The sequence below is a fragment of the Rhinatrema bivittatum genome, unplaced genomic scaffold (assembly GCF_901001135.1).
Source record: "Rhinatrema bivittatum unplaced genomic scaffold, aRhiBiv1.1, whole genome shotgun sequence".
Lineage (NCBI taxonomy): Eukaryota > Metazoa > Chordata > Amphibia > Gymnophiona > Rhinatrematidae > Rhinatrema > Rhinatrema bivittatum.
The window spans coordinates 1-204962 of NW_021820765.1; the positions used below are offsets into that span (position 1 = coordinate 1).

At 44.1% G+C, this 204962-nt stretch overlaps 3 protein-coding genes across 3 annotated transcripts; 2 read left to right on the forward strand and 1 right to left on the reverse strand.

Annotated features, from left to right (window-relative positions):
- Positions 1–66576: 66576 nt before the first annotated feature.
- Positions 66577–90635, reverse strand: LOC115082111 (vomeronasal type-2 receptor 26-like). The gene is made up of 7 exons (XM_029586374.1): positions 90440–90635; positions 78687–78936; positions 75123–75414; positions 71269–72093; positions 70467–70694; positions 69375–69498; positions 66577–67475 (listed from the first exon to the last, which is right to left on the reverse strand). Exons 1-7 carry the CDS (start codon positions 90633–90635, stop codon positions 66577–66579), a joined length of 2814 nt encoding a protein of 937 aa, XP_029442234.1.
- Positions 90636–90734: 99 nt separating this feature from the next.
- LOC115082112 (vomeronasal type-2 receptor 26-like) lies at positions 90735–145973 on the forward strand. Its single transcript, XM_029586375.1, has 8 exons — positions 90735–90870; positions 128475–128484; positions 128582–128815; positions 135696–135987; positions 136279–137103; positions 140309–140533; positions 141957–142080; positions 145063–145973. Exons 1-8 carry the CDS (start codon positions 90735–90737, stop codon positions 145971–145973), a joined length of 2757 nt encoding a protein of 918 aa, XP_029442235.1.
- A 1197-nt stretch (positions 145974–147170) lies between these two features.
- LOC115082113 (vomeronasal type-2 receptor 26-like) lies at positions 147171–196528 on the forward strand. Its single transcript, XM_029586376.1, has 7 exons — positions 147171–147241; positions 155913–156146; positions 161451–161742; positions 162022–162852; positions 174186–174410; positions 176371–176494; positions 195618–196528. The coding sequence occupies exons 1-7, from the start codon at positions 147171–147173 to the stop codon at positions 196526–196528; spliced, it is 2688 nt and encodes an 895-aa protein (XP_029442236.1).
- The last annotated feature ends 8434 nt before the right edge of the window (positions 196529–204962 follow it).

Here is a 204962-nt window from a genome sequence, read left to right on the forward strand (position 1 = left end):
TAGTTGACTGTCTTTTTTTTTTTTGCTTTAAGCTTTGTTTCTTTATTCTCTCAACTTATTCTGTTTTGAGAGTTATCTGTATACTAGTATGGTACTATGTTTCTTTCGTATTGCGCATACACTGCTGCCTGTGTGGAGCTTAAATGCCATATATGAAACAAAATGTTTTAAAAAAAAAAAAGTGTTTATATCATCCTATCATAAAGCCCAAAGTTTCAATATGCATGATGGATGTGTTATATAGAATGGCAGGATGTTGGCAGAAGTGGAATGCATGAAGGCAGAACCTCTACTATACCGTGACTACAGGGGATACAGGGTAAGTGATACTATGATGTAGCCCTTATAAGTGATGGATGAGACTCCAGAACCCAGAGCCCCTAGCTGCCCTATATTAATGTGTAGAAGAGGGTTGTGAGACCATGACAGCAACGCAGGGGTTGAAATTGAGAAGCAAACCTTTCACAGTGTAAAGTAAGCTCTAAACCTAGGGTCATGTGATAAAATTCCATAGGTGTAATATTAGAAAATATTTCTTCATGGATTGGGAGGTGGATGCATGGAACAGCCTCTCAGTTAAGGTCATGGAGGCATAAATCTGTAACAGAATTCAAGAAAGACTGGGAAAAACACAAAGGATCTCTAGCTGCAAAGAAATGAACTGAAGGTCTATAGAATTGCACTAAGAAGTAAACTGGGGAGACTACATACAACTTTTGGTATGCTTAGAATTGAAAAGGTGGTATTAGTATTTTGAAACATGCTAATGCTGCATGCTTGCAGTTCATCATGCATTGCAGGTTGCTAAGCCATTCGAATTTTTTATCTCACTGAAAGAAGTTTTTTGGAAAGTGTGCAAGAGTGCTGGAATATTCCATATTGATTCCTATGAGCTAGGATGAATTAATATTGGACAGTTTGGGGTTGACATGTGGGCAATCATTTTTTCTTTCTTGCCATTATTTCACATTGTCATAGCCAGCATATGATTAGTTCAGTTTCCTTATATTTTTCTATAGGGGCTCAACACAAACAGAGTGTCTTTGCATGTGTTAAAAGGCATAAAGAGAATACAATAGTAAAGCTGATTATATATTCAATGGCTTAGAGCCAAGCTAATTCTAAATCCCTCCTCACATGCTCATCAGCTGGCAAATCACTGCTATCTGGCTTCCCATGAAGCCTCTGCTCCAGCTTTGAATCCTATTTTTTTTTCTGTTTGACTAACCTTCCCAAACAGCTATTTACCATGTCCTCTTTTCTAGCTTCTAATTGGATAATTAACCCCACAGTTAATACAGCAAATACTTGGAAAGCAATGTTGCTTTGGATGCTTTCCCATATCATTGCTGTTTCCAGTAACCAAATGTAACACTTACCAGCTATTGATTTATTTTCCTATACAGTTTATAGCTGACAGTTCAAATAAGCATTTAAAAATTGCTTTGGTGCCTCATTGTATCTCACTGTGTATGTTCAATATATATGTAATGGCCCTTTAGGTTCATTACCAATAATGTCCTTAGTTTAACTTCTTTAACTAGAGGCAGAAGAGGTTGATAGTGGTGAGGAGGCACCATTCGATACAGCCTCTCCCTTTGAAGGTATTGGGATGGCATTTCCCCTAGAGAGGATATAAAAACAGCTCTCCACTGAGAGACTGATGGTAGTGCTTTTGAGTTGTGGAGTTAGATGGAAATGCAGGAGGATGTTCCTGATTTGGATTTTGGGCCCTCTCTTTGGTTTCAAGCAAGCCCTGCCTGGTGTCTTTGGGAAAAGGTCAGGAAGCTGCCCTTCCAGTCCACTCACTGGCTGGCTGAGTTTGTTTTCAGGGTTTTTGGGGTTTTTTGCATTTTCTTAATAAGAAGCTGTGAAATCCCTGGATGTCACTTGGAGAGAGGTCATGAGAAAACCTTTTGCTAAGGGCCCAGGATAAGGAAGACCTGCCCCATCCGCAACCCCCTGGTGGCAACCTGCTGCAGAGAACTTCTGGTGATTTTTGGACTCATTTTGCGAAGAGGCATTTTGGTTAGAGGAATTAGGAGAAAGAGTTTTGCTGCCCCTTCCTTCCTTGGAGAATGGAGCATCGAGCGCTGTGTTTTCCAGAGTAGATTCTTTCCATCGTGGGATTTGAAAAGAGTGAGAGAGATCAAGACATTGGAGAACTGTAAGTGAGACCAATTTGAGACCTATTGAGGACCCCCTATTGGAGTCTTCACCCCTGGGGAGAGAGGAAATTGGGACTCTGTTCAGAGACTGTTTTGCCATTTTTGCAAGCTTTGGAGGAGTTTTTCCTGCCCAAACTAGGACACCTTTTCCATTTGGGAACCTCATTTTATCCATGCCCTGGAGGGTGAGTGTTTCCCCTGTCCTGGCAGTGAGAGATCCTTGCACAGATAGAGGAAGGACTGTGAACGGTAAGAGACCTGCTGTGGGTGTGCCATTTACTGCATCTGATTCACCTTCAATAAAATATTGCTTTTGGACCCTCAAACAGAGTCTCCATGTGTTATCGGCACTGACATCAGTCACAGCAGAGAAAAGAGTTATACCTCTCCCAGGGAAAGAGTTTCCAAAGCACCCTTGTCACTCTAAGGCCTAGAAAGAGAATGCCTTCCCCCTCCAACAGGAGCCAGGCTATGGGGAAATAGACTTGTGTGAGATCCAGCCCCAAGAAATACAAATACTTTTATGGCCCCTGTGATATAGAGTGGGTACCCTAAGCAGGAGTTAAATATCTGACACTGTAATATACTACTAATGCCATTAGATTTGACAAAGTGTTAACAAAAAATGTATGTAGAATAAGCACACACGAACCACAGGACAATCTGTTGATCTCTTGTTGTTTTTATGTAACAGCGATTATTTTGTTTATTAATTTGGTACTTCCAATGTACACGGTAAACAAGCACCTAACGAGGCATTGCACCAACAGAAAACAGAAACAGTCCTCCTATCCGGGAGCTGTCAGCTGCATTTCTGGGAAAGTTACTTTTTGATTAAATTGTAACTTGCTGCACACCCATTAATATACAACAAATGCACAAGGTAGAAGTAAAACCAAGGGCAGAGAGCTATCTTTCCCAGAAAGGCAGCTGGCAAGGCTTGTACAGGACTGCCCTTCCAGCTTTCAGCTTAAAGAATGCCTCCACAGATAATTTGTCATAGGCAGATTAATCTATCTGAAATGCAACATGATTGAATACTCTGCAGGGCAAGACAAAAGATTTGATGGAAAAACTCAGCATTGCATAATGTGCCCTCCACGCAAATTCTGCAGGGTTATCTATTTCCAAAAACATATATTTCTCTTGCCTTCAGTGGAGTATGAGCATAACAAACAGTACAAAAACATAATTTTAAATGGTAAAATTCCATGAACACTCTTCTATGAAAGTGTTTTCTTGAAAGAAAGGTCAAATTCCCCTACACTGTATTTACATTCATGCAACAGAGTGCATGCTTTTAAACACATGTTGTATGCAGACTGCATCCATCTTGTCTGTCTGAAAGGGATGGATCCAGAAATGCTATTGAAATATAAACAATTTGTAAAGTTTATTTTAGGTAGTCTATTGGTTAAGTATGATATGGAGCACTCAATAAAAGGCAAGCAAAGAATGTTTTAATGTGTGCGCCAAAATAGGCATTAATGCCTAGTCAACGTAGGATTTATATTGAGTGATGACAGAGGGGACAAACTTAGAATTGTGAACTTTTCTAAAGATAAGTATTGATTTCACCTCTTTTTTATATAATGTGCAATATATTTTTTTACTTATTCTCATTTTAGATATGCCTGTGTAGGGCTCCCCTACCAATTGTATATGAAAGAGTCATTTTGCTATCAACAATGGAGGACATTTTTAATTAATTGAAAAAAAGAAAAGAAAAAATTTTGTTGCATTAAAATTATGATGAAGGTGAATGATAGATAAGACCGGTTAGTGTCTGCTTGATAGTGACACATAACGTCAAGGCTTGCTGACACCTTCTTAGGCCAATTTTTGAATTTGCATTTGGGTTCCACATTTTTGGTGACTAGGTAATTGAAGTCTCCCATTATTACTGCACTACCAATTTGGTTAGCTTCCCTAATTTCTCTTAGCATTTCACTGTCCGTCTCACCATCTTGACCAGGTGGACGGTAGTATACTCCTATCACTATAGTCTTCCCCGACATACAAGGGATTTCTACCCATAAAGATTCAATTTTGTATTTAGTCTCATGCAGGATGGTTATCCTGTTGGACTCTATGCCATCCCGGACATAAAGCACCACACTGGCTCCCGGGTGCTCCTCTCTGTCATTGCAATATAATTTGTACCCCAGTATAGCACTGTCCCATTGGTTGTCCTGTTCTACTATATCTCTGAGATGCCAATTAAGTCTATGTCATCATTCACTGCTATACATTCTAATTCTCCCATCTTACTTCTTAGACTTCTGGCATTAGCATACAAACATTTCAAAGTTTGTTTTTTGTTTGTATTTTCATTATGCTTTGATAGGGATAAGTTGAATTTTTTTTAACTCAGATGAGTTTTTAGTTACAGGCACTTGGACTACTTTTCTTATTATTGGCACCTCACTGTCGGGATGCTTTAATTCGAATTCATTATTAGTATCCTTTGAAGATACCTCTCTCCGAACCATGCGCTGCTGAGCGACTGTCAGCTTTCCCCTTTGTTCTAGTTTAAAAGCTGCTCTATCTCCTTTTTGAAGTTTAGCGCCAGCAGTCTGGTTCCACCCTGGTTAAGGTGGAGCCCATCCCTTCGGAAGAGACTCCCCCTTCCCCAAAAGGTTCCCCAGTTCCTAACAAAACTGAATCCCTCTTCCTTGCACCATCGTCTCATCCACACATTGAGACTCCGGAGCTCTGCCTCCCTCTGGTGACCTGCGTGTGGAACAGGGAGCATTTCAGAGAATGTTACCCTGGAGGTTCTGGATTTAAGGCAATATGATCATCATTGGAGGAAATCCAAAACCTCCTTAGATCACAAACTATTCTTGACCAAACTTGAGGAATATAGAATCCAAGTAGATACAGAAAAAAAGAGACATTTTTCAAAATTTATTTATTTATTTATTTATAGGTTTTTATATACCGACAACCGTTTGCACATCGTGTCGGTAATTGAAACATCCGCTAACAGATCTAAGGAGTTGTTTAATATTTTAAAATTATTGATCTCTCCTCAAGATGTCAATACATGTTCAACTATTTGCTTTGATGCAGATTGGCACCTTCTTTATCAACAAGACTGAAAGATTAAATTTGCAATTTCTTAATAACTTAAGTGACTTTAAACCTGATGATAATCCTATCTTGTGGGAAACATTTGATGAAGTCTCAGCTAGCAAAATTGTAGAAATTATTGGTAAACTTAATACCAACTATTGCCCAATGTTAGGATGTTCAGACGCTGCTTTGAAATGTATTAGGACAGATTATGCAGCATTTGTTTCTAATTTAGTTAATTTTTCTCTGTGTCAAGGTCATGTCCCTGAATCTTTGAAGGTGGCCACTATTAAACCAGTCTTAAAAAAAGTTTATCTTGATCCTGGAGAAATGAATAATTACCAGCCCGTTTCTAATTTGGCTTTAATTTCTAAAATATTTGAGAAAGTAGTTCTTAAACAATTTCAGTCCTCTTTAGATAACCAAACTATTCTTGACTTATATTAAAATGGGTTCTGTGCTGGACACAGTACAGAAGCCCTGTTACTTTCTATTTTGATATATTTCATAGGGGTTTTGACAATGGTTCTGAATTTTTCTTAGAGCTCCTTAATTTGTCAGCAGTTTTTGATACTGTCGATCATGACATACTGTTATTGAGGCTTAAGGAAACTGGAATAGCTAACACAGTTTTTAATTGGTTTACTTCTTTTTTGAAAGGACACCACCAGAAAGTGGTTTTCAACAATGTTGAGTCTTCATTATTTGAAATCACAACTGGGGTGCCACAAGGATCGGCATTGTCCACATTCTTATTCATGGGCAGTTTTTAAACGCCCGACGCGCATAAATTCTGGCCTTTATGTGCGTGCCAGGTGAATTTTCCAAGAGGCCCAGCCATGTGCGTAAAAGCCAGGATGCGCTCAAGTGCCGGGCCTCTTCGAAGGGGCAGGCAGTGGGTGGGGAGGGGTGGAGCAGGGGGCGAGCCGGGATAGCACCATTGTTCGCGCACACACACCTTTTAAAAATCTTTTAAACCCCTTAATATTTACATTGCCCCAATTTGTAAAGTTTTTTTCCAGACGACATAAATTGCCACATTTTTACGGATGTCATTCAATTTTATATACCCATTAAAGGTTCCTTTTTGATGGACGTAGAGAAAGTAAAAATTACTATTATCGCTCTCGATCAGTGGCTGATAGAAAATAAGTTAAGTATAAATATGAAAAAACCTGAAATGTTATATCTAGCCAGGAAGCCTGATCAACAAGTTTCAACTAATGTTACTATTAATGGGAACATAATCTCCATTGTGAAACAAGCCAGAAATTTAGGAATTCTGATGAATACCACTTTATCTTTACGTCCTCATGTAAATCAAATGGTTCGTAATTCATTTGTCAATCTTTATTTAATACGTAGGATACGTCCGTACCTTAAAGAGCATGATTTATAAATAATTAATTCGTTAATTATGACGCCCATTGATTACTGCAATATACTGCTTCTTTGTTTACTGCAAACCACTATATGAGCTCTTTAAAACTCAGCAAACAGAATAATTGATGGGCTCTCACTAAGAGAAATATTACCCCAATTCTATTGCAATATCACTGGCTGCCTATAATTTGGAGAATAAAGTTTAGGGCTGTATTTTTTGTTTTTAAGGGGATAAATGGGCTTGTTTCTTCTGTTTTCAATGTGAACTTAAAATTATAACAGCTCAAGAGATCCCTAAGGTCAGGGACCCAGTCACTCTTAAAAATTCCTTCTTTCAGGTTAACACACCTTGACAAATCCCACGAGCAGCTCTTTATGATACAGGGGCCTACATTATGGAATTCATTGCCTCTTGAGATTAAAAAAGGAATCTAGCCTTTAAAACTTAAAAAGCTGATAAAAACATTTTATTTTAATCAGGCTTTTAATATTCCTTTGTAATATATGCTTGCTATTCAGATTTTCCTAGATAAAGGAGAATTTGAATTTTTAAAAGAGATTTTTAATTTAATGGCTATATTCTGGGAAATGAACATTTGCAGCCTGAGGCATGATTATAGTATTCTTTGATTTTATTTTTTTAGAAAGCAGACTCTAGTAGCCACGGATGTCCATGCAGCAAGGAGGTTTTACTTTCTTTTTTCTCTTATTTTATTGCATGTGTTTGTATTAAGGTATATACTATTTTTATTTTTTCATTATATTAATTATGAATATTTTTATTGCAAACCACTTAGTAATTGATAGGTGTTATATAAATTGTATAAATAAATCAATCTAACAGGACACCAATACTCAGACTGAGTGGTACATAGAAGAACGTACTGTCAAGACAGAGGAGGAGATACTCATTTAACTATGGTATACCCAGGCAACTTCCTACCCTGTAAAGTGGGAAATCCAAGCCTAAGTTCAGTTACCACTGGGAAGTTCAACTTCCACCCACTCACTCAAAGCCTCTTGAGACCTGGCCCAGCCCCCAGTCTTCCATTTAACCCTGTTGTTCAGCATGGTCCTCACCATGGAATGATACACTATAGATTTGTATTAGATAGACTCGTTTGCATTTCTCCACCACATCGGCAGCAGATGCATGGATTCCATTCTGCTAGAAAAGAATAGGAGGTCTACCTGATGGCCAAGGTTTGAATTCAGAGGGCTTGGAAGCAGGCCTAGAGACCCACTTAAAGTAGAGGTGTTCCTGGAAGAAACTTGTTGGTTACTTGTGAGGGGATCAGGGACCTGGAAAAGACTGTGTTGAGTGTCAAATGTTGGAGGAAGAAATCAGAGGCCCAAAAAGAACCTTTTAGAGGATCGCAGAGCACACAGAGTCCTCAAGGACATGATTCCCCACCCCATTTCTATTTATTTATTTAAAGTCACTTATATCATGCACCCATGTTAAAATGTTAGCTAGCTGGCCCTAACATCAACCTCTGAGTTGGTGCTAAATTTACGAGAGCCCAATGACTAATGAGCTATGTTGATTTCTAGGACATTTATTTATTTGTTTAGCATTTTATATACTGACAGCCGTTTGCACCTCGTATCGGTTTACATAAAACATAACAGCAGGCATAGCCTTTACAGGGAACAAAAACTGTAGCCAGAGGCTGAGTACAGATTAACTAGGTACAATGGGGCGGATTTTAAAAGCCCTGCTCGCGTAAATCCGCCCGGATTTACGCGAGCAGGGCCTTGCGCGCCGGTGCGCCTATGTTCCATAGGCCTACCGGCGCGCGCAGAGCCCCGGGACTCGCGTAAGTCCCGGGGTTTTTCGAGGGGGACGTGTCGGGGGCGTGTCGGATCGGCGTGGCGTTTTGGGGGCGGGATGCGGCGTTTCGGGGGCGGGCCCGGGGGCGTGGTTTCAGCCCGGGGTGGTCCGGGGGCGTGGCTGCGCCCTCCGGAACCGCCCCCAGGTCGCATCTCGGCGCGCTAGCGGCCCGCTGGCGCGCGGGGATTTACTTCTCCCTCCGGGAGGCGTAAATCCCCCGACAAAGGTAGGGGGGGTCTAGATAGGGCCGGGGGTGGGTTAGATAGAGGAAGGGAGGGAATGGCGGCAGGCTGCGTGGCTCGGCGCGCGCCGGCTACACGAAATCGGCAGCCTTGCGTGCGCCGATCCAGGATTTTAGCGGCTACGCGCGTATCTACTAAAATCCAGCGTACTTTTGTTTGCGCCTGATGCGCCAACAAAAGTACGCGAAGGCGCGCTTTTTTAAAATCTACCCCAATATGTTTTAGAGTACAGATTAACAATATGTTTTAAAGTCAGATTAACAATATGTTTTGAAGTTTAGAATAACTAGTTATAATGTTTATGACAAGAAATCTCAGAAAAGAAGATAAGAGAAAATAAAGGGAGAAGCTAAGATAAGATATTAAAAGGTAGAAGGAGGCCAGGGAAAGAAAAAATATATACAGGTAGATATTTACAATAAAGCTTCATAAAATTAGGCGTCAATAAAATGTTGAAAGACATTATGCAAACCTTCACATTTTTGGAAGGTTCAATAATGAGGGGTATTTGAGGGAAAGGCCTGTAGAAAACAGCCAAGTTTTTAGTTTTTTCTTGAATTTGGGGGTGGAGGTTTCAGTGCGTAAGTCTGGAGGCATGGAGTTCCATAGGGTGGGGCCAGTCAGTGAAAAGGCTCTTTTTGTTGAGGATGTGAGTTTGATGGATTTGATCGAAGGGTGGCGGAGCATACCTTGATGGGTGTTATGAGTAGGTCTTGTGGAGATACGTGGTATGAGTGGAGGGTTGATCCAGTGAGTGTTTTCATTTATGATGCATTTATGAATGAGGGATAAGGTTTTGTAAAGGATTCTCGATTTAATTGGTAGCCAATGTAGCTCTTTTAAGTGTTGGCATAATATGGGCTCTTTTTGGTATTTGTAAGGATGATTGATGAGGCATTCTGTAAGAGTTGTAAGGGTTTGGTATAGGTGGCAGGGAGGCCAAGGAGTAGGGCGTTACAATAGTCTATTTTAGAAAAAATAATAGACTGTAACACAGTGCGAAAATCGGAGAAGTATAGCAGTGGTCTGAGTTTTTTAATCGTTTGCAGCTTGAAGTAGCAGTCACTGAGGATAGATTTAACAAAGGGTTTGAAAGTGAGCTGGTCGTCAATCAGGACCCCAGGCTCCGAGTGTGAGTGGGGAAGACAGTGGATGAGTAGGATGGGGGAATGGGGAGTAAAGGATGTTTAGCAGAGATGATGAGAAGTTCAGTTTTCTGAGGATTAAGGGCCAGGTGCATGTCATAATAGAGGTGAGGCAGGATTCCCAGGTTTGAAGAGCGGTTTGGAGGGAGTCTGTAAAAGGGAGGAGGATTTGAACATCATCTGCGTAGATGAAGTGTTTGATACCTAGACTGGTGAGAAGATTGGCAAGAGGGAGCATGTATAAGTTAAATAGTGTTGAGGAAAGAGAGGAGCCTTGGGGGATGCCTCGGTCAAGGCTAATCAGGTCGGATTCATTGTTATCAATGGCAACAGCATAGTGTCGATTTTGTAGGTAGGACTTTATCCAGGAAAGTGCAGTTCCAGAGATACCAATACTCATGAGGATGTTTATAAGTATATTGTGATTGACAGTATCGAAAGCTGCTGAAATGTCCAACATGGCCTGAAGATAGGAATTACCACTGTCCATACCTTTGATTATAGTGCTGTTAGGGAAAGAAGTAATGTTTCAGTACTGAGGTGTCTCCAGAAACCATATTGTGGGGAGAGAGGATGTTATGTTGGTCAAGATAATAAGATAGGCGAGAGTTGACTAGTTTTTCTAGAATTTTGGAAAGGAAAGGGAGATTGGAAATAGGTCTGAAGTTAGATAAAATAGAGGGATCAAGATTGGGTTTTTTAAGGATAGGTTTAACCACAGCTTGTTTTAGTATGTCAGGGACCATACCTTGTTCTAAGGATTGGTTGAGTATGTTAGAAAGAGGTTTAGCAATAGTTTTGGGAATAGATAGAAGGAGCTTGGTTAGAATTGTTTCAGAAGGGTGTGAGGAAGGTCTCATCTTTTTTAAGATGTTTTCTATTTCCAGGGAGGAAGAGGAATCAAAGGATGAGAGTGTAGCTGATTGAGTGATAGAGGGAAGAATCACATTGTCAGAGTTGAGGGAAAACTGAGCAGTGAGTGAGGTGACTTTGTTTTGAAAGAAGTATGCTAAAACATTGCATCGTTTTTTAGATGATGGTTCTTGTGGTTGAGATAGGGTGGAACTGGTAAGGTTAGAGATCATGGTGAACAGAGCCTTGGCACATAGGGGTACATTTTAAAAAAGAGTACGCGCGCATACTTTTGTTCACGCACCAGACACGAACAAAAGTATGCCGGCACACGTAAGGGAGTGCACATTTGTGCAACTTGCACTTGCTGAGCCCTGCTCACGCTGCCCGTTCCCTCCACCCTCCCCCGCACCTTCCCCTTCCTTCCCCCCCACCCCCCCCCCCCCCCCGGCCCTATCTAAACCCCTCCTACCTTTATCGCACAAGTTATGCCTGCTCGAAGCAGGCGTAACTCATGCACGCCGATGGCCCACTGCCGCGCCATCACACGACCCGGGGCTGGTCCGGAGGCCTCGGTCACACCCCCCTGGAACACCCCCGGGCCGGCACCACGTTCCCCAACACGCCCCCCCGACATGCCCCCGACACGCCCCCCTAGCAAAGCCCCGGGACTTACGTGCGTCCTGGGGCTTGCGCGCACCATTGAGCCTATGCAAAATAGGCTCGGCACACGCAGGGTTTTTTTTAAGGTTTACGCGCTTAACTTAAGCGCGTAACTCTTTTAAAATCCAGCCGATATATTGGTTTTGGCATTGGTCCTCACCTGTGCAAAGCCATTAGGAGGTATGTAGAGATCAGATCTGTAGTGTGTCTATGGTCAATATGGCCACGGCCATAGGCACTGCTACCAAAAGTCACCATAGAGCAGCCATGTGCCAATGAGAGCAGTGTGACCAGTGGATACTCAGCAAGAGAAAAAGCAGCATTGGCCCATTGAAATCAACAGCATGGTTGGAGGGGGCTTAGTAAATGGAAAATCCCCACTGGACACGCTGCTGATTCTGGTGGGGCTGCACTGCTTTTCCATTTACTAAGGCTGTACTTCCCATGCCATCGATTTTGGCGAGGCTGCACTGCTTTGGAGGAGGAGGAAGAGTGCAACCTGCCCTGCCAGAAGGAGTCCAATGTTAGAGCTGGGTCAGCCCTATGGCTGGAAGATGTTCCCTTGGCCGTGGAAGCTGAAGAAGGAGACTGCTGCTGCCTGCTACTTCAAGAGGGAAGTGAAAGAGGGCATGTGTGCATGTGTGTGGGAGAATGAGAGAGAACATGTGTGAGGGAGAATAAGAGAGAGCATGTGTGCGTGTGATGGGCGAGAGAGCATGTGTGCATGTGTGTGGGAGAGTGAGAGAGAGCATATATGCATGTGTGTGGGAGAGTGAGAGAGATCATGTGTATGTATGAGAGGGAGCATGTGTGTGTGTACAACTACCCCAATTACTTTCTGCCTGCTAATCCATGACAATTTTAGGGCATCTTGACATCAAAAGTTCCAAGGTATGGATAATGGGGTATTTTTTAAATCTTTATTTTAATTGTTGGGTGCTTCTTTACCCTGCCGTGCCAGGGGAAAATGTCATATGGCCTCCCTATTATCACCGGCCCTGTCACCATGTCGCTGTAATCCCAGCACCCAGGCAAAAGCCAAGCTCATAAGAGAGGAGGGCTTAGGTTTGTGCTGCCTCTGCATTCCTGCTTATGTCCTGACCTGCTCTCCATGGCGGTAGCCCCGCCCACTTGATGATGTCAACCTCCAACCACTATTTCCAGCTCGTGATGGCCCTGGAGGCACCACGTTCCAAAGGAGCGTGACTAAGGAACATGCGTCTTAGTCTGAACAAAGTTCATACAAAGAACTGAAAGTTCTTTGTATGAACTTTGGAATGGACTTGCCTATTCATACACTTGCACATACTAAAGACAGACTCCCCTCTCTTTCTTTTGCCAGCAACTTCAGAGCCTCTCTCATTCCTCTGCTACTGCTGTCACTGCTGCCATGTGGATATTTGGGGAGGTGCTGATTGTTGCTACTGGCAGTGAAGCCCATTCTGCTGCCTCCTCTGTGCAGGCCCCGTGGTATTAAGTATTTGTGGGCTTCCACTTCCTCCATGCTGATCTCCTACATTACGAGATCGGCATAGAGAAAGTGCTACTCTTGCACATTCCCAAAGATAACATATGCCAATCACTAAAAAGTAATTTTTTTTTTACCTTTGCTGTCTGATCTTAGTCTTATATTCGGTTGGTCACAGGCTTTTTTTTTCCACCTTCCCTTTCTTGTTTTTTGCTAATTCCTTTTACAGTGTCTTTTTTTTTCTATTGCTTTTTCTCCATCTGTCTTCTTCCCTCAGACACACACTCAGGTTCTCATTCTGACATGCTGTCTACACATATACACACACACAGGCTCTCACACTCTCATGCAGTCTCACGCATCCACAGCTCTCACTCTCACATGTTCTCATATATACATACACACACACACTGTCTCTCATGCACAGGTGTCTCACTCTCACACACACAGGCTCACTCCCACATACTGTCTTGCTCAAGCACAGGCTCTCACTGTCACATGCTGTCCCTCTCACACACACAGAGGCTCTCACATGCTGTCTCTCCAAACATTCAGGTCCTCACTCCCACACACAATCTCTCAACTCATCTAATACTACACCCACACACACTCTACAGGCCCTCAGCCTGTCTCTCACCTCTGGGCCTCCTCTTACCGCAAGATCTTCTCTGGCTGCCTGCGATGTGGGATCCACAGCGGCCCTGCTACTAGGCCTCCTCCTCTAATCGGGCCAGCGCAATGTGAGATATGCGGCGGCCCATTAAGGCTGCTCTTCTTCTGTTCCCGGCAGATGCTCCTCCTCCTTCCTGCCCACGTGGCTCCAGCAACGTTTTTCTTCTGGGGCCGCGCAGGCAGGAAGGAGGAGGAGCATCTGCAGGTTTGAACGTGACCTTTTCTTCGGGCCGTGGTGAGATAAGCTCCACCATGGCCCTGCCGATCTTCCTGCTGTGTGCATCCAGCATACAGCTCAGCAGTAGTTCCCCGTTCACCCGCCGGCGAGATGAGGTCCACCGGCGGCAGTATGGGCCTCCCATGTCTGCCATCAGCGCCCCCCCCCCCCCATGGCCCTGCGCCTGGGGGCATTGGCTCTTCCTGACTTCCCCTTGGTATACCACGCCCCCTAATGCTCGCCACCCTAGGCCCAGGCCTAGTTTGCCTAGTGCTTCCGCCGGCCCTGCATGGAGCGATACAGAGGCATTAAGACATCTTCCATTTTATTCACCTTTCCCTTTCTAATAATTCCCAACATTCTGTTTGCTTTTTTGACTGCCACAACACACTGAACCGACGATTTCAATGTGTTATCCACTATGACGTTGTTGTGTCCTTCGGTTCCCAATGCCCTCTCTCCGCCCTCCTTACCTCTTTGGCGCCTCCCTCTTCGTCCGTGGGAAGATTGGCTGCCCGGCAGTCCTCCGGCGTCCCCGGACCGGCTGGATGCTGCAAACAGCCATGTTTCCTGGAGGCCTAGGGGCATGCGCGGCCCCGACTGAAGTACCGGCGATGGAGCGAACCTCGGGGGCATCTCCTGAAGATGACGTCACCCATGACGGATATATATATATATCTAAGGTCTTAGAATTTGCTAACACATCGAGTTAGCAAGGGAAAGGGTTACTCTACCTAAGCTACTCTGCCTCCTCAGTCTTACTAAGGGTACCCGCTCCTCGGGGGCCTCGCTCTCTCCGTTGTTTTTCAGGTGACAGTCTGGAACCGGTACTCACTCCTCAAGGGCCCTCATTCCCAGACTTACTCGGTACTCTCTTCTGCCTGGAAGTCATCACTGCCAACTACATCAGTGAGTTACCACTCTCTCAGAGCTTTCCCTGGAACCAGGTACTCGCTCCTCGAGGGCCTATACATTCCACCTCCTGGGCTTCTATGAGACATTGTGTGAGTGTTACCATCAGGTTCGGTACATGAACTCTGCATACCCTGCCTACTCACTATATTTCAGTTTCTCTATAGCTCAGCCTCCAGGGATCGCTGTTCCAGTATCTGAGGGACTACAGCCCAGCACTGTAGCACTGTTTTACCTGCAGAAATGCCTTTGTTTATTGTCCTCCCCAGATTTTAGGCTTTTAAAAAACTTAATTTTCAGTGTTTTAGATGCTTATGTGATAAGCATGGGCTTGAATGAAGTTATCCGTCTCTGCCCTTTATTTGACATATTTTATGTGTCTATAAGGATGCAAGTCCCAACATGTAGCATTTAACTATTTTTTAAGGCAACTGATGCAAGTATTATTAGACAATTCAATAGAAAAAGGTGACTCAACTCTGAAGTTTGCATTTTAAAATGAAATCAAAGAGTCAACTACTAATAATCTACATGAACTTAAAAATATTATAAACCAAGATGATCATAAGTAATGGTGTATTTCATATTAATCCAAACATGGTAAAATATGTTTAAAAAGTGTATCCAGGGCAAAGAAACAGAAATAATATTTTAAATAATTAAAATTGTAGCCAATGGAAAATTGTAACTGTCTAGCTTTATGCTACAAAATGGGTCCAGTTTCTAGATCCCCGCTGCCTCAAGGGTACTGGGATTTTGGACATCACACTCAACATCACAGAATAACCTTTAGACATTGTATAATCCACGCATACAGTAAGTATAAATTATCACACACAAAAAAAACATAGTAACATAGGTTTGTATCTGTCAGATTTTAATATTAATTATTTTACCATGCCAGTAAGTCATTTGATGGATGAGGAAAAATGTCCAGAGCCTTCAAGGACTAGAGCCCCAAAGAACTCAGATCAGCTTGCCCACCCCCCAAAAAATGAATAGGCTCAGACTCCAAAGCAATCATGAATCGAATGTAAAAGTAAGATATGATAAAGAAATAGACTCAGTGTGAGTACATCAGAAAAACAGTAAAGGATAATTACTAAAAAAAAACCAAAAAAACCCAATGCTAATGAGGAGCTCATTGACACAAAGGGCTCCAATTTAGAACAAAAAGATTTTCTGTCTGATTTAAATGATGGGGAACCAAAAATATAACAAGCTAATTAGGACCTGAAACAAGATATGATTATTATGAAAAGAAAGACAAGCACATTATGCAAATTATATATTTATAATATCAAACGGATGCCATGCGGGAATTAATAAGATACCTGAGGAATTCAAATATCTCTTTAAAAGTCCAGACAGCCACACAATAAAACATTCTTTATCTAATCCGGCATGAGTTGTTGATAGAAAATAGAAGAATAGCTTTAGAAACACTTCCAGAAAACTAGCTCTTGCTTGGTAGCATTGACACATTGACACATTCGGCCAGATTTTAAAACCCCGGCACACGTAAATCCCAGGGTTTACATGTGTGGCCAGGCTTATGCACAATGCCGGCCATGTACGTAAACCCCAGGATGCGAGTAAGTGCCAGGGCCTGAAAAGGGGGCGGTCTAGGAGGTGGAGAGGGGAGATCTGGGGGTGGGGAGGGGCGGGGCTGGGCTGGAGGCACCGGTACAATGGCCATTTGCCGCTGTGCCAGGGGAGCGCGTGCCAGCAGTCGGCCAGGGCGCACAAGTTGCTTCTTCTCCGGAGGAGCAGCAACTTCAAAGGGAGGCAAGGGGAAGGGAAAGGGAGGTTAGGGTAGGTGGTAGGGAAGTTCCCTCCCAGTCCACTAATTTATTGGAGCAGACTGGGAGGGAACTGGGGAAGGCCAACAATGCATTGCCATGCAAATGTAGCTCAACTGGCCCCCCCCCTTGCGCCCCGCCCCCCCCCCCCCATTTTATAAATGCACACGTGATTTAACTACTCTGAATAATTTGTATCATCTACAAAATTGATTATCTCACTCGTTGTATTCCTTTCCAGATCATTTATAAATATATTGAAAAGCATGGTTCCCAGTACGGATCCCTGAGGCACTCCACTGCCCATCATCCTCCACTGGGAAAATTGACCATTTAATCCTACTCTCTGTTTCCTGTCTTTTAGCCAGTTTGCAATCCTTGAAAGGACATCGCCACCTATCCCATGACTTTACTTTTCCTAGAAGCCTCTCATGAGGAACTTTGTCAAACGCCTTCTGAAAATCCAAGTACACTACATCGACCGGTTCACCTTTATCTACATGTTTATTAACCCCTTCAAAAAAGTGATAATTTGTAAGGCAAGTGGTTCCATTAAACCATGCCTTTCTATATGTTCTGTTAAATGTGATCTTTAGAACACTTTCCACTATTTTTCCTGGCACTGAAGTCAGCTAACTGGTCTGTAGTTTCCTGGCTTGCCCCTGGAGCCCTTTTTAAATATTGGGGTTACATTAGCCACCCTCCAGTCTTCAGGTACAATGGATGATTTTAATGATAGGTTACAAATTTTTACTAATAGATCTGAAATTTCAGTTTTTAGTTCCTTCAGAACCGTGGGATGTATACCATCCAGTCCAGGTGATTTACTACTCTTTAGTTTGTCAATCAGGCCTACCACATCCTCTAGGCTTACCGTGATTTGGTTCAGTCCATCTGAATCATTACCCATGTAAACCTTCTCCGGAACGGCTATCTCCCCAACATCCTCTTCAGTAAACACCAAAGCAAAGAAATCATTTAATCTTTCCGCGATGGCCTTATCTTCTCTAAGTGCCCCTTTAACCCCTTGATCATCTAACAGTCCAACTGACTCTCTCGCAGGCTTTCTGCTTCGGATATATTTTTTAAAGTTTTTACTGTGAGTTTTTGCCTCTGCGACCAACTTCCTTTCAAATTCTCTCTTAGTTTGTCTTATCAATGTCTTATATTTAACTTGCCAATGCTTATGCCTTATCCTATTTTCTTCTGTTGGATCCTACTTCCAATTTTTGAATGAAGATCTTTTGGCTAAAATAGCCTCTTTCACCTCACCTTTTAACTGTGCGGCCATGTGGCCTTGTGTGGATGGATAACAAGCCACTTAAGCTAATGCTGTCTTCTACTAAAAAAAATGTTGCCCCATCCCCTCCTTCCCTCCCCCACCAAAGCATAAGTTAATTCATGCATTGTATCCTACCCCCAACCCCCAAAAGCTTTTTAAATCATAGAGATTTGCCTGTTTTGGAAGCCGGGCCCCCATCCCAATGTTACCTTTAAAAGGAGCTCAGCTTGCTTCTCCTCTCCCACACACCCACTAGGAAAAATCATGGCTCCCGCACCCCATCTCCATCTCCATCCCCCTGCCCCTCCCCATCCCCGCCGATACCTTTTCCTTCATTGCTGGGAACAAGGGACCTCTGCCCAGCTCTCAGTACTTCCAGCGCTGCTCTGACAAAGGCAGTGCTGGAAGCATAAAATTGCATTCAAGTTTAAGTAGCGTGTTATCCAGTCACACAAGGCTACATAACTAAAAAAATCCACCTGGCTATTTTCAAACATAGCTGGTTAGGTTTTTTGTTATCCTGCTCTATGTAGCCACATAACTTTACTCTGGTATATTCAGCGGGACATTTCTCCCACTGAACATATGGGACAAGTTATTTGGCTAACTTTGGCCAGATAACTTATCCACTAACCGACCTACTGAATATGGACTTCATTGTTTACATCTATATTATTAGAATGGAGAATATGTAGATTTTGCAAAAGAAATTTTTCCAGCTCTCTATTTTGCCCTGACATATCCCAATTCCTCTCCTCTGACCTCAGGTCAAAGAACCATGTTGACTAACTGACTGTTCCCTCTCCTGCTCCCCAGAGATAAGACTTCTGTTGGCCTGACTGATCTCCCCACCCTTTTCTGTGGCCCCTCTTTCTACTCCAGACATGTCACCCTCTGACTTTCAAAATGGTGGTGGACCTTAAGAACATGCTTCATTAAACTGTGCTGGGAACCCTTGGTTTCCCTAACTAAAAAGAGCATAGTTTACTGGGGAGGTTCTGTGCCTAAATAAGTGTGAGAGGTTTGGGATTTGCTCCCCTATGTGGGAACATGCAAATAGTGTATGCTAGTTGTTTATCAGCCCAATGCACCTGCCATCCTCATGGATTTTTAGTTAAGCAATCAAGAAAGTAGAAGCTCTCTGTTCTGTGTCTTCTAATTTTTTTCTCCTAAGTTATGGCAGAGGTGTAAGGAAGTTCCCATTTAGGGGGTCAGCCACCAGTTGACTCATCTACCTGACTTCAAACTTGTACGAGCATACACAGTGACAATGACCTGTTACAGAGGAAGAATATTTTTGCAAAAACTGTTGGGAGCATGGAAGTTTTTCCATCCTTCCTACTTCTTGTTTAATTTTTCCCCATTTGAGTTTCAACTAATATTTTTATCCATTTGGAGCTGGTAACAGAAGGTACCTGGGAGTCAGCATACCAAACCTTTGGAAGAGAAAAGTTTTTCTTCCAGAAAGATATAAAGAGTTGCAAATTCCATGTGAAGAAAGGGATCCCAGTAAAATGCACTACTAGGAGAAAAAAAGAAGATACTACATAAAGGTAACAAGAAGGAGTTAGAGACTGACGGGAGTTGTGCAGAAAGGGTCCATCTTCACATTTTCTTTCTATGTGCCCCTGGGTGCAAGTGAAATGATCTATCCCACCCAGGAATTATATAAAGTGGCATCAACAGCTTTTGTAAACTTGTATAAAATAAAATATACAAGTTTACAAAAGACGGATAAAATATGCAAGTTTACAAAAGCCATGAAGTGAAGTGACTCTGTTTTGTGATATTTGTGACTGTTTTTGCTACTTTTGAGAGTGAAAACACTTTTTTTTAACTGCGACTTTACTTAAAGATGTTCAACGTTCCTGCCATTGGGGTATCTTGCAAGAGCCAAGTACGTGAAACTTGCACAAAGAGAACTGTATTACGCATGTCAAAGGAGCTGCTTTTGGTATCAACAATCCCAAGCAACATGAAGCGGCCCTAAAGAAGTGCCTCATCATCATGTTGATCACAACTATGATGCAGTGACTTGAATGCCTGAAAAGCATGAGGAGCTGGTCATTGCACAGATGCAGGACAGAGTCATGCGTTCTTGCTGTGCTTCTACAACTTTTCTTTGAATTTGGACTTTACAAAACTTTCTACCAAAAGAGCACAAGATCACTGGAGATTGCCACAGAGCAATTTCGCGATTCTTGCAACAGGACTGCAATTGCAACTGAGACCGACTGAGACTGTCAGAGCAATCACACTTCCCCGCCCAGGACTAGTTGGCAAGTCAGCAAACACAGTCAAAAATAGTCTGGAGTGCCTGTGCCAACAGGTGCCGCCTCTTATCCACTTTCATTGCCATCTTGAGCTGCCGCCTTGCTGCCATCACCATCAGTGGTCTATGAGTACCAGCTGGAACAATACATTGAACAACCGCAGCTTTCCAGGTGGCAAGCCAAATGTGGTTGGGGTTGGAGGGAGTCATTATCCACATGTGTCTGGAGTGCACATTTTGCCACATGAGACAGCAATGGCGGCCCATAACGTTAGCTTCAAAGAGAGATGTCAGGCCCCGCTGTTCGTGGATGAGAATGGTTCACAACTACTAGCCATGTCCCTTTTCCCAGAGGGGGAACGTGAATTGTTACAGCTTAAAAGGAGGCCATAGCCTTCTACCTCCTCCGGCAGCAAAAGCAGGCCAAGCAAATTGGACCCCAGACCTCATAGCTCTTAAGAACTGGGAAGTCAGTGCCTTCAAGATGTGGCTTCCATACGTTTCACCTCTGAGGGGGATACTGGGCCACCCCCTTTGTCTTCCATGTGCTCCCTGTGTGCAAACATCACTGGCAAATTTAATATTGAAGAATGTACCCTGTGTCAACACCTCGGGTGCATGTCCATCCTAAGGAGCCCTCTCCAACCCATTCTGATATACACATGGTTAGCCAAGATAACTCTGGGGCTCATGGTATCTGTAAATCTCCTCTGCCTAAGACATGCCCTGGTACCATCAGATGCAGTTGCAGCGTCTTGCAGGAGGTGTAACAATGTGAACTATCCAAGCCACTGCACACTGTTACCCTCAGTGAGGCAAATGTCATTAAAAAGTGGACCGAAGACCTGGAAACGCTGAATCTTTGCTTTGATAAGGACCTTGAGGACATCATCTACATGAGGAAGGATCCTCCACTTTTGCCACCAAAGCCAGACAATATCCAGGAATACTTGGATCTGGCTAAAGAGCCAGGCTGTAATTTCTCTTCCTCAGGATTCAGTTAAGGAAGTCTCAGGTGGAGCTCCTGAAGACTGTTTTCCCCTCAAGGGACTCAAAAAAAATGGACTATCTAGCTTAGACGTAATGATTGAACTGCCTTCATTACTAGAGATTAATTACATGACTGTGCCCATGCTCAAGATGTGGAATGATGGGTATGGGGTCAGCCCGGGGAAGCCACATATGATGACCCACTCACCAGTCCATCTCAGACTGAACAGATAGTGTGAAAACAAGTACTCTGTGTATTTGGTGCCAACTACCCATATGTCCCATTAAATATCATGGACTATGTTGAGCGATGGCAGGACAAGTGGATGCGAGAGCATATTGAGATAAAAGTTTTGACGGATAAAATATACAAAGAGTACTACACACATTCCATGTTCCAGCAGACTGTTGAAAGAAGGCTGGAAGAGATGAAAATTGGCAGGAATATGCATAAATACTAGGTCACGTATGTGCTTCTTGAGAGAGGAAGAAATTCTCCCTGATGGTACTTGTGTAAACCTCATCCCGCATATTACGTCTTAAGGACTGGGACTTAAAATCTAATTCCAGTCTAACATCATGATTAGTGCACTTTTTGGGTTTGTGTGTGCTCTATTTTGCTTTGTAGCAGTGACGACAATGAGAATCGGATAAAAGAAAGCCCTTTTTAAAACGCCTGACTCTGGCCGAGTTACGCTTTTTTGCACAGAGCTGCCTCAGGGGCAACTAGAAATGGACATATAAATAATTAATATACATATATATGAAATAAAACAATATTTAACATAAATGAATAAAAAACTGAATATAAATATATATTGATTTGAATTATGTTATAAAATCATTGTGTTATAAATAACATAAGATCAGAAAAATTAATACATATATATGTGTTTGGACTTATGGATACAATAACTTAAAAGACAACATGTATATATGAAAAAATAACTTAAAAGACAACATGTATATATGAAAAAATAATAAAATGCAGTGTATCAAGGAGTAAAAAGTTGTGACAATGTAAAAATGCAAGGAATTGAGAGGTGGTGATCCTGTGTCATATACAGTATATAAAGCTATAAACAACATGGAGTCAATAATGGTTTACAGATGAAATAATACAATCATTATATATTTCATGCTTACTTCATTCAAGCAGGACTTGGAAAAGTCAATATCGTATTGATTATCCTAAATATGAAAACAAACAAAACAAATAAATATATACAAAAATCAAAAAAATTCCAAGTGAAAAAATGAAAATGACATGAATGTAAATGGCTGTCATAAAAAAAGGAAAAGTAAAAAATGAAAGAAATCAAAAGTGGATTATTTGAAAGAAAATGTTGAAATAAAAGATGAATGAATAAAGAACCAAAATGACAATGGATGGATAATTGTTAGTGTGACTAGAAAAATCTACCTACAACGCGGATGGTTTCACTCCAAAGCAATTAGACTTTCTGTGTAATGTCAGCAATGGAATTGAATGCATTCAATATATATGAACTATAATAAACAAATGATATGAAATGAATGTAGTATGCTGAAAAAACATACAAACGGCTCATTCAACTACTACTGTATGAGCTGCGATAACTATAGTTAGAAAAGTGCTTAATTTTCAATTGCCAACTTAGGATTAATTAAGTACTTACAGAATACGAAAGATGTATGTGTGGAAAATCTATATTTTGCTTAGAGATGGCTTATTTACTGACAGCCAATCTTTGATATAAAGCATTGTGAAATCTGATTACTCGGATGCTGTCTAAACCACCTTGAATGTGATACTTACAGGGAAATACGCTAAACATAGTGAGTGGTAAAATTATTGCAAAATAATGTATATTAAAAAATTGTACTATAAACTGGAAAAACTATTGATTAAAAATCTAACTGTCATCTTTGTCAGGTTAATTGAAAATTATACATGTTAAAATGAAAGAATTGTTGGATAAAAATGAGTGAAAAACCAAAATGACAATGGATGGATAATTGTTAGTGTGACTAGGAAAATCTACCTACAGCACGGATGATTTCACTCCAAAGCAGTTAGACTTTCATTTGTTCACGTAGCGATGCTGTGTAGTGTCAGCAATGGAATTGAATGCATTCGATATATATTGACTGTAACAAACAAATGGTATGAAATGAATGTAGTATTCAGATTATGAAAAGAACGGCAAAAAACATAAAAACGGCTTATTCAACTACTATTGTATGAGCTGCGGTAACTATAGTTAGAAAAGTACTTAATTTTCAATTGCCAACTAAGGTTAAATTCAGTACTTGCTAGATACGGAAAATGCATGTTTGCAAAATCTATATTGTGCTTAAAGATGGCTTATTTACTGACAGTCAATCTTTAATATAAAGCATTGTGAAATCTAATTACTCGGATGCTGTTTAAACCACCTTGAATGCGATACTTAAAGGGGAATCCGCTAAACCCTATCATACATTTGAAACATTGATACTCAAAGATATCACAGCAAGGAAAGCAAATTCAAATACAAACATAATATATCAAAATCTGAAAGAGAGGCACTACACAGTTAAGCAGGGATCAGTCCGTAGTGATAAAAGCAGCGGACAAGGGCGGATCAATTGTTGTGATGGACAAATCCAAATATGTCAGTGAATTGAGAGACAACTCAGTGATACCAATTTTTATCAGAAATTAAAAGATGATCCAACTGGTTTAATCAAAAAAGAGGTGGACAACATTATAGCTATTGGAGAATCTGCTGGTTTTTTAACAAAAAAAGAGGTGGCATTCCTTACAATAAATTTCCCAGTAATGCCAGTAATATACATATTGCCAAAAGTACACAAATCGCTACAAGATCCACCTGGCAGACCAATCATCTCAGCGAATGGGTCTCTTACTAGAGCCATTGGCTGTTTTCGTTGATACCTTCCTACGACCATATGTATCTCAAGTTCCATCCTATATACGAGATTCAGCCCACATGATTACGACACTTATGGATTTACAAATAGAGAATGCAGACATAATCATGGCTACCCTAGACGTTGAATCACTTTATACGAACGTACCACAGAATAGGGCAGTTGATATAGTAGAGGAAATAGTGTACACACATAATGTAAATTCTCGCATACCTAATCAGTTTATCATTGAATTAGCCACATTAGCACTTACCAAGAATTTTTTCTCTTTTAATCGTGAATATTTTATGCAGATTAAGGGTGTGGCAATGGGTCTCCGATGGCCCCCTCCATTGCCAACCTTTATGTAGCTGATTTTGAACGAATGTTTTTAACGGAGCATCATTTTAAAGAGAACATTTTACTTTGGAAAAGATATATGACGATGTGTTTTTAATTTGGAAAGGTAGCAGTGAAGTTTTATTACATTTTTTAGAATGGCTGAATAGTCTAGATTTAAATTTGAATTTAAGATGCAATATAATTCGAAAGAGATACCTTTTCGATATACTCATCAAAAAAACACATAGAGGTTTTGAAACAGACATTTATCAAAAAACCACAGACAGGAAAAATTTTTATCATACGAAAGCAGTCACAATAAGTCACTTATACGCAATCTGCCTTATAGTCAATTTTTACGATTAAAACGTTTATGCACAAACACTTCAACATTCCGGGCGAGATCAGAACAGATGAAACAACGCTTTTTGGATAGAGGCTATCCTGAGAACTGTATAAATGAATGCTTTGTGAGAGCAGATCAACAACAGCGCACTGCCTTATTAAAACCTCGGAGTAAAGATGTGACAAAAGAAAAAATGCATAAGATAATTTGTCCAACATTTACTGGTTTATCACACAGTATCACACAGGTTATTAGAAAACATTGGCATATTTTAAGCTCTTCCTGTTTTTCAAGATAAACAAATAATGGTAGCAAACAAACGAGAAAAAAATCTAAAAGAATTTTTAGCACCATCAGCCCTACCTATGTCACAGATTGACACCCAAAGAACAGTAGGACATAGCCCGTGCGGTGATTGTAGCGTTTGCATTGTGAACCTCAGAACACAAAGCTTGAAAATTCCAAACACAGATAGAAATTTTAAGCTCAATCACTCAAGTAACTGTAAAAGCTCAGGTGTTATATACGTGGCTATATGTCCCTGCAACAAATGGTACATAGGTAAAACCATCAGACAGTTCAACCGTAGGATTATTGAACACAAGAGTGCAATCAATAGATTAAAAGAAGGTAAACCTATGGTTGCACACTGTATCGATACTGGTCACAAATTCACTGATTTCAGGTTCTGTGTGATACAAAAAATGAATGTAAACTGGAGGGGTGGTGATTTCAATAGTACACTACTTAGGAAAGAACAAAAATTCATTTACGATTTTAACACTATGATACCAGCAGGTCTCAATAGTGAATTAGATCTAGGAGTGTATCTATAAAATATAATTTTGTGTCATTTTTATATTTTAATATTTAATACAGGAGTCAATATGGTTTTAATATAGTGTATTTTATTTCATGTTCAATTTTTTATTTCATTTTTTTACTACATATCATCATATTTTACAGTATGTACTCACAGTTTTCATTTCATTTATATACTAATTTCATTCTTTCAAAAGTTTTTTTCATTCATTCAAACAGATACATTCATTCATATCACAGCACACAATAGCATTTAGATGCTATCTATTACAGTAATTAAATATTATATAGTCTATTTACAGCATTACAGTTATCAGTTCCATCAAATATGGTTCCAATACATCAGCACACAGAGTGTTCTTCATTTTTTTCAATTTTTGGCGCGAAAATCGTCATGTTGTCGCGAGATTTTGTATAAATAACGTCATTGTCGGCGTTCTGTTTCTCAATCAGCTGTAAGACTGCTCGTTATGTGGATGTAAGTATTAACCCGAAAAATTTTTAATCAAAGGTCTCTTTAATAGGTGTATTCCAGTTTCAAAGTACAATTTTTTAATATACAATTTGCCAATAATTTTACTACTATTATGTTTACGATTCCTTTAAGTATCGCATTGAAGGTGGTTTAAACAGCATCCGAGTAATAGATTTCACAATGCTTTATACTGTCAGTAATAAGCCACCTTTAAGCACAATATAGATTTTCCAAACATGCATTTTCCGTATCTGCAAGTACTGAATTTAACCTAGTTGGCAATTGAAAATTAAGCACTTTTTAACTATAGTTACCGCAGCTCATACAATAGTAGTTGAATAAGCCGTTTTTATGTTTTTTGCCGTTCATAATCTGAACCACATTCATTTCATACCATTTGTTTGTTACAGTCATATATCGAATGCATTCAATTCATTGCTGACATACACAGCATCGCTACGTGAACAAATGAAAGTCTAACTGCTTTGGAGTGAAATCATCCGCGCTGTAGGTAGATTTTCCTTCACCCAATTATCCATCCATTGTCATTTTGGTTTTTCACTCATTTTATCAAACATTTTTCATTTTAACATGTATTAATTTCAATTAACCTGACAAAGATGACAGTTAGATTTTAATCAAATTTTATTCCAGTTTATAGTACAATTTTTAATATACATTATTTTCAATAATTTTACTCACTATGTTTAGCGTATTTCCCTGCAAGTATCACATTCAAGGTGGTTTAGACAGCATCCGAGCAATCAGATTTACAATGCTTTATATCAAAGATTGGCTGTCAGTAAATAAGCCATCTCTAAGCAATATAGATTTTCCACACATACATCTTTCGTATTCTGTAAGTACTTAATTAATCCTAAGTTGGCAATTGAAAATTAAGCACTTTTCTAACTATAGTTATCGCAGCTCATACAGTAGTAGTTGAATGAGCCGTTTGTATGTTTTTTCAGCATACTACATTCATTTCATATCATTTGTTTATTATAGTTCATATATATTGAATGCATTCAATTCCATTGCTGACATTACTCAGAAAGTCTAATTGCTTTGGAGTGAAACCATCCGCGTTGTAGGTAGATTTTTCTAGTCACACTAACAATTATCCATCCATTGTCATTTTGGTTCTTTATTCATTCATCTTTTATTTCAACATTTTCTTTCAAATAATCCACTTTGATTTCTTTCATTTTTACTTTTCCTTTTTTTATGACAGCCATTTACATTCATGTCATTTTCATTTTTTCACTTGAATTTTTTTGATTTTTGTATATATTTATTTGTTTTGTTTGTTTTCATATTTAGGATAATCAATACGATATTGACTTTTCCAAGTCCTGCTTGAATGAAGTAAGCATGAAATATATAATGATTGTATTATTTCATCTGTAAACCATTATTGACTCCATGTTGTTTATAGCTTTATATACTGTATATGACACAGGATCACCACCTCTCAATTCCTTGCATTTTTACATTGTCACAATTTTTTACTCCTTGATACACTGCATTTTATTATTTTTTCATATATACATGTTGTCTTTCAAGTTATTGTATCCATAAGTCCAAACACATATATATGTATTAATTTTTCTGATCTTATGTTATTTATAACACAATGATTTTATAACATAATTCAAATCAATATATGTTTATATTCAGTTTTTTATTCATTTATGTTAAATATTGTTTTATTTCATATATATGTATATTAATTATTTATATGTCCATTTCTAGTTGCCCCTGAGGCAGCTCTGTGCAAAAAGAGCGAAACTCGGCCAGAGTCGGGCGTTTTAATAAAGGGCTTTCTTTTATCCGATTCTCATTGTCGTCACTGCTACACAGCTCACTGGATCGGTTACCGATTTGTTTTTTGGGTCCATCTTTATTTATATACAATTCATATTTAATCATTTTTTATTGTAATTTTTTGATTCAGTTACATTTTTGTTGTACTAACCACACCCCCTTCAGTGACTGACAGCCATTTTGGCGCCAAAATCCTTTTAAATGCTGTCTTTACAGTGTTAGGCCTCTTTGTTCTGTACTAAGTGGAGACGGCACACGCTGACACGCAGAAACACGGTAAAAATAGAAAATTTTGACTTTTAAACGCTGTGGGCTATATTTTAAAAGCCCTGCACGCCGGCGTGCCTATTTTGCATAGGCCGCCGGCACGTGCAAAGCCCCGGGACACATGTAAGTCCCGGGGCTTCGTAAAAGGGGCAGGAGAGGGCGTGTCCTGGGGCAGGGGGCAGGCCAGGGGGCATGGCGACGGTTCAGGGGCGGGCCAGGAGGGCGGTCCTGAGTCCCCGGCACTGCGGCCTGTGCCGGGGGATGCCGAGACGGCCCGCGCAAGTTACGCCTGCTTCAAGCAGGCGTAACTTGCACAACAAAGGTAGGGGGGGATTTAGGTAGGGCTGGGGGGTGGTGGTAGATAGGGGAAGGGAGGGGAAGGTGGGGGGATGCGGAAGGAAAGATCCCTCCGAGGCAGGCTGCATGGCTCGGCGCGCACAGGCTGCCGATTTTGCGCAGCCTTGCGCGCGCCAACCCCGGATTTTATAAGATACGCCCGTAGCCGCGCGTATCTTATAAAATCCGGCGTACTTATTTAAGATCTACCTCTGTGGTTTCATCTTTATACATCACAGTAGCTGTACTCGCATTACTCTGACTCTATGCGTTTTATTTCTTACCCAGCCTCTTCACACATACCATGTCACTGCTTTAATGCTGTTTTTACTTTGATCTGCTTATCTTTTATAAAATATTAAGTTGCCCAGCACTAGTCAAATTTTACATCTTTTTGAGTCTCTCTGTTAGTTTACAAGTTCACTGACCTTTGGACTAGTTTTATTTTTATAACCCTTATTTTTCAATCCTTACACTAAAAGTATGGTATTTATTACAGTATTTCTTTTTTTAATTTTATTTTTAATTTTTAATTTTTTAGAATAGTAGTTTGCACATTACACTTTCGTTTCTAACAGTATCCATCCACAAGCCATTTCTACCTCAATAAAAGTTTGCACTGTTAAAATAGCTATAAATTATATTTATCCTTTTTGAATCCCTCACAGTATGCGGCGCCATTTGAGAATGGAACCGGGAGAAGCTTAAGCGCTATATTATTTATTCAAGGTGTGCTTTATCTATCCTTTTTCCAAGTTTCTTTTTTCTCCTTTTTTCCCCTTTTTCTTCTTTTCCTTTTTTAATCTTGGATCTGATTAATTGTTTTCAATTTCACAGATACGTCTGTAATGCGGATGTTGTTGGAATTAACTAATAGTTATTCAGTGTGCTCTCATTTAAGGTAATGATTTTACCTTTCCTAAAATACATATAGGTCTCCTATTAACTAATAACAATAGATTTTAGATTGATGTTGCTCACATGCTTTTTTTACTCAGTTATTAGTCTGTATGTTGTGTTTATTCAGTTATTAGTCTGTATGTCTTTTTTTATATGTATTCTATATTGATTTTTACATGTTACATTGATTTTTATATTTTAATGTATGTTCTAATTATTTATTTATTATTTATGTGAGATTCTTTTTACTATATTTTAACTTTATTGACTATTTGTTTTAAATGTTTTGCATTTTATTAATTTATATTTTGACTTATTTTATGATTTTTAATGTATTTATGATTTATTATATTCATATTTATGTTTACTGATAGCCCCTGAAGCAGCCACTGGAATGTGGCGAAACTTGGCACGAGTCGGGCACTTTTAATTAATCACATACGTCTCCACCAATTAAAGATTTGGAAAAAGACCTTGGGCATCTATTCTTTGTTGTTATCCTCACGGCGTTGTTTGAATGCCTACCTTGCTGTTTTCTGGGCCCGTCACCATGAAGTGATACAGAGGCATTTTGATATTCTCTTTTTTATTCTCAATTCCTTTCCGAATAATTTTTTGCATTCTATTTGCTTTCTTGGCTGCTGCTGCACACTGAGCAGAAGATTTCAACATATTATCAACAATGATGCCTAAATCCTTTTCCTGGGTGGTGACTCCTAATGTGGAACCTTGCATTGTGTAGCTATAATTTGGGTTACTCTTCCCTAAGTGCAACATTTTGCATTTGTCCATATTAAATTTTATTTGCCATTTGCATGCCCAATCTCCCGGGTTTGCAAGGTCCTATTACAATTTCTCAGAAGCCTCTTATGATTTAACAACTTTGAATAATTTTGTGTTATCGGCAAATTTGATCACCTCACTTGTTCCCATTTTCAGGTTGTTTATAAATATATTAAAATGCAGTGGTCTCAGAACATATCCCTGGGGCATACCACTACTCATTTTTCTCTGTTGGGAACATTTATGATTTAGCCCTACTCTCTTTTTTCTGTCTTTTAATCGGTTTGCAATCCACAATAAGACAATGCTTCCTATTCCATGACTTTTCAGTTTCCTAAAATGTCTCTCATGAGGGACATTATCAAATGCTTTCTAGAAATTCAGATGTTCTAAGAACATAAGAAGATGCCATACTGGATCTGACCAAGGTCCATTGAGCCCAGTATCCTGTTTCCAACAGTGGCCAATCCAGCTTACAAGTACCTGGCAAGTATCCATGCTACTAATGCCAGGGATAGTGACTATTCCCTAAGTCCACTTGATTAATAGCAGCTAATGGACATCTCCTCCAAGAACTTATCCAAACCTTTTTTAAACCCAGATACACTATATCAACTGGCTCACTTTTATCTACATGTTTATTTATGCCCTCAATATGAGGTAAAAAATGTGTTTTGTTTCTCGCTTCATTTCATGGGGGGGAGGGTTCCTAAGAATTTCATTTTGTTTCTTTAGCTTAAATAAACCAAAATAAACATTGAAAAAAAAAAAGACAGTGGGCCTAGAAAGGCCTCCCATTAATACCACCTATCCCTCCCACCCAGAAATATGCTGGGGCCAGGATCCTCCCAGGCTCTCACTTACCTGGTCTGGGGAGGATCTACTGATGAGGCCTAGGCCCAGCCTGAAGCCTTGGCATTGTGTAGACCTAGGTCATGGTAAGTTGCCGCAATCTTAGTCTAGGCCCTATGCAAGGCCCAGGCTTATACGCCTGGTCCACTTGCCTCAGCTAGGCCCAGACAAAAGCATTGCCCTTTCATAGATCTTGGCCATGGTAGGTCAACATGATAGCCTAGACCAGGGGTCAGGAACCTTTTTGGCTGAGAGAGCCATAAACGCCACATATTTTAAAATGTAATTCAATGAGAGCCATACAATATGTTTAAAACTAAATACAAGTAAATGTGTGCATTTTATGTAAGATCACACTTTTAAAGTACAATAAGGCTCTGAAAATATTACACCAGGCCTTAAGACACCAATACATCTCCTATTAGGAAAACGGACCAAGTCAGGCTGCTATAGAGTCCTACACAGAAACTACACGCCAGCAGAAACCTCACCTGAATCACGTGCTGACCCTCACCTAACATAGAATAAAGAGACCAAAACGCATAACAAGAAGCATGCAGAAAAAACTGAATTGGAAACTGCAACAAGCCAGAGTCTCTGTATGCAGTTGTAACAAAGGAAAAAAGAAACATCACCCATCCTTATAAAACAAATCAAGAAATATAAAATCATCAGCAGTAAAACTGTACTAACAAAAAGAACATTTCGAAACAGCTGATGAGTGGAATATCCAATAATTTAAAACGCATATAAAACATTTCCAGATACCAACAAAATATTTCAAAATAGCAGACACAAAGACCCAGTAATGAAAAATAATAAGGATACAAACATTTTTTGCTCTGCATACCTGGGAACGTTTGATATCCAGGTGTCCTGAGATTGTTCTGAATTAGCAGGAGGTGGGGTGGTTTGCTTGGAACTTTCTCCTCTCTCAGTCACATACCAGCGCTCTCTCTCACACTGGCTCTCAATGACACACCTATACACACATGCACTCAGTACTCACATATACACATGTTTTTTTCTCTCTCACTTATATAGGCTCTTAATTACACATTTACACACATGCTATCTTTTCACGCTTACACACACACACAGGCTTTCAATCACATAAATACATGCTGTCTTTTTCTCTCACACACAGACTCTCATTCACATGCTTACAAACATGTCCTCTCTTTCTCTCATTTACACACAGGCTCTCAATCACATACTCACATTGCTCCCTCACCTAAATCAGCTCTCAATCACACACAGACACACATGGTCTCTCTCTCTCATTTAAACACAGGCTCTCAATCACATACTCACATGCTCCATCACCTAAACCAGCTCTCAATCACACACAGACACACATGATCTCTCTCTTACTTATACACACAGGCTCTTAATCATACATACACATGATTTCTCTCACACACAAAGGATCTCAATCATACACACATACTCTTTCACACAAACAGGTTTTCAATCACAAACTTACACATACAGGTTCCCAATGGTAAACTTACATTCATGCTCTCTCTCTCTCTCACATGTACAGGCTCTCAATCATTCACATACATGCAATCTCTCACACACACACACACACACACACACACACACACACAGGCCCCCCCGTGGCCCGGAAGAGGAAGTGGAGAGTATCGGGTGCCTGCGCGGCAAAAAGAGGCCACGCTAGTGCGCTCGGCATCGGCCCGAAGAAAAGAAGACTGCAGCGCGGCTCGGAGGAAAATGAAGAGGTTCAACCGCGGCCGATGGGACTCTGCCTCCGCGAGGGCTGAAAATGAAGAGGTTAGCGTTGGGAGGAGGCTGCTGCTGCCGCGAGTTCCCGGGGTGGGGTTGGGGGTGGGGGAGAGAGAGAGTGAATGAGCGAGCAAACACAGCTTGCGACCCCACCCCAGGAACTCGCGGCAGCAGCAGCCTCCTCCCAACGCTAACTTCTTCATTTTCAGCCCTCGCGGAGGCGGAGTCCCATCAGCCGCGGTTGAACCTCTTCATTTTCCTCCGAGCCGCGCTGCATTCTTCTTTTCTTCGGGCCGATGCCGAGCGCACTAGCGTGGCTTCTTCTTGCCGCGTGTTGGTCTATGGCCGCGTTGGTCTATGGCCGTGTTGGTCTATGGCCGCGTGTTGGTCTATGGCCGCGCGTTGGTCTATGGCCGTGTTGGTCTATGGCCGCGTGTTGGTCTATGGCCGGCACCATTTTGCGCCGCCATTTTGCATAATGGCGGCGCAAAATGGCGCCGGCTGAAGACAACACGATTCGAATTCAGGAGGCCGTTCCGGACCCCCGCTGGACCCCCAGGTAATTTAAGGCATTTTGAGGGGGTTCGGGAGGGTGGGGGATTTAATTTAAAGGGTCGGGGGTGGGTTTTAGGGTGTTTTAGTGTGCCGGTTTTCCCGCCCTCCCCCTTCCCCCGATTTACGATTTTTTGACGATAAATCGGGGGAATTGTTATTGTATCGTGGCCCTAACGATTTTTGATGATTTAAAATATATCGGACGATATTTTAAATCGTCAAAAAACAATTCACATCCCTAGTATTGATACATGGACTATGTCCTTTCTACAAGTAAGAATTTGGTTTTTGACTTGTTTAATGATAATTTATTGTGATGAAGCCACTGTTTGTTTGTGGAAATGCAAATTTGTATATGATCCAACGTGTCTTGCCATGTTGTGTGAAACCGAATAAAATATTGCAAGTAATCTGCACAGACCTTGTAATCATTACAGAGACTTGATAAAAGTTTACAGATGGAGGCCAGGTAAATGTTAAATAACATGAACGACAAGGCAGAACCTTGAAGAATGCCAGTGTGACCATTGTGAGAACTGATTACTACTTTTAAATTGTTGATATTGATTACTTAAAAGAAGAAAACCAATTTAGATCAGTACCTGCTATATCACACTTCTCCTTCTTCCCTTAGAGATCCCTGCAGCCCTCTCCCCCTTTCAACCTGGATAGATTTGTCTGTATGTATTAGGGATGTGAATCGTTTTTCAACGATTAAAATTATCGTCCGATAATGTTTATATCGTCTTAAATCGTTATAGAACACGATACAATAGAAATTCTAACGATTTATCGTTAAAAATCGTTAAATCGTGTTAGTGCGCACTAACTCGAGTTAGTGCGCACTAACTCCCCGTTAGTGCGCACTAACTCGATTTAGTGCGCACTAACTGAAAATGATACAAATAAACACTTTCCAGGTCACTGAAGGTCAGTTAGGAATGAATATGTGTTCCTATTGACTGGCTGCCCTCTTATCTATTGATGTTACCAAGGTTACCACTGAGGTGATGGTTGGGGGGATGGGAAATGGAACTGGAAACTAACGAACACCAACAGAAAATGAAACAAAGTGTTCACACTTCCCAGGTCAGTAAAGGTCACTTAGGAATGAATATGTATGTATGTATTCCTATTGGCTGGCTGTGCTCTTATCTATTGATGTTACCAATATGGTTGGGGGGATGTGAAATGGAAACAGTTGGAAGCTTGACAAAAAAAGTAATGTAATGATCAGCACTCACGTGACTAGAACTTGTTTGTTTATTATTTTTGTTAGCAGGCACCTGAAATGCTAGTGCATGTTGAATTTGCCAATCACTGTGCATTTTAGAAAGGTGGTCCTGGCTGGAACTGTACACAGTTCAAATATATGTAATTGATTGTTGGTAAGTGTATTTTTTAAGTAGCCACACTGGCACCAGTATGTTTACTTTTCCTCCTACTTAACTCACTAGCTCAGCTTTGTAAGAAGGGCTTCTCTGCTTGTGTGTTGTTTTTGTTTGGTGTGAGGAGAGCAGAAACATCAGATCTTTATTCAATCTACTACAGTCATCTCTTACAGTGCCCTATCCCTATTAATACCAGGAGTGTTGTGATCTTCCTGCACACAGTGGCCTAACCCTGATACCAGTCTGAGACAGCTCCCTCCCTGCATTACTAGTGAGAGGCTGGCTTCACAGACAGGGGGGAGCTGCCTGACCCTCACTCCTGACTTCCCCCATGTCCCAGCTAGTGAATGGTGTGTGGGTGAGGGGGGGGGGGAGGATGGTGAAGTCTGAGACAGCTCCCTCCCTGCATTACTAGTGAGAGGCTGGCTTCACAGACAGGGGGGAGCTGCCTGACCCCTCACTCCTGACTTCCCCCATGTCCCAGCTAGTGAATGGGGTGTGGGTGAGGGGGGGGGGGGAGGATGGTGAAGTCTGAGACAGCTCCCTCCCTGCATTACTAGTGAGAGGCTGGCTTCACAGACAGGGAGGGAGCTGCCTGACCCTCACTCCTGACTTCCCCCATGTCCCAGCTAGTGAATGGTGTGTGGGTGGGGGGGGGGGGGGGGGAGGATGGTGAAGTCTGAGACAGCTCCCTCCCTGCATTACTAGTGAGAGGCTGGCTTCACAGACAGGGGGGAGCTGCCTGACCCTCACTCCTGACTTCCCCCATGTCCCAGCTAGTGAATGGTGTGTGGGTGAGGGGGGGGGGGGGGGGGGATGGTGAAGTCTGAGACAGCTCCCTCCCTGCATTACTAGTGAGAGGCTGGCTTCACAGACAGGGGGGAGCTGCCTGAACCTCACTCCTGACTTCCCCCATGTCCCAGCTAGTGAATGGTGTGTGGGTGAGGGGGGGGGGGGGGAGGATGGTGAAGTCTGAGACAGCTCCCTCCCTGCATTACTAGTGAGAGGCTGGCTTCACAGACAGGGGGGGAGCTGCCTGACCCTCACTCCTGACTTCCCCCATGTCCCAGCTAGTGAATGGTGTGTGGGTGAGGGGGGGGGGGGGGAGGATGGTGAAGTCTGAGACAGCTCCCTCCCTGCATTACTAGTGAGAGGCTGGCTTCACAGACAGGGGGGAGCTGCCTGACCCTCACTCCTGACTTCCCCCATGTCCCAGCTAGTGAATGGTGTGTGGGGTGAGGGGGGGGGAGGACGGTGAAGTCTGAGACAGCTCCCGCCCTGCATACTAGTGAGAGGCTGGCTTCGCAGACAGGGGGGAGCTGCCTGACCCTCACTCCTGACTTCCCCCATGTCCCAGCTAGTGAATGGTGTGTGGGTGAGGGGGGGGGGGGGGGAGGATGGTGAAGTCTGAGACAGCTCCCTCCCTGCATTACTAGTGAGAGGCTTGCTTCACAGACAGGGGGGAGCTGCCTGACCCTCACTCCTGACTTCCCCCATGTCCCAGCTAGTGAATGGTGTGTGGGTGAGGGGGGGGGGGGGGGATGGTGAAGTCTTTGACAGCTCCCTCCCTGCATTACTAGTGAGAGGCTGGCTTCACAGACAGGGGGGAGCTGCCTGTCCCTCACTCCTGACTTCCCCCATGTCCCAGCTAGTGAATGGTGTGTGGGTGAGGGGGGGGGGGTGGATGGTGAAGTCTGAGACAGCTCCCTCCCTGCATTACTAGTGAGAGGCTGGCTTCACAGACAGGGGGGAGCTGCCTGACCCTCACTCCTGACTTCCCCCATGTCCCAGCTAGTGAATGGTGTGTGGGTAAGGGGGGGGGGGGGGGAGGATGGGGAAGTCTGAGACAGCTCCCTCCCTGCATTACTAGTGAGAGGCTGGCTTCACAGACAGGGGGGAGCTGCCTGACCCTCACTCCTCCGGGGTATTGTGATCTTCCTGCACACAGTGCCCTATCCCTGATACCAGGGGTGTTGTGATCTTCCTGCATGCAGTGCCCTATCCCTATTAATACCAGGAGTGTTGTGATCTTCCTGCATGCAGTGCCCTATCCCTATTAATACCAGGAGTGTTGTGATCTTCCTGCATGCAGTGCCCTATCCCTGATATCTGGATGTGTGCAAGAAGATCACAACACCCCCGGTATCAGGAATAGGGCACTGTGTGCAGGAAGATCACAACACCCCCAGTATCAGGAATAGGGCACTGTGTGCAGGAAGATCACAACACCCCTGGTATTAGGGATAGGGCACTGTGTGCAGGAAGATCACAACACTCCTGGTATTAATAGGGATAGGGCACTGTGTGCAGGAAGATCACAATACCCCTGGTATCAGGGTTAGGGCACAAGTTCTAGTCACATTGACTGATCACATTACTTGTTTTGTCAAGCTACCAACTGTTTCCATTTCCCATCCCCCATATACTGTCAGTAGGAAACTTGGTAACATGAATAAATAAGAGGGCAGCCAATAGGAATACATATTCATTCCTAAACTGACCTTAACTGACCTGAAAAGTGTCAAATTGTATCATTTTCAGTTAGTGCGCACTAACTCCCAGTTAGTGCGCACTAACTCGAGTTAGTGCGCACTAATCGGAAAAAACGATTTTTAACGATTTTTTTAACTAAAAAATCGTGCCTAAGACGATTTTCTTGCCCTGCCACACGATTTCTATCGTTAAGACGATATGGAAAACGATTCACATCCCTAGTATGTATAGCTTTGTCTACATCTCTGGTGCTGCCTCTCAGCATCCAAATACTGTGAAATTTATAGCTCATTCAACCTGTCCACACATTGTACGTGCTATTGGATATTTGCACTCCTTCATCCCATTTTAATGTTGGGACACATACTATGTATATAAGTTTGCTATACCGCTCTCAAGCCTTAAGCTATCGTTCCTACGTGCACCTTCCTCTGCACTTCCCAGTTCTTCTTTAACCTGTTTTTTGTAATTGCTCTCTTCCTGCTTTGTTTCCCCCCTGTTACATGTAAATCGGCATGATATCTCTGATGATGGTCGGTCAAGAAAAATCACAAATAAATAAATAAATAAATAAATAAATAAATAAATAAATATGGAATAATCGACCATATCAAAGGCTGAAGATATATCTAGAGGAACCAGAATGTAACGGTGACCACAATCAAGGCCTCGCCTCAGAGTGTCCGTTAGGGAACGTAGGAGAAGTTTATTTTATTTATTTTTATTTATTTGACAGGTTTTCTATACCGTCGTTTAGTAGTTACCATCATAACGGTTTACATATTGAACATAAAATAAAGGGCCAGGTTTTAAAAACCTGGCACGCACAAATCTACGCCCGATTTTATAACATGCGCGGGCAGCCGCGTACATGTTATAAAATCCAGGGTCGGCACGTGCAAGGGGGTGCACAATTGTGCAACTTGCGTATGCCATGCCGCGCAGCCTTCCTCCATTCCCTCCGCCCCCCTACCTTCCCCTCCCTTCCCCTACCTAACCTGCCCCCCAGCCCTACCTAACCCCCCCATACCTTTGTCCTATAAGTTGCGCCTGCCTCCAGGCAGGCGTAGATTGCGCGCACCGGCCGACGGCCAGCCTGCGATCCCGGGCACAGCGGCAAATGGCCGCTGTGCCTGGAGGCTCCGGCCCCTCCCCTTTTTCAAAGCCCCGGGACATACGCATGTCCCTAAGAGCAGAGTAATAGGAAGCAAATAGGATTGGTAAATCAAAGTGTAAAAACTGAATAAAAGAAGTGTAAAATAAAGATAAAATAATAATAAAAATATCTGCTCTAAGTGTCTCCTTTCTCCAGTTTAAAAGCCTGTTTATATAGCCATGTCTTAAACTCCTTTTTGAATTGTTTATGATCCTGCTGTAATCTCAGTTCCTGTGGCATTGCATTCCATACAGTGGGTCCTGCAAGAGAAATCGCTCTGTACCTAACCTGTATAAGATGTGCTGTTTTTACAGATGGAATTGTTAATAGGCCTTTATTCGCAGATCTTAAATTTCTCTGGGGCGTGTGGAGATGAATTGTTGTATTAAGCCAGTCTGCTTTTTCGTCATATATTAGTTTGTGTAGTGTGCTAAGGATTTTAAAATGTATTCGTTGCTCAATCGGTAACCAATGTAAATCAGCTAATATTGGTGTGATGTGGTCCTTTTTCTTGCTACCGGTTAATACTCTTGCTGCTGCATTTTGTAAGATTTGGAGCAGTCTGATAGTGGAAGCTGGAAAGCCGAGTAGAAGGGAGCTACAATAGTCGGTCCTGGTAAAAATTAGGGACTGTAGTATAGTTCTAAAATCCTTTTGCCTTATTAATGGTTTAAGGTGTCTAAGCATCATTGAGTGTCTGATGCCAAATTGATGAGGATCAAGGACTTCTTTTTCCTCAATGAACTCTGTTAATCTGTTGCGTTCGTCGGACTCAGACGGCTTCGTCCCACATGCCTCACCTCAATATTCGCTTTCTCCACCAGGCTCGGGAAAATGGTGACTGCCGCGTCTGCTTGCCGCACTCCCTAGTGTCCCCGGAACGGCTATGGCAAGGCATTCCGCCATGATTCACCTGAGGGCCTCCTAGGGTGCGCATGTGCTCGTGACCCACATCTATATTCCAACGTTGGCATGAACCTCAGGGGGGTCCACCTCGAGTGACGTCACATCATCTGGGTATTTAGGTTGCCCATTTGCTGACTGACTTTGAGTTAGCAAGGATTGGATTTGTCCGGTCTAAGTTGCTGTGCCGCTTCTTGCTGCTGCTGGAAGCTCTCTCCACCCTCCAGGGTTCTACTAACTTGGGTACCCTCTCCTCGGGGGCCCTATACTTCTTTCCAGGTGCCTGTCCAGTATCCAGGTACTCACTCCTCGAGGGCCTGAGCTGTCTATCTTGGTGCCTGCTACCATTTCTTCTACCTGCTGGGAACTTCACCATTACAGCTACAAGAGTGTGAGTAATATAACATCTACCAGTCTGTCTCACCTACAGCTCCCCATTGAAGATCTGCATCAGAGCTCCCTATACCACCATTGTGGGACGGGTCTCCTCAGCCGAGGACCCAAGACTGCTGCTGCAGGAATCTACTCACTACTGCCACTTCTGGTGAACTCTACAAGCTGTACAATAAAGACTATCTCTGTGTTTGTGCATCTGAGTCTAGCCTGGTACTGCAGCTCCCCACGGGTCTCCTCCCCATGGGAGTGGCCATCACTGCAGGACCTAAGAATCCACCAAACACCTCAAAACCATAACATAATCATTGCAATGCAGTGGATTCTGGAAGTATGGCAAGAAACGGTAACGAGGATATTGGGCTATAGTTGTTAAGATCTGTGCTATCCGAATAAGGTTTCCTTAATAAAGGTTATATCATAGCTTTTTTAAGAGAATCAGGAAATGTCCCTATTCAAGGGACAAGTTGACAATAAATGTGAAAGTGAGAGCAATTACATCTCTGGTAGCTTTGAATAAAGCAATAGAACAGTTACTGACAGGACAGTGAACATTGTTCATTTGTGAAATTATGTTTTTGACTTCAACTTGAGATGTATTGGAGAGGATAGTCCAACATAGAAAGACATCCGATTTAGTAGTCCAGGCAGGCACACTGGAAAAACTAAGGCTAAATTTTACAATCTTAAGTGAAAAGTGTTTAGAAAAAGATTCTGCAGAAGGAATATTGGAAAAGGCTGTACTGCTAGCCGTAAGTTTTTTGGCTAAGCTAAAAAGTGCTTTGGGATTGTAACCAATGTCCCTGATTTGACTGGTGTAAAAGTTCTTTTTGGCCTCTAAAGTTTGCGCTTGGTAGTCATCCAAAAGCCTGCGATAAGTAAAGTGGAGTTCTATGCTTATGCCATTGGTGTTTGCTTTTAATGAGATACTGCCTCCTAGATCTAAGAGTCGGAGTGAGCCAGGGTTATCATTTGTTTGTGTACAGCACTTAAAAATTTAAGGGGTGCAAACAAACTGAACACTGAAAGAAGTGTGGAATCCTATGTAGAGACAAAGAAATCTAAGTCAGCCATATGTAAGAAACCTAAGCGAGTGGTCATATGTCTAGTAGTGCTTTATAAATGACAGCAAAAATACTAGGAGGATGAGTTATTTATTTACCCTTTAGAAAATAAAATTTCTAAAGTGGCTACACTGATAGCATTGGACCTATTCAAAAAATATTTAATTAAATGTTTGAAAATCTCTTTGGAGGTTATTCCACTCTTGTCAAGGGCTTATTATTTATTTATTTTATTTTATTTATTTATTTAAGGTTTTTTTATACCGGCATTCATGAAATCGTTCACATCATGTCAGTTTACATAAAAAAAACAGGGGTGCGAAGAATACAACCAAGAACATAAATAAACGTGATGAAGAAATGCAGTTACAATTAACAGGGGCTAATGAACTGGGGTTGGAGGAAATAAAGAGAGATAGAGGAAGTTAATTATATACAAGTGTACAATATGTACAATTATATACAAGTGTACATGTGTACAAGTGTACATCACAGTCCATTTTTTTATACTACTGGAGATTAATTAAATTTGGATTTTGGCAAAGCTACCCTTTTAGTGACTATCGTTTTGAAACCTATTTGGGATATGGTGATAAGATTAGTTCTACTGAAACTTGAAGAGACTTTAAGTACAAATAATAAACTGAACCTTGATGTGTCCTGTGAAAGTCAGGAACAAAAGAAAACAATTTTTCAGGTCAATATTTAGCTTGTCTGTCTGGCTTAAAAATTCCCACTTGTTACATGCCTCTGGGCTCTATGTTCTGGTAATTAACTGGATAAACTTTAGCCAGGTAACCAGGAGGTGTTCTTGGGTTGGAGTTGAATTGTCCAGCATGAAAGCAGCCCTAAAGTTGCCTTACAAACTTATCCAGCTAAGTTCCCAACAGCCAGGCATATTCTGCAGCACACCCCTGACTCTGAATATCTGGTATAAGTTTATCTGGCTATCTTATGAGCTCCCTGCCTGGCTAAGTATTCATCTGTTTGTCCTTAAGATCAAAAGTGGCTGATTTGGAAACCGAGTTTATGTTGCACCATCCTGATCTGGATCAGATACAACAATTTATTTTGAAAACTTGTCCAATGCTTCTTGGTCAAGACGTACATGTTTTTGAGATTGACTTGGTTTCCCTTTGCCTAAGCCTGCTTTCTACTTATATTACTTATTTGAAAAATGTGTTATCCTTGCCTTGCATTCTTTTGTTTCCTTATTTTTCTTTTCTATTTATTATTGAGGGCTTAACATGGCCAATAGATACCTTAATTGTTTTGTATTTTGAGTTTGTTCTTTTTTTTTTTCTTTTACATTTGATTTTTCCTCTTGAAATTGAGATCAATTGTTTGGGGGTTGAACCAAGATGGCGGCTGACTGAGAGGTTGGAGAAGGAGCTGTGGAATTCGTTATACTTATTTCCTAAATACCAGCCTATCTATATTTCCTATTGCCACATACTAAGCATAAGGCTAGGCTTCGTGAAAGTCTAGCAGCTTCGGAAAGTTTGGAATCTAAACAGTCAACGATACAGACCTTTTTCACCTCAACGCCGAAAGAGCCGGGAGCGAAGGCCGCAGAGGGCTGGGACGAGGAGCGAGCGTCCCTGCCACAGGCCAATGAGATCTCTCTGAGATGCCGTCCCCACCCCAGCGTGAGAGTCTAGCAGGGGAACTAGTGGCAAGTACTATCCCGGCAGGCCCGAATGAGCACGGAGCTCTGGAGGAGGGAGAACTGGGAGTCACATCTGAGGGGAGACGGAGGAGTTTCTTTGAAAGTGAATCTCAAGGATTTCAGTTGGGAACATATTTACCATCAGCCTTAAACGACATCAGACCTGCTACCTCAACGCTGGAATCAACACAGGACTCTGACACTGAGGCCACGAGAAGGGGTGAGCCAATACAGGTTTTAACTCCCTTTCTTGTTAAACCTGCTATAGTAACTATAGATTCAGTATGGGAAGCACTTACTGCTATTGAAATAGCGATTGTAGATCTATCTAAATTGGTTCATGAAACAAATAAAAGCAGTGCTCATTATGAAGAAAAGATTCTGATTCAAGAAAGAAAAACAAGTTTGCTTACCGTAAACGGTGTTTTCCGTAGGTAGCAGGGAATTTAGCCCTGTATAATGGGTGGCGTTGTCCGTGTCGTCACAGGGCGGAGCATCTCTCTCATAGCTCGAAGAGCTTTGAAGTGTGCATGAGCACCACTTCCTGCGCTCCTCGAACCTGCCTCAGTTGGTTTTCCAAGCTAATGTGGAAGGATGTGTAGTAAGGATGAAGGCTGTCCAGGGAGGTGGGAGGGAGCATGCATGGCTAAATTCCCTGCTCTCTACGGAAAACACCGTTTACGGTAAGCAAACTTGCTTTTTTCCGGCTATAAGCAGGGCATTTAGCCATGCATAATGGGAGTCCTAAGCAAACAGGTTGCAAATATTAGAATAACAGGCGAAGACCAAAATAGTAAAGGAAAAAGAATTTGTTTAATAAGAAACATGTAGTGAACAGAAAAGGTTTTGCAACCGGTAGAAACGTGGACAGCTAATATAAGCTAGAAAAATTGTTCAAAATAGCCGATCCCAGTGAGGAATCTGTTGCCGACTGCTGGTCAAGACAGTAGTGAGAAGCGAAGGTATGTAGAGAAGACCAGGTCGCTGCTTTGCAGATGTCTTGAATCGGGACTCCACAAATATGTGCGATGGAAGTTGCCGTTGCTCTGATCTGGTGACATTTACTGAGCCCATCAGGGGTACCGCTCTAGAGGTATAGCAGTATTGAATACAAGCTGCGAGCCAGTTGGAGAGAGTCCGTTTCAATACTGGCTGGCCTGGATTATTCAGGTTGAAGGAAACAAACAATTGTGAAGAATGTCTGAGGTGTTCAGTCGTGCTTTTGTAAAAAGCTAGTGCTCTTTTACAGTCAAGGGTATGAAGTAGTTTCTGCTGATCATCAGTGTGTGGCTTCGGACAGAAAACTGGTAAGATGATTGTCTGATTCAAGTGAAATGCAGAGACTACTTTAGGTAAGAAGGAAGGATGAGTTCGTAACACAACCTTATCGTGGTGAAATTGAAGATAAGGAAAATTGACTACTAGTGCCTGGAGTTCGCTGACTCTTCTGACCGAAGTGATAGCTATCAGTAACCGCACCTTCCATGTTAGAAATTTGAGAGAAGAGGTTTCTATAAGCTCGAATGGTGGATTAATCAATGCTTCTAGAACTAAATTGATATCCCATGGCACTACTAGTTTTTTGAAAGGAGGGTGTAAACGGAGTAATCCCATCATAAATTTGGTGATCAAGGGATGAGGTGATATGGAGCCATTTTGGTGTAAATGGTGATAAGTTGCAATGGCACTGAGGTGAACTCTAATAGAAGCAGTTGCCAGTCCAGAAAAGGATAACTGATGTAAATAAGATAGTATCGATTCTGGTGAAGAAGAAAAAGGATTCAGATTATGGAGCGTACACCAGGTAGAGTAGCGTTTCCATTTGAAGGCATAGTTGCGTCTGGTGGAAGGCTTTTGTGCTGCAATGAGAACATCCAGAATATCAGCTGGGAGATTTAAGGAGGTTAATGTTAAGCTCGGGTTTGTGGACCCTTGGGCCGACGGGAGGATGGAATACCTTGGGGAAGACCTGAAGGTTCTCCCGTCAGGTGGCGAAGGCAGGAACCGAAGATGTGACTGGTGGACCCTTGGCACTGGAGGCTGTGGCGGCAATGGAAGCAGAGGAAGAGTCGAGAAGTGGAGCTGTGTCTTCACCCCTGGAAGTCTGCAGTTCCCCCAGGAGGAGCCCGTAGGAACCCAGACCGCTGGGACTTAGGTGGACCTTTGAGAGGTCAGGTGACGGTACAAGGGCCGACTGGTGCTTCACCCTGGAAGCCCGTGGTCCCCCCGGGAGGAGCCCGTAGGGACCCGGGCCGCTGGGACTTAGGTGGGCCCTTGGAGATGGTAGTCTTGAAGAAGTCCTAGGTTGAGTGCCAGAGAGTCGTCGCTCACCAGTCCGAAGTCGTACACCGGAGAATCACCGCTTGCCAATCCGAAGTCAGGAACCAGAGAATCACCATAAGCCAGTTCGAAGTCAGGAACCAGAGAATCACCGTAAGCCAATCCGAAGTCAGGAACCAGGAACACGAAGACGAAACAGAAACCAGAAACCAAGCTCAAGGAACTCACCAAAGCAAGCAGTCTAGACAGCGTTGGAGGACGTTGCCAAGTCGAGGATTGGTCAGAGGAAGTCTCCTTATATACTTCCTCTGGCCTTGGAGGGAAGAATCAGCTGCAGGCAATTAAAGGGACGAGTTCCCTTTAACTCTGGTGAAGGGACGTGGCCTCGCGTCCAAGGATGGCAGCGGCCATCTTGGATCCGGGCCGCGGAGGAGAGCAGCAGCGGCCGCGCGGGAGGAGCAGGGACGGCTCCGATTCCGGCAGCCTGCCCGAAGGCCCGCACCGCCGCGTGGGGGTGTGGAGCTTGGAACAGGGCAGTCGGCCCCGACGCTGCCCTGGTCGTCTTCGGAGGTAGGGGGCCGCGCCTGTGGACGGCTGCGGGCGCGGAATACAACAGTACCCCCCTCCTTAGGGCGCCTTCCCAGAGGCCTGGGTTTATCTGGATAATCGCGGTGGAACTGCTCCAGCAATCCCCGATCCAGGATGTTGGCCAATGGTTCCCAGGTGTTCTCCTCGGGACCAAACCCCTCCCACACTAGGAGGTACTCCCATTTCTTGCCGTGTTTTCTTATGTCCAAGACCTCGCGGACCTGAAAAGTGAGGTCATCCTCGGAGGCAATAGGTTGGGGAGTCGGAGGCGTGCTGGAGGGCCAAGACAACACCAAAGGCTTTAAGAGAGGCACATGGAAGGTGTTGTGTATTTTGAGGGAAGGCGGCAGACGAAGCTGATACGACACGGCTCCAACTTGACGGATGATGGGGAAAGGTCCAATAAAACGTGGGGCCAGTCGTGTGGATGGCAGCTTCAGCCGGATGAACTGGGTACTTAACCATACCTTTTGGCCTGGCCGGAATGGGGGGTAAGGCCTCCTTCGCTGATCTGCGTATCTTTAAGCGGTTTGACTGGCTTGGACCAATGCGCGTCGTGTGGAGATCCACAAACGGTGTAACTCGTCTGCTGAAAGTTGAGCTACGGGGGACGTAACTGTGATGGGGACTGGCAGCGGAGAGTGTGGCTGTTTCCCATATACAATCTGAAACGGCGAGGATCCAGTAGCAGAGGAGAGGTGGGAGTTGAGCGTGAACTCCGCCCAAGGTAGCAGGCTGGACCAATCGTCCTGTTTTTCATTGAAATAGAGTCGGAGGAATTGTTTTAGCGTCTGGTTAGTCCTCTCCGCTAGACCATTAGACTGAAGATGGTACTCCGATGTGTAGTCTAAGGTAACGTCAAACTTTTGGCAGAGGGCCCTCCAAAACCTGGTGGTAAACTGAGGTCCCCTATCTGAGAGGATGCTTTTAGGAAGGCCATGCAGCCGAAAGATATGCTGCACGAACAGTTGGGCCAGCTGGGGGGCAGACGGCAGCCCTGGGAGGGGCACGAAATGTGCCATTTTACTGAATCAGTCTATGACCACCCATATGACTGTATTGCCACTAGATAGTGGCAGGTCGACCACAAAGTCGGTGGCCAGATGAGCCCAAGGCTCCGCGGGCACTGGTAAAGGCTGCAATAGACCTGGGGTCGCGTCGTGGATCCTCTTGTGGCGGGCACAGGCCTGACAGGACTCCACGTAAGCTCGGACGTCCTGATTGACTTTAGGCCACCAATAGTATCAGCGTAAGTTTTGTAAGGTCCGGGATTGTCCAGGATGGCCTGAACAACGGGAGTCATGGACCCAAGCTAGGACGTGTTTCCGCAGATGCTGTGGAACCAGGGTTTTCCCAGGAGGGATGGTCGTGGTAGCAGACAGGTGGATACGGGACGGTTCTATGATGAACTGCGGTTCCTCCGTACCTTCTGGGGATTCAATGACACGGGATAGGGCATCGGCCCTGACAGTCTTCCCAGCGGGTCGGTAACGGAGGACGAAGTTGAACCTCGTGAAGAATAGGGCCCAACGAGCCTGCCGTGGGTTGAGTCGTTGAGCTCGTTGCAGGTACTCTAAGTTTTTGTGGTCCGTATAGACCGTAAATTGGTGTTGTGCCCCCTCTAGCCACAGCCGCCACTCTTCTAAGGCTACCTTTATAGCCAAGAGTTCCTTATCACCTATGCAATAGTTCCGTTCGGCCAGGGAGAACTGGCGAGAGAGGAAGGCACATCGACGTAGCTTATGCTTTTCGGAGGCTTGGCTCAGAACGGCGCCTACGCCTTCTGAGGATGCATCCACGTCTATGACAAACGGCCGCTGTGGATCCGGATGCCGAAGGCACGGCTGTAACAAGAACGCCTCCTTGAGGCAACGGAATGCAGCCTCTGCCGCAGGAGGCCATTTTTTGGGGTCCGTGCCTTTCTGGGTCAGGGCTGTCATCGGGGCCACGATGGTCACATAATGCGGGATGAAAGATCGATAGTAGTTTGCGAACCCCAGAAACCTCTGGAGTGCCTTTAGCCCTGATGGCTGTGGCCATTCCCGAATGGCTTTCAGCTTCTGAGGGTCCATGCAAAAGCCTTCTCTGGAAACTATGTATCCCAGGAAGGGAAGGGATCCACTGCTCAAAAAGGCAAGTATTTTTCTTGTTTTATTTCTACCTATGTATCAGAATTATTGCTTGTAAAAATTTAAGAAATGCAATAAAAATAAAATTAAAAAAAAAAGGCACTTTTCAAGCTTCGTGTACAATTTGTGCTCTCTAAGGCACTGTAGTACTTGGATGACGTGCTGGCGGTGAGCGGTCAGAGTATCTGAAAATATCAGTTTGTCGTCCAAGTATACGACCACGCACCGATACAAGAGGTCATGGAGTATCTCATTCATAGTGTTCTGGAACACCACGGGGGCATTACAGAGCTCGAAAGGCATCACTAAATACTCGTAGTGGCCATCTCGGGTATTGAAGGCCGTCTTCCACTCATCACCCTCCTTGATACGGATCAAGTTGTAGGCCCCCTGGAGATCCAGTTTGGAGAAGATCTGTGCTCCTTGCAAGCGGTCGAAGAGTTCTGAGATGAGGGGTAACGGATAACGGTCCTTGACTGTTATGGCGTTCAGGCCTCTGTAGTCAATGCAAGGGCGCAGAGTTCCGTCCTTCTTGGCGACGAAGAAGAAGCCGGCCCCTGCTGGGGACTGTGACTTCCGGATGAATCCTCTCTCCAGATTTTCCTCGATGTACTCCTTCATGGCCTGCATCTCGGCTGGAGAGAGGGCATAGGTGCGCCCTCAAGGAGGTTCCGTTCCTGGGAGGAGATTGATGGCACAGTCGAAGGACCGATGCGGTGGCAGTACTTCAGCCTTCTGTTTTGAGAAAACATCTGCGTATGCAGCGTAATGGGCTGGCAGGCCTGGAAGGTTGGTGGAAGTTAAGGAACAGGATACAGGTACCACAGAGTGGAGGCAATTGCCATGGCAATTTGGCTCCCAACAAGCCAGCTGCAGAGTCTTCCAATCAAACTGGGGCTCGTGATCCTGGAGCCAAGGGAGACCTAGGACGATCGGGTGGATGGAATACTCCAGGACATAAAACGTCATCTGTTCCTGATGCAGGGCCCCAGCCCTCAGCTGGATGGGGATCGTGGTGTCTGTCACCTGTTCTGGAAGAGGCTTCCCTTCGATCGAAGAGATAACCATAGGGACAGGGAGGCGGATTTGTGGAATCTTTAAGTGTTCCACCAGGCCTTTCATTATAAAATTGCCGCCGGCGCCGGAGTCCACTAGAGCTAGTGTGTGGAAGTCCCCTTCTTCAGCGGTTAACGCCACTGGCAAGGTAAGTGGAAGTGCGAGTGCAGTACGGCCTAGGAATAGACCTCCTTCAGGTCCTAGGCCCGAGAGTTTCTGGGCATGCTGGGCAGGCGGCTACTCGATGGCCCGCCGCACTGCAATAAAAACAGAGTCCCTCCTTCGTGCATCGCCGACACTCCTGCGGAGACACTTTCCCACTACCCAACTCCATGGGTTCATCGGCGGGTGCCCGAGGGACTTCAGGGGCACTCTTGGACGGAGGAGAGGACCTCCTCGCTGCCTTAGTCACTGGAAGGCAAAACCTCATCCGACGATCCACACGATTGGCCAACTCAATCATGTCGTCGAGGTCATCTGGGAGTTCTCTCGCCGCCAACTCATTTTGAAGACGCGAGGCTAGACCCTCCAAGAGGATTCCGTGCAGGCAGTCCTCTCTCCAATTCAGCTCTGTGGCCAGGGTGTGAAATTCTGTAGCGTACTCGGCCACAGTGCCAGTACCCTGTCACAATCGGAGCAGTTATGAGACCGCAGTGGATTTGCGGACGGGTTCGTCAAACATCTTCCGGAACGCAGGCAGGAATTGAGTTAGGTCTTCAAAGACCGGATCCCTTCTTTCCCATAGATGAGAGGCCCAGATCAGAGGCTTCCCATCGAGCAGGGACATGATGTAGCTGGTTTTGACCCAGTCGCTGGGAAACTGCGCAGGCAGCAATGAAAGCGGACCTGGCACTGGCTGAGGAATCCTCAACACAACTTCGTATCTACGGCGTATCAAGAAGGTGCTGGGAGTTGTGTGGAAGTTACTTGCCCCAGGTCGCCTCCGGAGGCCTGGACGGAGTGAGGCTGAGTAGGGCGGCCTCCTTGAGCCCCAAGCGGAGACGGCAGCGCAGGGTTCATAGGTCCTAATGCTTCTAGGCGTTGGGTCAGGCCCTGTACCGCAGAAACCAGGGCATCGAGGGTCTGTTGTTGGTCCTTTAGACGCTGGGCTATCCCGGGAATGGCCTGGCGGGCAGATACCTCTGCCAGGTCCATGGACTTGGCAATCTGTTAAGCTCGGGTTTGTAGACCCTTGGGCCGACGGGAGGATGGAATACCTTGGGGAAGACCCGAAGAATCTCCCGTCGGGTGGCGAAGGCAGGAACCGAAGATGTGACTGGTGGACCCTTGGCACTGGAGGCTGTGGTGGCAGTGGAAGCGGAGGAAGAGTCGAGAAGAGCAGCTGTGTCTTCACCCCTGGAAGTCTGCGGTTCCCCCAGGAGGAGCCCGTAGGAACCCAGACCGCTGGGACTTAGGTGGACCTTTGAGAGGTCAGGTGACAGTGCAAGGGCCGACTTTTGCTTCACCCTGGAAGCCCGTGGTCCCCCCGGGAGGAGCTCGTAGGGACACGGGCTGCTGGGACTTAGGTGGACCTTTGAGAGGTCAGGTGATGGTGCAAGGGCCGACTGGAGCTTCACCCTGGAAGCCCGTGGTCCCCCCAGGAGGAGCCCATAGGGACCCACACCGCTGGGACTTAGGTGGGCCCTTGGAGACGGTAGTCTTGAAGAAGTCCTAGGTCGAGTGCCAGAGAGTTGTCGCTCACCAGTCCGAAGTCGTACACCGGAGAATCACCGCTTGCCAATCCGAAGTCAGGAACCAGAGAATCACCATAAGCCAGTTCGAAGTCAGGAACCAGAGAATCACCGTAAGCCAATCCGAAGTCAGGAACCAGGAACACGAAGACGAAGCAGAAACCAGAAGCCAAGCTCAAGGAACTCACCAAAGCAAGCAGACTAGACAGCGTTGGAGGACGTTGCCAAGTCGAGGAATGGTCAGAGGAAGTCTCCTTATATAATTCCTCTGGCCCTGGAGGGAAGAATCAGCTGCAGGCAATTAAAGGGACGAGTTCCCTTTAACTCTGGTGAAGGGGCGTGGCCTCATGTCCAAGGATGGTGGCAGCCATCTTGGATCCGGGCCGCGGATGAGAGTAGCAGCGGCCACGCGGGAGGAGCAGGGATGGCTCCGATCCCGGCGGCCAGCCCAAAGGCCCATGCCGCCACGCGGGGGTGCGGAGCTTGGGGCAGGGCAGTCGGCCCCGACGCTGCCCTGGTCGTCGTTGGAGGTAGGGGGCCGCGCCCACTGACGGCTGCGGGCGCGGAATACAACAGTTAATACCTGCCGTTCAATCTCCAAGCCGTTAAGTGTAGGGAGGCCTGCATCGGGTGGATTAAGGTCCCTCTGTTCTGGGTAAGAAGGGTCGGGTTCTTTGGTAGAAGAATCGGTGTCCGAATGGAGAGCCGTAGAAGGTATGCATACCATGGCTGTCTGGGCCATGCAGGTGCTATGAGGATTAAGTCCGCTGCGTCTGCTATACACTTGTGGATCGTGCGAGATATTAGCGGAATTGGAGGAAAGGCATAAAGAAGACCATTGTGCCAAGGAATCAAGAACACATCTTGGGCAATCCTGTAGCTGCTGGGAAGGTGGGAACAGAACTTGACTACCTTCCGATTCTCTTCCATTGCAAAGAGGTCTATGTCCGGTGTTCCCCTCAACTGGAAGATTTTGTTCGCTTCGAATAGACTGAGTGACTAGGGATGTGAATCGTTTTAGGACGATTAAAATTATCGTCCGATAATTTTAATATCGTCTTAAACCGTTATGGAACACAATACAATACAGATTCTAACGATTTATCGTTATAAATCGTTAGAATCGTGAGCCGGCACACTAAAACCCCCTAAAACCCACCCCCGACCCTTTAAATTAAATCCCCCACCCTCCCGAACCCCCCCCCAATAACTTAAATAACCTGCGGGTCCAGCAGCGGTCCGGAACGGCAGCGGTCCGGAACGGGCTCCTGCTCCTGAATCTTGTCGTCTTCAGCCGGCGCCATTTTCCAAAATGGCGCCGAAAAATGGCGGCGGCCATAGACGAAAAAGATTGGACGGCAGGAGGTCCTTCCGGACCCCCGCTGGACTTTTGGCAAGTCTCGTGGGGGTCAGGAGGCCCCCCACAAGCTGGCCAAAAGTTCCTGGAGGTCCAGCGGGGGTCAGGGAGCGATTTCCCGCCGCGAATCGTTTTCGTACGGAAAATGGCGCCGGCAGGAGATCGACTGCAGGAGGTCGTTCAGCGAGGGTTCCGGCGCCTCGCTGAACGACCTCCTGCAGTCGATCTCCTGCCGGCGCCATTTTCCGTACGAAAACGATTTGCGGCGGGAAATCGCTCCCTGACCCCCGCTGGACCTCCAGGAACTTTTGGCCAGCTTGTGGGGGGCCTCCTGACCCCCACGAGACTTGCCAAAAGTCCAGCGGGGGTCCGGAAGGACCTCCTGCCGTCCAATCTTTTTCGTCTATGGCCGCCGCCATTTTTCGGCGCCATTTTGGAAAATGGCGCCGGCTGAAGACGACAAGATTCAGGAGCAGGAGCCCGTTCCGGACCGCCGCTGGACCCGCAGGTTATTTAAGTTATTTGGGGGGGGGGTTCGGGAGGGTGGGGGATTTAATTTAAAGGGTCGGGGGTGGGTTTTAGGGGGTTTTAATGTGCCGGTTTTTCGATTTTTCGATTTTTCGATTCTTAACGATTTTTAACGATTTTTCACGATATTTTACCCCCCCAAACGGCAACAATACGATTCCCTCCCCCTCCCAGCCGAAATCGATCGTTAAGACGATCGAGGACACGATTCACATCCCTATGAGTGACCACTCGTGTGGATGGAAAATTCTGCTGAGTCTGTCCACTTTGATGTTTGCGAGGCCTGGAAGGTACGAGGTCTGAAGGAAGACGCGGTTGCGTTCTGCCCATTCCCAGATTTGAACTGCTTCCTTGCAGAGCATTCGTGAACTGGATCCGCCCTACTTGTTTATGTAGAACATTGCTACTTGATTGTCTGTATGAATCATCAAAGAATGGTTTTGTATCCATGACTGGAATGCTAGAAGTGAATTTTTTATTGCCCATAGTTTGAGCAAATTGATTTGTAAGAGTTGTTTGGCTGAGGTCCAGAGTCCTTGAGTCTATAGGTGGAGGAGATGTGCTCCCCATCCCTTTGTTGAAGCATCCATAGTGAGAATCAACTGATGAGGGGGAATTTGGAAAATACTCCCCTCCTTCAAGACAGATGGCTGAAGCCACCATCAAATATATGTTTTCATGGAGTTTGTAACTTGTATTCGGTAAGACATTGGTTGTGTGAGCAAGTTCCATTGAGATTTTAGGCCCCACTGAAGACGTCTCAAGTGTAGGTGAGTGTTGCGAACCACATGTATTGCTGCTGCCATGTGGCCTAAGAGGACCATAATTTGACGGGCAGGAACTAGGGGGCATTCCATGAAGTTAGCAAATAACACATTTAAGACTAATCGGAGAAAATTCTTTTTCACTCAACGCACAATAAAGCTCTGGAATTTGTTGCCAAAGGAGGTGGTTAGTGCAGTTAGTGTAGCTGGGTTCAAAAAAGGTTTGGATAAGTTCTTGGAGGAGAAGTCCATTAATGGCTATTAATCAATTATACTTAGGGAATAGCCACTGCTATTAATTGCATCAGTAGCATGAGTTCTTCTTAGTGTTTGGGTAATTGCCAGGTTCTTGTGGCCTGGTTTTAGCCTCTGTTGGAAACAGGATGCTGGGCTTGATGGACCCTTGGTCTGACCCAGCATGGCAATTTCTTATGTTCTTATGTTCTTAACTGTCTTTCATCGTAATAGGGTTTGAGCCAGGGTTAGTAAGGTTTGGATCCTTTCTGGAGGCAGGAAAGCCCTGGATAGTGGGGTGTTGAGAACAGCTCCTATGAATTGAATGTTTTGAGATGGGTAGAGCTGCGACTTTTCATAATTTACTATCCATCCCAGGTTGTGGAGACAGCGGAGAGTAGTTTCTATGTGAGAGTGCAACAAGTGGGGGTCGTGAGATACGAGCAACCAGTCGTCTAGATATGGAATTATAGTTATGCCTTGTTTGCATAAGTGAGTCACAACAACAGCTAGGCACTTTGTGAAGACCCTTGGAGCCGAGGAGAGGCCAAATGGAAGAACTTGGTATTGGTAATGGTGATCCGCAACTTGAAAACAGAGGTATCGCCAGCAACGGTTGTGGATTGGGGTATGAGTGTAAGCATCCTTTAGATCGAGTGAGCACAACCAGTCATTCGTCTGAAGGAAAGGAAGGACCGTTTTGAGAGAGGTCATTTTGAATCTTTCCTGTACCAGGTGTTTGTTGAGGTCTCGGAGGTCCAAAATAGGGCGAAACCCTCCCAATTTTTTGGGAATGAGGCAGTATTGGGAATGCTCCCGAGAATGTGAAGGTACCAGCCGGATTGCCTCCTGTTGAAGAAGTAGAGAGACCTCCTTGAGGAGGGATGGAATCTGAATCGCAGGTGTTTTGGAATGAATGATGTGAGGGAGCATCTGCATTGATTTGAAGTGAAGATGATAGCCCTGTTGTATAATGGGAAGAACCCACTGATCCGTGGTGACCTGAGCCCAGTGGGTATGGAAGTGAGTTAGCCGTCCTCCTATAGCAACTTGTTACGGCTATGCCTGCTATGTAACCACCTCACCACCAGAGGTCCTCCACGAGCATGTCCTTCTGGCTGGCCCACTCCTTCCTTCCTGTCTACTCTATACACCACTCTTGTCTTTATAACCCTGTCTAGCAGTACCATCGGCGCTTCAGCATCGAGCTCGCCTGGGCTCCCTGCTCTAGCCTCCCGTGCTTGGCCTTCGGGCTTTCTGTCCTATTCTGTATTGCCTTGCCTTCGGTGTTTGGCCTTCGGGCCTTCTGTCCTGTTCTGTATTGCCTTGCCTTCGCTATTTGGCCTTCGGGCCTTCTGTCCTGTTCTGTATTGCCTTGCTTGCTGTGTTTGGCCTACGGGCCTTCTGACCTGACTCGCCTTGTGCTGTGTGTGTGTGGCCTACGGGCCCTCTGCCTTCTGTGTGTGTGTGTGGCCTATGGGCCCTCTGCCTTCTGTGTGTGTGTGGCCTACGGGCCCTCTGCCTTCTGTGTGTGTGTGTGGCCTACGGGCCCTCTGCCTACAGGGTGTGTGTGTGGCCTACGGGCCCTTTGCCCTGCTCTGCTGCCTTCGGGCCTATGTGTTTTATGTTCATTGTCAGTGCTGTCCTGGTTTGTCTGTACCGTTCTCTGTCAGTCTTGTTTTCTCTTCTCGGTCACTTATACCTCCAGCCATTATCACTCTTACCTGCACGCTTCCTGAATTCATCCTTACCAGCACCCAGTTCCAGTTTCCTGTACACCTGTACCTGCATTCACATTCATACATACCTCCATGCAGTATCAGCACTTAAGTTCACCCTTACCTTCATGCATCTGATATTAGGTATCTCCTGTCAGTGTGAAACTCCATTTGCCTATTCCACCTTCCCACTTGCCCATAGGGTTCATTCATTCCTGCCTGCACCAGCCAGCATCTGGACTCTTCTGCAACCCTGCCTCTCTCCACCCAGAGACACCCCTGTTAGCGGTGTTCTCGACTCCTGACCGGAGCCCAACCGTGACACAACTGCTGTTGTGGCAGATGAGATTAAAAAGATTGTTTAGGTTGTTGTTGAGAAGGTTGAGGTTTTTGGGTCCTCTGAGGTCTTTGGCGAGGTTTTGGCCCTGTGACTGAGGTTGAGACCGCTGTTGTTGGTAAGGTTGTCTATATGATGGTTGATATGGTTGGTAATACCAGAATGGTTTTCGGTAGTAGTAACCCCTCCTGCCTTGGAAAGGATAACGCCGAGAAGTTGATAGTGTTTCGATGGGTGCTGACAAAGATTGTACTGAAATGTTTTGCTCTTTAATTAAGGAGACGGTCTCTTGCAGTTTGTCACCAAAAAGGTTGTTTGGTCTACAGGGCAAGTTAGCCAAACGTTCATGTATGTCTTCTCGTATGCTACTAGCCCTCAGCAACGCCATGCGTCGAGCTGAAACCGGCGTTGTGGAAGATCTTGCTGAAGTATCAAAGGCCTCATTGGAGGTACGTAATAAATGTTGTAGTCCTTCTTGCAAGTCTAAGAAGGGCTGTGGTAAAGAAGTGTCATCTTGAGATGAGTAGAGCAAGGGTTGCAACTTCTGTGTACAATTGAACAAATATTAAATAATATAAAACTGATGATGATTTATACGAGAATTTAACATCGAATTTTGGTAAATTTTCTTTGCAAAATCATCTAACAGTTTGTTGTCTCGTCTAGGCGGTGTGTTGGAGAAGAGCCTGTTCTTTTTTGCTCTTTTTAGCGCTGACTCGACCACTATTGAAGTATGTGGAAGTTGTACCGTGGAGTAGTATGGTGTTTTTTGCATTCTGTAATTTAAATTTAGCTTTCTAGAAACCGCAGGAAGAAGTAGTGGGGTGTCCCACGCTTTGTCCATGAGACCTTCCAAAATGGGTTGTGGAGGAAGAGCCGTTGGTTCAGAAGGAATGTCAAATATCTGCAACAGTCCCATGGTCTCTGACCGTGGGTCAGGGAGAAAGCGGATTTCTATGCCCAGGGCTGTAGCTAGTTTTTCTAAGAACTTAACATAAGTAAGCTCCTCAGGAGGGGATGTCAGTTGAGGCAGCTCCTGCAGAGGGTCCGAAGGGATTCCTGTTGAACTCCCTGGAGATGTTGGAGGAGAACCTGACAGAGAGTGAGTAGACAATATAGGAGAATCGATATGTGCCAGAAATGGAGGAGGTAGTGGTGACGGAGAATGGTCTTGTGACCTAGGGCTTTGAGGAACCTGTGGAAGGATATCTGGGTTTTGAGGTAAACCCTGCAAGAAAGAGTGAATCAGGGAAGTAATGTGAGTCATTGTTTCTTCAGCTGTAGGACGAGGAGGGTGTCTCGATAAGTCTGTTGACTTTCTGGGCCACTTTGCTGGTATGGCGGGCAAAGGGGATGGGGATCTCTTTCTTGGACCAGATTGTGGGATCTCCGGCGATGAGTTCCAGTCTCCAGGTGGTGAATCCACTATAATATCTGAACATACTGAGCAAGGAGATTGATCAGCCCTTGGTATGGATTGTAAATGATGCCTAGTGGGTTCAAGCAAAGGTACTGTTGAAGGAACCAGATGCTTCATTTTGGAGACTGACTTCCGTGGCTGGGGAGTCAGGCCAGGGGTTATTTCTCGACTTCCTGAGAAGGGGTTTTTATGACTACTAGTCACATGCGTCATAATCTTTGAACTTGCGTCATGTTACGTCGCAGATTGCTTTGGTGCTTCTGAATGCGTCGTGTCTAGCACGTCGGCATGCTTCGCATGCTTCGACATTGATGCGATCTTCGACGCATGCGTTGTATGTTTTGACGCCGACGCAGGTTTTGGTTCATGCGCCGTGTGTGTCATTTTTTTCATTTTATGCGTCATGTGCGACGTGACGCTCGACGCCAACTGCATGGTAGATGATGCAGCAATCGGCGTACGGCTCCCCGAAGCTGAATGAGCGCGTCGAGTCTCCGGCCGAGTTTTAACTGTGCCCGGGAAGGATTTTGATGATCCTGCTGTCATTGTGGAAGGGTCAGGTAATTTCCTGAGCCTCTCCATTTTCTCAGCCCTTTATCTCCTGGCCCGCGGGGACATCCGTCCACAGTCCCTGCATGTGGTTTGATCATGATCGGGACCGAGGCATAAATAGCAATAATTATGCCCATCAGTCACCGACATGATCTTGCCGCATGAACAATATTTGAATCCGGGGGTCTTCGGCATCTTGATCCTGTTGATTGAAGAATTTTCTTCTGTGAGGTGAGAGAGAGATCACACACACACAGCCGTGCAGTGTCGCGGAAAATGAAAACTGAGGCAAGCTCGAGGAGCGCGGGAAGTGGTGTTCATGCGCACTTCAAAGCTCTTCAAGCTATGAGAGAGATGCTCTGCCCCGTGACGTCACGGACGACGCCACCCATTATGCATGGCTAAATGCTCTGCTTATCGCCGGAAAAAAGTGAGTGCAATGGAAGAGAAGATTAAAGTGCTGGAAAGTCATCAACAGAACTTATTATAACTTGAATCTCTTCAAAATAAGAGAATTGAAAATATAGAAAATTCATTGCGTAGTTTGAATATTAGGGTAATGAATTTCCAGGTTATAAGTCAAATGTTACCTATCGACTTGTTTAAGAAATATTTGAACACGATCTTAAAAATACCATTGGAAGCAGCACCCTTAATCACAAAGGTATATTATTTACCTCAGAAGAAAACGGAGAGAGAGCAAGGAAATCAGGAAATTCAGCAACAAGACCAAATGAATGTTACTGACTTGTTGGAATTAACACAGGAAGATGAAGTTGCCAATAGAGGAACATTATTTGTGACGTTCGCATTCCTGACTGAGAAAAATAATATATTGAGGTTATTCTTTCGAAACAGATCTGAGCTGTTTTATGGGCAAAAAGTCTGGTTATTTCCGGATATTACCAGGGTAACGCAAGAAAGAAGGAAGAAATTCTTAGAAATGAGAGAAGAAGCAGTGACTAAGTGTTCAAGATTTACTTTACGTTATCTGTGTAAATGCGTTATTAAATTTCACAATTTTACATATGTATTTTTTGAGCCATCACACCTACGATGTTTCCTTGACTCACACCCTAACGTGACACAACCAGTGCAGAATGGCAATGTTTAGGCTATCTTAGTCAGCCTCTGAATATTTCCTTTTGCTTATTGATGCATATTTGTCACTTAGATTTGCAAATTCCACCCCTCTTTAGATTACTTATAGAAAAAGTGGTATAAAAAGAAAAATAATAAGTATTACTGCTAAGATTAATGGAGGTGGTTATGTGTACTAGATTTCATTTATGCTAATTGTTTTTAATTCACAATGTGTTATTGTGTAAAAAATAAAAAATGCAATAAAAAAAAATACAATTTTGGGGAAAAAAAAGGTACATTCACTCCCAAAAAAGGGAAAGAGCCTTACTCCGTATTTTGTGCAGAGCAGGGGCATAGCCAGAGGTAAATCTTGTTTGGGGAGGCTCAAGGTTAACATGCATGCCCATGATGGCCAGCCCCCCATTTTACGTTGGCCTTTATGGCAGTGACTACAAAATCCTTTTTATTTTCTAGCAGCACTCTGCATCTCTCCTCTCTCTTCGCTGTCTCCCTGGCCTGTGCTGTTTCTCACTCTTCCTCTGTTCTTAAGGCAACTACTTTATAAAAGTGTTAATTTCTCAGGCTGCTAAAGTGCAATTATGTAAGAAAATAAGAAGCTGTCCTACAGGATCAGACCAAGGATCCATCAAGCCCAGCATCCTGTTTCCAACAGTGGCCAATCCAGGCTACAAGAACCTGGCAGTAAGTGGATCCCATGGTACTGATGCCATTCCATAAGTCAACTTGATTAATAGCAGTTAATGGACTTCTCCTCCAAGAACGTCTCCAAACCTTTTTTAAACCCAGCTCTGGAATTCGTTGCCAGGGGATGTGGTTAGGGCAGTTAGTGTAACTGGGTTTAAAAAAGGTTTGGATAAGTTCCTAGAAGAAAAACCCATAAACTGTTATGAGATCTATTTAATGTTTGGGTACTTGTGACTTGGCTGGCCACTGTTGGACATAGGATACTGGGCAAAAGGACCATTGGTCTGACCCAGTATGGCATATCTTGTGTTCTTATGTAAGCTCCAGATTATCCCACTAAAGGGTGCGTTCGCCAGCTGCAAGCATTGGCCTCACAGATTCACCTAGGAGGCTGCGCCAACTATGCCGCAGCATAAAGGGCTCATTCCTGTGCCATTCAATACACACTACTATTAACATATAGTCACTGGGAAATACGCATATATCTGGTAAGGATCCTTTAGGTTTGGGCCCCAGCAGAAAAAAAATCATAATTCTTCAGTACAGGTCATTGGTGAGACCTCATTTAGAATATTGTGTTCAGTTCTGGAGGCCATACCACCAAAAGAATATAGAGAGAGTAGAGGTGGCCCAGGGAAGAGCAGCCAAAATGGTATATGAGATACAATTTAAGGACCTAAATATATACTCCATGGAGGAGAGTCTGGATGGGGAAGCCAGCAAAACAAAAGGACCGACGGGGGACGCCTTAACAGGCCGGAAGACGCCCACAGTAGGAAGAAGCCCACAGCAGGAGCAGGAGTTTGGGAGAATAGGCCGCGCGATCGGCGCTTGAACCCGTCGGGGTAAGGCCTCTAAATTCTCGCTCCTACCTCCGAGGGCCCCCGCGCCGACCCCGGGACTTCCTTCAGCTTTTCGGCTCCCCCAGGCACCTCACCTCGCCACGATCCGACTCCGCCTTCATCCGAGTCGCTCAGGTGACATCATCCCCTCACGTCCAAAAGGGGATTTAAACAAAGGAGCCGCCTCCAGGCGCCCTGTTCGGCCGCTACCCAGCAAAGCAAAAGGACTGACGGGGGACGCCTTAACAGGCCGGAAGACGCCCGCAGTAGGAAGAAGCCCGCAGCAGGAGCAGGAGCTGGGAGAATAGGCCGTGCGATCGGCTCTTGAGGCCGTCGGGGTAAGGCCTCTAAATTCTCGGTCCTACCTCCGAGGGCCCCCGTGCCGACCCTGGGACTTCCTTCAGCTCTTTGGCCCCCCCAGGCACCTCACCTCGCCGCGATCCGACTCCACCTTCATCCGAGTCGCTCAGGTGACATCATCCCCTCGCGTCCAAAAGGGGATTTAAACAAAGGAGCCGCCTCCAGGCGCCGTGCGAAGCAGGTGCGCGACAAAGGGGCAGGCCCCTTTGTGCACCCCTTCATGCTCCCCCTTCGTGCAGCACCTAATCAAAGAAAGAATAACCTCTTCACTCCCCTGTCCCGTCCCAGCACAGAATTTGCCTATCTGCCGGGGCTCTCACGGTCCTTTCGTGGACAGGAGCTCGCTCACCTCTAGGTGAGCCATGCAGGCATGAACAGCGGGAAGAATTCCCAGAGAAGGGGAGAGACTGAGAAGATAAGAGCTAAATCTCAACGCAGCATGCAGGGAATTTAAGCCACCACCCCCCCCCCCCCCCGAAAGGCACTAGACCAAATCAGAAGCTGGCTTGAGACCCTTTAAACTGAACGAGGCACCCACAGCATTCATCCTTCCAGTCTCCTGCATTCTTTCAAATATCCTCCAACATTCATCCAAACTTCATCCAAACGTCTTCCAGCATTCATCCTACCATTCATCCAACTTCAACCAAACTTCATCCAATCTTCATCCAAACTTCATCCTACCATTCTTCCAAACTTCACCCAACACTCATCCTACCAGCCTCCAACACTTACCTGACCAGGCTCTAGCACTCATCCGAACGCATCCAGTAATCTCCCGACCCTCACCCCAGAAATTAAGTTCTGTGCTTTCTAACAAACAGGTCACTGGTTACAATTGGCCACTATGCTTCGTGGTCTCCCTATTCCAATTCTCCATCATAGGACCATTTTCACTGGTAAACCTTCCATGATTTCCCGTCCGCACACCTACAAATCCCTCATTCCCATCATGGTTTCCCCCATTACACAAATTCTAGGCCTAACTTTATTCTCCCTGATTCTATTCAACGCCCATTCTCTCACTAAGAAAACATTTATACTCAACGACCTTCTTCTTGACGCAAATCCGGACTTCTGCGCCATAACTGAAACATGGCTTAAACCTACAGACACTGCACTAATAAATCAATTACCAACACATACCTATGATTTTTTCTCCATTCCCCGACGGAAAAAAAGGGTCGGGGGTATTCTTCTTGCAGCCAAAAAAGATCTGAGACTCGCACAATATCCAGCTAACTCACCTACTAAACTTGAAACAGGTCTTTTCAAATCAGACCATCTTCAAATCCTTCTTGTCTATGCCCCCCCAGGCCTTCTCGACTCGGACGCCTCACCCTTTCTGGAATTAACAGAAACACACCTAAATTTGGAGTCCCCAGCAATAATAGTTGGAGATTTCAACTTACATGTTGATGACCCCTCTCTCTCAACCAACTGCGAAACACTCCTTACCGCCATGTCAGCCATGGGTTTTAAGCAGATAATCAATAAACCCACTCATAGAGCGGGTCATACCTTGGACCTCATTTTTGTAAACACGGGCATCTCACACTCAGCACAACCGGTCTGCAAACCAGTCCCCTGGTCAGACCATGCTCTAATCTCGACCACCATCTCACTGGCACAAACGAGTAACAAACACTCCCCTCAACAACAATTTACTTACAGGAAATCATGCTCCTCAGATGACCTCCATAACACCTAGTCTTAGAACTCCCCCTCATAGATGTTTCCACTCCTAATTCAGCCCTCCACTCATGGTACAATATAACAGAAATGGTGGCAAACAAACTCTGTCCACTGACAACTAAAAAACTCAAACACATCGCTTCTGAAAGACAACCATGGTTTAATGAAGAACTTCAAAATCTCAAACTTTCCCTTCGACAGAATGAAAGCAAATGGCGCAAAGCATCAACAGTGTCCTCCCTCTCTGTGTACAAACTTGCCCTCCACCGTTACAAGAGCTCCACGTTAAAAACAAAAAGAGACTTCTACGCTCATAAGATCAATCACCTGATTTTCGACTATAAAGACCTTTTTGCTTACGTATCCAACCTAACACAAATCAATGTACCGGACATTCCGCTCAACCAAGCTCAAGTAAAAGCAGAGGAGTTGGCCCTCTTCTTCAGCAATAAAATCTCTAACCTTCTAACACAGTTGACGCCTAATACCTTTTCTCCATCCAGCACTTATCTCCACTCTAACAAAGACATCTCTCTCAAATCGTTCGAACCTATCACAACTTCAGAGATCCTAACAGTACTGAAAAAAATGAAACCCTCGTCTCACCCATTCGACCATATCCCAACCAAGCTGCTTCTGCTAATTCCGGACACCATCTCCAAAGCTCTGACAGACATTATCAATTGTTCTTTATTCCAAGGAATCTATCCAGATGACCTTAAAATGGCTTCTATCAAACCACTCATGAAAAAACCAAACCTAGATCCTGAAGATCCTACCAACTTTCGTCCAATCTCCAACCTCCCTTTCATAGCCAAGGTCATGGAAAAACTAGTTAACTCTAAATTATCGGTATACCTCGAAGATCACAAAATTCTCTTCCCCACTCAATATGGCTTCTGGAAATCATTAAGTACCGAATCACTTCTCATATCCTTGACAGATTACCTCATCATGGGCCTCGATAAAGGTCACGCCTATTTATTGATCCTCTTGGACCTCTCAGCTGCTTTTGACACTGTTAACCACTCTATCCTCCTAAATCAGTTATCGAACATCGGCATAACAGGCACGGCACTGGCCTGGTTCAAAACATTCCTTAAAAACAGAGGGGCGGATTTTCAGAGCCCTGCTCGCGTAAATCCGCCCAAAACCGGGCGGATTTACGCGAGCAGGGCCCTGCGCGCCGGGAAGCCTATTTTACATAGGCCTCCCGGCGCGCGCAGAGCCCCGGGACTCGCGTAAGTCCTGGGGTTCTCCGAGGGGGGCATGTCGGGGGCGTGTCGGGGGGCGGGCCCGGTGGAGGGAACGGGGTAGGCTGCGCGGCTCGGCGCGCGCCGGCTATACAAAATCGATAGCCTTGCGCGCGCCGATCCAGGTTTTTAGCAGATACGCGCGGCTCCGCGCGTATCTACTAAAATCCAGCGTACTTTTGTTTGCGCCTGGAGCGCAAACAAAAGTAGGCTATTCGCGCACCTTTTAAAATCCGCCCCAGAGGCTACAAGGTCAAAATACACAACAAAGAATCTAAGCGTTATCCTTCCTCTCTAGGAGTCCTGCAGGGCTCCTCCCTCTCACCTACGCTCTTTAGCATTTACCTTCTCCCTCTCTGACAGTTATTAACCAAACTGAACCTAAACACTATTTATATGCCAACGATGTCCAGATAGTGACCCCCCTTAAAGAATCCATCAAAAAAACCCTAGACTTCTGGGAAAAATGCCTTCTAGAAATCAACTGCCTCCTCTCCAGTCTGAACTTAATCCTAAATTCTTCAAAAACCGAACTCCTTCTCATATCCCCGGATAACAGCAATATCACCACAAATCCTCCAGCAAACTTACAAATAGCTCAAGTAAGAGATTTAGGAGCGATCATTGATAATCGGCTAAACCTAAAATCTTTTCTAAGTCAAACCACCAAGGACTGCTTTCATAAACTTTATGTCCTAAAAAGAATAAAACCACTGTTCCACGCTCATGACTACAGAACAATCCTACAAGCAATAATCTTCTCTAAGTTAGACTATTGCAACTCCTTATTATTAGGTCTCCCATCATCGCACACTAAACCTCTTCAGATGGTTCAAAACACGGCAGCCAGAATATTGACAAATACACAGAGAAGAGATCACATTTCTCCAATCCTCAAAGACCTACATTGGTTGCCAATTCATTACAGAATCATATATAAGTCCATTACCACAATCTACAAAGCTATCCATCAATATGCGCCGCTCAATCTACAAATCCCTTTCAGAAAACATACCTCCTCCAGACCCATAAGAGAGTACTATAAAGAATCTCTACAGGTACTTCACTCCAAAACCTCCCAACATATAACCTTCAGAGACAGGGCATTCTCCACAGCAGGATCACCTCTATGGAACTCCATCCCACCGGATCTGCGGCAGGAACCCTGCCTCCCAACATTCAGGAAAAGACTCAAAACGTGGTTATTTAAAAAAGCCTTTCCAGACACCGAATGAACCCTAATTCACCACTAACCAACTTTCAGTCATTACCCTAACGCAGAAAACTATAACATTACAAAAGGCATAACCTAGTAAATACCATAAATTCTGTAAATGCATTCTGTTAAAGTTTGGTAAATGTATTCTGTTAAATTCCTATCGCCTTTCTCTGCTACCAGTTGTGTATTTCCCTGTTTTATTGTAACTGCAATTGTTTTCGCTCAGCACCTGTTACTTGTTCTTTTATTGTAACTTATTATTTCACCCCCCTGTTTATTGTAAACCGGCATGATGTGATACTCTTCACGAATGCCGGTATAGAAAAAACTCAAATAAATAAATAAATAGGATAGAGACTTTTAAATACATGAAAGTATTAATTGTGCACAGGTAAATCTTTTCAATGGAAAGGAAACTATAAATCCATGGTTTGAATATTTCTGATATATCTTTATTTCTGGGGGGATTTCATGCACATGTTTGATTTTACTTTATACATGACTAGCCAAAACTACCTGATGTTATTCGGGTTGTCTGGTGAATGAATATTACAAATCTAAGAAAAGTGAAAAAGAGAAATATGGTTTCATTTCATTAGCATATTGATACTCAGAAAACCTCGCCATAAATTACATTAACAGTCTTGTAGTCTGGAAGCAACGGTATATTTGACTTCTCCCATTGGCCAACTCCAGTGAGTGTTCCATACAGCTGTCCGTGGGAGAAACAGCCACTTCATTTAGTAGAGCAAATAGCAATAGAAAAATGATGTTCCTACTTCCTCAGACCAATAGCAGCACTGTCCCTCATCTGCACACATTCTCTTTCTTCCCTCCTGCTGCATTTCTCCTTTTCCATGTTGCTCCTTCATCCCTGCTCCCTGCCTCTGCTCCACAGCTTTTCTTCCCATCCCATGGGTCATCTTCCTTTTTGCCCCTTGGTCACATGGCTTGTCTTCCCATCCCACAGGGCTTTGCAGACAGAGCATGTTGGTCTTTATGCAATACCCCTTCCACTGTTCAGAGTGCCCCCTGGTGGCCATAGATGGATATGACAGATCCACCAACTAAAACAAGCCTTTTATATAGAGAGATAGATAGATAGATAGATAGATAGTCAGGGGATAAAATACTGACACCAAAGCCCATGGGGGTATCCAATAGTTTTAACCTTTATGAAGCAGCACTTATGACCCTAGAAGCAGTGGGACAGCTGCACTGGGTAACCTGCATGGGGTGATCATGGTTAAAACCCATAAGCGTAGGGAGGCTGAATGTTATGCATAGTAAACTTGCTGGTTTTGGTGTCTGGATTTTTAGAATGCATAGTGCTACACATGGAGGGCGACCTGGGAGTTAAAATGGCAAAAACCAAGTCTGCAATTTGTTCACATGTGACTCAAAGGCACTGAGAACCTTGTGGTGTCAGAAGACAACTGATGTTTCATGGGCACTGGCAGCAGGCTTATGAACAAGCTGAAGAGGGGATTAATAGACTGGTGTAAACTGGAGCGATTGCTGGATACTAACTATGGGGATGAGGATGCTAGAAACTGGCTGTTGGGTGGGAGGCTACTGGGGAGATGGCTGACTGGCTAACGGGCTTGGCAGGGCCTGGTGGAGGCTAATTGGCTGGTGGGGGTGAAAAACTGATGAAAGGTTGGCTGGAGAGTGGCTGGTCAGAAGAGGACAGCTGAAGCTTTGTTGGCGGGTGGGGGTAGGTGTGAAATGGTTAGCAGATAATGGTAGAGAGTATGTTGAGGCTGGATGTTGTGAGCAGAGAGTGTGTGGGCAGAACAAGGTGCAGAGGGAGAGAAAGAGCGCAAAAGGGAGAACCAAGGGAGGGTGGTAGAGAAAGATATCTGAGGAGATAAAGTGAGAGCAGGCAGGAAAAAGGAGAGAGGGATAGAGAGAGAGTTTGGCAGGGGCAGATGAGCTGGAGCATGGAGAGAGAGCATGCAGTGGGGACAAACTGGTGTGGTGGGAGGAGAGAAGGCATAGAAAGGGGAATGAGCCTGGGTTTGGAAGAGACAGCATGGAAGGAGCAAAAGGAGCAAGCAGGTGTGGCAGGAATATGTAAGGAGCAGGAAATAGTTTACTGTCTCATGAATAGGGCTTCTTGTTTTTGAAATTATAATTTCATAGTCTGCAGAGCCGAAGAGGAGCTGTGTGCAGTACTGACTTCTTGCAGCTACAGGCATTTGTAGCTGGAACAATAATGCTGCAGTGTACTGGTAAGTACTGGCAAATGCAAGAAGCTGGACTCTGATGTTTGCCCAAATGAAAATCACCAACAAAGAAAGTGCTAGTTATGCTTTTCTATTGCTGTCCTCTTGGGGTAATTCTGTACCAAATTCTTTACAATTCTGCACCTTTGAATGAGAATTATTTTTCTGTATTGCATTTTACATTAATTATTCTTCAAAAACAATGGTCATATTGCATTATTTTGAAAAGTATGCTGAATGTTTTTCAGAATTTTAAAATATGTTGTAAAGAAATATTAAATTGTTGACACAGATTTCTTTTCTATCTGCTCAAGAACTCCCCAGACTTATTTCCTTGTTCTATTTTTTTCCTACTAATTGTTTCTTGGTGTTCATCTCTGGTTTTATGAGAATAATGTAACACTTAGGGAGAAAGATTAGGAAGAGTAACCCCACAGCAGAAGACAGGATGGCAAAGATCTCCACTGCGACCAAGTACTTCCCTTGAGTACTAAGGTAGGCGGGAATGAAAGACAGCCAGACGCTCACAAAGACCAGCATGCTGAAGGTGATAAACTTGGCCTCATTGAAGCTGTCAGGCAATGTCCTAGCCAGGAAGGCCACAATGAAGCTAATGATGGCCAGGAAGCCCATATATCCCAGCATACAGTAGAAGAGTATGGTCAACCCATCATTGCACTCAGCGATTATCTTCCCGCTTTCAGATCTGGTGTTGTTCTCAGGAAAGGGAGGATGACTAGAAATCCAAAAAGTGCAGATAACAAGCTGGATGAGGGAGCATAAAATAGCAATAAGATTGGGTATCTTAGGCCCAACCCATTTTCTGAGGTGATTGTGGGGATTGACAGCCTTGAAAGCAATGACCACTGTGACTGTTTTTGCCAATATGCAAGAGACACTGACAGTGAAGATGAGGCCAAAAGCGGGCTGGCGGATCATACAAGTGAGCTTCGTGGGAAATCCAACAAATGTCAAGGAGCAGAGGAAGCAGAGTGCAAGGGTGCAGAGGAGGAGGTAGCTGAGGCCCCGGTTATTGGCTCTTACAATTGGCGTGTCCTGGAACCAAAGGAAGATGGAGAGGATAAGGATGGTGGCCAAGGTCAAGATAATGGAAAGAGCAGCCAAACCTGCACCCAAGGGTTCCTGGTAGGACAGGAACTCAATGACTTTTGGAAGGCACTTATCTCGACGCTCATTTGGCCAGTGGTCTTCTGGGCACTTCCAACACATGGTTATATCTGAAATGGAGAAGAAACACCCGTCATCAACCCAAATTATGGACACAATCTGTCCATCTGTGCCATAACTTTAGAACAGTAAATATTATTCCAGAAAGAACTGTAACTAAATAATGTGAAATCTTGGGAGCCAAAACCCCAATGCCATAAGAATGGATACATTTGCTTACTCACACAGTCTTCTTTCCCTCTTTAAATCTAAGTTATTATGATATGCTTTCTTAGAATAACAGAAGTATACAGTTATTTTAGTTTATTGGCGCTCCCCAATTTTGCATAACATCTGTTGGTTTGTGCTAACTTGTTTTCACATAATCACTGATTTCTACATGTAAACATGTCATGCACTGCCTGTCAGGATTCTGCACACAGGCATCTATAGGGTTAAATCATTTTGGATCTCAAACTTCAGGACACTAAATTATAAGGCACAGCTGGTGTCGAATCACAATTTGTCTAGTGTGAAGAATTATTCAAGGGAAGAGAGGGCTTTTTTTCCTCTTAGCTGAAAAATGCATGCACGCTGTAAGAAGAAAACTTGTTCTTTAGAGCTTTGGCTTTGTGGGAATCAAAAGATGAGGCAAGTAAGACCCTGAACTGTCTTGTCGATGGAGGTGGTGGAAGCAAACTCTTTAATGGATTTTGGGCATGCTTGGGGCAGATATGTTAGACAGTAGTGGAAAAAGAGGTTGAGAGATAAGGTAAAGGATGGGGGGAGGAACATTGAGGAAGCATTGAGTTGCTTATGGGATTTTATATGCACATGCACCCAAAGTGGACAAATCTCAACTAGGAAGACTGGATGGAACATTTTGATCTTTATCGGCTGTCATGGGTGTATGGAGGGCTGGTAGAAGGAAGATAACAGTGTAAGAAGAATCTTCATCTCTGCCACCACCCCCACCCCGAAATGCACATGCACACTTCTTAGTGACTAAACACAGGTTCAAGCTAGGGTGAGAGAACATAGTAGAAATTTCATCTCTGTGAGACTTTCCTCACGCCAAATGACATCAAATCTTCACCAAGGTGTACTGTGCAGTTTGTACGTCTCACTCTCCTTGCAAAACTGGCCCCCAAACCCTAAACCACCACCACCACCTCACCTCGACATATCAGGTGGCCCTCCTATAGAGATATAAATAGGTGCACACAGTGAGGTCCTCCCTAGAGGCTCTCTCTACCTCTCCCTCTCCCCCTCCCCCAAGAAATGGTCAAAAATGTATCATGAATTGCATTATGGCCATTTCACCCATATCGCACAGCCTAACGCCAGGAAAAAAGGTGTAGTTATTTCCAGCATGGTACAATATTGCCCCTCATTTAACTAAATCCCTCCCAAACTCCTCCCCGATCCCACCCCTCCAAAAAAATTGCATTCACGCCATGCATTATGAACAATAACGCATGCGTTAACACCATAACACATTTTGAAGATGTTAGATGGCTAATTTGGATAACCTGGAGTATTGGCATTGGAACAATGACATGGCGGTTTTGTTGAGGATACAAAGTGAAAAATAGAAGCATTGACATCGCTGTAATGTTCACCCCTGATGCAGAGTCTTACTCGAAACATAAGTTTGTGTTGGGTGATTTGTGATTTATAGTGGTGCCTTCCTGCTACCTTGGGTAAAGGGAAGTAATAACCTTGTTTTAATTGCAAAAATCTGAAAATTTAAAAAAAGGGACAATCAACCAGGACCTATAATCGAGCATGATCTGTTAAATATGCGCATACACAAATGTATTATGTCACGTGGGTGTTATGATGGTCCTTAGAAGCATTATTTAAGCTTTGTCGATTCCAAGAATTATTGTGATTACAAGAATAATTTACGAGTGAATGCTTTAATTTGGTATGAAAGAATTCTACATTGACTCACAGAGGTGGCTCACCTGTTTCATTGGCTATTTCTCCAGCAGAGCAAGGGACGCAATCAAAACAGCAGCTGGGCTGTCCCATTCTGGCAGATTTCCTGTATCCAAAAGGGCAGCTCTCGCTGCAGACTGAGCGAGGGGTCTGTGGTATATAAAAGGATCAGAATGAACATATATACATAAGCTTGGGAATTATCTGTTCATATATTCCATCTTGTCTGTCTATTCTCCCTTCCCTCAGCTTTACCACAGACCTTACATGATCCCTGGATTTTCCCCTCCTCTAAGGATCATCCACCACTCGGCCTAAGCATTTTTTTGAATTTTGTTAATGTTTTTCTTCTACCACCACCTCCAATCAGAGGTTCTTCCAGGTGTGCACTGGCCTTTTCATGAATAAATGCTTCCTTATGTTATCCCCGAGTCTACCCACTTGCAGCCTCATGTCATGGTCTCTTGTGTTAACATGCTCTTCTCCACTGAAACAGATTTGGCATTTCTGTATCATTTATGCATTGGAAGTCATTATCACACCTTCTTCAGTAATTAAAATGTAAATTATATGATCAGGCAAAAATCCACCCTCAGCGTTTGGGAGGGGGTGGGGGGGGGGAAGGAGGTTTGCACTAGTTTTTGCTCTTCCCATGGAGTCAGTGTTTTCCCCCACCCTCCCTGTTTCAGACATCGCAAGAAACTATGGGCCGGATTTTAAAAGTTTACGCGCGTCGCCAGGCCTTACACGAGCCCGGCCAATTTTCAAAGGGCCCAGCCACACGTGTAAGCAGGAGCAGATAAGAAATTTGGGGGTATTTAGGATAGGGATGGGGGAGGGCAGGATAGGTGAGGGAGGGAAGGGAGGTTAGGCTAGGGGGTTGGGAGGGAACTGGGGAAGGCCCTGATGCGTTGCCGCGCGTACTTGAATATCTATACCCCCCCTTGCGCGCGACAATGTGTGCATGCCGGGTAGCACGTGCACATGGATGCGCACGGGTACCTTTTGAAAATCTACCCCTAAAGCCTCAGGGAGAAGAACACACCTTTTTGGAGCTATGCAAAGTCAACCTTTTACCAATGTTTTTAAAATGCATCCAAAATGCCTTCACTCCTCACCTGATTGTATCTTTCATTCCATAAGATGGCAGTGATGTTCAGACTTATTTCTTCCCCTGGGATCTCCCTGGCATCATATCTACCCACTTTTATCACTTTGCTGATGTCATCCAGGTCTATTTGAATATTCTTGATGTCAAAGACACTTGGAACATCTCCATTCACATTGAAATAGACTTCCTGTTCAGATTCTGCTGTGAAATGCACATCTTGCAGATAGTGGAGGACCTGTTGAATGATGAATGAAAGACGTTATATGGCCACTGTTGGAAACAGGATACTGGACTTGATGGACCCTTGGTCTGACCTAGTATGGCAAGTCTTAATTTCTTATGATTCTTCATTTGCAGTGCCAGGTCTTGCCAGGGTTTATTCAACAGGGCTTCTTCCTGATGCCTGCAATTGCGGGCCCTAATTCTGGCCACTAGGTGTCACCATTATGTGATCATGGAACTCCCTCACCCCAGGGGCTGTGAATGTAACCAGTCCTGTCCCAAGAATGAAACCCAGTTCATCCACAGTTCATCCACAGAGCCACTGAGCCAGTCACGATTGACATCTAATTTAAGGAAATGGGCCAGGTTTGTTAAATTGTTTAATCCCATACAGTGAATAAACTGATAACATGCTGCCTAAGCATCCATCATAGAAGTGGCTGCATGCATGTTTCTGAATGCCCAAATTGTAAAGCACCATTGGGATCCTTTTTGCATGCTAGCACAATATTATTGACAAAGGTAGACTAGAAAAGTACTAATAAATAAATACATATATTAAAAAATCAAATCATTATTATCAATACCTGCCATGGTTCGATATTATAAACGTTGGTATGTATACCAAAAATATCTTCCTTGGCTCTGTCCACAGTCATGTTGTGCAGGGCATGTGCATAAGCATACACAGCTAGGTAGGCATGGTAGGTAATACTTAAATCGTTCAGCTGAAAGAGTGCTGGATCCAGTTTTTTGAGGTCCTCTTCTCCTGTGCATGGGATGATACCTTGCCTGGTCAGTGTGTGAGTCGAGTTCTGTCCGACCCATTGACACGCAAATGCCTTTTCCCAGAAGAGCTTGGTGAAGGTATCCTGTGGGTAAGCAGAAGGCCCCATGCCATAGAGGAAATCAGTGAAATGGGGGATTCCTCTGGTGGACCCGGTGAAGGCCATGCTACCATTGAGCAACCTCCATGATTCCTTGGTGAACAGGTGTGGGTTGATAGTCAACCCTGATGAAAAAATCCAAACCAAGGCAGTGATGTTGCGGAGATAAAGAAGCTCCAGGATAGGCTTGAGGTGCATTTCATAGCAGTTGCATACAATAACCCTTGCTGAGGACTGATGAATTACATCTGCCACCCTCGCCAGCCTCTTACTGGGGTAGCGATCATCAATCTTCTCTAGGAAGGCCACACAGCCACCATTCTCCACCAGTTCCTCCCGTATTTTCTGGCTACTCAGGCTTCTGACATCCGAACTGGAGGATAGGATTCCTACCCATGTCCAGTTGAAGTGCAGGAGAAGCTGGGCGATTGCTCGGGGCTGTAGGGTATCTGCAGGGTAGGTACGTAGGAAAGATGGGAATTGGATTTTATCACTCAGCATTGGATGCTGTGATGAGAAGCTGATCTGAAAAAAGAAAGTTTTCTATTATCTTCCTTATATATATTCACAGGCCTATTTAGGGCTTTAACACAAAAGGCCCTAAGCAATCCAACTCACACTAAACAATTTGTAGAATGCAAGGTGGTAAAAATTGAGATTGCAATATTAGGAAAAGTGATGAATGAACAGTTTATTCAGCTAAAGTTAGACAGATAAGTGATCAGAAATATTCAGTGGGATAAACATTCCTCTGAATACGCTCCCCTAAGATAATCTGGGTAATTTTACCTGGATAACTTTCAAACCCAAACAGCTATGTTTATGTATATCCAGCTAGTTTTAAAGTTATCCAGGTAATACAGCTGGTTAATTTTAACTTTAGCCAGCTCTATTCAAAATAAAGCTGGTTAAGTGCCAGAAAAAAAAAATCCTTGTAGGCCTGATCTTCCATGCCTCTAATGGACTAAAACTAATATGGGGTAGAGCAGCCTATCGGCCTGAGGAGCCTACGGCCCTGCCCCCGAATTCTGAAATGAGCTATAGCTTCTGGGCCCACCTCTGAAAGCCCACACTCCCACCCTCAATCTGAACTGGAAGTCTCCTGCATCCGCCAGCACTACCCAGAAGCACAGTATTATTGTAGCACTCCTGACGGGGTTCAGAGTGTAAACACTGGATGCTACCAGGAGCACTGCAATTGTACCGTGCTTCTTGCAATGAAAGGGCTTTGGATTGTAAGGGGGAGGTTGGGTTTAGGAGGAGGCTGAGAGGCCACAGATAATTTCAGAATTTGTTTTCAGGGGGAGGGGAGAATTGGAGGTTTCTTGGGCCAGTAGGTCTACAAATGTTCAAAAACTTTTGGGGGGTTTGGGAGGGGTTTGAGTGCTATTGCTCTCATTAGTTTTAGTCTAGCAGGGTGGAGGACCAGGCCTACAGGCTTGCAAGAATTTTTTTTTTTAATTTTTCTTTTCTTGAACTTAGCCGATTATATTCTGAATATGGCCAGTTAAAGGTTAAAGTTATCTAGGCAGATGTTCCTGGAAAACTTTAACCCTGCTACAAGGCATGCCTATACTTAGCCAATGAATATCAGAGTTAGCCAGGTAAGTTAACACAGTCCTGGAACTCCCCCAAAATGCCCCCTATTTAACTGGATACATTTTATCCAGTGGTCTGTCGTTGCTGAATTTTCTTTGAATAGCTGGCTATTTTTGAATATTTACCCCTTAATATCTTCACTTGGTTTGTTCAGCTAACTCAAAAATTATCCTGATAAACCCCTTTGAATGTGAACCTTTTAAGACGCATGGTGAGACACCACTTAGGGAGATTGTCAACACTATCTCTACACATAAAGCAGGTTTTTCCTACAGAAATGGGCTTTTTCTTAATAGGTGTGATAAGAGCAAAGAAAAGAAACATATATATAGCAGATGTTCTTTGATGAACCCCTTAAATGTTTATACAAATCAAAACACAGAAGCCAAACTCCCCTCAACAATAACGTACCAAAGAGAGAGGAAACAATGCAATTGTTATAAAGCAATGAAATTATTATTAACTATACGAACAATGTCATCAGACACCAGTGCATAAAGTTTTTAATCCACTGTCTCTCACCACGCAATGGGCCACAAACAGCATCAGCCGTTTTAGCATTTCACTGTAATCATTTGACGTTGTTTCGTGTAAATATGTTTTTGTTTTTATTACCTATACTCAACAACTTTATTATATCCCAAAAATATATTTTTTATGAATTTTAATAATTTTGCTATTTGTACATTTTTATTCCCATATCTTATCCTTTTACTAAAAATACTTAGCTCCCACTGTAGCATTCGAACGATGCCCAACATGGACCATGTTTTGGCTGTCACCAGACTTCATCAAGGGACAGCTCGCATGAACAAAACATCAAGACGCCTTGTATAATATCACATATCTTCGGTATAAGCTATTTAATAAATTCCATTCACATCCATATCATCCAGTCACATCAATGGCGCTGCAGCCCCTTAAATGTTTACCATACCAGTATAGACTCAGAGGAATCATACACGGCAATCAAAGCTACACAGTGCATGAAATCTCACGTGCGATCCATCACAAAATTAAAGTAAGAGGGCTTGGTCTCCTCCAGCAGGGGTAGCTGAAGGCAATCTGCCGCCTGAGGCGAGGGATGAGATGGCACCCCCTCGCTCTGCCCCATCTCGCTCCGCACCCCCGTCCCTCCTCCCTTCAACCGCTGTTAGCATGCTGGCCTGGTCTCTGGCAGTGTTGGTGTCCCTCCTCCATGCCACCAGGCTGGCCTCCAGCAGCGGCTGCATCCCTCCTTCCTTCAGCCACTGCCGGCCTGGCCTCCGGCAGCGATGGCACACTGCAGCGACCCTCCTCTTTTCTGCAGCCGCGGCAGGGGCAGGCAGGGTGAGGCGGATGCCACAGTGGCGTTCTGAAAGGGGCATTTTACTGGAAGTCTGCCAACTGAAATGGCCACCTCACCCTGCCTCATTATAGAGCCGCCCCTGTTCTCCAGGCACATCATGCAAATGGCCTCTGAAATATGATGCCAATTCCTGCCCCTTTCTCTGCAGCACCATGAAAAAGGGGCCTCTGAATCCCAAGCCCCCAAACTCCATAGCATCAAAATAAGGGATGGCCAAGCTTCAGCTCCCCTCTTCCAGTATGAGTCACTTCACCTGCCTATGCCTCACTTCCAATCCCATCTGTGCTTCTTGCTTTCTGTGTGACCTCCTTTAGTTGGGCAATGATAAACCCAATAACATTGTTCTCTATTTGGAAGTATCCATGCAAGCTTAGTGCTGGAAATGTGGAAATGCCTTCTTTATTATGCTTACTAAAAATGACCTTAAGTGTTTTCATTTCATCCTGAGTTTTGCCTCATTGGATCTATGGACTTGTAGCTCCAGCATCTTTTAGAAAAGAAGGAAGTTCATAAATACAATGAGAAAGAAAAACTAGGATTGTGAAATTGAAATGGAGTTAAGTGGTAAAGCCTTGGGGTCATTGACAGAGAGAGAGGAATCTCCTACCTGTGGGATCCTGTAAACCCCTAGTATCCTGGCCATGACCTCGGTCACTGCAGAGTGAATCTCCCCAAGGATTCCTGCCAGAGCCAGCCATGTCGCGCAATTATAATTTGGGACTGTTGGGTGCCCCCCAGACAGTAGCTGGACAGTGTCCTGAAGAGCGACTACCTCTGAAAGACAAGAGTCCAGGATCTGGAAGCCCAGTGTGTGGTTCGGCAGCAGCTGCTGGTTCTGGTTGACTTCTTTTATGGAAAACAAGATGGCCAATATGTCACGGTAATACCTTGTTTGGAACCTGTTAGGAATAAAGCAGGCTTTCTGCCATCATCGTGTTTTGTCATTTGGAAGATGCTGTCTCAGCAGAATCCTCCTGATAAACATAACATTTATTTATTATTTATTATTTATTTTTTTATTTTTATATACCGACATTCTTACATCAAATGCAAATCATACCGGTTTACATAAAACAGAAAAAGCAGGAAATATATTTCCATTGTCAAATACAATGAACATTTATAAAAATTGTTAACAAGCCATAAGGTAAGAACTTGGAAAAAAAGTTAATTAACAGAAAAAATAAATGAAAGAATTTTAAATGAAGCAGAAAGGGTTTCTATGGCACCCAACATGGGCCAAATATCTCTGGTCCTAATAGATATATGGTCTTATTACAGAGATTTCTTGTGCACACTGGTACATGCATCACATTTACATGTGTGGCTAGTAAAGTAACTAGTTTAATAGATTATTGATTGTTTGATTAATAGTTGACATACTATGACTGCATGCTTGTAAAGATTGTATTACTGGTTTATATTGACTTTTGTGTTTTAATAAGCATGCATTGATTAATGACTGATTATCCAATGATAATTGATATTAGCTGCATTCTTGCTGGGTTAAATAATGATTATGCAGAAATAGATTTTGAATATGGTTCTCAGTTTAAATCTATCTGGTTGTTTTAGCTATCTAGATTTAGGTGACGTTTAAGCTACTGCATAGCTAACTTGGATACTTGCTGAAACTTTGCTTACAATGACTTTATTACCCAATAATAAAATTGTGATTGGTGAAGTAACTTATGACTAAAAAATTAGTACATTTTTAATTCCAGTTTGTTTATTGAATGGTAATTGACTTTTCATTTTTAAAAAAGTTCTTTTCCCTGTAATTGGTGGATTAGCATATGCCACAAGCATTAAAAACAATCTGCCCATTGGTACACAAGGTTACAGGGTGAGTACTGGGAATCTCCATGCCTATAGAAGCTCTGGGCTCAGCAAAGGATCAGAGAGAAAGTGAAGCTGGTGGATGCCTTAACTCTCCTTCAACTCCTCGTCATGAATACCGACTGCAGTGAACAGCGATGAATGGAGTCCTATATGGATTATGAAAGCTTCAGAGTCAAAGATATTTGCCAATCCCCTTTCTGCCAAAAGTATTCTATAAATGCTTAAAAAAACCTCACATGTTGCACTATTAAATTCTCAGGAGTCAGCAGGTTTATTTACTCTGTGGTATGTGAAATATGCTACATCATTACGTTCACCAACAAGTCATAATAGATATATCCAACAGAAGAGTTATCCATTAGAAGTGGGGGGGTGGGGGGCACATTATTTCAGTAGCTCACATTGCCCAGTGTATGTGGCTATCCCTTTCACCCCACAGACCTTGTCACTCATTTTCAAAGGGGAACAACGCAGGCAAGTTCCCTTTGAGAATTGCTTCTAGGATAGGTGGATGTAAATTGCCCAAATCTGCTCTTCCTGTGAACTGCAGAATGAGGAGGAGAGGACACAGCACACATTCTTTTAAAAGTCCAGTTATACGTGGCTTGTCCACCCCCCTCCCCCAAGGAATGTCTCTTTTGAATCCAGTTAACTATAGATTTATTTTGAAGAACTCTGCAAAGTTTTAGGAATTCTGAGATAGTTTTCACCAAGGACAATCTATCCAAATGAATACAGATTTACCTGAGGAAATGCCATTGAGAACTGTTCTCAACGTGACAAATTGTAAGATCTACCATTAAACATCCAAAGGACCTTTTGTCGTCTTGAGAGCTTATGAAATGCATCAATAAAAAAAACATAGAAGTGTGGTGGCAGATGAGAATGATAAGCAATATGGAATATTGTGGTAGATAAGAATGTAAGACCCGTCCAATCTGCCCAGCTTCATTCCTGCTGCAGTACCATGACCCACACTTGATCTCCAGCCTTCCCTTCATTTCTTCACAACTAAGGATTATCTTTGTTTATCCCAGGTTTTCTTCAATGCTGGTGCTGGTTTTACCTCTACTACAGGGAAGCTATTCCATGTGCTTTCCTTCCCCCAAATGTCTGACTCTGCCCCTTTGGATCCCCTTATCATGACATCTTGGTTTTCAACCTTCCTTCCCATGAAAATTGCTTCTTCATTTCATTTTATTTTTATTCATTTATAAACCATAAAATTCAGATAAAGCAATGTATACAAACTAAAGCAATGAAACAAAACATCAATATATAAAATCAAAATCTTTCTGTATCTCCCATCTTTTGTTACCTGGCTCTACATGATAATAGCTCCACACAAATAGCTCCAAGCAAACCAACCTAAGGACGGCTACCCATATGCATTATTTATATCTTTGAGCTATTTGAAAGTCTATAACAGAGGATCCCAAACCTGCCCTGGAGGACCCCCAGTCAGTCAGATTTTCAGGATATCCATCATGAATATACATGAGATAAAATTTGCATGCTATGGTGGCAGCGCATACAAATTTATTTCATGCATATTCATTGTGGATGTCCTGAAAGCCTGACTGGCTGGAGGTCCTCCAGGACAGGTTTGGGAATCACTGGTCTATATCATAATTCCTTTCTCTATCTCCTCTTTTCTAGGCGCTACATATGTGGGTAACATCATTGAATAACTCTTATGCAGGTCCAAAAAAAGGATTTATAGCCCGCCAACAATCACATGTTCTAGAGTGGATAAAGATGATTGTGCATCACGTCCCGCAGCCTTCTGAGCAGTTGGACATTCATGGTTGACTTTTGCCCTTCTCCATCCCTGTGTCAGTTCCTACAATCTCTAAATTCCTCTGAGGAAGACACCACCATTGGCTGCCAGGACTGACTATTGCAATGTCTTATCTTCTACACAGTTAAAAGATACTACCGCTTAAAGAAATTACAGTTAAAACTTAATCAGTTTTATCCATTTCCTTCAGCTGCTAGCAGTGCCAGCTATCTTACACAAGCAAAATAATGGATAGACAACAGATTTGTAATATGTTAATTTGGGAGTTTTTACTGAAATCAAATCTTAATCATACTGAAGCAATTACCAGGGTTATGCTAGATGTTGGCCATATCTGCTGACAAAAACACAACCAAACTAAAAGTCATCTGAAGATATATTCATGCCAAAATGTGTCCAGCTTTGATCGCTGCTGCTTGGTTGTCTGCCCTTGGTACTGTTTTTTTTCTTCAACTAATATACCCAGATCTTTATTCTAGCCAGCAATCAAACTAAAAGCATCGTTTATTTTTAGTCAGTATGTCTTACTCTTTACAGCGTGCTGGCTGAGGGGTCTCCCTGAAATCAAGAATGGGGTATATGACACTGGTATATGATGCAGATATCACCCCCAGGATAAAGTCTCCATCCATGGAGAAGGGTGGCACCTCCCGGATCTCCAGCTTGCATCCTGGGGCTGTGGATTCCCCCACAGGAACAGTAAGCAACAGAAGAGTCAGCCAATTAAAAAGTCTCATTTTTTTCACACTTTTACTCAACGCCTCTGGATTCATCAGTACTGCATGAAAAGAAGAGAAATGCAAAAGACTAGAGGAAGAGGGAAAACATAAAACAAACTGGAGCACATGAAGAGAGAGATGAAACACACAGCATGAGATCAAGAAAGAGAAGACCAGGAAGATGACAAAAGCAAGATCTAAAATAAAGAACTACTAGAGACAAGAGATCAGGAAAAAACAGAGAAAGTTCAAGCACAGAGAATGAAAACTAAAGAGGAAAGACCAGAGAAAGGTCAAAGAAACTCAGTTTGAAAGCTGGAGAAGAGAGGTCATGAAATTGTTTTGTCATGAATGAATCACTTTATATGTGCTCTGCCTGGAGATTGTGTCATTGACCCTGCAATTCTACCAATGCAATAAAAATAACAAGGAGTACTCAGGTGCCTTCCTACACTCATTACATGATGAGTAGGTATGTGACCTATAATATCAGGGCAGTGATAATCACTACCTGGCTTGTCCTCTGGGACATATGGGAGGATACATACACATTTCTTTTTCTAAAGTCAAAGTCATAATTTTCTGCTTCCATGTCAGAAATAGGAAGATTAACTCTTTGGTTCTTTGTGAGGAATAAATCTGCAAATGCTAAACGGGAGGAGTTCATTAAAATTTGTTTAGAGATGTTTAGCTTGCAAAGATTTAATAGAAGCATGATAAGACATGGACAGAACTGGAGGGTCTTTTACCTCTCGGATTAGATGGACTCAGGGTATGGGCACAGGAACACATAGCCTGTCACCTTTAGGCCTGGATGACTGGGGGATAGGCACAGAGGTGTGGAACCTTTCACCTGCGAGACAGGATGTCTGGCTCCAGGGATTGGCACTGTGACATATGACCTCTAGGACACATAGGGGGATGACTAATGTAGACATTCCCAAAGTAGGCATTCTAGGAACATGGTCTTGTCCAATTATCACTGTTGACCCAGGTCCTCTGCCTGAGAGTGTGCAGCCCTGCCACTGGTCCACCAGGCAGATCTGCTAAAGATGGCCTTACATTACTTAACTTCAGCAGAAAATGTCAGAATGCCCCTCTGACCATGGATCAGTGCTGTTATCTTGTGGCCATATTTCTGAACCTTGCCCCAAAAAAACATTTTCCTTTGCTTCTCCAGGGACACTGAAGATAGTGATACGTTTTAATGGAGCAGCAAAATAATGGCTTTAATTCATGTGCTCTCTAGACATCACAGGCCTTTTCTTGAAATGTCATGCAGTGTATCACAAAGGAACGTGTGTAAGGTTACCAACTGGTCAATCTTTGGCCAGCCTGGCCAGTTTTCATGAAGGAGGCCAGCAGTTGGGAGGACTTGCAATGTAAGTTGCAGTATTTTTCCAACTCCTACCCTCCATAGCAGCAGCCTTCCTCCCTCTCCACAAACCCATTCTCCAGATCTCCTCTCACCCTCCCCTTTCCTTGTAGATCTTTTCTTATGAAGTAGGGTCAGTCCTGGGCCCAACTTTGGACGCCGTGGAGGAAGTGAAAAGCTGTGATGGCACAAAGGCTGGAAACTGATTCAACGAGTGCTCGGTAACCAGGCTTTGCGGTGCCACCTCACACTACGGGGCTGCCAGATGGGAGACAGAGCTTGGGAGAGGAGATTGGAAAGGATTGGATCACAGCCAGTGTGCCTTCTTGGCTTGTTATTACCGTTGCTGCTGTCATCTCCAAAATAGGACCTAGGAGTAGGAAAGTTCCATGGGGAGAGAGAGGTTGTGGCAGGAAGAAGGTCTGAAAGGGGTTCTGTGGGGGAGAGGAAAATATGAATGGGGAGGGGACTGGATGGCTGTCTCTCTTATTTTTTAACCCTAGAAGTAAGTGCGTGAGTGTGTAACAAAGTGAAGTACTGTAAAAACCTATTTTTCCAAATAGTTAAGGATCTCCTGAAAGTAAGGAAGCATCAAATCCTGCATGGGATGGGTGACTTGAGCATTTCTCAACGGCTTAGAAGACTAAGACCTGAGAGGTTAAAGGATAAGCTGGGAGTCTCTTCCATGTTAGGAATTCTGTGTGTGCTCTGATGTGCATGAAGGCCACTGAGCTTCTGCAGTTGCTTGTCCAATCAGAACAAGTCATTCTTTTTTGAAAGTGCAGAAAGGGAGGGTAATTGTGAAACATTGTGCACGTGTTCATATACACATATATATAGGGGTATACACATTTACTATAGCATTTTATATTATGCACATTTCACAAAGGCACATGTTATAAAATAACATAAAATACACACACTTGCTATATGGGATGGCTCATTTCTGTGTCAAGTATACCTTCAGATGATGCCAGCATTTGATGGCTATCGTGCTGATGAGCCTTATGAGCTATTAGGCTTTCTAATCATTAGGTAACTTGATATATTTTGAATCATACTTATCTGTGTTTCTAGTGTGATTAGCTGGCACTGTCGCACTTATCTTATCTGAATCCACTGACTTGAATTGATGAAGCCGTGGGATGTCGCGCTTATCTTATCTGAATCCACTGACATGAATCGGTGAAGCCGACATCACGATGTTTCGGAGCTAAAATGCTCCTTCTTCAAGGGCCAGTTAAGGGTATAGCACCCTGTTTTTAAATAAAAAATAAATTGTGCCAAGAGCCACTCGCATCGCTAGCACAGTCTGTAGCGACAGCCCGTCATACCGCCAAAACAGTTGCTAGCAGACAGCCTTAAATAAAGTCAGCAGTGACAGTTTTCAACATCGCCGTTTTTGTTGTCAGCAGAATGTTTCCGTTCTGACAGCAACTAAATTGTCAGTCCACCCACAGTCCACCATCATCAACGCTAGGACCTTGAAGAAGGAGCATTTTAGCTCCGAAACATCGTGATGTCGGCTTCACCGATTCATGTCAGTGGAGTTCAATAAGATAAGCGGGACTGCCCACAGCTTCATCAATTCAAGTCAGTGGATTCAGATAAGATAAGATAAGTGCGACAGCACCAGCTAATCACACTAGAAACACAGATAAGTGTGATTCAAAATATATCAAGTAACCTAATGATTACAAAGCCTAATAGCTCATAAGGCTCATCAGCACGATAGCCATCAAATGCTGGCATCGTCTGAAGGTATACTTGACATAGAAATGAGCCATCCCATATAGCAAGTGTGTGTATTTTATGTGATTTCAATACATGCTATAATCTGGGTCTATTTTAAGTCATGTTATAAAATACGCGTATGTTTGCTATATAATATGTGTGTGTATGTAGGCCTACAAGCAAATACACATGATGCAATGAAACCACGTATTTCAATGCATTGAATGCGCATATTTTACCCACTTATTTTAAACATATGCGCACATACAATTTAAGTGTGAAAGTAAACAAGAACTTATGGAAGTCTGGATTTGCACATGTAACTTGGCCAATTTTATAACAAGGGCACTTTGAGGACATTACTTGTTTTACCAAAGAGCCCACCAGTTCATCCAGTCCTCCTCCAGGCCTTCGAGACCCTCCTGGTTCTCCAGCCTGGCCCCCCTCCCCCCCCAGTTATCCAGACCTCCCACTCAGTCAGTACCACACAATAAGTGCGATTATTATCACTTATGAAAGACAATTATCAGGTGTAAAAATGTGCAAGTAGGTTGGAAGAGGTACATGCATGTGCATCTTTTAAAATAGCTACTTCTGTGTGCACGTTGGTCCTTCCCCTGACTACCTGCAGACCCAACCCTTTTTTACTCACGTGTATTTGCACACAAAAGCAAACATACGTGCAGACCTGTGGCTTTTATAAAACATGGACTACGTGCATAGCAGCTACTTACGCATGTATATGCAAATTTTCTCACTCATAAAGCTTTTCCAATTTGCCTTTAAATGCAGCACTGGAAGGTGGCCATAAAGTATGCAGATACTTTTTTTTAGGCAAGTTTTCCCTCTGAAAATTACCCTCTTATGTCTTATTTCTCTTGCTCAGCTGAGGGGGTGTGTGTTGGCGGGGGGGGGGGGGGGGGGGGGGACGACGTTGAGGATTTTAGAGGCTGTTTCACTTAACCAGTGATCATGGATTTTCAGCACTTTCTGGCTAAAGGCTTGAATTGCTATGCTTTCCCACCCAAAGTCACAGAAAGGAAGTCAACTGGTTGATTAGGGCTTTGACAAGCCGTAAATAGCATTACAGTGTTTTAAAAGCTGTAACACAGAGAGGTGTGATATTAGTAGAACATATCCTGTTTTAGGAAAGGAGCAGCTCCTTCTCTGGCTGATCTATAAGGCCTCAAATGTTTTAGGGTTCTACTTGAGTTTAAATAACTTGATACCACATCAAGACAAATATTAGATCCACTCTAAATTACCATCTGAATGCCATCCACAAACAGACCACGCAAATCATAGAGACGGGATGTGGGTGGAGATTCAAGTACAGATTGAACAGGAGTGGCAACAAAATGGAGTCCTGAGCGTTCCAATTCAACCTAAAGGAATGGTTTGTCCGATAAGATGCTATCCACTTCTCCAATATCCCTGCAAATCTCTAAGTATGTATTTAATTCAGTGAAAACACCATAATGGAAACCAATATTTTAGACACTCAAACACATATGGAAGAAACTCGTGGACTCTGTTCCATGAAATCCCTTTTAAAACCCTGAGGACCAATCAGGATCCTCGGAGTAAGGCCTGAAGAACTAGCCATAGCGTTGCAAATAAGGCCTTTCCGGCTTGCTCTGCCTCCATTCAGCAGATCCAGAGAGTGGATGGAGAACAGAACGTCAGCCTCACGCCCAGCAGTACAAAGGTTCTTGCCTTGACAACCATGGAGGAAATTCATGAAGATTTGATGCATATTCATTGCGAGTATCTTGAAAACCAGACTGGCTAGGAGTTACAAGTTATCCGCAAACATTTAAAATGACATTAACCCCTCCCCCCCCAAAAAAAAACATTTGTTGTTTTATATCGGATCATTTCCAATCCCAAAGTTTGCAAAAAACAACATATTTCAATTTTATACTTTTAGCAAATGCTAAGCAGCTTTAAAGGCAAATTGTAAAAGCCCTGCATGCGTCAAAACTGGGAGATACGTGAATATGTTGGGTTGGCATGTGCCGAGCGGATTTTAAAAGGCACCCGCTAACATGCGGTAACTCCTGCTGCGTGCACAAAACAAATCTTCCCAAAAAAAGGGGCAGGGCGTGGGCATGGTCTGGGCGGAGCATGGGTGATCCTGGATTTCACATTTAAACCAGGGGGCAAATACCTACATGCACAAGCACGTGCCAGGGTCCCCTTACTTCTGCTATGGATGGCGTCTAAGGCATAAAACAAAAAAGTTACACAGATCAGCGGGGTTTTAAGGGTCGGAGCTAACAGAGGGAAAGGAAGGCTATTAAAGTAAGGGGGTTTGGAAGTCCTATCCCTTGAGTGGGTAAACTGGGAAAGAACTGTGAAAACGGGCAAATTGCATCAACGCATATGTCTATTATAATCCCCCACTTACGCGGTAGAAGCGGAATTTACATGCATAAGCACGCGCACACTTAAAATTGCGCATGCATATGTTATAAAATATCAGCGTCCCTGACGCGAGCCAGCGTCGCATGCACATGTGCACCCGCGTGCCTGCTGCCAGCAGCAGCAGATTTAAGGCAGAGGAAAAACAGTGAAAGAGGGCTCCAAAACCAATAAATTAAAGAAAGCTGAAAAAAAAGAGAGACAAAAGCTGCAACCACCCCCACCCCAGCCGGCCTCTCCCCGCTCGGATTTGGCCCTTTAAAAGTAACGGAGCGTCCTGGGGCGTCACGCACCGGGCGTCACGCACCCGAAGGAGCGCGACCTAAGGAGCCTGCTCCTTAGTGCGCTCCTTTGTGAGCCTCTTTGGGTGTCTCTTCTATGGACCCTAACGTACGGGAGACCACTTAACTTGTGCTCTCCTCAAGAACCCCATTGCCACCTAACTCCCACCAAAAAAGGCTGGCCACGGTCCTCCGCTGAACTGTCCAGGACCAATGAGGATCACTTTACTCCTCATACAGACTATAACTATTATCTTCGCAACTCAGATCTTATCCACCTAGTCCCTTGGACCCGGTCGGATCCAACAACAACCGGCGCACCACCGCAGGGTAAGGGCCTACCCCTCCCCCCCGAGCCGGCACTCAAATGCCCGCAAGGCCCACCTGCTAGCTTGCATCTATTGTACTGTACCATCAGTGCTTAGCCCTGTATCTCGCACGGATTCTCATACTTGTAATGTATCCACCTGCATACTGAAAATTCTTCACCTGCATTCTGTATTATACTCTGTTTTATATTATATTATATTCTGTATGATATTCTGTATTATACTTGCACTCCACCTGCATTCTGTATTATACCTACACTCTGCACATGTATTGCATCCACCTGCATATATTGTATTTTATCCGCCTGCATCCACCTGTTTTCTGCACATGTATTGTATCCACATGATAACTTAAATGACATTACAGCACCTCGCATGTATAACCTAAGTAAAGCCTTTCTAAACAGTCACGCTATTTACCTCAAAGGACAGATACACCGCCAGCAACCGGTCAGACAACTCCATTCACAACTACGGAGGACAGAGCACTCCTAAACAGTCACGCTATTTACCTCAAAGGACAGATACACCGCCAGCAACCGGTCAGACAACTCCATTCACAACTACGGAGGACAGAGCACTCCTAAACAGTCATGCTATTTACCTCAAAGGACAGATACACCGCCAGCAACCGGTCAGACAACTCCATTCACAACTACGGAGGACAGAGCACTCCTCCAGCCGAACCAACAAACTTACAAACACTCTCAACAATCTTCCCAACCTCTCTTCAATCAGACAGACACCTTCTTTCAACCATTCTTCGCAGACTAAACCTCCTCCAGAATTACACGCATCATGCACATTTACAACATCCCAATCATCCACAACCAAAGGAGAATACCTTCAACTTATTCCACTAACGTCATACAAAAAAGAATTATCCCTATCATGACATCTCCATTGAACCAACTTCTAGGCCTCACGCTTCTATCAGTCACCCTCTTCAATGCGCAATCCTTAACTAAGAAGACACATATCCTCAATGATTACCTTTTGGATTCCAACCCAGACATCTGTGCCATCACAGAAACCTGGTTAAAAAACTCGGACATAGCCTTAACCAACCAACTACCCATCCAGACGTATGACATATTCACCTTCCATAGACACAAAAAAAGAGGACGTGGACTCCTCCTAGCCTCCAAGAAAGAACTCAGACTGACCGCACTCTCAATCAAGACAAAGTCCAAATTGGAAATGGGTCTAGTCAAGTCAAAACATCTACAAATACTCTTAGTCTACGCTCCCCCGGGAGTTCTAGAAACGGACCCGTCACCCCTCATAGAATCCATCGTGAAACATATTAACTCAGACCTTCCAACAATGATCATGGGGGATTTCAACCTCCATACAAACGCAACACCTCTTTCTGCAAACTGCGAAGCCCTCCTCACCACCCTCAGCGCTATGGGATTTACTCAGACCATCAACAGCCCCACACATAAAGCTGGTCACACTTTGGATCAAATATTCATCAACTCCAATTTCACATGCACTATAGAACCTTCTTGTACCCCGATCCCTTGGTCAGATCATTTCCTGATAGAATCTTCCTTCTCCACACACAAACAGACACACACCGCCCCACTCCTTTCCACCATTCAATTTAGGAAAGCATGTCCATCGGATACTCTCAGCGATCAGCTCTCCAAAGAACTTTCTAACTTAGACCTAGCTAACCCTGACTCAGCCCTATCCTCCTGGCAAAAGATTACAGAAGCGGTCGCAAACAAATGGTGCCCTTTAGTCTCCAAATCAATCAACCCAACAAAAAAGGGAAATCAACCCTGGTTCAGCGCTGAACTTAAACAAATGAAACAGACCTTACGCCATAAGGAAAACAGATGGCGAAAAACCCCTAACACTTCTACCCTTTCTACATACAAGGGATTCTTACATCACTACAGGACCGCCATTCTACAGAAAAAAAAGGAATACTATGCAAACAAAATACACCATTTCCAATATGATGCCCAGGCCCTATTCGCCTACGTGACACAAATCACCAAATCTACCCCCCCACCTATTCCAGACGAACAAGCTCTTTCCAAGGCTAATGAGCTCGCTACATTCTTCCAACAGAAGATCTTAAATACACTCGCCCTCCTGCCTTCAAATACTACACCTCCCAAGCCAGGTGAGAATCTCCAGTCTCTTACTAGACCTAAATTTGACAGTTTCAAGTCAATCTCCACTAAAGAGATTGAATCCCTTTTAAAAAGGCAGAAACCATCAAGTCATCCGGCTGATAACATCCCATCGAGACACCTGCTTCTCATCCCAAATGTGATCTCAGGACCTCTGACCGGCATCATAAACAGCCTTCTAACGCAAGGAAGCTACCCAGACAGTCTAAAAACCACCTCACTCAAGCCCCTCCTCAAGAAACACAACTTAGATCCTAATGTACCAGCTAATTTCAGACCCATCTCTAACCTCCCATTTGTTGCCAAACTAACGGAGAAACTGGTAAACACCCAGCTTTCTGAATATCTTGAAGACCACAAGATCCTATTCCCATCGCAATATGGGTTCCGTAAATCACGTAACACGTAACACGTAACATGGGGTTGGACAAAGGACACTCCTTTCTGTTGGTCCTGTTAGACATCTCGGCGGCATTTGACACCGTCAACCATACCATCCTGCTGGATCGCCTAACAGACATCGGCATCTCCGGATCTGCCCACAACTGGTTCAAGTCCTTCCTCAGCAATAGGACTTTCAAAGTCAAAATCAACAATAAAGAGTCACCCCTAACTAAATCAACTCTTGGCGTACCTCAGGGTTCCTCCTTATCTCCTACCCTCTTTAATATTTACCTCCTCCCCCTCTGCCAATTGTTAACAGACCTCAACCTAATTCACTATTTGTACGCAGACGACGTGCAGATTCTAATACCAATAACAGAATCAATCTCAAAAGCGCTCACCCATTGGAACAACTGCCTTCTATCCATCACTAATCTACTCAACAGTTTAAACCTGGTTCTTAATGCCTCCAAGACAGAGCTGCTCCACATATCCTCAAACGAAATCAATATCTCCCCACCATCTCCACACATCTCTCACATTACTTGCAAGCAGGTTAGAGACCTTGGGGTAATACTAGACAATCGTCTAAACCTTAAGAAAATGGTCAACACAACCTCCAAATACTGTTTCTTCAGATTACAGATTCTAAAACGACTTAAACCACTCTTATTCTTCCACGACTTCAGGACAATCCTCCAAGCGCTACTGTTCGCCAAAATAGACTACTGCAGTGCCCTTTTCCTAGGCCTTCCCAAATCCACTACCAAACCACTGCAGATGTTACAAAATGCGGCTGCGAGATTGCTGACCAGTACCAGCCGCAGCGAACACATCTCTCCCATCCTCAGGAACCTACACTGGTTACCAGTTAATTTCAGAATTCTATACAAATCAATCACCGTAATTCATAAAACTATCCATCATCATCTTCAACTCGACCTGGAAATCCCATTCAAACTCCACTCCTCTAACAGACCAACTAGAGATACTCTCAAAGGCACCCTGAAATTTCCCCCTACTAAAGCTTCACGCCTCTCGATGACCAAAGACAGAGCTTTTTCGATAGCTGGCCCATCTATCTGGAATAGCATCCCTTCAAGTCTCAGAGTGGAGCCTTGCCTGTTAACTTTTAGAAAAAGACTTAAAACCTGGCTCTTTCACCAAGCCTTCACCGACCCACCAGACAATCACTAGTTGTCCTTCACGCTTACCCGTTATGATGATTATACTCACGAATGGACTCTGACTCTCCCAGGTTAAAGCACCATTAAGCTTTAACCCGTACGCCCTATGGCATCACTTCATATTTATTTCCCGCCTTATCTTCTTTCCAGCTTGTTGCAAGCTTCCAAGTTCTCTTCCCTGTTGATTGTAACTTTGACTCATTCCTACTTACTGTTTATCTTTCGTTTACTTGAATAGTTACCCCAGTTTTTTATTCTTGTTAATTGTAAACCGATCCGATATGGTTATTTACTATGAAGGTCGGTATATAAAACTGTTAAATAAATAAATAAATAAATAAATAAAATGATTTAGCATTTTCTTATATGCAGAAATTAAAAACATGAAAAATAATCCAAACTAAATTGCGAAAAAATAATGAAATCAAAAGAAAGTATCTCATGTCCACACCTAGGGACTAATTGAGGACTGAGTTGAGAACCATTGGCAGGAAGTAACCAGTATTACAGATGAAAGACCCTGTATCATTCTGCCCATGTCCTGGTCTTTCTAATCCTAGAGGTGAATGACTCTCTATTCTTGTGCAAAATGCCCTTAATTATCCAGTCCTATTTCATGTTTTATTTAACTACTAGCTGTACCCGGCCACTCGTTGCCGTGGCTCAGTCTTGTTTACTTTCACAATGCGCATTAGCTCTGCTCCTGCCGTCCCAACTTCCTCCCCCCCTTCCCCGGTGGTGGATGGACTGGCTCGACGACTCTTTTACCCTTTCCTCCTCCTGTGTGTAACTGTCCAGCAGTCCCTACTCCTTCCCCCCTTCCCCAGCGGCGGAGGAACGGGCTGAGCCGTTTCTCGGAGCACATTGCCGTGGCTCAGTCTGGTTTAATTTCATAATGCGCATTAGCTCTGCTCCGGCCGTCCCAACGCCCTCCCCCCTATCCCCGGTGGTGGATGGACTGGTTCGGTGACTCTTCTACCCTTTCCTCCTCTTGTGTGTAACTGTCCAGCAGTCCCTACTCCCTCCCCCATTCCCCAGTGGCGGAGGAACGGGCTGAGCCGTTTCTCGGAGCGGCGACTCGTCTGCCCTTTCCTCCTCCCCTCTGTGACACCCAGCACGTAGCGCAGAGCTCTATGGTCCGCACATGCGCGGTAGAGCTGCTCTCTACTGCGCATTTATGGTCCGTCGGTCAGAGCCCATTTATATTGTAGATAGCGTATGTTGCTTTTACGTCCAACAGATGGCACTGTTTTTCCAAAAAAGCATGTTTTTACCTGTCACAGGTGTGACATCTATATCATATAGGTATATAAAAAGACGCGCGTATTCGAGTGCAACGTTGTGTCAAAATTTCAAAGCAATTGGTGAAGAACTTTCGGAGATATAAGATTTTGAACAAACGAACATTTACATTTTTATTTATATAGATTGTTATATTTATATTTTATTTTATGTATGTAATGCTGTGATCCATGCTGAGCATAAATGGATTCATGGAATATAAGATGTATAAATGAATAAATAGAAATGAAACGCTATGTATCACTTCTGCCAATCCAATAGTCACTTGCTAGGCATGTAACTAACTTTATTTGTGTGTGGATTGTTTTCCAATTAAATGTTCCTTGGAGTTCATCTTTGGATGAAGGAGAATAATGTAACACTTGGGGAGAAATATCAGGAAAAGTAACCCTGCACCAGAGGATAAAATGGCAAAGATCTCTACTGCAACCAAGTACTTCCCCTGTGTGCTGAGGTAGGCAGGAATGAAAGACAGCCAGACACTCACAAAGACCAGCATGCTGAAGGTGATAAACTTGGCCTCATTGAAGCAGTCAGGTAAAGTCCTAGCCAGGAAGGCCACAATGAAGCTAATGATGGCCAGGAAGCCCATATATCCCAGCATACAGTAGAAGAGTATGGTCAACCCATCATTGCACTCAATGATTATTTTCCCGCTTTCAGATCTGGTGTTGTATTCAGGAAAGGGAGTATGGCTAGAAATCCAATAAGTGCATATAACAAGCTGGATGAGGGAACAAAAAAGAACAATGAAATTGGGGACTGTGGACCCAACCCATTTTTGGAGGTGATTGTGGGGATTCACAGCCTTGAAGGCAATGACCACGGTGATTGTTTTTGCCAATATGCAAGACACACTAACAGTAAAGATGAGGCCAAAGGCAGGCTGGCGGGCCATGCATGTGAGATTCATGGGAAAACCAATAAATATTAAGGAGCAGAGAAAACAGAGTGTGAGGGTACAGAGAAGGAGATAACTGAGGCCCCAGTTGTTGGCTCTCACAATTGGTGTGTCCTGGAACAGGTAGAAGATGGAGAGCATGAGGATGGTGGCAAAAGACAAGATGACAGCAACAGCTGCCAAAGCTGCTCCCAGGGGTTCTGGAAGGACAGAAACTCTATTGCTTTTAGAAGGCACTTATCTCAACTCTCATTGGGCCAGTAGTCTTCTGGGCACTTCCAACACTCACTTGTATCTGAAATGAAGAGGAAACACAAGTAACATCACCAGGCAATGGCCACCATCTGTCTATCTATGGAATAATGTTACAAAACTCTGAATATTCTTTGTGAATAGTAATTGTTATCCCTGGAAGCCCTATAAATAAATGAAATGTAATCATGAGTTGGAAACATTAATAAGTAACTTCAGGATTCTTTAAGTATTTGAAGCAAAATTAACAGCATGGAGCAGGAGAGAGACCTTGGGGTGATAGTAGATGAAGCAGTTTGACACGGCGCTAGCCAAAGCCAGAATAATGCTGGGCTGCATAGAGAGAGGAATATCGAGTAAGAAAAGGGAAGTGATAATCCCCTGGTAAGGCCTCACCTGGAGTACTGTGTTCAGTTCTGGAGACTGTATCTCAAAAGATTTATATTCTGGGGGGGGGGGGGGGGGGGGTTTGGCACTTTTTTCAGTGCTGTAAAGTGGATTACATTCAACTATTGTAGATATGTCCTTATCCCCAAAGAACTTACAATTTAAGTTTGTACCTGAGGCAATTGCCCAAGGTCACAAGGAGCAACAGCAGGACTCAAACCCTAGTTGCCTGGTTTATAGCCCACTGCGCTAACCACTAGGCTATTCCTAGAACTACAGGAGGGTGGTGTTCCCGAGAAGGGTGACCAAAATGGTGGGTGGTCTCCATCGAATGCCTTATGAGGCAAGGTTGAAGAACCTGAATATGTATACCCTGGAGAAGAGGAGGAGCAGGGGAGATATGATACAGACCTTCAGATACTTGAAAGGTTTTAATGATGCATCGTAGTCTACAAACCTTTTCCATTGGAAACAATTTAGTAGAACTACAGGGTCACGATTTGAAACTCCAGGGAGGAACACTAAGAACTAATGTCAGGAAATATTTCTTCACTGAAATGGTGGTGGATGCCTGAATGCCCTTCCGGAGGAAGTGGTGAAGACTAAAACTGTAAAGGATGTCAAAGGGGCATGGGATAAATACTGTGGATCCCTAAAAGGCTAGAGGATGAGAATAAAAAAAAAGCTTAACTGGCAAGGAACGGCAGTTACTGCCCTTAATAGAAACAAGTGGGTAACCTGCACAGAACAGAACTTAAGAAAAACAAGTGGGTAACCTGCATGGAGCGGCAGTTACCTCACTTAAGAGAATCATGAGGGTAACCTGCACGGAGCGGCAGTTACTACCTTGGGAAGCTTTCTGGGCAGACTAGATGGACCAATTTGGTCTTTTCTGCTGTTATTACCATGTTACTATATTATTGGGAGAATATAATAATTATTGAAAAATTCTTTTGACTTGATATATAAAGATCATTATTTTCCCCTACCCCTTTTCATAAGATTAATTCATAGAGTCCGGAGTAAAAGAGCTGTTTTACATTAGATTTTGTGGAACTGGATGGGTATAACTTTATCACTGAATGTGGGGCCTGGATTTGTAAAAATATTTGATTAACGGTTTTGAAAGCAATTTTGAAATACATTTTTGCTCACTGACTGGCTGTTTGAGAAGTCACTCATGGGCAGTGTGTGATTTAAAAGTGAGTGTAAAGTGCAGGCTGTGCCTAGCTCCTTTAGAAATGTTGACAGGCTCTTGAGACAAATTCCAAAGTTACCAAGAAACACTGCCAAGAGGATCTCATTAAGTAAAAGGTAATTGCTTTTACAGTGTTTGAATTTTTATTACATTTTCTTCTCTCCCTTCTTCTTTTGTCTTTAGAAAAACCCTGATACAGTTCACCCGTGCATTAGTGGCCGCGTGGGCATTTTTGTGGTTGTTACAAAACGTTTGAGCAAGCTGGGGAGTTTCCCTACTCTGCACTACAGATAAGACATGTAATTAACATTTCGGAATTTCTCTGTTGTGAATGATAAATTAATCCATGACAAGAAATATGTTTCCATCATAATAATCTTTAGATAAAACAGATAGAACATAAGAAATTGCCATGCTGGGTCAGACCAAGAATCCATCAAGCCCAGCATTAGAGATGTCAATCGTTTTTTGACGATTTAAAATATCATCCGATATATTTTAAATCGTCAAAAATCATTAGAGGCGATATGCAATAGGAATTCCCCCGATTTATCGTCAAAAATCGTAAATCGGGGGAAGGGGGAGGGGAAGGGGGAGGGCATACTAAAACAACACTAAAACCCACCCGACCCTTTAAAATAAATCCCCCACCCTCCCGAACCCCCCCAAAATGTCTTAAATTACCTGGGGTCCAGTGGGGGGTCCCCGGTGTGATCTTCCACTCTCGGGCCACGGGTGCATTAATAGAAATGGCGCCGGTGCTACCTTTGCCCTGTCATATGACAGGGCAAAGGTAGCGCCGGCGCCATTTTGGTTCCTGTCCCCCGACGTCATGAGCGCAGGAGATCGCTCCCGGACCCCCGCTGGACCCCCAGGGACTTTTGGCCAGCTTGGGGGGACCTCCTGACCCCCACAAGACTTGCCAAAATTCCAACGGGGGTCCGGAAGTGACCTCCTGCACTGGAATCATATTGCCGTATTGCAAAATGGCGCCGGCTATATGGCCATACGGCCGGCGTATGGCGCAATCAATAGCAGTGTCTATTCCCACACGGGCGGATTTTAAAAGCCCTGCTCGCGTAAATCCAGGCGGATTTACGCGAGCAGGGCCTTGCGCGCCGGCGTGCCTATTTTCCATAGCCGCCGGCGCGCACAGAGCCCCGGGATGCGCGTAGGTCCCGGAGTTTTTCGGAGGGGGCGTGTCGGGGGCAGGACCGGATGACGCCGCGTTTCGGGGGCGGGGCGCGGCATTTCGGGGGCGGGACCGGGGGCGTGGCGCCGGCCCGGGGGCGTGGTCCAGGCCTCCTGACCAGCCCCCGGGTTGGAAGACGGCGCGTCAGCAGTTCGCTGGCGCGCGTAGATTTACATCTGCTTCTCGCAGGCGTAAATCTAGGGACAAAGGTAAGGGGGGCGTTTAGATAGGGCCGGGGGGTGGGTTAGGTAGAGGAAGGGAGGGGAAGGTGAGGGAAGGGCGAAAGAGAGTTCCCTCCGAGGCCGCTCCGAAATCGGAGCGGCCTCAGAGGGAACGGAGGCAGGCTGAGCAGCTCGGCGCGCGCAGGCTGCCCAAAATCGGCAGCCTTGCGCGCGCCGATCCAGGATTTTAGAGGATACGCGCGGCTATGCGCGTATCTTATAAAATCCAGCGTACTTTTGTTTGCGCCTGCTGCGCAAACAAAAGTACGCGATCGCGCTTTTTTTAAAAATCTACCCCTAAGTAAACTTGATTAATAGCAGTTAATGGACTTCTCCCAAGAACTTATCCAAACCTTTTTTGAACCCAGCTATACTAACTGCACTAACCACATCCTCTTGAACTAGAGTTTTACCGGATAGTGAAAGATAAACAAGTTAGGCAAAGTGTATCTAAGGAGAACTGAGACTTTGGGAGTGCTATATTGCTTTATGTATAGAGATCTTTATTTGTATTTGTGTGATAGGCTACAGTACTCTTAGTCCCTTGTTTTTGGTTTTTCGAATTTACTACATCACAGCCTTGGGAAGTCAAAGTTGTGGCATGTTAGAGTCCCTCATTATCTCAGAGATAGACCAGAGGCGGCTCACCTGTTTCATTGGCTATTTCTCCAGCAGAACAGGGGACACAGTCAAAACAGCAGCTGGGCTGGCCAAGTCTGGCAGATTTCCTGTATCCAGCGGGCTATCTCTCACTCCAGAAAGAGTGAGGGGTCTGTGGATTATAAGAAGAGTCAAACAAGATACATACATTTCTGCTCATTATCTGCTATTGTATTCTGTCTTCTCTGCCCGTCTTTCCTTCTCCTGCAAAATCACAGACCTAACCTGATCTATGCTTTCCTCTAACTTTCACCACATCTAAGGATTGTCTATACTTATCCCAAGTCTTCTTCCAATTCCATTAACATTTTTCTTCCACCTTCTCCATTCAGAGAAATTGTTCCATGTATTCACCGGTCTTTGCTTGAAGAAATAGTTCCTTATGTGTCAAATTTTTCCAGCCACCATTTTATCAATGGTGTTTTTCTCTCCTCTTTCTGAAATTTCAGGAAATTAAATCCTTGAACAAAAATATGCACTTTTAAAAATGTATGCAAGCAAAATTATTTGCTGGGCTTGTGCTGATTTTTTGCCCCTAATTTCATTCAGTTCTTAGAAGAGAACCAAAGCCTTCACCTTTTTCATGAGGTGACAAAAGTGGTGGATCAATGAGATGGCAATTGACCTTCCCTTTCTGTACTTCATTAACATTTTCTGCAAGCTAGAAGCATGGAAGTATGACTATATTTTAAAGTGGATAAAGAAATGGTTGAGAGGCAGAACCTTCATCTATTTGTGATAATTTGGACTGCTGGTAAACAGCTCTTAAATCTTGCAAAAAAATAAATATTTATTGTGAATTAGATTATTACTGTCTATGATTATTGTGTGCTAGATTGGGAGGCTAACTTACAAAACTGCTTGCGTGCACCCATATACGCCTGCATATGGGTGCATGCCAAATTACTGGTGTATATAATAACCTGCATGCAACTGATATGTGTAGGTTATAAAATTCAAGTACATAAGCATTCACAGTTGCTCACATATGTAAGTTCAGACTAATCAAGATAAATGATGGTTTATCTGGCTAAATAACAGCCCGAGGTCACATAAGTCAAAAAAGTGCTACTATTAGTCATGCTGACTTACAAATAGATTTTAAAAGGCCTGCACATATAAAATCAGGGAATTATGCATGTGGCCGGACCTTGCTTGCGTTGAGCGCATTTTTAAAAAGGCCCGGCCACATGCATATCTCCCGATATGCACAGAAGTGTCGGGCCTGAAGAAAGGGGCAGGCCAGAGAGCAAGGTCTGGGCAGGGCAGGGTGGAGGCCAGCCAGGACAGCGGCCATTCATAGCATGGGACCTATTTAATGTTTGGGTATGTGCCAGGTACTTGTAGCCTGGTTTGGCCACTGTTGGAAACAGTATGCTGAGCTTGATGGACCCTCGGTCTGACCCGATATGGCAACCTCTTATGTTCTTAAGTTCTTACCAATTAGTCTATCAGTTCACCCAGTCCAACTGCAGCTCATAAAGACTCTCCTGGGTCTTCAGCCTGAAATATCCGCATTGTACCCAGACCTCTACCCAGTCTTTTTGTCAATTTTAAGATGATTTTGATAACTTACACCAGATATTGGGCAGAAATAAATATATGGAAATAAAAGAGGATGTTGGGGAGATACCAGTTCCGGAGTTGGTATCTCCCCAACATGTTGGGGAGATACCAGTTCCGGAGTTGGTTTTCAGGGGTGATGAGTCAGACGAACTGAACGAAATCACTGTCAACCTGGAAGATGTAGTAGGCCAGATTGACAAACTAAAGAGTAGCAAGTCACCTGGACCGGATGGTATGCATCCTAGGGTTCTAAAGGAACTCAAAAATGAAATTTCTGACCTATTAGTTAAAATTTGTAACCTATCATTAAAATCATCCATTGTTCCTGAAGACTGGAGGGTGGCCAATGTAACCCCAATATTTAAAAAAGGCTCCAGGGGTGATCCGGGTAACTATAGACCAGTGAGCCTAACTTCAGTGCCGGGAAAAATAGTGGAAAACTATCCTCAAGATCAAAATTGTAGAGCATATAGAAAGACATGATTTAATGGGACACAGTCAACATGGATTTACCCAAGGAAAGTCTTGCCTAACAAAAATGCTTCATTTTTTTGAAGGGGTTAATAAACATGTGGATAAAAGTGAACCGGTAGATGTAGTGTATTTGGATTTTCAGAAGGCGTTTGACAAAGTCCCTCATGAGAGGCTTCTACGAAAACTAAAAAGTCATGGGATAGGAGGCGATATCCTTTCGTGGATTACAAACTGGTTAAAAGACAGGAAACAGAGAGTAGGACTAAATGGTCAATTTTCTCAGTGGAAAAGGGTAAACAGTGGAGTGCCTCAGGGATCTGTACTTGGGCCGGTGCTTTTCAATATATATATCAATGATCTGGAAAAGAATACGATGAGTGACGTTATCAAATTTGCGGATGATACAAAATTATTCAGAGTAGTTAAATCACAAGCAGACTGTGATACATTACAGGAGGACCTTGCAAGACTGGAAGATTGGGCATCCAAATGGCAGATGAAATTTAATGTGGACAAGTGCAAGGTGTTGCATATAGGGAAAAATAACCCTTGCTGTAGTTACACGATGTTAGGTTCCATATTAGGAGCTACCACCCAAGAAAGAGATCTAGGTGTCATAGTAGATAGTACATTGAAATATTCGGCTCAGTGTGCTGCAGCAGTCAAAAAAGCAAATAGAATGTTAGGAATTATTAGGAAGGGAATGGTTAATAAAACGGAAAATGTCATAATGCCTCTATATCGCTCCATGGTGAGACCACACCTTGAATACTGTGTACAATTCTGGTCGCCGCATCTCAAAAAAGATATAATTGCGATGGAGAAGGTACAGAGTAGGGCTACCAAAATGATAAGGGGAATGGAAAAACTCCTCTATGAGGAAAGACTAAAGAGGTTAGGACTTTTCAGCTTGGAGAAGAGACGACTGAGGGGGGATATGATAGAGGTGTTTAAAATCATGAGAGGTCTAGAACGGGTAGATGTGAATCGGTTCTTTACTCTTTCGGATAGTAGGAAGACTAGGGGGCACTCCATGAAGTTAGCATGGGGCACATTTAAAACTAATCGGAGAAAGTTCTTTTTTACTCAACGCACAATTAAACTCTGGAATTTGTTGCCAGAGGATGTGGTTAGTGCAGTTAGTATAGCTGTGTTTAAAAAAGGATTGGATAAGTTCTTGGAGGAGAAGTCCATTACCTGCTATTAAGTTCACTTAGAGAATAGCCACTGCCATTAGCAATGGTAACATGGAATAGACTTAGTTTTTGGGTACTTGCCAGGTTCTTATGGCCTGGATTGGTCACTGTTGGAAACAGGATGCTGGGCTTGATGGACCCTTGGTCTGACCCAGTATGGCATTTTCTTATGTTCTTATTGTGCTAAATATGTAGATCATTTCTGTTGGGAGATCAACTTTATGAATTCCATTATGGGCACTCACTTCTGCTTTTACTCCTCCCCTCTTCCCATCCTCTAGATATCCATTTTCACTGTTAAGACTCCATTCTTCCCAGGCCTCCATCTAGGGTTGCCACTTCACCCAAGTCATCCCAAACAGACTGATATAGTCCTGGTTTTGGCACACTTAAAATGAGGAATTTAAATTTTGATTTTCTTAAGAAAAGTAAGACCACATTTTGGGTATTGGCATAATCAAGGTTTTAAGCATCATTTTCATATTGTCCAGGGAATGTTGGGGACCCTACCTCCTTCTCCTCTTTCTATTTACAGAGCAAGAGAATCAGCACAGGCCACAAGGATGATGAAAGAATGCTGCACTTGTTATCCTCAGTTTGCATCTCTTCCTCCTCTACTTCATAAATTGTACTTCCACTCTAAATAGGCTACATGGGGTTAAAGGAGAAGGGACAGTGAGCTCTGACACACTTATTTAATCAGCTGTTTTATCTATTATCTGTGCAGGTATACAGTCATGTACAACTTTAATCCCTCCAACGCACTGTTCTGTATCTCTATGTAGGTCATGCTTGAGTGCCCTTAAGTTCCATTTTTTTTTGTTACTTGTTGCCAATCAGCTAAGCCTGAGTGAGTCCTCTGACCAGCCTCCTGCAGCTCCACTATGCGAGTGTAGGGTAATTTACAGAGCAGAGCATTTTTCTACTTCTTCCTCCTGCCTGAGAACAATCAGCTGAATCCACACACTTGTGGCCTATCTCAAGGATGAAAGGTGGGGGAGGTAGAACTTGTTGCTCAAATGTGATCTTAGTGTCTCTTGACTCCAAGCATGGAAGGAGGGAATTTTGATGGCCTAAGAGGAAAGGGAATATATGCTGGTAGAGGGATACTGGGGATGTGGGTAAAGAGATAAGGTACAAAAGGAGGTAAGGTGTTTGAAAAGTGAGAGGATAGGAAAGAAGGCATTATAGAGATGAGGAATGAGAGAAGAAAGTTGAGATAGCAGATGAAAAAAAGGAATGTAAATTAAATGGAATGGATGGGCTAGGGATGTGAAGAGGGATCGCATATGTTAAATTTGGTATTCGTATTTGTGGGGGGGGCAGATACGTTGCATTCGGCAAAGGGGGGCCCCGATCCGTTCATGCGTTCCATTCTTATTCGTTTCCCGGCTACAATTTTATTAACTACTATCCCCCACCCTCCTCACCCCCCCCCCAAGACTTGCCAAAACTCCCTGGTGGTCCAGCGGGGGTCCAGGACCCATCTCCTGCACTCACGCTGTCGGCTGCCGGTATTCAAAATGGCGTCGATAGCCTTTGCCCTTACTATGTCACAGGGGCTACTGGTGCCAGTGGTCGGCTCCTGTCACATGGTAGGAGCAACGGACGGCCGGCGCCATCTTGTGCTCCTACCATTGTACCTGAAGACTGGAGGGTGGCCAATGTAATCCCAATATTTAAAAAAGGCTCCAGGGGCGATCCGGTTAACTATAGACCAGTGAGCCTGACTTCAGTGCCGGGAAAAATAGTGGAAACTATTCTCAAGATCAAAATCGTAGAGCATATAGAAAGACATGATTTAATGGAACACAGTCAACATGGATTTACCCAAGAGAAATCTTGCCTAATCAATCTGCTTCATTTTTTTGAAGGGGTTAATAAACATGTGGATAAAGGTGAACCGGTAGATGTAGTGTATTTGGATTTTCACAAGGCGTTTGACAAAGTCCCTCATGAGAGGCTTCTACAAAAACTAAAAGTCATGGGATAGGAGGCGATGTCCTTTTGTGGATACAAACTGGTTAAAAGACAGGAAACAGAGAGTAGGATTAAATGGTTAATTTTCTCAGTGGAAAAGGGTAAACAGTGGAGTGCCTCAGGGATCTGTACTTGGACCGGTGCTTTTCAATATATATATATAAAAGATCTGGAAAGGAATACGACGATTGAGGTTATCAAATTTGCGGATGATACAAAATTATTCAGAGTAGTTAAATCACAAGCAGTCTGTGATACATTACAGGAGGACCTTGCAAGACTGGAAGATTGGGCATCCAAATGGCAGATGAAATTTAATGTGGACAAGTGCAAGGTGTTGCATATAGGGAAAAATAACCCTTGCTGTAGTTACACAATGTTGGGTTCCATATTAGGAGCTACCACCCAGGAAAAAGATCTAAGCATTATAGTGCATAATACTTTAAAATTGTCGGCTCAGTGTTCTGCAGCAGTCAAAAAAGCAAACAGAATGTTAGGAATTATTAGGAAGGGAATGGTTAATAGAACGGAAAATGTCATAATGCCTCTATATCGCTCCATGGTTTGTTATTGATTCTGACCTTGAAGTTCCTGTTGCTAAGGAATGACTTGAACCAGCTGAGTGCAGTTCCTGTGATGCCAATGTCTGAGAGTCATTCTATGAGCATTGAGTGGTTCACCGTGTCGAAGGCTGCAGAAATATCTAGAAGAGCGAGAAAATATGGTTGTCTGTTTTCTAGACCCAGGAGAATGGTGTCCGTGAGCGAGATTAAGAGGGATTCAGTATTTAACGATTTGCGGAATCCGAACTGAGCAGGGACAAGGATCTTGTGTTCGTCCAGGTATTCTGTGAGTTGCTTGTTGACAATTTTTTCCATGAGTTTAGCAATAAACAGTACGTTAGCTATCGGGTGGAAGTTAGTGGGATCAGCTGGATTCAGGTTAGGTTTCTTTAATAGAGGTTTGAGAATGGCAAGTTTAAGAGAGTCTAGTACTAATCCTTGTGATAGAGAGCAATTGATGACTTCTGCTAGAGGTTTAGCGATGGTTTTCAGGATGGAATGAGTAGTTTTGAAGGAATCAAGTCCAAAGGGTGAGAGGATGATTTCATCTTCTTGAGCATGGATTATATCTCAAGGGAAAATGTGAGTTCGAATGATTCAAAGTTTGTTGTCCGGTGGGTGGTAGGGGTGTAGGGGGATGGGGGCTGGGGATTGGATGAGATAAGCGGGGATATGAGGTTGGTGATTTTTTTCTTAAAGTAGGTAGCGAGTTCTGTACCTTCTCCATCGCAACATATAGTTGCGATAGAGATGGTACAGAGAAGGGCAACCAAAATGATAAAGGGGATGGAACAGCTCCCCTATGAGGACAGGCTGAAGAGGTTAGGGCTGTTCAGCTTGGAGAAGAGATGGCTGAGGGGGGATATGATAGAGGTCTTTAAGATAATGAAGTTCTTGAATGAGTAGATGTGACTCGGTTATTTACACTTTTGAATAATAAAAGGACTAGGGGGCATTCCATGAAGTTAGCAAGTGGCATATTTAAGACTAATCGGAGAAAATTATTTTTCACTCAACGCACAATAAAGCTCTGGATTTGTTGCCAGAGGATGTGGTTAGTGCAGTTAGTGTAGCTGGATTCAAAAAAGGTTTGGATAAGTTCTTGGAGGAGAAGTCTATTAACTGCTATTAATCAAGTTTACTTAGGGAATAGCCACTGCTATTAATTGCATTTATTTATTTATTTATTTAACGGATTTATATACCGGAGGTTCCTGTATAATATACATATCACCCCGGTTTACAATGAACAGTAAATATCGCTTCAAGTTAGAGGCTTACAATGAACATGGTTAATCCAAATAACAGGGAAATATAAATAATAATGTTAACAATTAAGAAGTGATAATAAATAGATAACAAAAAAATACATAAATAAAATAGAAATAAATAGAAATAAATAAGTAACTAACAGTAAACATCCATGAAAAATAACAGTAAATAAGATAACAAGTTATGTGAAATATGCTGGGGTAAACGGATGATAAGTGACTGACTTTCTACCTGCTCTTAGCTCTGCGGGAATGCTTGTTTAAATAACCAAGTCTTAAGTTTCTTTTTAAATGTGGAGTGGCATGGTTCAAGGCGAAGGTCTGTGGGAAGTGAGTTCCAGAGTGAAGGGCCTGCTGTGGATAGGGCGCGTTTTCTCAGCGCGGATTTAGCTGGTTGGGTGATTAGTCTGTTCTGATAAGCGCTTCTGGTCGGTTTCATGGATGTGTGTAGTTGAATTTGGAATGTTAGCTTGAGAGGCGCTATGTTGTACAAGGCTTTATGTATCATCATTAAGGATTTGAATTGGATCCTGAATTTAATTGGTAGCCAGTGGAGATGAAGAAGGATTGGTGTAATATGATCTCTTTTTTTGGCATTTGAGAGGATTCTTGCTGAGGCATTAAGGACCATCTGAAGTGGTTTTGTGGTGCATGCTGGTAGGCCTAGAAGGAGGGAGTTGCAGTAGTCCAGTTTTGGGAGTATGATGGCCTGTAGTACCATGCGGAAGTCTCTGTATAGCAGGAGTGGTTTTAGTTTCTTTAAGGTTTGAAGTTTAAAGAAACATTCTTTTGTAGTGTTGTTGACGAATTTGTTGAGGCTGAATCCGCTGTCTATGATGACTCCTAGGTCTTTTACTTGTTGTGAAAAGGTATCCAGGCTTTGGCTAGTATTAAGAGTTGTGGATGGGACATAGTTTTCCGGCGCTATAATGAGGATTTCAGTTTTTTTTGTGTTTAAGACTAGGTTGAGGCTGTTGAGGAGGTTGTTGATAGCTGAGAGACATTTATTCCAGTGTGACATAGCTTTGTGTAGTGAGTCTTCTATAGGGATGAGGATTTGTATATCATCCGCATATAGAAAATGAATTAGCTTGAGGTTGGTGAGTAATTGACAGAGTGGGAGAAGATATATGTTGAAGAGAGTCGGGGAGTATGGGATCTTCTTAGTGTATGGGTAATTGCCAGGTTTGTTGGAAACAGGATGCTGGGCATGATGGACCCTTGGTCTGACCCAGCATGGCAATTTCTTATGTTCTTATGTTCTTAGGGGCTGACCAATTGCACTGGTAGCCTCTGTGACATAGTAAGAGCAAAGGCTAATGGCGCCAATTTGAATACTGGCAGCCGATGGCCCAAGTGCAGATGGCTCCAGGACCCCGCTGGACCACCAGGGACTTTTTCTTGAAATTGGGTTGCATGGTTGATTGGTGGTCAGGTTGATTGATTGAGTTTGAGTAGGCTCTGGTGAATAGCCAGGTTTTCAGGTCTTTTTTGAAAATTTTGATATTTGGTTGATTTCTTATTTCGATTGGTATTGAGTTCCATAGAGTGGGGCTGGCGATGGATATGGCTCTCTCGCGGGTTGTGTTCAGTTGTGTGGTTCTGGCGTGAGGGATTTTGAGGAGGCCTTTGTTCTTTGAGCATAAGTTCCATTTTGGAGCGTGGAGTTTGATGGATTTGCTTAGCCAGTTGTTTTGAGGTCCTTGGATTATTTTATGCAGAATTGTAAGTACTTTGTGTTCTATACGGTATTTTATCAGGAGCCAGTGTATAGAGATGAGGGTTTGTTGTGATGTGCTCATGTTTTTTTAATCCAGTCAGAATTCCGGCAGCTGTGTTCTGTAGGATCTGTAGAGGACGGATGGTAGCAAGTGGTAGGCCAAGGAGTAGAGCATTGCAGTAGTCCAAGATGTGCTGCGGCAGTCAAAAAAGCAAACAGAATGTTGGGAATTATTAGAAAGGGAATGGTGAATAAAACGGAAAATGTCATAATGCCTCTGTATCAGTCCATGGTTAGACCGCACCTTCAATACTGTGTACAATTCTGGTCTCAGCATCTCAAAAAAGATATAATTGCGATGGAGAAGGTACAGAGAAGGGCTACCAAAATGATAAGGGGAATGGAACTGCTCCCCTATGAGGAAAGACTAAAGAGGTTAGGACTTTTCAGCTAGGAGAAGAGATGGCTGAGGGGGGATATGATAGAGGTGTTTAAAATCATGAGAGGTCTAGAACGGATAGATGTGAATCGGTTATTTATGCTTTCGGATAATAGAAAGACTAGGGGACACTACATGAAGTTAGCATGTGGCACATTTAAAACTAATCGGAGAAAGTTCTTTTTCATTCAACGCACAATTAAACTCTGGAATTTGTTGCCAGAGGATGTGGTTAGTGCAGTTAATATAGCTGTGTTTTAAAAAGGATTGGATAAGTTCTTGGAGGAGAAGTGCATTACCTGCTGTTAATTAAGTTGACTTAGAAATTAGCCACTTTCAAGGATTATTAACTCAGTTTTATCTATGTTTATTATGAGTTTCAGGTCAGTTAGATGCTGTTTGATTTCTGAGAGATAGATGATAGTTTTCTCGTATGTTTCTTCAAGCGTATTCTGTATAGGGACCAGTATTTGAATATCGTCAGCGTATAGAAAGTGGGTCAACCCAAGGCGTTCTAGTGCATGACATATTGGTAGTAGGTAGATGTTGAAGAGAGTAGCTAGTTGGGCAGATCCTTGCGGTACTCCTGTGTTGAGATTTACTTTATTTGAGAGATTGTTGTTGAACATTACTTGGAAATTTCTATGTGATAAATAGGAGGAAAACCATTTTAATAGGATATCCATGACTCCTATTTCAGCTAATCTGTTGAGTAAGATTGCATGGTTTACTGTGTTGAAAGCGGCTGTACATTGAGCTCCTCTGTCAGAATCAATGTGTTTAGACATGCCGTGTAGGCAAAAGATGTGACTGATGAATAGTTTAGCAAGTTCCATGGCTGAAGGCACGTAAGGGAGAGCAACGAAAATCGATCCACTGTAACTCAGATGGTATTGTTACCACCAGAAAGTGGCAAGTCCACTACAAAATCTGTTGCAATGTGGGTCCAGGGCTCATCTGGTACTGGCAAGGGTTGAAGCAGGCCCCAAGGATGTCTGGGAGGAGGTTTCTGTCTGGCACAATTGGAACAGGAAGCTACATACGCAAAAGTGTCTTCCTTCATGGTGGGCCACCAATAGTACTTTTGTAGCTTAGCCAGTGTTCACCGTTGACCAGGGTATCCGGCCAGTTTCGAAGCGTGAGCCCATGCTAGCAACTTCTTTCTTAGATTGCAGGGTACAATGGTCTTGCCCGGGGTACCGGATGTGTAGCTGTCAGAAAAACTCTCTTCGGGTCGATGATATGCTGGGGTTCATCAGGTACGTCTTCAGAGAGAAAAGAGCGAGATAATGCATCTGCTCTGATATTCTTATCACCAGGGCGATATTTCAGCACATAGTCAAATCTGTTGAAGAACAGGGACCACCACGCCTGTCTATGGTTAAGGCATTGAGCGTGATGGAGGTACTCCAGATTTTTTTGATCAGTGTAAACAGTTATCTGATGTTGTGCACCTTCAAGCAAGGGGCACCATTCTTCAAATGCCATTTTTATTGCCAGCAACTCTTTATCCCCAATGCCATAGTTCTTCTCCGCTGGCGAGAACTGTCGGGCAAATAATGAGCAGGGGTGCAAGATCTTAGAGGCACTGGTCTGGCTTAGCACGTCTCCTACCCCTATGTCAGATAGAGATGTGAATCGTGTGATCGATCGTCTTAACGATCGATTTCGGCTAGGGGGGGGAGGGAATCTTATCGTCGCGGTTTTGTTTTTTAAAATATCGTGTAAATCGTAAATCGGGGGAGGGCGGGAAAACCGGCACACTAAAACATCCCTAAAACCCACCCCGACCCTTTAAAATAAATCCCCCACCCTCCCGAACCCCCCCAAAATGCCTTAAATTACCTGGGGTCCAGAGGGAGGGTCCCGGTGTGATCTTTTACTCTCGGGCCTGCGGTGCGTTGTAGAAGTGCCCACCCTGGGTTTAAAAGCCATCTTCCATTCATCGCCAGAGCGGATGCGAACTAAGTTATACGCTCCTTTGAGGTCAAGCTTGGAGAATATCCTTCTCCCTGTAACCTGTCGAATAGCTCCGAGATGAGTGGTAAGGGATAGCGATCCTTTACCATGATCTCATTCAGACCTCTGTAATCAATGAATGGACGTAATGTTCTATCCTTCTTTCCCACAAAGAAGAAGCCTGCGCTGGCAGGAGACTTGGATGGTCTTATGAAGCCTTTATGGAGATTCTCCTGGATGTACTCTAACATCGCTTTATTCTCTACCACAGAGAGGGGGTAAACCATTCCTTTGGGTGGTTCCATATTAGGCTTCAAATTGATGGTGCAGTCGTATGATCTGTGTGGAGGTAATACATCAGTGGCTTTTTTTGAAAACACATCTTGGAAAGATGCATATTGAGGCGACAACCCAGGCAACAACGGGGTAGTTGGCATGCATGGTATTGGAGAGACTTCCATCAAGCATTTGCCATGGCAATCTGGACCCCAACATGAAAGCTCCAAAGTGGCCCAGTTGAATTATAGCATATGTTTCTGCAACCACGGTAGCCCAAGTACCAAAGGGTGCATGGCCTTCTCTAGCACAAAGAAGGAAATAGTCTCTGTATGAAAAGCACCAGTACATAAGCTCACTGGTTCTGTAAGCAGGGTTACTTCACCCGGTAAGGGCTCTCCATGAATAGAGGACAAAAGTAGAGGAGACGTCATGGTAGTGGTGGGGATACACAAATGTTCCACTAGACTGTTATGGTTTTGAGGTGTTGGAGTGGATTCTTGGGTACTGAGATGATGGACACTCCCACGGGAAGGAGCCCCATGAGGAACCACAGTACTAGGCTAGACTCTATACACGCAGACACAGAGAATTCATATTTATAATACAGCTTGGTGGTACTGCTCAGGGATGGCAGAGGTGAGGTAACCCAGTAGAAAAGTCCTGTGCTCAGGTAGTTGGTAGGCTGCACAAGTTAATAGAGAAGTCCCAGATGCAGACTTCCAGTGCTGAAGCTGAGACAGACTGACAATCGGACCGATACAGTAAGGACGCGTAAGACAAAGTGCGGCAGTGCCGGGCACCCGCTCGTTTGCCACACGCACATTTTGGTTCACAAGCCGCTCGATTCAGTATTCAAATTAGACGCAAATCCAAGCAGTGGCAAACGAGCGTCCAAAGCGTCTCTGTGAAGTGGTAGGCGTTTGCAATGCATTATACTGTATAGAGCGGAGAGAATATCCAGGGTGCGCTGGCGCCATACCTGTCATTTGAAATGTCATTTCAAATGTCATTTCAAATGTCATTCCACCAGGTAAGTGGATGGTTCTTTTCTACAGACCCTGCATGGACACCGGGGCTGCTGCCCTGAGCATCCATGCGTCCTTGTTCGGAGGCTACCCCCAACCTTCCACGTCCGGGCACTAAAGGACGTGCAAGGACATCCGGGCGTCTGTGAAGGTCGGGGCCTCTGAGCATGGACGCCCAGAAAGAGAGGAACGTTGCCTTCCAACGTCCATGTACGCTGCCTTGAGTGCCCGTCCGGACGTCCAAGGTCGGGGCTTCTGTTCATGGACATTCCCGCCCGGGCGTCCAAGATCGGAAATCCCACTGCCTTGAGCGCCCATCTGGACGTGCAAGGTCGGGGCTTCCGTTTATGGACGTTCCTGCCCTGGCATCCAAGATCGGAGACCCCGCTGCCTTGAGCGCCCATCCTGATATCCAAGGTCGAGGCTTCCGTTCATGGATGTTCCCGCCTGGGCATCCAAGATCGGAGACCCCGCTGCCTTCCAACGTCCATGGCTACTGCATTGAGCACCCGGCCGGATGCTCAAGGCAGCCGGACGTCCAACCGAATGAAAAAGATCACCAGAGCCAATATATGCATGTTGTCCATGACGCTGTCTGGTCCGAAGCTGACCGAACACCACACTAATGCCAGGGTCAGAGTAGGCGGTAAATATTCAGGTTAAAGAAGCGGTAAATAAGCTGGTTAAAAAGGCGATAATCTGGGCGCATGTTACTGTATCGCAGGGAATAGCTAAATCGATCATTAACATATCATATACATGCGGCAGGCGGAGACGGATACGCATCCATTTCAGAAAGCTGTAAGGACGAGTAAAAGCCGATACTGAATCGCGGGTCCGCCTTATGCGTCCAAAATGTGCATCCAAAGTGGGTTAAAAACAGGGCATCCGTGGCCGCGCTTTACTGTATCGGCCCGAATGTTAGTTACTCACTGAAGTAGATAGGTGCATTGATGAAAATCCTGGCAGGCAGAAGTAGTTGAACTGTAGGCACCAAGGTAGGGAGAACAGGCCCTTGAGGAGCGAGTACCCGGTATCCCAGATAGGTACCTGAAAGAAAGCATAAGGGCCCCCGAGGAGCAGGTACCCAGGTTAGAGAAAAAGTACCCCGAAGGGCAGAGAAGGTTCCTGCAGCAGCTGGGAAGCGGCAGAGCAGCTTAAACCGGGGGCAAATCCGATCCTTGCTAACTCAGTTTGTTAGCAAAAAAAAGAAGGGCAGGCTAAATACCCGGATGGCGTGACATCACTCGGAGGAGACGCCCCCGAGGTTCCAGACATGACTTGGATAAAGACGTGGGTGGTGTGTGCACGCGCACCCTAGGAGGCCCTCAGGAGAAACATGGTGAACACCGCCGCCGTTGCCATCCCGGGGACGCTGGAGAGAGTGGCATGAAGACACTGCAGCAGCCATCATCCCAAGGCTCGAGGAGAGAGAAGGAAGAAAGGTGAGGCACAGAGGTTGAAGCCATCTGAGATTGACGGACGCAACAATGACATCAAGGCACGGAGACAAAGAGAACTCCAAGGTGTAAGGTCTGGACACAAAAACAAGGCAGAATGCACAACAAGCCTCAAATTGCAGGGTGGAATTTTGATTTTTTTGTAAAATGAGTTTTCCAAATAAAAATATCACATTCTGAACATGGAAATTGTTTTTCAATTGACTCTAGATAGCTTTTAGTAAGTTTCTAGGGTTCTGCTTTTAGAAAATGTTTTCTGTATTGTATAGCTCACTTTCGGCTGTTCTATTTCCTGATTTTTTGCATTTGCATTGATTCTCTCTGCCAGGTTACTCTAATGAGTGTGGTTATGTTTTATAGTAAGTAGGGAAGGATTTTTGTTAGAAACGTATTCCATATTCTGTATCTGAATGCCGGCTGTTCCATTTCCTGATTTTCTGGTTTTTAATGAATTATCTCTGTCTGACTGATACCTGTAACACACTCAGTACATGTAAATTGTTTCTATCCTCTTTGGGTTTTCTTCTATCTGTAATTCTTCCATAACACATGGCTTTTATAAACAAACTACACCAGTATAATCAACAAACAAACAGGGTAGGAAGACCAGGCTGAGATTGTGGAGAGGTTGGAGAAAAGAAAGAGCTATAGAACAGGGGCAGTCCCATGGCAGTGAATCCAGTATCTTTTTATACTTTTTAAAAAATTTTGTTTTGGGGACAAAACACCCCAGTATAACAAACCCAGAAGAAAACTAGTGTGGAAAAGCACTCCAAGGCTCCAAAAGAGGGAACCAACAGCAGTGACCTGAATATGTGATGGCATCTCAAGTGATAACCTGGCACAAAAAGTGGCGTCAGCATCCTAAGGCAGCATGGAGGGGGAACAAAGCAGAAAGGGTGGCAGAAAAAAAAAAACCAACGGCAAATGATTGCTCCATCAGTGTTTTGGTCACTCAGCACAATAAGTGTTATTCACCATATAAATTTAAAAAAAAAGGTGGAACCAAGACCAATGATTATAAGCACTGAGCAACCACTGATGAAAGAGTGATAAAATATCCAAGTGGTAAATTACGATAGGAGAGTATTGTTGCAAAAAGATTTTTTTTCAAACTCTCTTAATATATGAGGTCTGGTTTCACATACAAAAAAGAATGGGGCGGATTTTCAGAGCCCTGCTCGCCTAAATCTGCCTAAATCCGGGCGGATTTAGGCGAGCAGGGCCCTGCGCGCTGGTGCGCCTATGTTCAATAGGCCTACCGGCGCGCACAGACCCCGGGACTCGCGTAAGTCCCGGGGTTTGGCGAGGGGGCGTGTCGGGGGCGGGCCCGGTCAGCGTGGCGTTTTGGGGGCGTGTCGGCAGCATTTTGGGGGCGGGCCCGGGGGCGTGGTTACGGCCCGGGGCGGTCCGGGGGCGTGGCCGCGCCCTCCGTACCCGCACCCAGGTCGCGTCCCGGCGTGCTAGCGGCCCGCTGGCGCGCGGGGATTTACGTCTCCCTCCGGGAGGCGTAAATCCCCCGACAAAGGTAAGGGGGGGGTTTTAGACAGGGCCGGGCGGGTGGGTTAGGTAGGGGAAGGGAGGGGAAGGTGAGGGGAGGGCAAAAGAAAGTTCCCTCCGAGGCCGCTCCGATTTTGGAGCGGCCTCGGAGGGAACGGGGGTAGGCTGCGCGGCTCGGCGCGCGTCGGCTATACAGAATCGATAGCCTTGCGCGCGCCGATCCAGGATTTTAGCGGCTACGCGCGTATCTACTAAAATCCCGCGTACTTTTGCTGGCGCCTGATGCGCCAGCAAAAGTACGCCAATTCGCGTGGTTTGAAAATCTACCCCAATGTTTTCCCAAGTTTGTTGGTGAAGTGTTGATAGTTATATGTTATATGAAAAAAAAAACAAGACAGGCAATGATAAAGGGGACCAAGTAGCACAAGGAGTGGCTTCCAGACTCCAAAGCAACATGAGAGGAGCAAAGCAGCCACCCAGAGTGGCAAGAACAAGTCTGGGTGTAAGGTCTGGGGTAAAACAGCAAGGCACAGAGGCAAAGAGAACTACAAAGGTCCCCAAGTTGCTGGGCGGAATTCTGAATTTTTTGTAAAATGGACTTTCCAAAATAAAATTAGGAACATGGTAACACTTTTGCAAATGAATATAGATAGATTTTGTAGTCAGTTGCAAGGGGTGTGTTTTTAGAATATGCTTCCTATGTTCTGTATCTGGTCCATTCCCGGATTTTCTGGTTTTGCATGAGTTCTCACTGACGGATACTTTTAACACCCTCAGTAGATGTAAATGATTTCTCTCCTCTGCTTTCTCTTCTGCTTGTATTTCTTCTTTAAGGCAAGGCTTTTAGGAGCAAACCACCACAGTCTAATGAATTAGCAAACAGGGTAAAAACATAACAGGCTGGGATCAGTGCAGAGTTTGAATGAAACAAAGTCAGATGAAATAAGTGGAGGGGAGGAGAATGATTTGTTTCTGTTGTGGAACGGGTTTAGTGTGCCCTTGGGCCTCGACCTGACCCCAGACGAATCCAGGACCAAACCGAGGGTTACGGCGTGCCCCAGCGCGGTCTTACCCTCTGCCAGGCCTGCAAGCTCCCAGAGCCAACAACAAGATGATGTTGGTAGGGGAATGGTCCTCCGACCTTTCTAAGCCCTTTCGGACCTGCTGCATGGATCGGCATGGAGCAGCAGGCCGGCCTGAGGATGAGGGCAGATGGAGGCCTTGACACGAAGACATCACAAACGAAGGACTGATGCGATGGCATCTAAGACGAGATGCTGAAGCGAAGACATGACACCAAGGCTGATGCAACAGCACCAGGGACAAGACGAGAAACTTGAAGTCCAGACGAGACGAGAATCTGGGAAGGTAGACATTGGCACTGTCTCCCAGGGCTCCCTACTCAGCCCACCTTCACGGGCGGACCCAATGGGCTGGTCACGGACCACCCTGTCCCACTACGTGCCCTACACAGCCCTAGGAGGCTGGTCACGGACCACGAGGAGAGCGGGACAAGCGCAGGGAAGAATCCAGCCGAGGCAGAACTTCGACGATGGAGCTGATGTCATCCAGAGCTCTACAAAGGCTGGCAGGGCAGGACGGCTCAGGAGCACAGGACACCAGTCCACTGCTGGCATCTCCACAGATGAAGAAGCATCACCCGGAGATCCACAGCCGCAGAACAGAAGGCTCAGGAGCACTGAAGAACAAAACATCAAGAAGGGCTGGAACACTAGTAAGCGAAACATCAGGAGACCTGGTCGGGGACCTCAGGCACAAAGACATGGCACAAAGCAGATGAGACGAGGAGATCCACGAAGAACATCAAGGACCTTTCGGAGCGCTGGCAGGCAGGTGCCTCCAGGACTGAAGTAACTCCGATGCAAGGCCAGGCTGACTGGAAGTTGAAGTCCTTTTATAGGGCTGCAGACAGGCGACTCCCTGGGAAGAGTTTGGAAGGCCCACACCTAGCTGGCCCTATAACTTCAGAGAAGTGCTGCGGGCCGGCCCCTAGGGAGAAGGGTGTGGCCCAAACCAGGAAATCCATGCAAACACGAGCAGCCTCAGGCAGGCCCCAAGAACATTGAGACCTCCCAGGCCCTGGAGCAAATCCTGGATAGTTCGTAAGTGAGACCCCGGCTTCGTAGCAGCCTCCAGGAAGAGGTAAGGAGCCTCCCATAGCACCGCTACAGGAGGGTTCATAACAGTTTCTAAATTTGTCACTTCTTTTTCTGGGGAAAAGCGAATACTCAACAGCAAACAACATGGAGGCTCCAAAATGTCCATGCTCGTACATATTAGGCAGACATAGCAGGTAGGTTCGCAGTTGCAATAAGACCTCTGTAGTATTATAAGGGGCATGGCAGGCAGATAGAGTGGTAACAGTCTGTGGTGGTATAAGGGGCATAACAAATAGGCATGTGGCAGCAACTTGCAAGTCCTTATGTTTGCATAACTGTTTTGGCAGGTAGGCATGTGTCAGCAAGTCTCATATGGTGGCATAAGGGGCAAACAGTAGGCATGTACTAGCTAGTCCCCTATTCTGGTACTAAGAGTATACTAGAAAAAATCTCACTCCTATTAGCAAATACTGTTAAGCGTTAAACCAGCTTAAAGGCACTGCCCCATGAACACAAAGGTGCCACACCAACTTTAGTAGAAACAAATGTATGTTTATGATTGCATATCAATAAGCAATGCTGGTACCTCCAGAGACAAAGAGTTGGGGTTCCCTCTTCAGAGAAATATTACTCTGTGACTCAATGTATATCAGTGAGTCATGGATTTTTATAGGTAAAACATACAATAGTCCCTAGTAGGAATCTATGAGAATACCATGTATTATGTTTCTTGTGTCAAAACAAGATAAATTAAAACTAAATTCCCTGAGCCCCCCTCCCAACTTGAGGCCCACTTGCCTGATGTTCATGTCAATCTTCTGTAAGTCCTTTGTCCTGTCAGATTTTTACTCTCAGATCTTCACCTTCAGGGAGTTTTCCATGACTCTGGCCTTGCTGGTACCAATTAGTGGAAACAGCCTGTGAGATTCTGACCTTTTCCTCCTGCTTTTCTGTGACCCCATGATCTTCCATCGTAAGTTTGACGTCTCCTGATGCAGTCCAGATGTCTCCTGTAGTTTCTCCAATGCAGGGTCAATAAGGCAGTTAAGATTTCTGTGGTGAGAACTGCAAACAGGCCAAGGAACAGAGGATTCTGGGTGAGCCATAGTCTCCATGTTGGTCTCAGACTTAGGCACTCATTTCATTTCCCTCTTGTGTCACTTTCAAATGGCAAGAGTGGCACACCAAAGCACCAGAGAGGGTAACAGGTCTGTGAATAGTCCATGGCAAGTAGGCCTAAAAGTGTAATCTAGCAACTAACCCTTGGTTTGTATTGGGTGTGTCAAGCAAAGTATGTGTCCTTCTAGATTGTTAATAATTTACATTATACTCACGTAGATATAAGAACATAAGAACATAAGAACATGCCATACTGAGTCAGACCAAGGGTCCATCGAGCCCAGCATCCTGTTTCCAACAATGGCCATTCCAGGCCATAAGAACCTGACAAGTACCCAAAAACTAAGTCTATTCCATGCTACTGTTGCTAATAATAGCAGTGGCTATTTTCTAAGTCAACTTAATTAATAGCAGGTAATGGACTTCTCCTCCAAAAACTTATCCAATCCTTTTTTAAATATAGCTATACTAACTGCACTAACCACATCTTCTGGCAACAAATTCCAGAGCTTTACTGTGCGTTGAGTGAAAAAGAACTTTCTTCGATTAGCTTTAAATGTGCCACATGCTAACTTCATGGAGTGCCCCCTAGTCTTTCTATTATATGAAAGAGTAAATAACCAATTCACATCTACCTGTTCTAGACCTCTCGTGATTTTAAAAACCTCTATCATATCCCCCCTCAGCCATCTCTTCTCCAAGCTGAACAGCCCTAACCTCTTCAGCCTTTCCTCATAGGGGAGCTGTTCCATTCCCCTTATCATTTTGGTTGCCCTTCTCTGTACCTTCTCCATCGCAACTATATCTTTTTTGAAATGTGGCGACCAGAATTGTACACAGTATTCAAGTGCAGTCTCACTATGGAGCGATACAGAGGCATTATGACACTTTCTGTTTTATTCACCATTCCTTTTCTAATAATTCACAACATTCTGTTTGCTTTTTTGACTGCCGCAGCACACTGAACCAACGATTTCAATGTGTTATCCACTATGACGCCTAGATCTCTTTCTTGGGTGGTAGCACCTAATATGGAACCTAACATGGTGTAACTATAGCATGGGTTATTTTTCCCTATATGCATCACCTTGTACTTATCCACATTAAATTTCATCTGCCATTTCAATACCAAATTTTCCAGTCTCACAAGGTCTTCCTGCAATGTATCACAATCTGCTTGTGATTTAACTATTCTGAATAATTTTGTATCATCTGCAAATTTGATTACCTCACTCGTTCTATTTCTTTCCAGATCATTTATAAATATATTGAAAAGTAGGGGTCCCAATACAGATCCTGAGGCACTCCACTGCCCACTCCCTTCCACTGAGAAAATTGTCCATTTAATCCTACTCTCTGTTTCCTGTCTTTTAGCCAGTTTGCAATCAACGAAAGGACATCGCCACCTATCCCATGACTTTTTACTTTTCCTAGAAGCCTCTCATGAGGAACTTTGTCAAATTTCTTCTGAAAATCCAAGTATACTACATCTACCGGTTCACCTTTAAACACATGTTTATTAACTCCTTCACAAAAGTGAAGCAGATTTGTGAGGCAACACTTGCCTTGGGTAAAGCCATGCTGACTTTGTTCCATTAAACCATGTCTTTCTATATGTTCTGTGATTTTTATATTTAGAACACTTTCCACTATTTTTCCTGGCACTGAAGTCAGGCTAACCAGTCTGTAGTTTCCCAGATTGCCCCGGAGCCCTTTTAAATATTGGGGTTACATTAGCTATCCTCCAGTCTTCAGGTACAATGGATGATTTTAATGATAGGATACAAATTTTTACTAATAGGTATGACATTTCATTTTTCAGTTCCTTCAGAACTCTGGAGTGTATACCATCCAGTCCAGGTGATTTACTATTCGCTAATTTGTCAATCAGGCCTACCACATCTTCTAGGTTTACCGTGATTTGGTTCAGTCCATCTGAATCATTACCCATAAAAACCTTCTCCGGTACGGGGACCTCCCCAACATCCTCTTCAGTGAACACTGAAGCAAAGAAATCATTTAATTTTTCTGCAATAGCCTTATCTTCTCTAAGTGCCCCTTTAACCCCTCGATCATCTAACGGTCCAACTGACTCCCTGAGAGGCTTTCTCCTTCGGATATATTTTAAAAAGTTTTTACTGTGAGTTTTTGCCTCTACGGCCAACTTCTTTTCAAATTCTCTCTTAGCCTGTCTTATCAATGTCTTACATTTAACTTGCCAAAACTTAAGCATTATCCTATTTTCTTCTGTTGGATCCTTCTTCCAATTTTTGAATGAAGATCTTTTATTTATTTATTTATTTTTAGTTTTTATATACTGATCTTCTTGCATTAGATACAAATCAAACTGGTTTACATGATCTTTTGGCTAAAATAGCTTCTTTCACCTCCTCTTTTAATTATGCCGGTAATCGTTTTGCCTTCTTTACACCTTTCTTAATGTGTGGAATACATCTGGACTGTGCTTCTAGGATGGTATTTTTAACAATGACCACGCCTCTTGCACACTTTTTACCTTTGTAGCTGCTCCTGTCAGTTTTTTTCCTATTTTTCTCATTTCATCAAAGTTTTTCCTTTGAAAGTTTAGCACGAGAGCCGTGGATTTGCTTACTGTCCGCCTTCCAGTCATTAATTCAAATTTGATCATATTATGATCACTATTGCCAAGGGGCCCCACCACTGGCACCTCTCTCACCAAATCCTGTGCTCCACTGAGAATTAGATCTAAAATTGTTCCCTCTCTTGAAAGTTCCTGAACCAATTGCTCCATAAAAATTTCATTTATTCCATCCAGGAACTTTATATCTCTAGCATGTCCCGATGATACATTTACCCAGTCAATATTGGGGTAATTGAAATCTCCCATTATTACCGCACTATCAATTTAGTTAGCTTCCCTAATTTCTCTTAGCATTTCACTGTCCGTCTCACCATCTTGACCAGGTGGACGGTAGTATACTCTTATCACTATAGTCTTCCCTGACACACAAGTGATTTCTACCCATAAAGATTCAATTGTGCATTTAGTCTCATGCAGGATGTTTATCCTGTTGGACTCTATGCCATCCCAGACATAAAGCACTACACTGCCTCCCGGGGGCTCCTCTCTATCATTATGATATAATTTGTAACCCGTTATAGCACTGTCCCATTGGTTGTCCTCCTTCCACCATGTCTCTGAGATGCCAATTAAGTCTATGTCATCATTCACTGCTATACATTCTAATTCTCCATCTTACTTCTTAGACTTCTGGCATTAGCATACAAACATTTCAAAGTGTGTTTTTTGTTTGTATTTTCATTCTGCTTTTTAAATGATAAGGATAAGTTAGAATTTTTTAGCTCAGGTGAGTTTTTAGTTACAGGCACTTGGACTACTTTTCTTATTATTGGAACCTCACTGTCGGGATGTCCTAATTCTAATGCATCATTAGTATCCTTTGAAGATACCTCTCTCTGAACCATGCGCTGCTGAACGACTGTCAGCTTTCCCCTTTGTTCTAGATATAAGCATTCCTCAGGTAGCAAATGGCAGCATTAAGGCTCATTTACAGTAAAAGTCATTCAGCACTGTCGTTGAACTGCAAGTGTGACTGCATTATCATGACATTAGTCTTAAGCTTTAGTTTACATTACATGAGCATAGAAGGACAGTATGAAAAAAACTAAACAACTGGCAGAAGGAAGAAATTGTTCTTAAAGGGTACAGGGAGAAAGATAAAAGGCAGTCCGGTGTAGTGGACAAGGAAAAAAAGAAGGAAGACATAGACTAGCATTATAGAAAACCAAAAAGTGTGAAATTACATATAGTATTGTCTAAGTCAAGAAACCACATAATAATGTTAGAATCAGCATAAGGTTAAAAAGAACAATGAGAACTAGGTAAATAACCTGATAGGTATTGTTACAGGAAGAAATGTTCAAAAAGGTATACAGGGAATTCATAGAGAAGGGAAATAACCAAATTCAGTATATTGGGTAAGGTTAGGAGCAGGGGGAATAAAATATGGAAGACCAGCAATGTGAGTACTGTAAATGCAGGCTGCAGAAAAAGAAATAAGGGAAAATACTTGTGCAGAGGCACCAGCAATAGGGCAAGCAAGAGAATTGAAGAAATAGGAAGCATTCGGCAGTTACAATTAGCTGCATTCCTTACAGCAAACAGAACAACATGAATTTGACATATGCTGGCGTGGCAGTATTAAACATCCCTCTTGAACCTTGAATCCCCACTGAGACAACAAAGTTCACAACAAGGAAGGGAAGATCCAGAGAAAAGGACAGGTGGGCAAAGAATAAGTAACTCAAGGGAACATTTGATCCACATCAAGACATGTCACACTCTAAAAGGGCAAGCAATGGGACAGGGTGATTGATTAGTGTGATCAAACCAGCTTTCATAGATAAAAGTAAAGGAAAACATATCAAATAATCATTTAGCTGGCTCAGCAAGTAAATGCATATACGTATTAGAAGTTACAGAACTGGAAAATGCTACAAAACACTTGGAATGAAACATAGAAACATAGAAACATAGAAATGACGGCAGAAGAAGACCGAATGGCCCATCCAGTCTGCCCAGCAAGCCTCACACATTTTTTCTCTCATTCTTATCTGTTACTCTTAGCTCCTTGTTCTATTCCCCTTCCACCCCCACCATTAATGTAGAGAGCAGTGATGGAGCTGCATGCAAGTGAAATATCTAGCTTGATTAGTTAGGGGTAGTAGGGGCAGTAACCGCTGCGATAAGCAAGCTACACCCATGCTTATTTGTTTTACCTAGACTATGTTGTACAGCTCTTGTTGGTTTTTTTTTTTTTTTCTTCTCCCCTGCTGTAGAAGCAGAGAGCCATGCTGGATATGCATTGAAAGTGAAGTATCAGGCACATTTGGTTGGGGTAGTAACCGCCGTAACAAGCCAGCTACTCCTCGCTTTGTGATTGCGAATCCTTTTTTTTTCTTCACCCCTGTCGTTGAAGCTATGCAGGATATGCGTGAAGCATCAGGTTTTTTTTTTTTTTTTTTTTCCCCCTGCCCTTGAAGCAGAGAGCTATGCTGGAAATGCGTGATGTATCAGTCTTTCTCCCATGCCGATGCAGGAGAGAACCATGCTGGATATGCATGGAAAGTGAAGTATCAGGCACATTTGGTTTGGGGTAGTAACTGCCGTAACAAGCCAGCTACTCCCCGCGTTTTGAGTGCGAACCCTTTTTCTTCTCCTTTGCCGTTGTAGCAGAGAGCTCTGCTGGATGTGTGAAGTATCAGTTATTCTTCTCCCCTGTCATTGAGTTAAGAGTTAAGGGACTAACAGAAACTGCATTAATTCAGACTGCGTCATTAACTTGAGAATCTAAATAATGGCATCTGCAAATAGGTACATAACAAGATATTAACTAAGTATATCATAAAAATAATTTTGTGTTATGACAATCAGTTATCACATGTCAAATAAAGGTTCATTGCCTCAAAAAACAAAAGAAACCAGCATCTAGGTAAAGCCACTCCTATAGAACAAGAAAAAACATAAAGAAAAGATAAATTGTAAGCATTTCAATCCATATAATGCAGGGTGCAAGATGACTTCAGTGGTAAAGGATGGGATGATTTTTTAAATCAATGACACATGGCATATACAGTTCTCTCAGTATGGTGCATGTTTTACATCGGAGCATAGCCTCTTAACTCATTATTAAGTTAGATGCATATGTTACAGATTAAAGCCTAATATAAGAGCAAAACAAATCCAAATTAATCAATAAGAAAATTCCATCATATCAATAACCCCCCCCCCCCCCCCCCCCCCCACACACACACACACATCTAATAATTCCTGCATATTCTATTACTAAATCTGCAGAATGTTCCCATATTATTATAAGGCAACATGCAATAGTCCAAACCACAAACAACTTAGGTACTCGGACATTACATAAAAACATACATTTCACTGAACTGATTACATAAATTCATGCATTCATTCATCCTTCATTTGCAATGACACACACATAACACATAAAGACAGACAACAATTGACAAACATTTGAGCTCAAAAATTAGACCAAAAAGTATTTGGACAATATTTAGGAAGTGTTTGGGAAGTGTTTGGATAGATCCAAAATAAAATAAAAGTCAGAATTAGAATAGATCTATTTAAAAAATGAAAAGAAATCAAACTGGGAAAAAATGTAATCTTCAAGCATTACATCTCACATGGCAGTGAAGGCTTTGTGTCCTGGAAAATATAAAATCTGGCATATGACAAAATTAATGTAATGATTTCAGTGAAATTAAAGCTTCCTTGAAACTAAAAATTCTGATATGCCTTAATTCAGCAAATAGCAGTCATGAAGCTACTTTCTTGTCTCCATAGTTATACCTCTAGGAGGCACTACCACAGCCACTAAGTCCCATCTGGGGTGCCAAAATGTTAAGCATTAAATGAGCTTAAAGGCACTGCCCCATGAACACAAAGGTACCACACCAACTTTAGTAGAAACAAATGTATGTTTATGATTGCATATCACTAAGCAATGCTAGTACCTCCGGGAGACAAAGAGTCACGGTTCCCTCTTCAGAGAAGAAGTGAGTCATATTTTTTTATAGGTAAAACATACAATAGTCCCTAGTAGGAATCTATGAGAATACCATGTATTAAGTTTCTTGTGTCAAAATAAGAAAAATTAAAACTAAGTTTCCCTGAGCCCCCCTCCCAACTTGAAGCCCACTTGCCTGATGTTCATGTCAATCTTCTGTTAGTCCTTTGTCCTGTCAGATTTTCACTCTCAGATCTTCACCTTCAGGGAGTTTTCCACGACTCCGGCCTCTCTGGTACCAATTAGTGGAAATATTAGCCTGTGAGATTCTGACCTTTTCCTCCTGCTTCTCTGTGACTCCATGATCTTCCATCATAAGTTTGACATCTCCTGCTGCAGTCCAGATGTCTCCTGTATTTTCTACAATGCAGGGTTAATAAGGCAGTTAAGGTTTCTGTGGTAGGAACTGCAAACAGGCCAAGGAGCAGAGGATTCTGGGTGAGCCATAGTCTCTGTGTTGGTCTCAGACTTAGGCACTGATATCAATACAAAACCATTTAATATATGACTATCTTATGTAGGCATTGGGACTGCATAAATTCATTCTATGAATCAAGCACTTCTTAGTGCGTCATGTGATTATAATCATTGTTAATTTGGTTCATCAGGAGACATTTTATATTTGCATTTTTTTGAAATATTCAATATGCAGTTAATATTTTTATTGCATTCCATGGGAGTTCTGTATTTTCAAAAAGGGATCACCTGGTGTATGGTCCTCCAAGGTGCAATGGCTTACAAAAGAGAGCGCTCAAAAAGTAGCTTAAATATATAACTTCTAGATACAAATACTTATCTCAACAATATAGGGTACGCTGTTGGGGACTCCTTAGTTAAATGACGCCAAGCAGTTGCATGTTCAAACAACGATGCTGCAGTGTTTGAATGGTGCATTCTTCTTCAGGGGTACAGTGTTGCTGGAATAATGCTTGCAAGGTCAACCCAACTGAAAAAGCTTCTATTCAAACCTGCTGGTGAGAGACATCAACATTAAAGAAGCACAGGCTGTCTAACCATGGACTGTAAAATTGCTCACTATAGTAAAAAAAGACAGGGGTAGATTTTAAAATGTGCGCGCGGGAGTAGATTTGTTCACGTATGTTATAAAATACAGGGTCGGCGCATGCAAGGCTGCGGAAAATCGGCAGCCTGCGTGCACCACGCCACGCCGCGCAAGGTTGTGCAAAATTGGCAGCCTGCGTGCGCCGAGCCACGCAGCCATCCTCCATTCCCTCCGAGGCCTCTCTGAAATCAGAGCGGCCTCGGAGGGAACTTTCCTTCCGGCCCCCCCCCCAGCTTCCTCTTTCTTCCCCTATCTAACCCACCCCCCAGCCCTAACTAATTCCCCCCTACCTTTATTTTACAAGTTACACCTGCCCACCATGTTCTGGTCTGGGGGCTGGTCCAGAGGCTGCGGCCATGCCCCCAGAACGCCCCTGTGCCAGAACCATGCCGCAGCTCCGCCCCCGGAATGCCCCTGATGACGCGCCAGCCGCGACATGCCCCCGTATCTTACGTGCGTAACCCTTTGAAAATCTGCCCCACAATGAATATAAAATAAACAATGGAAAACAGAAACAGGCCTATTAGAAACCATTCACGTAAAAAATGGTGGCTAGATTAATGAAAAAGACTGATTAAAACTCTTTCTAGCCCCTGAAGCAGGCGCATAGCATTGAAACACTGTCAGTGTCAGACATAGGCTACCACAGGAGGATATAATGAGTGGGGAGTATATGGAGAGATATTTATCTCAACTAGTAAGATAAGTGGAATATATTATTATCCCCTGTCAAGTGAGAGTGTCATCATCGACAGAGTATTTTTTCATTCTTAAAAAATGATTGAAGTCTAAGAGCAAGCTTTTAATTGCATATAGAAAATAAATAATCAATGTGAACAAAAGAAAAAAAACAAAATTGGTACTATATTCAGTTACAACCGAGAGGTTGGTTGATCTCTATATCTTAAGTACCGGACATAGCAATTAGACAATCAATATATAACACCCCGTATTGGTTTTTATGCTTTTAGAAACTGTAATTTAAACATGCTAAATTTGCAAACTGTACCAGATTTAGCATAGTATCTTCAATGCAGAACTGAAAACTGTGGTTCTGAGCCGCCATTTTTATATATTCAAAACATTTTATTGAGTGATACGCTGAACGAACACCACAAAGTTATAAGCAATACATGGAAACATATAAACTGGTACAAATTTGGTGCAAACACATAGATCAACGAAAATGGTGAGGTAATCACTTCATTTTAGAATACAGTAATCCCGGTCCCACCACCCCTAGAGCACAACAAGCAGTAATAAATACTGAAACCCAAAGTGCATTGTCCCTGTGCCCCTACAGCTTCCACATACTCCTCAAGTGGGGCATAAGGCTGCTACATTCCTTGCTCCACTTCCCCCCGCCCCATACACAACCCACTTCCCCACCCTCCCCCTCCCAGAGATCTACATCAGACTCCCGGCAGGTTATCCCGAGTGCAAGAGGCCTTAACCATTGATAATCATATTCCGGGCTTTATGTGATAGTGATTGCAGATATGGTTCCCAAGTTTCTAAAAAGGAATGTCCATATTTCGGTGAACTTCTGGATAGCAGATTGTCCATTTGCAATGAGTTCATTGTCCATTTGCAATGAGTCCATTTGCAAATGAGTTCTCCAACCTCAGAATGAAGGGGGCTCCGCATCTCACCAATGCATCAGAATGACTTTTTTCCCCACCAAACCAGCCTTTTTAAGAAGAACACGCGGGCCAGCGTCGGACACCAAGTAACGAGTGATACAATGAAACAACCATAAATAAGGGGGTCTAAGGAGTTGCACTCCTATTAGGGAGGTCATATAATTTACAATTTGCTGCCAGTAACTTTGAATCATAGGGCAACTCCAGAAAACATGGGACATATTCCCTACCAACCCCTGGCAGCGCGCGCAGGTTGCCATGGAGGCAATCCCAGCACGATATGCAATATGTGGTGAGATATATGCTCATCGCAGAAATTTTAGGTGCATTTCTCTAAAATACATGCTCCCAGTGATCGGAACCACACTCTGGACACTAAAGGAAAACATAGTTGGGGTTAACAAAAAGGCCCCATCCCGGTTCCAGCGTTCCACCGCTATATGTTTAGAGTCTACAAGAAGACCCCGTGCCAACCGTCGGTAATACATGGAAAGAGTGGGCGCCTTGGTGAGATCAAATTGGAAAAACTTCTCTAGTGCTTTAAACGCTGCCAAGTGCTGGGCGGGCAGCCCCAATGACTTGATATAATGGGTAATTTGCAAATAACCAAACATATGAGTCCCTGCTAACCCATAAAGTTCCTGCAAATCTGCAAAAGATAAAGTGAACCCTCCGCATCCAATACATGACCCAAATAAGATACCCTGTCGCCGCCAAGTCTGAAAACAAGCGGTGGTAGAGCCCGGGGAAAAATCCAAATTGCCCTTTATAGGGAGTAAATATGAGCTCCAGGAATCCCCAAAAACTTAGTGAGCTGAGCCCAGGTTTTCCGAAGAGGCTCAGTGGTGTTTCACTAGCAAGGGAGGAAGCTTCTCCCTTGGACACATAAGAACATAGCTCAAGGCCACAGGAGAAATCAGAGTATGCTCAGCCAGCATATTAACAAAGGAGGATTTCTCCAGGATCCACCCCCTAATCAAACGAAGATTTGCTGCCATCCCATAGAAATTAAGTACCGGTACCCCCATGCCCCCTTTAACCCATGGAAGCTGCAACCCCTTCAGCGGTATTCTAGCTTTTTTCCCTTTCCAAATGAACATCAGCAACAGTCTATCAAGACGGGTCAAATCCTGAGAATGTAACAATAGCGGATAGTTTTGGAATAGGTAAGGCCACTTAGGTAACAGCACCATTTTAAACAAATTAATTCGACCACTGACCGAAAGCGGCAAGTCCCGCCAAATTGTCAATTTGGCCTGGGTGGCTTGTAACAGTGGGGTAACATTAAGATTATAGATATCCTGCACATTAGTTGAGAGGTAAATTCCCAAATATTTAATAGAGCCTTTAGCCCATTGTAAAGGGAAAGACTCTCCTCACCGCTCTCGAAGTGCTTCTGGGAAGGCAAGCGCCTCTGACTTATCCCAATTAATACGTAGGCCAGAAAGTGTCTCATAAATTTGAAAAAGAGTGAGAAGGGCTGTCAGTGACCTGCGTGGAGATGTGAGAAAAAGCAACACATCGTCCGTGAAGACCTCGTATTTGAAAATTGCTTTCTGTCCTTCCCATTGAAATTGAATGTCCCTAATAGCGCTAGTACATAAGAACATGCCATACTGGGTCAGACCAAGGGTCCATCAAGCCCAGCATTCTGTTTCCAACAGAGGCCAATCCAGGCCATAAGAACCTGGCAAGTATCCAAAAACTAAGTCTATTCCATGTTACCGCTGCTAGTAATAGCAGTGGCAATTTTCTAAGTCAACTTAATTAATAGCAGGTAATGGACTTCTCCTCCAATAACTTATCCAATCCTTTTTTTAAACACAGCTGTACTAACTGCACTAACCACATCCTCTGGCAACAAATACCAGAGTTTAATTGTGCGTTGAGTAAAAAAGAACTTTCTCCGATTAGTTGTAAATGTGCCACATGCTAACTTCATGGAGTGACCCCTAGTATTTCTATTATCCAAAAGAGTAAATAACCGATTCACATCTACCCGTTCTAGACCTCTCATGATTTTAAACACCTCTATCATATCCCCCCTCAGCCGTCTCTTCTCCAAGCTGAAAAGTCCTAACCTCTTTAGTCTTTCCTCATAGGGGAGCTGTTCCATTCCCCTTATCATTTTGGTAGCCCTTCTCTGTACCTTCTCCATCGCAATTATATCTTTTTTGAGATGCAGCGACCAGAATTGTACACAGTATTCAAGGTGCGGTCTCACCATGGAGCGATATAGAGGCATTATGACATTTTCCGTTTTATTCACCATTCCCTTTCTAATAATTCCCAACATTCTGTTTGCTTTTTTGACTGCCGCAGCACATTGAACCGACGATTTCAATGTGTTATCCACTATGACGCCTAGATCTTTTTCTTGGGTTGTAGCACCTAATATGGAACCTAACATTGTGTAACTATAGCATGGGTTATTTTTCCCTATATGCATCACATTGCATTTATCTACATTAAATTTCATCTGCCAATTTGATGCCCAATTTTCCAATCTCACAAGGTCTTCCTGCAATTTATCACAATCTGCTTGTGATTTAACTACTCTGAACAATTTTGTATCATCTGCAAATTTGATTATCTTACTCGTCGTATCTCTTTCCAGATCATTTATAAATATATTGAAAAATAAGGGTCCCAATACAGATCCCTGAGGCACTCCACTGCCCACTCCCTTCCACTGAGAAAATTGTCCATTTAATCCTACTCTCTGTTTCCTGTCTTTTATCCAGTTTGCAATCCACGAAAGGACATTGCCAGCTATCCCATGGCTTTTTTCTTTTCCTAGAAGCCTCTCATGAGGAACTTTGTCAAACGCCTTCTGAAAATCCAAGTATACTACATACTACTAGTAGCTTGTATAGCGAGCAAGAGTGGCTCCAATATAAGTAAAAAAAGAAGTGGGGAAAGTGGACATTCTTGCCTAGTCCCTCTTTCTACCACGAAGGAAGCAGTCAGCCCTCCATTTATTCGTATACGAGCATCGGGATTACTATATAATAGAGATGTGAATCAGAACCGGAATCGGTTCGGATTCCGGTTCCGATTCACATGTGGAGTTTTTTTCATCGGGCCCGATCGTGGTTTTGTTTATTGGCTGCGCCCAAGCCGATAAACAAAAACCCACCCCGACCCTTTAAAACTAATCCCTTTGCTTCCCCCACCCTCCCGACCCCCCCAAAAACATTTTACAGGTACCTATTGGTCCAGTGGGGGTCCCAGGAGTGATCTCCCGCTCTCGGGCTGTCAGCTGCCACTAATAAAAATGGCTCCGATGGCCTTTGCCCTTACCATGTGACAGGGTATCCGTGCCATTGGCCGGCTCCTGTCACATGGAGGGAGCACTGGATGGCCCACGCCATTTTTAAAGATTATATTTAAAGATTATATTATTTCTGTAGCCCTTAAATCCTTTGAGTACCATGGGGCATTCTTTTTTTAATTTGTCTGTGAGCACTTTATTTGGCATGGGAGATAATTTGTCAGCTCTTTTGACCATTGGATCATTCCAATGTATAACGGATGATGAAATATTACTTGCCTGGTTTATAATCAAGGTTTTCCGTTAGTCTCTTCTTCAACTGGAATTGAAACATCCCTTTGTTGTTTGACAAAGTGGGGTTCATTGGAGGGCAGGCAATAAATACATTTAAATGTATTTATGTAATTTAAGTGAAACAGTAATTAATTTATGGTCTGACCAAGGAACATTAGAAATATCGATATTTGATGTACATTAAACATTTTTTTATTGATGAACAGTAAATCAAGTGTGTGCCCCGCTTTAAGAGTTGGTCCCATTCCATTGCATCCAGGAAATCAAAAAATGCTTCACATGAAGCTGACCAAGGGGAGATATCTGGATGTAAACTGAAGTCCCCAAGTACTATTATTGACCCAGGGTCAAGACTGATACTAGCCAGCATTTCGATTAATGGAGAGCTGTTATTCTTTAGCAGACCAGTTGGGCTGTAAATCAGCCAGAGATTTAGGGGTACATTTTACAATATGCGCGTGAGTGTCCCTTTGCATGTGGTTTCCGACGCGCACACATGGACGCGCCAATTTTAGAACATACACACACCGGCGTGTGCGTGTTATAAAATCGAGTGGCCGTGCGCATGTGCGTGCGTGTGGCGCGCGCAAGGGAGGGTGTACTTTTGCAAAATCCACGCGACGACTCAATCAGGACTTCTCCAACCCCCTGCCTAACCTTCCTTCCCCTTCCCCTCTCCTCCCCACCCCCCTAAACCTAACTTACCTTACCTCTATTTTTTTATTTTATTACTTGCTGCTCCTCAGGGGAGAAGTAATTTACACGCGCCGTTCAGCTGCTGGTGCGCGCTTCCCCGAGATAGCGGCTAATGGCTGCTGTCCCGTCCAGCCTCCATCCTGCCCCTCCCCACCCAGAACACGCCCCCTGGCCTGCCCCTTTTTCAGAGCCCGGCACTTGTGCGTGAATTGGTACTTGTGCTTGTAGTCAGGCCCTTTTGAAAATTTGTGAGGCATGTGCAGGGCCCGGCTACACGCGTAAGTACCAATTTTTATGCGCGCCAGGCATTTACAATTCGGCCATTAGAGTTCTCTGCTGGCACAATATTCTTTCTAGCCAGAAGGGCTGGGTCTTACAAAGACTGCACTAGAACCTACCGATCTGCTTGGATTTCACACTTCACTTGACCAGTGGCTGTTTTGTTTTTCCCCTCCTGCATACAGTGGAAGTCAGGAATCTATGCTGGGTTTAAAACTTAATTTCCTCAATAAAACTGTTTCTGAAGCAATCCTTTTGAGTTTTTTCCTAAATCAGACCCTGGAAAATATATACAAAAATTATTGTCTGCAAAGTGACACCTGCTCCAAAGCAGGGCACAATTTATATGTGATAACTAACGTTCATACTCTTTAAAATAAAAAAAAGCATGCGTGTTAAGTCACTGCAGCAGCCAGAGTGCCCCTCCTCAGTGCGCACAAACATACTCATGAAACCGGGGACACGCGAGGCCTTTCATGTGTCCATGATTGCTTTTAAAACGCCACGGACATACCTAAAGCAGGGTTTAATGTCTGCAAGTTGCTTTGAAAGTCAAGCCCAAAATCTCTGGATCCTAATCATCTCCAAATATCAACTTGAACTCTTTCCATATATCAGTGGTAGGCTTATTCCTTGGTGAACGCAAATAGTTAATCTTCCTATTTATAACACAGCAAGAAGAAAAGTACAGAACCTGAAATTAAAACAAATTTGCATGCTTACACCTGTAGGTCCCAGAGGACACGTCAGGCTGTATTTATTAACCAGGACCCATTATTATAGGTCACGCATCTTCTCATCATGTAATGAGCGTAGGAATGCTCCTGAGTACCATTTTGTTTCATTGTAGCTGCACCACTGCAGGGTCAGTGAAACAGCCCCCAGGCAGAGAAGATATATATTCACTGCCTCCAAACACAGATGTGTTGCACAGAATCCTCTTCTCTCCACAGTTCAAACCATGTTTCTGTTAACTTTCTCTTCTCCTTTGTTCATTAGGATCCCACTCTCTGTGGTGGATGTTCTATAGCTATTTCATTGTCACGTCTCTTGCTTCACTTTATGTTTTTCATCTTTTTTTAACCTTTCCTTGTCTCTTCTCTTTAGATTTCATATGGTGTGTCTGATTTCTCTTTGCTTATGTTTATGTGCCACTTTTCTTAATTACCTTCTCTTTTTCTTTGTATCTTCTGTGCATCCTGTAATGAAACCAGGGCCTTTGTGAACGAGGGCAAGGAAATGAGTCCTTTAGATTGGCTGAATCTTCTTCTGCTTGCTGCTGCCATGGGAAAAGCCGCAGTCCCAGGATGCAAGCTGGAGCTCCAGAAGATGACCCCATTCACCATGGATGGAGACTTTGTCCTTGGAGTGATTGCCTTGGCTCATACTAGGGTGGTTTACCCAGTCCTTGACTTCAGAGAGATCCCTAAGCCAGCACACTGTGAGGGGTAAGACACCCCCACATGGAAAATTAATATTTTTAGTTTGATTGCTAACCAGGAAAGAGACCTGGTATTTAGTTGGTAAAAAAACTGGAGCCCAGGTCACAAAGTCAAGCAGCTTATTAGTATAAATATCATCAGATGATTTTTAATGTGGTTGTGTTTAGGTTACTAGTTATGGCAATATCTGACACAGATATTTGCAGAGATAACTGTCAGAGAAGTTTTCAGTTTTATAGTAGGTGGCTAGCTGTTTGGTGAGTATCACATGTGTTGATGGTATTCATTCGTATTATGCTTAGGTATTTGATGAACCATTCTCCCAGAAGAAGCCCAGAATTGGGTGTAATGAGGGGTCCTTGTTGGAGTGGTTCTATGAAGTGGGGTGTCTCTTGGAAGTATGATGGGACATTGCATTGAAGAGTGAAATATAAAGTGGAAGTGAATTGAAGATACATCGTGGGACAGTTCAAAGGGATTAGAGATTTCCATTATTGATTGGAGTTATAGAGTTATAGATGTGATTATGCTCTTATGCGTTGAGGTTTTGTAATATGTTAGAGTGATTTTATTGTAATTGTGTTGAGTAGGGATGGTATGAGCTTGTATGATTGTTAGATATGCATTTGTTACGTATGCATTTGAAGATGGATGGATTATGAATTATAATGGGGGTTTCAATATGTTTTGTAAAAGAATATTTGGGCATTGTACCTGCTTTGTTAGTATATGATAGATGTTACATGGTATGTTTTGAATCAAGTTTATTAAATTAAGTGTATTAAAATGTATATAATTCTTTACAAAATATACATGTGATGAATTTGGAGGCTCCCTCATTGGAGTTTCTGAATATCTGACACATCCAGATAATTCATTGAGCGTGATTTAGAATTTCTTTCTAGTAATATACTCAAATTATCACTTTGCCTCTCCATTTTTTTGCTTGCCTATAATACTTCAAATTTCACCTACTTTTTGGGTGGCTCAGTCTGTAATAGAAGATAGTGCAGACATGATGATACAATCAACATGTGTTGTTTTCCTAAAACACACTGGGGTAAATATTCAGCCACTGAGCAGCTTGTTAAGATAGCCAGATACACATATCCGGCTAACTTAACCGGGATATTCAGCAGTGCAGCCATGCTGCTGAATATACCTGGATAAGTTAGAGTCAGCCGGATATATGGTATCCAGCCTACTTTAGACCTACCCAATGACATGTCTAGAGTTAGCCTGTTAACTTAACCAGCTAGAAATTAGTTGGATAAGCCTTTTAAATATGCAGCTAAGCCAGTTAGATGGATAAGATTCCTGTTATCCATCTAAATGGCTTTTGAATATGTAGCCCACTATTGTGGATAAAACTGCATTCTTTGTAATACATTGCACATACTACTACTCCCTATCAGTATTAAAGCACTAACTAGACACATACACAAGTATTTTAGAGCAAAAGAGATGATATTCAGAAGGAATTAGGTGAAAACATCTTCCTGAAAAAAGTTCTAGGCACTTATTTTCACTTGATTCCTATATTAAAACACCTAAAGGCACATTTTAAAAGCCCTGTGCACACCAAACCTGGGAGGTACACGTACATTCTAAAAAAGCATTATTAATAAAAAAAAATATTCATTCTGTAATCCAGCAAGTTTTCAGACACTTCATATTAACTAGAGCAGCCAACGACCCGTTTTTGTGCTGGTGAAAATTTTAAATGCATGCACAATCAATCCACAACAGGTTAAAATTTGGTGATTTTTTCTCATTCTTGATGATCTTTGTTTCCCTTCAGTTTTTTGCTCCACAATCCATAAACAATAAAACAGTGGGCGGCACGTTTTTGTGACAGTGAATTTTCTCAACTTCCATTCATCCTGATTCATCTTTTGTGGTGTTTTGACTTCTAGCTGTGCTCTATCACTTGTGATTAACAGAGCATCAATCATCCACAAAAAAAAAAAAAAAAAAATATTTTCTTTCACTAATAGAGCCTAAAATAGAAGTGGCATAAAAATGTGCCTGCAGCTGTTCTAGGTGTAAAACAAAGTTGGCTGTTCTAGTCAATCAAGCATGATATTGGAATCTGAAGGGGTAGACTGAAGAGCAATATCACAGAAAGGGTGGTGGAAGTTTGGATCGCCCTCCCCGGGTTGGTGTTGGCAACTAAAATAGTAACGTAGTTTAAGAGGGCATGGGTTAAGCACGTTCATAGTACCCTACTCACCTGATCCAGACCATGAGTGTTAGGACTCCCAGAATGAATGGCAAAGTGGCTAATAAGAAATATTAGAAGTTCTAGGGGAAAAACAGGCAAGCACATGGCTGGGTTTGTCTGATACACTGCATAGGGTCTGTCTGGCAGACTTCGCTGCACTGGTAGCTAATTACATGAGACAGTGATGGATTCACTGCCCTGCATTAAGCAAATGCTCCCCATCTACAATCCCCCCCCCTGTCGTGTTTGTTGCACTTCTCAAAGAGGTCTGCCGGATGTGTTATCAATTTGGATTGTTTGTCCTTCAGATTCATGCAAAAACAGATTTTCTGTTGCTGGGCCTGTATTACGGAACTCTCTGCCATTTTGCCTTGCATATTACAGAGTGCGCTAAGACTTTTAAAAAGCTCTTGAGGATTCATCTGTTCCAAAAAGCTTTTGGTTTGCAGGATAAGTGTAGTGCTGACAGAGGAGCTGTGGACCCCTTGCCCGAGGGGGAGTTGGCACTACCTGAGGGAATGAACTCCCACAGGCCCCCACCATCGGGAGGCAAGGCTGAACAGAAGCAAGAGCCGGCTGGAGCTTTACCAATACCAGCCCCTTTCCCCGCAGGTTGAACCCTTGGATGCATAGGGCCAGCTGGACATAGGTGGGCCCTTGAAAGGATGAAGGATTCGCCAATGTTGTCTGAGGTCAGGAGTCAGAGGATCACCAATTGCCAGTCCGAGGTCAGAAGCCAGAGAATCACCAATCACCAGTCTGAGGTCAGAAGCCAGAGAATCACCAAACGCCAGTCCAAGGTCAAAAGCAAGAGAATCAGTCCAGGAACTGCAGAAGGGGCAACAGGAACAGGACTCAGAAGGCAGGTACAGGACTTGGAAAGGCAGGAACCAGGAACAAAAGCACAAGAGGCACAGACGAACTCACCAAAGTAAGCAGACTCGTTGCCAAGTCGAAGAACCTGAAGAAGAAGGTCCAATATATACTTCCCTGTCCCTGACGTCATCTCCGGGGCTGGTTGAGCTTAATTGGTACTTGGCCACTTAAAAGAGACCAAGAGGCGCGGCCCCAACCCAGAAGAGCAGCCTGCAGTGTCATCCTGCAGCGTTGAGCCGCATTGGAGGAGTCGGGGAATGCTGTGGGAGATGGCTTCTTCATCAGCAGTGATCAGGGAGGAGCCCAAGGCTGGCAGCACGTGGCAGGGCCGTCCCCCTGCAGGACTCCCGATGCTGAAGGAAGAGGTGAGGGGGGCCGACTATGGCTGGTATACCTCAGTACTCCCCCTTTTAGGGCGCCTTCCCAGAGGTTTCGGTTTGGAAGGATGAGCCGCATGGAACTGGGTGAGCAGGTCCTTTTCCAGGATATTGGAGACAGGCTCCCAGCTATTTTCTTCAGGGTCGTACCCCTCCCAGGCTAGCAGGTATTCCCACCTCCTCCTGTGTTTCCTGACATCAAGTACCTCTCGGACCTGATAGGTGGAGTCATCCTCGAAGGAGAGAGGCTGTGGTTCAGGTGGCACTCTGGATGGCTATGTCAGGACCAGTGGTTTTAAAAGTGACACATGGAAGGTGTTGTGGATCTTGAGGGATGGAGGAAGTTGGAGCTGATAGGCTACCATGCCTACATGGCGGAATATCGGAAATAGACCGATAAAACGAGGAGCCAGTCACATAGATGGTAACTTCAGGTGGACAAACCGCGTACTTAGCCACACCTTCTGGCCAGGTCGAAGAGGCGGGCTTGGTCTGCGATGACGGTCTGAGAATTTTTTAGCTACCTGGTTAGCCTTGAGCAAGGTTTGCTGGGTGGAATTCCAGAGGCAATGTAACTCCTTGGCGGATAGCTGCGCCACCGGTGAAGGAATGGTCACAGGAATGGGCAGAGGTGGAAGAGGCTGTTTGCCGTAAACCACTTGGAAGGGCAAGGAGCCAGTGGCAGCAGAAGGGTGAGAATTGAGGGCAAATTCGGCCCAAGGAAGCAGGTTTGCCAAGTTGCCATGTTTGTTATTAACGTAGGTACGTAGAAATTGCTTGAGGGTTCAATTAGTTCTCTCCGCCAGGTCATTAGTTTGCAGATGATATGCTGATGTGTATTCCAGGGTAACATCAAACTTTTGACAAAGGTATTTCAAGAATTTGGCAGTTAACTGGGGTCCCCGATCGGAGAGGATGATTTTGGGTAGACCGTGCAGTAGGAAGACATGCTGTACGAATAGCTGGACTAGTTGAGGTGCAGAGGGTAACCCTGGTAACAGCACAAAATGGACCATTCTTGAGAACCAACCAACAATGACCCAGATGGTGGTGTTGCCTTTAGACGATGGCAAGTCAACAATGAAGTCTGTTGAGATGTGTGTCCATGGTTCGTTGGGGACAGGTAGAGGGTGGAGTAAACCTCGAGGCAACCCTGGAGAATTATTGTGGTGGGCGCACGTGTGACAGGATTCAATGAAGGATTGAGCATCCTTAGGCATCCCAGTAATACCGCCGGAGGGTGGCCAAAGTCTGGTGTTGTCCCGGATGTCCCGAGCTGCGAGAGTCATGGGCCCAGGTCAAGACCTGACCGGAGGCATGGTGGTATGAACGTTTTCCCTGGTGGAATGGGCGAAGTGGTAGCCAGCAGTACTCGGGAAGGATCGATGATGAAGCTGGGAGTTTTTGGCCCATCTGTGGCGTCAAAAGCTCGAGAGAGCGCATCTGCTTTCAAATTCTTGGCGGCCGGATGATATCGTAGAATGAAGTCAAATCTGGCAAAGAATAGAGCCCAACGGGCTTGTCATGGATTGAGGTGTTGCACTCGGTGCAGGTATTCTAAATTTTTATGATCGGTATAGACCATAATCTGATGTTGCACACCCTCAAGCCAGGGACGCCATTCTTCGAAGGCAATTTTAATGGCGAAGAGCTCCTTGTCGCCAATGGCGTAATTACGCTCTGCTGAGGAGAATTGGCAGGAGAGAAAAGAGCAGGGATGTAGTGTATGATTGGCAGAGTATTGGCTGAGGACAACTCAGACTCCCTCTGTGGAGGCATCCACCTCTACAATAAACAGGGACTCAGAAGGCAGGACAGGACTTGGAAAGGCAGAAACCAGGAACAAAAGCACAAGAGGCACAGACAAACTCACCAAAGTAAGCAGACTCATTGCCAAATCGAAGAACCTGAAGAGGAAGGTCCAATATATACTTCCCTGTCCCTGATGTCATCTCTGGGGCTGGTTGAGCATAATTGGTGCTTGGCCCTTTAAAAGAGGTCAGGAAGCAGGGAGGCCCCAACCCGGAAGAGCACCCTGCAGTGTCATCCTGTGGGGTCGAGCCACGTCAGAAAAGTCTGGGAATGCTGTGGGAGGTGGCTTCTTCATCGGCAGTGACCGGGGAGGAGCCCAAGGCTGGCAGCGTGTGGAAGGGCCATCCCCCTGCAGGACTCCCGACGCCAGAGGAAGAGGTGAGGGGGGCCGACCGCAGCCATCCGCAGCCGGTATTCCTAACAATAAGTTGCTATGAACTCTTTATTTATAGAGCAACTGAAGACTTGTGAATGCTGGTACATCCTCAGTCCAACATACTTTTATGGTTTGGCATATTTTTATTTTCTTTTATTGTAGAGCTTGTACTAGAGTGATTTATTTTTATTTTATTATTTTATTTTATGAATCTATATAAAGTAAGCTGCCCAGCGCGGTGTATAGGCAACAGATCAATCTCTGAAATAAATAAATAAATGCTAGCTTCAAACTAGCAGCTGCTCTGTTTCAAGTTCTGTAATTGCAATAAGTGCTAGTGGAAACACAGGCACTCATAAAGCTGGGTCTGTCTGGCAGGCTACTCAGAGGCCCTAGGAGACTGAATGTTTTGATAACAGCCACAATAGTATTGCTGGAAATTTTCATTACTATAAATTAGACATAGGAAATAAGTAGGGATCTTGTATGCTTTTCTACTCAAAATTGTGTAATTGAAAAGAAGAAAACAAAAAGAGTGTCTTGCTTTAAGCGAAATCTTGCATGTGGCCATGCTCAGTGGCTGACAGCAGGGTTGTATCCTCACCTCTGCGGACAGAATGACTGGGCAGACTGAATAGGCCAGATTTTGTTTTCTGCCACCATCTACTGTGTTACTATATTACAATGTAATCGATCATCAATTAAACTAGTTCTTAGTCAGAGAGGTAAAAGTGATGCATGGCCCCTGTCAGAGACTGAATGCTGGGCTTGATGGTCTATTGCTCTGGTTCTTATGTTCTTATCTATGTACATTTGAAACCCATAGATCCTCACTGGGGTTTTTTTTTAACTCTTTATTTAACGAGATATAACCAACTTACAAGTCCAGCAAAGTTACACAGCTTTTCTTAACGTATCAGACAACCGCAACAAAAGGTTCACGGTTCAGGCAGATACAAGCATGGAGTGACCATAATATTGATGATATACAGTCCAAATATTGCCATATTTAAAAGACTTATCCTTTAAACCATAGCAAAACCTCTCAAGATCAGCCACATTGTTCACCTGTGCCCTCCAGTGATAGATCCTCACTGATGATTTGATTTATTTTTATTTGTGAACCACTTTCAGCCTTTCTGGATAAGGCAGGATAAAAGTTATAATAAATAACTAAATGGCAAAATAATATGATGACAGCAGGTTGTTTATTCCCAACAGATTTCAGATCCGGAATTACCGTGACATATTGGCCATCATGTTTGCCATCAAAGAAATTAACCAGAACCAGCATCTCCTGCCAAACCATACCTTGGGCATCCGTTTCATGGACTCTTGTCTTTCAGAGGTAGTCGCTCTCCAGGACACTCTCCTGCTGCTGTCTGGTAGGAACAGAACATTCCCGAATTATAAATGTGAGGCACAACTGATTTTGGCAGGAATCATTGGAGAACTCTATTCTCCAGTGTCTGAGGTCATGGCCAGGATACTAGGAGTTTACAGGATCCCACAGGTATGAAATTTCTGACTATGTTTCTGTGAAAGAGCCATTGAGTTAGCACTTGATTCCCTCTCCTCTTCACTGTCTGTTATTCTCTCATTGCATTCATGGACTTCCAGTTCCTTCTTTTCATAGGGAAACTGAAGCTAGAAGTCCATAGATCTAAGGAGACAAAATCCCAGGCAGGCTCTGATGAAATGAAAACTCTTAAAACACTCTCTCCATCGCTCACCCAAGTTAGTGGAATATGTTATGCTCTCTGTGGATATATGTGAGAGAGATGATGGAAATCTTTCTTTTCAGATCAGCATTTCAGCACAGCACCCAATGCTGAGTGATAAAATCCAGTTCCCATCTTTCCTACGCACATTCCCTGCAGCCAACCTGCTGCCCCGGGCAATTGCCCAGCTGCTCCACCACTTCAACTGGACATGGGTGGGGATCTTGTTTTCCAATGCAGATATTACCAGCCTGCAAAGTCAGAAATTACGGCAGCAGATGGTGGAGAATGGTGGTTGTGTGGCTTTCCTGGAGAAGATTGATGATCGCTACCCAAGTGTCAGGCTAGTGAAAGTGGCAGAGGTGATTTTTCAATCCTCAGCGAGTGTGATTGTGTGCCTCTGCTATGAAATGCACGTCAAGCCTATACTGGAATTCCTCTCCTTCCGGGACATCACTGCAAAGGTCTGGGTCTTCTCATCTTCGTTTGCCATCAATCCTGATATGTTCACCAAAGAGTCCTGGAGGCTGCTCAGTGGCAGCCTGGTGTTTACTGGATCCACTGGTGACATCCCCCACTTCACTAATTTCTTATACAATATTTGGCCTTCTGCATACCCATGGAACATCTTCACCAAGCTCTTCTGGGAAAAGGCATTTGGTTGTCAATGGAAGGGACAGAACTTGACTCATGTGGTATCGGGAGAAGATATCATCCCATGCACAGGTGAAGAAGACCTCAAAGCACTTGACCCAGCGCTCTTTCAGTTGAATGATTTAAGTGTTTCTTATCATGCTTACCTGGCTGTTTATGCTTATGCACATGCTCTGCAGAATTTGATTTTGATTGGACCCATGGAAAACAATTTTGTAACAGATTCCAACATTCATAATATCAAACCATGGCAGGTATTAATAATAATAATTGGATGTTTATAATACCTAAAGCAAACAAGATCCTGATGATGTTTAAATTTTAGAAGTTAGGAAATATATATATGCAGATGGTTTTGACAGTACATTACTGGTCTCTTCACTGTATGAAAGTTTTCAAAGGACAGGGAAGAAGGCATAAAATGACAATTTAATTATGAAATTATAGACTGGTAAAACTGGTGAAATGCACTTGGTTAAGATCTTCCAAAGGATCACTGGCAGACATGCAGGGTGGAATTATCACACAGGGAGGCTGCATGATTCGAACTGAAGCACAAGGGGAATAAGTGACTTTTCTAAGGTCACACACATCCCGGTCAGATCTTGAGCAATTTGGTACTCGGGGAGGGTCATAGACCATACAAGGCTCCATGACCTCTCTGGGCTCCTGCACTGGGAGCTAAATATTTACTTTTTTAAGGCCCATAGATTTTATTACACTCACAACAGTCCAGCAGAATCACAAAGAACACCACTCAGACTCCAAATGTGTTTAAAATAAATCCTTTACAGTAACTGATGGCTACATTTAGACTGACTCAGAAAGAGTTAAAGGCAAAAAGAAAGGAAATGTTTATTACACCTGCCTAACAATGCTCCTAAGAACTGGTTTGGAAACCAAGTAGAAATGTTATCCCAACATGCTTCGGAGAATTCTCAGGCAAGAATCTGGGAACTGGAGCTAAGCACCACAGCAGTTCCCAAGCACAAAGGTAAACAATTAACAGAGGTGCAGTGCAGTGCAGACTGCTGAGAACTGATAAGGGGGGCATCACTCCTGCCTCCTGTCCCAACTAGTTGCTAGTTTTTAGTATAAAACTAGAGATTAGAAATATAGCCATCGGACTCATGGAAATGGCGGAGCAGACTGATTTGCTGCGTTTGACATCAATCAGAAATGTAAACTTTAATAATTATGCATATATATATAGAGAGAGAGAGAGAGAGAGAGAATATTTATTTATGCAAAGAGGAACATAATTTATTCTCTAAACACACTAAACACATAAAAACAAGGAATATCTTTCTGATCCATGAAAGTTTGGAAAAAGTCCAGAAGCCTTGATGATGTGCAAACAAAATAATCCAATCCACTGTGAGAAAGTAAGAACCAAATACAACAAAGGTCTTCAAATAGTCTTGCAGGGCTGCAAATGACAACCCCTCTCTTATAACTGGCTTAGAGATGTCCTGAAAACTGTCAGTTAAAAGCTCCCCTCGCCAGAGGTCCCTTTGTTTTGCCACAAAAAGGGCTTCATCAGGAGCAGAAGATCCAAGGCAGCAATCAGACAGACTGGAAGCAAAACATCCCAACAGTCAAACCAATACTGTACTGTACTGCACCTCTTTCATAAAAACAAAAGCTGCTTACCTGCCGCTAAATAGCTGACACTTCAAGTCATCAATAATTTGTGCTCAAGCATGCGCAAATTCACAGTCTTTGTTCTGCATTGCACATCAGTAGCGCACACGAGCCTGCCTTCCTGCAGCGCTTCACCGGGAAAACGCATGACGAGACTGAGACTGCTCCCTTTGTCCTGACATTATTCCAAAATCTATCCCCTTGGAGCTTAATATTGTTCTCCCTAGTTCTACAGCTTCCTTTACATTGAATGCACTGGGAAAGGGGAGTGTTCCTAGTATGCACTGTTTCTACTCCCCCTGTCCTTAAGTTGCTCTTTCCACAAAGCGCTGTGACCTACTGCTGCTGACATAGTGGAACCAAGCTCTCCAGTTCTTCTTTATGCTCACTTATTCTCTTAATCCTTCCTCTCTTTTTTTATGTACGATATCCTACATTTACTTACCTTGGTCTATGTGCCTATTTGTAAACCGTTGCGATGGTATATAACTTAGTGACGGTATAGAAAAGTTTTAAAATAAATAAATACATAAATAAATATTCTTCTTCTTCAGCATTTCTTACATCTTTGAGTTCCCTCGCCTACATCTCCATTCCATTTTTTCTCTATCCTACACTGCCATTCCTTTCCTTTGCCTCCCATCTCTTCCTTCTTGTTCTCTTCTTTCTCCATCTTGACATCATTCCTCATAGGCCTCTATTCTCATCCCTCCACATTAAATATACATTACCTCGACTAACCCTCCAGTTCTCTTGCTTTCTAACCCATCTGCCCATTCCTTTTTTCTCTTCCCCAATAGCTATCAAAACTTCATTACCCCACATTCCACAGCATCTGCCCCCCTGCCTGACCTCTGTTCCCCAGCAAGTCTCCCTGCCTCTTCCATTCACCTTCTTCAGCATCTGCCTCCTGATTTTACCCCTACTTCTCCAGTATCCATCCCATTGCATACATTCCCCCCATCCTCTTAGCACAGAGGCCACCACATTTTCTTCCCTCTTCTCTCTATACCTGGAGGCAAGAGACACAGAGATCACATTTGACCCCACAGGAGTTTACTGAGCTGAATGGCCACAGGCACAAGCAAAAGTAGAAGAATGCTGGTCAGGAGAGCAAATTTGGTCTTTGCTTTGCCCCCCTCCATCTACTCTCTCTCTCTCCCCCCCCCCCCCCCCCCCCCCCCCACACACACACACACAACAGAATTGCAGGAGAAGGAAAGAACTCACTCGGGTTCAACAGATTAGCTGCATGGTAAGGGCAAAGGGCCATCGGTGCCATTTTGTTTACTGGAGATCGCTCCCGGGACCCCCGCTGGACCACCAGGTACTTTAGGAAAGTTTTTTGGGGGGGTCGGGTGGATGGGGGGATTCTAAATGATTCTAAATAATTAGATTTAAAGGGTCAGGGAACAGCCGAAAACAAAAACCGTCCGGACTTGCGGGAAACGGAATTTCCTGCGGGTCCATGATCCTGAAACCGGAACCGATTCTGGCACCCGATTCACATCTCTAATCTGAACAGGTTGATTCAGTCCTAGTTTAGCTCAATTGCAGAGAAATTAGATTTACAACTTCAGGCATGCAATGTGACATCACCAGGAATGGATCAATCTGCTTGGGTTGATCTGGGTGAGATTGCAAATCTTGATGGATGGCCTAGGGAACTGGAGGCATAACAGAGGGAAAGTGGACATCTGGTGGGGTAGAAGCAGATGTGATTGTCCATAGGGAAATCCATAAAGGTAGAATACATTTGCAGAGATTATCTACCTATTCAGCATAATGATTTTTTTTCACTACTGAATTCTACAGGTCCTCCATTATCTGAAGGTTATGCATTTCACAACAGAGTCCAAAGAGGAAGTCTATTTTGATGAGAATGGAGATGTTCCTGCTGTCTTTGACATCTTGAATATCCAGATACACCCGGATGACAACACCCAAGTAATAAAAGTGGGAAGATATGATTCCAGGGAAACTCTAGGGGATGAAATAAGTCTGAACACCACTGCCATCATATGGACCCAAAATAACCAGGTGAGAATCATGATAGTAATGGGTTGATGATGGTAGAAAAAGACCAATTGGTTTGTGCATCTAAGGGTAAAGTCCAGCTGTCAACTGTTGAAGTTTGGCTGTTTGATGGATATTGCTCTTTTTCTAAGTCAGTTTTTTGTTGACTTCGTCTTTGGTTCTCTGCCCTCCTGGGTAGATGACTATACAAGTTCCCATCCTATCCCCATCCTCATGTTCCAACAGTTCATCTTACATACTCTGTACCCTCACCTTCCACCTATCACCTGCTATCTTACTCTCTCCCTTATCTTCCATCCAACACCCATCATCTTCCAACACTTCAACTTCCACATTCCCCCTCCCAAACATCTCACCTAGTGCTACAGTAAAGACAGTAAATACATTTTAACCTTTAACCTCCTCCATCACTTTCCAACCCCCATCACAATCTGCACTTCCCTCCCTCACCTTTCCCATATCTCCTTAACCTTTCAAACTGCAAATTTTCATCCTCTGCTTCTATACTTCCCCTCCTAACTTTCACCTTTCAACCCCATGACCTTCTATTCTTCTCCCTTTTCTCTCTTCCCTTCCTCGTTTTACCTTCACTTCCTCCCTGTCTTCATTTCTTCACAGCCCAACAGGCAAGAGAACAGAACCAATGGCCGGAGCTTCTAGCCTCATCTTGTCAACAGCTGTTCTCTCTTCTGTGCAGATGCACTGTTTCAACCAAACTGCACATGAAGGAAAGGAGCTGCTTCTAAGAGGAGAATGTCAGGAGCACCAGACCTCCTGTGTGATGGGATCAGAACAGCTTATTTTCATCTCTGAAGCATGGTCCATTTAGGGAGAGGGAGCAGAAGTGGCAGGAAGGAAGCTGGCACTATCTGCTCATAGGCTAAGCAGGCGAGCAACTGCTCTGACCATGGGGCTTTAGCAAATCCTCTGCACTGTGGGCAGAATCAGGAAAGAGAGTGTCAGCTCTTTTTCAGCTGCATTGGCGGGATTTACCAGTCCGTCCGTCCCCCTTGTAGCACCCTGAACAACAGTAAAAGTGGCACACCCCAAAAGCTGACCCTAGCAGCAGATAATGACCATGATATTATTTATTTATTTTATTTATTTAAGATTTTTATATACCGGCATTCATGATACAATCACATCATGCCGGTTTACATATAACAGGGGTGTACAATGAACAATTGAGTAACCTATTAGTATGGAAGGAAGCAGTTACAAATAACAAGGGTGATAGAACTGGGAGAAGAGAAAAAAAAAAGGATAGGATAACATTAGATATAGATATTTACATTAGCTATAACATTAGCTATATATATTTACATGGAAAAGGAGTAGAACTGGCTGGATAACGTTTGGTTGAAGGTATGAGAATTAGTTGGTATTATATTATATTATATTGTTTTAATCATTTTATAATCCACAGACCCCTCACTCTGTCTGCAGTGAGAGCTGCCCTGCTGGATACAGGAAATCTTCCAGAATGGGACAGCCCACCTGCTGTTTTGATTGTGTCCCTTGCTCCACTGGAAAAATTGCCAATGAAACAGGTGAACCACTTCTTGTCCTTCTGTGCGATAATGTGAATTTCTAACATGCTAAGGCTTTAATTTACCAAGACTATGATGCACCACTTCCCGGACTTGACATGAATAAGTTTGGCTGATTCATTTGGGTTCCATAATAGCTAAGTTTGTCCATGATCCATTCCTCATTTATGACCATTGCATGCTAGGAATTGCAGTTCCAATTTCTATAAGAAAGGATTAAAAATGGAAGTTCTATCATTACAACGTGAAAAGAACCTGTCTCCAATGACATTGTAGAATTGGGTTTCTTCCCTAGTAGTTTACAACATGAATCTTGTTGGTGATCCTAATTGCTCATCAAAACCCAAGTCTCTCTGTTTCTGAACAGACCCCATCCATAAGTAGTTCTAACCATCAGGAGATCCAGAATCAGAAATGTTGAAAGAGTGTTAGGAAGCGCTAGGAGAGCGGTTCCGCTTTCCAGGGAATTGTGTGTTCTTAGACCATGGCTCGACCCCAGAGGAACTCTGAAGAGGTGCTGAGGCAGGCGAGGCATGCCTGAGCGTGGGCTGGACAGGAGCAAGGCTAGACTGAAGACAGGTGATAGAATCCGGAGCAAGGCTGGACTGAAGACAAGGATGACTGAAGGTACTGACCCTCCATCGGACCTGCACACTTCGGGAAGACCAACAATGCAATGGTGGTCTTTTGAACAGTCCTCCAACCGTTCCAAACCCTTTCGGACCTGCTGCTAGGTAACGGCAAGAAGTAGCAGGCTGGACGGAGGCCAGGGGCAAACGAAGACCTTGGAACAGGGAAGGCTCAGATGAAGACTCAGGCAAAGACACTTGGACAAAGACTCAGGAGTGAGGTTCTGAAGACAAGGAGTCAGGAGTGAGAGCTGGGATGAGACTGTGACACAGCACGCCCTACACAGCCCACCCGCGGGGCTGGTCGTGGACCACACTGGAACCGACGTAGACTCCAGACGAGAATAGTGGAGCGACCGAGAGGAACATGTCTTAGAAATTGTAGAGGCCTGCACCGGGGCACCCTACACAGCCTCCAGTGGCTGGTCGCAGACCACGCTGGAACAGCACAGGTTCTAGCAGAGTCTTTGGCAAGGATGGAGTAGGTGCAAGGAACTCCGTAGACCAGGGACAACGATTCAGGCAGAAGTCTCCCGGAGACTTGAACTGTGGTAGTGAAGAAGGCATTGTACCACGAGGCGCCCTACTCAGCCTGCCCGTGGGGCTGGTCGCGGACCATGACATGGCACGCCAGGAAAGGTGGCGACGAGGAACCAGGGGTTCAGGACATCAGGAACGGAAGGAGGACATCTGGACTGGATTACAGACACCAGGAATGGAAGACGGACATCTGGAATGGATCACGGACATCAGGAATGGAAGACGGATATCTGGACTGGATCACGGACTACAGGAACTGGAAGAAGGACATCAAGACTGACTGTGGACATTAGGACAAGACAAGGAGCTCCAACAAAGAACACAGGACCTTGAAGAAGCGATGAAACAGCGAGGACTCCTTGAGCAAAGGACAGGAACATCAGGAGCATTTAACTCCTTGTGAAGGCAAAGCTGGACTGAACACTGAGCCCTTTTGTAGGGCTGATGAGGACTACGCCCGGGGAGGAGCTTGTAGGGGCCACACCTGGCTGGCCCTCTAAAAGGAAAAGAGAGGCGGAAGTCCGTGCCTAGGGGAATCCAGGAAGAAGAGCAGGAAGCAGGTCGGTGGCATATGCCACATGGAGGGCCCAGGACGGAGCAAGGCAGGCAGCAGAAGCGGCTCCATGCCGCGAAGAAGGAAGAGAGGATGCAGGAATAGCAGGAAGGCTGCAGGCACCGGCAGGGATGGCTTCCCTGCTGGCTGAAGACCCCAACAGCGGCAAGGATGGCTTCCTACCTACTGGGAGCAGCAACGGCGATCCCAGCCACGAGGGAGAGAACAGAAGTGGCAGCAGCGGTCCCAGCCACTTGGGAGGGCTCCTGGAGGCTCGGCCCTGCCGCACAGGGTAAGAGAAGAATGCGGCCTCCATGCCACGGAGGATGGCGGCGGAGCGCCGCACTGAAGAGGGCATCAATGGCCCGACTGGCTGCGAAGGTAGGGGGCCTGCCCATGCTTGTTGCGGGCAGGTTCACAACAAAGAGATTACACTGGGCATTTAGTTCTCAATTTTCTTTATTAATCTGATTCATATTTCTACAACTCAGCTTCTATGGTCCATTATTGTATAATAGGGCATCTCCGCAGGCTGGGATTCTTTTATTAACCCAACATAAGAAATATGCTGATATGATGGAAGGACTCATCATTTTGGTATTTGTACAAGAAAATATCTCAGGATAACTTTTATATACTTTAAAAAAATATATCTTAATAACTTTGATACGAATAGTGAATGAAATCCTGAGTTACAAGGCAATGTTTACAATTTAATGGCATTAAAATCTTGATTTTAAGGTTAAGTAATATTTGTGTGGCTTCTAGGCATGATATTACAATTCATATTGGACATGGGGAGGGAAATTTTCAAACAGCCTGCATAGGCTAAAATCTGTGGATACTTTTTATGCACCTAAATCCAATTTAAAGATTCATTGGTGCACAAAGAACCCTCATGCAGCATAGCACAAATTTTTACCTGTTTGAGAGCAAGGATAACGTTGTGTATGTGGATTTACATGTATATTTAGAAAATCAAAAGTATGCATAAAAATCTTGACTCCTCCCAAAATGTACCCCTAGAACACCAATAAAAAATGAATGTAAAAGTTTCAGTGAAATGGTGTTCCATGCATTCTTTTATGTGCATACTCCTCAGGGCTCTTTCCAAAGATATATTTATATGCAGAAAACTGTATTTTATGCTCAAAAGAGCCTTTCATAATAACTCTCTAAGAGATTTGTAAAGATATTACATAGATTGACAGATTGTGTCCATGGCCTGGGCTTGTAACTGGGGGTTTTCCTTTCTTTCAGATACAACTGAGTGTTGGAAGTGTCCAGAAAATCAATGGCCCAATGAGAGTAGAGAAAAGTGCCTTCCAAAAGTCATTGAATTTTTGTCCTTCCATGAACCCTTGGGAGCAGCTTTGGCAGCTATTGCTGTCATGTTGTCTTTGATCACCATCCTTATCCTCTTCATCTTCTACCTCTTCCAGGAAACGCCGATTGTCAGAGCCAATAATCGGGGCCTCAGCTATCTTCTCCTCGGCAGCCTCACACTCTGCTTCCTCTGTTCTTTAACATTTGTTGGATTTCCCATAAAGCTCACTTGCAAGATCCGCCAACCTGCTTTTGGATTCATCTTCACTGTCAGTGTGTCTTGCATATTGGCAAAAACCGTTACGGTGATCATTGCATTCAAGGCTGTCAACCCTCGGAATCAGCTCCGAAAATGGGTTGGGCCAAAGATTCCTAACCTTATCCTTATTTTCTGCTCCCTCATCCAACTGCTTATCTGCACAGTTTGGATTGCTAGCTACCCTTCCTTTCCTGAGAACAACACCAGATCTGAAAGTGGGAAGATAATCGTTGAGTGCAATGATGGGTTGACAATACTCTTCTACTGTATGCTGGGATATATGGGCTTCCTGGCCATCATTAGCTTCATTGTGGCCTTCCTGGCTAGGACATTACCTGACAGCTTCAATGAGGCCAAGTTTATCACCTTCAGCATGCTGGTCTTTGTGAGCGTCTGGCTGTCTTTTATTCCCGCATACCTCAGCACTCAGGGGAAGTATATGGTTGCAGTGGAGATCTTCACAATCTTGTCCTCTGGTGCAGGGTTACTCTTCCTAATCTTTCTTCCAAAGTGTTATATTATTCTCATAAGACCAGAGATGAACACCAAGGAACAATTAGTAGGAAAAAATACAGCACATAAGTAAAATCTAAGTAAAACATCCAGAAACAGGGTTACCAAACCTTTCACCTCTAGGACAGGATAGTTCAGTAGATTATGCATGGGAACACAGAACCCTTTTCATCTAGTACTGTAAAAAGTATCCTCCATGGAGGTAGGGCTCTGAACTAAACAGCAGAGACAAAATTGCATTTGGTTTCGAAGAACAATTTGATGGAACCTGCACAGAGAAGTGGTTATAACCCTAACAGCAGTGGTTCCGCTACAATTGGCCTTTGAAGTCTTAGGAGTGATTTGCATGGAGTAACCATGTTTAAAAAAGAAACTTGAAAGAGCATGGAGATCCAGGATATTTTGGATAATGCTTTCATTAGCTTTGGTAGCTGTGTGATTTAGTGCTGGTCTTATATGAATATAAAGAAAGATGATGAGTTCTAAAACGATCCATCAGTGAAGGAGGTGGAGGCCAGAAGTTTAACAGTTTATCATCAGACTTGTGACTGATATAGAGGTTGGTGCTGGGGGAGGGGTTGGAAATATGGTGATGGGCTGAGCATAAGAATAAATATGTTCATCTATACCCAAAGAGGAAGAATTGTAACTATACACAGAGGCAGCACTAGAAGCAAACTTGCTAAGCTGTATTACACTGGAGTGGCCTGGAGCAGGTGAGTTTAATCCTCGCACCGGGCAGAGATCTTTTTGGGTATAGAGAGCAGGATGGGTGTGTCCAGGAGGGTGAGAGTGCAGCTGGGCCTATTGGTTCTCAGGGAGGGGGAAGGGGGAAGGTCTGAAAGGAGGGAATGATTTTCAGGATGTTTATGGCAAACAAGATGGGGTGGTGTTGAGGAGGCCTGACCTACAGTTCGCAATGTCTAAACTAACATAGGAGGGGTTTAGGGGGGTGGGAGCATGGTCCGGCAAGACCATATATTGCATTAGGTTGGGGAACGGAGAAAAGAGGGCAGCATGCCCTATTATTTCTTTTTCACATTGGGACAGTGCTTCTTAAACGGGTATCTCCTGAAGATATCCAGTTAAACCAGATTAACACTAGTTAACTGGTCACTCATAGCAGGAAACCTTTAGACCTGCTGCAGTGCAGGCCTAAGGTTATCAGTCTAACTTAGCCAGATATAACTGAAATTCAGCTAAGTTAGCTGAATAACTTTGTCCCAGTCTGGAACGTCTCCCTTTTATTCAGCTAAATCATAGCTGGACAATGACTAATCCACTTAAAATTTACCGGAAGAGGCTGAATAGTCCAAATCTTGCAGTTCAGATGAATGACTTGTAAGTTATCCCTCTACATGGCTTTGAATATTGACCTCCATATTAATGAATTTCAGGCAGCCAGTGACTGGGAGGCAAAACTCATTTTGCAGTTGGAAAAAGAGAACGCAGTGAAATGCAGTGAATGTAGAATGTCAACAGTACATAGTGATAGCAACATTAACATAAAGCTAAGTATAATTAATTCCCCACACTCACCACAAGAGGTTTTCTGATGAGATATTACATACTTTTCTCTTTGAATGAATGTTCGCAGGGTTTCTTTTTTTTTTTTGTCAGTGTGGGTGTTCCTTGGGCTTGACAAGACTGGGAAACACTAGTATATTTAATTTTTTTGCACAGACAAGGTAGGGATTTTCAATAGTTTATTATAGTTTCTTCATAGTTTTGGAGCTAGTGGGTAATACATTTTTAATAATAATAATAATAATAATAATAATAATAATAAGAGAGTGTGGTGGATGCATGGAATGGCCTCCAAGTGAAAATAATGGAGACAAAAACAGTGTCTGAATTCAAGGAAGCATGGGATAAATACAGGGGATCTCTGAGGGAGTGATGGGAATTGAAAATTGGACAGATAGGCAGACTAGATGGGCCATATGGTCTTTTACTGCCATCTTGTTTCTGTTTCTAGTTATCTTGCAATTAATGTGAATGAATGAATGAATGAATGAATGTAATGTGTAAACAAATTAATTTCAGTGAGTGCTATTAAGAGAAAGATATTTGTGTATGTTGTAATTTTAATTAAATGAATTAACTTGATTTATGTAGGTTTAATTTTGCAAGGATACCAGATGCTTTGTATTTGATGATTCATTCTCCAAGCTCCACCCCCACCCCCGTTACATGGAAAAGGCAGGTAATAGAAAAAAGAATATTACCTTACCGTCAATGGTGTTCTCCGAAGACATCAGGACGAGTAAGCCATGAAACATGGGTGTCATCATCTGACGGCACTAAACAGACAATGTTCTTAAGTTCATTAGAGCTTTTACAATCTACTGAGCAAGCACAGGAATTCCTGCACGAGTACTTCCTTGTGAACTACTTAGCTAGGTAGTTGACTTTGCAGGGAGGCAGATGGGTATTAAACATTTGCTAATGCATTCTGCTGTCCATTGAGAACACTGTTTGTGATAAGCCAACATGTTTTTCTCTGTCAACAAGCAGGGCTGAATTAGCCCTGGCATATGGAGAAGGGGGGAGGGGGTCTCAAGCTGAGAAACGGCTGGATTTCTATACACGTGCCCATACTCTGACCCATCCAGTCCTGAAGGTGAAAGGTTCTGTATCATTGTGCCAATCCCATGAGTTCTCTAATCCTGGAGATGACAGACTTTGTACTCTGTGCCTGTTCCTTAAACAGTTTAGTGCTAGATGTGAAAGGTTCCTCTATCCCTGTGCCAATCTCTTGGCTCAATCAGTACTAAAGGTAGCCAGAGATATGAATTCATTTTCTTTCTTTCTTTCTATGTATCTTCCACTATTCAGCACTGTAAAGTGGATTACATTCACACACACTATTAAATAGTGCACACTATTTCCCACAACAAATGAAACAAAAATAATGAAAGAAAGCCCCCTCCCCAAATTAAAGGCCATTTGGCTGAAATGGTACAAACAAAAGATTTCAGTGTGCACCTTCCTAGAGATGACCTGCTGAACATTCTTGTGCCAAATCCTTGAGTTTTCCGGTTCCAGAGTTGACGTGCTCTGTATCTATGTCCATCCTATAAACCATCCAGCCCTACAGGTGAAACTTTTTCTATCCTTGTTCCAATATGAACCAGGCAGTCCCAGAGATGAAAGGCTCGGTATCCTTTTGCCCAGCCCAAGGAAGCCTGCTTTGCTATTTCATGTTTTGTTAGTCTTATACTGTATGCCGACTTCCTGAAATAAAAGTTTAACTTAAAGTTATTTACAACAAATGAAATAATACAATAATCACATGTACCTCTCTGACTACGAACTGGTTTATACAGGGATAATTATGTTCCAATCATTAAAAAAATCGGAGTGGATCTGACAAAATGGTCTTCTTTATCTAAATCTCTTTTAGTGAAGGTTAATCTGATTAAGATGGCGATTTTGCTAAGATTGATTTATCCTTTTATGCATTTGCCATGCGATGTACCTATGCGGGCTCTACAGACTTTCAAGTTGTATCTTGCAAGGGAAGCCACCTAGATTGAAGTACAGTGTTTTTGTAAAGCCTCGAGAGGCTGGGGCTCCCCAACTTTCAGTGGTACAACTGGGCCTGCAGGTTGTCTTGTCTACATGTCTGGCTTGGGACAGACACTGTTCATGCCTGACTATCAATGGAAGAGGAGGGGGCAAGAGGTTGCAGTCTAGAGTCTCTGTTGCATATGCTGACAACATCGCACTCTTACAGGCGGGTGGTACGTGGGAATCTTATAATTGTACACACACTTAAAATATGGAGGGCGGTATGTCGCTCGCTTTGCCCGCAGAGTGCTAACTGTTTTTGTATGGGTTTTTTTTTAATCTTTTTATTTTAATTTTATTAGGCACTGCACCTGTTTCAATTTGATATTTTTATTATATTTTTAATTTTTGATATTTTTATTGTACTTTTAATTTTTATTTGTATTTTCTGTTGTTTTATTTTCTATTTCATTGTATTCTTATATTTTTAATTAAATTTTATGTAAACCATTGTGATAGAATACAGAACAACAGTATATAAAAGTACTAAATAAATAAATCATTAGTCTATGACCCACATCTGTTCTTAGATACATTTTATCCTGATATAGCTACTTGAGCAGCGAGGTGTTTGCGATTCTTAGGACAATTGGCTGATGATGGCCACATTAAACCATTCATGGAACTGGTTGAGGAATTTCATGTGCTGACTATGACCCGATGTTTATTCTTTTGTTTATGCAAGCATGTCTCAATGATAATTAGGGACTACCTGGGGGTTGAGGAGTGTACGGATATCGAAGGTACACTTAGTTGTAGATGAAAAGCAAAACATCTTATAGCTGTCTTATATAAATCAATTTGGGCTGCTCTCTGTGAAAAAGCCACTACATCCCAGCTCATTCAGTTATGGAAGAAGGATATGGGTGCTGCTTTCAATAGTTTGGATCGGAAATCCAATTTGAAACGATCCAGACAAATCACTATCTGTTCTAAGGGGCAGGAGTTGCAATATAAATTGCTGAACAGGCTGTATCGTACTCCAGCTTTTTACGCCATGTTTAACAATGTCAGTCCAGCTTGTTGGAGGGGGTGTGGACTTACTGGCACCTTTTACCACATTTAAATTTATTTTATTTTTATTTAAATTCTTTTAATATACCGATGCTCAAGACCAGGCCTTATCGTACCGGTTTACAATAAACAAGGGGGGAAACCAGTTAACATTGAAAGCAAAAGTTACATTACAACAGGGAGTGTGGAACTGGGCTGTTAGAAAAAAAAGATAGGTTAACAATTTCTAACTGGAGAGCAGAGCATGTAAGCAGAGAGTAATTGCTTACATGATAAGAATTATATACAATTTACACAGTGTAGTCGATTAGGCAAGTTATATGAAAGCGCAGTTAGCAGAAAAAACAGTTCCTTTGTGTGGCGGAAAGAGGACGCAACCGTGGAGTGTAGGACCATGTGGGTGACCATGAGGCTTCTTCAGGGATATGCTTGGGCGAACAGCCATGTTTTTAATTTTTTTCTGAATGTGATGTGACAATGTTCCTGGCGGAGATCTGGCGGGAGAGAATTCCAGTGATGCAGAGATCACATGAGCTCTGTTATCTTTGATGCAACGTTATTGGGGGTGAACAGAGAGTGACAGAAAAAAGTTTGCATGGGAGACAAAGATTAAGTTTAATTGTATCATGTCACTTATGGGTTTAACACTCACTCATTCATTTCCTAGGTCTGGTGCAATTTCAAAATATTTACAACTAGGTCTCTTCTGGAAGTATATGGAGCATGTTTTAATCGGAACCAGTACCTTGGGAAAAGGTTGCCACTGGGTGCATATGTCTCCTCTCCTTATTTACCCATAAGTTTATGTAAAGTCCTGTTGCGGGACAACAGTTTATCATAAAATTCTACCCCTCCCCCAGCATAGTCTTTTGAAAGAGTGGCTGTGTGCCTGTCAGACCTGTAGTCGAGCCACTGGTTCACTGCATCATAAGCAAGGAAATATCCAACGAGTCCCGCTCCCAGCACTGCTAAGTTATAAAGTCCTCACAATACTATGGGACCAGAATACAAACCCAACAGCTGCTTAATAGCCACCCCGGACATGCATGTGGCCAGCAAGCAAGCTGGAGCCACTGCAGCCTGTATGATGGGGCTGCAGTCCATCCAGACACTCCCATGTGGTGGGAGTGTCTGGATGTTCACGCATGCTGGAGTCGGGTGGCTGATTGTATTTACGATATCTGTGGACAAAGGGTGCGGGTGCATTTGGCTCTCTTTTTGATGAGTAGATGGTCTAATAGATGGAAGATGAGAGGCTGTAGAAAGTTGGTGGGCCATCAATTACATGCTCTGCGTTTGACTGTGGATCACCAGTGGAAAAGCTCTCCTGCTATCTCATGCTGGGAATCCAAGATGTTGGATATGGCTCTAATGGAGAAACTTACTTTCTCTTTAAATAATCAGTCAGACAGATATCAAGACACATGAGGACCATATTGGGGGTGGCGGGGGAGTAGGAAGTTTGCCTTTTTTTTTCTCTTGTACTGAATATGTAGCTGCTTATCTGTAATGTCTGATTTGTCACTTGTCTTTCTAATTCAAAGTGTTGTTTTGGAAAGTTGCAAATAAAGAGTTAAAAAATAAAAGAATGGGAGTTTGGGGTTTCATAAGTGTCTGGGAGAAAACATTAACTTTCTGCTTATTTCACAATGAGAAGAACCTCAACTTTATAGCTTGGCAAGGAGAAGGCATTCAATTATGAACTGGATTGGCTTCATTCATCTAAAGACATTTGCTGGAAGTTCAAGGTCATAAATCTATTTAGAACTTCAGATTGTAAATGAATTAGATGGTAACATCAACAGCTGTAAAGAACTTTTCATTCAGTTCTACCAAATTATCAGTAAAATTGAGTTGGAAGCAATACTAGGTACCAGGCTGATTATTGTTGTGGTTTACATACTTGAGATCATCAATGCTATTTACCAGGAACTCGAATGATGACATAGTGTTAAGCAGTGCATTAGAGCATAGGGTTTAATCTCCCCTGCCACAGGGATTTCTGGACATTCAGAGTGAATTGACATCTTTTGAAAACTGAGCAGTAAATATCAGAATTAAGATGTGTTCCTCGGCCTCAGTACAGGACAACCCGGCCAGGGATTACACCAGTACACACTAGGAGGAAGAGAGCTTGACTTGGATAATGTCATTGGATTAGTTAAACTGGACTGGAGCCATGCATTCTTCTCCATTTTCAATGTCAGCCGTTCAGGTGACTCAGCTTTTGCGAGTGTTGTAAAATCCACCTTCTGGTATTTCATCTTTCTTTCTCTTGTTTGAAAGGCCCTCTATCGTGTCACAATTTTCCAATCTCAAATGTCAACCATGTTGAATCATGGCCATATTGCCTCAAGGAACTCAGCAGCTGCATAATCATTGTGGAGATCCCATAGATAAATGATTTCATGTGCGACTGCATTGTACATTTCCTATATATATTTATATATAGGGATTTTCATAACAGCATACCCAAAGAAACATCATTTTTTTCAGAATTGGGATCTCACATCAACATACTCTAAGGAGCTTCTTTTGAGATAGTTACAACAATATAGTTGAAGGAACATCTTTTCAGAATGGGACATCAATAATAGCAAATTTGTAGGAACATCATTTTTCAGAATTGGGACTTTACAATACAATATTTTGTAAGGAATGATAGAATTGATGAATTGTATTTTAGATTAGCCATTTTATGTAACCATTTAGGCTAATCATTGTTTAATTACAAGGTATATCATTAATAATGCTATATGTGTGATACATTGTTTTAAAATGTATCACACATATAGCATTATTAATGCTATATGTGTTTTAAAATGTTTTTGGAAGGAGGGTTGGGATAGAGGTGCTTGTTAGCCACAGAGGCATTCACGGAGCGGGATGCCAGTGGCCAGTGGTTGGTGTTCCGCCTTCACGGAGGGCTGCCATCTCCAAAAAAAAACAAAAAAACAAGAAACAAACAAACAAAACAGGGGTGGGTAAGAGTATGGGGCAGGGGTGTGGCCTGCTTGTTGCGGCAGTTGCTACCCCTGATTGAGCTGGATGTTCGCTGGGATGCGGATACGGCGCTGCTCTCTGCATGGTGGAGGGGTGGAAGGGAGTTGGGGCCGGAGGGTGCTGGAAGCCAATAGTGATGGGTGGGAGGGAGAAAAAGGGTGGGAAATAAATAAATAAATAAATGGATGAACTGCGTGGCTTGCTGGGCAGACTGGATGGGCCGTTTGGTCTTCTTCTGCCGTCATTTCTATGTTTAATAAAGAATTATAAGTTATAAAGTGTATAGTGTTTTATCTAATCCTATATGGCTTTTGTCCCACTCCTTTGAGTGTTTTTTTGTATATATATAAATTTGCTATAGGCATTAGATGAACATTGGATTGTTCAAGTTGTTCTCTGTGAACACCAAAAACCAACCAACAAATTTGCATTTGCTTCATTTTGTCTTGTTTGTTTCATTATATGACATTCATTCTAGTGCACACCAAATATTTTAATTGTATGTTAAAACACATTAAGATGGTAACTTTAAAATGAACGTGCATGCATATGGGCATGCAAGTGGATATATGCTGAAATTTTAAATAATGCACACAGTTGTGCACATGTGATTTAAAATACACCTAGGGGCCAAATTTTAAAAGGTGCGCGTGGGCGTAGATTTGTTCGTGCAACCCGGTGCAAACAAATCTAGGGTCAGCGCATGCAAGGGGGTGCACAATTGTGCAACGTGTGCGCTGAGCCACACAGCCTTCCTCCATTCCCTCCAAGGCCGCTCCGAAATCGGAGCGGCCTCGGAGGGAACTTTCCTTCCGCCTCCCCCCACCTTTCCCCACCTTCCCCTCCCTTCCTCTACATAACCCGCCCCCCCCCCAGCCCTACCTAGAACCCCCCCTTACCTTTGTTGGGTAAGTTGCGCCTGCCTACCGGCAGGCGTAGCTTACACGTACCGGCCAACGGCCGGCCCGCGATCCCGGGCACAGTGGCAAATGGCCGCTGTGCCTAGAGGCTCTGGCCACACCCCCACCCCACCTCCCGGACCGCCCACATCCCGCCCCTTTTTGCAAGACCCGGGACATACGCGTGTCCTGGGGCTTGCGCGAGCCACCGAGCCTATGCAAAATAGGCTCGGCGCGCGCAGGGGTAGATTTTCTCAGGTTACGCGCGAAGCTTTTGAAAATCTGCCCCCTACTGTGCATATCTGTGCTCCTAATTTTAAGTAGTTGGTCGAACAAACGTAGTTTGCGTATCTTCCTTAGGATTTTGATGGCTTTAACACACTCAGGTAGGCGGATTTTAAAACATGCTCATGTGAAAGACATTCCCAGTTTTACCAATTAGTCCACAAGTTTGCCCAGTCTTTTCTCGAGGTCATCCAGATCCCTCTGGTTCTTCAACCTGCACTCCCCACAGTTGACTCAGACCCTTCACTCAGTTGTTTTATGCCTAAACAGAGACTTAGAGTAAAAACAATAGGAATCGGATGATCAAACGAAGCCCTTTATTATGTTTGATCATCCGATTCCTATTGTTTTTACTCTAACACAGCCAACTGGATCGGCTTCCACTTTGTTTTCTGGGTCTAAACAGAGATTTATGCAGACTTGCACCTCATGAAGAGCAGAAGTAAGTATGTGGCTAACAGCCCAATACACACACCTCTGATAGATTTCAAAAATGCCACTGACATGCATAAAACATGTGTGTAAGTTGCATTGAAAATCAAGTCCTAATTCTCTAGATCCTCAGTATCTCCAACTATCCCATTGAACTCTTTCCATATATCAGTGTGGTGGACTTATTCCTTGTTGAAGACAAAGAGTTACTTTTCTATTTCTAAAATGACAAGAAAAAAATATAGAACCTGAAATTAGAACAAATTTGTGTGTTTCCTCCCATACATCCCAGAGGACATGTCAGGCTGTGATTATCAATAGGACTCGTTAATATAAATCACATACCTACTCATCATGTAATGAGTGTAGGAATGCACCTGAGTGCCATCTTGTTTATTTGTAGCTGCACCACTGCAGGGTCAGTGAAACAACCCCCAGGCAGAGAAGATATAAACTCACTGCCTCCAAACACAGATGCATTGCACAGTTATTCGCAGGTGAGAACGTTTTTAGAATCCTCTTCTCTCCACATTGCAAACCATGTTTATTGTACCTTTCTCTTCTTCTTTCCTGGGTTTTTATTCTCCAGATCCCGATCTCTGTGCTGGATCCTTCTATAACTATTTCATCGTCACTTCTCTCTTGCTTCACTTCATGTTCTTCATATTATTTTTGAGTTTTTCCATATCTCTTCTCATTGGATTTCATGTTGTTTGCTTGATTTCTGTCTGTGTATGCATCAGTTTGCTTAATTTGCTCCTTTCCCTTTACTTTTCTATTCTTTGTGCTTCCCGTAATGATACCAGGAGCTTTGTGAATGAGGACAAGGAAATGAGACCTTCTGATTGGCTGAATCTTCTGCTACTTACTGCTGCCATGGGAAAAGCCACAATCCCAGGATGCAAGCTGGAGCTCCAGAAGATGACCCCTTTCACCATGGATGGAGACTTCATCCTTGGAGTGATTGCTTTGGCTTATTCTAGGGTGGTTTTCCCAATCCTTGACTTCAGAGAGACCCCCAAGCCAGCACACTGTGAGGGGTAAGGCCCCACAAATTAGAAATTAATATTTTTAGTTTGACTGCTAACCAGGAAAGAGACTTTGTAATAAACCAGGTCACAGAGTCAAGCAGCATATTAATATCTTCAGATGATGTTTAGATTGGTTGTGTTTATGTCACCAGATATGCCAACATTTGGCACAACCAAATAATACAATGAGCGTGATTTAGAACAGTGTTTCCAAGCCCTGTCCTGGAAGCACACTTAGCCAGTCAGATTTCAAGGATTGCCACAATGAATGTCCCTGAGATAGATTTATATACCCTGGATCTGCAACCTATGCAAATCTATACCATGCATTTTCATTATGGAGATCCTGAAAACCTGACTGGCTAGCTGTGCCTCCAGGAGAGGTTTGGGAAACAATGATTTAGAATTTCTTCCAAGTAACATTCCTAGATTATCACATTGCCTATCCATTTTTTTTTTTTTGCTTGCAATATACATCTCAAATGAAACCTATTTTTGGTGTAGCTAGATCTGTAATAGAAGATAACCTGTGTAGGCTTCAAGATACATCTGTGTTTATTATTTTCCAAAAACACAGTATCGTGGATGTCTCCCCTAAATGTGGATATCACTACACACATTATAGAATATTGCACATACTTTTAGCTGAATTGGGGAAAAGCAGTTTTCAGATAAGCAATTCATGCAGGACGATCACTTTTAACCTAAGTATGTTGGTTTGAAATCAGTCCTCCTAAACTAATGCTAATATTACTACTTCTACTACTTCTAGTCTTTCTCATTTTTAAAGCACTACTAGACATACATAAGTAGATGATAGCAGAGGGGCTGAGATTCACAGATCTAGCTAGGTGCCAAGAACTTCCTGAAAGACATTCATTTTCATTTCGCTCCTACATTAAGACATCTAAAATGTGGGTAGGACTCCAGTACGGAAACCAAACTGAAATTGGTTGCGAAGTGCATGATCATTCAAAACATCATTTAGCTGATTTAAAGCAGCTCCATTCAATCATTTACACAATAAGCAAGGAGATTGGACACTAGTTGGTTAAATAAGTAGGATTTAAGCTAGGCTTCTTAAAAAAAAAGATTTAATATTGGCATGCTTTAACTGTACAGGGAAATAACATTAAGTGAAAAACAATCTCATCATAATAGATACTGCTTGCTGATATAGAGATGTGCCCTGAGAACCCTAAAAAAATGTTTTTACTCATTTCAGGATACAGAATGTGCTATTAGCAAATAGAGCTCACTGTTTTCTGAAAGGAATCTGTAGGAATGTAAATGAAAATATAAAATCCCCCCAAATTAACTGACAGCCAAAAACTGCTCAAAAATTAAAGACATGAATAGTTGATATTGCTTATGTTTTCCACTTGAAGTGTATCTCGGAATTTGATAAGTAGCTTATAAATGCAAATTAATTAAAAGCGAATTTTCTGAAAATTGCTCACAGTCCATGCATTTTTGCACACCGTAAGCCCTTATACCTGCATAGCGCAGAGACATTGCTGGAGTTGGGGGGGAGGGGGGGTCAGAGAGAGAAGTATGCACATCATTTTATGTTTTTCAAACTATTCATATGGATGGGTTTGGTGGCTGCAGGGACGGAAGGTCTAGGCCCATTACTGCTGCCCCTTGTTAAATGCTAGCACACTGGCCTGCTTGCTCTTCTACCATTTAACTATCTCTCCAGAGGTGCAATTCAATTGATGTGGCAACATGGTCAAGGTAAATTTACCACACCATTGTAAATAATATGGTCATGATCAATGAGCTCACTAAAAAGTACTTGCATAATTAAATTAGGTGCCCATGCTAAAAAAGACAATTCATGTTATTTTTAATGCAATTGTTTTTGGCAATGTTAGTAAATGCACATTACACAACTCTTGCATTAAAGACATCTTAGCCCATGTCGGCACAGGCATTAAATACAATGTACTTTATACATGGACCCCTAAACAGTTAACCTTTAATCTTGCATTGAGTTACTGAATGTTAATCATCAATAAATCTTCAGTAACGAATAAGCTAGTCAATGCATAATCAATAAATTACGTAAAACTTTATTAATGAACTGATAATCAAGTTTTATTTATTTATTTAAAACCTTTTTATACTGGTATTAGTAGGTACAGCATACCGGTTTACATCATAACTGCAGGTTGAAATTACATTAAACAGGTACAGGGTGAGGGACTAGAAGGAACAAGAGCGATGGCTAGAAGCTAGCAAACTAGTGCAAAAACAAGTGCAATAAATAGGTAAACAATGTAATAAATGGCAAAACCTGGTAAACAAAGTGATCTAACTTTATACATTATTTATTTATTTATTTAAAAAAATTTTCTATACCGTCGTTAAGTTAAATAACCATCACAACGGTTTACAGAAGGGCACGATAAAGAGAAATATGGGTGGTATAGATTACAAATTACTCGTGTGCCATCATAGTATGGTAACAATTTAAAATAATAAACTAGGTGTGTAAGTTGAACCTGATTGTTAGGAACAAATTAGGCAGTTTGATTTTAACATTAATGTGCTTATGTAGGTTACTAATAACTTCTAGCTTGGTGCATCCTTAACTATCAACTATTTTTCTCCTTTATCTTTATAAAATGCTTGTTTAAAAGCATTTTATAAAGATAAAGAAAAGGAGAAAAAGCTCCGGTAAAGTATTGTTGCAGCAAGGAATAAGAGAGGGAGGGTCTAATCTGGGTAGGCCTGTTTAAAGAATCAAGTCTTTAATTTGGATCTGAATTTGAAAGTGCAAGGCTCAGGACGGAGGTTCGTGGGTAGTGAATTCCAGAGGGTAGGACCAGCAATGGCGAGGCCTCGGTCCCTTGTGGATGTTAGGTGTGCCTTCTTGAGGGATGGCACGTGGAGGGCACCTGTATTGGTTGCTCTGGTGGGGTGGTTAGAAGGTGTGGGGTGGAACGGCTCATCTAGCCAATTGGAATTGTGTCTGAAGATAGATTTGTGAATGATAGAAAGGGTTTTATAGTGGATGCGTGAGGATATCTGGAGCCAGTGAAGGTCTTTAAGGATCGGAGTAATATGATCAGATTTGCGGGCATTTGAGATGGTCCTTGCTACCTCATTCTGTAGCATTTGGAGCGGTTTTATGGTGGAAAAGGGGAGCCCTAGGAGGAGGGAGTTGTTATAGTAGTCCATTTTTGAAAAGAGGGTGGCCTGGAAATCATTAGCATGGAGTAAAGGTTTAAGTTTTTTCATGACTTTGAGCTTAAAGAAACCTTCCTTGAAGATAGTGTTGATGTTAGGGATGTGAATCGTTTTTTGACGATTTAAAATATCGTCCGATATATTTTAAATCGTCAAAAAATCGTTAGGGCCACGATACAATACCAATTCCCCCGATTTATCGTTAAAAAATCGTAAATCGGGGGAAGGGGGAAGGGGGAAGGGGGAAGGGGGAGGGCAGGAAAACCGGCACACTAAAACCCCCTAAAACCCACCCCCGACCCTTTAAATTAAATCCCCCCCCCTCCCGAACCCCCCCCCCCCCAATGCTTTAAATTACCTGGGGATCCGGCGGTGGTCCAGAACGGCGGCGGTCCGGAACGGCCCCCTCAATAGAATTGTGTTGTCTTTAGCCGGCGCCATTTTTCAAAATGGCGGCCGCAAAATGGCGGCGGCCATAGACAAAAACGATTCGACGGAGGAGGTCGTTCCGGACCCCCGCTGGACTTTTGGCAAGTCTTGTGGGGGTCAGGAGGCCCCCCCAAGCTGGCCAAAAGTTTCCTGGGAGTCCAACGGGGTTCCGGGAGCGATTTCTTGCCGCGAATCGTTTTCGTACGGAAAATGGCGCCGGCAGGAGATCGAGTGCAGGAGGTCGTTCAGCGGGGGTTCCGGACCGCCGCTGAACGACCTCCTGCACTCGATGTCCTTTCGTGGATTGCAAGTTGGCTAAAAGACAGGAAACAGAGAGTAGGATTAAATGGACAATTTTCTCAGTGGAAGGGAGTGGGCAGTGGAGTGCCTCAGGGATCTGTACTGGGACCCTTACTTTTTAATATATTTATAAATGATCTGAAAGAAATACGACAAGTGAGGTAATCAAATTTGCAGATGATACAAAATTGTTCAGAGTAGTTAAATCACAAGCAGATTGTGATAAAGTGCAGGAAGTCCTTGTGAGACTGGAAAATTGGGCATCCAAATGGCAGATGAAATTTAATGTGGACAAGTGCAAGGTGATGCATATAGGGAAAAATAACTCATGCTATAGTTACACAATGTTAGGTTCCATATTAGGTGCGACTACCCAAGAAAGAGATCTAGGCGTCATAGTGGATAACACATTGAAATCGTTGGTTCAGTGTGCTGCGGCAGTCAAAAAAGCAAACAGAATGTTGGGAATTATTAGAAAGGGAATGGTGAATAAAACGGAAAATGTCATAATGCCTCTGTATCGCTCCATGGTGAGACCGCACCTTGAATATTGTGTACAATTTTGGTTGCCACATCTCAAAAAAGATATAATTGCAATGGAGAAGGTACAGAGAAGGGCTACCAAAATGATAAAGGAAATGGAACAGCTCCCCTATGAGGAAAAACTAAAGAGGTTAGGACTTTTCAGCTTGGAGAAGAGACGGCTGAGGGGGGGATATGATAGAGGTCTTTAAGATCATGAGAGGTCTTGAACGAGTAGATGTGAATCGGTTTTTTACTCTTTCGAATAATAGAAAGACTAGGGGGCACTCCATGAAGTTAGCATGTGGTACATTTAAAACTAATCAGAGAAAGTTCTTTTTCACTCAACACACAATTTAACTCTGGAATTTGTTGCCAGAGGATGTGGTTAATGCAGTTAGTATAGCTATGTTTAAAAAAGGATTGGATAAGTTCTTGGAGGAGAAGTCCATTACCTGCTATTAATTAAGTTGACTTAGAAAATAGCCACTGCTATTACTAGCAATAGTAACATGGAATAGACTTAGTTTTTGGGTACTTGCCAGGTTTTTATGGCCTGGATTGGCCACTGTTGGAAACAGGATGCTGGGCTTGATGGACCCTTGGTCTGACCCAGTATGGAATATTATTATGTTCTTATGTTCTTATGTTCTTATGTTCTTTCCTCACCGCACATAAATATAGTCTTCAGATTGTCCCTGCTGGCAGGAGACAAGAACTGCCCATAGATTCTCACAGTTTGATGATTTGATTTATTGTTATTTGGGAACCACTTTAATTCTTTCTGAATATGGCAGGATAGAAGTTAAACTAAATGAATAAATAGCAAAATAATATGATGACAGCAGGTTGGTTTATTCTCAACAGATTTCAGATCCGGTATTACCGTGACATATTGGCTATCATGTTTGCCATCGAAGAAATTAACCAGAACCAACGACTGCTGCCAAACCACACCCTGGGCTTCCGATTTATGGACTCCTGTTTTTCAGAGGTAGTAGCTCTCCAGGACACTCTGCTGCTGCTCTCTGGGAGAAACAGAACACTCCCAAATTATAAGTGTGAGGCACAACTGATTTTGGCAGGAATCATCGGGGAGCTCTACTCTTCAGTGTCTGAGGTCATGGCCAGGATACTAGGAGTTTACAGGATCCCTCAGGTATGAAATTTCTCTGTTATAGAGCCAATGGATTACCATATGATTCCATTTTGTCTTCACAGTCTGTTATTCCTTCATTGCATTCATGTACTTCCAGTTTCTTCTTTTCTTAAGGAAAATGGAGCTAGATGTCCATAGATTTATGAAGGTAAAACCCCGGGAAATCTCAGATGAAATGGAAACCCTTAAAATATTTTGACCATGCTCATCCAAGTACTTATATGTGTTATGCCCTCTGTTGATATATAGGAGAGAGATGATGGAAATATTTCTTTTCAGGTCAGCATCTCAGCACTTCATCCAATGCTGAGTGATAAGCATCAGTTCCCATCTTTCCTGCGCACCTTTCCTGCAGCCACCCTGCTGCCCCAGGCTATTGCTCAGATGCTCCACTACTTCAACTGGACATGGGTAGGCATATTATATTCCAATGCAGATATTACCAGTCTAAAAAGTCAGAAAATAAGGCAGCAGGTGGTGGAGAATGGTGGTTGTGTGGCTTTCCTAGAGAAGATTGATGATCGCTACCCAAGTGTCAGGCTGGTGAAAGTGGCAGAGGTGATTCTTCAATCCTCAGCAACTGTGATTGTGTGCCTCTGCTATGAAATGCACCTCAAGCCTATACTGGAACTTCTTTCTTTCCGGGATATCACTGCCAAGGTCTGGGTCTTCTCATCTTCATTTACCATCAACCCTCATGTGTTCACCAGGGAGTCATGGAGACTGCTCAATGGCAGCTTGGTGTTCATTGGATCCACCAATGACATCCCCCACTTCTCTAATTTCCTCTACCATGTTTGGTCTTTTTCATATCCATGGGGCACTTTCACCAAGCTCTTTTGGGAAAAGGCATTTGGGTGTCTTTGGGAGGAACAGAACTTGACTCATTTGGTGATGGGACAAGATAGCATTCCATGCACAGGTGAAGAGAACCTCAAAGCACTGGACCCAGCAATCTTTCAGTTGAATGATTTAAGTACCACCTATCATGCTTATCTGGCTGTTTATGCTTATGCACATGCACTGCACCATATGATTTCAGTTGGACCCATGGAAGGCACTTTTGAAATAGACACCAACATTCAACATTCAACATTCAAACCATGGCAGGTACTAATAATAATAGTTGGATTTGTATAATGCTAAATGCAAACAAGATCATGATTGGATTTTAAGCTTTAGAGGTTTGAAAATGTATTTTCACAGCATCTGCATATATATTACTGGTTTCTTCACTCTATGAAAGTTTCCAAAGGACAGGAGAGAAGTTGTAAAGTTATTATTTAATTATTAACTTAAAATTGCCATACTAGGTCAGACGAAAAGGTCCATAAAGCCCATTATCCTTTCCAACTGTGGCCAATTCAGCTCAAAAGTATCTTGCAGGATCCCAAAGGGTAAAAAGATTCCAAGCTGCTTATCCCAGGGATAAGAAGTAGATTTCTGCAACTCCCATTTTATAATGGTTTATGGACTTTTCCTCCAGGAACTTGACCAAACCTTTTTTGAAATGCAGCTACTCTAATATCTTGTTGTGCGCTCTGTCTGTGGTTGGCCTGCGGACGGCCATTCTCACCTCGCCCATGCGCCAACGTGGCCTGCTACCCCCTCTCCCGCAGTCACGGCCTGCTGCTGCCATCCCCGGCGGCCCGAGATGGCATCTCCAACCAGGGCCTCGACCTCCCAGGACGCGTCCCAGTCCTCGCGGCGGACCCTATGCTCCTTTAAAGGGTCCGCGGCGCCAGCTGATGATGTCACCTGAGCTGGTGTTTAAGGCCGGGCTCCAGCACCTACTCCTTCCCTTGGAAACCGGCCGACACACTTGCGTGTGTGGTAGTTGGCCCCGTGTGTCTCCTCTGTGTCTTTGCCTTCTAGAAGTGTTTTTCCGTGTTCCTGAGCCGTTCCAGCCTTGTTCCTGTGTTCCCATGGTTCCTTGTTCCTGTGTCTTCTCCTTCGTTCCAGCGACCCAGCGTTTCAGTTGTGTTTCTACTTCAGACTGATATCCGGTACCTGACCTTGCTTGGACCGATACCCGGATCTTGACCTCTGCTTTGCACCTGATCTTGCTCAGACCGATACCCGAATCTTGACCTCTGCTTTGCACCTGACTTAGCTTGGACAGATACCTGGAACCCGACCTCTGCTTGCATCTGACCATGCTCGAACTGATACCTGGAACCCGACCTCTGCTTTGCCTCTGACCACGCTTGGACCGATACCTGGAACCTGACCTCTGCTTTGCATCTGACCACACTCGGACTGATACCTGGAACCTGACCCCTGCTTTGCTCCTGACCACGCTCGGACTGATACCCGGAACTTGACCTTTGCTTTGGCTGACTATCCTTGGACTGATATCTTGGCATTGACCCTTGCTATCCACTCGGACACTCTCCTCGCATCTCCAGCTACCATCAGGCCCACCTGCCTTGGCACTGTTGGCGGCCCAGCATGAGCTAGACCCATGGGCTCCGCCCATCCTGCCCAGAGGACCTTCAGTCCCTATTCAGTTCCAGTGGTCTCCGGTACTTCTTGTTCCGGTCTAGCCCTTGTTCCGGTTCCGGTCTAGCCCTTGCTGATCTTGGGCACACCTCTCCTTCACCTCTCAGGGAGAGCCCCAGAGGCCCACCTAATTCCAGGCGGTCCGGAGAACCAAGGGCTCAACCCGTGGAGAACCCGGACTGCTATTGGCGAAGCTCCAACTAGCCTCTGCCTCTACGTGTGCTCCGCCTCCTGGCTGCAGGCGCCCTCTGGCTCCCCCCAGAGGGCCATACAACAGTTAATTTCATATCCTTTTTATCCCCTTCCACCCTCCCTATAGTTAATTTGTTATCTCCCCTAAGTTAATTTTATCTGTAAAGCTCCGTTGCCTACTTCGTGTTTTGTAGCTCGGTTGCAAGTTTATGTTCTATGTAAACCGATGTGAAGTTACTAAACAAATGTCGGTATATAAAAACTGCAAATAAATAAATAAATAAGTACCAATCCTGCGCCAGGCCAAGGGTCCACCTCCAGCGCAACACATCTTTCACCACATCCTCTGGCAACAAATTCTAGAGTTTAATTATGAATTGAGTAATAAAATATTTTCTCTTATTAGTTTTAAATGTATAAAAGCAGCATTGCCACTCCCTCTCCTAATCCATACATGGGTTTCACCAGACTGGTGCAGGAAGATTAGCACAGCCTTCAGGGCCAGAGGAAGTGGTATCGGCCTACCCCTCACATCACCCACAAGGCCAGAAGATGTACCAAAGCACTTAAGAACATAAGAACATAAGAAAATGCCATACTGGGTCAGACCAAGGGTCCATCAAGCCCAGCATCCTGTTTCCAACAGTGGCCAATCCAGGCCATAAGAACCTGGCAAGTACCCAAAAACTAAGTCTATTCCATGTAACCATTGCTAATGGCAGTGGCTATTCTCTAAGTGAACTTAATGGCAGGTAATGGACTTCTCCTCCAAGAACTTATCCAATCCTTTTTTAAACACAGCTATACTAACTGCACGAACCACATTCTCTGGCAACAAATTCCAGAGTTTAATTGTGCGTTGAGTAAAAAAGAACTTTCTCCAATTTGTTTTAAATGTGCCCCATGCTAACTTCATGGAGTGTCCCCTAGTCTTTCTACTATCCGAAAGAGTAAATAACCGATTCACATCTACCCGTTCTAGACCTCTCATGATTTTAAACACCTCTATCATATCCCCCCTCAGTCGTCTCTTCTCCAAGCTGAAAGGTCCTAACCTCTTTAGTCTTTCCTCATAGGGGAGTTGTTCCATTCCCCTTATCATTTTGGTAGCCCTTCTCTGTACCTTCTCCATCGCAATTATATCTTTTTGAGATGCGGCGACCAGAATTGTACACAGTATTCAAGGTGCGGTCTCACCATGGAGCGATACAGAGGCATTATGACATTTTCCGTTTTATTCATCATTCCTTTTCTAATAATTCCCAACATTCTGTTTGTTTTTTTGACTGCCGCAGCACACTGAACCGACGATTTCAATGTGTTATCCACTATGACACCTAGATCTCTTTCTTGGGTTGTAGCACCTAATATGGAACCCAACATCGTGTAATTATAGCATGGGTTATTTTTCCCTATATGCATCACCTTGCACTTATCCACATTAAATTTCATCTGCCATTTGGATGCCCAATTTTCCAGTCTCACAAGGTCTTCCTGCAATTTATCACAATCTGCTTGTGAGTTAACTACTCTGAACAATTTTGTGTCATCTGCAAATTTGATTATCTCACTCGTCGTATTTCTTTCCAGATCATTTATAAATATATTGAACAGTAAGGGTCGCAATACAGATCCCTGAGGCACTCCACTGTCCACTCCCTTCCACTGAGAAAATTGCCCATTTAATCCTACTCTCTGTTTCCTGTCTTTTAGCCAGTTTGCAATCCACGAAAGGACATCGCCACCTATCCCATGACTTTTTACTTTTCCTAGAAGCCTCTCATGAGGAACTTTGTCAAACGCCTTCTGAAAATCCAAGTATACTATATCTACCGGTTCACCTTTATCCACATGTTTATTAACTCCTTCAAAAAAGTGAAGCAGATTTGTGAGGCAAGACTTGCCCTGGGTAAAGCCATGCTGACTTTGTTCCATTAAACCATGTCTTTCTATATGTTCTGTGATTTTGATGTTTAGAACACTTTCCACTATTTTTCCTGGCACTGAAGTCAGGCTAACCGGTCTGTAGTTTCCCGGATCGCCCCTGGAGCCCTTTTTAAATATTGGGGTTACATTTGCTATCCTCCAGTCTTCGGGTACAATGGATGATTTTAATGATAAGTTACAAATTTTTACTAATAGGTCTGAAATTTCATTTTTTAGTTCCTTCAGAACTCTGGGGTGTATACCATCCGGTCCAGGTGATTTACTACTCTTCAGTTTGTCAATCAGGCCTACCACATCTTCTAGGTTCACCGTGATTTGATTCAGTCCATCTGAATCATTACCCATGAAAACCTTCTCCATTACGGGTACCTCCCCAACATCCTCTTCAGTAAACACCGAAGCAAAGACATCATTTAATCTTTCCGCGATGGCCTTATCTTCTCTAAGTGCCCCTTTAACCCCTCGATCATCTAACGGTCCAACTGACTCCCTCACAGGCTTTCTGCTTCGGATATATTTAAAAAAGTTTTTACTGTGAGTTTTTGCCTCTACAACCAACTTCTTTTCAAATTCTCTCTTAGCCTGTCTTATCAATGTCTTACATTTAACTTGCCAATGTTTATGCTTTATCCTATTTTCTTCTGTTGGATCCTTCTTCCAATTTTTGAATGAAGATCTTTTGGCTAAAATAGCTTCTTTCACCTCCCCTTTTAACCATGCCGGTAATCGTTTTGCCTTCTTTCCACCTTTCTTAATGTGTGGAATACATCTGGACTGTGCTTCTAGAATGGTATTTTTTAACAATGACCACGCCTCTTGGACATTTTTTACTTTTGTAGCTGCTCCTTTCAGTTTTTTTCTAACAATTTTTCTCATTTTATCAAAGTTTCCCTTTTGAAAGTTTAGCACGAGAGCCTTGGATTTGCACACTGTTCCTTTTCCAGTCATTAAATCAAATTTGATCATATTATGATCACTATTGCCAAGCTGCCCCACCACCGTTACCTCTCTCACCAAGTCCTGTGCTCCACTGAGAATTAGATCTAAAATTGCTCCCTCTCTCGTCGGTTCCTGAACCAATTGCTCCATAAAGCTATCATTTATTCCATCCAGGAACATTATCTCTCTAGCGTGACCCGATGATACATTTACCCAGTCTATATTGGGGTGATTGAAGTCTCCCATTATTACTGCACTACCAATTTGGTTAGCTTCCCTAATTTCTCTTAGCATTTCACTGTCCATCTCACTATCTTGACCAGGTGGACGGTAGTATACCCCTATCACTGTAGTCTTCCCTGATACACAAGGGATTTCTACCCATAAAGATTCAATTTTGTATTTAGTCTCATGCAGGATGTTTATCCTGTTGGACTCTATGGCATCCCGGACATAAAGCGCCACACCTCCTCCCGACTGCTCCTCTCTGTCATTGCGATATAATTTGTACCCCGGTATAGCACTGTCCCATTGGTTATCCTCTTTCCACCATGTCTCTGAGATGCCAATTAAGTCTATGTCATCATTTACTGCTATACATTCTAATTCTCCCATCTTACTTCTTAGACTTCTGGCATTAGCATACAAACATTTCAAAGTTTGTTTTTTGTTTGTATTTTTATTCTGCTTTTTAATTGATAGGGATAAGTTAGAATTTTTTAGCTCAGGTGAGTTTTTAGTTACAGGCACTTGGACTACTTTTCTAATTATTGGAACCTCACTGTCAGGATGCCCTAATTCTAATGCATCATTAGTATCCTTTAAAGATACATCTCTCCGAACCATGCGCTGCTGAGCGACTGTCGGCTTTCCCCTTTGTTCTTCCTCATGCTCAAAATCAAGATAATACAATGCTTATACCTGACATGAAAGGGTTTAAAAAAGGCTTACGCTTGGCTGTTCAGACAGGCCTTTAGCAAAGTAATCGATGGAAGCTAAGATTACGGATGGTGGTCGTGGTTTAGCAAGATTTATTCCATTCCTGTGGAATGCCATTTTAAAGTATTGTTCCAATCAGTGTTATTACAACTTTATGCTTTATTATGGATGTTTTAACTGTAAACCGCTTCAATCTATGGAGTATGCAGTATCTAAGCCATTTTAAATAAATAATTAAGGAGCAGGAGGAGCAGTGTGGCTTCTTGGCATGGAAGAAGTAGCATTGGTGTCTCCCCCAAGCATGGCTCACTGTCAGGTCGATACAGTTATGCCGCGTTAGAAAGAGTGCGGCAGTGCTGGGCGCACCCTCGTTCCCCGCACGCACAGTTCTCTTCACATACCGCTCGATACTCTATTTAAATTGCTTGCAAATGCAAGCCGCGTCTGCGAAGCGGTAGGCGAAGCGTTAGGCCCGCGCAACCCATTTTACTGTATAGGCGCTTAATACAGCGCCTATACAGTATCCTGGGTGCGTTGGTACCTGTCATTTCAAATGTCATTTCAACTGACATTTGAAATGACAGGTACCAGGAAGTGGATGGTTTCCCCGCTCCCGAAGCAAGGCGCAGGGCGAAAACTAAAACAAAAGTTGTTATATATATATATATATATATATAAATACCTAGATGTCACTTTCCAAATCCCCCATCTCCACGCGCGTTTATCCAGGCGGCGGCGGGAGCCGGCGGGCGGGCGGGTGGACGCCCGTTCATCCAGGCGGCGGCGGGAGGGCACACGTTTATCCAGGCGGCGGCGGGAGCCGGCGGGCGGGTGGGCGCCCGTTCATCCAGGCGGCGGCGGGAGGCGGCGGGCGGGTGGGCGTGAGTTCATCCAGGCGGAGGGAGCTGGCGGCGAAAGCGGCCTCCAGCAGACCCCGCCGGCAGTGAATGAATGCACGCCTGTGTACGCCCGTGCAATTTCGGTGCTCAAGGCGTGACGTCACGACGCTTGACGTCACGGCATGTGACTGCCTTGAGCGCCGAAATTGCAGGGGCATACACAGGCGTGCATTCATTCACTGCCGGCGGGGTCTGCTGGAGGCCGCTTTCGCCGCCGGCTCCCTCCGCCTGGATGAACGCACGCCCGCCTGCCGGCTCCCGCTGCCGCCCGGATGAACGGGCGCCCACCTGCCCGCCGGCTCCCGCCGCCGCCTGGATGAACGCACGCCCGTCTGCCGGCTCCCGCTGCCGCCCGGATGAATGGGCGCCCACCCGCCCGCCGGCTCCCGCCACCGCCCGGATAAACACGCGCCCACCCGCCCGCCGGCTCCCGCCACCGCCCGGATAAACACGCGCCCACCCGCCCGCCGGCTCCCGCCGCCGCCTGGATAAACGCGCGTGGAGATGGGGGATTCGGAAACTGACATCTAGGTATTTATATATATATATATATATATATATAACTTTACCAAAGCAGGGCTCGCTGCAAATGTTTGTATATATGGATCTAGCATTATTGTTTTAAGTTAATTTAAGGAATCACATGTGTAGTGCAATGATTTGAGGGAAAGTTTGCCGTCTACCATTACCCCTGCCTGTAACGCAGGGGTAAGGGTAGGCGGTAAGTTAGCAGGTTAAACGCGGGGCAAAATGGCAGGGTAAAAAAGGGATAGTCGGGGCACGCGTCACTGTATGGGAGGGAATAGCTAATTCGATCGTTTACATCTGATATACATGCCGCGTGCGGAAGGGGTTACCCAGGGATTTAAAGAGGCGGTAAGGATGGATTAAAGGGGATAGTGTATCGCGGGTTGGACTAACGCGGCCGAAAAGTGAGTAGAAAGCGAGTTAGGAGCAGGGTAACCGCGGTGGCACTTTACTGTATCGAGCTGTGTGCCAGAAGGTGTAGCATTGGTTTCCCCCACAGCCCCGCCAGAAGCCAGGAGCTGAAGAAGCAGTGCAGATGAAGGGCAGATATAAGCAGCACTGGTCTCCCCCCCCCCCAGTCCAGAGCTGGCAGAAGAGGAGCAGCAGTCTGGTGAAACCCAAGTATGGATTAGGAGAAGGCTGCCTTTTTCTCCCCACCTTTCTGAAGATGCCATTCTTTGCCCCCTTTTGATTTGGGGTGAAAAACGTTGTCATCCATCCTTCCTGCCTCACTTTTTCATTGTATTTTGAAAACTGATTTTCATATTAGCCATCTACTTGAGTTCCCAGGATCCAGGGACTCAGTGTTTAACATCTAAAAGGAGTTTGGGAGTCTCTCTGCCTGAGAGATCCATGGCACTTGAAAGGCCTTTGAGGGAATAAATTTGTATTCATTCCTGGATGGAAGAGAAGTGGACTTTAGTGAAGACCAGTGGCTCCCAGCTGGTCTTTAAATTTGACACCCTGTTACTCAGAGAATTTGTGGCAGTGTTCCAGTTCTTCTGATGCATACACCAGAGCAGAAATCACTAGACCACTCCCTCCTCAGCAATAGTGATTATATACCTGAGTAAATTTCTTCCATCCAAATAATACATGAGGGCTGAGGACTTCAGCTGTGATGTCTGGGCTAGCTGAGTTGGGAGAGGATTTAAAATAGGGGAAACCGTTGCAGGAAATTGTGAACGAAGGCTAATGATACCAGATCTCAGGCCCAGTTCTAGCTAAGCTACATGTCCAAAAAGAGCAGGAAGAATGTGATGAGTCTCCCAGAACCAAAACAAAATCTAAAAACTCCTGTCTGACACTAGAGATCATCCTTAACGTCACTTGATGCCACTGAAAAAAATTCCCTACGATACATCCCACAGACCTCCATCTCCAGAGGCGCATAATTTCACTCCCAGAGCAGCAAGAGGTAAGACTCTGACCTGTTGTGTTCCACCCTATGTTCCCTTTCATTTTTTATCAGAGGTGACACTATTGCTGTACATTAAACTTTGCAAATGTAATATAGTAACATAGTAAAAGAAGGAAGATAACCAAAAAGGGCCCATCTGGTCTGCCCAGCAGTGATTTTATGTGCATCTAAATCAAAGTCAATCAAATTACCACATGGAACCCAATTCCCAATCCCATCTTGTCCGCTTTACAGTTTCAACTGCCTTTCTGTACAAATTTAAGAACATAAGAACATAAGACATTGCCATGCTGGGTCAGACCAAGGGTCTATCAAGTCCAGCATCCTGTTTCCAAGAGAGGCCAAACCAGGCCACAAGAACCTGGCAATTACCCAAACACTAAGAAGATCCCATGCTACTGATGCAATTAATAGCAGTGGCTATTCCCTAAGTAAATTTGATTAATAGCCGTTAATGGACTTCTCCTCCAAGAACTTATCCAAACCTTTTTTGAACCCAGCTACACTAACTGCACTAACCACATCCTCTGGCAACAAATTCCAGAGATTTATTGTGCGTTGAGTGAAAAAGAATTTTCTCCAATTAGTCTTAAATGTGCTACTTGCTAACTTCATGGAATGCCCCTAGTCCTTCTACTATCCGAAAGTGTAAATAACCGATTCACATCTACTCGTTCAAGACCTCACATGATCTTAAAGACCACTATGATATCCCCCCTCAGCCGTCTCTTCTCCAAGCTGAACAGCCCTAACCTCTTCAGCCTTTCCTCATAGGGAAGTTGTTCCATTCCCCTTATCATTTTGGTAGCCCTTCTCTGTATCTTCTTCATTGCAACTATATCTTTTTTGAGATGCGGTGACCAGAATTGTACACAGTATGCAAGGTGCGGTCTCACCATGGAGCGATACAGAGGCATTCTCCGATTCCTTCCAGGAAAACATATCACTGCTGCCTTGGGCTGCAACAGTCACTCAGTGAAGGTTGCCCAGTGCTTCCTTACCATTCTCTTGCCACTAGGAATCCTGGAATTTATCTCATGCTTTTATGAAGTTTATCACTTTTCTTGATGTCACCAACAAGTCCGAAAGGGAATTTCAGGCATCTGCCACCCTCTCTGTGAAAAAAACAAAACCTCCTGATACTATTCCAGAATCTACCCCCTTGGAAATTAATATTTTTATCCCTAGTTCTACAGCTTCTTTTACATTGACTGTACAGGGAAAGGGGTGTGTCCCATCGTGTGCTGTTTCTATTCTCTCTATCGCTCTGTTGCTCTTTCTACCATAGCACCATGACCTACTGTTGCCACCATCAAGGAACCGATCTCTGTCTTATATAACTGAGAGGGGAAAGATTAAGTGATTAAGAGAGGAAAGATCTCTTCTTATCTCACTCCACCTTAGCATTTCTTACATCTTTCAACTTCCTCATCTATACATCCACTCCATTTTTTCTCTGTCCTATACTTCCATTCCTTTTATCTTCTATTTATTCCATCTGGTTCTCCATCTTGACATCATTCCTCATTCCTATAAAGCCTCCATTCTCATCTCTCCACATTACATACTAGAGATGTGAATCGGAACAGATATCGGATCCGATTCTGGTTCCGATTCACATCTATAGAGATGTGAATCGGAACTGATATCGGATCCGATTCTGGTTCCGATTCACATCTATATTACATACACCTTGTCTCACCTAACTCTCCAGTTTTCTTACTTTCTATCTCATCTGCAATTCCTTTTCTCTCTTACACAGGATCTACCCTAACCTCATTCTCCAAAATTACACAACATCTCCACCCAGCACTACCTTCAATTCCCAAACATGTCTTCCTGCCTCATACCCCTACCTGAACAATTTCCCCCTGCCTCTTCTACTCAACACTCAGCATCTGCCTGCTTTTCCCCTTTTCTCCAGCATCTAATTCCTAACTCTTTCCCCCTTTCATCAGTATCCATCCCATTCATATTCTCCTTTCCCTTTAGTACACAGGCCACCACACTTTTCTCCCTCCTCGCCCTATACCTGGAGGGAAGAGGCACTGAGATCACATTTGAGAAACAAGTTCCAACCCTCCCCATCTTATCAAGACAAGCCACAAGACTGAGGACTCAGCTGATTGGCCACTGGCACAGACAGGAGTAAGGTGTAGAAGAATGGCGGTAAGAGCAAATTATGTCTCTGCTCTACCTCCTTCCATCTATACCACTTAACCTTACTGCACCTCACCTCACCCCGACCCACACACAAACCCACAGTAGAACTGCAGAAGGATCAGGGGACTCACTCAGGTTCAACAGATTGGCTGCAGGAGGCAGGTTTATTTATTTATTTAAAATATTTCTACGCTGCACCATCCTATGTTCTTGGTGGCTTACAGACTACAATGGTTATATTCAATCATGAGGTGAAACTAGAAAATAGCCAAGTCCTGAACTACTTGTAGATACAGAAGATGTGTTTTGATAAACATTGGAGTTGGCTGCACACCCATATGACTTAGAAGAAATACTGCTAAATACATGGGTCTCCTCCTCCCACCTTATACTCTCTTTTTAGAATGGAAGTATACTCCATGATTAGAGGAAGAGGAATGGCAAACATAGGAACAAAGAGTGCAGGACTTTCTCATCATCTCCATGGTGGGTGCTGCTGCTGCTCTGAAAGTAGAAGGAAGAGATGGAGGTAAGGTTACCAACTCTCCCAGGTCATTCTGAACAGGCTGATTCAGTCCTTGTTTAGCCCAATTGCATGCATGAAAATATAGTTCTTTATGTCCCAAGGAAATCAGATATACAACTTTAGGCATGCAATGTGGCATAACCAGGACTGGATCAATCTGCTCCTGCTGATCTAGGTGACGTGACAACTTTTCATGGATGGCACTGGAGGCATAACTGGAGGCATAACTGGAGGCATAACTGGAGGCATAACAGAGGGGAAAATGGACATGTGGTCTGGTAGAAGCAGATGTAATTGTCTTTTGGAAAATCCATAAAGGTAGAATACATTTGCAGTGATTATCTACCTATTAAGCATAATGTTTTTCTCTCATCACTGAATTCTACAGGTCCTCCAATATCTGTGGGATGTGCGTTTCACAACAGAATCCAAAGAGGAAGTCTACTTTGATGAGAATGGGGATGTTCCTGCTGTCTTTGACATCTTGAATATCCAGATACACCCGGATGACAACACCCAAGTAATAAAAGTGGGTAGATATGATGCCAGGGAATCCCCAGGGGATGAAATCATTCTGAATATCACTGCCATCGTATGGAATCAAAATAACCAGGTGAGGACCAACATACTGTGTTGATGATGGTAGATAAAGACCAACTGATCTGTACATCTAAGGGTATACCCCGGTTGTCGGCTGTTGAAGTTAACAGCCAAATGATCATTTTCATAAAATTAGGCGATATAGACTTCAGTGTACTATGGAGCAAACAAGCTCTCTTTAAGGTATAAAAGACATCATAAGTCTGAAAAACCTCCTTCCATCTGATCTTTTTTAGATATATAGAAATATATATTGAATTTATTTTTCATATTTCTCAATAAGACGTCATGAAAAACAACTTATGAAAGGCCCCCTTGTGCTCAAAGAATTGCAGTTTACAATAAGCAGCAGTAGGGAAAAAAAAAAAAAAGCACCTTATCATGTAAAATTCTAAAATATGGTTAATTTAGGAAACTCAACTTTTTCAACCCATCTTAAGGTCCTAACGCACGCGATAAGGGCTTAGAAAGTAACCCCCTGTGTGAGGTGTGAATGTATGCTAATTTATGGGGGGAGGGTATTAAAGTGTGTGGTTTAAATACGAAAGTATTTTAGAATGTATATGTGAGAAAGGAATAAAATCTGCATAGTTTTGCATTAAGATGTTGATGTAATATTTAGAGTGTTTGGCATACATAGGGGCTGATGCAATACAGTGTGCTCAGCCGCAGTTGGACGCGGGTTGTTTAGGCGCTATCTAATCCTCTTATGCAAAGAACTGCTTTCTGTACAGCCTCCTACTTAATATCGTTGTGACAGCCTTCTGAAAGGTGATTAGGCCTTTCACTTACATGTGACAGTGAGTGGACCAATTTATCAGCATTCATTTTCCTAACCCAGGCATGTGCGCTGGTTAGGAAAACCGACGCTGATAAATTCAGCATCCGTTTTCTTAACCAGCGGACCTCTCTCGGACACACGCTGTCAAGGAGGCGCAAGGAGGCGTGCAATTGCCCCTAGCACCTTCGTGACAGCGCAAACTCTAATTTAAATATTGCATCTCGCCCCAGGAGAGGTGCCTGGGGGCGCATTAGGAAAGCACCCTCTTTCAGCGCACTTGTTTTGCATCGGCTCCATAGTTTTTGTGCAAATGTAGGTATGTGTTTTAGTATTATCTGATTTTACTTATTCTGTGTTCTATCCTCTTACTGCGTAAATAAACTGATCAGAAATACCTGAAACCGCAGTGTAGTGTGTGTGTGTGTGTTTGTATTGTGAATAAACTCCTGGATTCAAGCACCCAGCTCTAATCCCAGTAATTGTGTGGGTATGTTTATATTGGGTAAACGTCCAAGATATAGTCCTACTAGCATGCAAGCAGATGCCCCTTGGGTAAAATTCATAGTGTTTGTGGTCAGAACCCAGAACATCTTCCCAACTCAGCACCCTTCAACCCCCTGACCTGCTAGCCTTCTACCACCTCCACCCTTATTCTTCCCTTCCTCCCTGTCCTCATTTCTTTGCTGGATGACAGGCAAGGAAACAGAGCTAGAATACCAGTGCTTCTAACTTCATTTCCTTGTCATCAGCTGTTCTACCTTCTGCTCAGACGTGCAGTTTCAAACAAATCGCACAGGTAGGAGAGGATTGGTAGGAAGAGGAGAAAGTCAGCAGCGCCAGATGTTCTGTGTTTGGGGACACCTGGTAAGTGGGGATCAAAACAGCTCAGCCCTGTATGTTGGCCATTTCGGGAGAGGGGGCAGAAGAGGCAGGAGAAACAAACTGTTTTCTGGCCCTGTGGGCCATGAGAAAGCCAGCAACTACTCTTACCCATAGGCTGCAGCAAATCCACTGCCCTGTGGGCAGTATCAGAAAAGAGAGCGGAAGCTCTCGTGCAGCTGCATTGACAGGTCATATCAGCGCTCCCTAGTGAATGGCACCCCGAGCAACAGAACAGGTCACACACTCCAAACGTTAGCCCTCGCAGCAGATAATAACAATGATAATACTCTAATGCTCTTGTAATTCACAGACACCTTCTTCAGACTGCAGTGAGAGCTGCCCCGTTGGATACAGGAAATCTGCCAGACTTGGTCAGCCCAGCTGCTGTTTTGACTGCATCCCTTGCTCTGCTGGAGAAATAGCCAATGAAACAGGTGAGCCACCTCTGGAGCATCTGTGAGATAATGGGATCCTTTAACAAGCCAAGGCTTTAATTTACTAAGAGGGATGTGCAGACCCAAAAAATCTGTTTCGGTTCATTCATTCGTTTCATTGGGACCCATATTTGTTTCATTAGTTTAAAAAAAAATGTGTTTATTCGTTTCATTTGGTTCATTCATTTTCCATTAAAACATATGGAAGAATTATTACAGTCTATAATAGGCTCTAGAATAGTGAATTTTATATCAATTGCCATGAAACTTAGGAGAAGAAATCATCAAAAGGGAGAAAGAGTCTCACAGTACCTTAGAAAATGGCAAAATGGCATTAAAAAAGTAGCATAAAGTAGCCTAAAGCTCTGCAAAGGGGTACGAGGATTAAGGGATTGGCAGGAGGTCTCTAAGGCAATGCAAGTGATGCAAAGAAGCAATAGGAGGAGGAGGAATACCTCAAGGTTTAGAAAGAGGATGGCAGCCCAACAATAATGTCATGAACAGTTGATGGCAGAACAAGAGGCAAAGTGGCACCAAAAGTGGCATCAGGACCCTAAGGCAACATAAAGGGGGAATAAAGCAGAAAATGTAGCAGAAAAAAATCCCAAGGTACAGATAAAGGGTAGAGATGTGAATCGTGTCCTCGATCGTCTTAACGATCGATTTCGGCTGGGAGGGGGAGGGAATCGTATTGTTGCCGTTTGGGGGGGTAAAATATCGTGATATATCGTTAAAATCATTAAAACCCGCTAAAACCCACCCCCGACCCTTTAAATTAAATCCCCCACCCTCCCGAACCCCCCCCAAATGACTTAAATTACCTGGTGGTCCAGCGGCGGTCCGGAACGGCAGCGGTCCGGAACGGGCTCCTGCTACTGAATCTTGTTGTCTTCGGCCGGCGCCATTTTCCAAAATGGCGCCGAAAAATGGCGGCGGCCATAGACCAACAGGATTCGACGGCAGGAGGTCCTTCCGGACCCCCGCTGGACTTTTGGCAAGTCTTGTGGGGGTCAGGAGGCCCCCCCCCCAAGCTGGCCAAAAGTTCCTGGAGGTCCAGCGGGGGTCAGGGAGCGATTTCCCGCCGCAAATCGTTTTCCGTACGGAAAATGGCGCCGGCAGGAGATCGACTGCAGGAGGTCATTCAGCGAGGCGCCGGAACCCTCGCTGAACGACCTCCTGCAGTCGATCTCCTGCCGGCGCCATTTTCCGTACGGAAAACGATTCGCGGCGGGAAATCGCTCCCTGACCCCCGCTAGACCTCCAGGAACTTTTGGCCAGCTTGGGGGGGGGCCTCCTGACCCCCACAAGACTTGCCAAAAGTCCAGCGGGGGTCCGGAAGGACCTCCTGCCGTCGAATCCTGTTGGTCTATGGCCGCCGCCATTTTTCGGCGCCATTTTGGAAAATGGCGCCGGCCGAAGACAACAAGATTCACTAGCAGGAGCCCGTTCCGGACCGCTGCCGTTCCGGACCCCCAGGTAATTTAAGTCATTTGGGGGGGGGGTTCGGGAGGGTGGGGGATTTAATTTAAAGGGTCGGGGATGGGTTTTAGCGGGTTTTAGTGTGCCGGCTCACGATTCTAACGATTTATAACGATAAATCGTTAGAATCTCTATTGTATTGTGTTCCATAACGGTTTAAGACGATATTAAAATTATCGGACGATAATTTTAATCGTCCTAAAACGATTCACATCCCTAATAAAGGGTGGTATCAAGATGAAGAATTAAAAGCATGGGAGAGGTGCACAGCACAGCAGCACCCCAGATTGGCAAGAAGTCCTCAAAGTGTAAGAGCTGGAGGATGCCAGGAAATAAGTTAAGAACATCAAGGTATAAAATCTGCGCATAACAGCAAGGCTGAGCGGCTCAAGGATCTGAAGGTGTAGGACGAGGGGCACAGCATTAAGGCAGAATGGCATGAGAGATGCCAGTCATTCCACTGGAGCAAGCAGACAACCATAGAGAGGGTGGATGCTCTTCCTGTCAAAATATGGCTGCAACTTGCTGATCCACCTTTCCAAAAGGATATGTTTGTGTCACGGAGTAAGCCACGCACATCATAGGTAGGTAGTAGGTAGGTACCCAAATGCACAGTACAGATTAACCGCTAGTGGTCCATGCAATCAGTTATGGTTCCTAAAATGGTGCCACAAGTGTGCAAAAAAATGGATAGCAAGAAATGGCAATAAGGTGAATACCATAGATGAAGAATGGTCTTAAAATCCCGTGGAGTGTTTCAGTAAGCTTGTAATGTAATCTATGGCTAGGGTCTCAGTGATAATGATTTGAACATGGCATGGTTAGGGTTTGGTTCTAGGTAATGATAAAGGGCTAAAGTACCTCTATTTCCCAATGTTATTGATCCAAATTTAATTTTTGTTATTTCAGTGACCTCATACCAGGCTTAATGGGGCAACGTTTGCACGGTCATTTGGCCATTATGTGTGGGATAGCATATATTGTTTGCTGCTGCCGCGCTGTATTTAATCATTGGTCATCAAAATATTTTTTCTGCTATTTGTGATAATACCCCATATCATGTGAATAAAATCATGTAGTGAAATGATTGCATTGTTCTTTCTTTTCCATAACATTCTTTTCATAACATTCTTTTGCATGACATTATTTTGCATTGTAATATATACAAATTAAATACAGCGCGGCAGCAGCAAACAATATATGCTATCCCGCACATAATGGCCAAATGACTGTGCAAATGTTGCACCATTAAGCCTGGTATGAGGTCATTGAAATAACAAAAATTAAATTTGGATCAATAACATTAGGAAATAGAGGTACTTTAGCCCTTTATCATTACCTAGTATCTATCACGACAAATACCTCGTTCAGAATTTGTGAGAAGAACGTTCACTAATGGTTAGGGTTTGAACATGGTATGCCGTAGTTGTAAGTCACAGGCCTCAATATTAATGGTTTGAACATAGCATACCATATCTGCAATGGACAGGCCTCAGTGTTAATGTTTGGAACATGGCATGCTGTAGCTCCATTGTGGGCTGTTGCTTCTTAGATATAGCTGGGGATTGCTACTACCAGCTTGCCACCTGACTGCTGAAGGAGCCAAAGTCTTGGAAGGAGCTTGAGGAACATTCTTCCCCTTTTCAAAGACTAGTGTCTTCTGTCTTGCAGAATGAGCCCCCCTGACTACTGCTACTAGCATCCCCAGGTGCATATATTGAAGGGGATGCTGCTTCTTCAGGTGATGCTCCATTCCAGCATTACCTAAGTGGCCCAGTTGCTTCCCTCCACTGATGTACTTTGCACAATAGTGATGGACCCAAAAAACAAAGCGGTAGCCGATCCAGTGAGCTGTGTAACAGTGACGACAATGGGAATCGGATGATGACAAGCCCTTTATTAAAATGCCCGACTCTGGCCGAGTTTCGCTCCCTTGCACAGAGCAAGACTTGATTTGGTCAATGTGGAAGATATCAAATTGATTATGCCTTCGCTGCAGATGAATTCTCTCTCAAACAAATAGACTTTCTCTTATCACCATAGCATTGCTACGTGATACCAGCGTTGGAGTCAAAAAACGTTCCGTACATAACAAATTCAAACAAACGAGCCGTCTTTCAGCTAGTCAGGAGCACAATAGTTACAACGCAAAAAGTGTGTTCTCCCTCATTTGAAAATGGCTCCAGATAACAGATTTCTTTCGTGAACCCTTGCCTCTGTCTGCATCCTTTGGGATGGATGATGCTGCTGGTAGTGAAATGGGGGTTGTCACAGATGGAGCCTGAGGAACTGCAGCAGAGGATTCATTCATCCTCTGTTCTTGCACTATCGGTGTGATCGGCTCTTCCTCACTAACATGTCCTCTTGCCTCTCTCTCCTCTCTCAGTGAAGTGGAAGCTAGCACAGTACTGACTAAACTTCCGAATACAGGGTCTTCAGCTAATGTCGCTCCCATCTCTGCTTCAGAATCTGAATCAGAAGAGGATGACAACACGGTTCTTATAGGCTGTGCTGCACTAAGGGTTTGCACTCCTGGTTTAGGTTTCACCACATAAACATAACATAGAAACATAGAAATGACAGCAGAAGAAGACCAAACGGCCCATCCAGTCTGCCCAGCAAGCTTTAATACTTATTTTTCTCATACTTATCTGTTACTCCTACTGCCGAGTTCAGGGCCCTTATTGCTAACTTTTTTATTCGAATTTCCTTCCAACCCCGCCATTGATGTAGAGAGCAGTGCTGGAGCTGCATCAAAGTGAAGTATCAAGCTTAATTGCTTAGGGGTAGTAACTGCCGCAATAAGCAAGCTACTCCCATGCTTATTTGTTTACCCAGACTGTGCAATTAAGTCCTTGTTGGTTGTTGTCTGAATATACATCCTCTTTTCTTTATCCCCCCACCAATGAAGCAGTGGGCTGCACTGGATATGCATTCAAAATGAAGTATCAGGCTTAATTGGTTCGGGGTAGTAACCGCCGTTACAAGCAAGCTACTCCCACGCTTATTTGTTTACCCAGACTGTGCAGTCCTTGTTGGTTGTTGTCTGAATGCAAATCGTCTTTTCTTCATTCCCCCTGCCAGTGAAGCAGGGAGCAATGCTGGATATGCATTGAAAGTGAAGTATCAGGTTTAATTGGTTTTGTGGTAGTAACTGCCGCAACAAGCAAGCTAGTCCCACGCTTATTTGTTTACCCAGACTTTGCAACCTTGCTGGTTGTTGCCTGTATGCAAATCTTCTTTTCTACATTTCCTCTTGCCGTTGAAGCATAGAGCAATGTTGGAGTTGCATTAACCGTGTGAACGTTTATTGAATAAGGGTATTAATCACCAGGTAGAAGCTGTCCTTCCCATAAGTCACCCCTATGCCTCTTCTCTTCATTCACATCCTCTAGATTTTATGGATCCACAATGTTTATCCCATGCCCCTTTGAAATCCTTCACAGTTTTGGTCTTCACCACTTCCTCCGGAAGGGCGTTCCAGGCATCTACCACCCTCTCAGTGAAGAAATACTTCCTGACATTGGTTCTGAGTCTTCCTCCCTGGAGTTTTAAATCATGACCCCTGGTTCTGCTGATTTTTTTCCAACGGAAAAGGTTTGTCATTGACTTTGGATCATTAAAACCTTTCAAGTATCTGAAAGTCTGTATCATATCACCTCTGCTCCTCCTTTCCTCCAGGGTATACATATTTAGATTCTTCAATCTCTCCTCATAAGTAATTCGATGAAGACCATCCACCTTTTTGGTCGGCCTTCTCTGGACCACCTCCATCCTGTCTCTGTCCCTTCAGAGATATGATTTCCAGAACTGAGCACAGTACTCCAGGTGAGGCCTTACCAAGGACCTGTACAAGGGGATAATTACTTCCCTTTTCCTACTTGATATTCCTCTCTCTATGCAGCCCAGCATTCTTCTGGCTTTAGCAATCGCCTTGTCACATTGTTTCACCGACTTCAGATCGTTAGAAACTATCACCCCAAGGTCTCTCTCCTGCTCCGTGCAGATCAGCCCTTCACCTCCCATCGAATACATTTCTTTTGGATTCTTTTGGCATTGAATCTCAGCTGCCATATCTTCGACCAGTTTTCCAGCTTCCTTAAATCCCATCTCATTCTCTCCACTCCTTCCAGCGTGTCCACTCTGTTGTAGATCTTATTATCATCCGCAAATAGACAAACCTTACCTTCTATCCCATCCGCGATGTCGCTCACAAAGATATTGAACAGGACTGATCCCAACACCGACCCTTGCGGCACTCCACTCATCACCACTCTCTCTTCAGAGTAAGTTCCATTTACCATCACACATTGTCTTCTGTCCTTCAACCAGTTTGCTATCCAGGCCACCACCTTGGCACTTACTCCCAAGCTTCTATTTTTATTCATAAACCTCCTGTGCGGGACTGTATCAAAAGCTTTGCTAAAATTCAAGTAGATGACATCGAGTGCTCTTCCTTGATCCAATTCCTTAGTCAACCAATCAAAAAAGTCGATCAGATTCGTCTGACAGGACCTTCCCTTGGTGAAACCATGCTGCCTCCGGTCCAGCAAGTCTGCTGCTTGTAGATAGTTCACTATTCTTTCCTTCAGCAGCGACACCAATACGTTTCCCTTCACTGAAGTGAGGCTAACCGGCCTGTAGTTTCCAGCCTCCTCTCTGCTCCCATTCTTGTGAAGCGGGACCACCGTCACTCTTTTCCAATCACTCGGCACCACTCCCGTTTCCAGGAATCTATTGAACAGGTCACCTAGTGGAGCAGCCTCTCTGAGCTCCCTCAGTATCCTGGGATGAACCTCATCAGGCCCCATGGCTTTGTCCATTTTCAGTTTTCCTAACTCTTCCCATACATTCTCTTTCATAAATGGAGTTTCATCCATTCCACTCCCCTCCAGTTTCTTGTTAACTAACAATGGTCCTTCTCCGGGGTCTTCTTTAATGAACACCGAACGGAAGTAATTGTTTAATATTTCTTCCATTTCTTCATCTGTCTCTACCCATTGATCCTTTTCACCTTTCAGTTTCACTATACCACTTTGGACTTTTCTCCTTTCACTGATGTATCTGAAAAATGTTTTGTCACCTCGCTTGACCTCTTTGGCAATCCTCACTTCCTCTTGACTTTTCGCTTTCTTGATTACTTTCTTTGTCTCCCTCAGATCCACAAGATATTCTTCCTTGTGATCCTCCCTTTGGGATCTCTTATATTTCTTAAATGCTGTTCTTTTATCTTTTATTTTATCAGTCACCTCCTTTGTGAACCAGATAGGTTTCATTCTTTTCTTGCTTTTCTTTACTTTTCTAGCATATATATTAGTCGCTCCAGTAATTGCTCCTTTTAGTTTGGCCCACTGTTGTTCCACATCTCTCGTTTTCTCCCAGCCTTCAAGTTCTTCCTCCAGGTACTTCCCCATTTCAACAAAGTCCGTGTTTTTGAAACACAAAACCCGGGTCTTTGTGCGACTTCTCCGTATCCTATTAGCGATATGAAACCAAACCGTTTGATGATCACTGGTGCTGAGGTGGGCACCCACCTGGACATTAGAGACAATATCTCCATTAGTGAGCACTTATTCAAGTATAGCTCCTTCCCTCATAGGCTCCATTACCATTTGTTTGAACAGAGCCCCTTGCAGGGCATCCACTATCTCTCTACTACTGTTAGATTCCGCAGATGGGATTCTCCAGTCTACATCCAGCAGATTAAAATCTCCAACAATCACCACTTCTCCCTTCTTACCCATCTTTTGGATGTCTTCAACCAGATCTCCGTCTAGTACTTCCATTTGATTTGGAGGCCTGTAAACCACTCCAATAAAAACGGATGCCCCATCATCTTTTTTTAGAATGGCCCATAAAGCTTCTTCTTTGCCCCATCTTCCTTGCACCTCAGATGCTTGGATATTGTTTTTGATATAAAGAGCCACTCCTCCCCCTTTCCTGTCCTCCCTGTCCTTCCTTAATAAGTTAAATCCCGGTATTGCCTTATCCCAATCATGAGATTCCGTGAACCACGTTTCTGTGACAGCAACAATGTCCAAGTCCGCCTCCACCATTAGGGCTTGCAGATCTGGAATTTTATTGTCCAAACTACGAGCATTTGTGCTCATTGCTTTCCAGCTATTCTGGTACAGGTTAATGCTTTTCTTGGATTCCCTTTGTGAGTTATTTAGCTGACTTTTGTTATCCAATGTGCCCTTTTTCATTGCATTTGTATTTGGGGGGTGACATTCTAATGTCTTACTGTCACCCCTGTCATCTAGTTTAAATGCCTTATGACATAGGATATGAATTTATCTCTTAGGATCCTTTTTCCCTCCACAGACAGATGTACATCATCTTTTACAAAGAGCTTTTTTCTGTTCCATACACGGCCCCAGCCACCAATATGTCCAAAACATTTTTCTTTACACCAGGATTTGAGCCATACATTACATAAGAACATAAGAAATTGCCATGCTGAGTCAGACCAAGGGTCCATCAAGCCCAGTATCCTGTTTCCAACAGAGGCCAAACCAGGCCATGAGAACCTGGCAATTTCCCAAACACCAAGTAGATCCCATGCTACTGATGCAATTAATAGCAGTGGCTATTCCCTAAGTAAACTTGATTAATAGCATTTAATGGACTTCTCCTCCAAGAAAGTATTCAATCCTTTTTTGAACCCAGCTACACTAACTGCACTAACCACATCCTCTGGCAACAAATTCCAGAGCTTAATTGTGCATTGAGTGAAAAATAACTTTCTCCGATTAGTCTTAAATGTGCTACTTGCTAACTGTATCATATCTCCCTTGCACCTCCTCTCTTCGACAGTACGTATAACTTAGATCATTCAGCCTCTCCTCATATGTCTTCCGATAAAGACCTCGCACCATTTTGGACAACTTTTTCTGGATTGTCTCCATCCTGTCTCTATGAGGAAGTTATTGCCAATCCATTCAGCTAACAGATGGAATTGGCTGGTTGAAAAACTGTTTTACATTGATTGGTTCTGCTCCTTGTTTGTTCCTTCCCATCCCAGCTCTATTCTGTCAGGCTTAAGTAGAAAAAAAGCTGCAGTTTTGCTTGCCCCATAGACTTTAATGCAGCAGTTTTTAACCAGTGGGAGATAAGTCACCAAAAATTTGACATAGACAGGTGGCCTATGCTTTCTATAAAAGCATGGCTTAGGATAGCGCAGAGCAGGGACCCAGGTATTTGAAATCCACAGCAGCACTCCACATTGCTGCTTATATCCCACTCCTCAACTTAGAAACCCCAAAGTGCAAGAATAATGAAGTCCAAAAACAAAAAAGATCTCACTTTAAGCCAACACTTTGTGTATATCATAAACTAAATATGAAGGAATTTATCAATACGGCTTAGCCTCTCCTTCCCCTTCCCATGAACAGGTAATACTTCTGAAAAGGTAGTGGTTATCGCCATGTGACTAATCTGCTTTGCTTGAGACTGGAAATCTCTCTGTACCACTTGGATGCTGTTACTAGCAAGGTCGTTGGCTCCCAGATGGATGATAATATCAGCTTTAGAGTCTTTGCTTTCTTCTTTGATCATTTTGACTATCTGAATAGCATTTCTGCCGGCTGATGATCCTGGAATGTTGCGGCTCCGGGTCGGTCCCGGCCGCTCCTCCTACCTCCGCGGACTTCCGGGGCTTCTCGGGCTTCCTCGGGTCTCCGGGGGCTCCCACCACGGCTCTCTCCGCGCCTCCACGCAGCGCTCGGGGCCTGCCCCTGCTCCCACCACGCGGCTCCTGCATCGCCGGAGCAGCCGGCGTCTCGCCGCGGCTAGCTCCGCCCCCTAGGGGCACGCGCGCGTCTCGGCCCGATTCTTAAAGGGCCAGGCGCGGGAAATCTGCCTGCATCCTCCCGGTGACGTCAGACGCTGCAGGGCTACTTAAGCCCTGCAGTCCCTCTCCTCAGGGCCTTGCAACGAGGTTCCCAGGGTTGTTCCTGTCTTCAGTTGCTGCGTTCTGCTTGGTGTTCTTCCTTGGCTCCTGACTCGGATCGGCTGACGTCTCTACTTGGCTTCTGACCCCGGACTGGCATTGGTATCTTCTGGCTTCTGACCTCGGACCGGCTTACGTTGACCTCCTGGCTTCTGACCTCGGACCGGCTTACGTTGACCTCCTGGCTTCTGACCTCGGACCGGCTTTCGTTGACCCTCTGGCTTCTGACCTCGGACTAGCTGACGGCGATCCACTGGTTCCTGACTCTGGTACGGCGAGCAACAACCCTTCGGCTTTCGACCTTGGACTACCGCTGACCAGGCCCCTGCGGGCCCTCCTAAGTCCCAGCGGCCGGGTTCCTACGGGCTCCTCCTGGGGGGACTCCGGCTTCCAGGGTGAATCTCCTAAGTCCCAGCGGCTGAACTCCTACGAGCTCCTCTCGGGGGAGGATCGGCTTCCAGGGCGAAGGTTTCCTCTTCACCGAGCCAGCGCTACCATCACCTCCATCCTCGCCGGGGCCCTTGGTCGCATAGGGCCTCCAGAGTCCCGTCTACGACCTGCCATCAACCTGTCCCTGCCGCCTCCCGGTCGGGGTCGCTGCTTCTACCACCTACAGCAGCTCTTCCTACGGCTCCGATCGGCCCAAGGGTCCACAAATCCTACAGATTGCAAGGCCATGGACCCGGCGGACCTTGCCGGCCTAAAGGCCATTCCTGGCATTGCCCAGAAGCTGCAGCAACAGCAGTCCTGCCTGGATACGCTGATGTCGGCCGTCCAACGCCTGGCGGATCGCGTAGATGGGGCCTCCGCAGCCCACTCCGCAGCATCTACATCTATGGTCAACCCGACTTCTTCTGTTCCGGTACAGATGCCAGCGCCCCCGAGGTACTCGGGGAACCCGAAGACATGTCGAGGGTTCCTCAACCATTGTTACATCCGGTTCGACCTCCTGCCTGCGCAATTCACCTCAGACCGGGCAAAGACGACGTACATTATTTCGCTTCTGGATGGGAAACCGTTGACTTGGGCTTCCTCCTTGTGGGAGCGCCAAGATTCCCGCTTAAATAACTTAGTACAATTTGTCAAAGCATTCCGGAGGATCTTTGACGAACCGTCTCGGGCCTCCACAGCTGCCTCGGAGCTCCTCCAGCTGAAGCAGGGTAACCGTCCCCTTGAGGAATTTGCGATGGAATTCCAGACCCTGGCTACGGAGCTGGCCTGGGGCGAGGACAGTTTGCATGGGATCTTTTTGGAGGGTTTGTCCTCTCGGCTCCAGGATGAGCTTGCGGCACGAGATCTCCCAGACGACTTGCAGGAACTCATCGAACTCGCTGGACGTGTGGACCGGCGCATCCAGCGCCGCTTCCGAGAGCGAAGGCCCGCTCGGGGATCCTCCGTCCGGCGATCCACTCCGCCGCAAGCCCGGTTCTCTCCTCCTGCAGCCACCGCTCCAGCTACAGAGGAACCCATGCAGTTGGGCCGTGGCCCCCTTTCCTCCGAGGAACGTCAACGCCGACGTGCCCAGGGACTGTGTCTATACTGTGGGGGTCAGGGGCACTTTTTGGCTCGCTGTACCGAGCGTCCGGGAAACGCCCGAACCTAGAGCTCAGCGGGGAGTTGACTCTAGGCAACATTTCACCTAGCTCCCCATGTACCGTTCCGGTACGACTCTGCCTTCCGGAGGGAGGCTTTGATACCCTTGCCTTAATCGACTCTGGGTCCGGGGGGAACTTCGTCCTCCGGGAGCTAGTTGAACAGCTACAGCTCGAGGTCTGCTCGCAAGACCCGCCGGTGCGGGTTTCCTCCATTCAAGGGAGCCCACTTCCTGGTTTAATATCCACTCGCACCAGTTCTCTGAAGCTCCAGGTTGGAGCCCTCCACCAGGAGGAAATCTCGTTTCTTATTTTAGAAAAATCCATCCACCCGCTCATCCTGGGTTTACCCTGGCTTCGGAAACACTCTCCGGTCATCGATTGGGGTACCCTTCAGATTACCTCCTGGAGTCCTGCGTGCCATCGGCATTGCCTTCCGGCACGTCCACTGCGACCTATCGCACTCTGCACGGCTCCGTTAACGGTACCTCCACAATACCATGCCTTTCAGGACGTCTTCTCGAAAGAAAAAGCTGAGCTACTTCCGGAGCACCGTCCCTTTGATTGTGCAATCAACTTGCTACCTGGAACCACTCCGCCCCGTGGAAGAGTCTACCCTCTGTCTCTGCCAGAGACCCAAGCTATGTCAGCCTATATCAAAGAGAACCTGGACCGGGGTTTCATCAGACCATCCAAATCCCCGGCCGGGGCCGGGTTCTTCTTTGTAGGAAAGAAAGACGGGTCTCTCCGCCCCTGTACTGATTATCGGGGCTTGAATCAGATCACCCGCCGGGACCGTTACCCGTTGCCTCTGATTCCAGAGCTCCTGGATCGCCTCCAAGGGGCTCGCGTCTTCACCAAATTAGACCTCCGAGGTGCTTACAATCTCGTTCGTATACGCCCCGGGGATGAGTGGAAGACCGCTTTTAACACCAGAGACGGCCATTACGAGTACCTTGTTATGCCGTTTGGTCTCTGTAACGCCCCAGCGGTATTCCAAAACCTGATGAACGAGGTCCTCCGCGATTTCTTATACACTTCAGTGATCGTGTACCTGGACGACGTATTAATATATTCCCAGGATCTCAAGACACATCGACAACACGTGCGGCAAGTCTTGCTGAAGCTAAGGGAGAACCACTTGTACGCAAAATTGGAAAAATGCCAGTTCGAGCACGAGTCATTACCCTTCCTAGGATATATTGTCTCCTCGATGGGCTTCCGAATGGATCCGGACAAGGTGAGCGCCATCAAGGGTTGGCCACAACCATCAGGAATAAAAGCGCTTCAGCGGTTCTTAGGATTCGCCAATTTCTACCGCCACTTCATCCCGCATTACTCCAGCCTGGTAGCTCCTCTGACGGCCCTTACGCGGAAGGGTGCGGATGCACGAAACTGGCCCCCTGCTGCGACGCAGGCCTTCCAGGATCTCAAGGAGGCTTTCCTTCAGGACACTTGTCTTCGGCACCCTAACCCGCAACGCCAGTTTATAGTAGAGGTAGATGCTTCCGCTGTCGCGGTAGGGGCAGTGCTTCTCCAAACCTCTCCCACTGGCAAAACCTGGCCTTGCTCATACTTCTCCCGCAAGTTTTCACCGGCAGAAAGGAATTACGGGATTGGTGACAAGGAGCTGTTGGCCATAAAATTGGCGTTCGAAGAGTGGCGTCAGTGGTTGGAGGGAGCCCAGCATCCGATCATAGTATACACCGACCACAAGAACCTGCAGTACTTGTCTCACGCTCAGAGGCTCAATCCCCGACAGGCCCGCTGGTCCCTCTTCTTTAGTCGGTTCGACTTCTCGCTTCGCTACCGACCCGCAGCCAAGAATGTACGGGCGGATGCTCTATCCCGCACCACCGAGATTGACGACACCACGGAGACCCCTCAGTATATTTTGGACCCAGCCAAAGTCCTTCTGGCAGCCACTAACTTAGGGGCCGAAGGGAGGACGGTGGTCCCGGCTCGTTCGCGGAGGAAGGTTCTGGCTTGGGCACACGACTCCCTGACGGCAGGCCATCCGGGGATTTCTCGAACCCTTGAGTTACTCACTGAGTTTTACTGGTGGCCACGAGTGAGAGAGGATGTCCGGCACTATGTCCAGTCCTGTCCCACATGCGCTCAGCAAAAACCCCCACCGGGACGCCCGTGGGGCCTACTCCAGCCGCTCCCTATTCCCGCGGAACCGTGGTCCCACCTTTCCACAGACTTTGTGGTGGACTTGCCTCGCTCTGAGGGGAAAACTGTAATTTGGGTCACTGTCGACCGCTTTTCTAAGATGGCACATTTTATCCCTCTGCCCAAGCTACCCACGGCTCCTGAGCTGGCTGACCTATTCGTCCAGCATGTTTTCCGGTTACATGGACTACCCTCGCATATCGCGTCGGATCGCGGCCCTCAATTTACGGCCAAGTACTGGCGGGCATTATGCAAAAAGTTTGGGATACAGTTGGATTTTACCACGGCCTTTCATCCCCAGGGTAACGGCCAAGTGGAGCGGACCAACCGGACTCTGAAAACCTTCCTCCGAACTTTTGTAAATGAGCTCCAAGACAACTGGGTCTCTCTCCTTCCCTGGGCGGAATTTTCTTACAACCGCCACAAACACTCCGCTACAAGTCAGTCTCCCTTCCACCTAGTTTATGGGAGGATCCCAAGACCTCCACTGCCATTACCGGTACAAGTCACTTCCCCCGCAGCACAACTAACAGCTAACCAACTTCATCACCTTTGGATTGCCACGCAGGAGAAGCTTCGCAAAACTGCAGCTCGCTTCAAGACGTATGCGGACCGGTCTCGACGACCCGCCCCGGTATTCTTACCCGGAACGAGGGTATGGCTAAGCACGAAGCACATTCAATTACGGACTCCCTCCATGAGGTTAGCACCCCGTTACATTGGACCTTTCCCGGTGGCGGAACGCGTAGGGGCGGTTTCTTACAGATTGCGGCTACCCTCCTCGCTTAGGATCCATGATGTCTTCCACGTGTCCCTTCTCAAGCCGCTGGTGCTCTCTCGATTTCGGGCAGCTCCGCCAGTGCCCTCCAATGTTTCCTCGGATCCGGATGTCACCTACACGGTAAAGGAGGTCTTGGATGTCCGGTGCCGTCGCCACCGCTGGGAGTACCTATTGTCTTGGGAGGGGTATGGCCCGGAGGAGAATTCATGGGAGCCTTCTTCTCACATCCTGGATAAGGATCTTCTTCGACACTTCCACCTCCAGCATCCGGCCAAGCCGCGACCCCCCGGGAGGGGGGCGTAAGGGAGGGGGGTACTGTTGCGGCTCCGGGTCGGTCCCGGCCGCTCCTCCTACCTCCGCGGACTTCCGGGGCTTCTCGGGCTTCCTCGGGTCTCCGGGGGCTCCCACCACGGCTCTCTCCGCGCCTCCACGCAGCGCTCGGGCCTGCCCCTGCTCCCACCACGCGGCTCCTGCATCGCCGGAGCAGCCGGCGTCTCGCCGCGGCTAGCTCCGCCCCCTAGGGGCACGCGCGCGTCTCGGCCCGATTCTTAAAGGGCCAGGCGCGGGAAATCTGCCTGCATCCTCCCGGTGACGTCAGACGCTGCAGGGCTACTTAAGCCCTGCAGTCCCTCTCCTCAGGGCCTTGCAACGAGGTTCCCAGGGTTGTTCCTGTCTTCAGTTGCTGCGTTCTGCTTGGTGTTCTTCCTTGGCTCCTGACTCGGATCGGCTGACGTCTCTACTTGGCTTCTGACCCCGGACTGGCATTGGTATCTTCTGGCTTCTGACCTCGGACCGGCTTACGTTGACCTCCTGGCTTCTGACCTCGGACCGGCTTACGTTGACCTCCTGGCTTCTGACCTCGGACCGGCTTTCGTTGACCCTCTGGCTTCTGACCTCGGACTAGCTGACGGCGATCCACTGGTTCCTGACTCTGGTACGGCGAGCAACAACCCTTCGGCTTTCGACCTTGGACTACCGCTGACCAGGCCCCTGCGGGCCCTCCTAAGTCCCAGCGGCCGGGTTCCTACGGGCTCCTCCTGGGGGGACTCCGGCTTCCAGGGTGAATCTCCTAAGTCCCAGCGGCTGAACTCCTACGAGCTCCTCTCGGGGGAGGATCGGCTTCCAGGGCGAAGGTTTCCTCTTCACCGAGCCAGCGCTACCATCACCTCCATCCTCGCCGGGGCCCTTGGTCGCATAGGGCCTCCAGAGTCCCGTCTACGACCTGCCATCAACCTGTCCCTGCCGCCTCCCGGTCGGGGTCGCTGCTTCTACCACCTACAGCAGCTCTTCCTACGGCTCCGATCGGCCCAAGGGTCCACAAATCCTACATGGAAGGCATTTAGCTGTAGTGTTTCCCTCTAGAAGAGTTCCCAAATTAGTGCCTCTGATGACAGAGTCACCCAGCACAATGAGCTTTTTCCTTTGGTTATTGATTGTATTTTGGAATTTCTGTATGCATTGGGTTTCTTCTTTCTTTTCAGGTACCTCGTCAATCTCTTTCACCCCCTTATGTAATGCAGATAAGGCATTTTTTTACTTGTGTCACTTGAGAGAGCATGTGTTTCCTCATCACTGGTCTTAGTCTACCAGAGCTCACAGTAATCCTTTTGATTTTGAGGTTTCTTGTCACCCTGTGTAATTGGGGAGACATGTGGGCTGCACAATTGTGTAGAATGGGTGTCTGTGGGTCACAGGACTTATCCTATCTGAGCCCACTGTAAACTTATTTTTCCTTGAGTTTTGTTTTTTCTGTGGTAATGAGGAATTAATTTCAGCTTATTGTGAAGTGGGTGAAACTTTCTTTATTGCAGCCACTTGTACTTGTACTTCTAAAGGCACTGGTGGTTGCACTCTGCTGCTGCTGCTACTAGTACTACTAGTGCCTTCCCTTTCCCTCTCCTCTGAGATAGCAGGATCTGCCTGAGACACTGATGGAACAATTGGCATGTCCTCCCCAAATCTCAACTTCTTGCAGCTTGACATGCTTGTTTCTCCTGCTGATGATTGGGACTGAAAAAAATCCCACTTTATCTTAATTGGGAGACTCGCAGTTGTCTGTCTAGCAAATACCCTACCAACAACTGCAGGCTTCCTACATCCTTTGCCTGAGATAATGGATTTTTTCTTCTGCTGCAGTGCTGGATAAAAGGTATTGTCAATTAATATTTATTTCTGAAAATTTGTGGTTAATCATACTGATGACACTAGTGTGACTAACTACTACAATGATCCTTCTGTGTGTAAGACTGAACAACACACAGACAGAATATATTACAGGAGAACAACAATTTTAGTATTTTGCTCTGCTACTGACTACAGAACACCAATGCACAGAACAAACACAGAAAAAGCAAAGAATGATATAGTGCTATACTATGTGTGTGAGCTCACTACTGGTAAAACAGAAGTAAAAGTGAATGCACTAGTAATTTAAATGCAGTAGCAAAATAAAATAATCCATAAAGTGGCTGGCTGTACCTGTGGTGGTAACTGGCACAGAACTACTGCACATTTTGTCGGTGCACTGACGTAACTAACAGACCCAGACCCTGACAAAGAGAATTAAAACATCCTATGTAGGATACTGTGGCAGAGTTCAGCTACAGTGCTGGTAGTACACAGGTTAGCAACATGTTTAGAATTTAATAAATCACTACAAAAATATCCACTGCCAACCAGGCAAGCCAGGCAGCCTGGAGTAACTTCCCCCTAAAGGGGGGGGGAAGGGAATGCTAGAGAACACTAAGGGGCGGATTTTCATACTCCGCGAATAGGCCTACTTTTGTTTGCGCTCCAGGCGCAAACAAAAGTACGCTGGATTTTAGTAGATACCCGCGGAGCCGCGCGTATCTGCTAAAAACCTGGTTCGGCGCGCGCAAGGCTATCGATTTTGTATAGCCGGCGCGCGCCGAGCCGCGCAGCCTACCCCCGTTCCCTCCAAGGCCGCTCCGAAATCGGAGCGGCCTTGGAGGGAATCCTCTAACGCCCTCCCCTCACCTTCCCCTCCCTTCCTCTACCTAACCCACCCGCCCGGCCCTGTCTACACCCCCCCTTACCTTTCTCCGGGGATTTACGCCTCCCGGAGGGAGAAGTAAATCCCCGCGCGCGAGCGGGCCTCCTGCGCGCCGGGCCGCGACCTGGGGGCGGGTACGGAGGGCGCGGCCACGCCCCCGGACCGTCCTGGGCCGTAGCCACGCCCCCGTACCTGCCCCCAAAACGCCGCCGACACGCCCCTGAAACGCCGCAACGACCGGGCCCGCCCCCCCGACACGCCCCCTCGGAGAACCCCGGGACTTACGCGAGTCCCGGGGCTCTGCGCACGCCTGTAGGCCTATGTAAAATAGGCTCACCGGCGCGCAGGGCCCTGCTCGCCTAAATCCGCCTGGTTTTGGGCGGATTTAGGCGAGCAGGGCTCTGAAAATCCGCCCCTAAATTTCCTCTAAGTCAGTAGCAGTGAAAGCAGTGAGATGTTAAAAAAAAAAAGTATAAACCTGTGCAAATTAACACAGTGTGACAGCAGCTAACAGGATTAGAACAGTTCGAATGTTTCTAATCTTGAACCAAAGCACTGTTGATACGAAAGACTGTAGTAATATAGAATTCTAAGACAACAGCAAAGCAGAATATATCCAACCTCCACCAGTGAGAGCTAGAATCCAACTATAAACTGAAACACTCAGGGATTGCAATAGAAAGGATGGAAAGTTCAGTGATTCGCTGATTTACAAAAATTCTTCCCTCTGATACATTCCCTTGCTTTGTCAGTCTGGTTTCCTTGACAACAGATCCCGGTTCTCCCCTGACCTCACACGAGTCATAGGCATTAGGGATGATTGCTATGGAAACTGCCACATGACCTGCCCAGCCTCAGAGTCTATTGTTTTAATGCAGCCAATGCTTTTCAATGGGGAAATGTAAATGAATGAAATGAATGACATATGTTTAACTCATGGGACTTGCTCATATGTTTTTGGGGGCAAACAAATCAAACAAATATGGTATTTTTGTTGCAGACAGGCCTTTTGTTTTAAATGAAGGCACATTCCTATGATACAGAACATCCCAGACTAGTCATGAATGAATTGGCTGAATCATTTGAGTTCCATAATGGCTAATTTTGTCCATGAGCCAGTCCTCATTTTATACCCACTGCATGCTAAGAATTACAGTCCCAATTTCTGTAAAAAGGAATAAAAATGGAAGGTCCATAATTACAATGAGGCAAGAACAGATATTTTAGCCTGTCTCCAATGCAAGGAAGCTTGTTGGTGACCCTAATTGCTCATTGAAACCCAGGTCTCTCTATTCTTGAATATGCCCATCCATAACCAATATCAACAGTCAGGAGAGCCAGAAACAGAAATGTTGAAAGAGACAACACTGGGCAATTAGGTCTCAATTTTCTGTTTTATTAATATGATTAATGTTTCTACAACACAGCTTCTATGGTCTATTATGGTATAGTAGGGCATCGCTACAAGCTGGGATTATTTTATTGGACCAACATAAGAAATGCACTGATGTGAAGGAAGGAGACTTGTGATTTTGGTATTTCATGTAAAGGAGTATCCGAAGATAATTTTTATATTCTTTTAATAAAAGGCATCTAAATAACTTTGATTAGAATAGTGAATGCAATCATGAGTCAGGCATGAGTCGGGCAAAATATTACAATTCATACGGGACATGGGAAGGGAACTTTTTGAACAGTTTACATAGGATAAAGTCTGTGGATATGTTTTAAGCATCTAAATCCACTTTGAAAATTCATGGGTACACACAAAAGCTCTTGCAACAAATATGCAAATTTATACCTACTTGAGAGCAGGGGTAACTTTGTGCATGTGCATTTACATGTGTACTTTCAAAAATCAAAAGAATCCATATAAATATTGATTCCTCACCAAATACATCCCCCAGAACATCTATGTAGTATGAATATAAATGTTTGTGTGACAGGATGTTCTATGAATACTTTTATGTGCATACCCCCAGGGCTCTTTTTAAAGAACCATTTAAAACTGGGATTTATATGAATAAGTTCCTTTCATAATTGCTCCCTAATAAACTTATAAAGTTAATACATAGAAGGTCAGATTGTGTCCATAGCTTGGGCTTGTAACTGGATTCATTACTCTCTTTCAGATACAACCGAGTGTCGGAAGTGCCCAGAAGACCAATGGCCCAGTGAGAATAGAGAAAAGTGCATTCCAAAAGTTATCGAGTTCTTGTCCTACCATGAACCCTTGGGAGCAACCTTGGTTGCTGTTGCTGTTATCTTGTCTTTGGCCACCATCCTTATCCTCTTTATCTTCTACCTGTTCCAGGACACGCCAATTGTCAGAGCCAATAATCGGGGCCTCAGTTACCTTCTCCTTTGCAGTCTCACACTCTGCTTTCTCTGCTCCTTGACATTTGTTGGATTTCCCATGAAGCTCACTTGCATGATTCGCCAGCCAGCTTTTGGACTCATCTTCACTATTAGTGTCTCTTGCATATTGGCAAAAACAGTTACGGTAATCATTGCCTTTAAGGCTGTGAACCCTCACAATCAGCTCAGAAAATGGGTTGGGCCAAAGATTCCTAACTTTATTATTATTTTCTGCTCTCTGATTCAACTGGTTATCTGCACAATTTGGATTTCTAGCCACCCCTCCTTTCCTGAGTACAACACCAGATCTGAAAGTGGGAAGATAATCGTTGAATGCAATGATGGGTTGACCATACTCTTCTACTGTATGCTGGGATATATGGGCTTCCTGGCCATCATTAGCTTCATTGTGGCCTTCCTGGCTAGGACATTACCTGACAGCTTCAATGAGGCCAAGTTTATCACCTTCAGCATGCTGGTCTTTGTGAGCGTCTGGCTGTCTTTCATCCCTGCCTACCTCAGCACTCAAGGGAAGTACATGGTTGCAGTGGAGGTCTTCACCATCCTGTCCTCTGGTGCAGGGTTACTCTTCCTAATCTTTCTTCCAAAGTGTTACATTATTCTCCTGCAGCCAGAGATGAACACCAAGGAGAACTTAAGAGGAAAAAGTACAACAGGTAAATAAAATCTAAGTAAAATGTCCAGAAACTGAATGGTCTATTGGACTGACACTAGGGGTTCAGAATCTTTCATTTCTTGGACTGGATAGTTCAGTAGCTTATGCACAGGAACACAGAGATCATTGCCTCTCATACTGTAAGGTGTATCATCAATGGAGCCATGGTTCTGATCCAAACAGCAGTGGTAAAATTGCATTTTGCTTCCAAGAATGATTTGGGGTAATCTGCACAGAAAAATAATTATGACCCTAAAAGCAGTTGTTTAGCTCCAATTGGCCTTCAAAGGAACTGGGGTGATCTGCATGGACATGTGAGGACTTGGATTGAAACCTACTCTTAAATGAAAGCTTTGACTTTTAGTTCAGTTAATATAAGACAGTTTATTTGTTTAATGTAATTGTTTTTATAATCTATTTACGTCAGTTTGTCATGTTTTACAGATTTCATAATTATGTATTTTTATTGAATTATGTGGTTTTTTTTCATAATTAGAATTATGCATGTTTTATTTTGTACCCATCTGGATAATATGCTTTTACAGGTAGTTTATAAAATTTAATAAATGAAATGAAATGAAAATCTGAACTGTGCTGACAGAACCTGTTTTACCTTTTGCTTTGGCATTAAATGATGATTTGTTTTTGTAATAATTTTTTTGGTTGTTCAATTCTTTTTCAAGCTCTTCTTATTTTCCTAGGAATTCTTTTTATGTGCCTGTCTTATAATTCTGACTCTGAACTCCTAGTTAGTTACTTCATTCTGTGCATTTTGTGTCTGTTTCTGGTTGAAAATATCTTTTACACGGGTACTTCCTTGGTTTGTTCAACTTGTGTTAGATAAACCTCATGCGGTTTGTTGGAGAACCTTTTCTTCTGCACTTTAAAACCTTTTCAGTGGCTTTATACATATCACCTTATACTTTCTTTGGTAACAACCATAAGCCTACAAGTTTTTCAAATATAAATTACAATTCTAATCATGTTTGTCATCTCCATCTACAGATTGATGTCCACTTATCTCTGTTGATGTGGAGTCCATTTCTCACTGTCTTATTGTCTTGTTGTGTGACTTTCCATGCAACATTGAGTCAAGGGCATTCAGCAGCACCTTTTCCTTTCTACTATTAAAGGTGAATTTTAAAAGCCCAGCGAGCACATTAATTAAGGTTGTACAAATAAGTTGGAGTCATGCGCGCCCACCGTATTTAAAATGTACCCAGATACGCACGTAAATGCCACGGTGCGCACATCTCAAAACTTTTCAAAAAGGGTCAGGGCATGGGCGTGTAGGGGTCTGACCAAGATTTGTGTGCATAAATACTTGCACACACCGAGGTCCCCTGCCATGTAACTTTACTTCTGCTATGGATGACTTGTAAGTCATAAAATAAAAGGATTGAGCCATTTCTGAGGGGTCTACAGGGACTTGGGTAACAGGGGTTGGGGTGTATTTATGGTGGTTTATGAGGTTCAAGAACAATTTTTCCCAAGAATAGTTTTGCCCAAATAGAAGTCTTATTACAGAATAAGGTGACTAAAAGTGCAATCTGTAAAAGATTACAGATTGCACTCTTATTTATGATCATTCCCTGGGGCCCATTTGTGAAACTTCAAATATACTTTATAGAAATGTATTTATTTATTAAAGGCTTTTATATACCGAATTTCTTGATACAAATCAAATCAGCTCGGTTTACATCGAACAAGTAGAAACTATAACCAACCAAACAGTAGAGACAATTTGAGGAGAATAAAGTTACATTATAACAGGGGAGTGTAACTTGGAGTAGGAAAAAGAGGGGGGGATGAGGATTATAATATACATCTCTTAAAAATGTATATACATGGTTTAGCGCTTGTTTATATGCTTAGTTGCTAGAACAGTTATAAGTCAGGCTGTTGGGCTGGTGTCGGAGAATGCTCGGGAGAACACAAATCATGCAAAATAAATATGTATTGATAATCCTGTGTATGTTTAATGAATGGATAGAAGCATATCCCACTGCTAAGTCAGATGCTGAAGCTACTGCAAAGAAATTAGTAATGGAATTGATTCTCAGATTCGGTATTCCCAAGTGCATTGAAATAATAGAAGTACACATTTTTATTGGAGACATGGTGAAGAGAGTAGGTCACACACTAAGAGTAAAACTTCATTACCATTGGTATCCAAGAAGAAAAATTAAGTTGGCCAAGATTACTGCTGAGACTTCTCACACTTGCATTGATGAATGTCAGAAATATGTCAAGCCATAAACATAAACTTGTTCCTCCTGAACTGTTGCACTGTGCCCACTGCCATATTGCCCAAATTACCAATAGGCATGAACATTGACCATGACAAACTGATAACATATTTTGTCTTCCAGTTGCAGTATCAGCTGAAGACTCAACACTCCAAAATTGCAGCAGCTCTGAAGGCACCGACCAACTCTACTACTACAAAGGTCCAGCTTGGTGACTTCATCCTGTTCAAGTTATTCCAAAGAAATAACTATTTACTACCCAGGTAGAAAGGCCCTTGTCAAGTCTTGCTGGTAAGCCACTCAGCCTTGATCATTGGATGCACACCAGTCACTGTAACCAGCAGCCTGAGCTGGTGCTTACATCTGGAGTCTCAGCCAATGCTACTGCCAAATGAGCCTGAGCTTGAATCTGAACAAGAGCCAGGGCTTGCGTCAAGTGTAGAAGACACTCCAGAATTCTGCTGGAATGAGCCCACACTGAGCCTCAGTGGGACTAGTGGTGAACAATAGGGGTGTGCATTCGGATTGACCGCATTAGTAAAACGCAACTCATATTTTTTTTTTACTTAAAAAATTGATTCGACATAAACGATCGGATTTCCCACATATCGAACATAGATATGTTCGATATGTGGGAAATCACGATTGTTGAGCCAAAATAAAAATATAAACCCCCTCACCCTCCTTAATCCCCCCCCCCCCCGACTTACCACAACTCCCTGGTGATCGAGCGAGGAGTGAGGACGCCATTTCTGCAATCCTTGGCGAGAAGCATGTGACGTCGGCGGCACGTCGAGTGACGCAGGCGTCACGTGATTCCCGGCTCGTTCGCGCCGGACGGCTCGTTCGGCCCAAAAAGAACTTTTGGCCAGCTTGGGGGGGTCAGGAGGCCACACCAAGCTGGCCAAAAGTTCTTTTTGGGCCGAACGAGCCGTCCGGCGCGAACGAGCCGGGAATCACGTGACGCCGACGTCACGTGATTCCCGGCAAGTTCGCGCCGGGGGGCGTCAGGAGGCCCCCCCAAGCTGGCCAAAAGTTCTTTTTGGGCCGAACGAGCCGTCCGGCGCGAACGAGCCGGGAATCACGTGACACCGCGTCACTCGACGTGCCACCGACGTCACATGCTTCTCGCCAAGGATTGCAGAAATGACGTCCTCACTCCTCGCTCGATCACCAGGGAGTTGTGGTAAGTCTGGGGGGGGGATTAAGGAGGGTGAGGGGGTTTAAATTTTTTTTTTGCACATATGTACATATACCCAACTCATTGGATTTTTTTTATGTCCATATTGGCCGCAAGTGGGACCCCCTTTCGGACATAAAAAATATGAACATAAAATTTTGCTCTGCACATCCCTAGTGAACAAGCTACTAATGTCCTTCATCCTAATGACTAGAGGTGTTAGCTCTCTGGGGTTTCCTTCTCCTAATAAGCTTCTTCATGCCCATAAGTAATGGCCTACTGGAAGTATGGCTGATGCATGACCCCATCTGAAGCCTTCTTTCCTTCCATTTTGGTTTAGCCTGCAACCCTGCTCCTCTTGAATGAGAATGAGTGCATATGTCTTACTAATGTGGTGCAGAAACATCCGACTGTTCAATTTGATCACATCTCCCAGTCTCTTCTGCTGCTTCCAGAATCTCTGCTGCTTATCAGTTCCTGTGAATCTCTTCTCTCCAAGTGCTTTTACCCACCAGTGACCTCTGACCACCAACAGCCAGCCACATGATGCTTCCAGTGTATCTCCAAGCTGGTGCATTACTCCTGGCATACTCGCAGACTTCTCTGCGAGCACCCGCATATGTGTTTTAAAGTTACTGTATGAGCACACCCTAGTGAAACCGAAATTAAGCAAATGACAGCACATCTCTACAAGGCCTATATCACTGAGCTTGGTTCTTAGATTCTCTATACAAAGAAGTTCATTTTCAATTCTCTGTAGTAAGAGTTATTTTATACTATCCCACATAGTGGTAAAATCTATATGCATATTGTACACAAAGACTTTGCCGAATATTTTCAATCTCAACGTGCATAATGTTTTGAAAATCCTCAGTTAATTGGCCAAGTATCTGCACAAATTATCCTATCCAAAGATACATCTGCGTCAAAGCAGAGCATAACTTGCACATGGTAAATAAGGTCCATACACTTTAAAATAAAAAACACCATACATGTAAGTCACAACTCTGCTTCAATTCCACCACCCAGAATGACCCTCTTGAGTGTACACAAAAGCACTTAAGGAACCTGGATATGCGCATTCAAAATGTCACTGACATGACAAAAACTGATTTTAATCTATGCAAGCTGCTTTGAAAATCAAGGCTACATTTTTGGGATCTCCAAATATCCCATTGAACTCTTTCCATATATCAGTGTTGGACTTTGTCCTTGTTGAACACATAGAGTTAATCATCCTGTATCTAAAATGACAAGAAAAAAATGCAGAACCTGAAATTAGGACAAATTTGTGTGCTTCCTCCCATACGTCCCAGAGGACACGTCAGGCTGTGATTATCAACCAGGACCGGTTATTATAACTCACGCACCTACTCATCAAGTAATGAGCGTAGGAAGGCATCTGGGTACCACGCTGCTTAATTGTAGCTGAACAACTGCAGGGTCAGTGAAACAACCCCCAGGCAGAGAAAATATAAACTCATTGCCTCCAAACACAGACGCGTTGCACAGTTTTTCATAGGTTAGAACCTTTTTTAGAATCCTCTTCTCTCCATATGTCAAACCGTGTTTATTTAACCTTCCTCTTCTGCTTTCCTGGGTCTTTCTTCTCCAGATCCTGCTCTCTGTGGTGGATTTCACTACAGTTATTTCATCATCACTATTTTCTTGCTTCACTTTATGTTTTTCATCTTTTTTTTTAGCCTTTCCTTGTCTTTTCTTTTAGATCTCACTTTGTGTGTTTGATTTTTCTCTGCTTATGTGTCTGTACTTAATTTGTTCCATACTTTTTTCTTCATTTCTTTCTATAATGAAAGTAAGGGCTTTGTGAATGAAGGCAAAAAAATGAGACCTGATTTGCTGAGTCTTCTGCTGCTTACTGCTGCCATGAGAAAAGCCCCAGCTCCAGAATGCAAGCTGGAGCTCCAGAAGATGACCCCTTTCCCCATGGATGGAGACTTTGTCCTTGGAGTGATTGCTTTGGCTCACACTAGGGTGGTTTATCCAATCCTTGACTTCAGAGAGATCCCTAAGCCAGCACGCTGTGACGGGTAGGACACCCAACATGGGAAGTTCATGTTTTTAATTTAATTCCTATCCATGAAAGAGACCTGGGGCCCAAGTCACAAAGTCATTTTTAGATAACTTTTAGTTTGGTTCTGTTTATGTCACCAGATATGACATGATTTGGCACAACAGGATAATTCAGTGAGCGAAATTTAGAATTTCTTCAGTATACCCAGATTTTCACATTGCTTATCCATTTTTTTTTTGCTTGTACACAATATCTTAAATTTCAGCTACTTTTTCTGTTCAAGCTCAATCACTATTACCCTGTGTATATTGATTTGAAAGCTGTCCTCATAAACTATTATCAATATCATTAATACTGCTATTCCATATCATTTTTAAAGCCCTGCTAGACATACACAGCAATGACTAGACATACACAAGTACATGATAGCAGAGAGACTAATTTAACGGATTTTAGATGCCACTATATTTGATAAATAATAAACCATAAACCATAAACCATAATATTCAAAAGATCTAGCTGCCTCGGCATCCTCTGTGGCGTCGGCCCCTCCCCTAGGCGCTAGGGGTGTGCATTCGTTTTGAACTTAAATGGAAAACGCAACTTTTTTTTTTTTTTTAACTTAAAAAAAAGATGAGGCTTAAACGATCGGATTTCCAACTTATTCAACATAGCTATGTTGAATACGTTGGAAATCGCGATTGTTGATCTAAATAAAAATTTAAACCCCTCACCCTCCTTAATCCCCCCCCCCCCCAAGACTTACCAAAGCTGGCCAAAAGTTCCGTGAGGGTCCGGGAGCGGACGCGTGGGGAATCACGTGACGTCGGCGCCACGTCAGAGTGACGCGGCGTCACGTGATTCCCCTCGGGTTCGCTCCCGGACCCCTCGTTGGGCTCAAAAGGCACTTTTGGCCAGCTTGGGGGGGTCAGGAGGCCCCCCCAAGCTGGCCAAAAGTTCCTTTTGAGCCAGCTTGGCTCCCCCCAAGCTGCCCAAAAGGCACTTTTGGGCAGCTTGGGGGGATCAGGAGGCCCCCCCTAGCTGGCCAAAAGTTCCTTTTGAGCCCAACGAGGGGTCCGGGAGCGAACCCGAGGGGAATCACGTGACGCCGCGTCACTCCGACGTGACGCCGACGTCACGTGCTCCTTGCAAAGGAGTTCAGGAATGGCGTCCTGACCCCGCTGGACCACCAGGGAGTTTTGGTAAGTCTTGGGGGGGGGGGGGGATTAAGGCGGGTGAGGGGTTTAAATTTTTATTTGCACATATGGACATAGACTCAACTTATGGAATTCTCCATATGTCCATATTGACCGCAAATGGGACCCCCTTTCGACTTATGGACTTATGAACTTAAACATTTGGTCTGCACATCCCTACTAGGCGCACACGCGCCTAGGGGAGGGGCCGACATTAATCAATCCGCCTGGAAGGCCAATAATTTCATCTAATGAATCATTACTGGAACCACTTTCACAGTTCATCGATTGCTTTTTGAGACATTTTGTATCCAACAGTTCATCTTACATTAGAGATACATCACATTTTTTGAATTTGATTGAAAATTTAACTGTTAATACCACAGATTTATGGTTTGTTACCTTAGACATTAAATCATTGTACACTTCAATTCCGCAAGAAGAAGCTTTAAAAGTGATTAAAATATATCTTGACAAACGTTTCAGACCTCACCGGATACCCAGTGATTTTTTATTACAACTGGCATCCATTGCTCTCAAAAAGAATTTTTTCATATTTCAAGGCAAATATTACCAACAAATTTCCGGAACGGCCATGGGCGCAACCATGGCCCCTACCATTGCTAATCTTTTCATGACAGAATTTGAATTAGAGTGGATTGATAATTCACCGTTTGTTTCTAAGATCTTTTTTTACAAACGTTATATAGATGACATTTTTATTTTGTGGAGTGGTACGGAACAAGAACTACATTTATTTGAGAAGTGGATCAATACTTGCGATGAAAAAATACAATTTGTATTAAATTACAATTTTGCTGAAATCTCTTTTCTGGATGTTTCACTGAGAAAAATGGAAGATGGCAAAATTATTGCCAGTGTATTTAAAAAACCCACTGATCGCAACACCATGTTGCACTTTGATAGTGCACATCCCATGCCATTGAAAAACAGCCTTCCTTTTTCACAATTTTTGAGATACAAACGGAACTGTTCCAACACAGCATTATATAGACAACAATCAGAAAAGCTCAAATTGGATTTGAAGAATAGAGGCTATCCCAATAAGTGTATTAAAACAGGATTCAAACGTGCATTGTATCACGATCGGGATGCGCTACTCACACCACAATCAAAGTGTCAAGATGAGAATACAATTACATGTGTAACTCGATACTCACCTTGGTCACGTAAGATTATACAAGCCATGTGTCATCATTGGTTTTTGATCAAAATGATACCGGGCATGCAAAATGTGGAATTCCGAGCAGCTTATTCAAGATCACAAAATTTGAAGGAAATTTTAAGTCCGTCTATGTTGAAAGACATTGAACATCCTCAAACAATTGATGGTACTATACCATTGGGTCATTTCAAATGTGGCCACTGTAAAATTTGTGACCAAACATTAGAAATCAAGGAATATATATGCACACATACACAATCTACCTTATAAATGGGCTCTGACCGACGGCCCGCAAATGCGCAGTAGAGAGCAGCTCTACCGCGCATGTGCGGGCCAGCACGTTGGTCAGAGCCGTGCGTGCCCGAAACAAAAAACATGGCGGTGGGGCCGCAGGAGCGGCGGTGGCCGCGAAGCAGGAGCGGGAGGAGGAGCAGAGGCGCCGCGCGCGAGTGACACCCCCCCCCCCGAGATCTGCTGGCAGGAGAAGCAGCACCGCGCGCGCGCGGGAGTGACAACCCCCCCCCCCCCCCCGAGATCTGCCGGCAGGAGCGGGAGGAGAAGGTGGTGAGAGGAAGGTGAGAGAGAGAGAGAGAGGGA

Bases quoted from the DNA above. Each gene is read 5' to 3' on its own strand.
- LOC115082111 (XM_029586374.1), bottom strand. From the start codon at position 90,635: ATGGGCTTCCTGGCCATCATTAGCTTCATTGTGGCCTTCCTGGCTAGG. The intron at 75,415-78,686 runs GTAAGACATACT...TATTCCTAACAG, and splicing joins CAGCCAGCACGCTGTAAAGA to GTTCCAAACAAGGTATTACC. The intron at 70,695-71,268 runs GTATTGATAATA...ATCATTCAACAG, and splicing joins ATAATATCGAACCATGGCAG to GTCCTCCACTATCTGCAAGA.
- LOC115082112 (XM_029586375.1), top strand. From the start codon at position 90,735: ATGGCTAGAAATCCAATAAGTGCATATAACAAGCTGGATGAGGGAACA. The intron at 128,816-135,695 runs GTAAGACACCCC...TATTCCCAACAG, and splicing joins AAGCCAGCACACTGTGAGGG to ATTTCAGATCCGGAATTACC. The intron at 142,081-145,062 runs GTGAACCACTTC...CCTTTCTTTCAG, and splicing joins AAAAATTGCCAATGAAACAG to ATACAACTGAGTGTTGGAAG.
- LOC115082113 (XM_029586376.1), top strand. From the start codon at position 147,171: ATGACTAATCCACTTAAAATTTACCGGAAGAGGCTGAATAGTCCAAAT. The intron at 156,147-161,450 runs GTAAGGCCCCAC...TATTCTCAACAG, and splicing joins AAGCCAGCACACTGTGAGGG to ATTTCAGATCCGGTATTACC. The intron at 161,743-162,021 runs GTATGAAATTTC...ATTTCTTTTCAG, and splicing joins GAGTTTACAGGATCCCTCAG to GTCAGCATCTCAGCACTTCA.